General features: G+C 37.7%; 2 protein-coding genes and 1 long non-coding RNA gene across 4 annotated transcripts; 2 read left to right on the top strand and 1 right to left on the bottom strand.

Moving 5' to 3' along the window:
- The first annotated feature begins 41975 nt into the window (after positions 1 to 41975).
- On the top strand, positions 41976 to 44277 carry LOC309660452 (putative RNA-binding protein Luc7-like 2). Its single transcript, XM_082461069.1, is given in 3 exon segments — positions 41976 to 42353; positions 42577 to 42958; positions 42962 to 44277. Coding segments are annotated over 3 exon segments (1203 nt in total). The 5' UTR covers positions 41976 to 42291; the 3' UTR covers positions 43721 to 44277.
- A 7631-nt stretch (positions 44278 to 51908) lies between these two features.
- Positions 51909 to 56804, bottom strand: LOC309659951. The gene is made up of 2 exons (XR_014263061.1): positions 55500 to 56804; positions 51909 to 55167 (listed from the first exon to the last, which is right to left on the bottom strand). It is a non-coding gene; the product is annotated as an uncharacterized lncRNA (long non-coding RNA).
- Positions 56805 to 80568: 23764 nt separating this feature from the next.
- NECTIN3 (nectin cell adhesion molecule 3) lies at positions 80569 to 219852 on the top strand. Of its 2 annotated transcripts, XM_082460192.1 has the most exons (9): positions 80569 to 80970; positions 126134 to 126475; positions 134949 to 135245; positions 138451 to 138568; positions 142400 to 142551; positions 161464 to 161602; positions 163760 to 163844; positions 210549 to 210611; positions 211396 to 219852. In XM_082460192.1, exons 1-9 carry the CDS (start codon positions 80811 to 80813, stop codon positions 211573 to 211575), a joined length of 1536 nt encoding a protein of 511 aa, XP_082316318.1. In that variant the 5' UTR covers positions 80569 to 80810; the 3' UTR covers positions 211576 to 219852. The 2 variants fall into 2 exon arrangements, with proteins under 2 accessions (XP_082316318.1, XP_082316317.1); XM_082460191.1 differs by lacking the exons at positions 161464 to 161602; positions 163760 to 163844; positions 210549 to 210611; positions 211396 to 219852 and adding an exon at positions 149241 to 151069 and having other exon boundaries at positions 80571 to 80970.
- Positions 219853 to 266164: the final 46312 nt, after the last annotated feature.

The following is a 266164-nucleotide window of genomic DNA, read 5'->3' as shown; positions in this document are numbered from 1 at the left end:
AAAGAAAGAAATAACAAGTGTTGGCAAGGATATGGACAAAAGGGAACCCTTGTGCATTCTTGGTGGAAATGTAAATTCGTACAACCACTATGGAAAACAGTATGAAGGTTCTTCAGATTAAAAATAGAACTACTATATGATCCAGCAACTCCACGTCTGGATATTTATCTGAAAGAAATGAAAACACCAATTTGAAAAGATATATGTACGCCAGTGTTCATTATAGCATTTTTTACAATAACCAGGATATGGAAGCAACCTAACTGTCCACAGAGAAATGAATGGAAAAAGAAGATGTGGTATATACATACAACAGAATATTACTCATCCATTAAAAAACAATGAAATCTTGCCATTTGTAACAACATGGATGGACCTAGAGGGTAAGTGAAATATGTCAGACAAAGAATGATAAAAAGCATATGATTTACTTATACATGGAATCTAAAAAACAAAACAAATGAACAAAAATAATAAAACAGAAATAGATTCATAGGTACAGAGATCAAACTGGTGGTTGCTAGCAGGTAGGGGAGTGGAGAGATAAGCTAAATAGGCAAAAGGGATTAAGAGGTACAAACTTCCAATTACAAAATAAATAAGTCACAGGGATGTGATGTATGGCATAGGGAATATAGTCAATAATAAAGTAATAACTTTGTATGGTGACAAATGGTAACTAGACATCGTGGTGATCATTTCATAATGCATAAAAATATCAACTCACTATGTTGTACACCTGAAACTAATATAATCTTGTAAGTCAATTTTACTTCAATTAAAAAAAGAATGAAAAGTTTTACTGCCTTAATAACTAGACATGAGAATCTGAAAGTCCCTCCAACCATTGGACAACATATAACAATAAATGGATAACATGAAACTCAAGAAGAAGGCAGCATGATTGAGCAAAAAGAAGGCTAGATAACAAAAAAGCAAGAATGATATACTGACCTAGATTCAAATTGGAGAGATATTACTCATTCCTGAAGAAGCAGCTGGTGGTCAAAGTATAAACTATCCTTATATGATAAGTTTATTTCCCAAATGACTGATAACAAGATGCCTCCATCTTTAAGTTCTCCAATTTTCTGGGGTCACTCTTCCTGTAGTTTATATTTTAAGTAGGTCAAGGCTTCATCCTTCATAATCCTCGGAGGATTTTACATATTTCACAAGAATTCTGAGAACTACTAGAGTCAAATGCTCTCATGGTCACCTCTTATGCTGCTTCATAGCAAAGTCAACAACCTGAAATCAAATATTACACATCTTTGTTTTTAAAGTCCTTCAATCAACCTCTATTCTTCCCTCCCTACCACCATGGAAATCTCTCATTGGAAAACTTTCCTCTCAAAAAGCCCAGCTTCCTAACACATTGCTGCATCAACCAGCATAAGCATCCTTAAATCTCACCTTTCATACTGTCCCTAATTTCTATCTCCCAGGCTACCTGAGTTACCTCTAGATTCTCTCGTATGCAAAGTTATTCAGCACTCAGCTTTGCCTTCTATTTCACAACATTGACTGTACATTGGAATCACCTGAGAAACATATAGCATACCAAAGACCAGGTCCCATACTATACCAAATGAATTACCGTCTCTGTGGGTGAGACCAGAATATCATTACATTTTAAAAGTTCCCCAAGTGATTCTAATGTACAGCCAAAGTTGAAAACTTTTCTAGCCCAGTGCCTCTTGGGCTTTAATGTGCATAGAAACCACTGGCGGACCTTGTTAAAATACAGATTCTGATCAGTAGATGTGAAGTGAAGGCCCAAGATTCTGCATTTCTAATAAGCACCCCGTACTACCCTTTGAGTAGCAAGATTCTAGACCAGTAATTTCCAAACTTGTGGCACACTGAAATCATGCGGGGAGTTTTAAAAACTGATGCCTGGGCCCTCACCCCAGCCATCAGAATTTTTAGTTTTCTAGGTGTTTCCAAACCCCTGTGTTAGACCATGAGTTCAGGAAGAGTGAGTCTGTCATATCTGTTATCTCTTCCATTTCCAAACCAAAGCCATCTTTCCAATATCAATCTGGCTATTCCCCTTGTATGCAAAAGCTTTTGTAGTTGGCTCTTATTTTAAACAGCATTTTGCCATCCCAGTTAAAGAATGCTGTATGTGTGTCTAGGACAACTATTTATTAACCAGTATTAGTTACTCTCCACTAGGAATTTATACACAAAGACCCAATACAATAACACCTTTGAGTATACCTTTACCTAAATAGACATTTCTCCAAAGAAGACATACAGATGGACAACAGGCACATAAAAAGATGCTCAACGTCACTAACTACTAGAGAAATGCAAATCAAAACTACACTGAGGTATCACCTTATACCGGTCAGAATGGCCATCATGAGAAAGTCCACAAATAATAAATGCTGGAGAGGGTGTGGAGAAAAGGGAACCCTCCTGCGATGTCTGTGGGAATGTAAATTGGTGCAGCCTCTATGGAGAACAGTATGGAAGTTCCTTAAAAAATTAAAAATAGAGTTACCATACGATCCAACAATCCCAATCCTGGGCATATAAATTCAAAAACTCTAATTTGAAAAGATACATACACCCCAAAGTTCATAGCAGCACTATTACAATAGCCAGGACATAGGAGCAACATAAATATCCATTGTTAGATAAATGGATAAAGAAGACGTGTTATATATATATATACAGTGAAATATTACTCACCCATAAAAAAGAATTAAATAATGCCATTTGCAGCAACATGGATGGACCTAGAGATTATTGTACTAAGTGAAATAAGTCAGAGAACGAAAATATCATGTGGTATCACTTATATGTGGAATCTAAAAAATGATACAAATGAACTTACAAAACAGAAATGGACTCAGATATAGAAAACAAATTTATGGTCACCAAAGGGGAAAGGGGAGGGAGGGATAAATTAGTAGGAATTTGGGATTAACAGATACACACTACTATATATAAACTAGATAAACAACAAGGACCTACTGTATGGCATAGGGAACTATATTACAAGAATATCTTGTAATAACCTATAATGGAAAAGAATCTGGAAAAGAATATATATATACACACATATATATATAAAGCTGAATCACTGTGCTATAGTTTCCCTGAAACTAACACAACATTTTAAATCAACTATACTTCAATAAAAAATTGTTTGTTTGGGGGAAGAAAAAAAAAGTATTATCTTTAGCAGGTATTTCTAAATCCAGGTGGACTTTATCAGCCATCAGATCTCAATAATAAGACCAACTGGACATTGCTCCATAATTGGTATCACGATATGGGCTCTTGTAAAATTGGTACTTAAGTACCAAGAGTGCCAAAGTCTTACGCTGGGGGGTAGTTAATGGGTTATTCACTTCATGGAAGCCCATCCGGATGTCAAGAGAATCACTGGTGAGTTTATATGGGGAGTCAGAGTCAGTGGTTGACTACACCACTAGCTTTATAGGCAGACACTCCTATGTTTAAACTCTCTCTTCAATTTTTGAGCTCATTTTTTCCCACCTATAAGAACTGGAATAATTCTAATTCTGCCTGCATTACGCACACATACACAAACACCACATATATATGGAGAGAGAGAGAGAATTTAAAGAGAAATATGTATATATTAAATCATTGCCTGTCCATAACCCTTTGCTCAATAAAAATTAGCATCTTTCCTTTGTATATTACACTCCAACCAGTTTGCAATTATAATTGGCAAGTAAGATTTTTTTCAAATGTCAGTACTTTCGTAGCTTGATTTTATATCATTCTATTCCTAATTCTACTAACACTATAAAGCAGAGCAGTATACTAGATGTTGTACAGAGGTGTGAAGGAAGTAGATATGTTTTAGGTATTTGAAAAGCATATAACTTACTGTCTTACAGGATAAACATAAATATATGAATATATAAAAACATATACTTACACACACAGCTAGTTTCAGCTGTGCAAAGAACCAGACATGAGGTCTGTACTGTTGCTGAGAGACCAGGCCCTGGGGACATCTATCTGTGAAAGCTGCATAAAAATGATGAGTCTGTATAGAATTTTTAAGTAACAAAGGAAGGGCCTTGGTGTGACAGAAAAGCGAGAGAGAGAGCAGGTAGAACAAAGAAGACCACTATTTAAACAGTGTCATTGTCAGTGTTCAGTGGCAATACAATCCCATCAAGAAAACTACAGATCAGGATTTAAGGACCTACATTTTTAAATAACTGAATACAAAATGAATTAGATTTTTAAAGCTTAAGGTTCAAAGGTACTATGGGATTCTCCTTTCTCTTCTCTGACAATTCTGTAGTGTTTTATACAAAAGAGACACAGTTCAAGGGATTTAAAGGGTATCCTATTACCTTGAAGATCAGTCTGATCTGCAATTGCCTTGCTGTTGTGAGTTCTTTCTCCAGAAACTGGAGACCTTTGAATAGTTTTCACCTCAGAGTACTTTTAAGTCTTTTTCCAAAAGTGAAATGTGTGTTTGTCATGTGTATTTGGCAGGAAGGACAGGAAAGCAGATAAAGCTTTTATTGTACTTGATACTCTGACAATTTGAGTTTCATTCACATATAATGAGATGGCTAAATTTTGCAATAAATAATAGTTGCTCCATCCTCTGATCCAACCAGGCTCCATGCGTGTATAATCAGATGATGTAAATGAACAGACCAAAAAGTCAGCAGTCTCACCATGTATTATCAATGTTAAATTGGTCAAATACCCTTTAAGACTATCAGTAAACGGATGCCATGATATGAGAGAACTGAGATGGCCAGCAGGTTTTCCAGCACTGTTCAGCACTATTCTGAACTCAGTTGTCTTTTTACCATTGTTCTTTTTTTTTTTTTCTGCTTTTTTTAAAATCACCTATCAAGGATACTTGAAAACAAGGATTATTGCAAAATCCAACTCTTTTACTACATTGTTGCTACTCTAAAGGGGTCAAGAATCACTATTCCAACCTCTTAGACACAGAGCCTTAAATAGAAGTATCTTCTCTACCAGAAGAGGAACAAGAATTTTCAGTTTGGGAGCACTCCAACAGCCAAGTGCTATAAATAGAACAACAGTATAGATTGGCTGTCCTGCTTGAGTCCTTATGCCTTCAATACCTGCTTCAATTCTATACTCAAGGTGCGGTGGTTCAATTTTTAAGTTCCATATATTCTCACACTGAGTATGCAACAATAAAATGCTGGAAAATCTACAATACTTGAAGCCATCATTTGGCTGAGGTTGCAGGGCAACAAACTAATCTGAAACCTGAAAAAAAATGCACTCCAAGGATAAATGGAAAGCAAGAACTTGATGACCTGGGGTAGATGCTCCTGGACACATGTAATAAGAATTCATCTAAAATATTTAAAGAATTGTTACAGGCTGAGTGTTGGCTAGTCGGAGAATATAGAACCCCTATGGGCTGCAAACATAAGGGGTAATTGCCCCCACTTGCAGACCCACTCTGCAGAGACCTTGCAGAACTTTCACAAAAACACTGTGAGAGTATTAAGTAAGCTTCCCTTGAGATGCAGTCCTGGTGAGGGAACAGTCTGTTGGAAAAGCACACCCCTACTTGGATCCTTTTCTCCAACCTCTCCTAGGATCAAAGGCCTTCAACGGTTGAAGAAGGGAAACAAGCCCTGTCTCCCTTCCCCTAAGGCACTGTTGAAACCCACTGTAGCTAAGGGACTGGAATAGAAAAACAACTCTCTACCTTTAAAGGAGGAGCAAGAACAATGCTGGCCCAGACCACAGAAGCTCTTCTCCAGCTAGGTGAGCAACATTATCATGAGGTCTCACTCCTATGACGCAGTACACAGTACCTGCCTAAAACTAAATCTTAATCAAAACAACAGAGAATATGCCACCACAACCACACACACACACCCCCCAACATGCAACTAGAGGTGAGTAGCAAGGAACACCAGTATGCTTTTGGGAAACAAGCAAGATCATGGAGGGAGACCCTCTCAAAGGGAACATCTAAAGCAGAGGGTAGAGCAGCCATCAGAAAAACCTGACAAACCAGCCTCCACTGTGGGTAGAAGGTAATGCTAAAAGATTCAAAGTTTGTGTTGCACAGAAGGTAACCATAGCAACAACAAAATACAAATGAAGCTCAACTCCTGACTTCACTGACCCAACCTCTCTCTATACTAAAGGCCTAGCAGAAGAAAGGTGTTACATCATCCTCAAGCATAAAAATTATTTATCTCAGTCTTTGCTATCCTATACAAGATATCCAAATGCCAATAAAATATTAGAAGGCATCAAACAAAGTAAATAAAAAACAATGCATTGTCAAGAAACAAAGCGACAGATATACCCAATCTCAGATATGATATAAATGTTGAAACAACAGACTAGGAATTAAAAATAACTGTGATTAATATATAAAAGGCTCTAGTGGAAAAGGCAGACAACATGCAGTCGGCTGGTAATTTCAGTGCAGAAACTGAAACCATAACAAAAAAAATCAAATGGAAATGCTAGAAATAAAAATATAATAACATGGATGAAGAATGCCGTCAATGGGCTCAATAACAGACCTGACTCTGCAGAGAAAAGAATAAGTGAAATTTAAGATAAGTCAAAAAAATTAATAAAATGAAGCACAAAAAAAAAGGAAAATGGCTGGACAAACAATGAACAGAGTATCCAAGAGCCTTGGGGCACTATTAGTCTAACATATGTGTAACCAAAATGCCAGAAGAAGAGAGAGAGGACAGGGCAGGAAAAAAAAAAAAAAAAAAAAAAAACCTTAAAGAAACAATGACTGAGCAGTTTCCCAAATTAATGACAGACTCAAACTATAGATCCAAGAAGCTCAGAGATCACCAAGCAGGATAAATGCAAAAACACAAAAGAAAACAACTACATGTATCATATTAAAACTGTTGAAAAAGAAAAAGAAAAAATCTTGAACACAACCAGAGGGAGGAAAAGATATATACAGAAGAACAGAGTTAAGAATTACAGCAAACTTCTCATCAGAAACAATACAGGGAAGAAAAAGGTTGACTGGCATCATAAAGGTGCTGAAAAAATCCCTGTTAACCCACAATTCTATACCCAGTGAAATTTCTATCAAAATAAAGGAGAAATAAAACTTTCCTCAGATAAATAAACTAAGAGAGAATTAATGGCCAGCAGACCTGCACTATACCAAATGTTAAGAAAGTTCTTCAGGCAGAAGGAATATGATACCAGTCATAAACTTGGATGTACAGAAATAAATGAAGAGCACTAGAATTTGAATAACAAATGAAAATACGAAATTTATTTGTTTCTTATTTTTAATTGCTCTAAATGATAATTGACTGCCTAAAGCAAAAATAGTAGCAATCTATTGTATGCTTATAGCATATGTAAAAATAAAATGTATGACAATAGCACAGTGAGAAAGAGAAATAGGGGGTAAACTGTTGTAAGGTCCTTACACTACATGGAAAGTGCTGTAATAGAGACTCTGACTATTTAAAAATAAACATTATAACTGCTAGGGCAACCATTAAACAATCTTTAAGAAAAATACAAAACAATAAGCGAATAGTGATTTTTAAATGGGCTTATAAAAATAGTCTAAAATAAGGCAGAAAAGGGGTAAAAAAATAAATGGAAAGTAATAAATAGAAAACAACTGGCAAGATGATAGATTTTAGTCTAACCTTATAAATAATTTCATTAAATGTAAAGGGTTCAAACACATCCATTTAAAAGACAAATTGTCAAATTAAGATAAAAGAGCAAAACACAAATATATGCTGTCTAAAAGATACCCACTTTAAATATAAAGCCATAGATGGATTAAAAGGAAATGGGAAAAAAAAAGATATATCATGCAAATGCTAAAGATAGAAATCTGGAGTATCTATATTAATACCAGATAAAGTAGACATGAGAACAAAGAATATTGTTAGGGATGAGGAGAAACGTTAAATAACAATAAAGGTGTTAATTCTCCAAGAAGACAAATAATAATCCAAAATGTTTATGGACTTAACAACACAGCTTAAAATACATAAGGCAAAAATTAATACAAATAAAAGGAGAAATAAACGAATTCACAATTACAGTTGGAGATTTATGTCTCTCTCATCAATTGAAAAAATAATTAGGCAAAAAATCAATACAGATATATAATAAAAGACCTATCAACCTTATTTAACTTCATTTATATTTATACAATACACTCCTAAACAACAGCGGAATACACACGATTTTCAAGAGCACATGAAACATTCAACAAGATAAGCCATCTTCTGAGTAATTTAACAAATACAAAAGAATTGAAATTACACAGATTAGATCTTCAAACCTCACATATAATCAAAGAATCGCAATTAAAAATAAAGATAACATTTTCTACCTACTCACTTGGAAATGATTTTTTTAATACTAAAATACAATCTTGGAAAAGACTGCTAGAATACACACTGCTAATGGGAGTGTACATTGGTACAGTCAAGAGAATTTATCAGACAATTTATTACAAACCTTAAATTTTGCAAAATTTGACTTAGAAATTCACCTTGTAAATACTAATACTAAATAAATCATAAGAAACCTGCACAAAAATATGTATAAGAATTGTCTTAAAGTATTATTACAATTGTAAAAACTAGAAATAATTTAAATATGTATCAATATATTAACTCATAACAAATAAATATCCCTTCATTGAGTACTATGTACCAAGAACTGCTCTAGGCGCTGAACGGGGAGGAGTAAGACAATCAAGTTCCCTACTTCCATAATCGTAGGGAAAACCAACAATTAAAAAATAAATAAATATATGATATAATTTCCAGTAGCAATAGAAAATTTGTGAATTCACCCAGTAAATTTGGTACATTTATACAATAGCATGCTATGTAGCCATTAAAATCAAATTGCAGGGGAAAAAAATTGATGTAGGAAGATATTTCCACTATATTGCCATTTGTAACATGCAGTAAGAGACACATATATAAACTGAATTGTACCATGTTTATCACAGAAAAAAGGTGTAGCATGAAAAGAATGATGCAAGAATATACCCTAAAATATTAATAATTATTATTTTTCAACTGTGAATTTTTTACTTTAAATTCTGTTTTCCAAATGTTCCAAACTGTAAATACATTACTTTTGTAATCAGAAAAACACGCTCTTCAGAATAAGATTAGGCCATGAAACAAAGCAAAAATATAAAACAATTGAGGGGAACGTTTTTATGCTAGTAGTTGTTTGTAGTTCTTTGTTTCTAATTTAGGATGGGGGAAATTTAATAAAATGTATAGGTCTAGGAGAAAGTAAATACAAAAAAAGATGGCTAAAAAAATGCAAGAGAGAGTGGTTGTTTAGACAAGGCCCCAAAAAAGATGGAGGTTATGGCATCCTAGGCACAGTCTTGAAGAGGAAAAGAAACACGTATTTTTTGAAATAGGAAAGATCAGAAGATAAATAAAACTTCAAAGACAGTTTAGATGGTGCATAAAAGCACAAAGATAGTTTAGAAGGAAATAAAGTTGGGAAATTTCATAATAAATATGTACAGTTTCCGTCATTAAGAGTTAACCAATTGTGTCAGCTCACACTTAAACAATCAGGGATGAGTATACAAGCGTGGCAGAACAAAAAAAGATTTGCATGGCTAAATGAGATCAATGTGAAAAGGAGTCAATTTAAATGAATAAAGGATTACTGAAGAACTATGAGGCACCAACTACATTCAGAGAAACCAAGTAATAGTGAGACCAACCAATATGGCCATGTGAATTTCTCCAGACTCCCCTTGTACTATGGAAACAGGAGCAGAATTGAGATTAAAAATGAACCGGTTGTCTACACTAATCCTTGCAAAACATTTTAAATTCATAGGTGAGTTATACCATAGGAAAGGAAATAAGGTTCTTAAGTGTTTTTTATTTTGCAACAGCATAGAAATAAACTGTTTCCTAGGTGGGACTCTTCTTTTTTTCCATCTTGCCTTTAAAAAGAAAACCTTTTCTTATGTTTCTGAATGAAGCTCATCACTGATAAAAGGAGGTGTGTCACATATCTGAGATATATTTGAATTCACATGGGTTGATTAACTCTAGGTGGAATCAGTAGAAGCCAGTGGTTTCACGTATTCATCTCTTAACTCCAAAACTTTCCCTTATCTATGGTAAGGAAAACAAGGCAGAAAAAAATATATTTCTGGGACTTCCGTAGTGGTGCAGCAGTTAAGAATCCATCTTGCAATACAGGGGATGCTGGTTCGATCCCTGGTCAGGAAACTAAGATCCCACATGCCATGGGACAACTAAGCCCACATGCCACAACTACTGAGGCTGAGCACCACAGTTAGAGAGTCTGCATGCCGCAACTACAGAGCCCACGTGCTCTGGAGCCTGTGCGCCACAACTACAGAGCTCGCGCACTCTGGAGCCCATGAGCCACAACTACAGAGCCCATGTGCCGCAACTACTGAGCCCATGTGCCCTGGAGCCCATGCACCACAACTAGAGAGAAGACTACACGTCACAACTAGAGAGAAGCCCACGCACCACAACGAAGAGCACATGTGCCACAACGGAAGATCCCACGTGCCACAACTAAGACCCGATGCATCCAAAAAAATAAATAAATATTTTAAAAATATTTATATATTTCCTTCATATTACCTCAAAATATCTTTGATTAGCATAAAAGCAGCTATATCAAATGTCAATGTGCTACTTTGATTCTTCTTGCTTCTACAAACACCATATTTAATCATGATCATAATTGTCATCATGGCTCTACTAAACCCAGATGTATCTTTCTGTTTGGAATCTTCCACTATTTCCCTGTCTTACAAGTTCAAATTTCTTAGCTGCTATCATCTTTCTTACCTAAAGTTACCTTATGTATTCTTTGGGCCCTAGAAGAAAGCCAAGACTGTGATTTGCTTACCATGGCACAAAAGTTGGCACATGGAAAAAGCTTAAAAAACACACCATAAACAAAAATTTTAAACACCAAAGAAAATCATATGCAGATTGATCTTCTCTTGTTTGTGTCCAAGGCTTGTATATGTTTAGCCGATAAATCTTTTCTTGGGCTCCTTCCTGGCTCTGTGAAAAAGTGGTGGTTGAAAAGTACAGCTAAGAGAAGCACCACTAGACTGGAAGAGTAAGGACCTCTGAAAATCTACTCCTCCATAAAAGTTCCTCTAAAAAAAGAACAAGAATACTGGCAAAAATTGTAAATATGAACTTTTTTATAACTCTGGAAAGTAACAAAAGGCTTTCAACAATCTGAGGAGTGTTCCATCAAGAAAAATGGCTGAATCTCAACAAAAACAAACTTCATGACATTTTAACTTGTGCTATTCCCATGTTTCTCTCCCAGCTGCCTGATAGGTTTATAAACCAGTAGTCTTAGAACCATGGTAGTTATATAAAACCAGCAGCCTAGCAGCCAGTTGGAGGAAACAAAATGGGTTTGGAGCTCCCCCAAAAGTCCCATCCCAGAGAGCTGTCAGTATTAGATTTATTTGGCAGCTCCCTAAGAAAGTCCCATTCACAGAGCTTGTCTTTATTTCATTTAATTGAAAATTTCCTCAGTGAGGAAAGCCTTATACCCTGGATATTTGTCAAAAATAAAATATTCTAAGAAAGTAGTATGAAAATCTTCTGTCAACAAATTAGACAACTTAGATGAAATGGACAAATTCCTAAAAAGATACAACCTACAAAAAACTGATTCAAAGAGAAACAGAAAATCTGAGTAGAACTGTAACAAGCAAAGACATTGAAATAGTAATTATAAAACTTCCCGCAAAGAAAAGCCCGACCCAGATAGATAGCTTCAGTGATAAATTCTACTTGAGAATTAGAGAAAAATTGATACCAATTCTTCACAGATCTTCCAAGAAATATGAGAATACTTCCCAACTTGTTTTATGATGCCAAAACTAGATTAAGATGCCACAATAAAAGAAAATGACAGACCATTATTGTTAATGAATACAGATGCAAAAAGCTTCAACAATATACTAGCAAATGAATCCAGCAATACGTAAAAAAAAGAGATTACATACCATGGCCAAGTAGGAGTTATTCTAGGAATGCAAGGTTGGTTCAACAGCCCAAAATCAGTGTAAAACACCAGATTAATTAATAGAATGAAGATTAAAACCACATGGAGGTCTCAATAGACACAGAAAAAGGATTTGAAAAAACCCAACCACTTTCATAATTTAAAAAAAAAAAAAACACTTAAACTAGGAATACATGAAACTTCCTTACCTTTATATAGGACATTTACAGAAAACCCATAGCTGACATACTTAACAGTAGAAGACTGTTTGCTTTCCCCCTAAAAACAAGAAACAATACAAGGATATCACCACTTCTATTCAACATCGTACTGGAAGTTTTATCCAGGAAAAATAGAAAAGAAAAAAAGGGGGGGGGGCTCCCAGATTTGAAAGGAAGCAATAAAGCCATCTCTATTTGTAGATCATGCAATCTTGTATATAGAAAATCATAAAAATCCACCAAAAAAATACAGCTAATAAACAAGTTCAGCGAAGTTATAGAATACACAATCGATAAAATACGAACTGGAATTCTATACACAGCAATGAACAGTTCAAAAATGAAATTGAGAAAAAAATTCCATTGACAATAGCATCACAAAAAATAATAGTAATTAGGAATACATTTAGCAAAAGAAATTAAATACATGTACTCTGAAAACTATAAAACGTTATTAAAAGAAATTAAAGAAAACCTACATAAATTAAAAAAACATTTTATTTTCATGGATTGGAAGACAGTTATTATTAACAGCAATATTTCCCTAACTAATCTACAGATTCAATGCAATCTCTACCCAAATCACAACTGGCATTTTTGCGAGAATTGAATCCTAAAATTTATATAGAAATTCAAGGGGCCAAGAATAGCCAAAACAATCTTAAAGGAGAACAAAGCTGAAGGTCCCAGTAAAATGGGGGAAAGAACAATCTTTCCAACAAATGGTACTAGAACAAATGGGTATCCACACAGAAAGAAATTAACTTGGACCCCTACCTCACACCATATGCAAAAATTAACTCCAAATTGAGCACAGACCTAAATATAAGACCTAAAGCTGTAAGACACTTAAAAGAAAATAGGACTATATCTTTGTGATCTTGGGTAGGCCAGAGTTTCTTAAATAATGACACCAAAAGCACAAGCAACAAAGAAAATAAATTGGACTTCATTAAAATTAAAAACTTTAGTTGCAAATCACACCATCAAAAAAGTGATGTGATAACACAACCCAAAGAGTTAGAGAAACTATTTGTGAATCACATATCTGATAAGGAATTTGTATTTAAAATATAAAAGAAATCTTACAACTCTACAATAAAAATACAAATAATTCAGTTGAAAAATGAGCAAAGGATCTGAATAGACATGTCTTAGAAAAAGATATATAAATAGCCAATAAACACATGAGAATATGTCCAACATCATTAGCCATCAGGGAAAGTCAAATCAAAACTGCAGTGAAATACCACTTCACATCCACCTGATGGCTAAAATCAGTAGGACAGATGATAACAAGAATGTGGGGAAACTGGAACTCTCATACTTTGCTTGTAGGATTATAAAATGATACAGCCACTTTGGAGTATTGTTTGGTAGTTCCTCAAAAAGTTAAAGATATAGTTACTACAGGACCTGGCAATTCTGCTCCTAGGTATATATCCAGTAGTAATGATAACATATGTCCATGCAATAACTCATACACAAATGTTCATAGCAGCATTATTTGAAATCACCAAAAAGTAGAAACAACCCAAATGTCTATCAATTGATAAAGGGATAAACAAAATGTGGTATATCCATACAACAGAGTATTATTCGGCCATTAATAAGAATGGAGTACCAATAGGTACCGCAACATGAATGAACGTTTAAAAGATTATGCTGTGTGAAAGAAGCCACACACAAAAGACCACTTATTGTATCATTTCACTTATATGAAATGTCCAAAATAGGCAAATCCAGAAAGTAGACTAGTAGCTGCCAGGAACTAGAAGGAGAAGCAATGCAGAAGGAGTATTAAAGGATACAGAATTTCTTTATAGTGCAATAAAAGTATTCTGCACGTTGTTGAAATGGCAAAATTTCATTCTTTTTTATAGCTGAGTAATATTCCATTGTGTGTATTTATGTCTGTATATAAAAATACAAATAACTCAATTGAAAAATGAGCAAAGGATCGGAATATATTTATGGCACATCTTCTTTACCCAGTCACCTGTTGATAGACACTTAGGTTGCTTCCATATCTTGGCAATTGTAAATAGTGCTGCTATGAACATTGGTGTGCATGTATCTTTTCAAATCAGTGTTTTTGTTTTTTTCAGATATATACCCACGAGTAAATTGCATGGATAGATTTAGAGGGTATTATGCTAAGTGAAATAAGACAGAGAAAGACGAATACTATATGATATCACTTATATGTGGAACCTAAAAAATACAACAAACTAGTGAATATAACAAAAAAGAAAGAGACTCACAGATATAGAGAACAAACTAGTGGTTACCAGTGAGGAGAAGGAAGGGGGTAGGGGCAATATAGCGGTTGGTGATTAAGAGGTACAAACTATTATTTATAAAATAAGCTACAAGGATATATTGTATAACACAGAGAATATAGCCAATATCTTAATAATAACTATAAATGGAGTATAACTTTTAAAAATTGTGACTCACTATATTGTGTGCCTGCAAGTTATATAATATTGTACATCAACTATACTTCAATAAAATAGAAAGCTTTTAAGTATTCTGCAAATAGATATTGTATGGTTGCACAACCTGTGAAGATACTAAAACTCACTGAATTGCACACTTTTAAAGGATGAATTTTATGATATGGAAGTTATATATCAATTAAAGTTTTACCAAAAAAAAAAAGAACATCCAGTACCTGAGATAGCCAGAACCAATAAGATAAAGGAGTCAAGGAAAGAAGCTGGCAGCTTGAGTGATGGGAGAACAGCTACTGAACGACAGAAATGGTGGGGAATGACAGGAGAGAAAACTTAAAATGTAGGATGACGGTACTTAAAGGACTATGAAGATTACTCTGTATGTGGTATAGAGTCCATGAAAGAGTTCAGGTGACTTGATTTCATAAACATAATCACAAGGATAAATAATAAAATTTAATAAAACACTACAGCATGTTGGAAAGTAATATAAAGGAAATAAATTACATGTTCTCTGGCTTTAAAATTCTCCAATAACAACAAAGATAAATTTGCAACCACAGTGAAAATTGAAAAAAAAAGTTTTTCTTTTCTTTTCAATGTAATAAAGCATAGAGAGATCAGTTTGTTCATTGTTTGTAATGAACAATGTTTCATTTTTCATGTTTTGGAACAAACTACCAAAAAAAGTCACACAAAACACATGGAACTCAAACTAGGCCTTCAAGGGTGAGTAGAATTTAGATAAACTGCGGAGAGGAATTATCAGAGGGCAGGATATTAGAAGGTCAAGTCCATTGTCAAGCCACAACAGATTTGGATACAGTTACGCACAAAGTCAATTTCTTGGAATCCATTATTATCTTTGTTTTTCACCATCTCTGGATATGTCCATGGGAATTGTCTCTTAAGTGCTAAACCTCCATCCTACCCCATTCAAAACTACAAGGTCACCAGAGTAATATTACTAAAACATCATTACCATAGCTTTGATGGTTCTTTCTTATCTCCATTATAATGCTCACATACCTGATAAGAAATCATAGCTCCTTAAAGATGGTCATCATTTCAACTTCCACTTTGCATCTTTCTTCTCCCAACTCCTGTCAGCAAATCTTGCTCCTACCCCTACCCCAACCAACCCTCCTTCCAGGTACACTCAACTAGTCATCAGTCTCCAAACCTGATTTTCTTTCACATGCCTCAGTCACTGCCATTGTGCTCACTTCTACCCATCTAAAATAATCTGCTCATCGATGTGCTACTTATTCTTTAAGGCCAAGTTCAGTTACTAACCATCGTTAAACCTTCCTAAGCCTCTCTCTCTGTACACACGATCAGATGGTAAAGTGCCTCTCACAGTTGCTTCCACAACACTTCCTACAGACTGCTTTGCTGTTTCTTCTTCATCTCCCTTCACTTCATCTCCAACACTTACTATTGGAGTGTCCCAAGGTTCAGTCCTTTGACCTCTTCTTTATCTCACTCACTCCTTTAGTAACATAAATAGCATGTTTAAAGATGATAAAAATATGATTTGCCACCTCAATTTCCTCCAGGTGTTTACTCAAATGACGCACTATTTTAAAACTGAGATTCTCATCCCCAACCTTAACACTCAATTTTCACTTTTCCTATTTTATTTTTTTCTCCATTAACACTCGTTGCCTTCTAACATACTACATATTTTACATATTTAGGGTTCATTATATGTCTTGCCCATTAGAAAGTAATCTCATTTGTTAATTATACCTCAATAAAGCTGGGGGAAAAAAGTAATCTCCACAAGGGTAGGGGTTTTTGTTTTGTGGACTACTGTATCCCTATCATTAAAACATTCCCTGGCACACAGAAGACATTCAATTAATTTTACGTTATAAAGCACATTTGTTATATAAATCAATTTCCTTATGTGGGTTGAACTCATTCTCTTGGGATACAATGGGAAAGTATACGGCATTTTCATCAACTTTTCACTTTACTGAATCCTCATATTCCTAACTTCCATGTTTTCCCAGAAGAATAGTGTTACTTATCTCAACTGACAACTTTTATTTACATTTTCAATGTGAGTAGCTTGCAAATAAAGATTTAATTTAATCTCTTCATTTTTCTCGTTATATAGTTGATTTATTACACAATGCAAGGAAGTATTTTATAAGGCCATTAAATTTAGTATTTATGTAAATGGTATTTATACACTGCCACCAGGTTGACCACAGAAAATTCCACAGAACTGAGAAAACCGAAGGCACTACAACCAGATACCTGATAGAGTTACTGTTGAATTAGACTCAGCCCGATAAATAACTAAACTAAACAGGATAATTGGCTGATGGAACCAAAATATCCTCTTTACTACCACTGAAAGCTTGAGTAGAGGTATGGGACAACAACGGGCTTCCTAACTGCCAACAGAATAACCCCACGCGGTTACTGGCAGCACTGAATAAACGGCCACACTTCCCATTCGGCAGCCTTCCGGGTAAAAGAGAGACTCTACCTGGTAGATCAAAGAGGCGCTGGTCTCAATTTGCTCACATTTAGAGATGAACACTCCCAAGACAAGAGGAAGGAACAGCCCAGACACGCCCTGTTCCTCCCCTGCCTCAAATCCGCCAATAAGATGAAGTCCTTCTCCTTGCTGAGGGCAGAGCCAATGGAGGGGCGGGTAGACAATAACGGAAGCATTAAGAGAAATGCCTTCCTCCCGGAAACTAGAGGAGCAGGAAATGAGGATTCCTCCCAACAGGGGTTCTCAGGCTTGCATCTGGTAACATGAATGCTGCCTTTACAGAGAGTATTTGGAAGAAGAGAGGACCCTCTGGGCTGATCTTTGAGATCAAAGCATGCAGGTCCTACGGAAGCCTCTAGTTTCCACTCCAGGCAACATTTCGGTGTGAAAGGAGAAAAGGTGCACTCCTTTTTTCGCCCTTCCTTTAGAGTAACAGACACCTTTGGACACTTTAAACACCAAGGTAAAACGGGTTGAACCTTCTCATTGGAAGTAAATTAAATCCCAGCATTCAAAAAGTAATTGTTAATTTTTGTATTTATCCTGGAAACATGCAGAATTGAAAGGCTTGTAACAGAAACAACAGCCCCCTGACTCCAACCTATCTTGCTACCAAAGATAGTCACATTCAACGTTGTGGCTCTTTTTTTTCTGGCACTTAACTTCATATTGAAAAATATATCTAATCTGTTATGTCTTATCAATTTAAACATTAGTTTTTAACTTCCTCATAATTTAAGACATTAGCAGTTTTACTGTGCTATCTCTTTCCCCAGCCCACAAAATTAAAAATACCAGACTGTTTATTCAGTATTTAGTACCTACATTAATGTTTTCTGCCAGATCACATCATATTACATTTTTTTAAAGAGTATGAACATTTTTTTAAATTTATTTATTTATTTATTTTTGTCTGTGCTGGGTCTTCGTTGCTGCACACGGGCTTTCTCTAGTTGCAGTGAGTGGGGGCTACTCTTCGTTACGGTGCGTGGGCTTCTCATTGCGGTGGCTTCTCTTGTTGTAGAGCACGGGCTCTAGGTGCAGAGGCTTCAGTAGTTGTGACATGCAGGCTCAGTAGTTGTGGCACACGGGCTTAGTTGCTCCGTGGCATGTGAGATCTTCCTGGACCAAGGCTGAGAACCATGTCCCCTGCATTGGCAGGTGGATTCTTAACCACTGTGCCACCAGGGAATTCCCTACATTTTTTTCTTGATTGAATTTTATTTTCCCCTATAGTTAATAATTTCTTAGCTTTTTTTCCAATTTTGAGTTGCTAATTTCTCACACAACTTCCAGAAGTCTCTTGTTTCACTTTTCCACACAGTCAAACCTCTTTTTAAAAAATATCTATCAGTTCTTTGCTTTTCTGGAAGTCACTATGACCCCTCTAACCTTGTTCCTTTTCTTTGTTTTGCTCTTTCATGTTGGAGGAATTCCCCAACTGGCAGGTGATCCTTGATGACACATTCAGATTTGAAAGTCATGTACTATAAGACTTACTGGAAACTCCATGTGTGCGAAATTCTTGTTGAGAGTAAGCACTTCACTGTGGGGATTGGGTGGCCAACTAGCCTTTTTGCTAGGTCTTACAAAAATGTCACTATCACTGGTAATTTTCTCTGTGTCTCTTCAATTTCCTCAGAGAAGGAGCCTCCCAATTCTTGCTTCAGGGAGGAGATGACTGCTGACTTTCTGGGATTTGAGCAGGGAAGGCAGGGAGGGCTGTGTTCTTTTTCATTATATATGCTTTGAATTAGCCAGTTTACCCACATTCATCTTTGTGCCTGACAACCACAAGTCTAGAGTCCTTATGGCTAACTTTCTTCTGAACCCAAACCTTTTATTTCCTCTGGAGGTGACAGAAAGGTGGGCACTTGCTGCATGGGGGAGGGGTGGGACCTAGATGACTGTCCAATCCTAATTTATGTCTTAAACCCATGCATTTCTTTTCACTCCCCATTGTACCCCTTGTCATTCAGGCTGCTATAACAAAACACCATGGACTGGGTTGCCTATAAACAGCAGAAACTCACAGTTCTGGAGGCTGGGTGCCACCATGGTTGGCTTCTTGTGAGAGCCCTCTTCCAGGATGCAGATTTTTCACTGTACCCTCACATGGTAGAAGAGTCAAGGGAGCAGCCTAGGGTCTTTTTTATTAGGGCACTAATCCCATTCATGAGGGCTTCACCCTCATGACCTTTCACCTCCCAAAGGCCCCACCTCCTGATACCATCACCTTGGGGGTTAGGATTTTAACAGATGAATTTGGTGAGGACAAATATTTAGACCACAGCACCCCTTCTTCTGATTAACTGGTACCTTTCATGTCTGAGCCTTTCTACAGTTTGACAGATGAATAAATTTGTATTTTGTTATCTCCCTCTGCTTGCTTTTAAGAGTCATCTTCCCCTGCCCTATTAAGTGTTCCATCCATCCACTTGTCATATTTCCCCCAATTTTTATCTTTCTTGTTCACTGCTATCTTCTCTCCCATTCTCGTTGTCTTGTATAAATCAGTACCTTTTTTATTCCTTCCTGTAATTTTGCTGGAAATTTGGGAGGGAGCAAAGATGAATACTTTTGTTCAATCAGCCATGTTTACCTGACAGGTTTCAATGAATTTTAAAGTACCTACACTGTGCTAGGTGGTTGGGGGCATACAAGCAGTAAAGGATTTGGTTTCTGCCCTGAAAATCTTAAGAATTAAATTGCACTTTGAAGTAATAGTTCAGAAATATCCACAAGGCAGTACAAATGAATGGTTTAGACAAGAAGTAATATGGCTGTTTAGATGAAAGCCATGATGATGTTGATGTTGAAGGATCAACAGGCTCTGGGTAGGAAGAGAGAAAACCGTGTTCCAGGCCTAGGGAAGTCAAAAACTAAGTGTCTGAAAGATTGTACCAAGTTGTGATGGAATAAAAACTCCAAATTCCAGTACATGTTTTATACTGATGGTTGAAGTCTATTTGATCTACTTGATCTATTGATTCATTAGCATGCATAACTCCTAAAATGCTTTAATTGACTTCCTGTAATACTATAGTTTAAATTTTTCATGCAGACATCTGAAATTATAATTTTTAGCTAGTCCCTGCCTTGTATTTATCTTTAAAATGTTTTGTTAAAACTTACTCATCCAGCCTTATAGTCTTAATTTTTTCCTTAATCTTCTGACTAAAAAATATAATAGGTATATTTAATATAATAGGTATATTTCTGATAGCTTTCTCCCCATTCTCCCAAAGTGTCAATCATATACACATTGATTTCTTATGGGGTATGTATGTATAGATATGTTTCTCTAGACCAAGAAAGGGATACTTGCAGCTGTATTTGAGGAGATAAAAGAGCCAGAAGTTGCTGTTGTTTGATTTTACAAAACAAAAAAAGCATGAACAAATCTTATCATAGCTTCAAGTTTTAAAGTTTTAGGGCTTTACAGAAACTTTCAGAATTTCAATTTCAATCACAACTTTCTAATATTTTACAGCCCTGCCAAGTTAAACAGCAACAGTTGTGAGATTTATCTACAGAACACGTGGCTAATGACCTTTAAGGCAACTTGCCTCATATGTCAACTACGGAAAAAAAAAAAAGAAAGAAAAAGAGCTGTAACTATTGAGATTAGTTGCTTTTCTTCTTTTTGCCCATTTATGTAACTCAATATCTGGTATAATAGATGTAACATAAGAGCATAGAGGTGTTTTTAAGGAGTTTTTCTCTAAAATATGTCATTTTAAAAATTTATTATTAAGACACTTGGAATTTTTTGGCATTTTGATCTAAAATATGTCAGTGTTTCTCAAAGTAATTGGGTTGAATTTTTCTACAAATGTGTATATTGGCTTATGTTAATCTTGGCTGAACAAACTGTTACTGTGAGACTGCATTTAAAACAACTGGTGGGATTTGTGGAAAACACATTTCAATCACTAATAATTTGCTTTCATATTACACATCTCTTCAAGCAGCTCAAAGGACTTTATAAGACATTTTTTAAATTATAAATATCTTGTAATATCTTACAGATACCAGACATTACTTTCATTACAAAGAATTTTATTCTTCCCATAAGGAATGATTATCAGTAAAATGTTACAGATAAGAAAAGTGGAATATTTGATGGAGGTTTTATTCACCAGTAAGAGAGCTTTGTTCTAAAACAGGTAGCAACAATACTTACATTAGGTTCTGTGTTTATGATCCATGGTTATCACCATAATTAGGATAGGGTCTAGGTTAACAACCATCTAGGTCATGAAAACAGGAAGGGTTCTGGTACTCCAGGGTGTTAAATGGGATACTTGCAAGCTTTAGCCACACAGGCCTGAAGTTAAACACTGGTCTACCATCTCTAAGCTATTTAACCTGAGGCAAATTGCTTCATTTCTCAGTTTGTTGATATAAGTAAAGGTGCCATATCATAGCAAATAACAAATGGAGACTATTATTAACTTGTACAAAAGAGGCAGCAGTTAATGGGTCAAGTCTTTCCGGTCCCTGGTCAAAAAAGCAGATATCTGCCTGTCTCAAAGGAGACGCATTTAGATGAAGAGAAATTTTGACAGACTTCTTCAGGAGAAATCTGCTCTATTCCCTTCTGGTCTATATTTTAGACAGCAATTTGCAATTTTGCCTGACAACCTAAGTTTTTCTTTTTCTTTTTCTTTTTTTTATTCTGTACTTTAAAAATGGTTGCCTTCACTACTGCTAAAAATTACAGGGCTAAGAACAAATCATAGCAAACCATAACTTCTATTATTCTGGATAACAAGGTTTTCTGCATTTCCGAAGATATGAATCATGTTTAAAACATTAAGTATTTTGGACAGAAACACTTCTAAGTCATTTTATATATTTCCTGCCTTCTTAAATATAGTATATGAAATACAATTTTAAATCTTTTTAATGATCCATTGATCTTAACTTTGTACAACTATTGGACTGTGCTCTATTTATTCTCCCGGTAATCAATTATTGAGTACTTTGATGAAAGGAAAGTTCCTTTTTTTGATGAATTGATACGATAGTATGAGAGATAAACAAGAGAATAAGTTATAGAGCAACTTTACAGTAACTATGCTACAGATAACCACAAGGTACTGTAGGAGCTCAGAAATGGAGCACCTAATTTAAAGTAGGGGGGGGCACTTTGAGATAAGGGATAGGAGAAGTTTCCCAAAGACAGTTGATTTCCAAAGAATAAAGAGAAATTAGCCAGCTAGAGAAGAGGAAAGGGCACAAAGAATTCTGTGAACTCAAAGGAGATTGGTCTGGCACAATAATGGGGTGCAGGTGGCAGAACTGCAAGATATTTAATGATAGAGAAGTAAGCATAAACCGAATAATGAAGAATTATGAATGCCAGGATTCAGAGTTTAACATTTATCATGAAGGCTAGGGACTTCCTTGGTGGTCCAGTGGTAAAGAATCCGCCTTCCAATGCAGGGGACATGGGTTTGATCCCTGGTCGGGGAACTAAGATCCCCCATGCCACGGGGCAACTAAGGCTGCGTGCCACAAGTACTGAGCTCGCGGGGCTCAACTAGAGAGCCTGCTTGCCACAAACCACAGAACCCACGTGCTCTGAAGCCCCTGCACCACAACTAGACAGAGAAAACACGCATGCCACAACTAGAGAGAAGCCCAGGCGCCGCAGTGAAGATCCCACGCACCACAACGAAAAGATCCCGCATGCCTCAACCAAGATCCCGCGTGCCGCAACCAAGACCCAACGCGGCCAAAATTAATTAATTAATTAATTATTTAAAAAAACTATATTATGAAGCCTATTAGAAGCCATTGGAGACTTTAAGAAGGAGACTTAGACTTATCAGGCTCATATTTTGGAAGGACTATTCCAGCATAAATGTGAAGAATACATAGCAGGAAAATGAGACCAGTGATAAAAAGATAAATTAGGAGCCAACTGCAAGATTCCTGGTGATGCAGGTTTTTATGACTCTGGAAGTGTGATAGCGGCTGTGAGCATAAAACAGAGGGGATAAACCCAGGAGTTAAGAATAGAACTGATTTCTTGGGCTTCCCTGGTGGCGCCGTGGTTAAGAATCCACCTGCCAATGCAGGGGACATGGATTCGAGCCCTGGTCCAGGAAGATCCCACATGCCGCAGAGCAAAAAAGCCCAGGCACCACAACTACTGAGCCTGCACTCTAGAGCCTGTGAGCCACAACTACTGAGCCTGCGTGCCACAGCTACTGAAGCCCATGCACCTAGAGCCCATGCTCCTCAACAAAGAGGAGCCACCGCACTGAGAAGCCTGCACATCGCAAGTAAGAGAAGCCCCCACTCACCACAACTAGAGAAAGCCCACGTGCAGCAATGATGACCCAACGCAGCCAAAAATTAATTAATTAATTAATTAATTTTTTAAATAAAAAGAGGTAATGAGACCTTGCTAAACACTGTGGGCATTCTGAGGTCTCAGAAAGGCCATGCTTAGAAGTAGGGCTTTTCCAGTTCTAAAGTAAAGATTGCTCTAGATCCATCCTAATAAAACCTAAAATAAAAATCACTGTTTATCAAGCAAAGTTGCCAGTAAATTAATTCACCTCTCAAAGGGTCAACACTCTTTAAAGAAAGACAACATAATCCAGATTCTCCACGTGTATCTTCCGCAACATCAAGTATACAATCAAAAGTTATAATACATATGAGGCAGCAGGAAAATGTGACACATGACTCCCACTCCCCTAAGAAAAAGCAGTAGAAACAGAATAAGAGATTACAAAAATGTTAGAATGACCAAACAAGCATTTTAAAACAAGTATTATAAATATATGTTCAAAGATTAAAAGGAAAATATGGACATAATGAGTGGAGAGATGGAAGATCTCAACTGATAAATGGAAACTCTAAAAAATACTGAAATTAATTTTAGACCACAAAATTACCATATTTCTAATAGGGCAAAAATTTGCCAGCTGGTCTTAACAGCAGATTGGACTCTGCAGGAAAAAAACCCAGTAAATTTGAACACAGGTCACTAGAAACCGAAGCACACAGAGAGGAAAAAAAAAAAAAAGTCTGTGACCTGTAGAAGATTATCAAGAAGTCCAGCACATAATAAGAATTCAGAAGAAAAAGAGATTGGGCAGAAAAATATTCAAATGAATTATGACTAAAATTTTTCCAAATTTAATTTTAAAAATCAACCCACAAAACCAGGAAACTCAATAAGACATTAATATTCTAAATGCTGAAACCAAAGGTAAAGAGGAAATGTTAGAGGCAATCAAGAAAAACAAGACCTATACAGAGGAATAGCAGTAAGAATGGTCATTGACATCTCCTTAGAACTAGTGCAAGCCAGAGACAATGGAGTGGAATCTGTAAAGCACTGAAAGAAAAAACTATCAATCTAGAATTTCATTCATGCTTTCCCAAAAAATTCTTCAGAAATGAAGGCAAAACAAATACATTTCAAATAAACAAAAGTTAAGGAATTTTTTTTTAATAAGCAAACCTGTACTGTAAGAAATCATAATGGAAGTTCCTTAAGCTGAAATGAAATGAGACAGGACAAAAACTCAAACTTATATCAAGGAATGAAAAGCACTAGAAATGGTAGATGTTTAGGCAAATATATAACAGTTTTGTTCTTGTTTCTTAATATCTTCAAAAGATAATTTATTTTTTAAAAGAAAAAGTGATAACGAATGTGGAGAATCTCATAATGTAATATTTCTACATGTTCATTATTACATGGTACACAAGTGACACTCCATATAGTCCAGAAATATTTTCCTTGCTGTGTGATGAAAACAATTCAATACATTAATCTTATTTTTCAGTAATTAGTAATTTTAGCTTGAACTGAAGATTATGCAGAAGGAACAAACTTATGACAAGGGACAGTCATCAGTATGAGCCACATCTGGTTCAAATACATGAAACTTCAAAGATAATTCATTCTTTGCTAATGTTAATGGCTCTACTGTTCCCTTGAAAGAAAAATAAAAAGTTGCATTCTAATAAATAAATAAATTAAATTAAACAGATAACTGCAATGGCACAATAATTTGGAAAGGGTTAAGTGTAAGTATAATATCTAATATTCTTAAATTATACATCCTATGATATTATGTTAATTCCAAGTAGACTGTTATAAGTTAAGGATGCATATAGTAAACCCTAAGGAAACCACACACACACAAAGAAAGAGTTACAAGTGAAAAGCCAAGAGAAGAGATACAATGGAATACTTATAAATACTAAATTAATCCAGAAAAAGAAGAGGGGGAAAAATGAACAAAGAACAAACAAGACAAATAGAAAATGAAAAAATGAGTGGTAGACAAGCACAAAAGTATCAATAATTATATTAAATATATTAGTACTGAGCATATAAATTAAAAGCAGAGATTGTCAAACACAGTAAAAAAGTAAAATCAAAATATACTCTTTTTAAAGGAAATGTCATTGACATAAGTAGGTATGGAACATTAAAAGTAAAAGAATGGGAAAAATAATATTATGAAAACATATTAATGACTCTCAAGTCATTAATAGAACAATTAGATGGGGGGGAAAAAGTAACTACATGGAAGATTTGAACAATAGCAGCTACCAACTTAAACTAATTGGTTTAAGTTGGTTTAAACTAATTGTAGAACACTACATTCAACAATGGGAGAATATACATTCTTTACAAATAAACGTAAAGTATTCACCAAGATAGGGCATCTGCTAGACCTTATAGACTGCCACAGTTTCAAGGACGCTGGCAGAAGACATAACAGTCCAGAGTCAGAGATAAAGGACTTTATTACTCATGGCAATAGCTAAAGCTAGAGTATCCCACAGGATATCACAAAAAGGGTCAGATGATAATTGTATACACGGTAGAGTGCATTTACAGGAGAGGAACCCTGAGTTTAGGGAACCCAAATCTTTTTATAATAGGCAGTAAGCCTGCCTGACCTTTGCCTAGGAGGGAGACATTACTTTTATTATATTTATTGTACTAGGCAATAAACAAGCCTGCCTTTTATTCTAGAGGGAGACACTATCTCTTATCCTTGAAAAGATATTCCAGAGCAAAGGCCATCAGTACTTCTGCTCACAAGACATACAGAAATGCAAGGGACCATACAGATATCTTTTCTAACAGTGTATTGGCATAAATTTAGGCAAACAGATGAATGTAATAGAATAAAGCATCCATAAAGAGATACACACATTTGATCAATTGATTTTCCATACAGGTGCCAAAATAATTCAATAGGGGCAGAAAGGTCTTTTCAACAGATGATGGCAAAACAACTAGGTACATGGAAAAAAAGGACCTTTTACCCTACTTCACACAATACACAATGATTAATTAGAGATGGATTTCTGACCTAAATGTAAAAGCTAAACTTCCAATGAAAATATATGAGAAATTCTTTGTTATTGATACTATGGAATAGGCAAAGATTTCTTAGGACACAGAAAGCACTAACCACATGCAAAAATTTGATAGAATAACTTCATAATTTTAAACTTCTGCTCATCAAAAGACACTATTTAAGAAAATGAATAGGCAGGACATAGATTGAGAGAAAATACTTGCAACGAGTATATGTGTTAAAGGACTTGTATGAACAGAAGAGCTAGTTTGTAAATAGATCAGGAATTTTTGGAGTGGGTACCTTAGAAGGACAACAGGCAAGACAGAAGAGAGTACTGCATGAGTGTATGAAGTCTTGGATCACCAGGTGTAGACTGGATAGGAAAAAAGTAAGAAAAAGAACTTGATATATTGTAAGACAATTAAGCAGTTATTTGACTAGAGATATTAATGCTTTCTGAAAGCAAATATAGATACAAGAAAAGAATGAGGTTGGAGGAAAAGGAGGCAATAATCAGAGCATTACTTGGAATTTAAAATTTCAGACGTAGAGCAGACCTAAGAAATAGTGAAATAAAACGGATATTACTGATACCAAGGCACAAGTCAACACCTGACAACAGGATGCTGAAAATCAGTGAAGTAATAATGGCATGGGGATATTGACTGGATGATGTCAAGCCCTGAGGAGGAAAGGAAGCCAGTGAGCCAGATGCCAAAGCTTTCCATGATTACGGAATAATCAGAAAATCAGCAGTTAAGATTGACCAGAGGAGAGTGAGGGTAACTTGTTTATAATGGCATAATGGACACATATGCTATGCATGGTTAGACATTTTCTTATTAAATTTTCACAGTACCCCTATAATATTATTACCTTATCCTCATTTCACAGATGAGTAAACTGGAGTTCACAGATGTTAAGTAATTTGCTCCAGGTTATAGAGTTTGTGAATAACAGAGCTCGATTCAAAACCATATCTGCTTGAATCAAAAGTTAGTATCCTTTCTACCATGTCATACTAACAGCAGATAACCTGGGCTATAAGTGAGAGGGTATGTGAGGGAACAATGGTGCTGGTCAGGGAGGGACTAGAGCGTCAAAAATGTGGACAATTTACTCTTGGCCTGAGTAGGACCAAAAGTGCCTACTACTGAGAGGGTTGAGAGAGCTTGGAAGAGATCTTTTACCTTCAAAAACCAGCAAGGTAGCAGTTAATTTAATCTGGGTGATGAATTGTTCTACAAAGACCTTGGGTGTATAAGAGAGGTTTTTGTGATTCTTAGGGTCTACCATGGACCACTCAAGGACTTATTACTCCAAACCTAAATTGAAATTGTTTTAATAATTAGGTCTGTTATTTATAATTTTTTAAATTCTTTTTTCTTTTCTTCAAGCTCACAGTTCTTACTTCTTACAGTTGCCAATATCTTTGCATGTAGAAGCTCCTCTCTCCTCTCCTAACATGTTTCTTCTAACCTAGGAAAGGGTTATAAGCCAGATAGCCAAGCTTATTAAAATCATAGGCTATATAAAGCTTAGTAAAAATATGTGCTACATAAGAACAAATTGTTTCTGACAGAGGCCCTGAGAAAGCCTTCTATAAATGAGGAGCAAGAGCTTTTGTTTAAGTGATCTATTTTTGTTTATTTTTAGTTTCAAGCTATGTTACAGGTGGGTGAGGTTGCTGGCTAACTAAATTCCAGTAGGTAAGGTCTTGCTATGCAGAAGCAGAATAATAAAATTATAAAATATAATTTGTTTAAATATTATTTAATTAACCTTTAGTAAATGTTAAATGAATGATAGTAAACTAAAACTTTTTCAATTGTAAGTCTTCTTTTTGGCCTATATATTTGTTCATCATTTGGAAGGTAAAGATATTTTTAATGAACCAAGATCTAATTCAAACAAAATGAATTTGTTTTGGGCAACTGCTGACAGCATCATTGGATCTTTGAGCTGAGCCTGGAACTTACTGGATTGAAAATGGATTGAAAATGGTGGTATCATAAAAACAATTATTGCATATTAACACATATATGTGGAACCTGGAAAAATGGTACAGATGAATTGGTTTGCAGGGCAGAAATAGAGACACAGATGCAGAGAACAAACATATGGACACCAGGGGGGAAAGCGGCGGGGGGGTGGGGTGGTGGTGTGATGAATTGGGAGATTGGGATTGACATGGATACACTAATATGTATAAAATGGATAACTAGGGCTTCCCTGGTGGCGCAGTGGTTGAGAATCTGCCTGCCAATGCAGGGGACACGGGTTCGAGCCCTGGTCTGGGAAGATCCCACATGACGCAGAGCGACTAGGCCCGTGAACCACAATTGCTGAGCCTGCGCGTCTGGAGCTTGTGCTCCGCAACAAGAGAGGCCGCGATAGTGAGAGGCCCGCGCACCGCGATGAAGAGTGGCCCCCACTTGCCGCAACTAGAGAAAGCCCTCGCACAGAAACGGAGACCCAACACAGCCATAAATAAAATTAAAAAAAAAAAAATGGATAACTAATAAGAACCTGCTGTATAAAAAAATAAATTAAATAAAATTCAAAAATTCAAAAAAAAATACTTAATAAGTTTTCCTGAATATGCAAAACAAGCACTTTCACCTATTTCTGGAAAGCTTACAGCATTGCAGAAAGCAAAGTCAGGAGACAATAAGCATACACAGGTGGTAAAAAAAAAGAAAGAAAGAAAATGGTGGTATCATAATTTATAATGTGAGAATAGACTCAGAATGAGGCATAAGAAGGATAGAAGAGATTTATTAAACTTTAGGGCCACATATCTTGTGGTAACTTCTGAGAAACCAGAAATTCTATTTGTCCATATGTATTTTCTTTCTCCATAACACAGACTGTCATCAGACCATTTTAAGCTACACAGTAAAAGTCCACTGGCCTAAACTATTCATGTCTTTGGGAAAGCTTATACGAGACATATTTCTGTAATGTTTGGATTTTATATAATGAACATGTATTATTCTTGTGCTCAGAAAAAAAAAAGTATGATAAAAAATTTTTTTAAAACTATGAAAAATTTATATAGAATTTGCTAGTTGTTCAAATTACACTGGAATAAAATTGAAGTTCTACTAATCCAAAAGTGTTTAACAAACTAATTCTTGAAGCAAGTAGTGTTTATCACAAGAGCTAACTCTAAACTACTGTGTGGGCTCCAGCAAATCAATCTAAGTGCCTGCTGTATTTTTCTACATATATCTTAAAAAGAGGATCCAGAAAAATTAAATCCCTCTCAACACATGGGCGAGAAGTTGATCTGTGTACTTAGTTCCCGCTTCTCCATTCTGTGGCCACTGAATAAAGCTGTACTGTGTCGATCTCAAAAAAAACAAAAAAAGAAGAAGAAGAAGAAGAAGATCCAAGGCTATTTTAAAAAGAAAAAAAAAAATCGACGTAAAAAAAGACCACCCCTGCCCTGTCTGTGGAGGACATAAGAAAGGCAAGGTTTATAATCCCACCAACTTTTGTTTGGTAAAAGCTTGTATATGAAGGTAGGAGGACAGAGAGAATGGATGCCATGGGCTTTCCTTTTTTCCTCTCTTTTATCCTTCTGACTGTTCCCTGGCATACTAACAAATCATGAGATTCTTCCATCAAAGTTCTAATATAGATAGCATTTGCCTTTATTTTTAAGACCATCATCACCTACAAATGAAAGAACTGTTAACTTGCTTATGTTATCTTTTTTCCAGCGCCTCAAGAATATGAAGGAAATTGAGTTAAGACAGGCATTTTTCCCTACATTTCATAGAACAAGCCTATATAATTTATAAACAAACCAAACTGTCAGTTGCTTTTAACTCATTATGTAGGTAGAAAACAGTTGTTTGAGGTGGTTGCTGCTTTTTATTTTTTTAAATCGCATCTGTAACAAGTTCAAGGTAATCTTGAATTCCAGGTTTGATTCAGTAATCAGCTGAATCAATTTTCAGTTGAAATTCTGAAGAACTGTATGAATAAATGTTACTGTTTTTTTTCTCTTTTGAATATGTGTTATATTTAAATTTGAAGTTGAAATCTTGGGCACTTCATACGTGAAGTTATAGAAATTATATGGTAATCAACATATTCAAGTTTGTATTTCCTAACTGTGTGCAGTTATGTTTACATGCAGAATATAAAGTAGAGGGCCTTCTAAGAAGGCGTTATAAGTAAATTTAACCTTGAAAAATGAATTGTCTCTTCAACTATGCTATATCCTCTCGTTAATGTTTACAGTATTCATAGAAGAATTGATAGAGAATGTGCTGGAGAATCTAGGGAAATGTCGTTTAAAAAAATAAGCTTAACGTTTACCATTGCCTATGTTATATTGATTTTCTTAGTGGAAGTTTCATAAAGCCAAATTGCCTGTCCATGTTTTCCAGCATGTAGTATTTGAAAAAAATTGTCCCACTGGAAACAATAATAAATGAATTTTCCTATAATTACCCTGGCCACAACCACTTAGTCTAGCTGCACTAGCATGAATGTTGGTGCAAGGCCCAGGAGGTCGGTACAAAATCAAACCTCAACAACCATAGCAACAGGCAGGAGCAGGCAAAGGACTCCTAAAATTAGATTCTTTCTTTCACAAAGGCAGAATAACTGCTCACAAAGTTTGACTTAGAATCATGGAATGTTACAGCTTATGGTAAATCTGAGGACCAAACAGATGAGTGCAGCGGTTAATTATTAATTGCTCCTCCCACACTCTCTGTTTTCCTACTCACCATCTCGCCACTTGGGCCGCTCTATGGAAGGGCCCTCACTGCTTTTGGATTACCAACAGTGGAGTAACCGAAACTCTCAAACGCTCATTTTGTTAAGATCAAAAGCCTTGAGCCAAGAGTAAGGCAGGAAAGATCGAAAAGGTGTATCATAAGATGTGTGCTTTCTCAACCCTTCTACAACCCATCTAAAAGGCCTGTTTGACCTTTATTGTTGCTATCGTTATCTCAGTGCACCACGGTCTTCATATCCCTCCAGTGGTGGTTTGTGCTGAGCGTGAGGCCTGCGGTGCTGGAGGGCTTTTCTCAGTGTTCCCGTTCCACCCTCAGCTTTCATCAGTCCCTGCACACCTGCACCTCAGAGGACACTTCTCTCCAAGCATTGGCCCCCTGCCTCAGCAGGAGACTGCTGTTGCTTATTGGGGGTGGTTCTTGATTCTCCTAGTCTAGCCCCAAAATTAGGCATTCTGTGCACCTGGGCCTTGGGGATGGGGCCTTTTCAGTGCTCCTGCTTCTCTCCCCATGGCAACCAGACCTTCCCTTGTTTCTGAGGCTCCAAGAACAGCTCTCTCTGGTCTCCTGCCCTACCCTAATCTTGTGAGCATCCAGGGTAAGCCTATGGAGAAGAGTTTGGAAAAGACAGTGAATTCCCCTCGTGAACCAGGCTCCCAGTTATCCTAAACTGATATGCTAGCCCACACATGGCCTATAGGAATTTACTGGCGTTTTAGATGATTTCTTCTTAGCTGCTTCCCTGAAGGCCACCTCTTCCTCCCTTGCTCTGCTAAAAGTAAAAGAGTTTGTATGTCCCATTCCTCCTCAAAGGGGTTTATTACTCTTTGAGATTCAGTTGCCTTAGCTGCCTTGCAACTTGGTTCTCTGATAGGTTTAAGAAAAGATAGGCTCTTTTAGACTATCTGGATTATTCCTGTTGTTAGTACAGAGGCAACATTTTTTTGTGTGTGGCTTTCCCTGTCCTAAACAAAAGTAGAACCTGTAGTCTCTCATTACTGTCCAAAACAAAATATCCTTTAAAATTCCTTAAACTTTTAAAAAGTCAATAGTCTCAGTGAAATGAAAGAAAATGAGAAACAACAGTGCTTTTGCCTACAGCAATTTCTCTGGCTTTCTCCTCCAAGGGTTGGGAAAAAAGATTGCCTTAGGCCAAATATCTGCCTGGTGAGCTCTGAAAGAATGGTATGGGATGTGCTCCCTAAAGCTTCTCACACATAGGGCTACAGAACTCAGGGTCCCGATCACTCAGTGTTATGGACTGAATGTTTAGGTTGCCCTACAATTTTTGAAGATGGGGGTTTTACGTTGGTAATTAGGGTTAGATGAGGTCATGAGGGTAAGGCCTTCATGACGGAATTAGTGCCCTTACAGGAAGAGACACCAGAGAAGCTTGCCCCCCAATTCAAGCACACAAAGAAGAGGTAATGTGAGCACACAGCAAGATGGCAACCACCTACAAGCCAAGAGGAGAGACTTCAGAATGAAGCCTACCTTGCCAGCACCTTGATCTTGGACTTCACAACATCCAGAACTGTGAAAAATACATGTCTGTATCGAAGTCACATAGTCTACAGTACTTTATTACAGCAGCCTGAGCACAGACATCTAGTATTGAACAGTCTGGAATTATCCGAGAGATATTTCTTAGACGAGTGAAAACTGTTATTGTTTGTCACTGGAGTGTGGAGATCTCTAATCCAGAGAGGTTTTAGTTATGGAGTGGCTTTTTTTTATAGCCCCAGCATGGGTTTGTGTGGGTGAACCAAGCCATGTGAAGAGTTACAAAGGATGGACCTGTGTGATCTGAAGATCCAAAGTCACTCCTATAGGATGAACAAGAAAGAGGGCAGCAAAATCTTCCAAAGGCTCTGAATAAAACACACGTTTTTCCAGATAGAGTACCCTAGTAGGGACTTCCCTTTTCTGTATCTTTCCTTTGCATACCTGAAGGTCTTCTTTTTAATTTAATTCATTCATCTAACAAATATTAGTGTTTACTGTGTGCCAGGCACTGCCCTGGAAGGTTGGAATATATCAGAACACAAAACAAACAAAGAGCCCTACATCTAGTAGGCAGTTTTCATTCTAGCAATGGGAGAATTAAACAATATATGAGATACATAAGTAGATGATATAAAATAAGGAAATTTATAGGTGCTACAGAAAAAAAAAGAAAAAGTAAAGGGAGTCAGAAGTGGTGTGGGTGATAAGTTACAGTTTTAAGTAGGGTAATCAGTGTAGACTCCAGTGCAAAGGTGGCATCTGAGCAAAGAATTCACTGAGGTAAGGGAGCTAGCCAGGCAGATAACTGGGGAAAGAATGTTCCCAGCAGAGGGAGCAGCCCACAGAACGGCCCTGGGTGGGAACGTGCTCAGTGTGTTCCAAGAACAGTACCAAGACCAGCAAAGAGGAGAACAGTGGGAGTGGATGTTAGAGAGGCGAGGGACGAGGTGGCAGGTTATAAAACTACAAGTAGCAGGGCTTATCTGGACATATTTTTTCTAAGCTCCATGCTGAATGTCCCTCCTATTGCTGAATGATCCCTCTCATTTTGTATCTGGCTTCTTAAATAAGACTTTTATAATGTTCATGCTGGGCGTCACCAGACAGGGGTTGATTGGAGGGAGGCAATAGTTCAGTCCCAGGTTAATAATACAGCAGTGAATAGAACAGTTGTTACCAGATCATTGAAACAGGTCCCAGTCTAGATGATCAATAAGTAAAATGATTTAAAAAATTCAGTATCATTAGTAATCACCAAGATATAATTTCCTACTATTAATATAGATTATTTCTATAAAATCTAGTTGGACATACTGTTATTTAGTATTATCAGAGGTGGGGAAATAGAAACTCTCCGATCAGGAAGCATAAATTGGAAGCATAAATAGGTTACAACTTTACTGAATGGCAATTTGGCAATACATCAACAGCTCCCTTAACTGGCCTCTTCTTAACCAGTTTTCTGAGTTAACCAGCACCCACTGTTCTCTCTACAAAGCACACTGTCTAATACCATTTGCACACTGAATGCTTGACGCTAGGGGGCTTCTCTCAAAACTACCTAAGTACTGCTGCTTTCTCAATGTTTAGTAACCAAAGGGGTTTATCAAGAGGATTATGTCTTCTCTAAACTTATCATTTCAGTTCTAGTCATTATTATAATTGTTATTTATTAAATATTATATAATCTGATGAAATGAAAATGATTTGTTTTTTCAGTGGGAACCATGTGCTTTGAAATGACTCAATGAATATACAGTTTTTAAAGAAAAAAAATTGCTATCAAATCAGATGTGGGTGAATCAAATGCAAAAGAAATTGTAAAAATTTTGAAAAGCTGCTTTTCAAGTGTTTTAAGTTCTCTCTCCATTTTAAGCAAAGTGAAACTAGAATCATAAATGATTTATTAATTATAGTTGTGATTTATGGAAAAAAGGTGGTTCAGAGTTCCAATCAATAAAATATACTATAAACAGAAAACAAAACAAACAGACAAAACTTTGGCCCAAAATTAAAATGCTGGCACATGGAAGTACATAAAGCAAATAAAATAAATAAGGTATGTATGTATCATTTTAATAGATTTCCTGCCTTCAACAACTTCTTTCAACTAGCCTATCACTCATAGTCAACAGGGCTTCAAATGTATAGGTCAAAACCTTAAAATCATATGGTCACATTCGCAGTCTAATAATGAGAAAACATCAGACAAATACAAACTGAGGGACATTCTACAAAATAGCTAACTTGTACAGTTCAAAATTGTCAAGGTCATGGAAAACAATTTGAAAAAGATGAGACATAGTAACTAAATACAACATAGTTATATGGATTGGAATCTGGAACAGAAAAAGAAAGATGTTAATGCTGAAGCTCAGTTTAATATTTACCAATGTTAATTTCTTAGTATTGGTAAATGTGCCATGGTTATGTAAGATGTACGTTAGGGGAAGCTGGCTGAACGGTATATAGGAATTTTCTGTACTATCTTTGCAACTCCTCTGTAAATCTAAAATTATTCAAAATAAAAATCTTTTTAACTATATGGGAAAAATCCCCTTTACCCAGTTCTAGAAATTCTACTGCTGATAGTTTACTCTAAGGAAATAATTTAAGATGTATGCAAAGGTTTAGCCATAAGCTGTTAATTGAAAATAACTTATATGTACAAAATAGGTGATTGGTTAAATATAATTATGTATTATAATCAATAGCATATTTCCTAGCTATTAAAATACTATTTTAGAAGTATTTTTAATTATATGGAAAAAATATTTATTATATAATATTAAGTGAAAAAAAAGGAGATTTGAAACTAGGCTGTAGAGTATGAACTCATTTGTATGTGTGATTATATATACACTCCCACAGAATGCACAAACACACACACACACACACACACACACACACACACAAGCATGCACAGAAAAAATATTTGGAGGGCCAAAGATTTTAATAAGGGTTATTGCTAGATTTTGAGATCAATGTTGCTTTATTTTCCCCAAATTTAAAAATGTATTGCATTTTATGATTTAACTATGTCCAATGAACTTCAATTTTTTTTCTTTCTTCCTTTTTTTTAATGCCCAGTGCGGAGGTAGAACTTTCTATTTTTTTCTTTCTCTTCTTCTTCCCTTTCTCTCTCTCTCTCCTTCCCTCCTTCTCCTCCTCTCTTACTCTTCCTTCCTTTCTCCCCTCCTTCCTTCTTAAGATAAACTACTGATATTATCAATATCTTTGAAACTGCCTGAGGGAACCACACTTGCATAAGATTAGTGGCTTCCTGGGATACAAGAGTACAGGAGCTCAAACCACTTTGCCCCAAGATTCAAGATTACTGAAATTTGTTAGAATAGATTAGGATAACCCCAACAGAAGCCCAGTGACAAGGAAAGGCAAAAAAAAAAAAAAGCCATGGAAATAAAGTCACCACAGAGGCAGGAAAAGATAGTACCAGATGACATGTCTGACAGAAGAGAGGTTCTACATAGAGGAACCTATCCCAAATCAGTCTTGCCACAGGCAGGCTGTGTCTTCCTGAAGTAATTATGTGAATGAATCTAAAACGCTAGAATATAAGGGCCCCAGGGTAATTTTACCATGAAAACACCTTTGTCCTAGTGCAGCACTGAGGAAGGTGTTGGGGAGTAAGACGATCCTTCTTTGAAATCTTAAACCATCAGTGGACGATAAATGATCTGCACTGACTGATGCAGAAGCTGCTGGAGCATAAAGTTCATCCTAAACTTCATCTTCGCAGACACCAGCCGTTCTAAATGATTACCGGACTTCTGGTTGTCTCCAGCTTCTGCGGCAACATCACGAGGCAGCAGCACAGCGCTGGAGCAGGTAGTGGCTTTTTAACAAGCAACCAACATCTGTTGGCAGTTTTGAAGTCCGCCAGCTCAAGGGGTGGCGTTGCCAGATTTAGCAAACTAAAATATGGGAGTCCCAGTTAAATGTGAATTTCAGAGAAACAATAAATAATATTTTAGTACAAGGTTTCCCAAATGTTGCTTGGGACCTACTTATAATAAAAAGATATATATATATATATATATATATATATATATATATATATATATATATATATATATATAATTGTTTATCTGAAACTTCATTTAATTGGAAATCCTGTATTTTATCTGACAACCCCATCAAAATGATGAGTCCAAATCCCCTCTGTAACAAGATAAGCATATATTACTTCTCATTTTTCTAACTTAATATGTTACTAAATAAAATAATATAATCAGAAATATTTTTGTTAGATTTTGTTTGTAGTAGCTCTAATGCCTTAGCAGGATGATATTACTAAATAAAATAATATAATGGGGAACATTTTTGTTAGATTTTGTTTGTAGTAGCTCTAATGCCTTAGCAGGCTGATATTATAAAGAAGAGAAAACAAGGGAGGAGGCAGCTGACCTCAGGCACTCTTCTAGTAAGTGGCGTCCTATTACCCTTGAGCTAGAAGTCTCTACAGATTGGATTGAAGGAAGAATTTGTAGCCACAGGAATTATTTATTTATTTTTGGCTGTGTTGGGTCTTCATTGCGACGCGCGGGCTTTCTCTAGTTGCGGTGAGCGGGGGCTACTCTTCGTTGCGGTGCACGAGCTTCTCATTGCAGTGGCTTCTTTTGTTGAGGAGCACAGGCTCTAGGCACGCGGACTTCAGTAGTTGTGGCACGCGGGCTCAGTAGTTGTGCAGGCTCAGTAGTTGTGGTGCATGGGCTTAGTTTCTCTGCGACATGTGGGATCTTCCCGGACCAGGCTCGAACCCGTGTCCCCTGCATTGGCAGGCGGATTCTTAACCACTGCACCACCAGGGAAGCCTCTAGCCATAGGAATTATGTTAGGCATTGTTTGCAAGAAATATAAAAGCAATAAAGCTGGCAAGAAGACAGGAACAAGCAGGACTGGTCCTTGGAATATGAAAGGGAGTTTGGGAGGGAGATGAGTGTCAGGGAAAGAAACTGGATTTCTTGCTAACCTGCTATCTAAGTAGGTAAAGTCAAATATAACACTTGGAAACGTGGTTCACTGCTGGGGGAAGTTATTCACACCTCAACTGTAACTTGGGACACCTGGAACTGCATCTGCAAGAATCATTTGTCACTTCAGCAGTAAAGAATAATGATTATTAAGAAACAAAAGAAATAAGCCAAGCTTTTGAAGTCCGGAACTCAGGCAAGAAAAGTGACAGAAATCAGATAGGTTACTGATGTTAATCAAGGCAAGCAAATCTGGAATCTACAAAACTGTTATGATCAACACCCCTGCCATAAGGGACATGGAAGAGCCTAATTCCAAGGCCGGAAGTACTTGACCTCTTAATATTTCCTGCCAAAGGCGGAAGATGGTGGGCAAACTCAGGGCTCCCTGGGGCTGCAGGTGACTGCAGGGACATTAGAATAGTTACCCTTGTGTTCTTACCGTCTAGGCCTTTCTTGCATATAAATCATTCAAACTGTTTGGAAAGAACTGATATTACAACTAGAGTCCTAACATAAGATATAGGTTAAACAACATAAGATATAGGTTAAGTCCTTTCTTCAGTAACAAAAAGATACAGCCCTTTTGCACTAATCCACTTTGCACCATGATTCCATTTGCAATACAGTGAATAACTAAGTGCTTAATAAATGCTTTTTGTTGGGAATGAGAATGTTTTGAATGGTAACAGAAGGGCCAGAAGGAGACTTGAAGGGAAAACTGACTGCCACCCATACAGAGACCAACTTGACAGAAAAAGTCAGCTGGGCAAATATTTGACTTACTGTACTTGTTTCTATCTGTCTTTGTCCCAAAAGTTTTAAGAGGGCTTAGCTGGGCAAATGTGCTCTTGCTTGGTAGCCTAGCAAAGAACACACATGATGGGAATGAGTTATCCCTTTCTAGTTGTGCTGCGTTTTCTTCAGCAAGGGTTCAGTTCCTTCTGGGATGGGTAAATCCAATTAAACAATTACTAAGTCTCCACGTTACATTCCATCTACAAATATGTTCTTCATATTTGTTCCTCAGCACATATTTGCTAGGAAATATTAAAAAGACTTCAAATCAACTGTTAAATTATAGAAATTAACTCGCTTAAGCATTTCTCAGGTCCTACTATGTACAAGGACCTTTGCTTTGTGTTAAAAAAATATTTTTTGTTGGAACCAAGCAGTCCATCTTCTAGGCAAATAATTAAGAAGTTCATGAACATTCTCAAAAGCGGCAAAAAATGGAAGCAACCCAAAAATTCATCAATAGTAAAATTGATAAATAAATTGTCGAATATTCATACAATGAAATATTATTCATCAATGAAATGAATAAGTGCAACCTGTTCTCATCAACATGAGTGAATCTGAAAATCATTTGGCTGAAATCATGGACAAATTCATGCAGTATGACTCAACTGGTATAAAGTTTAAGATTTGGGGAAACTAAACAATATAATAATGTCGAAGGATAGATATCTAGGTGGCAAAATTATAAAGAAAATCAAGGGGAATAAAAATTTAGGATAGAGGCTACTTCTGTTTCAGAGGTAAAAGAGATACATTTGGCAAGGTGTCTCTGAAGGGCTGATACCATCCTATTTCCTAAGGCTGGATGGTGGGTACAGAGATATTTATTTTACTATTATTTAAACATTACATATAGGTTTTACACACTTCTTTGTATGTATGATATATTTCAAAGATTATTTTTATTTTTTTTATTTTTTTATTTTTAAAGATTGATTGATTGATTGATTGATTGACTGCCATGTTGAGTCCTCGCCTCTGTGCTAGGGCCCTCTCCAGCTGTGGCAAGTGGGGACCACTCTTCATCGCGGTGTGCGGGCCTCTCACCATCGCGGCCTCTCCTGCTGCGGAGCACAGGCCCCAGACGCGCAGGCTCAGCAGCTGTGGCTCACGGGCCCAGCCGCTCCACGGCACGTGGGATCCTCCCAGACCAGGGCTCGAACCCGCGTCCCCCGCATTAGCAGGCAGACTCTCAACCACTGCGCCACTAGGGAAGCCCCCTCAAAGATTATTTTTAAAACAGAGGTTTAAAAAATAATTGAAGGGGAAGCCCCTAAGGGATATTTTTTTCTATTTGGATATCTCAGAAATACCAAGTCTATAAAACATATTTTAATTAACTACTATGTGTAAAATAGATAGCTAGTGGGCACATGCTATATAGCACAGGGAGCTCAGGTCTGTGCTCCGTGATGACCTAGATGGGTGGGATGGTGGGGGGGAGGGAGGTCCAAGAGGGAGGGGATATATGTATACATATAGCTAATTCACATCACTGTACAGCAGAAACTAACACAACATTGTTAAAGCAATTATACTCCAATAAAAAAAATTTTTTTAATTAAATAAAAGAGCTTTCTCTAGGTTTTTATAAGTATTCAGATGTTGATGTACAATGGGTAATTTAGATGATCACTATTATGGAAGGAATGTGGAGAAATGAAGAATATCTCTAAGAATATATGTTCTCCATCTTTGGCTTTAAGATAGTCACATCTTGTTAAATAAGAAACCGTATTTATATTTAGGATAAATTTAAAGAGAGACAATGAATTAACTGAGATGACATCATACTATACATGACTATGATATCTATTAGCTGAGAGTAATCAATTGAATGCCAAACAAAATTAAGCCTCAAAACCAACTGGATAAGTCAACCATCCTATTATACAGATGGTGAGACTTTGATACAGAGCTAGCCAGTATTAAAAATATAATATTCGTGTTTTTTAAAAATTTTTATTAGAGCACTTAATTCAGAGACCAGTTTTTCTTTTGTAGTGAGAAAAAGAAAAAATAATTTTTAAACATATTTACCAAAGACAAGGTAATGGAATTGGAATTGTTTTACCTGGAGAAAAAAAAACTAAAAAGCAATTGATGGCTGGCCTCAGACCCATGAAGGGTTTATACAGGAGACCCTGAGCAGATGTTTCCTGTGTCTGGAGAAGAATAAACAAGAGACATTGTATCTAAGTTGAACAGGAATAGATAGATAGATAGATACATACATACATACATACACAGACATATATATATGTACGTTAATGTATGTTTGTTGTTTGTAAATACATAAATCTGGAAGGATATGTAACAATGGTTAACTGGAATTTACTTCTGAGGAATAGCATCAGGAGAGAGTCAGACTTGGGATATGAATCTTTAACTTTCTATACTTTGTATTATATGATTTTTTTTAATTAACAAAGTATTACTTTTTACTTTTCTAATTTAAATTGTTAATAAAGAAAAAATTGTGATTGGGTTGGACAGCATGGTAGCTCTGATATTGAGTCTGTTATCCTTGTTACCCTATTATCCCTCCAACTGGAAATAAAGGACTCTTAACCATAAGCATTGTCTTAGTCAAGCATAATTTAGTTGTAGGAAATAGAAATTCACTTGAGCACTCTTAAGTAAAATTATTCCAGAGGACAGGAGTATATCTGGGATGGTCAGGAAATGGAAAGCTGACAGGAACTCTCCAGCTCAAATGTTATCTTTTCCCTGCTCCTCTGTGCTTATTTGCTTTACTCTTCTCTTTTTCTACATGTATAGAAATGGTGTCCTCCATCTCTGAATCTACATTATTTTCCAAGACTAGCTTCTACAACCAACTACCTAAAAATCCTAAATCATGTTTTCAAGTCCCATATTGTCTCCTTAAAGTCAATCATTTGTACCAGAGTGTTAGATTTACATGTCCATTTTGCCGGTTCACAGGGATGGAACGTGAGCTCTGAGAATGAGAAATGGGCAGGTTTTCTGAGATTGAATGTGGGACAGGAAGGGAAGAATAGCATCTTTTCTAAAGGGTCCTAAACGATTGTAATGGCCTGCTAAGGTTTAACTTTTGGGAATATGCTATCTACTCCATATAGTCCAAGGTTTAATACTGTATATATTTATAATACTATACTTATATATGATTTTTTTTTAGTAATATTATCTTTGAATTTTCATCAGACTACTTTATCCATGAAATTTTATATCAAAATTATTCAGAAAAGATACACTTAAAAGGATATGGGGGAGCGTGCGCGCTCACGTCGCGGCGACGGTGGTGGCGAGCGGCGTCAGAGCTTGAAGGGGGGGCTGACGTCTTCCGGCGGGTGGCGGTGTTGGAGACGAGAGCTTGGTTAGCCGGTATTGCTTCTGTCCCAGGAACCCGACGGAGAGTGAGGGAACGAGGGTCGCTTTCGGGGGCTGCTGCTTTCCACGTACGCGTCGTCGTGAGGAGCGCAGCCCGGACTCTCCTGCAACCCCTCCCGCTCCCTCTTCCGCACGCCTCGAGGCAGCGGCGGCAACCGAGACAGCGTGTCACCTTCCCCCACCCCTTCCCCTTGTCCCCCCGCTGGGGAGGGCCCGGTCTGCGCCCCACCCCCGTCCGTCCGCCCGCTACGCCGCCGCCATGTCGGCGCAGGCCCAGATGCGCGCGATGCTGGACCAGTTGATGGGCACCTCCCGGGAAGAGTAAGAGGATTTACCAATGAACCCATGTTTACAAGTCCACGATATTATTTAGCTGAAATGACTGGATTTTCACTGCTGTGTTGGGCCAGAAGGCCCTGGTGGTGGCAACCGCCTGTGTGCCACTGAAAATCGTGCCGATGCCTGGCATACTGCATAAATGGAAGCAGGGTACTGCGTTCAGTGTATCTATGCCTGCCTACTTCAGTCTGCAAGGGAGTGTCAGAAAGGCCCCGCATTCGCTGAGCCGAGATACTACTCGTCAACGGATCAAATTCAGTGATGACAGAGTATGCAAGAGTCACCTTCTGAATTGTTGCCCCCATGATGCCCTGTCTGGAACTAGAATGGATCTTGGAGAATGTCTGAAAGTCCATGACCTGGCTTTAAGAGCAGATTATGAAATTGCATCCAAAGAACAAGATTTTTTCTTTGAACTCGACGCTATGGATCATCTAAAGTCATTCATTGCAGACTGTGATCGAAGAACGGAAGTGGCTAAGAAAAGATTAGCAGAAACTCAGGAAGAGATTAGTGCTGAAGTTGCAGCAAAGGCAGAACGTGTTCATGAGTTAAATGAAGAAATCGGTAAATTGTTGGCTAACAATTAGGAACAGCTAGGAGCTGAAGGGAATGTGGAGGAATCCCAGAAAGTAATGGATGAAGTAGAGAAAGCACGGGCAAAGAAAAGAGAAGCAGAGGAAGTTTATCGGAATTCTATGCCAGCTTCCAGTTTCCAGCAGGAGAAACTTCGAGTCTGTGAAGTTTGCTCTGCCTATTTAGGTCTTCATGATAATGACAGACGACTGGCTGATCATTTTGGGGGTAAACTGCACCTGGGATTTATTGAAATAAGAGAGAAGCTTGAAGAATTAAAGAGAGTTGTAGCTGAGAAGCAGGAGAAAAGAAACCAGGAACGCCTGAAAAGAAGAGAAGAAAGGGAGAGAGAAGAAAGGGAGAAGCTGAGGAGGTCTCGATCACATAGCAAGAATCCTAAAAGATCCAGGTCCAGAGAGCATCGCAGACATAGGTCTCGCTCCATGTCACGGGAACGGAAAAGGAGAACTCGATCCAAATCCCGGGAGAAACGCCATCGCCACAGGTCCCGCTCCAGCAGCCGTAGTCGCAGCCGCAGCCACCAGAGAAGTGGGCACAGTTCTAGAGACAGGAGCAGAGAGCGATCCAGGAGGAGATCCTCAAAAGAGAGATTCAGAGAACACGACTTAGCATCACGTGACAGAGACAGGAATTCAAGAGACAGATCACCTCGTGACAGAGATCGAAAAGATAAGAAGCGGTCCTATGAGAGCGCTAATGGCAGATCAGAAGACAGGCGGAGCTCTGAAGAGCGCGAAGCAGGGGAGATATAATTAGCTGTGTACATATCCTCAATCCTTAAGCTTCCTCTGGAGTTACATACTATTGTTTAGATTACAGCTGTTCAGGGTGACACAGTGAGCAGTTCCAGACACCGATCCAGCTAGGCTAGGTGTATAGCATCTAACTTGATCTGAACTTGTTTTCTTTGATGAAGCCTAAAACTACATCCATAGTTTCTGGTGAACTTGTAATACACTCCTGAAGGTACAGTTTTATATAATAAGATGCTGATGTCTTTATTCTTTCTGGTAGGAGTGATAGTGAATGAATTGTGTGTTACTTGCCTTGGGATTTTTTGAACATTTGTAAAATGCTGTCTTCCTTTCTCGTCCAAAAAACAGCAACTTTGGGAATTTCTTTTTAATCCTTCTTCCTTTGACTCTGTATCCCCTGATACCTCTACCCTCTAATTGTAAGAGAAAGGGGTGCAGGGAAGAAATATAACTTCTGTTCTAAGGTTCTATTCCCATTATTAATTACTAGCTGATTACAGTTCAGAACATTTATACTGGAATGTGTGCTGGAGAAATTTAAAATACTGGGAGTTTTTTTTTTTTTTTTTTTTAATAATTTGTTTTGCTACCATTCTTTTTTTTTTTTTTTAATTTTTGTTTATTTATATTTATTTTTGGTTGTGTTGGGTCTTCATTTCTGTGCGAGGGCTCTCTGTAGTTGCGGCAAGCGGGGGCCACTCTTCATCGCGGTGCGCGGGCCTCTCACTGTCGCGGCCTCTCTCGTTGCGGAGCACAAGCTCCAGACGCGCAGGCTCAGTAGTCGTGGCTCACGGGCCCAGTTGCCCCGCGGCATGTGGGATCCTCCCAGACCAGGGCTCGAACCCGTGTCCCATGCATTGGCAGGCAGACTCTCAACCACTGCGCCACCAGGGAAGCCCTACTGGGAGTTTTGTTTGTCTGACGGTGCCTATTTTAGAGTGGGAAGTTGAACAGCTGTTGTATTACATGCTTTGCTTTTTTATTGAAATTTTGAAATCAAACATGTCTTGATTTTTCTGTTCTATTGAATAGCTACGTTCAGGATGTTTTGAGATGGGGGGCAGGGACTCTTTCATAAGCACTTCTGGTTTTATTTTGTGTGTGTGAAGTATAAAGATTACACCCTTATTGTAAAAAATAATAAAATGAAAATCACCACCACCATCAAAAAAAAAAAAAAGGATATGGGGGACTTCCCTGGTGGTGCAGTGGTTAAGAATCCTCCTGCCAATGCAGGGGACACGGGTTCGAGCCCTGGTCCGGGAAGATCCCACATGCCGCAGAGCACCTAAGCCCGTGCGCCACAACTACTGATCATGTGCTCTAGAGCCCGCGAGCCACAACTACTGAGCCCATGTACTGCAACTACTGAAGCCCGCGTGCCTAGAGCCAGTACTCCGCAACAAGAGAAGCCACCACAATGAGAAACCCACACACTGCAACGAAGAGCAGCCCCCACTCACTGCAACTAGAGAAGCCCGTGCACAGCAACGAAGACCCAATGCAGCCAAAAATAAATATAAAATAAATAAATAATTTAAAAAAAAAAAAAAAGGATATGGGCTGCTTTATAAATCAGAAGCATCTCTGCAAATTCCAAAGCCTGGGAGAAGCCTAGTGAACATAAAATACCAGTTCCAGGGCTTCCCTGGTAGCGCAGTGGTTGAGAATCTGCCTGCCAATGCAGGGGACACGGGTTCGAGCCCTGGTCTGGGAAGATCCCACATGCTGCGGAGCGACTAGGCCCGTGAGCCACAGTTGCTGAGCCTGTGCGTCTGGAGCCTGTGCTCTGCAACAAGAGAGGCCGCAATAGTGAGAGGCCCATGCACCGCGATGAAGAGTGGCCCCCACTTGCCACAACTAGAGAAAGCCCTCGCACAGAAACGAAGACTCAACACAGCCATAAATAAATAAATAAATAAATAAATAAATAAATAAATTAAATAAAATAAAATACCAGTTCCAACAGGAAAGGTGCAAATAGCAAAAGTCACCTTGGGATGATAGAGGAAGACGGCAGGTCATCAATTCCAAATAACTTTAATGGTAGTATGTCCATGGAAATGATGCCAGTTTCTTCTAGACAAGACAGACCATCTCTGGTGTTTTGGTGAATGTCTGAGGTGGAGAGACAGGCTGAAAACAAGTCATAACATCAGTTATGTTGGTGAAGATAATGTGTGCAAAATGAGCAAAAGAACATAAAATTGAAAAGTTCCTATATTAGGTATAGACAGACAACGGCAATCAGGTCAAATTAAGGAAAAAACCTTCTGAGGGGATAATTTTTACTGCTATGACCCTGGAAGTGAATTTTCTACTCCTTTGTTTCTCATCTTTATTTCAATAGTACCTTCCTTCAAACTGGACATGTAACTGAGCAAAAGATAATTGAGATGTGAGGAATTTATTTACAATGAGAATATATCCATTGGGAATCATATCTTAACAGCTTGGCATTGTACGTTTGATCATGCAAATTTTTTTTCAGTCAAGAAAGATAAGAAAAAGTACAGCCTAGATCAAGGACTCTTTCAAAGTAAGCTAGCTTCAATGTATTAATAAAGAGTTCCAGAAATTGGTTCAGTGTAAATAAAGTATTAGATAATGAATGAATATAATCTAAACTAGAAGATTTTTATTTAATATTATCTATTCTTAAGTCCATTCATTTGATTGGTATTAGGAGATGGAAGTAATGTGCCAATAGTTTTCTAAATGTATAGATTCTTCGCTACAGCTAGAACTTTAAACTTTGCTTAGGTATGCAATCTTGAGGATGTGTGCTATTGGTAAGCTCCAAATAAGATTCATTAAGACACAGTAGAGAGCTCAGTGCATTTTAAAAATCATATCTGAACAATCTATTTTAAACATTTTTCCTTGCATGATAAAAACATCTTTCCAATTAAAAAATATACATAAATTCAAAGAAAATGATTTGTGGGGTAACCACTTGCCTTAATTTAAACTAGCAGTTCACTGTTCTCAGAGTATAATTCCCAGACCATCAGCATAAGCTCCACCTAGAGACTTCTTGGAAATACAAAATGTTGGGCCCCACCCAGACCTACTGACTCAGAAACTCTGGGGGTAGGGCCCAGCAATTTTAAAAAGCCTTCCAGATGACTCACATGCACACTAAAGTTTGAGAATCACAGCTTTTTATTACCATTCTACTCTGATGACCTTTACTGAAAAAAGGGAAAATAATCTAGGCCATTTATAGAAATGAATTCCCCATCAAAATGCCTGCAAATGTATTTTTAAGCCTTGATGGATTAATCATTCAGCCTGGGACATAAAGATTAACCAAAATAATTGCAATTCAGCAGCCTTTAAGCATTACATTATTTTAGATAAAAGAAGGCAAGTTTCCATTTTTCAGGTGAAAAGTATTACAATAGTATTAAATAATTTTTCTTTTGCTATTGAAGATTCTAATTATGGCATTCTCTGTAATCACAGCACTGCAGAAATGATAATCTGATAATGAGAATGTTTGTTTAATGAGGTTGTCTAATTCAGAACTTAAATTGAAATTTTTGGAGTAAGTTTTCCCCTGGCCTGAAGATTTTTATACTGGTATTTCATGTTCCAAAAGATCATTCTTTATTCATATCTCATTTTTCTCACCTTCATATTTTTCCCAGGCATGAAACTTCTAAGGACTTCAAAGGATGTTGTAAATGCTAGTTAACATAGGGAAGTGATTACTATCTATTTTATGGCCTAATTACTCTGTTTCTTTTTCCTACATCTCTCTCCATGCTTTGCAGATCACCCTTGTTGGTCTACAAGAGCCCTTAGAGGCTAGAAATATTGTCCAGGGATTAAGGAAGCTAATTATAGGTTGGGAAGCCAATTTGAGTTGCTGAAGATATTAACAAAAATTTTACAAGACTTTCAAAAAAATCTCTTTAGATAGATTTTTAGGCCTAATCAAGCTTTCCTGCAGACAAATAGCCCATTTTAAAATAGCCTCATTTAAATTACATTATTCTGAAGGAAGGTTTTAAATTCACTGTCATTTATACAGAAATAAATTATTACTTTGATCAGAAAGGAGAAAGACATAGTAGACAAAGGCAGGAAAACAAATCCACGCTTACATTTTTTTAAAAAACTATGTAAGTTATGTAAAAAAAAAAATTAGTCCTGTTCATTCACAAATTTTTTTCCCTTTTGGGTTTACAAATAGAATAAGAAATTTTCTTTTTTTAGATCTCTGTTTCTCTTGAGTATATATTATCAGTTATTTAACTTTGAAAGAAAATGTATATAAAGTATAACTTGAGAAAAACCTTAGATATTATTGAATTAAAAGTTGATAACTAAAAATTATCCTTTATATAAGTTTTATGATGAATATAATTTAGATATAACACATCTTAAGATATTCTCATTACAGCTACCCAGACTTGCAGCCAAACCTTCCCTAAAAGGTAGCCAAACATTTGAGGCCACTCATTCAGTACCAAATATAGATTTCTTAATCACTGGTGGTAGTATTATTATTGGATATAATAGCTTGGAGTTATAGCAGGATATAATGTTACTACTATAATATTTAGTCAAAGATCCAGGAATACCAGAATTTTGTCCCAGTAACATATCCACTTATTTAGTCGATACATATTTATTGAGCACCTACTACTTGCCAGGTTCTAGGGATACAGTTATGAACAAAACACAGCACATTGCTACTTTCATGGAACTGATGTTCTATGTGGAGTGACAGACCATAAACAAATATATTGAATAAATATTTAATGTATCAGATGTCAAAAAGTGCTGAGATGAAAAAGTCAGTTAAGGGACAAGAAAGTGGGTGGGATATAAGTGGACAGGGAAAGCTATTCTTTTTTTATAAGGGAGTCATATTAGGAAAGGCTTCTCTAAGAAGGTGACAGTTGCAGAGAGCAGAAAATTAAGGAAGGGAAGAAGCTTTATGAACATATGGGTTAAGAGTGAGTGATGAGTTAGTGAGGGGGAGTTGAAGATGATGAAGTATTAGGTAGCAAGCCCAATATCACTAAGGGCTGTGTAAAATAAGGTACATCCTTTGGGTTTCATTCTGAGTCAGAGAGAAAACATTGAAGTGTTTAGAGCAGAAGTGTGACATGGGTTTTTTAATAATCACTCTCGCTGCTGTATGAGTGGCAAAGCTGAAAGCAAGGGCATACATTGGAGACTATTATAATAGCCCAGGCAAGAGATGATAGAGACTTGGAGTAAGATGGTAGAGGTAGATGGAATGAAAACTGGTCACATTTTGGATATCTTTAAAGGTAGAGCCAAGAGAGTTTACTTATGAATTGGTGTGGGATATGAAAAAAAAAAAAAGAGAGAAGAATCAAGGATGATTCAGGGTTTGAGGCTTGAGCACTAGAAGGAATGAAGCTCAGCAGAAAATATACGTATGGCAGGAGCAAGAGAAGTTTCTTTACTATTAGTGGAAATTTTGACTTCTTAGAAGACTTATCACATCAATTGAAGGAGAACCTAGTAGGAAAAGGAAATAATCTGACAAGAGAGAGCAGTATCCAGAAAAAATGAGGGCCATTCCCAACAGAGCAGCCTGTAAGAGGTGAGCAGGACATTTGTGGGAGACAGAGACACTTGTGGACCATCTTCACGTGCCCTATAGACAACAGACCCCTCAGCATTGAGCATCCTCAGATTCAGGTCAGAGTTGGAGATAAGGAAAATGGATGACACCATATAATAATATGCAATGGAACTTAGCAATTATGATAAAACATCCCCAGGGATCCTTCAGAAATAACTGTAGGAAATTCTGCAGGAGGCTGGAGGTTCTGCAATAGCAGACGTGAAGAAGAGCCATCAAACAAAGGTTAAATTTAGTTTAACATTTATTTCATTTAAATAGAGTATGGCTAATCTAGGATTTCTTACATGTTTCTTTGGTTTTAGAGATTTTTATAAGCAAGAAACGAGAAATTGCTTTCATGCTGCCATTTTTCGCTAGTGGAATGTTTTGCAATTCTTTTTCTATATTATATAGAAAATAAACATTCTAAAGTGGCATAAAATGTCATTTAAAATGCCTAAAACCTTTCTTTCCATATGATTTTATCAATAAAAGATATATACAACTATCAATACAATTTTCAACACTAAAAGAAACAAATCGGATTTTTTTGTTTTTTTTCTAATTTATTTATTTATTTATTTATTTATTTTTGGCTGTGTTGGGTCTTCGTTTCTGTGCGAGGGCTTTCTCTAGTTGTGGCAAGCGGGGGCCACTCTTCATCGCGGTGCGCGGGCCTTTTACTATCGCGGCCTCTCTTGCTGCGGAGCACAGGCTCCAGACGTGCAGGCTCAGTAGCTGTGGCCCATGGGCCTAGTTGCTCCGCGGCATGTGGGATCCTCCCAGACCAGGGCTCGAACCCGTGTCCCCTGCATTGTCAGGCAGATTCTCAACCACTGCGCCACCAGGAGAGCCCCAAATCGGATTTATATGTGATGTTACTTATTTTGATATTTCTTATGTACGCTATTTGTGCTCTTCTAGAATCAGATGTATAAAGATAGTTTACCAACAGCTTCATTTGAGATAGGTATGTTCTAAGATATATTACATCTTTATGTGGACAGGATACACAGTGCATGCTGCAACTGATATTTTAAATCACTACAAATATAGTGAAAGAGATATGAGACTTTTCTTATCATATCTAGGAATATAAACACCTCTTTTCTAAATATACAATAACAACTGTCAGTAAGAGCTGATCATTATTTATGTAATAGAAAAGATGCATTTGGCTTTTGTGATACACACAGCTATTTTTCTCAATTATTCTTGCCATTTCACTCACCATACCAAGAACTACCTCAGAGATAAGAAACAATGACCATTTTCTTCCAGGAACAAAGTGAGAATTATTTTGTTTCATGATGTGATTTTTCTTTCACAGTTCTGAAAGCCTTGCTGGTGTTGAGGAGTTATTTCTTAAAATCTTCTTCACACCAAAGATAGAGTAAAAAAGAGAGAGAAACCATCAATATAGTGCTATTTTCATATTTTAATGGGGCACTGAAGAGAAATTAAGATCCAAATGTTTAGGAACAGTTTTAAGATCATAATTGATGGAGTCCCAAATAGAAGACTGAGTTTCTGGCTTAATTCACTTTGATAGAAAAAGTGAACCCAATGAGTTAGGTGGGAAGTACAGATCTATTACAAAGCTTTGCTTTTTAGAGCAAACTTATGACAATTAGGAACAATTAGGAACCAAAGTATATTAAAAACCACTGCTTATGTGTTTATCCTGGATCATATGCTGGTGAGCTTGTCATTGTGAAAAGGAATATAAGGAACTATTTCTACAAAATCTCTAATTAACCCAGGGGACTTTCCACAGAATTTATAGCCTAACAAGGATTCTAAATGGATTTAAACATAGGCAAATATAGCTGTTGCATTTTCATGAATAACTCTCAAGGGATACAATTGACATGAAATAAGGATATCACTTCTCCTTTCCAAATACCAGCACCACTTCCAAGATGTGGGGAGAATTTCAGTGGGATACAAGAAGATTCCTTGAGTGCAACTTGGAACATAAACTCCATTATAGTAGGGAGTCTATTGGTCTTGTTCATCACTATATCTTTAGCAGCTGCCACAGTGTCTGGTCCATAATAGGAGCTCAATAAATACATTCAATACATGATTGAGCCGGTTCAGGAAACCATACATATTAGATGTATGATAACTATGAGTTGCTGTGATGTATGCATTCCCTGACGTGTGGGAGTGAGCCAAAAGGAAAGATTATCTGCAAGTGTTGGAGTAACTCTCTTCAGGGCCAATTAAAGAACTTCCTATGGGCTTCCCTGATGGTGCAGCGGTTAAGAATCTGCCTGCCCAGGCAGGGGACACAGGTTCGAGCCCTGGTCCGGGAAGATCCCACATGCCAGAGCAACTAAGCCCATGTGCCACAACTACTGAGCCTGTGCTCTAGAGCCCGTGAGCCACAACTACTGAAGCCCACGCACCTAGAGCCCATGCTCCACAACAAGAGAAGCCACCACAATGAGAAGCCTGCACGCCGCAATGAAGAGTAGCCCCCACTCGCCACAACTAGAGTAAAGCCTGCGCACAGCAACGAAGACCCAATGCAGCCAAAAATAAATAAATAAAGTTATTTAAAAAAAACACAAAACCTTCCTATGATCTCATTTGAAAGGTTAAATTAATTACGGGAAAAGCTATCTACAGGTTAAATCTTTGAGCCTGTACCATGCACTGTTGGTGTCCCACCCACATCCCCTTGAGCTTTCACCAGTATAGTCCCCTCTACTCTCCAGCTACCAGCATCTTTATCTCTTTGCCAGAGGGCTCACCTGGCTGACCATATCAGGGCTAGCTTCTTGGGGGTATGACCAATGCAGTCTTACAGGTTCCAGTATTCAGAAGGGGACCTCATGCTTGGGGTATAATTCTCTGCTGTTGCTATATTGAAATTCTTAGTAAGTTTATCTTTAACTGTGTTCTATAAGTGAAGTCCAATGGGACAGTAGAACATGTACAGGAGTTTGGAGGCTCCACTCATATGCACTCCCTCTTCTTGTTGCTTCCTGCCTCTCCCCTACCCTGACTCAGTGACTTCTGCCACCTTCTGCCTTTGCCCGAGGGTCTGGACACAGGTTGGGTGAAAGTCAGGGTCAGGCACATGCATACAGCACATCCCACGTGCCCAGTTGTGGGATGGATTGGGGGAGGGACCAGGCAACTGTGAGCCTCTGCATTTGCCCTGTGAGTATCCCTGTGCCAGAGCGATATATTAAATAAATAGCAAGCACTCACACAAACTCACTCATATACACACATATGCATGCACACATGTACCATGTGGGGTAGGGGGCCTTTTCCTGGCTTTTTGAGCAAGGAGCTCCACATTCGTATTTTGCTCTGGACCATGCAAGTCCAATAGGTGATTCAGTGGAACTCTCTCTGCCCACAGACATGGCAGACCAGCAATGCCAGAGAATGAATTTCTATCCCACCACAGCCTTAACTAATGGCTGACTGCTGGAATTGGTGGGAGAATTATGTGTTCTACAGTGGCTCCAGAGGTCTCCAGCAGGATTCAGCTCCTTTATTATATGGTAACTTGCTTAATAAAGTGCTCTTATTGGCCACCTTCCCTTCTCTATCTCCCTTCCTCACTTCCTCACTGGTGCTTCCTAAGGTCATCTTCCAAATATACCACTTGGATTTAAATCCTTGAACATGTTTCTGGAGAAACCCAAAGTAAGAGATTCCCAAGCCAATATTTGAGACGCTTCTAATACCCTTGACTAATTGAAAAATAAATATCTCCAAAAGAGTGGGGTCCTTTCTCCCACAGACTTCTCTGTAATTCAGAGGCTTTGGGGTTTGTATTTTTGTATACCTTTTACTACTCAGGATGCATAACCAAACTTAATCATTTCTCCTTTGTTTACTTCCTCCTTCTCTGGTTTGAATGCAAAGGGTTCAAGTTTCCTAAGGGTTCCTCCGCATTCTATAATTCTACAAATCTCCTGTCTTCTTTCTGAAAGAAAAAGAAAACTTGTTCTATACTTATTACCACAAGAGACAATAATTTTCTGTGGATTTCTGAATTCTGCTATGGTGGTGTTTGATTTTGTTAAATATGACCCTCATATGACAAAAATTACACAGTGTATTTCTGATCATTTGTTCTAGAAAACAAATATATTCAACTGAATCTGAAAATGTAATTTCAACATTACTTTCCAGATTTGGGGGAGAAATTGGAAATGGTGGAAAGGTGTAGTGGGTATGGAATTTTTTTAAGACCAAAATGTATTTTGTATTTAACTTATTTCTGTTTTAAATCTTTACTTTAAATTTTTATTTTTATACGATGAAAGTTGGTTATTATTATTATTATTCTGCATCTTCAGGCACTGCTGCTTTCTGCTGACATGAAAGCAAGGGAGTTTAGAGAAGGTGCTATCAGCGTATTTGTCAAACTTCGCATTTTGGGAATGCCTTAGAGAAAAAAATATGACGCTGAAATTTAGTAGTTAATTTCCATCTGCACCCTCTTCCCTCCAATGACTCATGGATTCTTGGCTAAAACTAGCTGCAATCATTGATTTTTTAAAAAGTTCCCCTCCCTTGCCATGTCTCCTTAACAGATGCAGAATGGATAAAACCAAACTAGGGCTGCTGAAGGAAATTCCAGATCATCTCCCAATGTAAGTACCTTATGCAGACCTCATCCTCTCTAGGAATAACACTGACTAACAAGCCCCTTGACTTTGAGCTATCTGCTCCACCTATCTCCAGTGGTTCTTCTGTTCTAACTATCCTCTATACCTATCCACTTCCTTTTCCCAATTCCTTGTCCTGGTGAAAAGTTCATTCATTCATCCAGGTGTTCATTCTTTTAACAAAAATTAATTGGTAACATACAGTGAGGTTCGATGATCTGTAACTCAAGTACAGCTGTGGTCTGCGGAATGCCAGCATCAGTATCACCTAGGAGTTTGTTAGAAAGGCAAATTCCTCATCCCTGCCATAGACCAATTGAGTCAGAAATCCTGCATCCAGGATCCATGCCGTAACTACCTGTCCAGGTGATTCCTATGCACCCACAGTTGGAGAAGCATTGGTCTTTTTCTGGATTGGGACCCAATAACTGCAGTTCTAATAAGTTTTCAGGTGATGTTGCTACAGCTAGTCCAGGGACCACATTTTCAGAAGCACTGATCTAGAAGTTCAAGTTATTATTCCTGCTACCTAACGAAAGCCTGAGTCTAAATCTCCTCAAATTATAGAGCTTTAACCTCTGCTTTGTCCAAACTAAATCCAATTTTCCTGTGAATGTTTCAGTCCCAGCTTGCCAACTCCTAGCTTTTTAAATTTGGTAGCAATTTGAGACAGCTGCCCCTGTACCCTGTTAATATTATTACTCTCATTATTTTTGTTTCACTTGCTTTATCTGAAAATCTCAAGGTATGTTCAACTAGGCACAAACTTAAAATTAGATTCTATGAGTTTGAACTATAGATTTACCATATTACCAGTCTAATTTTGAACAGTGACTTACCATTTCTGAAACCTATTTCTTTATCTGCACAATGGAGATGAAATGGACTGGAAGAGATTATGTAATTGAAAGAAGCTAGCAAAAGGTCTGGTATATAGTAGGTGCTCAATAAATGTTATCTAAATTTTTATATCACAGTACTCTTCTTCTCTAATACCATCTAACACCAGGTAATGACATGAGATATGTTAAAAATCATTCAATTTTTCAATCTTATTTATGTCTTCAGAATGCATTTAGTTTCACTTAAAAATTGATTCAACTTTATTGTCTATATTTTATTCCTCTTTCATTTTGGACCCCTAGGAAGTGTAAAAATGCTAATTTTCCTTTGATTTTTAAAATTACCTGGAGTTGGGCTTCCCTGGTGGTGCAGTGGTTGAGAGTCTGCCTGCCAATGCAGGGGACACGGGTTCGAGCCCTGGTCTGGGAAGATCCCACGTGCCGCGGAGCAGCTGGGCCCGTGAGCCACAGTTACTGAGCCTGCGCGTCTGGAGCCTGTGCTCTGCAACAAGAGAGGCCGCGATAGTGAGAGGCCCGTGCACTGCGATGAAGAGTGGTCCCCGCTTGCCACAACTAGAGAAAGCCCTCACACAGAAACGAAGACCCAACACAGCCATAAATAAATAAATAAAAACAAATACTTAAAAAAGTAAAAGTCTATAAAAAAAAAAAATTACCTAGAGTTTTAAAAGTAAAGCAGACTATAATAGAATGTTATGTGTATAATAGAATGTGGTAGTTCTAATGTTCAGTTTCCTATATTTCCTCGTCATTTGATGTCAGATAAAAGTCATAGCTAAATGTACCCTAAAATTTCTCATTAGAAAAAAATAGCTTCAACTTTGACGAAACCTTTCATCCAAGCACCTGAAATCCCTTTATAGGCATTAGCTAATTAAACTTTAAAACACCTCCATCAGGAGAGTAAGAATTAGAACACATGGGCTAGAACCACATAGGCTAGTTAAGAAATAGGGGCTCATCTATCAGAGTAAACTGCAAAGATTACAGCACGGTCTGTTCATTTCCATCATTTTAATGACTGATGCGGAACTCCAACTTTAAAATGGATTTTAAAATCCTATTTCCATAAAAGTAATGCATGCATATGCTTACAAAAATCAAGTAGGATTGAAAGGGTTATAAGGAATATCAACAATTTCTTTCTCCGTATCTCCCCAACCCTATTCCCTAGAGGCAACCTCTCTTTAGCTACTAGTTTCTGTATTTATAAATAGTATGTTTATTTTGCTATTCTTGATTTACCTATGTTAGATACTCTTTATGCCCTTCTATGATAGATGAGGATTTAGCTATCACAACACAACCACCACCACCCCTCTTCCATTCCTCCCACTAGAGTTATGTCACTTTTAATTAAATAACCTAACCGTGTTGAGAGTATTTTGAGTACATATACATGTTCACTGCAGAGTCAAGTAATTGTACTATCAGTCAAACAGTTGCACTATGGTTACATTTTCTGTCTTACTCACCTTTTAAGTTTTGTTCCTGGAATCCCTAATTATTTTACTTTGTTCTTGCAGGTTCTTCTTATAACCATTCAATTTTTTTTTTTTCTGAAGTCCCGTCATATCAGGTGTTTATCAAATGAGTTTCCCCTCTCTCTCCCATCCTGACCACAGCAAGTTTCCATCTCAACTTTCTGCTTCCTTTGGGGCTGCTGCTCTCTAGACCTGCTGCATCGCTATCCTGGGATGATCCTTGACTACTCTCCTGGGTTGCAGCCCCTGGATTTCATACCTTTCTAGTTCCTAGTTTATTCCCTGTATTGCTGGAGGCAAATTTTCTGAGTCTTTGCTGACTGAAAATATTTTTCTTCTACTTTCTACCCCACACTTGATGGATACTTTATCTAGGTATAGAATTCTAGGTAGAAAATCATTTTCCATCAGAATTTTGAAGGGATTTGTTTGTTGTCTTATAAAGAAAATAAATGACTTACTATGAGTAAATGCAAAGGTAATTATGTGTGTAAGTACTGTGTAAATCACAGCAGTGTAAAGAAGAGTAGGTATGTGTGGAATAGTTTCTTATATCATTGATAAAAAGTGTTAGGTTGGTGTGTGCTTCACTGTGTCCTCACTTATGCATGGATAAATGATGTGCAGAAATTCACAGCTTCAAATATATATTTTAGAGCCAATCCAACACTAGAGTTTTGTACCAGAGAAGCTACAACTCATTGTTGATTATCACATCATTATCTGAAACTCTAAAATAATGGACTTTTAGTTGAAACTTTCTACACCTTACAGATAGCACTTTAGAGTCAGCACTTAAATCTGTCTTAAGTTGTGAAACATGGGTGGTAACTGAGAGTGTGATTTATTATTATTCTGCCCTGTGTTTTACCTGGTGTCCCTATTAAAACTATGGGCCTTTACCCAATTTCAAGCTATATTCATTGGTAAATGCGTACAGATGCTTGTTTGGGTGTTTGAATCCTAGATTAGTTACTAATCAGCATCCACAGTTTTATCATAACCCAGCCACATCCATTCATTTACATATTGTCTGGGGCTGCCTTTATACTCCAACAGCCGTTGAGTAGTTGCAACAGAGACCCTATGGCCTGCAAAGCCTAAAATATTTATTATATAGATCTGAAAAGTTTGCTGACCCCCCTTAGACCATCAGTCCTGACTTCTCAACACATCACCACAACCCAATGGAACTGTCCTAGCACCCTCACATTGTTGCCCCTCTATCTGGAATCAGATCACCCTGCAGTACCTAGCACTCCACTAGTCAAACTATCCTGTCTCCCCAGCTCCTAATCCCTCCCCCATCTCCTGATATCTGCTGCTGCTCTGGTGGCTCTGACCTCAGCTTCTTGTTAAACCACAACTCACACTTAACCTCTGACATAACATCTGCTCCTGACAATCAGAAAGAAGAGACCTGCAAATCCCATTCAGGTGCAACACCCCACCTCAGCAGCTAATCTAGTAAGAATTTTCAAGTGTTTTCTGGATGCAATTTTGGAAAATTTGGTGCATTTCTTCACAGTGTATATTTTTCACTCCTATCCACTCTGGATATTAAACATCTACTTTATACCTAGCACTCTGTTGTCTAAGAGAGAAAGGGCTAGAAGATGGAGAGAAAGCTGATTTAGGGAAGAGGGAAGGGAGAAAGGAGGGTGGATGAGAGAAAACAATCAAGAAAATGATCCAGTTTAGTGATGGACTGTAAGACACAGGGTGATTGACTGACTGACTAAATATATTAATAGATAAATAAATGGGGGATTAATGAGAGTGATTGCAAAAGACTTTGCTGAGAAGATAGGATCTGAGCTAGCTAGGCCTTAAAGGATGGTGTGGATTTGGAGAGTGCATTTAAGGAGAGAGTAGAAAAAATAAATAGGTAGGTGAAATGAGTTCTGTGTCTGAACACCCGCCACCAGGGGTCACAAATTGTGGAGCTCCCTTCCCCTCTCCCACCCTCTGTCACCACTGACCCAGTCCCTGTAGCAATAAACTGCAAAAAGGTACTTCTAATGAGTAAACTAGAAAATGGTGACTCTCTGGCTGAACCAATTACGTAAAGGCACTCTCCTCCAGCGAGGCAGGCAGGCCTGAAGGGCACAAACCTGGGCAGACAGGGATGACTTTGTCTCCATTTGCACGCTCAGGACCAGACACTATCAGGCACACAGTACTACCTGACCAATAATACATTGCAGACCAGAAAAGGGTGGATCCCTAGCTGCATCTTTTGTTTAGACATACTTTGTTGGAAACTTCCAGTGTGTTAAAACGACTTAAATTAATATCTGACAATATGCTCTGTTTGTGAGACCACGGCTAAACAGTTATTCTCATACATTGCTGGTGAGACAGCAAAAATCACACAATCCTCACAGAGAGGAATTTGACTAATTCTAGTGCAGTTACTTATGCATTTACCCTGACACAGCAATTCCAATTCTAGGCATCTGTTGTAAAGATATACTGGCAAAAATACAAAATGACTTGTGTCTAAGGCTATACTTTAAGAATATACTTTAGAATAGCAGTAAACTGGAAAAAACAAAACTTCTGTTAATAGTAGAGTGGCTGAATAAACAAGGCTTGGCAAACGTTTTCTATAAAAGGCCAAATAGTAAATAGTTTACGCTTTGTGGGCATACGGTCTCTATTGCAATACTCAACTCTGCCATCACAGTACAAAAGCAGCTACAGATGATAAACGAATGAGTGTGTCTATGTTTCAATAAAACTTTATTTGTGGACACTGAAATTTGACTTTTGTATAACTTTTGTGCCACAAAATATTATTCTTCTTTTGATTTTGTTTTCAGCCACTTAAAAACATGAAACTCATTCTAGGCTTGACGTCCATACAAAAACAGATGGCAGGGACTTCACTGGTGGCGTAGTGGTTAAGAATCCACCTGCCAATGCAGGGGACAGGGGTTCCATCCCTGGTCCGGGAAGATCCCACATGCCGCAGAGCAACTAAGCCCGTGCACCCCAACTACTGAGCATGCACTCTAGAGCCCGTGAGCCACAGCTACTGAGCCTGTGTGCTGCAACTACTGAAGCCCACGCACCTAGAGCCCATGTTCAGCAATAAGAGAAGCCACTGCAATGAGAAGCCCGCGAACTGCAATGAAGAGTAGCCCCTGCTTGCCACAACTAGAGAAAGCCGGCACACAGCAACAAAGACCCAATGTAGCCAAAAAAAAAATCAGAAAAAAAAAAAACAGAGGGCAGGCTAGATTTGGCCCTCAGACTGTAGTTTGTCAATACCTGGAAAAACTATAGTATATAACAATGTTATCTTATATAGTTAGATAAAGAAATAAGGAAGATATCTATATACTGATATGGATCCAAACTGTGTTAAGTGAAAAAAACAAGGGGCAGACCAGTGTTTATAGCGTGCTATTGTTTATGTAAGAAACTGAAAGAAATATGAGTACATATGTATAATGTTTATGTTTTCAAAAAGAAATGATGGAAGGATAAACCAAACACTAAGCAGTTACAAGAGGAGGGACCGAACAGGGTGATGTGAACAGAAATGGGAGCAAGACTTCTGTGAATATAACTTATATTGTTTGGACTTTGAATTATAGTTTCGACATAATTGACAAACAAAATGAAGTCACAAAGAAAAAAATTGATTTAGTAATCCACTTTTTAAAATGGAGATATTTTACAAAGAATCTACATTTCCTTTCTCTTGAAATATTGAAAGATCTGTCTGGCATCACTGAGTCTACCTTCCCACATGGCAGCCCTCCAGAGGAAGCCACGTTTTAGCAACTTCCTTTTCAGTAAGACATATATTCTGTGTAGGTATTTAAGTTTGCAACTTCTGCCCCAGGAGAAGCAAATGAATTAATACTTGATGCTTAGTATGGTGCTAATAGAAAACTATTCAGTATTTTGAGCACAAGCATGAAATGATAGAAGTAGTATTTCAGGGAGATTAACCTGTCAGTGTTATGTGTAATGATTAGGAGTGGGGAAGAGCCTGATTCCAGGCGACAGAGACAAGTTTCCGAAGGGACTGTCCACGAGGCCTGCCCCACTCTCAGACGTACTTAACGCTGCCCTGGGCATGGATCCCACGGGCCTGCGGCGTCAGATACATCGCTACCATTCAGGTGAAGCTCGGCCTCAAATCCTGGACCCCGAGGACCTGCTGAAGCCAGCGGCTTGACCACCTCCTCCGCAGGAGCCCCGGCCGAGCTTGGGAAGGGGCCACTCTGCTGGGACTGGGGAGCCAGTGTGCCCGCCACCCAGGCCATGCTTGTTAGGACTTGTGGGTGGCCACGTGGCTCCGGGCCGGGCAATGCGTAGTGGCCAAGTTGGGGCATGGGAGTGTCCACCCTCAGGCACCCAGGCGGTCAGGAGGGGGCCCCCACCCATGCCTCACTTTTCCCCATCCTGCACCCAGTGCTTTGCGGAGATGAGAGCTGGGGTGGGAGGCAGGCTCGGGGTGGGGGACTGAGCCTGCGGCTGTGAAGCTGCCAGGGCATCACCGCGCCCTGGCCTTCTGAGGCCACGCCCACTGTGCCGAAACCACAGCTCGAACGCTGGAGGTGCCTGGGGGTCGGGCGTCCCTCCTCAGAGCCGGAAAACAGTCAGTGTGCAGCGAGCAGCCTCGGAAAACCCCACAAGGTGCCTCAAGCCTGATGGCCGCCCACCGCTCCTCTGCCAGGCTCGGGCTCAGATCTTGAACTCAGGCCACGGGGTGTGGATGGAATTTTATTTTAATGAAAAGACCAGTGGTGTGGGCTTCCCTGGTGGCGCAGTGGTTAAGAATCCACCTGCCAATGCAGGGGACAGGGGTTCGAGCCCTGGTCCGGGAAGATCCCACATGCCGCGGAGCAACTAAGCTCGTGTGCCACAACTACTGAGCCTGCGCTCTAGAGCCCGCGAGCCACAACTACTGAGCCCGTGTGCCACGACTACTGAGCCTGCGTGCCTAGAGCCCGTGCTCTGCAACAAGAGAAACCACCGCCATGAGAAGCCCGCGCACCGCAACGAAGAGTAGCCCCCGCTCCCTGCAGCTAGAGAAAGCCCACGCGCCGCACTGAAGACCCAACGCAGCCAAAAATAAATAAACAAAAAATAAATAAATTCATTTAAATAAAAAAAGAAAAAGACCAGTGGTGTGTCTCTAGCAGGTGGCGCGAGAGCAATACCAAGGTGAGATAAAAACCAGCTTGCTTAAAAAATAAAAATAAAAAAAAATTGCCCAAGCTCTACAGGTATAGGTCCTGGACTTGAATCCATTTCTCCTGTCCTGTACAGCATCCTTCCTCTCACAGCATGTTAACGTAGGTCAATTGATTCAGTTCTGTGCATCCTTGGCCTGTGTCAACAAAAAAGCAAATATGTTAAAATGGGATGATTTCTGTAGTGCCTTCCAGATCTAAGATTCTATCAGCCAGGGAACTGTGCTTCCATGTGTGGGAGTGGGTCTCGGGAAGAGGTAGTAGTATTTGGTTCCAATTCTCCCCACACCCCTTTCCTTTAACTGTAAAGCAAACAAGGAAGTAGAATATATTTGATCTGGCATGCCTATAGAAATTAGACTGTAGCTGGTCCCAAAAATGGCTTCTAGGGTCACCTTGTATGTCACTGCAGACACTGGAAGGCTCTCGTGATGTCTCATCTTTTGCGAGTAGACTAGCCTACCACCTTTCACCTTACACCCAACTACTTCCTTAGGAGAAGGGTTTTTAGTTAACGAAATACATACACTGGCATAAATACTCAATCTTGAAGCTCTGCTTGTTTCCAGAGCATTCAAGCTGTTAGTAGCTGTTGGAGCCATCATTCCTACTTCATGTGAGTATAGTTTTAGATAATTCCCTTTGTACAAATTAAATAGCTTCTTTATGGATGTCTTACTTCTCTCAATGGGGATAATTAGATCACATTTTCCTTTCAGCCCGGGAGAAAGATCCTGGAGAAGCTTTAGAAAAATTGGTAAGTCACTCTTTCTTTTGTATTTCCTCAACTCCATGGCTTACATTCCCCCTCATATAAGGAAGACTCCTTTTCAATATATTCTCCAATTTTGAGAAAGACAAACTGCCAGGAGCTGAATTGCTGTCCTGTGGCCAAAAGGCAATTCCTGGCTTCTAACCTCTGGCTCTAACTTCTCTGTGTACCTCTTTGAATTGTGAAGATTAGTGACATAGTGGATCACTGTGGGTTGTCCTGCCTTATGAGAAGACCTTTGGGTACATGTACTTTCCTCTTTATTCCCTGAGCCAATGACTACACAGAGCAGGAATTCTTAAGATCAAAGACATGCCTCAAACATCAAGTATTATAATCTTTGTAGAGTGTAACACGAAATCCAGTATCCTAGGGACAAAATAAAATGGGAGGTACCATCCTCGAATATCTAGAACTCATTTGTTAAACAGGATCCCAATAATGGTTAACATATCTGAGGTGGTTTATTTTAAACCTAGGAGAGTAACTCAGAGTATGGTTTATACAATTAGAAATCACATTTGCAAAAATATTACTAATTCTACTGACTCCACATGTTCAATATACATGTGCACACATGCATACGCTCTAAGAGAAAAAAAATCAAAAAAATATTCCTTCAAATACACTTTTTTTTTTTTTTTATATTTCAAGGTAATAACCACAGCTATCAGGACAGGCTACTCGGGAACCTCAAACGCATCAATCAGTTTCACAGTTAGCATCACCACCTTTCTCCGGGGACCACTTTGTATGAGGTAGAATGTGCCCCTGTTCTCACCAGGGCAGACAAAGGGAGCTGAATAGAGAGGATGAGAGCGAGCCAGCCTGTTCTCCATGGAAGAGCAGGGAGGGGAGAATTACTCAGCACTCACTCTTCCACCTGCTTCCCAGATGCCTCTTAAGACTGTTTTTGCATTCTGTGTCTTTTCCTTCTAAACTTGGACTGTTTGCATAGATCAGCAAAAAGATGTCTCTAACCTTACCACAAACACTGGATAATTAAGTTGGATTTTCAAGAACTCCTTGACACCACTTTCTCTGGACCAGATTTTCAGGTTTGGGATCTAAAACTTCGCTTTTTATTTATTTATTTATTTTTTTCTCATCTTTTGGCCATGTAGCGCGGCATGTGGGATCTTAGTTTCCCCACCAGATATTGACATTGGAAGCGCAGAGGCTTAACCACTGGACCGCCAGGGAAGTCCCTGAAACTTCGCTTTTTAAATTGCTCTTTTCCTCTTCTCTTTTTCCCTTCTCTCTGTACCATTTTTCTACCTCCCAATTTATAGAAGAGGGAAATATGTGAATAAATATGGAATATATTCACTAAAAGCATTATCTGTTCTTTGCTTTTATTCATTTGTTCATTTAACAAATATTCTTTGAATGCATCTATATATTAGCTAAGTGCTGGGTATGTATGTAGTAGTCAACCAAATAGACAAGGTCATAATGAAGCTTATACTCTTATAACACTAAATCAAATAAATATTTGCTATGTAGAGACATAACCAGGGGTAACTAATTTAGGATGGAGGGTCATAGAAGGCTTCTCTGAGGGAGTAACACATATGAACATCATATAAACAGTAACATCATATGAAACATGAAAAATATTTGATGATGATTCTAGATATTCTGGACAAATTATTCTCCTAATTCTTATGATATTAAAAAATATCCCTGAGCATATCTACATATTTGCGAAATAAATGTCATGGAAAGTTGTGAACATTTATTTGTAAGTAGAAGTCTATTCATTTTTCTAGAATTTAAACCGGTTTCATCCAGCAAACTTGCATTTTTCTAGTATTATGAGAGAAGAGCCCAGATAAAAATAGTTCTTTATTTGATGTCAGTGGGGCTTACTAAATAGAGTAGTAAAGGTAAAAGCAATGAACCAGATGTACTTAGATGTGTAAGGAAAGAATTTAAAATCTCAATATGAATGAGAGAGGGAATCTGCTTAATACTATAAACAGACTCAAACCCTTCTCTGATTACACCTTTGCAAGCAATTGCCAAGGAAAGAACATACGAACATGAAGGAGGAGTTTTTCTAGACACTATCTTGGTTAAACTTTAGAACTTTGTTATAAATCCATGAAATACAGTCTGCCTCAAAGTAGGCCCACAATTGGACCCACCTTCAATGAAATTACTGAATTAACAAGATAACACATTTATAACTTGCTTTCTCATTTATAAAATGTTTAATTAACATACCACCTGATTCTCAAAACAGATCTTTGAAGAAAGTATTATTATCCCCATTTTAAAGAAGAAATGGAAGTTAGGTGATATGCATATAGTGAATTAGTGAGTGGGGAAAATGAGCTTCAAAACTTGATTTTTCTGACACCAAAGCCTGTGGTCTTGGTGCTGAATCACACTGCTAAGCCTTATTGTAAGTCAGAGAGTCTCTGACTCTGTCCCAAGAGCAGTGACAGGCAGATTTCATACAGTAAAATGGCAGTTGGACAATCATACTTTCTGCCATGTCACTTCATGGAGAGCAAGGTGTCACAACCTCATCTCATCCTAGTTTTCTTCAGAGACCCATTAAAGGATCTCGCATTCAAGAGCAAAGGGGCAGATATATCTTCACTGTTAACATGATTCTGAGGCACTTGTGACTGGCGCCTGCAGAAGCAAACTTGGCTCAAATGAGATCCACACCTGAGACTCTTAGATTCATTTCTGCCATGAGTGTCTTTTGGAAAGAAGGATGCAAAAGAAAGAGGACAAAGGTCTCTGAGTAGAGTGAGAACTTGCAAGCATGCTGAGAACTTTTCCTCCCAGAACAATATTTAGTGGAAAGTGTTCTTCACAAGCCTGATTTGCTCTTTAGAGACCTAAAATCCTAAAAAGAGGTAGGTCCCAATAATTTCAATATTTAAAGAAAAGGAAGTTCCTGCCGTCAAGCAAGATGATAATAATTACAGTAATAGTAATATAATAATAGCGATGTGGAAAATAGGACACTTTTACTTATTTTGTCTCCATTATTCTGAAATAATTCCACTTTAGGAAACTTAAGCATCCTTGAATTATTTTTCATCCCAGAGTATTTAGGTAGAATATAGCCAATTTCTAATTTTACGAAAAATGATTTTCTAAAATCACAATAGCTATGCTTGACTGGCGTTGCTGGTTGACCAACCCTACAATCATTTCTAAAAATGATTCTTACAGAAGGCTAAAAGGCCCATCCCAAGAATAGATATTATACATGACCCAGTCCTAGCCAAGGAAACATGAGGAAGGTCTCTTGGAAGATTTTTGGGAGGGGTTTCAGTATACTGTTGAAGAGATGTTGTTCACTTCCAATTCTCTCTTCTTCTTGCCTTTAATTTGGCTGTAATGTCTGGAGCTGTTGCAGCCTTTTTGTGACCACAAGCATTGAGGTTATGAGGATGAAAAGGCAGAAATCTATGTAGACCATGGCAGAAAGACTGAAAGAACCTAGGCCTTAGATGTTGTTAATTAGCTGAACTAACATCAGCAATTGGCTACTTCAGCCTTTCCATTACATGAGAAAGTAAATCCCTCTTTGTTTGAGCTACTGTACCTGAGATTATCTGTAATGTGCAGCTGAAAGTACTCAACGGATAACACTGTGTAGCTTTGAGCTAGTTACTTAAAGAGTTTGAACCTAAGTTTCTTTGTGTATAAAACATAAGAAGGTTGAACACTTTTAGATCTAAGAATTCTCTGATTCAAAAAGTTCATTGGCCCTATTGTATTCAGAAACAAATTTTTATAAAAAGATACTGTACCCATTTCTCGCTTTGTTTTCAATTTTATAAATAACATTATCTTTGTAGTGCTATGGAGATATGAAACAGTACATATTTTAAACATATTTTTCTGTTGTTTAGTGTTTAAATGGTTATATCATTTTAATGCAAAGTGTTTCGTGTTTTCATAATTCTTCACAAGTGTGAGTCCTAGTCGATGCAATGGGAATATTCCACTGGACTCATATGGAAGGCCAAAATGCATGATTTATACTTTCCGACACAGACACATAACTATTGGCCTATCACAGAAGAGTATCTATTTTAAGAGGACTAAGACTTAATTACAAAAGGCCTATCAATTAGGGTCTTACTCTGAGCCCAGCACGTGGAAAATACCTTTTCCAATGACAACTTCAAAGAAGTCTTTCTATTGTTGCTATTTAAAGATGACTGGGAGGTCACACTTGGTCTCTGAAAAGGAACAATCTCCCTAAGCAAAAGAATGAAAGTAAGGGATTTTAAAAGCACTTTCGAAGTAGATTTGCAACAACACACTTGCAAGGAGGGAATGTTACCTTATTTTCAATAGGAGACTATATTATCATAACAAAAACTATTGTGTCTTCTCACACATAATTTTAAGAGTTTTAAATGATATGGGACTTCCCTGGTGGCTCAGTGGTTAAGAATCCGCCTGCCAATGCAGGGGACACAGGTTCGAGCCCTGGTCCGGGAAGATCTCACATGCCGCGGAGCAACTAAGCCCGTGCACCACAACTACTGAGCCTTTGCTCTAGAGCCCACGAGCCGCAGCTACTGAGCCCACGTGCCACAACTACTGAAGCCCGCGTGTCTAGAGCCCATTCTCCGTAACAAGAGAAGCCACTGCAATGAGAAGCCCGTGCACCCCAATGAAGAGTAGCCCCGGCTCGCCACAACTAGAGAAAGCCTGCGCACAGCAACGAGGACCCACCGCAGCCAAAATATTAATTAATTAATTAATTAATTTTTAAAAAAGAGTTTTAAATGATAGAAGGGTCTTAGCTCCATCTGAAGATTATATTCCTGAGAAATTACATTTATTTTCAATCTTAAAAATTTGGATTTTAGAAAAACAATTCTAGTGAGCAGAATTTTTCAGAGTATAATATTTGGGCTGAAAAACTTAATGTGTTATTACTTTTGTGGGCTCAATTTTTTAACAGGTTAATATGTCAAAAATAGCTAATACACACAGTCTTTCTGCTCTTAAACAGTTCAATAGTTACAAATCAGCATGATTCAGGATGTAGTTCCACTACTAATTTTGGCTTAAATGGTGGTAGAATAAAGATTCGGTTTGGTATACTACTCCTTTTTAAGTTCCTTTTAAAAACCTCTCAAAACAGATTCATATTATACTGGATTTAACATGAGTAATAAATAAGTAAAAAAGAGTTTACACTAAGCTGACAACTTGTTTAGAGCTTTTTATAGACGGAGCTTAAAGCAGTCAGAATCTCACAAAATTTCTGAGAACCAAAGAAAATCAAATAGAATTTGTGCTGCTTCTGTGTAAGCAAGTCCTTGTAAATTTGTTCTTGTCTCTGTTTGACAGATGATGGCAAACAGTAAAATGGTACTTATCCCTACTGGGGTGGCATTTCCAGGCAGCTTAATTACCCATTCTTTTTTTTTTAAATATTTTATTTATTTATTTATTTATTTATTTGGTTGCACCGGGTCTTAGGTGCAGCAGGCAGGCTCCTTAGTTGCAGCACATGGACTCCTTTGTTGCGGCAGGCAGGCTCCTTAGTTGCGGCAGGCATGTGGGATCTAGTTCCCTGACCAGGGATGGAACCTAGGCCCCCGGCATTGGGAGCACAGAGTCTTATCCACTGCATCAGCAGGGAAGTCCCCTAATTACCCATTCTTAGAGTGTCCTCCAACTCACAGAGATCATCTCTTCCTATTGAAACAGGAGGGAAGGGGGCAGGGCACAGCCTTTAAAAGAATGACATAGCCCTTGAGGATCAGACATAAACTGGTTAGAACTGACTAGGCCCAAGATGGCGGAAGTTTCCAGTAGTCCTTGAGCCTCATTATACACTCACTGTAATACATTAGCATCTAAATGACACACCCACCAGCGCCATAACAGTTCTGAGGCTGACCATAAAAGGACAAAAAGTAGGCAGTGGTCCAATTCCTGGAAATCCCTGCCCCTTCCCCAAAATAGCTGGAATAATCCTCCCACTCATTAGCCTCTGAAATTACCCAGTCCATAAAAACTGTCTCTATAAGAATCTCTTTTACCTGGGCCCTTTCTATCTCTCTAACCTCTTATACCATTCTCCTATTCTGTATTAGTCAGTATACAGCCAGAAAAACAAAACCCAAGGATCATTATAGTGGTGAGATATTACCTGAAAATCATGAAGCTGCTCTCTTCCCTGCTCTGGAGCCCACCAGTCTTCACTTCTCTTTGATACACTGGAGATATTATACCTGTTTCTACTGTGGTTGGAACTAAACAGGCACTTGTCTTTCTGTAGATGCTGCTAAAACCTTTACTGACTACTAGGGCCCAGAACCTACTACCACTTCTGTTGCTGCTACCAGAGGCTCCACCAGAAGCGGAAAAAATGGCTTCTTCATTTCTCCTACTCTAAATGTCCTACCAATGCTGCATGGTGTCAGAAATGAATGGGAAATGTGCTGAAAAAGGAGTCTTCAAAATGTAGTTTTCTGGCTTCCAGCCCCTGTGATTTAGAGAACACAGAAGGTCAGGAATGGAGCCAAGAGCTACACACAAATAATTGGCACATGTGGGCTTTACACCGAACCCTTTCAAGACACACATACACATTCATATGGTTTTCATAAGGTTAATACCAATTTATTTTCTGGGTCTCAGCTTAAATAAGAGTTCACCAATCAAGCTCTTTTTCACCCCACATATTGATTTGGGTCCCCTATTATATACTCTCAGGCACCTCGTACTTTTCCTCACATTAAGAAAATTGTCACAAAAAAATTGCATAATTTTTCATTTAATATCTGTGTCTCCTATTAAACCAAAAAATCCTTGAAAAAAACGGACTTCTATGTCTTCTTTATTGATACCTCTCCATTGCATGGAGTACAGATCATCTGAATAAATATTTACTGAATAAATGAAATATATCTTCTATCATAGCATTTGAAAGGGTAGTTCCTTCACTCATTGTCAATAATCCCTCTAGGATAAAATATTTAATAGTTCTGAAAGATTATTTTATCATTAGGCAAAGGGTCAGTTTCTCAGGGATTTCTCTCATGTTGTTATACATACAGAGTTTGGCAGAAATGACATTTTAGTTTCTCTAGGTGAGTTGTAATAGAAGTATGAATGCCTAGATCTTTTTCAATAATGTAGTATATTTCACAGTAATTTAAGTAACCATGGAGATAGTTATGGAATTAGATTAAAAAAAGACAAATTAAGGAATTAAATAGATGGAATTTCTATGAAATGTACAAAAGACAGAGTAAAAAAAAACAAAGAAAATTATAAAGCAGAAGAAGGGAGGGAAGAAAAAAAAAAAGAAAATTATAAAGATTCCCCCTCCAATCTTGAGGTTCTAGCCATCTAGTTATAGAATCACATATGAAAACAACATCAAAACATTTATTTACCCAAATATTCACGTACATTTTATACCAAAGTAATATTTTCAAACACTGAATTGGAACAGCTTAGAATTAAAGTATTTGATCATGAAAGGGATAGAGCTGATTTTTCTTGACAAACTGGCTTGTAGCTTTCTAATTTAGTTCCATTCATTAGGTCAACACTTTCGTTTGGTGTTTTATTCCCATAACAGAAAGACTGTAGGGTACAAAAGGGCAGCAGAGTTATCAGCAGTCTGTTGTCTTGAAAGCTGGATTCCTGATTCTGAAACTGGATTTTAAGAATTCTAATACTCAAAGTGTTTGATCTTTTTCTAAGAGGTGAGTCGTATTTACACTCTTCCATGCTCAGCTGCTTAGAGTATAACAATCCATAGGTTCCATTTGTGGGGAGGGAGGACATGAGGTTACTGTCAACAGACTTTTAAATTATTGCTCTGGAGAGGAAAGGGTCACAAAACAAGTTAAACTGGAAGGTGACTGATACAATTCATCTAGGAGCGCTTCAGTTTTTTTTTCAGGGAAATAAGCAACGTTATCCAATGACAATGCATAGGCTAAGGAAAGGGATGGAGGCCTGAGGATAAAGGAAAAACATTGGAGCAATCACTGTAAAGGTTTCAATAAGGATGGTTATAAGACTGTTGAACAGCTTTGAGAACCCAAGGGGCAGTTTGATACCATGAAATTTCAGGAATTGTATCTTGTGCCCTGTTGAGATTTTATCAAGCAACTCCTGATCTCTTGAAATGGAGCAGGACCCTCTGGGGCCCTCCTGAGTACAAATCCTTTCCCTTTCCCCCATTTCTTGTTTGTAGGAAATAGGCTTCATTCAGCCTCCTTGACCTTCCCTGAGCTCCAAAGAGCAGATTCAAACAGTTGCTTATCAGGGAAGGGAGGGAATGCAGAAAGAAAGGAAGAGCAGTCAAGGAACAATAGTGCAGGAATGGGACAGGGTCCTGGTTCCTCCTCAAGGGATATACATAACATTTATCTTTGAGTTCTGCAGGAACTAAGGCCCCCACCAAGGTGGAGGATGGTAACTTCAGCCTGAGCACAAGATTCCTGGAACACCGCCCTGTTACCTCACCACCACCCAATCAGAAGGAAGTCTGCACACAGTGGAAGCTAATGAAGACTGTGACCTCCTCCCCAAATGATTCTCCCTTCAAAAACTTTCATGGTCAAGCAGAATCTTCAGAGTTGGTTTTTGGACACAAGTCCACCTTCTCCCCAGGTTGCTAGGCTCCTCAATAAAGCAACCTTTCCTTTTCCAACCAACACCTGTCTCTTGAGTACTGGCTTTCGAGTGGTGAGCAGCACTTCGGTAACACAATGGCAGGAATGCTGAGTGTTGTTAGTGAGGGCTAGCGAAGCAAACAAAGGCTGGTGAGTGCATTATTGAGAAGTTTACCATGGAGTCCAGTCTGGATAGGAAGGCAGAAAAGCCAGAATGAGAGTAATGGATTTGGAGATAAGTGTTAGAAAACAAAACTTGGAAGATGAAGAGTAAATTCAATAATGATGGTAAACTGGTAGGAAAACAGTAAGCTAGTTTAGAAAAAGCTCTTCAGTGAGAAATTCCCACTGAGACCAAAGGTCCACAGGAGGTTGGAAAGTATTGATGTTGTCAAGGTCCTCAAGTAGTAGAATGTAAAAAGTGTACACAGAAATTCAAAAGAAGACAGGTTGTTAAATGATGTCTATAGAACAATGATCTAGAAGTAGATACACCCAGCCCTGTTCCAGGCAGCACGGGTTGAAGAAGTAGAAAAAAAAAGAGCTTTCTATAGAAGAGGATGCAAAGATTCTTAAACTTTAGAGAAAAATTCATGTTTTATTTAGTTCAAGAAGGTAGAAGTATTAAAAGTAAGGATATGGGGATGTTAGTTCATGATGGAACAGGGGTCCTAAAGAGTCTCATGAAGAAAACAAACAGACTGGTCAGGAATGGAGTGGGCCTAGGGTGGTGTTAGGGAAAGCTAGGTAAGGTGGTTAGAAGTAATGCTGAGTCTTATGTTAAGGTCTTTGAGTGTTGGTCAAAAGAATTAAGGTAAGGTGAAGGGGAATTGTATTCATAAAAGAAAACTCTTTTTCCTCTCTGCTCTACTCACACCAATTTCTGACATCAAGTGTGGTGGTGGAGGAGGGGGGGGGGGTTCCCAGACAAAACAATTCTCCAACCTTCCAGACTAACTCCTACAATTCAATTATGACACTAACCACCTCGTGTTAGCATAGGTCCTAAGGATTAAGGACCCAGCCCCACAAGACGGCCCCCATTTCAGATGCCCATCACAAGTTCCAGGTTGTCAACTGTACTTCTGACCAATCAGCTATAAATTGAGCATTTCCATGACCCCCTCCTGGGGTTCAATAATTTGCTAGAAGGGCTCTCAGAACTCAGAAGAAACACTTAATAGAATTTACTACTTTATTATTAAGGATACAACTCAGGAATAGCCAAATGGAAAAGTTGTATAGGGCAAGATCTGTGGGAAGGGGGACAGAACTTCCATGCTGTCTCTGAGTACATTACCCTCCCAGCACCCTCACATGTTCACCAACATGGAAGCTCTCAGAGTTTAGAGTTTTAATAGAAGTTTCATTAAGTTTGTTACCAAGTCCAAGCTTGCTCTGCTTGCTGCACAACAGGCCAATAAATCAGGAGATAAGGTGTTGAGGCAAGGAATAGCGACTTTATTCAGAAAGGCAGTCATCTGAGAAGATGGAGGACTAATGTCCTAGAGTACCATCTTATGGGGTCTGGATGCCAGTTTCTTTTACAGAACAGAGATGGGGAAGAGGTGAGGAAGTAAAGTAAATAGGCCATATGTCTTGCAAAACGTCTCCTGGTTTGGCCAGCCTCAGGGAGGGGATGTGTTAATTTCTTCTTTCTTGCAGCCATTCACAGTTGGGCAGGGTCAGAATGTTTCCCTTCCCTGTGAGCTAAAAAGGGCACTTTAGTTTAACATTTAGGCAGAGGGGCAGGGTTCCCCGAGGGAGGCCATTATGTATGCTTATAGCTATAGACAGCAGTCCTTTAGTGATTATAGTAACAAAAAGCAACGGAGAGCAAAGGTTAAATTAAGAGAAACAGATCCAACATGGAGTCAGATTTTGTTCTTCCCTGTTACAAGTTGACATAATTGATGCAATCATTGGCCATTGATGATTAAGTCAGTCTCCAGCTTCTCTCCCCATCCTGGAGGTTGGGAATGGGGTGGGGCTGAAACTTCCAACCCTCTAATCACTGGGTTGGTTTCTCTGGCAACCAGCCCAAATCCCCCAGTCACCTCATTAGCATAAGCACACAAATGGTTGAAAGGGGCTTATTATAAATAACAAAAAGCACTCCTCTCACCCATGACATTCAGGAAATTCCAAGCATTACAGGAGCTCTGTGCCAGGAACTGGAGAGTAGAAGATCAAATGTGTATTTCTCATTATGTCACAATTAGTTTTCTACTATTGCTGTAACAAATTACCACAGACTCAATGGTTTACAACAACACAAATTCATTATCTTTCAGTTCTCTACATCAGGAGTAGAGCACAGGTCTGGCTAAAATCAAGGCATGAGCATTCCTTTCTGGAGGCTCTAGGGGAGAATCCATGTCTTTATCTTTTCCATCTTCCAAGCACTGCCAAATGCCTTGTCTTATTGTCCCTTTCCTCTACCTATAAAGCCAGTAACTCTGCATCTCTCTGACCATTTTTGCCCACTATGCAGCAAAGCCAATCTGCTAACACCAGGTTGTGGTGAAGGAAAGTACAGGCTTTACTGCAGGGCACCAAGTAAGAAGAATGGGCAACTCATACAACTCAACTCTTTTCCCTCCCTTCCATTCAATAATTATTTATTGATTAATCATAATATAAAAGAAATGGTACCGAATATTTCAGAAACCTGACACACATCCATAAGAATCAAAGGAATAATATAAAGTGGAAGTAAATTATAAAATTTGCCCAATAATTAAAAAAAAATCAGTTATGTTATTTCAACCTTTGCCATTTGATCTTCCCCCACCCATTTTCTTCTCCATTTTCTGTCTTCTTTTAATATCCCTCTGCTTCTACCCATATTTTCATTACTTTTTTTGAGTGTTTCTCTTTCCATCCCTTTTCATCCTCTTACTCATGTGTCTTTTGCCTCCTGTTTCCCTCGGTTTCCTATATTACTATCTTTTAGCACACATTCAAACCACTGTGGGAAAAAACTATTTTGTTCTAAAATACTAAAATTCCCCTGAATTCATTTTCTCCTTTCCATCCACTTTATCACTGCTCAAGTTCACACTTTCATTCTCTCTTCTCCCTACAACTTCCTTACTAAACTTCTGCTTCTAACTCTCCTAAATCCCCTGACAATCCATCCATCCTCACTCACCCTTACACTGTTCTCTGACTTTTCTAGCAAACCTAATCTTGTCATTCCCCTACTCAAAGTTCTTCAATTGTTCACATGACATACCAGATAAAATCCAAACTTCTTTATAAGGTTTAAAAAAATTCCTTCCTACCTATCTAACTTCATTTTTACCTTTTCCCCTAATTTCCCTTTGCATGTTACCCTCTGGCAGCACAGAAATACTTGTGGTTTCATCATTCTCTGTCATGCCTCTGTAACCTTCCATCTGTCATTCTTATATCCCCTCAGCTGCTTTTATGCCATCCATACGGCAAACTCCTAGTCATTCTTTAAAACTGTTCAAATACTACTCAGCCATTAAAAAAGAATGAAATCTTGCCATTTGTGACAAAATGGAGAGACCTTGAGGGTATTACATTATGTGCAATAATCAGATGGAGAAAGACAAATACCATATGATTTCACTCAAACATGGAATCTAAAAAAAAAAAAATTGTATGGTGATGGATGGTAATTAGACCTTTGGTGGTGATCAATTTATAGCATATACAGATGTCAAATTATAATGTGATGCACCTGAAACTTATATAATGTTATACACCAATTTTACCTCAATTAAAAAAAACAAAGGGGGGCTTCCCTGGTGGCACAGTGGTTAAGAATCTGCCTGCCAATGCAGGAGACACGGGTTCAAGCCCTCGTCCGGGAAGATCCCACATGCCGCGGAACAACTAAGCCCGTGCGCCACAACTACTGAGCCTGCGCTCTGGAGCCCGCAAGCCACAACTACTGAAGCCCACGTGCCTAGAGCTGGTGCTCTGCAGCAAGAGAAGCCACCACAGTGAGAAGCCCGCGTACCACAACGAAGAGTAGCCCCCGCTCTCTGCAACTAGAGAAAGCCTGCGCACAGCAACAAAGACCCGACACAGACAAAAAAAAAATGACTGTTCAAGTGTTGCCTTTGCTGTTAGGGTTTCTCAGTCTCTTTTAGGCAGACCTGAGACTCATCCTCTGCTCTTTGCTATATTGTACATCCCTCCACTGTTTGCAAGAATACTATTATTGGTATTTGGGGTCAGGACTTGAGTTTTTCCATTCCCAACACCTAACATAAACTTCAGCACATAAGAGCTCAATCATCTTTGCTCGATTGCCCTACCCTTTTATTTAACCTACCTGAATATCAGTGCCTAAAACTGTATTCTTTGGAACTCTGGTGCCTCTACAAAAGAGTTGTATATTATAAATAGAGTTAGCCTTTAGATAGCTATGTGATGTATGTTTTCATTGTAGGTTTAAGAGAGAAGTCCAATTCTTCTTTTCCCAAGTAATCCTCTTATCTTTTAGTTTCATAATGATTCTCAAGGGCAATCAAGGTCTGTAAAATAAATCTCCTAAACAACCTAATATTTCAAATTTCTATTTGTCTTTACCATGATCTAGATCAGGAACATCAACCAAATCATATGTATATATGACTAACACACCAGCCTAATTACCTCCAAATTTACTTCTTTCAAACCCGCCTCTGCTTAACTTGGATTATTTTCAATGAAATAGAACAAATTTTGCTCATTTGCCTTATTGCTTTTATTTCTATTAATTGACAGATTGATGTGGGCTCTGTGATTTTAAACAGTTTGACTTAGAGAAAAATAACTGTTATAAGGGAAAGTTTTGGGAAATAGTCACCGAAAAATAGAGCATCAATCAAAGTTCAATCAGGAAAACAGAAACTATATTATGTCACCTAGGGAACTTAATAATAGGGTATTGTTACACAGGGCATGAAGGGGAGGCTCCATGCCAAAGAGGGGAACACTGAGGTGATTCAGAGATATGTAACGTAGGAAGCCGTTACCACCTTAAAGCTGGGGAAACAAAGGGAAAATTTGGGGTTATTAGAACTAAGAAACTCAGAGGACAGATCTCGCTGGCTAGGGCATGGATCTTTGGGAAGTAGGCATAGCCTAGCTGGTGCTGGTAACTCTGAGGTGTTGTGATGAGTCTGGTTCTTACAATGTAAAGGTGGGAGGCTGGAGCCAACTGCTGATGACAGGAAGACGGGCTATTGCCGCTGAGGTGATGCTGATAGCAGGAAGCAAACAGAAAGGAACAAACGTCTTCTCCCCAACTCCTACCTACCACCCTCCCTCTAATGACTTCTGTTGATCGAACCTATCGATAGCTGGCAAAGAAGACATATGTTTGCACAGCCCCAGCCCCAGTATTAAGAGTGAATATGGAGTGGAGAGATGATAGCTTAATAAGTAGCACTAACAGCAATTAAATCAAGAGTGTTAAGCCATGGTCAGTTAGAGTAACCATCTTGCAGCTTGAAAAATTCAACATGATCATATACTCAAGACCTTAAAAAATTAATATTCTTCTGTTGAGTCTGTCTGCCATTAGATATGCACTGGAGTATGCTATGTCACTACAGTTATCATTTAATCATCCAATCTGGGAGCTATATGGCAAATATGGTTCTAGGTGGTTAGGTTTCAACAGTGAAAAAGTAAATAGGTCCCTGCCCATCTTTGGGGAACTTTCCTTCTAGTGAAGGGAAAACAGACAATATATAAAGATATAATGTGTCACATGGTGAATGCAATGGAGATAATAAAGCAAGTTGTGTGTGGGGGAAATAGGGATTGGAGATGGGGACAGCTCTTTCATATGGGGTGGTCATAGATGATCTCAATGATAGAAGGCAATTTGAGCAAAGATCCAAAGGAAATAAGAGGGAGAAAGCAGTATGAATATATGGGGGAAGATCTTTTCAGTAGGAAATATCTGTATTTGATAAAAGTGGGTGGACTTTTTTGTGGGTTTGCAGCTTGTTTTTAACTATTTGCATAGTTCTGCTATAAAAGACTGTGATTCTAGCTGGGTAACATCAACTTACTGTCAAATATAGTACCAATTCAAATATTCCACAAAGCATTGCTCATCTCTTCCACTGAGGGAAAAGCTATACTACTTCACGCAGCAGGTTATAAAAAAAATTGCTGATGGTAAAAGAACTAGCTGAAGTACATACATAATAGCCCACCTCTACTAAAAAAATACTTCTTTTAGAGTCAGCTATGAAATTCTAATAGCCTCAAACCTTTAATTTGGATTATTTGAGTAAATGTAAAATGCCCAAAACTGTACCTAATTATGTCTTTTTTGAGATGTCGACCTTCATTTTTTAGTTAAGAGCTAATGAACCTCAATAACTGGTCAACAGTCTTTAAGGCAGAAAGTGGGATGGACACCATCAGTACTTTTAACCCAAAACAATGAAATCACTGTTGGCATTAGGATTATGTTGCTTTTTGTTCAGATAATTTTTTTTCTTGGAAAATACGTGCATACTTTGGGTTCAGTGGTGCCAGAAATATTAATGTTAGCTATGATTAAGTTTCCTTCAACCAATTTGTCACTCAAACAAAAAAGGTGAACTTATCTGTAAAGTCAGACGCCTGAAAATGGTATAACCCAGTTATACTCTCATGTTAAAGCCTTTAAAAAAAAATAACAGTAATTCTGGCCCTTGAAAAAAGTGAGTTGTACCACGTAATATAAAATCTTTTTCCGTAGCTAGTAATAATTTTCTACAGGAAAGCTTGAGGTGGGTATGTCTTCATTTGAGGAGAATGCAATTTGAGACTGGACACTTAGAAAGTAGAAGTTTGAGTTAACTCAGTCAACTTGTTTTTAACTTTTTAAAAGGAATCTTGAGGGGCTTCCCTTCCCTGGTGGCGCAGTGGTTGAGAATCCGCCTGCCAATGCAGGGGACACGGGTTCGAGCCCTGGTCTGGGAAGATCCCACGTGCCGCGGAGCAACTAGGTCCGTGAGCCACAACTACTGAGCCTGCCCGTCTGGAGCCTGTGCTCCGCAACAAGAGAGGCCGCGATAGTGAGAGGCCTGCGCACCGCGATGAAGAGTGGCCCCCACTTGCCGCAACTAGAGAAAGCCCTCGCACAGAAACGAAGACGCAACACAGCCAAAAAAATAAATATAAAAAAGGAATCTTGAGAGGTCAGTGGTGTCTACTGGAAGGCAAGAACTTGGTTCTGGCGGGGAGACCACCACACATGGCTTGTAGTGTTTGCACTTAACTTCTGTACCCAGGTTCCTCTGGCTGTCAAGTAGGGATAATAGTAATTTCCTGCTTTGACTTCTCTGGCTGAAGATGATATATTAACACAAACTATTATTATTATTAAAACATAATGCATGCATGCACGTAAAACACCAGCGTGGTGTTCTTTTCATGCTTATATAACATGTATAAATACTGCTCTTCCATGCACTCTTAACTTTAGGTCAGAGGAGAATAGCATGCCACTAATCCAATTCTCAAAATATGGAGGAAATATATTCTTTAAAGCTCCATATCATCCTTTTGAGAAGCACTAAACCTGCTAATCCCTCATGGTCTCTGTAGCAATTGCATGATGGCCCCCATATTAAGCCTTTGGCACCTTTTCAAATGTTGGCTAAATTACTTTTTTCCTGGAGACTAGAACCATCAGGGAAAGGCTAGGGTAATGAAATTTGCTAGCGACATTAAAATTTTGGTTGTTTAACATTTAACTGAGTATCAACAATGTGTTAAAAGTGCTATCTAAACAGATAATTAGCTACTCGCTGCGCAGTGGGCTCTGTCTAAATTTAACTGTGAAATTAGGTTTAGGGAATGCGAAAATAGGAAAAGAAATTTTCTCAAGGGAAACGGTGGTGTCAGCACAGCTGAGGAATGTCACAATAGCTACATTTCGTCAATTATGATCATCATCAGGGCATCTCTCGGAGCGACGCAGGACAAGGTTTCTTCATAAGTGCATCTTGAGACTAGGTAATGGAAAGGAGTGGTTGCAGGAGACAGGCTTACAGGGGACGACAGAGGCAACAGGCATAGACTGCGAGAGAGAAAAGGGGTGGAGGAAAAGAGGTATTTAAACCCAGCGCTGGAAGAGAGGTTGGGAGGCGGAAGTTAAGAAAAAAAAGCGGCGGGCAGGGGGTAGAACTGTGTGTAGCCTTGGAGATGAGTAAAACATTGTAAGTCAGTGGGTGGAGGTCCGGGAGACCCTAGTGATTGAAGGGGGAGGACAGCGTGATCTTGGCGGCAGACAAGCATTAGTTCAGCTGCGACAGGCGGCTAAATCCTTGTTTGACTTTCTTCCTATTGGAGCACATTTGTGGCTCTTTGGAGGCGACGGCAGGACCAACATAAAATTAATGGTGTCAGGACTGAGAACCTGTGTCCTCTGTCTCTAGGCCCCCTCAGGACAGTCGAAACTGTCCACCACCCCCACAGAACCGCCGATGGCTGTGGCTCCAAGGTTAAGCCACCAGGGCTGTGCGTGGCGGGCAAATAAATAAAGAGGGCAAGGCGAGCAGCTGCCGGGGTGAAGGAGGGTCGTGGTGGATCACGGACGCTCCTCTCACGGGCACGTGTTTAGCACTTCCCGAGGTCGCTTTCCCGCGATCAGTTAATAGGAAAACAGGCAGTGAAAATAAAATTACACGTGCGAACATGCAAATGAAACAAAACCAAAGGAAAACACCACCGCACTACAGGCGCTCCGATCGGGGAAATCCAGGCCTCCTGTTGCCAGTCGCCGGGGGAGAATAGCGGACAGCCCGGCGGTCAAAGAAGAGAGAGAGAGAAAAGCAAACCTTCTGGGGCCCCTCTCTTTTCCCGGCTCCGTTGACCCTTTCACCAAACTGCCCACCCAGAGAAAGGGGCAAGAAAAACGCCTGTGCAAACGTGCCTCGGCGGACTGGAGGGGAAGTGGGGCTGGGAAGAAAGGAGGGATTCGGAGAGCTCAGCTGTCCCGGGAAGCAGGAAGGAGAAAGTCTCTCCTTTCAGCCCTCAGCGAGGAGGGAGATGACTAGTCCGGCACCCTAAGTCCAGCTTCCCAGACAGGAACCTTTTGCATGGGCAACGGAAAGGCAGCCCCAACGTGCCTTCCCCTCCCCCGCCTCTCGTCCGGTCCCCGCCAGAGGGAGAGCGCCGCTCGGGGAAGCCTAGCTGCGAGCTGGACTATCCCACCGCCCTCCGCCTTGGTCTGAGTAGGGGCCGCGGTGGACCAGCTAGGGGCGGAGTGGGCGAGACCATTGGAAACGCTGGGAAGGGGGACGAGGCAGGAACGCGAGGGGCGGGGCCTACTAACCTATTCCAGATTTTCCTGTCCTCTTTAAAGCCCTGCTTTCGGAGAAACCCCGTTATCAAAGAGGAGAAAAGAGGTTTTTGGTTTTTTTGAAAGGGGAGGGGCGTGTGTAGGAGGGCGGGGTGGGAGGAGTCGGGCTTGCACTCCCGGATCAGACGGGAGCGCGAGTTGCGCGGGCGAGTCCCTGCGCTCTGAGGGTCGGCTTCCTCTCCCCCTCCCGTGCGGGCGGGGTGGTGCGTTCCGAGTTCCCAGGAGTTCGAGGCGGGCGGGTGCCGGGGGGGAGGGGAGTGGCGGTGGCGGCGGCGGCGGCGGCGGAGGCGGCGGGCGGCTCCCGCCTCAGCCTCGGCAGTGGCGTCGGCGACGGCGGAGTCGAAGCAGCCGCGAGTGCTCGGCTGAGTGTCAGCCAGCGGTGACGGCTCAAGAACTGGGAGTTAGGGACGCGCGCACCGGACCTTCCGCCGCCGCCGCGCCTGCCGCCGCCGCCCACAGCCTGAGGCGCCGGGGCCGGGGGAGCCGGGGGGCCGGAGAGCGAGCGGGCCGGGGGGAGGGTGGGGGATGGCGCGGACCCCGGGGCCGGCTCCGCTGTGTCCCGGAGGCGGCAAAGCACAACTTTCCTCCGCTTCTCCCCCCGGGGCCGGGCTCCTGCTGCCGCCCCCGACGCCACCGCCGCTGCTGCTGCTGCTCTTCCCGCTGCTGCTCTTCTCCCGGCTCTGTGGTAGGTGAACCTCGGCGGCCGGTGCGGGCTGAGGGAGGCGCGACCGAGGGTCCCGGGGCCGCGGCCGGGCCGGCGTGGGCCGCTCTCCCGGGCGGGAAGCGGTTGTGTTTGGCGGTTGGCTGCGCGAGCGGGTGCCGCGGACTTTGGCTGGAAACTTTTCGCCGCGCCTGGGGCGAGGCCGGGGAAGGGCCGGGGCCGGCGAGTGCGGCGCCGTCCGCCCGCTCTCCTCGCCCGCGGCCGCGCCGCTCGCCACGCTGCGGGCTGGGGTTCGGCGACTGCGCTTTCCGCCCGGACGCCGAGTGCTTCGTGCGCGGGGCTCCTCCGTGTTTGCTCTGGGGACCGTTACTTCCTCGCCTGTTCGCGGAGGAAGCCGAGAGCGCGGACTTCTGTGCTGGGGCTAAGGTGACGGGATGCACGTTTGCCGCCTCCTTTTTTCCCGGGTGAAACTTGAGCTGTGAGCTAAGATACCTTTAGGGACCAGAGCTCGAAGGAATGAAGCCTTCGGGTTCCCACACCTCATCGCCTTCCACGCTGGAGAAGCACCATGTTAGCCCACCCTGCAGCATCCCCTACAGTTTTCTTCGGTCCTCCGGCCCCTTCTGCCCTGGCAGCCTCTGGATCGCTTTGCATTGAGCCCGTCGCTGCTTTCCAGTTTGTGGGACGTTTTTCTCACTGTCTGTGTTTATTTTAGCAAACCCTGTTTGTCCTCAGGACTTCGATGTATGTGTAAAATACCTGATTGCATTGACCGTGCCCCAGCTGTTCCGATCAAAACAAGCCCCACGCCTCTTCCCTTTCTTCCCACGTTATCTTATAGTTTTGTCATATTTGGAAGGTAGTCTCTTTGTAAGTTCACTTCCTAGGTATCAGAGACGAGAAGCCTACTTGTTAAGAATAGCTTTAAAAAAACAAAAAAAGAAGGATCTCCGTTTTATGCAAGAGAGGTGGACTTAAGTCATCCTTAATGGAAGGCGGCGATGTGGGAAAGTAAGGCCACCGGTCTTTGGGGACTAGCTCTGTCTTTTGGTAATACCGGAACACTGCAGGATGTTATTCATTCGATGACTCTTACTTGGTGAGGAAAGTGCAGAAGCAAAACTTAGGGTTGCTCAAAGCGTGTTTTACCTGAGACATTTTTACTGGTACATAAGTCTGCGTTGGATCTCAGTGTTTAATGAAATCTTAAATGAAACCAGGAGTTTTACCAGTATTTACTACAAGGAGAGATGTGTGCGGATTTATTGGATGGTGTGATTTAGAAGAAAGAGAATCCTGTACCCTTGTACCGTGTAGGTGTGTCAGGGTAGCTGGTTATGAGGGAGGCAAAATTTTCAAAAGATTGAGTGCCTCTTATAGGCTGAGAATTTCCACTACCAAATCACCGTCACGTTTCAAGCACTGTAATGACACGTTCTGATTTACAGAGTATAGTGTGATAAATGGCATGTTAACTAAGCCACATTGTTTCTGTAGTCCCACTCCCCAGATGTTTGGTTCCACTACACAAGTCTTAATGCTGTTACCGCTTTAGATTGATGCGAGATTCTAGATTGAATTTGTGTACCGTTCTTCTCCTTTCAGGAGGGTTGTGGATTACAATTAGGTGGGAGGAAAGTGGGAGCGGATGTTAACAGTTTACTGTTCTGACTTAGATTGTGGTAAGGACTGAGAGAATATTTGTATCTCCAGTAAAGTTTTATCTAGCTAGGCAAAGCCCCGTAGAAGACTGAAGCAAGGTAATATGTACAGTTAATACAAGGACATTGAACCTGGGTAATAATTTCATAGTGAATGTGCAAGTGAAGTGTTGATTACTTTTTGAAGGAACACATTGGTTTTCACATGGAAGAAGAAAAGAGTTTAAAAAAAATCTCTTTAATATTAATGTGCTGTTGGAGGGATTTGATATTTTAGAGTCCTAAAAATTCAAGTAGTATAGGCAAATGGACTGTGGTTTAGAGAGGTGTAAATTAAAGTTTTTAGAGTCAACTCAGCTTGTAGTTGTAGAGACAGACACTAGTTTTGTGTCACTGTGCACTGCTCATTTAAAGAGCTTCCTTTTTTTTGGCTTATAGTGTTATAACACCCTAATTTGTGAACCCTTATGACAAGTTTTTAATGTCAACTTGTATTTTAGAATTCAGTCTTTGAATATGGCACAGTTGTCCTGATTTATGGATACTTAGTAAGTATGGAAACGGAATTTTCTTGTAACCTGTTCGTTGATCTGATATTCATACTACTATTTAACAAGGTTTGGCACTTACTGATGTTTGAGTTGTTTATTTATTAAAAAAATTTTATTGAAGTATGGTTGATTTACAATGTTGTGGGAGTTGTTAGTCTTAGAGTTGAGAAGATTTTTTAGGCTTTAAAGAGATGATTATATGATTTGTTAATCAGAATGCTTTACTTTTTTTTTTACCACATACAGATTTATTATTATTATTATTTTGCTGCTGATATTTTGACATTATGCTTATGTTTAGCATGACCTTAACTATGCTACACTTCTGCAATATCATCTATTAGCACAAGGTAATTTTTATGTCATGTTAATTTTACTGCTGTAAAAACCCTTGCAGTCAAACTGGTAGACATGATATTCTGTAAGCTATACAAAATTAATGAGATTTGCTCTTTTGAGGGTGTACATTATTTGTCTTATTTGAAGACCTGAAATTTTAAAATGAGAATTTTACAGGTTAACCAACTGTCAGGGTTGGTTGGTTTTTTGTTTTTTCGTGTTTTTTTTTTTTAAAGCCTCAGAAAGTCCTAGGTGTAAAGGTCAAGAGGACTAGATTTTTCAACACTATCTGACTTGATATAAACCTCATTTATTTAATTATGGAAGCCCATATTTCTTTATAATGGCAATAATCAGTTCATAGGTGATCAGATTTATCTTACTTTCCCTTCCAACAGTTTTTCTTGAGGAGTAGAGAATATTAGGATACGGTATTGATGAAAGAGAAGGTAGACTATTTGACCTAAGTTCCAACTTTTTCCATTTTCAACAGGGTTATATCTTAAATGGATATTTAGAAGGTGATGGAAAAAAGATCTAATATGATGATTGAACATTGAATAGCACTTTCAGAACTTCCTATATTCATGGCACTTGATAGGAACTTGAGAACATAAAACATGAATAAGGCAGAGTCCTGGCTTCAGGGAGCTTACAGCAGTATGATAGACATAATGTAAACATGTGGTTATAGGACAGCTCAGTGTTTATGATAGAGATCTGCATGAGGTGTACTGTGGGTTACCCAGAAGAAGGATACCTAACCCATTAGGTAGAGATACTAGTGTAAACTGAGAAAAAAAATTACTTAAAAAAAATCAGTTGAGTTAGATTTTCTTATTGAGATTAGACATTGTGGTAGGTGGAATAAGTTTGCTCTCTCTCTGCAGTTTATGATTTAGATGCTAAATAAACAGTTTGATGCTGAAAAATGACTGCCGCTTACTAGCTGTGTGAATCGTTGGCAAGTTATTTAACCTCAGTAAACTTAAGGTTTCTCGTCTTTTCAAAAAAAGGGTAATATCAGTTTGCCTATAGAGTTCTTGTCCTCTTGCCTGTAGAGGATTAAATGAAAGAATAAAATAAAACACTTAGAATGCATGGAATGTACATTCAAATTTTAGCATTTATTTCATTGCACATTATAAACCAACCAACCTAATATTTGTCATTCTTAAAGTCTACCCTGATGACTTGAATAATTGAGTTTTCAAGTTGATTGACTTGCTGTATTTGTACTTTACCTCTTTCAGTGTATAGCCCAGTCAGTGCTCTTTAAATATTTTTTAACTTTATCTCGGGTAAATATACAGATGACCAACTTTCAGAATGTTAGGATATGGTGAAATTAACTCAATGGTGTAGCTGTATGGAACCTAGTTGAATCGTCCCTTAATGATGTAGAATGCATTTTAGGACTGGGCAGTTCTATACGATCACTCAGAATGTTAGTGGTTATATTGAAAAATGTGGAGTTGAAGAGGGAGTCATGATTTCACTTCTACCTTATCAAGTTACTGGTAGTTTCAGGTTGGAGCCTGTAATACATATTGCCCATAAGAATCTTTCTGCATCCAAAACAGATATAATTGGAAAGTGAACCAAATTTAAAAGGAAGCAAAAAAGACCAAATTTTCCTTTTTGCATTTAGCTACAGAATCAGAAATAGGAATTGGAAAAAGCTGGGCAATTATGTATTTGTGGGTGTGTATGTATTTACCGTTTTACCTTATGTCACTTACGCTTATATATATATATTTAGTGATTTCAGCAACTGATGTACATTTTGCATCTGTATAGTTAAGGAATAGAACTTACGGCTTCTTGCCTATTATTTGAAAATTATTGAAGAGAAGCTGGCTGTGATACCCTTGTTAAAAAATAGTATTTTGGCATTCTGTAATTTACCCCTTAAAAAATTAGTGAGTTAATAATACATTGCTATAGCATATTCTGTAATCTGTTAAAGTCCTCATAAAATTGACAATACTGGCTGTATGGTTTGTGAAAGATGTGGCATTTGATTAATAATGGCTATTAATGTGTAAATGTAGGATAAAATCAAATAACCTTTAAGTAAGTAATGGAATTATTTTGTGTGCCAGGAACTCAGATCTAAAAATCTAAGCACCATTAATGTCATACTTTTGATTACCTTTTATATTTTTATCTAAAATTCTCTTACAGCCATATGCTTTCCTAAACTTATGATTTTTATTTCTGTAAGGCTCTGACCTAGCTTAATTATTTATATAAATAAAATTTGTTGTGTATTTAAAATTTAAAATTTTAGTGAGGACTGCCCCCTGTAAGTCTAGATACAGCCGTATTGCAGGTACTGTAGTTGTTTTGGAAAGGATATTGTATTGCATACTTACATTATGACTTTTACATGTTCTCTTTAATATAACATCCAAGGAGATTAGTTTTCTTGTAACCCTATTAATTGCCCAACATTCATTCTGCTAATTGAGATTAGTAGGAAGGAAGTACCTTGTAGCGTTGTGAGTAGATATTCATAAACTGGAATTTGAGGCATGTGTAAAAACATACCAGCTCATAACTGGTTTAAATGACTGAGAGTTGATAGTATGCTTTTCAACGTTTCTGACGATTATTTTGTAGGTGTGAGATAGTAAATTATCCATGTGACTCTATAGATAGAAGAGGTTGTAATAGTTTTTTCTTTTTTTTTAACTTTACTTGGTTTCTTTTAACTTTAATAGTTAAAAAAAAAGAAAGGGATTTCCCTGGCAGTCCCGTGGTGGTTAAGACTCTGAGCTCCCAGTGCCGGGGGGCATAGTTGCAATCCCTGGTGGGGGAGCTAAGATCCTGCATGCCACAGGGTGCTGCCAAAAAAAAAGTAAAAAAAAAAAAAATCAAACTTGCTTTTTTAGATAGGTTGGCTATTGTACCAGTAGAGGCTCTTTACTTTAAGCTCTCAGGTTTCTTCAGAAGAAGTAAAATTTTTAAAAGGGGGGTGTCTATAAATCACTATTCTCAGCTAGTCAGCAAATGTAGGGTATGTGGATAGGTTCAGATCCCAGTTTCTAGGAAATCTTTTTCAAAACAACATTCCAGGCCCCGCTATGGACTTATTGGATCAACATTTTTTGCAAGAGGTTTGGGGAGTGGAGCCTGATGATTGGGGCATTTGTATTTTGAGTGACATCCTCAGATGATTGTTTCTTCCCTGGATGGGTGCTATTTTTACAGCATTTTTATATATGATTTGACAAGATGTGGTCATTATTTTGTTCACTGTTGTACCCTCATGTGCTAGGCATGTAGTGGGCACTCAAATTTCTTTATTTCAAGAGCTTAATAGAAAAATAAAATTTATTCTAAACCAGGACTGTCCAATAGAAGTAATGTGAACTATGTACATAATTTTAAGTTATGGTGCCACATTCAAAAAGTAATAAAAGAAACAGGTGAAAATAATCTTAATATACTTTATTTAACACAATATAACCAAAATGTTATCATTTCAGCATGCAGTTGATATTAAAGAATTGAGGTATTTTACCTTTTTTATTTTTGTAGGAAGTCTTTGAAATCTGATGTGTTTTAACACTTACAGATTGTTGTTTGGATAAGCTATATTTCATGTGCTCAGTAGTCAGGTATGGCTGGTGGCTACCATATTGGACAGTGCAGGTCTGAACTATTTGTGGTCTCCAAAATAGGTTATGCCCTTCTCTAGCTCCTCTAGCTCTTACACATAAGGCCTAAAATGTTATTACTCTTCCTACCTACTCAAATTCTGAAGAGCCCAGTTTAAAATTAATTTTCTCTGTGAAGCCTTGCCTTACCACTTCTTTCATACAGTGAGCTTTTCTTCTTTATAAAGTAGTTACTCTTTTTATTCATTATCTAGTAATTTAATTGTAAGTTGTTTTGTGGTGTGTGCTCTTTGCAGTAAAAACTGTGCCTCAGGCTTCACTGTATGTCATCAGCATGTATCACAGAATAAACACAAGTTATTTTGTAAACTGTATAGGTTTTAACATGTCAGGGAGGAAGAAATTTTTCTCTACCTTTCTAGGTTCTTCTGGCTGGTCTAAGGGTTACATTGACATGAGACAGATTAACAGGAGAAATCAAACAAAAGTTTAAGGGCATGTATACATGGAAGAGACCCAGGAAAACTGCCAGAAACCCTCACCTTAAATACCAACTTCCGCTAAAGACAAAAGAGGGTACTGGGGGTGGCGATTTGGGACTTCAAAGGGGAGAAAGGCAATTCACATGAAGATGGAAAAGCAAATGTTTGGTAAACAAATTTTTGCTGGGCCTTGCAGAGACTATGGGACACAGAGTGGACTCTGATCTCTAGGCCCTGCTGAGTTTCCCCACCACACTTAGCCTGTACTTTTTGCAGATATCTCTGATGATAGCTCAATTCCAGGAATAGGCCCACTATCTAAATTTTTTTAAGCAGTTACGGGGAAGGTCAAAATTTCTTCCTGAGTCTTTTGGGCCTTGATTGTTTTCAGCTCAAAATAATCGTGTGCCAAAGAGACATTGTGGGGTGGTAAGTTTTGCTCCCAAACATTTGCTTTTTTTCCCCCTGTTTATAACTTTAGGGAATTGACCAAATTTGCTATACAACAAAATGGTATCAAGAGAATACTCAGTTTATGATTTCATCTTCCATGTTGAAATAAAATAATAACACAGAATAATAGCTGTAATAAATAACTACAAAAACTTTTCTGGATTTGACTTCATTTCCTATCTGATCCTAGCTATCTTTCAAATCCTTAGTCCCTCGAGGAAATTCTGTTCATTTTTTCATACTTTTAAGTTTAGAGCAATGTTTGCCAAAGTGCTTAATAGAACACTAGTCTCAGAAGATATGTTTTTGGAAGAAAGAACTGTGGTTGAATACATTTGGGAATGGGAAAAACTAACCATGTAACCCCCTCCCTCATGGAAAGTCACTATGTGCATTAGTTTATTAATGGTTTAAGAAATTCTTTAGTAAAATATTCTTTTTTGCAGTCTAATTAAACAACCTGTTATGTTGCAGAAGCTTTGTTGTACAGAACACACTATAGGAAATACATCCTTAGAGAGCTTTGTATATTTGATATTATGTTTACGTTGTTTCTATCCCTACCTTCCAAGATAGGAGAGGAATGAATATATATATATATATGTATATAATATACATATAATTCATTTATTTAATAAACTAGAAAAGGTTGATAGGCTTTAAAGACGTTACTTGGTGAGAAAGTTCTTTGTTGGCTTTTCTTTTTTCCAGAAATTCTTTTTGCTTTCTTTATCTCTGTCTCTTTATTCCCCGTTGCGTTACCCATTTTGAATCTGAGGTATTTGCGAAATTGACCTAGGAGGAATACAATTCTTCCTCTTTGGTATTGCAAAATTAGCAGTATATTATTTACCCCAGGATATATGTAGTTTAAGCAGCTTCTGTGGGGTATACCTCACTTTATGTATAACACATCACACTCTGGGTCTGAGTTTTAGGAATAGAGTGGGTTTATTTAAGATAGCTATTCTATTTTGTAATGGAAGTGTACCAGTGCTGTTATTGGGAAGGACATGAAAAAATCAAGAGGCAGATATAAAAATAGGTGTACACAGCTAGGACTCCAACTTAGCGTGCGAGAACATTATATACAATCAAGAGCATGCTGGACTCTTCTAATGGCTTCAGTTCAGAGGAAATACAGAAGTATTAATGAAATAAATGTTAGTACTGGGAAACTGTGGTAAGATGAATTTCATATAGTGACTCTTTCTATGAGTTATTCATGATAGACATGATTGTTATTACTAAAATATCTGAGGCCATGAGTTTCAAAACTTATTAATATGATATCTAATTTAGTCATAGCTACTGTGGGGTAGATTAAGATTTTATTTCACAAGTGTCCTTGTCATTATGAACTCCAAACTCCCTTCTAATTTGATTTAGATTAGAGATAATCATTCATGGTTATAAGTTCAATTTAATGTTAACTAAGTCAGACAATAGTCTATCTTGTATTTAAATCTGCTTACTGATACCCTGGTTCCTTTATTTTAAATGCACAATTTTTAAAAAGCCTCTCTATTTATTTATTGTTTACTGAAGAGATTCAGATGGGAGAAGGTACATAGCTAACAGTTCTATCCTTCTCATTGAGGGCACAGGGCTAAAACGTTATAGCATTTTTCACTAAACCATGAGTCTGCATATGTTAATTGCTGTAGCAGCTACTGTAAATCTAAATCTCTGATTTCTGCTTGTTAAACTTAAAGGAGGTAAAACATTGCCACCAACAAAAACTTTGAGGAACATATGCAAATAGTGCAGATGTATTGAACATCAACTTTTATGGTAGCTTTCCTATTCCTATAAGCAATTCTGAGGTTATAAATACATGATTATTTTGATGACATAGTTTCATTTGCCTAGTCCACATTAAAACCAGAGTGAACTTTAATATTGAAATAACAGTAAGAAACTCTTCTTAAATTGTTACCTTCTGTTTGTTGTACAGTGTCAAAGATTTTGTTATTTTTCTTTTAAAGCTGGTATAGCCTTTTCAGTTGAATGACAAAAAGAAGGTATATCAGGGCTAGAATTAGTAATACTAGTGAAAACATCTTTCCTAGCAAGAAATAAGACTGTTTAGACTGTTGACACTATTTTCTGTATTTAAGATAGATTATTTTTACATTTTTCAGTGAAAAACATTGTCGACTTTTATTTAGATTTTTAAAAGAGTTAGCAATTATGGTGGCTATTTTGAAACCATGCATTGTTTATCAAACTTATTTTCCGTATGTGTATAAAAGGATCTGGGCTTTCATATATTTTTGTTATGTTTATAACTGATAGTGAAAATGTTTAAATATATAAGTAGCTGGTGAAACTTTTATACAGCATGTTAAAAAGTCTCTTGTAAAAGCTTTAATGCTAACAGCATCTGTTAAAATATAAAAACAAATCGAAGTTCCCTAAGAAAAATACATTATTTTTCTTTGAGGATACTACTGTTGCTTTGCTGCCCTCTACAGTCATCTAAAATAGTCACTCTTGACTTTTCTCCCATGAAATGATTAAAATACTTCCTTGACTTGTGTGCTTTAAATTTCAAGAGTGGGTTGAATAATATTTACTGTCAAAATATGACAACGTTTTAATTAGTCACAACAGTTGATCTATACCTGTAATGCAAAAAATAAAAGGTTTACAGATTGAAGCAGGGGATGGATTGGGGACTAGTTGCACATCAATCAGGGAACAGATGATAGAGCACCAACCAAGTGATAGGTAGTATAGAGGATATCACAGTGGAATAAGATGTGATGGCTGCTCCCAAGCTTATAAACCCATTTGTAAGACTAACTGCGTGTTAGATATCTGTAATAACATACCAAGTAGTATGATACAGCCTTAAAAAAAAAGATCAGTAAGGCTTGGAAGAGTCAGGGAATGCTAATTAGAGGAATTGAAACTTTTGAGCTATATCTTCAAGAATGATTCGAGTTCAGACAAGTAAAACGGGGTTATTTCAAACAGGGGAGAGAATATTTATTTATTAAAACACAAAGCATCTGTTACACAGAAAGGGCTATGCTAGGACCCTTGGGGTCTTTGCCCTTAAGAAATGTAAAATTTAATTGTTAGCAGATTTGGAATTAGAAAATTGTGTGTGTGTGTATGTCTATTTTATACCCAGTTACTTAAGCTTTCTGCCTGTTTCAGTCCTTATACACTTAGCTAAATAATAGCTCCTTTATAGAGTTGCTGTGAAAATTAAATGAAATCCTTATTAAACTGCAGTAAAGTGCTTTACAAATACAGCTATCCATAACGCAAGGGAAAATGAATTGTCTCATGTTAGAAATATAAAGTGTTGTGAGATTGCAGAAGAAGGAGCAGTTTAACTGGGAGTGGAGGAAGACTTAATAGAAGACCTAATTTTCTAGCTGAACCTTGAAGGAAGAGTTTTCCATTTCTGAGGGAAGTCAGTGGAAAAGAGAGCATTCCAGGCTGAAAAGATCACTGGACTGAGGACTCTGCGGAAGGAATTAATGTTTCCATGTGGTTCAAGTATGAGCTTTATGGAGGGAAGTCATAGATTTTAAATACTTTACTGATGCTGAGGAGATTAGACTTTGTGTGGGAGGCAGTGAGGAGCTTTTGAAGGCAGGTAACTACTTTCTGTCAGTGATTTGAGAATATTTTATAGCTCTGATAGCAAGGTAAAAGATATATGGGAAATATGAGAGACAAGCGAAAGGGAAAACCACTGCTGTTGTCCATAGTGTCCATAGTGTTGTCCATCCAAACATGGTGTTTGGATATCATAGGTGAGGATAGAAGAGTTGGATATGAACTTATGTTTCTCTCTTGAATGACTAGAAAAGGATAGTAGAAGGATCGATGAATCAATCTGGTAACTTTTTGGAGGCATTTTAATTGTGCCTCTGGGGCATATTTTAGAGCTGTAGTTGGAAATTTGTTATGAGAGGGTAGTGGGGGAGAACGTGGAATTGGGAATTATCAGGATCGAGGTTTTTGGATTAGATGAGCTGTTTAAAGGAGAGAGGAGGCAGAGGGGGAGAAGAGAAGAGAGAAAGGAAGGAAGGGGAAGTGGGGAGGGGACTGGAAAAAATTTTAAATGTTGAGGTACTTTGGGGACTTCCCTGGTGGTCCAGTGGTTAAGACTCTGTGCTCCCAATGCAGGGGGCCCGGGTTCGATCCCTGGTCAGGGAACTAGATCCCACATGCCGCAACTAAGAGCCCGCATGCTGCAACTAAAAAAGATCCCGTGTGCTGCAGCCAAGACCTGGTGCAGCCAAACAAATAAATAAATATTAAAAAAAAAAAAAAAAAAGGTTGAGGTACTTTGATTAGATAAGAGGGAGGGAGGGGAGAAATAATCTGGGAACAAATTCTTACTTGATAAATAGACCAATACATTTAGTAGTTAAGAGAAGTGCATTGATGACTTAGTAATTTAGTACAAGTGGTTAGGAAAAGGGTCAAATTCCAAAAAATTAACTAATGAGGGGATAGTGAAGAAGTAGTAGGGTAGGGCCTGCTCTTGGGAAAGAGGAACATGAGCAAATAATTTGAGGGGGAAGAATAATGTATCAGTTATTGTGGGCTGAATGTGTTGTCCCAATATTCCTATGTTAGAGCCCTAACTCCCAATCTGGTGGTATTAGAAAGGGTTCTTTGGCAGGTGATTAGGTTCAGATGAGGTCATGAGGTTAGAGCCCCCATGATGGGATTGGTGCCCTTATAAGAAGAGAAAGACACCAGAGCTTCCTTCCTCCACCATTTTGAGGATACAGCAAGAAGGTAGCCATCTGCAAGCCAGGAAGAGAGTTCTCACCAGAACCCAAACCATGCTAACACCCTGATCTCGGACTTCCTATCCTCCAGAATTGTGAGAAATAAATGTTTGTTGTTTAAACCACCCAGTCTGTGGTATTTTGTTATAGCAGCCTGAGCTAAGACATCAGTGAAGGTTCTTAATTACGAACACTTCAAACTTAACTTCGATTAAAACAAAACTTATTGAAGGACATTGAGTGGTTCAGGTATGGAAATGAAGAACCAAAGGAGGCTAGGCATCTAGAAACATATCCAGAACCATAGCCAAGATAATGTCTAGGGGCAGTCTGTCAAGGTCATTGCTTTCTGCCCCTTGAAACACTGGACACTGTAGCTTTGCCTATTATACTGACATTGCTGCTCTTAGAAACGAGGTACGGTTATTGCCATAGCCCAAGAGTATATATTTTCCATGGGTGTCCGCTACAGAAAGTTGAAGAAAAGCTTTTTAATTTTTATGATGAGACTTCTCTGTCTTTGGGAGGGGGATGGGAAAAGAACTTTGATATGGCAGGGTCCAGGAACAGAAAGTAAGTGGAAACATTAAAAACACAGATGAGAGAGGCTAATCTTAGAAATGATGAGGGGCTCTTCTTTCTACTAGCCAGAGAAAAAGAAAATGATAGGTGAAAATACAGAGACATTTCCAGGTGTAAGAGGGAAGTTCTGGAGAGGATTTCATCTTTATTGATTTACGTGATAAATTTTGAGAGTGCAGGGTGATGTTGGGACTTAGTAGTAGAACCTGTGGGCAGAAATGGAATAAGACATCAATTAAGAATGAATAAAATAAAAAAAAAAAAGAATGAATAAAATGAAGTTAGAGGTCAATTGTTATTACTAAGGAAGAGAGAAGGATTTGTGATTAGAAAGTAATGGGAGAGGGGCTTCTAGAGTGCTGGTAAAGATTTATTTCTTGACCAGGGTGATGGTTTCGTGGATATGCTTGCTTTGTAATAGTTCTTACCACTACATACTTACTACTTATACTTTTCTGTTTGTGTATGTATATATACTTTGTTGAGTCTTTTGGATTTTCCATCTATACAGTCATGCAATCTATACATAATTAAAGCCTTATTTCTCTCCAATCCTTATACTTTTTTTTTTTTTCCTTTTCCTTTGCTTATTGCACTGGCTAGGACCTCCACTATTGATGTTGAATTAAAGTGGTGACCACAGGCATCATTGTCTCATTCCTTATCTCAGAGGTAAAAAAGTGTTCCACATTTCAAAATTAAGTATGATGTTTGCTGTAGTTTTTTTTTTTAATAAAACTTTTTTTTATCAGATTAGGAAAGTTTCTATTCCTAGTTTGCTTAAGAATTTTTATCATGAATGGAGTTTAATTTTATCAAGTGCTTTATCTTAATTTTGAGATGATCATATACTTTTTTTAATAATGTGAATTACATTTTAAAAATGTTAAGCCATCTTTGTGTTTCTGGAATAATCCCAGTTTGGTTTTGATGAATGTATCCTTTATTATATTATAGGATTCAACTATTTTTTAAAAATTTTTTCTTCACCATCTATGTTTATCAATTAAATTGGCCTGTAATTTTCTTTCCTTATAATGCTTTTGCCAAGTTTTGGTATCAAAGTAATGCTAGACTCATTAAAAAATATGAGAATTGTTGTATCTTTTTCTATCCTGTGTAAGAGTTTAAGATAGGTACTTTTTTTTTTCTTTTCTTTTCTTTGACTGGTAGAATTTGTTGTAAAGCCATCCTGGCGTGAAATAATTTTTTTATGGGAAGAATTTTTAGTTACAGTTCATTAAATAATCATGGTACTGTCTAGATTTTCATTCTTCTTGTGTCAGTTCTGGCACATTGAGTTTTTGTAGGAATTTGTCAATTTCATGTTTTCAAATCTTTTGACATGAAGTTGTTCATAATGTTCTCTTACTACCTTTTTAGTGCCTGGAGGATCTGTAGTAATGCCCCCCTTTCTCATTCCTCATGTTCGTATTTTGTTTTTTTGTTTTCTGGATCAGTCTTGCCAGGAGTTCATCAATTTTATTAGACTTTTCAAAGAACCCATCTATGACTCATTCTTGATGCTTTTTATGTTTGTTTTCTGTTTCATTATTATCTGTTCTACATTTTCTATTTTTGGAGGGTTTATTTCCTATTCTTCTTCTATTTCTTGAAATGAATGGTTAGATTATTGATTTTTAGCGTTTCTCTTTTTCTTATATATGCATTTGAGTCTGTAAGATTTCCAACTAAGGTCATATTCACAGGTTAACACCTCCTAATTGCTCTTTCTGCATCTTTATTTTTTCCACTGTAATATGTGAACTTCTGCTTCATTAATTTTTCTAGATAATGTTTTTGGCTTCCTGTATTTTCACTCTTCAGTATTACTTATTTTTTCCCTCTTGCTTATTTACACTCTCCCTGACTTGACTTTAAGCTCCTGGAGGGCAAGGAATGTGCCTCCTCTTTGTCCTTTCTCAGCATAAAGCCTGGTCAACAGAGGTAAGTGTTAAATAAGTGTTAGCGAGAAATACGGATGTGCAACAAACTGAATTAAGAATTTACCTTTCTGACTTCATCTCTGTTATTTGTTACCAATACTTGGATTTTTCTTCTCCAAACTTCCCCTGCATTTTCTGTTTCTGTGAATCTGTTTACTTTTGTACTTCTTCCCATAGTGCCCATTCTCTGCTTGGAAAAACTCACCTTGCCTAAGATCCAGCTTAAATTCCACTATTTTTCAACAGATTACCAAACAAAATTAGGAATCACTAGTTTGGACTTAGCTGAAGGAAAATTTCACTTTCTAGATGCAACTTTTCTCACCCTACACGCTTCTCTCATTCCTTCTCCCAATTTTCTGTTTTCAACCTTAACTATGGTGACCTTCATAAAGGTGATATAACCCAGTTTGCCTTGGAATGTCTAGGCTTACAACTGTTTTTCTGGCATAATTATCAATAATACTCCTCTACTTCCTTTCACTCTAAAAAATGTTTTGGCTTAGATGACAAATTATATGATCGCTGTACCATACATCCATTGCCTTGCATGTCTTATTTTCTCTTCTAGATTCTCACATCTTGGAAATCTCAGGCTATACTGTTTTCTACCTTATAATACTTAGTACTTAATATTCAGTGAATGAAATGCAGTAAGTATTTGAGCTCTTGCTATGTTCCATACATACTTGTATTTTTTTCATATTGGCTCACTTATTTTTTCAACCTAGACTTGTAATATCTAATTCCTTGCCCCAGCGTTTTTCACTTACAGTGAAAAATCTTGCAAAATCTTCACTCTAAATCAGTTCAGCTGTACAAATTCTTTATGCTTACTTCTCAGCTACTAGTGGGACTTGGGGAGAAAAGAAAATCATATAACCATGCAGATTGGTGCCCCTATAGAATCAGGCTTTAGCTTCAACTGGACCTCAAACAGTTTTTCTAGCAATCCTCTTTTTGGTTTAGTCAGTGCATGCTCCCATGTTCGAATTTTTTCTTTTAAATTTTACTGAAACCTTGTTAATTAGGTGATAATAGTCCCATTTTATAGGTGATAAAACAGGCTCTCAAGTACCCAGGGTCACACTGGTAATAATTTAGAGGTCTCTGTGTTCTTAAATCTAGGTTAGTCTGGCTCCGAAGTTCTTGCTTTTTTATTCCATCCTGTTCCACCATTCGCAATTTTAATTCTCATTCTTAGGTCTGAAAAGTATTACACTACTTAGCCATAAGCTTCATATACTTGTTTAGAGGTACCACTTTTAAAACAGTAAGTTTGAGATTTTTGGATTATTAATGTATGTTGTGTAAATGTATGTATAAATTTTTAGGTGTATCATTGTAGAAGGCTGTCATTTATGAGGATTGATAATACATCAGTGTCTTTAAAGCACTAGTTCTTTACAGTGTGTGCTTTATCTGAGAATATTAACATGTTCACAGGCCTTCTGTTTTTTATGTATCATTTATAATTATGTTAAAGTAAATTTAAGGATCAGAAGTAAATTCATCAGTATGGTTAAAAAACAATTCCCTTGGTTGAAAATTGTTTACTGTTGATTATAAATTTTTACTGCTGGAATGACAGTAAGGCCTAAGATAATATAATTATTATAGTATTTTGGGGAATACATTTTATAATGGTGATTGAAACTCATAATTTCATTAGTGTTTCAAAATTGCTAAAATTTCACAATTTGAAATGGGAATTGCAAGAGCAGATTCTTAGTAATTGTTATGAAAACCCATCTCCCATGCATTTTACCTCTAGTGGAAGTAGTGCTTACTTAAGAACTACAGCCCCCCTCTACTTTTTATTTTGAAAATCACTGAGCTTTTTGATTGTCTCCATTAATAGCCATTCTAGGTTTTCTTTCTGTGAAATGTTTAGGATTTATTCATAATGTGCTCAGCATGATGGAGTTGGAAAGATTACTTTTCAAAGCCAAGAGGCTTCTTGTCTGTGTTTTGTCACTAGCCATATGATAAGGGCAAATCACTTCACAGTCTCTGTAAAATGAGATTAGATCAGATGTCCTGTAAATTCTCTTGCTGATCTAAGATTTTGTGCTTCTGTTCTGAAAATGTGAAGGAGTTGTACTTAAAAGCATAAGGTAAATTCAACTAAAGAGAACCTTTATGTGGGTTGATTAAATCAAGGTATTTTCCTTATTTGAAATTAAAAGGTAGTGACTGAGAATAGATGATGGAAACAGCATTTTAGAAAGAGCATTTTATAAAGGCTGAAATTGCTACTTAAAGATTGGTAAAGATGTTGTACAGTGGCATGAAATTTATCTTTAGTGTTAATGTATAGGATATACTGTAGTAGAAGTTTGCTGTTTCTTGAACCTGTTATTTCCTGTGTTGGTTACATATAAATCATTTTTATAGAAATCTAAACCTTAAAAAAATTAACTCTTTGAGGCTGATTTTTTTTTTAGCTTTGTAGAAAACTCAGACCTGTAGTTAGAAGTTACCCTTTATTGAATTCCGCTCTAAAACTGTGCCATCTAGAACTTTCTGCAATGAAGCAAATGTTGTATAGCTGTCGTCTTCAGTATTATAGTCACTAGCCACATGAGGCAGCTGAGCACTTGAAATATGGCTAGTGTAACCGAAAACATGAATTTTAAATTTTATTTAATTTTAATTAATTTAAATTTAAATAGCCACATGTGGCTAGCTGCTGGGACAGAGCTGTTCTAGGAAATGCTAAGCACTGTGCCATAGCATAATTAGAAGACTTCAGTTCTAGTTCTCTGCTGTGTCATTTCTGGTTACTGCCCTTTACCCACTTTGGACTTAGCCTTCCCTTCAGTCTTATTTTATTTATATTTTGGCCTCATACTGGATCTTTGCGTAGCCTGGAATGGTCTTCCTAGCCAATGAAAATCTTAGCCTCGAAGGCACAGCTTAAATGCCACCTCCTGCAAAGCTTTCCCTGATCCTCTGGACTATAGCAAAGGCACTCTTATTATTTACATGACCTGTGGTAAGTCTTTTAACCCTTTTGATTCTTAATCTGTCATATGAGGTACCTATGTACCTCACAGTGTGGGGTTTTTTTGTGTGTGTGTGTGAGAGGGGTGATGAGGTGTGGGGGTCAGATGAAATGGTGTATGTAAAAGCTCTTTGATAATTTTCAAGAATACACAACTGTAAGCTGATGATGAGGTGTGAAAACTGAGTCTCAGAAAGATTGACTTTCCCACCGTCTCCCATTTTCTGCCTCACTTTACTTAATACTTCAATCCCAGTAATTATTTAGCTACATTGGTTTCTGTAGTCCTCTAATCGTAATTTCCTTCTTGACTAGTTTCAAGTCTGTAGTCTACCGCTGAAATCGTTTCTTTGCCTGCTCATCAACTGCTTGCTCATCTCTCTTCTAATTGTGCTAGCCTGGTGAAACTCGCAACCTAGCTGAAATCTTCACTCTCTGCCTTGTCAGTTTCTCCAGTCAGGCAGCTGAATGCTAATTGATGTCACTGTAATTCAAGATTAGTAAGTACAAGTGGCTCTTGGTACTATTCTGAAATCATACATTTTCCTAGGTAGCGGTTCTCAAACTGTTTGGTCTTGGAACGTTTTTGTGCCCTTAAAAATTATTGAGGGGACTTCCCTGGTGGTCCAGTGGTTAAGAATCCATCTTGCAATGCAGGGGGTGCTGGTTCGATCCCTGATCGATCGGGGAACTAAGATCCCACATGCCAGGGGCAACTAAGCCCACGCGCTGCAACTACAGAGCCCACGCTCTCTGGAGCCTGTGTGCGCAACTAGAAAGAAGCCCACGCGCTGCAACGAAGAGCCCGCGCGCTTCAACGAAAAGTCCCACATGCCTCAACTAAGACCCGATGCAGCCAAAAAATAAAATAAATATTTTAAAAGATTTTTAAAAATTATTTAATTAAAATTTAATTATTTATTTATTTATTTTTAATTATTGAGGACTACAGTGAGCTTTTCTTAATGTGGGTTTTATCTGTCAATATTTATTTGGTTAAAAATTAAAACTGAGAAATTTAAAAATGCTTTAATTCCTTCAAAAATAATAAACCCATTACATATTAACATATTTTTATGAAAAATAGGTATTTCCTATAAAAAAATTTAGTGGTAAGAGTAGCATTGTGTTTTATTTTGTGAATGTCTTTAATGTCTATCTTAATTGACAACAACTGTATTTTCATACCTGCTTCTGCATTCAGCCTGCTGAGTATCATGTTTTGTAGCCTCTGGAAAATCCACCATATACTCATGATAGAATGAGAATGAAAAAGACAAATAAGATCTTAGTATGACTGTGAAAATAGTTTTGACTTCATTAACCACCAGAAAAGGTCTTAGGTAATCTAAATGATCTCACTTGAGTACTGTTACTTCAGTCTATCTACTCTTTCCCCACAATTGTTTCACACCTTATTTCTTTTTACGCCTCTAGAACCTCCTCTTATTCTCATATGAAATCCTTTCTGTTTTAAAGAGAGAAGAGAAGTAGTCAGAAAAGAACTTTCACCACCATATCTACCAACCTATCTGTCTGTACTGGTAGTCTCTGCCTGCTATAGCTGATGCACAATGAAGGACCAACAGTATCTCTTCTAGTCCTGTCCCATACTGCCTCTTCTCAACAATTGACCCTTCTCTTGTCTCATAAATTTTTTTCAGTCATTTCAGTCAGCTTAAAAATATGCTATAACATCTCCCATTAAAAAAATACTCTCCCTGACCCATCATCTCTCTTGAGCTGCTGTCTGATCTCTTTCTCTGCCCTTATGGTAAAAATTCTCACAAAAGTTACATGTATAATAAATGTGTTCCAGTCCCTCTCCTATTCTCATTTTTTTAAATAAAAACAGCCTTACTGGGCATAAGTGACATATAATAAGCTTCACATATTTAAGGTGTACAGTTTGATAAGTTTTAACAAAGGTATATACACTGTTGAGTCATCACTACAATGAAGATAGTGAATGTTATCCATCACCCCCAAAAGTTTCTTTGTGTCCCCTATAAACCATCCATTTCATCCCTTCCTAACCCTCTTCCCCCAAGTAAGCACTGATCTGCTTTCTGTCACTATAAAGTAGTTGGCAGTTTCTAGAGTTTTATATAAATTGAAACATACTCTATGTATTTTTTTTCTGTCTTCTTCCAACATAATTATTTTGAAATTCATCCAGATTGTTGCATATATCAGTTTATTTCCTTTTATTGCTGAGTAGTATTTGGTTGTATGAGTATTCCTTTTAAAATTTTTTAAGGACTTTATTTTTTAATAGCAAAATTGAATAGGATGTACAGTTTCTGTATCCTCCCTGGTCCATGTGTGTCTCCCCTTCCTCCCTGCAACATCCCGTACCAGAGTGGTGTACTTGTTACAGTCAATGAACCTGCACTGACATAAACCAAAGGCTGTAGTTTATATTAGGGTTCACGCTTAGTAGTGTACATTCTGTAGGTTTTGGTAAGTGTATAATGACATGTATCTACCATGATAGTACACCAGGATAGTTTCACTGCCCTAAAAATTCTGTGTTTCACCTGTGCATTTCTCTATCCCCTCTAACCCCTGGCAACCACTGATCTTTTTAGTGTCTGCATAGTTTTACTTTTTCTAGAATACCATACAGTTGGAATCATTTAATATGTATTCTTTGCAGATTGGCTTTTTAAATTTAACAATATGCATTTAAGGTGTCTCCATGTCTTTTTGTGGTTTGGTAGCTCATTTCATTTTAGCACTGAATAATACTTCATTGTCTGGATGTACCACAGTTTAGTAATACATTCTCCTACTAAAGGACAACTTGGTTGCTTGTGTGTTTTGGCAGTTATGAATAAAGCTCTGTAAACACCCATGTGCAAGTTTCTGTGTGGGTGTAAGTTTTCTACTCATTTGGGTAAATACCAGGGAGCACAGTTGCTGGATTATATGGTAAGAGTATATTTCATTTTGTAAGAAACCACCAAACTGTCTTCCAAAGTGGCTGTACCATTTTTCATTCCCACCAGCAATGAATGGGATTTCCTGTTGCTCCACAATTTTGTTAGCATTTGGTGTTGTCAGTGTTTGGATTTTGGCCATTCTAATAGGTGTGTAATGATATCTCATTGTTGCAGTTTGCAATTCCTTAATGATATGATGTTGAGCATCTTTTCATATACTTATTTGCCATCTGTACATCTTCCTTGGTAAGGTGTTTGTTAAGGTTTTTGGTCATTTTTGAATTGAGTTGTTTGTTTTCTTGTTGAGTTTTAAAAGTTCTTTGTGTATTTTGGTTAATAGTCCTTTATTACATATGTATTTTGCAAACATTTTCTCCTAGTCTATGGCTTGTCTTCTCATTCTCTTGATAATGTCTTTTGCAGAGCAGAAGTTTTCAGTGTTGATGATGGCCAGCTTATCATTACTTCTTTTATGGAACATGTCTTTGATGTTGTATCTAAAATGTCATCACCGTACTCAAGGTCATCTAGATTTTTCCTATGTTATCGTCCAGGAGTTTTCTGTTTTGTGTTTTACATTGAGGTCTGTAATCCATTTTTAGTTAATTTTTATGAAGGGTGTAAATTCTGTGTCTTGATTTATGTTTTTGCATGTGGATGTCCAGTTGTTGCAGCAGTACTTGTTGAAAAGACTCTCTTTGCTCCATTACATTGCCTTTGTTTCTTTTAGAGATTAATTGACTATAGTAAAATTAATCTATTTCTGGGGTCTCTGTTCTATCAATCTGTTCTTTCACCAGTGTCACTGTCTTGATTACTATATCTTTATAGTCAGTCTTGAAGTCATATGACATGTCTTCTGACTTTCTTTTCTGTCAGTATTGTGTTGGCTATTCTGTATCTTCTGTTATTCCATATACGTTTTAGAATCAGTTTGTCAATATCCACAAAGCAATTTGTTGGGAGCAAGGATCGTGTTGAATCTATAGATCAAGATGGGAAGAACTGACATCTTGACAATATTGATTCAGTATTCTATGGAATATTCCATGGAATATTCTACATTTATTTAGTTCTTTAGTTTTCCTTATATAGATCTGGTACATATTTTGTTAGATTTATACCAAAATATTTTACTTTTTGGGTGCTAATGTAAATGATATTGTGTTTTTAATTTCAAATTCTACTTGTTTATCATTAATATTGTAGGAAAGCAATTGTATCCTACAACCTTGCTATAATTGCTTATTAGTTTGAGGAGTTTTTTGTCTTCAAAAATCAGTTCTTTCTGATTTTCTACATAGACGATCATGTGATTTGTGAACAGTGTTTTATTTCTTCTTTTCTAATCAGTATTATTTATTTTCCTATTCTTATTGCACCAGTATTATGTTGAAAAGGTACAACAGTGGGAACCTTCTTGACTTGTTCCTGATCTTATGGTGAAAGCTTCTAGTTTCTCACCATTAAGTATGGTGTTAGCTGTAGGTTTTTTAAATAGATGTTCTTTATCAAGTTGAAGAAGATTCCTTCCTACTTGAGTATTCCTTTTTATTGCTGAGTAGTATTTCATTGTACAGGTATACCACAATTTGTTTATTCATTCACTTGTAGATGGACATTTGGGTTAGTTCCAGTTTCTGGCTGTTAAGAATGAAACTGCTATGAACATTTGTGTACAAGTCTTTGTATAGGGACATGCTTTTTTTTTCCCCTACTGAGTAAAGATAAAGGAGTGAAGTTGGTGGATGATATGGTGCTTGTATGCTAAAGAAACTGCCAAATTATCTTCCAGTGAGGAGGTACCGTTTTACAGTTCAACCAGCAATGTAGGACAGTTCATTTTTCCACATTCTCTCCAACACTTGGTAGTGTCAGTCTTTTTAAATTTTAGCTACTCTAATAGATATGTAGTGGTGTCTTACATGGCCTTAATTTGCATTTCCCAGATGATGTTGAACATCTTTTCATGTGCTATTTGGTGATGTGTCTGTTCCAATCTTTTGCCCATTTTTATTGACCTGTTTTGTATTTATGGAGTTTCGATAATTCTTTATGTATTTTGGATTCAAGTGCTTTATCACCTATAAATCCTTTATCAGATTTCATTTGCAAAAGACATTTTCGCAATAAGTGGCTTCTCTTAAGAAGTGTCTTTTGAAGAACAGAAAATTGTAAAATTTATGAAATCCACTGATTGTGCTTTTGGTAACATATCTAAGAAAATATTTGCCAAGCCAAGGTCACAAAAATTTACATTTGTACTTCCATATTAATTTTAGTAATAGCTTGTCAGTTTTTATAAAAAGGTTGATTAGATTTTGATTGGGATTGTGTTGAATCTGTAGATCAGTTTACAGAGAATTATGTTTTAAAAATATTGAGCACTCTCTCTTGCAAGAACAACGGAATCACCACTAACTGCTTTACAGTCATTGACAAGAAAACACTGGAACTTACCAAAAAAGATACCCCACATCCAGAGACAAAGGAGAAGCTGCAATGAGACGGTAGGAAGGGTGCAATCACAATAAAATCAAATCCCAACTGCTGGGTGGATGACTCACAAACTGGAGAACACCTATACCACAGAAATCCAACCACTGGAGCGAAGGTTCTGAGCCCCACGTAAGGCTTCCCAACTAGTGGTCTGGCAACGGGAGGAGGAATTCCTAGAGAGTCAGATTTTGAAGGCTAGCGTGATTTGATTGCACGACTTTGACAGGAGTTGGGGAAACAGAGACTCCACTCTTGGAGGGCACACACAAAGTAGTGTGCGCATCAGGACCCAGGGGAAGGAGCACTGACCCCATAGGAGACTGAACATGCTACTGTTGGAGGGTCTCTTGCAGAGGCAGGGGGTGGCTGTGGCTCACCACAGGGTCAGGGACACTGGGAGCAGAAGTTCTGGGAAGTACTCCTTGGTGTGAGCCCTTCCAGAGTCCACCATTAGCCGAAGAGCTGGGTAGGCTCCCGTGCTGGGGCGCCTTTGGTAAGCACCAAAGAGCTGGGTAGGCTCCCGTGCTGGGGCGCCTTTGGTAAGCACCAAAGAGCTGGGTAGGCTCCAGTGCTGGGGCACCTCAGGCCAAACAACCAACAGGGAGGGAACCCAGCCCCACCCATCAGCAGACAAGCAGATTAAAGTTTTACTAAGCTCTGCCCACCAGAGCAACACCCAACTCTACCCACCACAAGTTCCTCCCATCAGGAAGCTTGCACAGCCCTCTTAGATACCCTCATCCACCAGAGGGCAGACAGCAGAAGCAGGAAGAACTACAGTCCTGCAGCCTGTGGAATGAAAACCACATTCACAGAAAGATAGACAAAATGAAAAGGCGGAGGACTATGTACCAGATGAAAGAACAAGATAAAACCCGAGAAAAACAACTAAACGAAGTGGAGATAGGTAACCTTCCAGAAAAAGAATTCAGAATAATGATAGTGAAGATAATCCAGGATCTCGGAAAAACAGTGGAGGAAAAGATCGAGAAGATGCAAGAAATATTTAACAAAGACCTGGAAGAATTAAAAAACAAACACCTAGAAAACTTAAAGAACAAACAGAGATGAACAATACAATAACTGAAATGAAAACTACACTAGAAGGAATCAATAGCAGAATAACTGAGGCAAAAGAACGGATAAGTGACCTGGAAGACAGAATGGTGAAATTCACTGCCATGGAACAGAATAAACAAAAAAAAAAAAAAAGAAAAGAAAAGAAATGAAGACACCCTGAGACACCTCTGGGACAAAATTAATTGCACCAACATTCGTATTATATACGGTTCCCAGAAGGAGAAGAGAGAGAGAAAGGACCTGAGAAAATATTTGAATAGATTATAGTGGAAAGCTTCCCTAACATGGGAAAGGAAATAGCCACCCAGGCCCAGGAAGCAGAGAGAGTCCCAGGTAGGATAAACCCAAAGAGAAACACGCTGAGACACATAGTAATCAAATTGACAAAAATTAAAGACAAGGAAAAATTATTGAAAGCAACAAGGGAAAAATGACAAATATCATACAAGATAACTCCCATAAGGTTAACAGCTGATTTCTCAGCAGAAACTCTACAAGCCAGAAGGGAGTGGCATGATATACTTAAAGTGATGAAAGGGAAGAACCTACAACCAAGATTGCTCTACCCGGCAAGGATCTCATTCAGATTCGATGGAGAAATCAAAAGCTTTACAGACAAGCAAAAGCTAAGAGAATTCAGCACCACCAAACCAGCTCTCCAACAAATGCTAAAGGAACTGCTCTAAGTGGGAAGCACAAGAGAAGAAAAGGATCTACAAAAACAAACCCAGAACAATTAAGAAAATGGTCATAGGAACATACATATCGCTAATTACCTTAAACGTGAATGGATTAAATGCTCCAACCAAAAGACACAGGCTCGCTGAATGGATACAAAAACAAGACCCATCTATATGCTGTGTACAAGAGACCCACTTCAGACCTAGGGACACATACAGACTGAAAGTGAGGGGATGGAAAAAGATATTCCATGCAAATGGAAATCCAAAGAAAGCTGGAATAGCTATACTCATATCATATAAAGTAGACTTTAAAATAAAGAATGCTACAAGAAACAAGGAAGGACACTACATAATGATCAAGGGATCAATCCAAGAAGAAGATATAACAATTATAAATATACGTGCACCCAACATAGGAGCAGCACCTCAATACATAAGGCAACTGCTAGCAGCTATAAAAGAGGAAATCGACAGTAACACAATCATAGTGGGGGCCTTTAACACCTCACTTACACCAATGGACAGATCATCCAAAATGAAAATAAATAAGGAGACAGAAGCTGTAAATGACACAATAGACCAGATAGATTTAATTGATATTTATAGGACATTCCATCCAAAAACAGCAGATTACACTTTCTTCTCAAGTGCGCATGGAACGTTCTCCAGGATAGATCACATCTTGGGTCACAAATCAAGCCTCAGTAAATTTAAGAAAATTGAAATCATATCAAGCATCTTTTGGGACCACAACGCTATGAGATTAGAAATGAATTACAGGGAAAAAAACGTAAAAAAGACAAACACATGGAGGCTAAACAATACGTTACTAAATAACCAAGAGATCACTAAAGAAAGCAAACAGGAAATCAAAAGATACCTAGAGAAAAATGACAATGAAAACACGACAACCCAAAACCTATGGGATGCAGCAAAAGCAGTTCTAAGAGGGAAGTTTATAGCTATACAAGCCTACCTAAAGAAACAAGAAAAATCTCAAGTAAACAATCTAACCTTACACCTAAAGAAACTAGAGAAAGAAGAACAAACAAAACCCAAAGTTAGCAGAAGGAAAGAAATCATAAAGATCAGAGCAGAAATAAATGAAATAGAAACAAAGAAAACAATAGCAAAGATCAATAAAACTAAAAGTTGGTTCTTTGAGAAGATAAACAAAATTGATAAGCCATTAGCCAGACTCATCAAGAAAAAGAGGGAGAGGACTCAAATCAATAAAATCAGAAATGAAAAAGGAGAAGTTACAACAGACACTGCAGAAATACAAAGCATCCTAAGAGACTACTACAAGCAACTTTATGCCAATAAAGTGGACAAACTGGAAGAAATGGACAAATTCTTAGAAAGGTATAACCTTCCAAGACTGAACCAGGAAGAAATAGAAAATATGAACAGACCAGTCACAAGTAAAGAAATTGAAACTGTGATTAAAAATCTTCCAACAAACAAAAGTCCAGGACCAGATGGCTTCACAGGTGAATTCTATCAAACATTTAGAGAAGAGCTAACACCCATCCTTCTCAAACTCTTCCAAAAAATTGCAGAGGAAGGAACACTCCCAAAGTCATTCTATGAGGCCACCATCACCCTGATACCAAAACCAGACAAAGACACTACAAAAAAAGAAAATTACAGACAGATATCACTGATGAATATAGATACAAAAATCCTCAACAAAATACTAGCCAACAGAATCCAACAACACATTAAAAGGATCATACACCACGATCAAGTGGGATTTATCCCAGGGATGCAAGGATTCTTCAATATACGCAAATCAATCAATGTGATACACCATATTAACAAATTGAAGAATAAAAACCATATGATCATCTCAATAGATGCAGAAAAAGCTTTTGACAAAATTCAACACCCATTTCTGATAAAAACTCTCCAGAAAGTGGGCATAGAGGGAACCTACCTCAACATAATAAAGGCCATATATGACAAACCCACAGCAAACATCATTCTCAATGGTGAAAAACTGAAAGCATTTCCTCTAAGATCAGGAACAAGACAAGGATGTCCACTCTCACCACTATTATTCAACATAGTTCTGGAAGTCCTAGCCACGGCAGTCAGAGAAGAAAAAGAAATAAAAGGAATCCAAATTGGAAAAGAAGAAGTAAAACTGTCACTGTTTGCGGATGACATGATACTATACATAGAGAATCCTAAAACTGCCACCAGAAAACTGCTAGAGCTAATTAATGAATATGGTAAAGTTGCAGGGTACAAAATTAATGCACAGAAATCTCTTGCATTCCTATACACTAATGATGAAAAATCTGAAAGAGAAATTATGGAAACACTCCCATTTACCATTGCAACAAAAAGAATAAAATACCTAGGAATAAACCTACCTAGGGAGACAAAAGACAGACCTGTATGCAGAAAACTATAAGACACTGATGAAAGAAATTAAAGATGATACCAACAGATGGAGAGATATACCATGTTCTTGGATTGGAAGAATCAACATTGTGAAAATGAGTATACTACCCAAAGCAATCTACAGATTCAATGCAATCCCTATCAAATTACCAGTGGCATTTTTTACGGAACTAGAAGTAGAACAAATCATCTTAAAATTTGTATGGAGACACCAAAGACCCTGAGTAGCCAAAGCAGTCTTGAGGGAAAAAAACGGAGCTGGAGGAATCAGACTCCCTGACTTCAGACTATACTACAAAGCTACAGTAATCAAGACAATATGGTACTGGCATAAAAACAGAAACATAGATCAATGGAACAATATAGAAAGCCCAGAGATAAACCCACACACCTATGGTAAACTAATCTATGACAAAGGAGGCAAAGATATACAATGGAGAAAAGACAGTCTCTTCAATAAGTGGTGCTGGGAAAACTGGATAGCAACATGTAAAAGAATGAAATTAGAACACTCCCTAACACCATACACAAAAATAAACTCCAAATGGATTTGAGACCTAAATGTAAGACCAGGCACTTTAAAACTCTTAGAGGAAAACATAGGAAGAACACTCTTTGACATAAATCACAGCAAGATCTTTTTTTATCCACCTCCTAGAGTAATGGAAATAAAAACAAAAATAAACAAATGGGACCTAATGAAACTTCAAAGCTTTTGCACAGCAAAGGAAACCGTAAACAAAATGAAAAGACAACCCTCAGAATGGGAGAAAATATTTGCAAAGGAATCAACGAAGGATTAATCTCCAAAATATATAAATAGCTCATGCAGCTTAATATTAAAGAAACAAACAACCCAATCCAAAAATGGGGAGAAGACCTAAATAGACATTTCTCCAAAGAAGACATACAGATGCCCAAAAAGCACATCAAAAGCTGCTCAACATCACTAATTATTAGAGATATGCAAATCAAAACTACAATGAGGTATCACTTCACACCAGTTAGAATGGGCATCATCAGAAAATCTACAAACATCATATGCTGGAGAGGGTGTGGAGAAAAGGGAACCCTCTTGCACTGTTGGTGGGAATGTAAATTGATACAGCCACTATGGAGAAAAGTTTGGAGGTTCCTTAAAAAACTAAAAATAGAATTACCATATGATCCAGCAATCCCACTACTGGGCATATACCCAGAGAAAACCATAATTCAGAAAGACACATGCACCCGAATGTTCATTGCAGCACTATTTACAATAGCCAGGTCATGGAAGCAACCTAAATGCCCATTGACAGACGAATGTATAAAGAAGATGTGGTACATATATACAATGGAACATTACTCAGCCATAAATAAGAACGAAATTGAGTCATTTGTTGAGACGTGGATGGATCTAGAGACTGTCAAAGAGAGTGAAGTAAGTCAGAAAGAGAAAAACAAATATTGTATATTAACGCATGTATGTGGAATCTAGAAAAATGGTACAAATGAACCGGTTTGAAGGGCAGAAGTTGAGACACAGATGTAGAGAACAAACGTATGGGCACCAAGGGGGGAAAACCGCGGTGGGGTGGGGATGGTGGTGTGCTGAATTGGGCGATTGGGATTGACATGTATACACTGATGTGTATAAAATTGATGACTAATCAGAACCTGCAGTATAAAAAACAAACAAACAAAAAACAACTAATACTAAACTTTCATTGGGTTATTTGTATGGAAATATGTTAATATAAATGTTTCAGATATTACATGAAATTTCTAAAAATCTTATATGTTCTGGTATAATGTTGTAAGTCATAATTCTAGTTATTACTTTAAAATGTATATCTCAGAAATAACTAAATTTCCTTGTCAATTGCATTATTATGAACTTCAATCAAATCTTTAACCGTGGTCATTTTTAAGTCTTTTGTCATTTACAGACAGTTCTGGGTGTACTCTGATGCTTTTGCAAAAATGTTCCTATAAAAGGGTTTCATCTTCAAGGAATTCATGGAAAAGACTCTGACAAGTACAGGTTTCTGGTAACTGAGTATACTGCTGAACTGAATGAATAAGCATTTTCAGAACTCTAATGGAAAACTGATGAATTCATAAAAGTGCTAATAAAAGATCAAGATGAAAAAACAAATTAATTACATGGGACTGAATGAACTGATGAGGATGATTATAATTTTTGTGAGTTTCTGTTTGAATAAAAAAAAAAAAGAAAATGGTAATAGGTACATACATATTGATAATTACCTTAACTGTGAATGGATTAAATGCTCCAACCAAAAGACACAGGCTTGCTGAATGGATACAAGAACAAGACCCATCTATATGCTGTCTACAAGAGACCCAGTTCAGACCTAGGGACACATACAGACTGAAAGTGAGGGGATGGAAAAAGATATTCCATGCAAATGGAAATCAGAAGAGAGCTGGAGTAGCAATACTCATATCAGATGAAGTAGACTTTAAAATATAGAATGTTATAAGAGACAAGGAAGGACACTAAGTAATGATCAAGGGATCAATCCAAAAAGATGGTAGAACAATTATAAATATTTATGCACCCAACATAGGAGCACCTCAATACATAAGGCTAACGCTAACACCTGTAAAAGAGGAAATCGACAGTAACACAGTAATAGTGGGGGACTTTTAACACCTCACTTACACCAATGGACAGGTCATCCAGATAGAAAATTAATAAGGAAACACAAGCTTTAAATGACACAATAGAACAGATAGATTTAATTGATATTTATAGGACATTCCATCCAAAAACAGCAGATTACACTTTCTTCTCAAGTGCACATGGAACATTCTCCAGGATAAATTATATCTTGGGTCACAAATCAAGCCTTGGTAAATTTAAGAAAATTGAAATCATATCAAGCATCTTTTCTGACCACAACGCTATGAGATTAGAAATCCATTAAATGGGAAAAAAATGTAAAAAACACAAACACATGGAGGGTAAACAGTATGTTACTAAATAACCAAGAGATCACTGAGGAAATCAAAAAATAGCTAGAGACAAATGACAATGAAAACACGATGATCCAAAACCAGTGGGATGTAGCAAAAGCAGTTCTAAGAGGGAAGTTTATAGCAATACAATCCTACCTCAAGAAACAAGAAAAATCTCAAATAAACAATCTAACCTTACACCTAAAGGAACTAGAGATAGAGGAACAAACAAAACCCAAAGTTAGTAGAAGGAAAGGAGTCATAAAGATCAGAGCAGAAATAAATGAGATAGAAACAAAGAAAACAGTAGCAGAGATCAATAAAACTAAAAGCTGGTTCTTTGAGAAGATAAACTAAATTGATAAACCATTAGGCAGACTGATCAAGAAAAAGAGGAAGAGGACTCAAATCCATAAAATTAGAAATGAAAAAGGAGAAGTTACAACAGACACCACAGAAATACAAAACATCTTAAGAGACTACTACAGGCAACATATGCCAATAAAATGGACAACCTGGAAGAAATGGACAAATTCTTAGAAAGGTATATAACCTTCCAATACTGAACCAGAAAGAAACAGAAAATATGAACAGACCAATCACAAGTAATGAAATTGAAACTGTGTTTAAAAATCTTCCAACAAACAAAAGCCCAGGACCAGATGGCTTCACAGGTGAATTCTATCAAACATTTAGGGAAGAACTAACACCCATCCTTCTCAAACTCCTCCAAAAACTTACAGAGGAAGGAACACTCCCAAAGTCATTCTACGAGGCCACCATCACCCTGATACCAAAACCAGGCAAAGATACTACAAAAAAAATTACAGACCAGTATCACTGCTGAATATAGATGCAAAAATCCTCAACAAATTACTAGCAAGCAGAATCCAACAACACACTGAAAGGATCATACACCATGATCAAGTGGGATTTATCCCAGGGATGCAAGAATTCTTTAATATTCACAAATCAAGCAGTGTGATACATCATATTAACAAATGGAAGAATAAAAACCATATGATCATCTCAATAGATGCAGAAAAAGCTTTTGACAATATTCAACACCCATTTATGATAAAAAGTCTCCAGAAACTGGGCATAGAGGGAACCTACATCAAGATAATAAAGGACATATGACATACCCACAGCAAACATCATTCTCAATGGTGAAAAACTGAAACCATTTCCTCTAAGATGAGTAACAAGACAAGGATATCCATTCTCACCACTATTATTCAACATAGTTTTCGAGGTCCTAGCCACGACAATCAGAAAAGAAAAAGAAATAAAAGGAATACAAAGAGGAAAAGAAGTAAAACCGTCACTGTTTGCAGATGACATGATACTATACATAGAGAATCCTAAAGATGCCACCAGAAAACAACTAGAGCTAATCAATGAATTTGGTAAAGTTGCGGGATACAAAATTAATGCACAGGAATCTCTTGCATTCCTAAACACTAACAATGAAAGATCAGAAACAGAAATTAAGGAAATAATCCCATTCACTATTGCAACTAAAAGAGTAAAATAGCTAGGAATAAACCTACCTATGGAGGTAAAAGACCTGTACTCAAAAAACTATGACACTGATGAAAGAAATCAAAGATGACACAAACAGATGGAGAGATATACCATGTTCTTGGATTGGAAGAATTAAAATCGTGAAAATGACTATACTACCCAAAGCAATCTACAGATTCAATGCAATCCCTATGAAACTACCAGTGACATTTTTTTTACAGAACTAGAACAAAAAATCTTAAAATTTGTATGGAGACACAAAAGACCCTGAATAGCAAAAGCAATCTTGTGGGGAAAAAAACGGAGCTGGAGGAATCAGACTCCCTTACTTCAGACTATACTACCAAGCTACAGGAATCAAGACAATATGGTACTGGCACAGAAACTGAAATATAGATCAATGGAACAGGATAGAAAGCCCAGAGATAAACCCACACACCTGTGGTCAACTAATCCATGACAAAGGAGGAAAGGGTATGCAATGGAGAAAAGACAGTCTCTTCAATAAGTGGTGCTGGGAAAACTGGACAGCTACATGTAAAAGAATGAAATCAGAACACTCCCTAACACCATACACAAAAATAAACTCAAAATGGATTAAAACCTAAATGTAAGGCCAGACACTGTAGAACTCTTAGAGGAAAACATAGGAAGAACAGTCTTTGACATAAATCACAGCAAGATCTTTTTTTTTTTTTTTTTTTTAAAGAATTTATTTATTTATGACTGTGTTGAGTCTTCGTTTCTGTGCGAGGGCTTTCTCTAGTTGCGGCAAGTGGGGACCACTCTTCATCGCGGTGCGCGGGCCTCTCACCATCGCGGCCTCTCTTGTTGCGGAGCACAGGCTCCAGACGCGCAGGCTCAGTAATTGTGGCTCATGGGCCCAGTTGCTCCATGGCACGTGGGATCTTCCCAGACCAGGGCTCGAACCCGTGTCCCCTGCATTGGCAGGCAGATTCTCAACCACTGTGCCACCAGGGAAGCCCAGCAAGATCTTTTTTGATCCACCTCCTAGAGTAATGGAAATAAAAACAAAAATAAACAAATGGGACCTAATGAAATTTCAAAGCTTTTGCACAGCAAAGGAAACTATAAACAGAATGAAAAGACAACCCTCAGAATGGGAGAAAATATTTGCAAACCAATCAACGGACAAAGGATTCATCTCCAAAATATATAAACAGCTCATGCAGCTCAATATTAAAAAAAAGAAACAACCCATTCAAAAAATGGGCAGAAGACCAAAATAGACATCTCTCCAAAGAAGACATACAGATGGCCAAGAGGCACATGAAAAGCTGCTCAACATCACTAATTATTAGAGAAATGCAAATCAAAGCTACAATGAGGTATCCCCCCACGCCAGTTAGAATGGGCATCATCAGAAAATCTACAAACAACCAATGTTGTAGAGGGTGTGGAGAAAAGGGAACCCTCTTGCACTCTTGTTGGGAATGTACATTGATACAGCCACTATGGAGAACAGTATGGAGGTTCCTTCAAAAACTAAAAATAGAATTACCATATGATCCAGCAATCCCACTACTGGGCATATACCCAGAGAAAACCATAATTCGAAAAGACACATGTACTGCAATATTCATTGCAGCACTGTTTACAATAGCCAGATGATGGAAGCAACCTAAATGCCCACTGACAGACGAATGGATAAAGAAGATGTGGTACATATACAATGGACTATTACTCAGCCATAAAAAGGAACAAAATTGGGTCATTTGTAGAGACATGGATGGACCTAGAGGCTGTCATACAGAGTGAAGTAAGTCAGAAATAGAAAAACAAATATCATATATTAACACATACATGTGGAATCTAGAAAAATGGTACAGATGAACCAGTTTGTAGGGCAGAAATAGCGATACAGATATAGAGAACCAATGTATGGACACCAAGGGGGGAAAGTGGGGGGTTGGGTGGGGTGAATTGGAAGATTGGGATTGACATGTATACACTAATATGTATAAAATGGATGACTAATAAGAGCCTGTTGTATAAAAAAATAAATTAAAAAAATATTGAATCTTCTAATCTATGAACAAGTATGCCTTTCTGTTTATTTTATTTAGGTCTTTGACTTCTCTCAGCCAATTTTGCAGCTTTTATCTTTACTAGTTTTTCATAGCTTTTGTCAGATCTGTCCTTAGCCTTTTTTTTTAATGCTAAACAACAGTGTTGAAAATTTCTTCCCAATTTTTCATTGCTAATTCATAGAAATATAATTGATCTTTGTATATTGATCTTAGGTCGTACATAAGACTACTACCATCCTTGCTAATTACCCTTGTTATAGTAGCTTTTTTGTAGATTCCATCTGATAGTCTACACAGATGGTTGTATTTTCTGCAAGTAAAGATAGTTTCTTTCTTTCCTGATCTGGATGCCTTTTATTTTGCTTTCTTGGCTGATTTTACTGGGTAGAATCTTCAGTATGAGGTTGCATAGGACTCAGGGAGACTGCCTGGCTCTTTAGGTTCTCTCTCCCTAGTTGTGGCTCTGGAATTCACTATGGGCGGTAAGCTGAGGCCAGTCATGTGGCTCATCTGTGTGTTTGCTGTCTCCCGGGGATCATTATCTTTTGTTGCCTGCTGCTTATTGTCTTGATATGGTTGTTTCAAGCAGTTGGGTACATGCTGTTACTCTTCTTTGGCTAGAATCAGAAGTGTCCATAGTATTACAAATCTAGTCCAATCAGGTTTTTATCCTCACCACTCACTAAAGACAGTTGCCAAATTCATTAGTTACTTTTATCAGTCCTCTTTTTTGGCCTACACAGCATTTGGAGTAATTGATCACTCTCTTTCTAGGTACTTGCTAACTTATTGTGTAGGATACTTCTTGGTCCTCTTCTTTCTTCCCTGGCCACCCTTTGCCATCTTTTTTGAATTCTATTTAACTTCCAAACCTTTAAATGTTTGAATGCTCCATGGGTGCTTAGTCTTTGTGTTGTTAATACTCTTTAGTGGTTTCATTCAGCCTAATAACTTTATATACCTTTTTACAGGTTGATTACTCTAAATTTACATTCTCAGTCCATCACTTTCTCCAGAACAGCATACTTTTATGTATTCAGCTGCTTATGAATATATCCATTTGGTTGTGAAATAGGTATCACAAACTTAACAAGTTAAAAACTGCACTTCTGAACTCTACCCCTTAAAAATGCTCCACTTCCTAATTCTCATTTTGGTAAATGGCAACTCCACCATCCCACTTACTCAGGCCATAGCTTTCGAGTAATTTTGGCTTCTCTGTTTATCTTAGACCCAATATTTGGTTCCATCACCAAAAATCCTATTTGGTCTGCTTTCAAAATACAGTATATCCAGAATCTGACCACTACTTAACACTGCCACTTTGATTAGTATGGTCCAGACCCCATCTTCTCTCTCCTTCTTTAACAAAATACATTCTTAACTGGAATCCTTGGTTTAGTCCTTTTACAAGGTAAATTAGAATATGTCATGTTTCTGCTAAAAACTGTCTAATTTTTCATTTTATCAGGATTAATAAAAGCCAAGTCCTACAAATGTATAGTCTGGTCCCCTGCTGCCACTGTGGCCTCATTTCCTGCCATTCTTCCTCTCACTTCACTATAGGGACACTGAAAGGTTCTTTTTTCTCACTTTTTCACTTTTTTCCAATCTCTGCTCCAGTGTTATTTTAAAAAGGCCTTCTTTTATCACTCTTTGATCAAAAAGTTATGGTTCTACCGTAAAGTAATAACTGTCCCTTTTACCTTCCTTTATTTTCCTCCATAGTTCTTACTATCTGGTATCTTTTTATTTTCTTGTTAATTCTGTCTTTCCAATTAGAATGTAAACCCCGTAAGGACAGGGACATCTATCTGTTCAGTACTATTCCCAGCACCTAGAACAGTGCCTGGAAACAAAGTACATACTGATAGATTAATGCCCTGGATTCTCTCAACCATTTGTGATATGTGATCCAAGCTTTTCCTTAGAATATAGGATCTCCTATGATCCCAGAGTTAGAGATTCTTTCATACTCTAATAGTATTTGAGTTTTTAGCTTATAAATAGTTTTCACATTTTATTAGTCACTTGGCTCTACTCTGTCTGCACTTATCTCTGTTTTGAGTGTTGTTTGGGGATATTGTTGAAAAGACTTTTGTTAAATATTTGAAGTTGACATGGTAAACATTTATCAGTTTAAAACAATTCAGACTAATTACTGAATGTACTGGTGTTATATTTAATTCCTCTAAAATGTTTTTAAGTGTGCTGAAACTGTTGAGGATACCTAGATTCTCTGATTTTACTAGTCTCTTGAAAATGTATACTTACTTCAGTCGTTGCTTCAAAAAATTATTCTAAATTTTGAGGAGTCTGAAAGGATCCCTACTTTAGAGGTGTTTGGAAGTGTTGTTTGTAGTTGGACACAGTACAAGTACAATCAATAAATGTTTCATTTGTATACTATTTGCATATACTTATTCTGTAGATCCTAACATTTGGAAGATCCTGGGACCTAAAATGTCCAAGATGCCTGTCATTTCTTGTAGGGTGAAAAGTAAAATGTAGTAAATGATAATATTAAAATATCAAAAAGGATAGTATTAAAGATAGATTTGTGATGACTTCTTTTAGTTCTTGGTTCATTTCTTGGACAATTGCCACTTTACTCGTACTTCCATTTCAATCAGTGTTCTTTAATGTGATCTCTAATATGAATCTCAAGTCTTTCTGTTTGTTTTTGTTTTGAAAAAATCCATAGAAGTTACATCAGTCCTATATATATTTTTTTCTGTTAGAAGCTTCTTGATCAATATATATATATTTCCTGATGACTTGAATGCTCTGGGTACTCTAAATACTCACTGAATAGTCATTCAGTCAATACAGTCAAATACACATGAAAATTCCGAATAGTTGTTTATTCTTGGTTGTTGTGTTTTCATGGGAGCCACAGGTAGGGGAAAAGCAATCCTTTCTGTCTTTCTCTTTGAAAGAATGATAAGTTCAGTTGATTAACTACAAAACTTTTTATTTGATTTATATGAAATAGACACACAGAGCAGAAACAGAACATCGTATCTTATCATGTTTTTTCCTTGGCTTCTAGAGTGTGCAGTAGCCAGGATATTACAAAGTTAAGGTCTTGCCAGACATGATAGGTTCAGTTCTTTGCTGTTCTTAGCGTCTTTATATTGTAGGCTTTACATCACCATTAATGAAGAACATACTTCAAATAACTTAGATTTTTAGTAATAAACAGTTGTTTCTCCAGTACACTTCTGCTCTCCAGTCTAACGCTCCAGTGAAGCTTCAGATGGGAGAGTCGGTGGAAGAAGGCTCAATGTTTGGGAGATCTTGAGTGTGAGGCATTCTAATATTGACCTTGGTCTAAGAACCACAAAGGAAAATCTGTTTTTCCACGGTTTTAAGATTCCATGGGGGAAAATCTTATTCAGAAATGGCTTTTAACTTTTGGGTTTAGTCTAGGATTGGAAATGTAATAGACACTTTTGTTTGCAAGCAACAGAAACTAACTGGCTAACTGAAAAACAAGGAGATAGGTCATTAGAAACTCATGGAATCTAAGGGAGAGCCAAATTATCAGTACTTAAAGGGTAGTATAAAGCCTTGAGTAAAGGTTTAAGGGTTGAAACAAACAAAAAAGTTTTACACCAGAATTGACTTTTGCAACAAGCAAAAACTACTCAGAATGTTTCTGTAGAAAAATTAGAAAGTAAAAAACCACTTATAACTTCCTAGAAATTAAAACAAAAAAAATCGAAAAGAAAAACCTGATAGTTTCATTAATATTTGTTTATGAGTAAAATTGAACACGTTAAAAACCATTTATAGTTTTTTGGTAAGTATCTGCTCAGGCTCTTCAATTATTAGAGGGTTAATTTTTTTGGTCAAATCTATCAACTTTTTCCTTGGTGGTTTTTCTTTGTTGTTGTGCTGAGAGTGGTTTTCCCCATTTAAGTATTGTAAAATATTTTAAATACATTTTTGACTCAGTGGATCCATTTTTTCTATTTCCTATCTCCAAATATTCTCTTTAGTAATGGTGGCCATTAGCCATGGTTCTTTTTTCTTTTTTTTAAAAAGTTTTTCTTTAATTAAAGTATAGTTGACTTACAATATTATATTAGTTTCAGGTGTACAACATGGTAATTTAATATAGAATATACCGCAAAGTTATTACACAATATTGATTATATTCGCTGTGCTGCACATTGTATCCTTGTAACTTTTTATTTTGTACCTAGTAGTTTGTACCTCTTAAACCCCTTCACCTGTTGTGCCCCTCTTCACAACTCTCTTCCCTTCTCTCCCCCCTTCATAACTCTCTCCCCTTCTCTCCCCTCCCCTCTCTCCCATTAGTTTATTCTATCTGTGAGGTGATATCTCATTGTGGTTTTGATTTGTATTTGTATATGATGATACAAATAAAGAGATTCTGTGTATAAGAGAAAACATATAGTATAATATTTGTCTCTCTCTGTCTTATTTCACTAAGCAGAATATCCTCCAGGTCTATCTATTTTGTTGCAAATGACAAAGTTTTATTCTTTTTTATAACTAATAGTCCATTTTGTGTGTGTGTGTGTGTGTGTATTACATCTTCTTTATGGATATTTAAGTCGTTTCTGTGTTTTGGCTATTGTAAATAATTCTGCTTGAACATTGGCATGCATATATCTTTTCAAATTAGTGCTCTTGTTTTTTCAGGTAAATACCCAGGAGTGGAATTGCTAGATCATATGGTAGTTCTATTTTTAATATTTTGAGGAACCATCATACTGCTTTTCATAGTGGCTGTACCAATTTACATTTCCACCAGCTGTGCATGAGGGTTCCTTTTTCTCCACATCCTCATCAATAGTTGTTATTTTTTGTTTTTTTGGATGATAGCCATTCTGAGTAGTGAGGTAATATCTCATTGTGGTTTTGATTTGCATTTGTATTTGATGATAGTGATGTTGACCATCTTTTCATGTACTTGTTGGCCATCTGTTTCTTCTTTGGAAAAGTGCCTGTCCAGGTCCTCTGCCCATGTTTTAATTGGGTTGTTTAGTTTTTTGATATTGAGTTGTATGAGTTCTTTGTTAAGTTTGGATAGTAACCCCTTATTGGACATACCATTTGCAAATATCTTTCCCCACTCAGTAGGTTGTGTTTTCGTTTTGTTGGTCTCTTTCACTGTGAAAAAGTGTTTAAGTTTGATTTGGTCCCATTTGTTTATTTTTGCTTTTGTTTCCCTTGCCTGAGGAGACAGATCCAAAAAAATATTGCTAAGACTAATTTCAAAGAATGTATTGCCTATGCTCTCTTATAGGAGTTTTATGTTTTCAGGTCTTGCATTTGGGTCTTTAATCCATTTTGAGTTTTTGTGTGTGGGTTTGTTTCTGGGCTCTCTATTCTGTTCCATTGATCATGTGTCTATTTTTATACCAGTACCATAGTGTTCTGATTATTGTGGCTTTGTAGTATAGTCAGAAGTCAAGGAGTGTGATCCCTCCAGCTTTTTTTGTTTTTTAATTGCTTAGGCTGTTAGGGTTCTTTTGTGGTTCCATACGAATTTTAAGATTATTTGTTCTAGTTCTGTGAAATATGCCGCTGGAATTTTGATAGGAATTGCATTGAGCCTGTAGATTGCTTTGGGTAGTATGGGTATTTTAACAATCCATGAACAGGGATATCTTTCCATTTATTTGTGTCTTTTCTTATTTCTTTTATCAGTGTCTTATAGCTTTCAATGTACAGGTCTTCACCTTCTAGGTTAAATTAATTTTTTAATTTTTTGGCCACACCATGCAGCTTGTGGGATCTTAGTTCCCTGACCAGGGATCGAATCCGGGCCCTTGGTAGCTCTAACCACTGGACTGCCAGGGAATTCCCGTCCTTGGTTAAATTTATTCCTAGGTGTTTTATTCTTTCTGGTGCAATTGTAAATGGAATTGTTTTCTTAATTTCTATCTCTGATAGTTTGTCATTGTGTATAGAAATCCGCCAGTTTTTGTATATTGATTATGTAACCTGCAACTTCACTGAATCTATTATTTCCAATTTTTTTTGGTGGAGACTTTAGTGTTTTCTATATATAGCAGCATGTCATCTACAGTGACAGTTTTACTTACTCCTTTCCAAATGGAATGCCTTTATTTCTTCTTCTTGTGTGATTGCTGTGGCTAGGACTTTAAATATTATGTTAAATAGAAGTGGCAAGAGTGTGCATGCTTGTTTTGTCCCTGATCTTAAAGGAAAAGCTTTTAGCTTTTCACCATTGAGTATGATATTAGCTGTGGGTTTGTCGTAAATGTCCTGTATTATGTTTAGGTATGTTCCCTCTGTACCAAATTTGTTGAGAGTTTATCATAAATAGATGTTAAATGCTTTTTTTTTTTTTTTTTTGCATCTGTTGAGATGATCATGTGCTTTTTTACCCTTCGCTTTGTTAATGTGGTGTATCACATTGATTGATTTACAGATATTGGACCATCCTTGCATCCTGAAATACTGCTTGATCATGATGTATGGTCCTTTTTATGTGTTGTTGAATTCTGTTTGCTAATATTTTGTTGAGGATTTTTGCATCTGTGTTCATCAGAGATACTGGTCTGCAGTTTTCTTTGTTTGTAGTGTCTTTTTCTGATTTTGGTATGAGAGTAAAGCTGGCCTTGCAGAATGAGTTTCAGAGTGTTCTCTGCTCTTTAGCTTTTTGGAATAGTTTGAGAAGGGTAGGTACTGACTCTTTAAATGTTTGATAGAATTGCCCTGTGAAGCTGTCTGGTCCTGGGCTTTAGTTTTTTTTGGAGTTTTTTGATTACTGATTCAGTTTCATTACTTGTAATTGGTTTGTTCAGATTTTCTATTTATTTGTTCCTGATTCAGTCTTAGAAGATTGTAATGTCTAGGAATTTATCCATTTTGGGGGGGGTTGTTCAATTTGTTGGTGTATAACTGTTTGTGGTATTATGATTGTTTGTTGTACTTCTGTGATGTTGGCTGTAACTTTTCTTTTGTTTCTAATTTTATTTGGACTCTCTTTTTCTGGAAGATTGTGACTAAAGGTTTATAACTTTTGTTTCTCTGTTCAAAAACCCAGCTCTTGGTTTCATTGGTCTTTTCTGTTGGTGGGTTTTTTGGGTTTTTTTTTTTGGTCTATATTTTATTTATTTCTGCTCTGATCTTTATTATTTTCCTCCTTCTACTCTCTACCTTTGGGCTTTGTCTTCTTTTTAAATTCTGTTAGATGGAAAGTTAGGTTGTTTGAGATTTTTCTTGTTTCTTCAGGTTGGCTTGTATCTTCCTTCTTGGAACTGCTTTTACTGTGTCCAATAGATTTTGGAAAGTTGTGTTTGTTTTCATTTGTCTCAAGGTATTTTTTGATTTCCTCTTTGATTTGTTCATGGACGCATTGTGGGGTTTTTTTGTAATTTGTTTTTAGTAGCATGTTGTTCAGTCTCCACATGTTTGTATTTTTTCCATTTTTCTTTCTGTAATTAATTTCTAGTTTCATACCATTGTGGTCAGAAAGGATGCTTGATATAATTTCAGTCTGTTAAATTTACTGAGACCTTTTTTGTGGCCTAGCATGTGATCTTTCCTGGAGAAAGTTCTATGTGCAGTTGAAAAGAATGTGTATTCTGTGTTGGGATGAGATATCTATTCTGTAGATATCTATTAAGTTCATCTGGTCTAATATGTCATTTAAGACCACTGTTTCCTTATTGGTTTTCTGTCTGGATGATCTATTCACTGATGTAAGTAGGGTATTATAATCCCATACTGTTACCATATTTTGTCAATTTTTCCTTTGTGTCTATTATTATTTGCTTTATATATTTAGGTGCTCCTATTAGGTGCTCCTATATTAGTTGCATATATGTTTACAAATATTACATCTGCTTCTTGGATTGATCCCTTTATCATTATATGATGTCCTTCCTTGTCTTTTGCTCTGGATTTTCTTTTAAAGTCTGTTCTGCCTGATACGAGTATTGCTACCCCATAAGCCATTATTCTTAAGGTTGTAAGGAGATATCATTAGCACTACCCCTTCGAGTTAATTCTGATACTTAATGTCTTAGTAAGGTGGGATTGCTATAACAAAACACTATAGACTGGTTGGCTTAAACATCTGACATTTATTTCTCATAGTTCTGTGAGTTTAAGAAATCCAAGATCAAGGTGCAAGCAGATTCAGTTCCTGTTGAGGACCCTTTCCTGACTTGTAGACAGCCACCTTCTTGCTTTGTCCTCACAGAGAGGGAGAGAGAGCCCTACTCTCTCTTCCTTTTCTTATGAGGACACTAATGCCAGCCTGTGGGCCCTGCCCTCATATAACCTAATTACCGCAAAAAGACCCCACCACCAGTTACGTATTCAATATATACATTTTGGAGGAACACAAACATTCAGTCCATAATACTTCCTTTATCTTATCTCTTTTCTGCCTCCACCTGAGGAAGATGATTCTGTTTATTTTTTATTTGCTTTTATTTTGAACATTATTTACTGTGATTCTGACATCAAAGAAGTACACAAAGTAAAAACTAAAAGTTCTTTCTTTAATGCTTAGTAGTATCACTCCTTAGAGTAACTAATGTTTATCTTCCAGAATATGCAAAAAATTATTGTCAGTATATATGGAATATGTGGCTCATTTTTTTACATTTAGATCTTTAATCCATCTGGATTTGTGTGTATGTGTGCGTGTGTGCATGTGTGTGTGTGTGTTTAGTAAAGCGGGGTAGATCTATTTCCAAATATTAGCTCTTGTCCTTTCATCATGTCTTGACTAATTCATTATTTCCCCACTCGTACAACATATTACATATTGTATGTCATTCTACATGTTGATCTGTTTGTGTACTTTCAATTGTTTTAAGACGTTAAGGTTTTTATTATTTTTACTTTAGTATTCTTTCTCCCCTTTACTGTGCTATTGTGGTTTTTTTTTTAAAACATATTGTCCCTAGTTTAGTTTCAAGAATTTTTGTCATGGTTTTTACTGCAGTTGCATTGAATTTGTGTGCTAACATGGAGAGATTTGCCGTCTATATAGTGAGTATTACATCTTTCTTCTCAGGAACATATCTTCCATTTACTCAAGTTAATTGCTCAGGTTTCTAGGTTCTTTACAACGTTATTCATGGGTGTTTTAAATGTTAATATTTTGCAAATATTGACTTTTTCTACAGTAAATTTGTAAAGGTTATCACCTCTTATGACATGATGAATATACATTTTGTATATACAGTTTGCATGGTTTGCAAGAAACCACATTATTTGTTCTAATAGCGCTTTACTTGGCCTTCTTAGGTTTTTCTAGTAATAGGTTTTTCAAATAATAATTTTGTCTGTTCCTTTCTTATTCTTATTCTTCCTTCTTTCCTTTTCTTGTCTCATTGAATGGGAATTTCTAGTCTTAAGTTGAATGATGATAATGACAGTGCACCATCTTGTCTTGGTCTTTCATTAATAACCATGCCCCCTTTTAAATTTTAGCATTGTGATGGCCATTGATTTGAGAAAAATCTACTTTATTATTGAGAATCCTTTTCTCAGTTGTTAGTTATTTTTTTAAAAATCAGATAATGAGGGCTTCCCTGGTGGCACAGTGGTTAAAAATCCACCTGCCAATGCAGGGGACACAGGTTCGAGCCCTGGTCTGGGAAGATCCCACATGCTGCGGAGCAACTAAGCCCGTGCACCACAACTACTGAGCCTGCAGTCTAGAGCCCGCAAGCCACAACTACTGAGTCTGTGTGCCACAACTACTGAAGCCTGCGTGCCTAGAGCCTGTGCTCCGCAACAAGAGAAGCCACCATGATGAGAAGCCCGCGCAGCACAACAAAGCGTAGCCCCTGCTTGCTGCAACTAGAGAAAGCCTGCGCACAGCAACAAAGATCCTACGCAGCCAAAAATTAAAAAATAAATAAACTAATTTTCAAAAAAATCAGATAATGACTATTGAATTCTATTAAATGTCTTTTTGGCATCAGATGAGAAAGTTACGTGACCTTTCAGTGTGATGACTAGTCTAAAAATATCCTTACACTCTTGAATATCCTACTTGGTCATTGTGTCTTTTTCTTTAAATAAAGAGCTGTATGTTCTTTCATAATATTATATGAAATTTTCAATATTTGTAAATTGCCCTTTCATTTGCGTAGTTTTGGGTACTAGGCTTACGATAGCTTGTTAAAATGCATTAGAATACTTTCATATTTTAAATGTTTTAGGTTAAATTTTAAAAGCTTTGTAATTATGCTTGAAAGCATGATAAGAGCAATGATGGTAAATTTTTTTGGACTTGATACTTTTTTGGTGGAGTGGCTAAAAGAAAGCCTTTTTCTTCCATAGCTGTTAAGTATGGTCAGTGTGAATTGTCGGTCCTTTTTTGTAATATCCTCAATCATCTCTTGGGTGGTAAAGTTTTCCCTCATATCTAACTATCTATTTGTCTATCTATCTATGTATCCATGTATGTATTTAATATATTCATTTATGGGTTTTTTTTCCTCCCAAAAAGGAAAAAATATTATTCATGGAGTTAATATTGTGTAAAGGTTTTGTTGTTGTTTAGAACTGTTGAATATGTTTAAACACATTTTTCTTGGTTATCTTTTTAAGTGATACCCTTTTGCATTTTTGTGTTTATTTAAAAATATTAATTAGACATAACTCTAAACTTTAAAGGTATTTATGCAGTTTCCATATTCAAGTGCTTATATTGGTTTACTTCTTAGTTTGAGCATTTATTTTGCCAGGACATGTATGTGAGTTGTAAACTCTCCGAGGATTTGTTATATATGTTCTAATATACCTGTCAGTGAAGAGCATCTTGCTTGAGTTTAGTATTCATGAGTATTAGTCCTATGTTCCTTAAAATGATTTATATTTCGTCCATTGCTTTTAGGAAGGAAATCAGTATTATAAAAGTGAAGTTTGGTATCATTTTATTTTAACTTTTGCTTGTAGAATAGTTTTTCTTCATCTGTGAGATAGAAAAACTTAATTTCACATTTATATGTGTTTTTTAAATTCATGTTTTCTGGCAGTTGGTCTATCTTTAACGAAGTGTTTTATACAGTTTTTTGGTAGAGGAACTCTCCAAAGGAAGAAACTTTGGTAGTATATTTGGTTTGGCAGATCCTAAATGTATTAGTTATTTGTTGCTGAGTAACAAAATACCCTAAAATTTAATAGTATTAAAACAGCATATATTTATCACCTCTCAGTTTCTTTGGGTCAGGAATCTAGGCATAGATCAGCTGGGTCCTTTGTTTCAGAGTCTCTCACAAGGCTGCAGTCAGGGTGTCAGCTAGGGCTGGGACCTTACCTGGTGGCTTGACTGGGGAAGGACCTGCTCTTAAGGTTACTCTTGGCCCAATCTAGTGCTTTTTCCACTGCAACACATATTGGTGATTATTTGATTCACTTAAGAATCATTCTTTGGGTCTTAAATCCAGCCCTGGGAACATCTAGCTCTTTTCAGTCCTTCCTGTTACTTGGTCATTAGTGTCTGTGCCTCTGTGTGTGTGTGTATACTTACACAAGGAGAAGAAGGGAGAGAGGAAAACAGGAAGGGAGGGAATTTCATCATATGTTAGTGTAACTTCTTTTCATTTTTAAGAACTATGCTTTTTTCTTTTTCCTTAGGTGCCTTAGCTGGACCAGTTATTGTGGAGCCACATGTCACAGCAGTATGGGGAAAGAATGTTTCGCTGAAGTGTTTAATTGAAGGAAATGAGACTATAACACAAATTTTATGGGAGAAGATACATGGCAAAAGTGCACAGACTGTTGCAGTTCATCATCCTCAATATGGATTCTCTGTTCAAGGAGAATATCAGGGAAGAGTCTTGTTTAAAAACTATTCACTTAATGATGCAACAATTACTCTACATAACATAGGATTCTCTGATTCTGGACAATATATATGCAAAGCTGTCACATTCCCACTTGGAAATGCTCAGTCCTCTACAACTGTAACTGTATTAGGTAGGTGTACTTGAATTGTATATCTTGGTGGTGGTGTGAGGATTATTGTAAAAGTATTTTCAAGAACTTAAAATGATTGAAATTATATATAAATGTAGGTTTAAAATAAAAGAATTCAGATATGTTTTTTCAAGTTCTGTCATAAAATTCTATGATTTTAGACTCGGTTTAAACTAAATCTTGTCCCTATCCACCTGTGTATCTATATAAAGCTGTGTAATTTATAGCTATTTTACTTTCTTCATGAAAGATTGTTTTTTATTTATAATACTAAGTGCTGAGTTTCTTTGACATTTATTTTCATTATTTCCCCTCAAATTTTCAACCTTTAATTAAATTACCATCTTTAAATAAGCTTTTCCATTTTTTAAGTGACTGTGGTCTTAGAGCCATTGACATCTCATGTTTGGTTTTCAAATTAGATTTTATTTCTGCTGTTGTGGATTTGCATAGCTATTTGAATCTTGGTCTATTGCTTGCATTGAAAGATCTTCTGCCTTTTCCTATCTGATAACCATTAAACTTTATAGCAGAATTTAGTAAGAGCTTATTAGCATTAAAATAGTCACCTGCAGTGACAGGTAAACCAATTTGGAATAGCTGGTGAGTACTTTTATAATCCTAGAAGGAGGATTAAGGAGTAAAAGCAACTGTAGCCATTTCCACCCAGAGTGGAACTCCTTTAATGGGTGGTCTTTGCTGTGAATCTGCCTGTTTGCCTATCAGGGACTTTGTAAGGTCTGCTGATAGCTTTCCCTACTCAATCCTTCTTCTTCACTTTTCTCCCAGATGTTGTTCCCTAATAAGCCTTTTGTACTCCTCATTTGATCTCAGTGTCTGCTTCCAGAGAACCAAATAACTACACAGCCTCTAATATTTAATGGCATGATTTCAGGGTCACTGTTGTGCAGGAAAGCAGTTTTGTCCAAATATGTTATATATTTTTTCATGTTGAGAAATACTATTTAAAAATAGAAATAAAATTAAATATTTGAAGGCTTTAATGTTTAAGAGCCTGCCCTAAGAGCTGTGGGAAAAATATAACTTACGTTTACAAAATTGATACTTTTGAGTACTGTTTTGATTGGAAGGCAGGGCGTAAATATCTGAAAAATCAAGTGCAAGCCATTGGGGTAAAAAAAGTCACAGAAAAATTCAGTGTCAAGAAAAAATAGATAACTAGTTCGCATGTAGAAGAGAGAACTCGTGAATAAGACTTTTTGCTTTAAATTTTAGTAATTCCCCTTAAATTAACACAATACTCAATGGTTTAAAACTCGACTGTTGATAGTATAAGACTAGTCACGCTTTTAGCTGGGTCTACTTCTCTAACTTCATCTATTCCACTCCTTGCTCTACTTCTCCCAGCAACCCAAATTTTATAATCATAATTAACTATTTACACTTCATTAACACCTATGTTTTTACATGTGTGTTTTCTTATGTCTGGAATGCCACCTTTTTCCTCCTGTCTCTTTCTTCCAGATTCTTCTATTTAACGGCTACTCATCAAACCACATCCTTTTGGAAGCCATTCTTGAAATATCTACCCCTCTGCAATTTAATGGGGTTTTTTTGCTCTTTTGCCTTTGTATCTTGAGCTTATCTTTGTTGTAGCAATTAACATAGTGCTTATTATATGTCTTCTTCACTATAAACTTGTGGTGGACCGCAACTGTGCACTTTAAAATTTAACTTTATATCCCTAAAGCCTATAAGAGTTTCTGGTATGTAGCAGTAATACACTAAATGTTATCTAAGTAGGGTATAGGAATGGGTAAATAAACTCTGTAGTTTAGAAATGTTTTGTAGAAAAGTAGTTGAGCCAGTCCTTGAATGGTGGATGGGTTTTAGGTAGGCAAAAAGGAAAGAAGTATAGGGAGGAGAATAAGTGAGCCAACGCAGGGAGGCAGAAAACAGCATATATTAGGGCAGAGTTTCTTCAGAATTGGCATTGTTGGACTTTTGGGCTGGAATTCTTGTGATGAGCTGTCCTGTGCATTGTAGACTGTTTAGCAGCATCCATGACCTCTACCCACTAGATGCTAGGAGCAGTTCCTTAAGTTTCAGCAAGTTAGAATGTCTCTCAACATGGCCAAGTGTCCTCTGCGGGACCACTGAGTAATTTGTTGATTGTTCAAAGGATTTATATAAAATACAAGAATTAAAGGCTAGAAAGGTAGAGTAGGAGCACTTTAAAGTAATCTAAATATTATGATGGGGAATTTGAGCTTTATATTGCTGGAAATGCAAACTTAGTATACAGCATTGTACTTCTTCTCACCTCTCTTCTTTTATTCTCAGATTCTTGCTGTTTATTTATTTATTTATTTTTGGCCACGCCGCATGGCATGCAGGATCTTAGTTCCCTGAGCAAGGATCAAACTTGTGCCCCCTGCAGTGGAAGCATGTAACCCTAACCACTGGACCACCAGGGAAGTCCCAGATTCTCCCTGTTTAAAACATGGTTCATGAACCAGCAGCAATGGCATCACTTGGGAGCATGTTAGAAATACAGAATTACAGACCCCTCCCAGACTTGAATGATAAATCTACATTTTAGCAAGATCCCCAAGTACTTTTTATGCACAGTAGAGTTTGAGAAACACTGCTTTGACCATCTTCTCACCTTGCTTAGAGGGATACCTAACTCGTAGACCTGATTTAGAAGTAATGTGATGAGAGTTGTGATTTAAGATGATGAGTCTGGTGTTTTTGATGGATTGAAATGAAGAGTCCTGAAATCATAATGCCTCAGCCATGAGGCCATGAAAGCTTGAAGTTAATTTTCTAATTTCTGCCACTTGAGTGAGGAAGGGAGCTACTTACAAAGGAAAAATTAGCAGAATGTTGTAACTGACTGTATATAATAAACTAGGGAGGTTTGAACAATAACAGGTTTTGAACCTTAGTGATTGAATAAATTGTTACCATTAATTTAAATGGGCATATCTGAATGAAAAACATGTTGGGGATTGGGAGGATGAGATGATGAACTCAACATTTGGCTTATTGAGTTGGAGGATACATAGGCAAACAATACCAGGTAGGTGGTTAGAAACTATAGAGTCAAGCTTTGTATCAAAAGCAAATAAAATCAGGGATCATCCAGGTAGTAGTGTTTATCAGATAAAAGTTTTTAAGAGACTTACAAAAAGTAACTGAAGGCCTAAGACTCAGTATTTATTAGGGCAGAGATTGGAAGAATTAGAGATGAGTTCAAAAAGATGGCTTTGAGAAAAACTGTCAAAGTAATATTATTCATATCAAGAGAAGATAAAAGTTTTTAAGATTACTCTAGCAGCTTTTTCCCACAGTGAGAATCAAGCCATACAGAAAATGATTTCAGTGACCATTTTTTCAGTTCTCCGAAGGCTGGCACATAGCTACTGTCATTCTAAATGCATAGCCCAGAAGTTAATTCATTACTTACAGCAGATACCTGAAGGCGTTAGAACTTAATTCTTTTGGAACTGATTGGGAAGAACTGTACTAAGTATCAAATTTTACCAAATCAGTCAAAGAGAATAGGCAAAGAAAAGTATTGAGTGTATAGATTAGGCAGTGACATTAGAGTTTCAAAGGAGTAGTAGTAATAGAAACTGAATTAAGGGAATGTAATATAGCAGAAAGCTTTGGGAACACTGAACAACAAATGCCCCATAGCAGAAGAGTTGTACAATTGGTTACTTCCTCTTGATATATGGGATATTATACAGTTGTTAAAATTTCAAGCAGCAAGAGAAGTATTGCTGCTTGAAAATAAAATGAGCCACAAAACTGTAGGTATGCCATGATTACATCTATATAGAAACTAGAAACAAATAAGAGAAGGAAATGGAAGAATATGATAATGACTGTGTTAAGATATTACAGTTGTGGATAAGTTTTCTTTGTTTTGCCAATTTTTAGTAATATTACTTCTGTAATTAAAAAAAAAAAAAAAAGATTTCCCCTGCTGCACATGATGGAGTAACAGGGATTGGATTTACCCTTTCTCTCTCTAGCAACAAGAAAACTAGGCAACTTAATAGGCATGGTAGGATTATGATCCCTGAAAGAAGGAAAATAAACAAGATGAGTTCTACAATTGCTCCAGCCTCCTCCTTAGGCAGTTTCCAGTGACAGCTCAGTGACAAGGAATTCAGGTAGAGAATGGTAGTCTCACTGAGTTTAAGAGACAGATTGGACAGGTGATTAGAATTTCTGGAGCAGAATACCGGAAAGAAGGGAACATGAGAGAGAAAGAATGTGTGTGCTTTAGAGACCCACAGAAGGGCCCTCTGAAGTCTTTGGTTTAGTACTGATCTATGTGCATGTGAGAGGAAACTTTTGAGGTGGGTGAAAGAACCAACAGAAAGAAGTAGGCTTAACAATCCTGGCATTAATGCAGGGCTGGGAAAACTTCATGTTCCCCCAAATCAGAGTATACAGGGCATTGGGTAGCATCTTAAGAGGAAGCAACAATAAAACCACTAGACAGGGAAGGGTACAGAGAAGTTAACTTTTAAATGTTGGGGAATATGAGAAAAGTAACTTTAGAAAGCAAATGAAGTGTACAACCAGGAGATTGATTCCCTTCAGAAGAAATAGAAATAACAATTTAAAATTGACTTTAAGATAATTTTTTAAGTTCCTCGAAGATAAAAGCCTCTATTGATGGCACAGGTTATTCACACCAACTCTCCCATGGTGGGGGATGGGCAGGTGCAATTTTAAAAAACCATTGACAACTTCAAAGAAATAACAACATAGTGAGGAATATAACTAGACCAAATCTAAGAGAAGGTAGAAACAGAAATAAACCTAGTACCGAAAGCTGAAATCTATATTCAACCTTGGGGACATTTGACAATTCAGAAGAGACACTTAAGATGATGAACTAAGATTTCGAGAACCTTGAGAAGTGAGAGAGATGAATATCTGAATGCAAGTCTGCTCAAGATGGGATGTCTAATAACCTTTCTTATATGCTCCTGGTACCCAAAGGCTTAACGTTTTCAGAGTAATAGTACACCTGTAGTAAACCAGTCTTCTTAGAGACTTCTAGGCCTGGTTTGTATTGCTTGGGTAGTCTGAAATTAAGGAGATCCTGCACTGGATAGTGTTCTCAGGAGCTAGCTTAGCAGAAGAAAACACAGAAAGGTACTGCATTCTAAGCCTCAAATTATTTCTACCTTAATTATTGAAACTCAAGGATATCATCTGCGTGAATAACCAGGCATACAAGTAAAGAAGACCCCACAAGCAGCAGCCAGCGCAAACAAGACAACAGAAACAGACCTGCATGAGATGTTGGAATTATCGGACACAGACTGTTAAACAACAGTGCTTACCATTTGAAGGGATAAGTCAATCTCTTAAATTTCTGCAGAGGACAAGTCAATCTATTAAATTTCTGCAGAGAACAAGAAATTTGGTCTACTTCAAGGCCAAAGTACTATGTGATACATATAGTAATTTGGCCTCGAAGTAGACAGGTAATTCTTAGTACAAACATACCTTGGAGATATTGTGGGTTCAGTTCTAGACCACTGTAATAAAGCTAATATTGCAATAAAGTGAATATCACAGTAAAACAGTCACGTGAATATTTTGGTTTCCCAGTGTTATAAAAATTATGTTTATACTATAGTCTGTTAAGTGTGCAATATTATTATCTTTTTTTTTTACATCTTTATTGGAGTATAATTGCTTTACAATGATGTGTTAGTTTCTGCTGTATAACAAAGTGAATCAGCTGTGTGTATACAGACATCCCCATATCCCCTCCCTCTTGCGTCTCCCTCCCACCCTCCCTATCCCACCCCTCTAGGTGGTCACAAAGCACGGAGCTGATTTCCCTGTGCTATGCGGCTGCTTCCTACTAGCTATCTGTTTTATATTTGGTAGTGTATATATGTCCATGCCACTCTCTCACTTTGTCCCTGCTTACCCTTCCCCCTCCCCATGTCCTCAAGAACATTCTCTACGTCTGCATCTTTATTCCTGTCCTGCCCCTAGGTTCTTCAGAACCACTTTTTTTTTTAGATTCCATATATATGTGTTAGCATACAGTATTTGTTTTTCTCTTTCTGTTACTTCACTCTGTATGACAGACTCTAGGTCCATCCACCTCACTACAAATAGCTCAGTTTTGTTTCTTTTTATGGCTGAGTAATATTCCATCATATATATATGCCACATCTTCTTTATCCATTCATCTGTCGATGGACACTTAGGTTGCTTCCATGTCCTGGCTGTTGTAAATGGTGCTGCAGTGAACATTCTGGTACAGACTCTTTTTGAATTATGGTTTTCTCAGGATATACGCCTAGTAGTGGGATTGCTGGGTCATATGGTAGTTCTATTTTTAGTTTTTTAAGGAACCTCCATACTGTTCTCCATAGTGACTGTATCAATTTATATTCCCACCAACAGTGCAAGAGGGTTCCCTTTTCTCCACACCCTCTCCAGCATTTATTGTTTGTAGATTTTTTTAATGATGGCCATTCTGACTGGTGTGAGGTGATACCTTATTGTAGCTTTGATACAATAGTATTATGTCTTTAAAAACAATGTACATACCTTAATTTAAAAAACATTTTGTTGCTAAAAATTGCTAACCATCATCTGAGTCTTCATCCAGTTGTAATATTTTTACAGTAGTAACATTGAAGATCACAGATCATCATAACACATATAATAATAAAGAAAAAGGTTGAAATATTGTGAGAATTACCAAAATGTGACAGAGATAGGAAGTGAGCAAATGCTGTTGGAAAAACAGCTGATAAACTTGATCAATGCAGGGTTGCCCCAAACCTTCTATTTGTGAACAATGCAATATTAATGAAGCACAGTACAGCAAAGTGCAATCAAATGAGGTGTGCCTGTATATAAAAACAGTTAACTGATAAATTTTATGCATTTGAATTAAAAACTTCTGCTCATCAAAACACACCATAGGGTAAAGAGACAAGCCCTAAACTGGTGGAAGATATTTTCACATATAATCAGAAAAGGACTCTCCCAAATCAGTAAGAAAAAAACAATTGGCTTTAATAGCTATTTTGTAGAAGAAGAAATTCCAAATGGCTCATAAACAAGAAAAGATTCTTAATGTCATTCATAATCTGAGAAATTAGAAACAAGGTTTCAGTGATATGCTGTTACATACTTACAAGGTTGGCAAACACTGAGAAGTCTGACAGTATCAACTGTAGTGGGTATGTTGGACCAACCAGAGTGCTAAGATTGGGAGTAAATTGGTACTTTGGAAAGCTTTTTGGCATTATCTGGTAAATAATGGAAATAAACATAGTACCAAGGGATAAACTACAGGAACTTTTATACAGATATACCAAGATACATGAATGAAAATATTTCTTATAAAATTGTTTGTACCAAACAGGAAATAGCACCAGTGTCCAACAGTAAATGAACCATACAGTAGTTAAAACTAATAATTTATACAATTGCATGCAAATCTAAATGATCTAAAAGTAAAAAGTAAAAAAAAGAATTGCAAAATAATAATCTAAGGCTAAATGATCCCACATAAATCTCAGGAACAGAAAGTTGAGACAAAAAATATTAAAAAAATGAACCAATTAGAAATTTTGGAAATGAAAAAAAGTCTTTTAGATTAAAAACTTAATGCACACAGTAACCTATAGGCTTGAGCCAAAGAATTCATGATGGTGAGTACTCAGGAATTTACACAGAAAGGAGCATATAAAATTTGCTGGAAAATATGAAGAGATAGCTAGCATATATATGGAGGGTAGATTAAAGGGGTCTAACATTAAGGTTACTTCCCCTGCTGAGGAGCTTTCTTATACCAGATAAAGGTAGGTAGCATGTACATTTCAATAAACTGTTAGTGACATTACATTTTAACAGTACCTGTATTAAATGTGTTGTAAACGTTTTTGCTGCAAATTGGAGCATTATATATTAAAACCGCATTTTCTTTTCCCTGGTGGCGTAGTGGTTAAGAATCCACCTGCCAATTCAGGGGACACGGGTTCGAGCCCTGGTCCAGGAAGATCCCATGTGCCGCAGAGCAACTAAGCCCGTGTGCCACGGGCTTAATAGTGTAATAGTAATAGTACCTTTAATCTCCTTTCAGAGTAGTAGTACCTTTAATCTCCTTTCAGAGTAGTAGTACCTTTAATCTCTTAATGGAAATTATGATCAAATTTGCAGGAATTTTTTTTATATACTAATTTTGGGGAAAACTCATTTGTCCCTGTAAAGAAAAGTGTATCTTTACCAGGGAGAGCCATCTTTGTGATGGTTATGTAAAGTCTTGCTTTTTGTTTGGCCTGGTTCATGATCTCGTTCCAAGAATCCAACTGGTGTTGTCATTTAGTGTGTGTGTATTTTATATGCAGTTGTCTCTAAGTTTATGAAATATGGCTAGTTGTGGCTTGGAAGGAGTAAATATGCTTTTGATTGAAATGTAACTAATTTTTTTAAATTTAAACAGTTGAACCCACTGTGAGCCTGATAAAAGGGCCAGATTCTTTAATTGATGGAGGAAATGAAACAGTAGCAGCCATTTGTATCGCAGCCACTGGAAAACCAGTTGCACATATTGATTGGGAAGGTGATCTTGGCGAAATGGAATCCACTACGACTTCTTTTCCAAATGAAACAGCAACAATTGTCAGCCAATACAAGCTTTTTCCTACCAGATTTGCTAGAGGAAGGCGGATTACTTGTGTTGTAAAACATCCAGCCTTGGAAAAGGACATCCGATATTCTTTCATATTAGACATACAGTGTAAGTAAAGAGTAACATTTGCCTTTTAAACATCATGCATTTTATTTTAATTTTCTCCCTTTGACATAATTCTGTATCAAGCTGTCTTTAGTTTGAATATTTAATATTCAGATATTGTTATAGATTTTCCTTGTTGACATTTTTTCTTAATTAAAAAAGAATATTTTCATGGAAATTTCATTTAACCAGAACATATTTATGTTTGTAAAGACAGACAGTGATTTTAAAGTTGCTGTCCAACTTAAAATTATTTAGCCTTGTCCTTTTTAGACCTTAAAAATAAGCTAGACTTAGGTGAACTGTGGAAATTTATACCTCAGAATGTGCAATACTTGGCGAAAAACAGCTCCTTCTCCAATCCAGTTAATTTAGCTGTTATTCATTTTTATTGATGCTACCCATGATGTTTTCAGCAAGGATCTTTTACTTCCTGGATGCATTTTAATTAGTTTGAAAATTTGTGTTTTTTCAGTATTATTTCTAGTCTGATTTTATTGATCATGTTGTAAGATCCTCATAAAGGTAAAACAGAGTCATCGTTGGGATAATAATAATCTTAGATAAGGTTCAAACCTGGCCCATCTTGTGCTTTTATTTTTTGGTTAAGGGATACTCTCTTGTGTGTATGTTTGTGTGGATATGTACGTGTGTGTGTATATACTTTCCCCTCTTCTATAAAGTTTCTCATTTTTGATACATTCTTTGTGTAGCATTTTAAAATTTTGAGCAAGAGAAAAAGTGATGGTGCAGATAGCATATAGCAAAGATAATGAAAATTAAGTAGGTTAAAGATAAAATTAGGAGAAGTGTTTAGGTTCTGGTGTCATTTCCATCCATGCACAGATCATAAATCTAGGTAGGTTTTTGAAGGAAATGTCCTGTTTTTTGTTGTTATTGTTTTGTTTTTTTTGATATGACATTCATGGCATTTTAATTTACACATATTCATTACACTTGATATAATTAATGGTTTTTAAAACTAATTCTAAGGATCTTTTTAAACATTTATAGGGTTAAACTTGAGAAGCTGTCTTACAGGGATGTTATTACCATTGTATTCTTGAGTGCAAATACAGTCCTAGTAGTAGTCCCTCGGTATCCATGAGGGATTGGTTCCAGGACTCCTTCAGTTACCAAGATCCGAGGATGCTCAAATCCTTTATATAAAATGGCATAGTATCAGTATTTGTATGTAATCTACACACATCCTCCCATGTACTTTAAATAGTCTCTAGATTACTTATAATACCTAATACAATGTAAATGTTATGTAAATAGCTATAAATTCAATGTAAATACTATGGAAATAGTTGCTGGTATGCAGCAAATTCAAGTTTTGCTGTTTTGAACTTTGTAGAATTTTTTTTTCTGAATATTTTTCAACCACAGTTGGTTGAATCCACAGATGCTGAATTCATGGATACAGAGGGCTGACTGTACCTTCTTTTTTCCTCACTTATTTGGAGAATCCAAATAAAATTTTTCTTCTTTTTCTTTCTTGCTTTTACATACTTTTAACTTTTCCTTTTTCTTTTAAAATTTACATCCCAGTTGTAAGTACCATTAATATTTTTCTCATATATATTTTTTCTTCCCTAATAATAATAATTAGTAATAATAATTATTATTCAGTCTAATAATAATAATAATTTCAGTCTAATAATGACTGAAATTTTCTTCAGTTATTTATACTATTATTTTTTGTTTGCCTGAATGAAATTCTAAATGTGTAAAAATATTTCTCCTGATGTAAAACTTTATAATTATGGTTTAGATTTAGTGGCCTACTCCTAAAATGTTCTCAGAGTATTCTTTTTTCCTGTTAATTGGGCCCTCTGAAACATGTAAACAAAGCTTAAGGAGATAAAATCTTATATCCAAAATTCATATCTCAAAATTTGGAGGTATTCTTTGGGGATACTTTACTACCTATTTTCTCCTCCTTTGAAAATAACTTAAACTCACAGATATCTGTACTGTTCTTTCAGTAGCATTTTTTATTACCAATTTTAAGGTAGAAAAAAATGTTTGTTAATTCTTTGTATTTATAAGAGGCAGACATTTTTTATTTTTAATTATTAAGGTAATTGTACCTTAGTATAAAAAGTTTAATTTTTTACTACTTTTTCTGTAAACCTTGCTTGATTGACTTCAGGCTTCCCTGCAGAGTTAAAGACTGACCTGGTCTCTCTCTAACTTCCCATCTGGCCATGTACTCTTTATCTAGTTTACTTGTATAGCTCACATAAGGGTGGAACGTCCCTGTACCATACACAAATAGCATTTCTTTATCTTTTCTCCTAGTATCCTTTTCTTTTCCTTCTTGGCCCTCATAACGGATTTTAGTTAAATTTTTTAAAATGTCATCTTTCCTGTTACCCTTAGAATATAAGTTTTGTGAATACAGAGTCTATATGTATACTAAACATCTAAAACAGTGCCTGTCACTTAATAGGAGCTAAACAATGGTGGTTGAATGAATGATTAGTATTGGATTTTACAGTTTGAAGGTATAAATTTATATTGATGGTAGATGTGGATAATTGCTCATTTAGCTAATTATATTACGCATATGCTAAAAGACCTTTGGGTACTTTTAGGCCGTGGATAAAAATTTAATGTTTTAGAACAGTTGAGGCCTCAGATAATTTACTTTAGTTGTGATTATAGTCTTAGAAAGTTTGTCACATCTCTACATGCCCAGAGGATATTAATTAATTGTAATATAAGGAATCTTAATTTTTTTTTTTTTTTTTGGTAATTGACTTGATATCTCTTAGGGGATATTTCCTTTTGAATTAAACATTTCTTTAAAGACAGTTTTATATAGTGACTTGGTACTTAAATGCCATGTCTCATCCAACTATATTTTCTTTGTTCATATACCTCTGCGTATTTCATAACAGGACTCTTACATTTTGCTTTTGGTGATTATAGGTTTGTGAATATTCTTACATTGTGTCCATAATAACTAGAATTGTACATGCTTATAGCTGCCTAGTGTTTGGTGCTCATTGTCCGTTCGTTCAATCATTCTTTTAGTCAACCAGTATTTACTGAGTATTGTATTCCTTATTTCTTACGTATATGAGAGAAGGAAAATACACCACTTCTAAAGTTGTGTATTATGTTAATGCTTTATCATTGTGTATTGCATCTATCATTAACAAAAGATAATCTGTTGTGTAATGCATTTATTTTATAGACGCTCCTGAGGTTTCAGTAACAGGCTATGATGGAAACTGGTTTGTAGGAAGAAAAGGTGTTAATCTCAAGTGTAATGCTGATGCAAATCCACCACCCTTCAAATCTGTGTGGAGCAGGTAATAATGTTAGATACTTCTAAAGAGAAATTATTTAAAAGTCAAAAGTATTCTTAAATGCATATTGGAAGTTGTTTTTATCAGTGTAATATATGATTACACTAAGAGCTGGAAATTAAATTAAGAGTTTCTAAGTGTTTTTCTGCCCCACCTCTCCCCACCTTCTCTTCCTCGGAGGCTGCTTTGGCGACGTTAGCAATTCCTTCTGGTGTTTATCATCATCGGTCTTAAACTGCTGCTTCTTAATTTACTAATCTTTAACACTGTCTATTGACTTCTTATTATGAAAATGAAAATTTAATTTTATATCTATCCCTTCACACATAAACATACTCATATACATATTCCTGACCTTCATCGTCCCAATGAAATTAAGCTACTTTGAAATAAACTGTGTAATCGTTGCCTCCCTATGACAGGTAAATATTATTTACTGAGAGTTAAGTAGTATACTGGAATTTTGTTTTCTTTTGTTTCTAAAGCTGTTTGTTTTTCCTGAGGCTAATAATTGCTTCTTTTTAGTTGTGTAGTTTACTATCTGAATATCCTTAATTCTCTTTATCTGTGGAGTTTCAAACTGCTATACTGAGGTTTGCGTTCATATTTCTCAGTGTTTGCACCCCTCCCCCCACGCCCCACACCTTCTCAGTCTAGAGAATTGTATCTGTCAACTGTGGATTCTCTTCACTTCTCTTCTTTCTTATTCTTTTCTTCTTTTTTTTTTTCCCTTGGTCATTAACGCTGCTTTTTTGTTTGTTTGTTTGTACTGGAATTCCTATTTATTGTATACTAAACATTCTTTCTTACTTAGTTTTCAGTTTTTGTTGTTCTTCCAAGATTTCCTTGATCCCTCTGCTCCACTGATTGAAAATTTTCTTTTGACATATTTTCGGTTTCTAAGAGTGTTTTCTTATTCTCTGTTCATTTTCATAGCATCCTTTTCGTATTTTATGGATGTAGTATCTTCTTGTTTCTTCCTAGAGATACTAGAATTATTTCCTCTGCAGAGTTTTTTCTGCTTCTTATGTATTGTTTCTTTTTTCCTCCAGGTTCTTTTTTTTGTTTGTTTGGTCTTTCATTTTGTAGATATTTCTTAATTTTCTCAGTTGTCCAGTCATTTCACAGTGATGCATTAAAATAAAATGCTGAGTGGAAACTCTTCAGCATTTTATTTTAAATGGGGGGTACTTACTGGGTAGATCACTTTGAGTGATCAACTAGAGAGGAGTTTATTTCACTGGGGGAGCTTCAGATATCAGTTACTGAAGAGTAGAATTCTTTTTTTCATGGCCATTCAGTTTATTTATTGAATTAACCTTCATTATTTTGCCTAAAACATAAATGCCTGGTATCTGTACAGAGTTGAGAGGGGTCTGTTTTTTTGCTTTTTCAACTTTCAACTGATCTCCTTATTTTTAGCCCTCTGCCTCACTCTGGCCTTCTGCAGTACAGTGAGTCAAAGTCCAGATCTTGGGTTCAGTGGACCACACTGGCTGCTTCCTCATTCATATGCCTCCTGCAAGCACTTCTTCAGCCAAAAGCAGAGCTTTTCAGTCTTGGCACTGTTGACATTTTGGGCTGGATAAATCTTTGTTGTTGGAGGCAGTCTTGTGAATTGTGGGGTGTTTAGTGGCATCCCTGGCCTCTATTCTCTACAGCTAGCGGCACATACTCCCCCCACCCCCAGATGTGACAACCAAAACTGTCTCAGGACATACCAGGTATGTCCCCTGGAGACAGAATTACTCCTGATTGGGAAACATTGGCCTAAAGCATATATTGTTTTCCCCATCTGTTTTCTGTCTTCTAAAAGTTAGTTGAAACATCTGATGAATTCTACCTCCTGTTCTCTTTCTCCGTGTTGGTTTTTAATAGTTTTTTCATTCCTTTAATCTTACTTTAGGTGGTATTTTGTGGGTGCAAGGAAAGAGTATATTTGGTCAATCTGTTGTCTTTAAACAAAGATAAAGTTTTAAAAGTAGAGAAGACCTTCCATTTACATTTTCTTCAAAGTGGGAAGAAGGCATTGGTTAAGATGTGTGATAGGGTATTTCTAAAAGTCATACAATTCTGAGTTCTTATCCTGGTGTCTGTACCTGGAGATGTCTTTTTTGAATAAGTTATTTAACCTTTCTAATCCTTTGTATCCTCATTGATAATGGTACCCCATAGAGTTTTTGTGAGGGTAGAGACATTGAATATAAATCATGTAACATAGGTACAGGAGCATGGAAGGTGCTTAGCATGTCATTTGTTGTGAGTTTAATATGATATTTAGATTTTTCTAGCTTATTTGAATAAACAACTTTAAAGGATTATAAGCCATGTTTATATTTCTCAGAATTAAAGGGGTTAGAATTTTGGGCCCAAAGTACAGAGCTAACTGGTAAGATACATAGACTTCATATTCATTCTTATACTCCTAGAAAAAGGGTTTACCTTTTGAAAGCTGATGCTTGTAAAAATGTTCTTTCCAAAGTCCTCTTAAGAAGAAGATATGGGGTTTTTGTTTTTGTTCTTTAAACCATGTAAGAATATTACCTTTATCCTTCAATGCTAAATTAAAGTCAGAGCAACTGTAAAAGATTTTACTGATTGTTCTTTTATGCACTTGAGATCACAGACCAAAATCCTTCCATCTGTTCTCCAGTGTTGATTTGCTTCTTTCTACCTTTTCATTGTTCTATGTTCTTATTCCCTTTGTAATTAGTTGTTGGTCTCCTACTAATGTGCTTAGATCATTGAAAGCAAGGGCCAAATCTTATTTACCTGTGCATTTCAGCAACACCAGCAGAGCAGAGTATGGTAAATAGTAAGTTCTTAGTAATTGAATAATGGATGGCTGAGTGAATGAGTGAATGCACTTTTTGAAAATCTGCTTAGCTCAAACTATAGTAGTAGTTGAGTGCCTGGGTTTACTTCACTTTTTATCCTCTTATCTTAAAAAATAATTTATGGGCTGTAAAAACACTTTCAAAATAAAGACCTGTTGGTTTTTTTCCCCCCATGGGGTATACCCTAAGGTTGGAAAAATGAGGTATAACAGTATACTTAGTTCCATTGCAATGAATGGTTTTAGAGTTCTTATAGTGGGATTTTATTCCTATTATGGTTTATAATAATATGTACACCAGATAGGACCTTTTAACCCAATTAGTAGAGAAACCATTTAAAAAGAGTTATTATTGATACCAAAGTTGCATTGGTTTTTGTTGTCACAGATGCCTACCTTATGAATGAAATTATTTTATAAGAAGACCCTTGTTGGTGCTTTAGAAATTAACCATCTTTGGATAGGGCACAGTATAGATTTATTTGCTCAGTATTAAATGTTGCTCTTTAAATATGTTACAGAGGTGCTAAAACATTATCATGTACTAAAATGATGACTTTTCATTAAGAAAGTTGTAGATATATCATGTATAGATTCATAATTCACTGAGAATTATTTTAATTCTTTTGATACTATGAGTATGTCTTCAAATAATATATATTTCTAATTTTCCAGTTTTCCAAATATAATTCTTTAAAAATCACATATTTTTTTCTCCTTCCCTCCTATTCCCTCTAATACATTAGCCTAGCTTCACTTATATGAATTGATATGAATTGATATTTTGAAAGAATGGGTATTCTTAATGGACTTTATCAATTAATTCATCTCTATTAAAATGAAAATTCATAACGTGTGCTTTTATTTCATAGTGACTTTTACCTAAAGGATACTGATTCTTTCACTGACAACTAGGAAGTATAATGTCTTATTTAAATAGCTGTCAATGAATAGAATCTGAAGATATTTAAAGTAATTTTGTGCCTTTTAAAATATAGGTTGGATGGACAGTGGCCTGATGGTTTATTGGCTTCAGACAATACTCTTCATTTTGTCCATCCACTGACTTTCAATTATTCTGGTGTTTATGTCTGTAAAGTGACCAATTCCCTTGGTCAAAGAAGTGATCAAAAGGTCATCTATATTTCAGGTAAGTTACTATTTACTCACAAAATGAGTTACTTAAATTATTTCTGTAACAACAATCATAACAATAACACTATGATCTAGGCAGTAATTTATACTTGTGAAGATAGATACATATTCCTCAGTGTGAGGTTTTCCAAATAATCTAAAAGAGATATAATAAAGCAACTCTACCTGAAATACATATGTAAAGTGGCATTCCATTACTTAAAAAATGTCAAAATGTCTCTGCAATAAGTTCATATACATTTTAAGACCTTATGCCTATAGCTAATTTTTCAGTTAAATAGTATTAGATATTCTTTTTATTGGTAGTGTGTACCTTTCTAGGTTCTTTCGTATTTACACCAAGAATAAATGTTGGATTTTTTTGTTTGTTTTTGGTAAGCTACTCTGCACATGTGTCTAATAAATAAAATAGGATATCAGTTTTGATGACCTTCTTATTAAATATCATTGTCACTCAATATGAGGCTATACCGTATAGAGTTACTGAGAGGTGAAGTAGGAATGCTACTGAAAATGTTCCAATGAAATAAAATTTAAGATGTGTTTTATGGTCAGTCCATAAACCACTAAGAACTTAGATTTTATGCATTCCATTTGTTTCACTGTGAATGTTTTTATCAGTTTGACTGAGTATGTATTTGGGTATTTACAAAACATAGTTGGAGCTAAAAATATATTTTTCCTGGGTGTAGCTATAAATAATAAATTATCAATGGAATGCTTATTTATAAAAATTATATAAATATTTTAAACGTCTCCCTCCTGACTATAAGAATGTAGCAATCTTTGTGTCTAACAAATGGGAAGTTAGAGGAAAAAGGAAGAGAATCTTGAGAAATGGAGGTTTGTATGGTAATTAGATAATAGGTAGTTAAGATTTTTTTCTCTGTTCAGTCTAAAACTAAATTTTCTTAAATCGAAGTATAGTTGATTTATAATGTTTCATGTATACAGCAAAGTGATTCAGTTTTATATATGTATAGATATATATTCTTTTTCAGATTCTTTTCCATGATTTTAGAGAAATTTTAAGCTTGCATTAATGTTACATTCTTAGTCCTTCTGTGATCACTGAATCTAAGAACAGTTTCCCATATTATTTTCTCATGGTATTTACCACAGTTTGTAGTTGTATGCTTATTTATTTACCCATTATCTATCTTCATATTTAAACAATTTGTGTTTGCTTTTTTTTATTACTGTATACTCAGCACTTAGTGCCTGGCACATGATAGAGACACAATTTTTTTTTTGCATGTATCTCACAAGAAGATTAGAGCTTTGTACATCTCTAGCTAGTCCTTTCTGCCAACAGCAGTGCTTTGGTGTAAATCTATTAGTATATTAGTCTCTCTTTCTTCCCTTAGAGGTTTTTTTATTTAAAAAAAAAAAAAGGGAATCTTAAAGCCACAGGAAATCCATATTTAAAATGTGGTTACCTAAGGACCGATTACTTTTTATTTCTGTTGTACAAAATTTGGTGTGGGATATTACTTGTAAATCCTAGGCTCAATGTGTTCTAATTATGTAATCATTTAAATATCAAGGCTCAATTTTGGCATCTTATCTATTGGTGATATGTTAAATTTATATCTTTGGTATTCAGGGTCCATTTCCCAGTACTCGTGACTTGTGTGTCCCACTGCCTCTTAGTGATCATTAACCTCCTATGTAGAAGTATAATATGTATTCAGAACTGAGTTCCTCATCTTTCTTCTGCCTCTTGCCACCGAATCTCTTTTTCCAGCAGTCTTTGTTTGCCTTTTCAGTTATTGGTAGCTCCATCCTTACATTTGCTCAGGGCATGAAATCCTTGATACTTACTCCTGATTTTGATTTTCCTCTCATACCCCACGCCATCCATCAACAAATTGATGTGAGCTCTCTCATTATGTTATATACAGAACCTTACCAATTTTCCACTTTTGTTGCCAGTATTCTGGCACAAACCATCAGGCAACCCTTACTTCACTATAGAACAGCCATTTAATTTTCCTACTTTTCAATCTGTCATCAGATGAGCAGGCAGAATAATCCTTTTAAAGGGCGTGTTGGATCACGTCAGTCCTCTCCTCCAAACCTTCCATGGACTTCCCATTTTGCCCACAATGAAAACCAAATCTTTACAGTGATTTATAAGCTCTGTACATGTTATGGCCCTAGATTATCTCTCTGAGCTCACCTCTTGTTATATCCCTTGTACACCTGGCTTCAGCCACCCTGGCCACTTTGCTGTTCTTTGAACAGAACAGGCACATTCCTGCCTCAGAGTCATTGCACTTTCTGTTTCCACTGCCTAGAATGTTCTTCAGATATCCTCATACCTCTTTCCCTTCAGGGAAAGAGATATTTGTTCAAATATCACCTTCACAGCCATATTTAAAATTGAAACCTCTCTCTTTACTACTGTCTGTCATTCTTCTCTGCCTTATTTTTTCTCTATGGTACATATTACCATGTGACATACTACATATTTTATTTATATGCTTGCCTGTTTTTACCCCCACTAGAACATATGTCCTAAGAGGGCAGGAGTTTTGTGTGCTTTAATCAATACTATATTCTCACCCTCTGCAGCAATCTTTAGCACATAGTAAGTGTTCAGTAAACTTTTGTTGCATGCATGAATACATTTGAGAAGAAAATAATCAGGAAAGAATAAAAAATTCAGAGTCTGCATTTATGTAAATTTATTTATTTATTTTTGACAAAGGTACTAATATACCACTGATGATAAACTTTACATATTTTAAAATCAACCTCTACTAAGTCTTATAAGAGTGGAAGCAAAATTTTGAGTAAATATGAAAAATCACAGTTAATTACCACTGAGTACTTCAGAAAAAGATAGCATTATATGAGATGGTTTTCTTTAAGTAATCATCAAGAATTAGACTTTAATTTTCTGTCCAGAGTCTTTAATACAGTATACTGTACTGAGTTTAGTTAGCTCCTCTACGAGCTTCTTAGTGTATATCATGTATCCTAGATACAAATTGCTTTCCCCAACTGACTATTAAAGCCTACTAGTAGGCTTTTATCACAATAAAAGGCCATAACTTATACAGTAAATGATCAGAAAGTTAATCTTTTTCATTGTGAGTTATATGTACCCGTTTTCTTCTAGGAAAACATTTAAATCTCAATAATAAAATTTATATTTTAAAATTTCATAAATGATATTTTAAAATATTTGTCAAAGGAATGTATGTTATGACTGGAGGCTAAAAAGTTCTACCCACAACAGAATAGAATTAGCAACTCTGAGGGAAATTATTTGAAATTTTGTTATACATTTTCCCACATTGGCATAAGTTATTGTGCAAGAGGTACAATATTCAAGATTGCAATATTCAACTTCAGTTATTACTCATGGTGATACAGTGGCTCTTTGTCCAGGACTAACCGACTGCTTGAAATTGTGTTTTTCTAGTTACTTTTGGTGTGTGTGTTTTTTCCCTGATACCTCTTACATCTCTGAGACTAGAGAAGCAAATTTTCATATATCACTTAAGTTCCTCATGCCTAAAAATCAAAGTATATTCCTATGCAAATCTTGAATTTCAAATCATATAATTTGAATGAATTTCAATCCAGACATAATATCAGACACACTTAATTTAGCAATCCTTCAACTTTAACATTTATAGATTTTGTTTATTTAAACAATTTATATAGTCTAAAAGAAAAGGGAACCAATTCATTCAGTTTTTCTAACACAGTAATTATTAGGCTAAAATATACTTTATAGCTACAGAGGTTTTACTGGACTGTTCGTTTTCCTATTTGGCAGAACTCGTTAATTTGAAAAAGAAACTTAAGAAGTTGTGTGTGGAGAACTCAGAATCTACTAGTTTATTACATTTGTTATATATTTATCACATTTAGCAAAGAATATTAAAAAAAACTGAATAAATAAGGAATGCTTATTTATTTATTGGAAGGATTTGTAAATCATGATAAATAAGTAGCTATTAGTGATTACAAAATTGTCCTCCTGCCTCCTTACACAAAGAATGACTCTCACTGTAATTATCTTGGAGCAGAGCAAGAATTGGAAAACATGAATAAATGTCTCATGTGAATCGTGATATGTCCATTGCTTAAGATACAAAATATAACGTTTAACAGTAGTCCCTCTTATTAATAGTGAGGCTATGCTATTTTTTAAAATTTATTTATTTTATTTTTGGCTGCGTTGGGCCTTCATTGCTGTGCGCGGGCTTTCTCTAGTTGCGGCGAGTGGGGGCTACTCTTCGTTGTGGTGCGCGGGCTTCTCACTGCAGTGGCATCTCTTGTTGCGGAGCACGGGCTCTAGGCGCATGGGCTTCAGTAGTTGCAGCACGTGGGCTCAGTAGTGGTGGCTCGTGGACTCTAGAGTGCAGGCTCAGTAGTTGTGGCGCACGGGCTTAGTTGCTCCGCGGCATGTGGGATCTTCCCGGACCAGGGCTTAAACCCGTGTCCCCTGCATTGGCAGGGGGATTCTTAACCACTGTGCCACCAGGGAAGCCCTATGCTGTTTTTTTTACACTAGTTGAGGAGGGGCTGGTAAGTTTGAAAATTTCTAGAACTGCTGACAAAATAAGATTTTTAAATAGATTTTTTTTTGGTTACTCTTTTTTTGTTGTTAGATTTTCTGAAAGTTGTATTTTGTTAAATCTCAGTTAAATACACAGTAGATGTCCATTTGTGTTCACATAAAGAACATTACAAGTAGAAATAAATGTCAGTGATTTTTTCTTTTTAAGAACACTTCGCAAAAATGTACAGTTATGTATCATATTTGGTGAGAGCTCAGGTGTACATGTACTATTCTGAGAAAAATGCCATTTCATTAAGAGCTATCAAAAACTTTAAAAATTTTATGTGCACAAAAATGTGTGAATTTTAAATCATTAATTAGGTGATTTGTGCTTTTGTTTAAACATGCTGATGCCTGTTTATTATAACACTTTTTCCTTTGGGAATCATTGTAAAGATGACATTTAATATGTAAAACTTCCATTAATCCTCCTCCTCAGAAAATACATGAGTTGTCTTATAAATGATTAATTTTTAGTCTGTTTCTTTAATATCCTGGTTCTGTGAAGTTGGATTATATGAGACTTTACTACTTTTATAGTAGAAATGATCCTGCAATTTCACAATTTTTTTTTTAAGATTGAATTTGTGCAGCTAGTGAATTTGTTCTCACAAATTAAAATTCTTCTTTGATTCATTTACTTACATATAATATGGTAACTAATTCACTTCAAGGTACTTGACTGGATTGCCTGTTATATTGGTTTAAACTCATAGGAAATTACTTATAATGTACTTGTTACATTTTACACTGTACTTGCTAAAGTTTTACTACATTCTATACATATGGCATTCCGTGATGAAACCTGTTTCAGTAAGTATTTTTCTTTAGCTTGTAATTTTAGAATAACTTACCCCATGTAGATTTAGTATTTTTCTAACAATCACTTTTTAAAAGCTCTGTCAGTACCACTCATTTAAAAAATAATTATAGGAGATTACCATTTGGGTCATTTATTTTTTATCAATGAAGAAATTCAAGATTTTTAAAGTCATCCTTTCTTCAAACTCTAGAATTTTGTGTAACATGACCTACAAATACCACTTAATTGATAATTAACCAATCTTTAATTTTTACTATTTATGTTTAGTTGCTTTTTAATATTAATGGCTATTTACTCTATAATCTAATGGCAATACACAGGATCATTTGCATCTAATATTTAAGTATCATTAGAATGTTCTCTCTAAAATATTAGCTGCTCTTTCTGAGACTCCATCCTAAAGCAATGTGACATTGAATTTTGCAGACATGGTTGAAATTTCTCAATTTCCTAAATGTTCAGATATCTTGCCCATGGAGTATAGACATGATGATGACATTTTTATAACACTATATAGTTTATAACATGTTTTTACTTTGTCTATTGGTCTCATTTGATAATAGCCCATCTGGCTAACATAGTTTAAATATATGCTTTTTTATTTTTTAAATCATTGAATAATGGTATATACTACATATGTCCTTTCTAAAAATTAAAGAGTTTTCTTTATTTAAGGAAAATATTTTTGAGAGAATTATTAAGTCAACAGCTTATACTATGGCCACTTAACAAGAATCTATAGTTTTTCATTCTTTTAAAGATAAGTTCAGCTCTTACAAAAACAAACTATATTAGGTAAAGATGGATATCAAGAAAACATATTTTAATTTTTTCATTCTTTTATTTTATTATTCTGTTATTTCCTTGTGCTACTGGCTAAGAAAATGTACATTTGAATGATTCGATTTAATTTTTTAGTAATGATAATTCTTAAGCCAGCTGTATATAGGACACTTAAATAATAGTATTAATTTAAAAGAAAAAGTATTTCTTAGAATACAATATCACGCTTAAACTTGGAATAGAATAATTTAGGATTTACGCCATACATAATTTTTCATTCCCTTTACATAATTGGTAACTGACTAAGTCAGTTTTGTTATTTTTTTTTACATATAGAAGTATCACTACTTTCTAATCTTAAATTAAGAATGAAAAACTATTGTTACTATGAATATATTTTCATTAACTGTGCTGTCTTTTCAACTTGCTGCTGAATCAGCCTGCATTGACATTCTTTGCCTTTCTGTGTCTTGTCTATCTTTACCGTTTCCATTAGATCCTCCTACTACTACCACCCTTCAGCCTACAATTCAGTGGCATCCCTCAACTGCTGACTTCGAGGATCTAGCAACAGAACCAAAAAAATTGCCCTTCCCATTGTCAACTTTGGCAACAATTAAGGATGACACAATTGGCACAATCATTGCTAGTGTAGTGGGTGGGGCTCTCTTCGTAGTACTTGTAAGTGTTTTGGCTGGAATATTCTGCTATAGGAGAAGACGGACGTTTCGTGGAGACTACTTTGCCAAGAACTACATTCCACCATCAGATATGCAAAAAGAATCACAGATAGATGTTCTTCAACAAGATGAGCTTGATTCTTACCCAGACAGTGTAAAAAAAGAAAACAAAAATCCAGTGAACAATCTAATACGGAAAGACTATTTAGAAGAGCATGAAAAAACGCAGTGGAACAATGTAGAAAATCTCAGTAGGTTTGAAAGACCAATGGATTATTATGAAGATCTAAAAATGGGAATGAAGTTCGTCAACGATGAACAGTATGATGAAAATGAAGATGACTTAGTTTCACATGTAGATGGTTCTGTAATTTCCAGGAGGGAGTGGTATGTTTAGCAGCCACTAAATGTGACTTAACTATGTACAATGTTTCATTCATACTAGTTGATCATTTTCAGATTGTTCATACTTTTTCTTGAGGAATAATAAGCTTTTCAATTTGATTTTCAAGCTTACTTTTTATATTCTAATTTGACAAATGGAAATGTAAAATCTGGGTTCAGTGTATCTGAGCTGCTTTACAGTTTTTTTTTCAATGCTGTACTACTGTCTCAAGATTTAAATTTTAATGCAGAGTACTTTATTGGTCTGAGGCACACAGGTAAGAAGAAATGTCAACATTAAATGAATGACTTTTTTGGTACAAAAATTAAAAAAAAAAAAAAAAGGAAACTACCTTGGCATTGTGTATTAAATGTTTACCTAAGACTATAATCTCAAGTAAAATGTTTGTTAAACATATACCTCTCAAAATTTATCACCACTAAATGATACTACATCAAAATTGACTATAAAACTAATTCAAGAAATGTTTATATATATTTTTAGTATACCAAAAATTCAGCCTGATGAAACACCTTTTCTTTTCAAACATTATTTTCTCTGTTTCTATACAAATGGAATCTTTACCTCTGCATTTTAATGAGCCTTGCCATAATTACTGTAGAGTGGCTTTTCAAAGGTATTTTGTTGCACTAAAAACTGTGGTAGTAAACTCAGTGAACATGATGTGTGGAAGAGCATAATTAGCTGATCAATATTTTTGTCCAAAATACATACAAGAGTAATAAAAACATGCCTTTTAAACATGATAATTACTATAATTTTTTCATCTCTGGAGGGCAATGCTTATATTGTCATGTGAACATAGGTTTTGGTACATGAAGTGGTAGTTTTGTTTTAATGATTTATGTCCTAAATATAAGAATAATAATGAAAAGATGGTACATAGTTTAATAGAGTGCAGAGAGAGCATTTCAGTATATGGAAAACCATGGGTAAAACAAGCATTGGAGTACCATTTTTAGAAATGAGACAAATATTTCAGCCAAGAATCTGTGCAGAGAATTTTGTAGACCATCTTGTTTTAGTCATTTATTCTTGATGTTGTTCAAATGGATAAACATATAGGAAAAAAATAGAATAAACTTGGAAATTTGAGATTTAACAAGAAAAAATCTGAAATATAGAACCAATCACTAGCACTTGCTGATGGATATTGACAAACCATCCCCCTTTTCCTCCTAAATGTATGTATGTGTTTCAAGATTTTTGTTTTTCCAATTAAAACTGGAAACATCATGAGGTCCTTTTGTTTTGTTTTTTGTTTTTTACATAATTAAGTATATCCTTTCCAAAAATCATGTATCTTTTGAAAAAGAAATCTTACCTAAATCTTCAAATGTGGATCTTCTTTGTTAGGTAATTAAATTGCTTCTACAGTGGAGTCCTATACAATTATAATGATGACAACTATTTTGAAGACCAAAGAATATGTTTTATCTGTTGATGATTCATTTGAAAAAAGGATTGTGTAGAATTGCCTTAGGTGTTTTGCCAGGGAGTTGAAATAGAAGTTAGCAGGAGAATCATAAATTAAATAACTTATTTTGTTAATAAAATGGCAAAGTAGGTCCTTTTTTTTCACCTTCCCAATCCTCATCAAATCTAAAAAAATGTTTTTATAAGGCAAAGTTCTAACATGTTCATAGAATTTTGCAAGTAGTGAAGGCTTTATTCTCAGTGATTATAACCTAGTTTCCTTTATTTTAACTAGCAGTATTTTGTGGAAGTTTGAAATCTATTTTATTTCTCTCCCTCAAACACTTAGTATAACAGTAAAGTGTTGGTTAAGGATACAGTTAAGTTCACTGATGTCTTGTTAAAAATATTTGGTTTAAATATGGCTAACCACTGACCAATATTAAGACTCTTTAGTCCCAATCATCGGAAGAAAAACTTTCTTGATAATACCTTATGATCGAAGTGGCTTTATTTTTTTATTTAAATGTTAGCAATGATATGGCCATAAGAAAGATGAGTCTAAAACTTTTTTCCATGGAAGATGCAAATTTGTGGCTTCTTTGAGCAAAATATGCTCTTTAGAATAGTGGTTTGAAGTGTCATATGAATCTGAGAACGGTAATCCCATTTAGAATATTGTACAAATCACAACTTGAGTCTAATCTTAAGGAAATTAGCAATGTATTCCAAGAACTGTATTTTAAAATATAAATATCTACTTAGTGATCATGAACTTTCTTTTAAATAGTGGCCATTGTGTGGTTAGGGTTTTTTGTTTAGTTTTTGTTGGTTTTTGTTTTGTTTTGTTTTGTTTTTGGCAGTAGAGAGTGACATGGAACACTGCAAGTGAGTATTTGATATATTCTGCATCCTTTCTAAATCATTTGGCAAGCTACTAAAAGACTTCAGAATTTTAAGAATATGATATGATACTAGTGCTTAAGACTTTCTGAAGCATTGCACTGTTGTTTATTAGAGCTTTATGTATGTTTACTGTACATAGAGACTTGTTTGTAAACATAGTCATATTAATAAACAGTTTTTTTAATTACTTTTTGAATATGAGTAATGTGCACAGCTAATTGATGTATTGAACTCCTGCTCTCTTCTTGGAAAAGGTAGAAGAATAGTTTTACTTTATTTTGGCCGTGTTTATATTTATTACCTTTATATTTGAACTGGTTTTTCATTTTTGTGTTCACTTTAGAGTTTTCTTTCACAGTGGTTAAAGTACTTCAGTGATACAGTGGAGATGAATTCAACTCTTTGTTTTTCCGTTTTTTGCATTTTTATTAAAATATGTTGAAACTTTAATAGGCTAGGGGTTGACTTTAAAAGTGGTATTTGAGAAGTACTTTATAGTTGAAAGATTTAGTATTTTACCATGTGCCTGAAAGGTTTCTGTTTGATAAGTCTAACATTAAAGAAACCATTAGGGTTTTTCAGTAGTAGGTATTGCTTCTGATAGCCATATATAGGAAAGTAATAATGGTAAGCCTGGCTGAATGTTAGCATAAGGAGCTATAGGAAGTACAATGTATAAGTGCAGAAATAGAGAGAAATGTAGCAATATTAGATGCAAAAACATCTGATTTTAGTTTGATTTTGCTTTTGGTAAATACTGCTGAAACAAAGTATGAACAAGAAGTTGTTAATGTGTGGAAGTAATCAATGTAAAGTGTAAGAAAGGAAGAAATGGTACCCATATTGATTTTTTAATTCTAACAGGGGAATGATTTACAAATTGGATTGTTTTTCCTATTTACTTGTTAATGTATCATCCATAAAAAGCTCTTTTCTCAAATTTTTGATATATTGAGATATATTTAGTTTTAATTTGTACCAGGGATTTTTTTTTTTTTTAACCAAGTTACTTATCAGGTGGTAGCCCCAATAGCCGTTCAATAAATCTTTAAATAAAAGTTTTTTTTTAAAATTCTTAAGAGGCATACTTCTGTTACAAGCCTATGGCTCTGGATTACCTTCTTTGTCCGCATTATAATTTTTGCTGGAGAGAGAGAGAGTGTGTGTGTGTAACCTAGTTTCCTTTAATTAATGATGTTTTGTGGAATTAGAAACCTATTTTATTTCTCTTTCCAAACAAGACTATATCAGGTTAAGGATACACTTAAATAAAGTTTGAGGAAGCATCTAAGTTGGCATGTTAACCATTATAAAATTTACTTTTAATTAATCATATAATTCCTCTCATATATACATATCATCAGTATGTATATACATTCTCCACAGTCATGAATTATCTTCTCTCTCTAGTCCTAGCAGTTAAAATAAATTTTAAATGTTAGCTGTGACTTTGACGTAAGTCAAATTTTTATATATTAGCTTTCAGTTTGGAATTAACACATTTCATAAAATATTTTTTAAGTTGGCATTTAGTGTTTTTAACTTGTTACTTGTGAGCTGCTTTGAGTAGGAATGACATTGTTTCTTATTGTTTGTAGTTACCTTCTCCCTGTTCCTCATTTCTGACATTTAAAATTATGGTACAGGGACTTCCCTGGTGGTCTGTTGGTTAAGACTCCATGCTTCCACTGCAGGGGGTGCAGGTTCCATCCCTGATTGGGGAACTAAGATACCACACGCCACGCTGCTCGGCCAAAAAAATAAAATAAAATAAAAATTAAATAAACACTGTTATAAAACCTAAAATATTTTAAGATAAAATAAATTAAAATTTGATACATTTTTCCCCCTAAACTTTAAACTATTTTAGAGCAAGCAGCAGTTTTTTTCAAATAACTTACAATTTGACTGGATTAAGTTTGGTTTCATTCTTGTTATACCAATAAAAATTCATGCATGAAAGAATCTTTGGAATAGTGTACAGAGTATACCAACTTTTCTGTGTTTTTTTAAAAAATTGTTTCTGTTTATGCATTTCTGTTTTCTTCTATTCCAGTAAGCTGCACTTTTTTAAAGTACATGTCTACTTTGAGTTGAGTAGTGATAGGTTTCCATCAAGAGCTTGAAACCAAACATTGCTTACAAAAGCTTTTGCTATATATACCTACCCTTGGGGTCATTTCTTTTCTTGAACCTTGATAATAGTTATTTTATCATGTTCATTTCAATTTTGAAGGATAAAATATGATTCAATTTTGTGATGTTTTATTTCACTTGCCTTTTAGTTAATAGCTGCTGTTTGTTCTGGCTGGGCACTATGGATGAAACCTAGTGAAAGTGAGTTTAGCAGAATAACTTTAAAGTATAAATCTCAAAACTTGAAAATAATTCAAGGCCTTATTTCCTTTCATGCATAATACTTCTACATAGACATGATACCTAATTTCACAGTCTCAGTTATGAGAAATATCTCAGGCAAAACCTAGTCTTGAAGGGACAGTTTGATCTAAAAGCTAGAGGAAACAAGACATAGAGGCTTTGACCTTCCTGTTTAAAAAAAAAGTTATTATTAAAAAATATGCAATAGTAAGACAGAATAATGAAATGAATGTCCATGTACCTGCTTGTTATTGTCAGTTCATGGTCAGTCTTGTTTTATTTAAATTTCTGTCTATATAATCCCTCCTGCCATTAGTTCATCTGTAAATATATCAGTATGTAGCTCTAAAAGTTAAGGAACATTTAGAAAAAGTAACCACAGATTCATTACCACACCAAAAATGAATAATTCCTTAATATCAAGTATCCAGTGAGTGTTCAAATTTCTAATCATATATTTTTGCAGTTTTAGCTAGTAACCAAATGTGATCCATACATTGGTTGGTTGAGATGTCTTTTAATCTGTGTGTTCTCTGTGTGCTGTTCCCCACTCCGGCACTTTTCCCACGCAGTTTTTTTGGTGAAGAAACAGCTTCATCTGTCCTGCAGTTTTCCAGTTTGGATTGTGCCAGTTGCTCCTCTGTATTTTCTGTAAGTTGACAGATCTAGAGCCTTGATAAGATTAAGGTTTAATTTGGGGGGCAAGGTTACTTCAGTGGTGGTATGTTCCTCTATCAGAAGGCACATAGTCTTTACCTCGTTTTCTTTCAATATTAGCAGGCATTTGATGCTCAAAGCCTAGATCTACTAACAGGGAACCTACATAATTTCTAGATCTATTAACTCTGTTTTTGTACCGTACCATGTGCTTTGATGTCTTAATAATTATGTTCATGCTGCTCCCTTTACCTGAAATACCCTTTCCTCCTTTTGCCATATTGGGAAACCAGTCCATATTCAAGGTCCAGCTCAAATTATAGTTTTATGAAACTTTTCCCTTTAGAATTAATAATTGCTGTTCATAATTCTTTTTTATCAACTTATATCTCCTCTATTGTAACCTCACATTTTATTCTAGTTATTATCTTCTTTAGATCAGTGCTCTTCAATACTCTTGACTGTGCCCATCAGTTAAAAATTAGTATGTACTCCTAATACATATAAGTTTATAAACTATATATGTGCTACCATAGAATTTTGCTATATGCATTATAAAATATTCAAAAAAGGCAAATTTTTAATCTGCTGAAATAACATTTTAAAGTACTAATTATTTTCACTAAAACAGTAATATTTGGGTAAACAATATAATTGTGCTTCATTTTAAAAGTTAACTTTTTTTCTTGCTAAAACATTTTTGAGAAAACCATACAATTGAATGTGCTTCATTTTTTTTTAATCTTGGTTTTATACTTTTTGATTCAGTGATTCAAAGTTTTAAGTCCATGTTGAGTATATGTTAACACTTGTTTTTAGGTATGAAAGCTAAGCTACCTCTTGAAAACAAGTAGATTCAAATGAAAGAAGTTCATTGTTGGGAACCTTAACAGTTTTCATCCCAACTACTGTTTTTAGAGCTAGTCTTCATGTTCAAGGTGTTTGGTTTTTCAGTATCATGCTAATCACCACTCACATTAGCTATTTCAGCACAGTATGGGTTTAGTGTGAGGTTTGTTGTTAATAAGAGTGAATATAAATTTGTTTTATTTGGTTTCTAAATGTATTTGATTGGGGGGGGGTTTGATTTGTCACATCTGATTAGATTGCCATGGTTTTATTTCATAATGTAACTGGTAAAGTTTATGTATTAGGAAGAAGTTATTTGCATTGCCATTTTTGTGGGGTTTTGTTGTTATTTGTGCCTACATTATTGGTGTTATCTTACATTCTGTCAGTTCTTTGCAGGAATGGCATTTACTTGGATTAAATGCCTACTGGTATATAACATGGATTAACAGATACCCTCACTTCGTTTATGAGTCAGATGTTCACCTGTCAGAGCACGCATGTCATGCCTCCTTTACATTTTTGACTTTTAGTTAAATCTAGATAAGTTTTTAGTTCATTCAGCTGAGCTCCCATACATCACAATATGTCTGTCACAGGATGCTGTGTTGAGAGGGACAACCAAGTGAAGATGTAACTGTTTACTTACTTTCATTCTGGAACTGTCCCACTCCACACTTCCTATAGGAAATTTTGGGTGCCCTGTGTGGCAGGGTGCCACCTGACAAGTGGACCAACTAGGGCTACCAGTGCCAATCCGTACTAGTCCAATGGTAATTTTTATTAAATGCCCTCTCCCTCTCTTTTTTGAGAAAAGTGATGATTTCTTCCTATACTTCATTGGAAAATAAATATTTTTATGGATTCTCTGACCCTACCTTGCGGCTTTTGCTCTATTGTGAGGACAGGAACTGTGTAAAATTTATCCTTGCATTCCTAGCACAAGGCCTGGCACATGTTCGGTTACTATTGGTAATTTGTTGGATGAGAAGCTGAGGAGACTGTCCTGACCCAAATAGAGGACTTTTATTAAAAAATAGTGAGATAAATATTTGGATGGATATAAAGGCTTAGATGTCATATTGTAAAGATAAGCATTAAAACAGCTATTGAAAAATAAAACAGTGGGACACATGGGGAAAATTTGGTAATACAGTAACATGTATTATGGGAATATATGAATTTAAACCCAAATGAAAGTTGGGAAGATAAGTTTGTAGGGTATTACATTAAGCTGTGAATGAATCCATGGCATCACAGACGTTTTGGTGGAGGAAATGAAGAAAAAGAGGGATGAAACTTAACATCTCAATTGTTGGGATTTGGTGTTTTAATGTAAGTGTAAAAAGGGACTATGGATTTCTGTACTCACCCATTTTAAATGGTTTTAGCAAATTGCCAGAAACACATATTTTAGTGTATGGAATAGTATTTAACTTTTTTTTTTAATTTATTTATTTATTTATTTATTTTTGGCGTGTTGGGTCTTCGTTTCTGTGCGAGGGCTTTCTCTAGTTGCGGCGAGCGGGGGCCACTCTTCATCGCGGTGCGCGGGCTTCTCACTGTCGTGGCCTCTCTTGTTGCGGAGCACAAGCTCCAGACGCACAGGCTCAGTAGTTGTGGCGCACGGGCTTAGTTGCTCCACGGCATGTGGGATCTTCCCAGACCAGGGCTGGAACCCGTGTGCCCTGCATTGGCAGGCAGATTCTCAACCACTGCGCCACCAGGGAAGCCCAGTACTTAACTTTTAAAAACTTTATAATGCCTCAGTTTCAGATGTGAATCAGGTGAGCACATGTTTGAATAGCCTTTACGTAGGCTTTATTCACTTGTATCAGAGTGATAACAAAGATAAACTTTAATTCAGTTTAATATCTGTAATATTTGTGTATTTTTTTCAAAAATTAATGAAAGTTATTTCTCATATCTGTATTAAATTTTTTATATGATTTGTAACTGATTTTTGATAGCTTTCTCCATAAGACATATGCATGGTGTCTTTAATTATGGATAGTATACTTTGGTTGTATTGAGGAATGCTGTTTTTCTGTTTTTGGAGGTGAGTTTCCAATGTATATGGGTTAATAAGCCGCTGTGATAACAGAAAGATGTTCTTTTGGGAGACATGCCCCAATCCTTTAATACTAAATATTTTAATGCTTTTGTCTTTTTGTTTTCTGCTGCTTGGAAGCATACAATTAGATTTAGTAGAACATCTCCTTAGGTGATGGTAAGGTAATGTTGCTTCATGTCAGTCACTCAGTAAACTAGCTTAATGTTTAAAAATGCCAAATTTTTATACATTTGCTTAGTTAAATTTTTTTTCTCCTTGTAGTGGTTTTGTTGGAATATAGAGTCTATGTAGATTATGAGGACAGGGATGTGGGGAGGCAGTGTTGGGGCTAAATTCTCAATTTTCGTCAAAATTCTTTGACTTGAATGCAAGAAACTTGAGCTCTTCCTTTGCATTTCATACTAGTGTTCATCACCCTTTAATACTTTTAAAATCTGAATACTCTTAAATATATTATTTCTTCTTTTCTCAGTAAGTTGAAGAATCAGAAAAGGAAATATGATATATATGTCATATATGTACTTAATCAGTTTACCTATGTAGAGTAGGATATCCAATTGGTAAATGGACTCTACCTAACTTTTCTTCCACTTCCTCATTTCAGCACTTACTAGCCTGTTCCAGTACTAAGAAGAGTTGTGCAAAAAATGTTAGAGATGAATAAAGAATGAATGGAACCAAGTGAAATAAATATGCTCAAATTAAGATAGAAGGAAGAGTTACAGTATACATACAGTCAACTCTCAGTTATGGAATTCTAGAGCTAGAAATTAGAAGACTAATGGGATAGAATTGGATAAGTAGACCGTAATTTAAATGTTTAAAGAATAGTATCTATATAGACTTGAGAATTACTTCAGGATATTAAAAATAGTATATATTCAGAGTTGGGAATTACATTAGGATATTAAAAGTCTGATTTTGATTTATTACTTACAAAGCACTACCAAATTAAATATTATTGCTAAGATTAAATGAAAGGCTTTCTTGTAGGAGGTGTGAGGTTTGATGAAGAATTTATAATGATGTGTTGGGATTGAGTGATATATATATATATATATATATATATATATATATATATATAATGATGTGTTAAGATTGAGAATCTTAATTTGGGCTAATTATATTCAAAGAGTAACCTGAGTTTCTGAAAAATAATTTCAGAAGTATTACATAAATATGGTATTAACTTTGTCATTATCATCAAAATAAGAACACCCAAATTTAAATTCTCCACGCTTGGGCAAAAGTGATAGGACCACTTTATTCCTTAGCAAAAGAAAATTTTCCATTAAAGGGAAATCTTTAACTAGTGTAGAATAGGTAGCATACTTGACACATTGGGATTTTTTATTTTTGCCACTGACAAAGTGTATGACCTTGGTCAAATAACCTTGGTCATGTAATCTTAATAGGTTTCAATTGGCCTATTGTTAAAAACCGAATACAAAACTATAACTTACATGGTGGGAAAAGTGATAGTGTAGAAGAGAAGACTGGCCCTACATCATCCCAAGTCTTTTTTCTACATTTATAAGAGCAGAGCAATACTTGACTGGCTTGGTTTTCAAATCTTTTTCTCATGTAGCACATATTCAAATGGAGTTAGTAGTGATTAGAGAAATGAGCAACAACACGAAGATAAACCAGATATGTATTAGCAAATGAGGGTAACATCCTGAACAATGAAGCTGGTTATATTGTTTAAAATAATTGTATATTTTTAGATTCTATTCAGTATTTGAAAGATTATCAGATTGGGTTCCTTGGCGCTCATTGGTATAAGATTTTTAGTCTAGAATGAGGCTAATAAAATGAACCATTAATAAACAAACCCAAGATCATTAGTTTGCTAAAGAAATTTTTATAATTGGCAAGAAAGTAAAACATTGTTTTTAGCAATCTAAAACACCACATGAATCACATTTTAATATGAACAGTTGAGAAATGCTTCTAAATACACTATGTATGTTTTTGGAAATACCATGATGGTAAGTAGGCGAAACATATTTCAAAACTGATAGTGCTTAATTCTATTTAAATTTGTCATGTATGGATTCCAACAGTAATTGTAATTATTTAAGGGTGTATATGAATGTCAATTTAATTGAAGACTAAGAGCTCTGCATTTCCAAATAGGGGACCCAAAAGGAGAGACTACATTAGATGTTGCGAAAAACCATTCTTTCCCAAAAAGGGCTTACAGGTGGAGGCTTCTATCCTGCCCTAACCTAGCTTTATTTCACCCTGTGTTCTCTCCTATTCATCGACTGAATGACCTTGGGCAGAATATTTAACTTTAGAATAGCAGTATCTTCATGTATAGAATGTTACCTTAAATATCTTTCTTACTGGTTAGAAAGATAAAATCGTGTATATTGAAGGTTCTTTGTAACTGATGGGTTGCTCCACAAAATTCAGTTATTGGATTTAATATGGCTGAAATTGTCAAAATAATACCTACACATAAGGATTGATGGTTTTGTCATATCCATAATACTTATATTTGAAAATAATTTTAGTAAATTCCTTTAATTGGGAGTTCATAAAGTAGGGTGACTTTTTTTTAGAATTGTGTGAAATGCTAACTACTAAATATGTTTTTAACATCCTTTCTTATAAAATTTTGTGGTGCAGACTGGAAAAGAGAAATTGGTATTCAGAAATGATAGAGTGTGTCTATAGCCAGGAGACAGGGAAGAATTTACATAATTTTGTAGTATAGACACTATCTTAAAGTGTAATTTGTATTAAATGTGTGTGAATTAAGGGAAGTTATCTGCAGCAAGTACTGTTTTAATAATACTTATATTTTAAAATCTTAGATTTTGCAATGTCACTTTTTGACTATTAGGTCTGGGATATTTTCTGTTTTTTAGTGTTGTTTTCCCTTTCTTGAAGGTTTTTGGTTTCTTTCATAGAATTTCTTTTAATAGAATGAAAGGTAAAAATCTATTGAATACATTGTTGGCTAACTCCATTAAGGAATACTGAATTTTTTGTTTTTTTTATCACCTTTTAGAGTAAGAACTTAGTTTTCATCCTTTTCTCTATCTTCTTTTCTCATCCAGACATTCTTTGCCCGTTGACAGTAGATTCACTCATTGATACCTGACTGGGGATATTCTTTTCATAACTTTAAAAAAGTAAAGTTGGAGTGCTAAAGTGACATCTTGCAAGGAATAAATGTGTTAGCATAATGCTACAAAAAGTAACGAATCAAATTTGGGATCTTCTAAGCTTGTGGTTGGATAACATACTTAATCAGTCCTTGCACATTGTAGAGATCAGAGGACACAAACTCAAGAACTCTTAAAATTGTTTGAAAAACCTAATTTTTGTTACTTTACAGAGGTTCCACTTAAGCAGACCTCTTCTATAGCTGTAGCTGGAGCTGTAATTGGAGCTGTCCTTGCCCTTTTCATCATTGCCATCTTTGTGACTGTGCTGTTGACTCCTCGAAAAAAGAGACCATCCTACCTTGACAAAGTGTAGGTAAATTTTTTGCTTGTGTTCAACTGTGAATATTCAGTATGTGGCAGTCTTTATCTTTACAGCTACTCATATGAGAAGTGTCTGAGGGATGGAAGTAAAGATACTGTTAGGTCTTTGTAAGATGACTGGTTTTGTCAGAAATTCTGACTACATTTTGGTAAATAAACAGTTGCAAGGGGCTGCTAGAGACAAATATATTAGACACCTTTTTAACCTACAGTGTATTACATATCTTTCCAAATGGTAACATAATGACTCTATGTTGTCCTGCCTTCTGAGTAAAAATGCAGGTCTTCCTTGAAGTAGTTGAAAGACAGATATAAAAAATCTTAGAAGTTTAAATTACTTCTTTAAATTGTTTATGCCTGTCTTATGTATAGATATAACTAACTTTCAACTGCCAAAAGTTATTTAATACATTGAGTTTTAAAGCTTTTATCTTAAAGAAATTTGGTTTTGGTGTATTACAAAATGTGCTTTTATTTAAAGAGAAAGCAATGTTTTGGACCTAATCACGAGATAGAATTATAAAACAGAAATTGCACTCTGTTGTATAATCAAAAGACCGAAGTCCCAGTTCACTTAATTCCATCAGCAGCTTTTGTTGCTTCATCTGTGAAATGTGAATAATACTTTTCCTGCTTACCTCATATGGCTGTGATAAGAGTAGAATAAGATGATGTTTATGAACTGTGAAGTTCTATACAAATGACATTATTTCTTGTGTGGTTATTAATGTTTTTATATGAGGACATGAGGCTGGCTCTGAAAGAATGTATTTCTTCTGTCTTCATAAATGCTTTGTGTATGTCTCTGCCTCTCTAATCTGGCACAGTTAGAGCACTGATCTTTTTGGATTAAGGACACCTGGGTGTTAGCTCTATTACGATCAAATTAGTGGTATGATCATGAACGAGTCACATCACCTCCATGATCCTTGGTTTTCTCACCTAAATAACTTATGGCATCTTGGAGCTATACATTTGCTGTGATTTTTGTTACATTAAAGGAAATAATTACCTTAAATAAAAGGACTATAAAATACCCTTTTAGTCTAATACCTGTAAGACCGGATTCCTCTAATATTTCAAGAGTATCTAGCTTGTGGTTAACTTCATCTTAGTTGCCAAATTATCTCAAGCTTTTCTATAATTTCAAAAACATAATTTACTAGTAGGCTAGTAATTACATCCATGTAATCATTTTATTTATTGTTTGAATTCTGTTCATTTAAAATATTATTTCATGCCCACATGGAGAAGTGAGAATTTGTAATTTCTTTGGCCTCTATAGCTTTCATCCTCTTTATCTTTTAATATAGGTAAAATTTTTATTTGATTTACTGATCTCAATTACTGAAAATTAGTTATCTGTGATCTTCAAAAGTAGGAGAATATATGAAAACTTATTTTCTAAAATGCAGAGAGCTACAAGATATATTTAATTCTATTTTTGTTGCAATGCAACAATTTAAAAATATATGAAAATACTTTTTTTTGGTAGATTAGGTCATTTTGGCAAAGATAAATGCATTCCCCAAGGATGTAATGGTCTCTTTATTTATTTCAGGTGCCAAGATTTATAATGGTTTGTAGATTGAAAATCTTAATTTACATGATGAATATTCTAAGAATGACCATGGCTTTTGAAAACTAATTATAGAAGTATTTCCAAAATATAGTATAAACTTTTTTTTGCATTATCATTTTAAGATATAGTCTTTTGAATCACTTTTATGATACTTGGAGGAAAGTGTTTTCCATTACACATGTTTGACTATATTTAAAATGTTGGTAGGCATAAGTCATATGTAAAAATGTGCAGTACTTAATTAATCATATACTAGATTACTTGCTTAATAATAATGTTCAAAAAATACTTCTATTTGCTTCTTTTTTTAATTTTTCAAAGAATTGTTTATTTCAGATTAGTCCTAAACATTAGAACCTTTAAAACCAGTTCACTTTTTTGTTCCAATTATGATTGATTAATGGAAATATAAGAACTGAATTAAACATGTATGCTAATACAAATATTAGTATGAGGAAAATATTCTCAAAACTTAAGTGAATCTTGAATGTTTCCCCCACCCACCTTTTTTTTTGTTTTTTTGCTAAAAGTGGCAATCGCATTTTTTAAACTTTTTAATGCAGGATCGACCTTCCACCCACACATAAACCACCTCCTATGTATGAAGGACAGTCCCCCCCTTTGCCTCAGAAAGACCTTCTATATCAGGTAAGTGTTCCCGAGTACACGTAAAATAATATTATTTCAAAATATTATCTAGTCATTATACATTAAATATTACATAATAATATATAATCATTTCTCTGAAACATTCAGGGGATCAAATTTAGTCTACAGATTGGTAAGAAAAGAAGTTATGGCCAGTATAGGTAAGACAAATCAACACTGTCTTAGGAGTACAAATATTTACTAAAAGCTTATGGCTGAAGACTTATTGTTAATAAAGTTTTATTGACGTACAGATCCATTGTAAAATATGCATTTTTATATAAAATAAAAGGTAGAAAAATTGAATGGTAGGGTATAATGTATGATGGAGAGGTTTTTCTCCTTGGCATATGTATTTTATTTTTGTTTACTTTTCAGTATATGCAAGGTTTTCAGTATATGCATCTAAGTTTTAGCATTCCTTTATTTAGCAACAAAAGGTTTATATTCCAATTTAAAATTCTGGGCATGAATATTGGGCCCCATTTTACACTTACGATAATTTAAAATTTCTTTTGGAATCAGTTTACACTAATTCGTGTGAAAGTATTGATTCAATGCTTCTGTCTTAGATTCTATATCTAGATTAATATGCTCTACTTGGGAAAGTTGAAGCCATAATGCTTTTATTCTTAACTTTAATTGTCTTGTTTTTGCTTTTTTCCTCTATCACCCATGCAGCCTCCTGGGGCTCTAACCCTGTATTGGGGTTTTGTTACCTGTGACACTATATTTTTCTCCTAAATTATGTCCTGTGTCTTCAGCTTGAGTAAGGCAAAGGAATATTTCTGTTAAGATGTTCTCAGCTTCCGCTCCTAGGTCGACCATATAATCAGTCTCCTGCCTGAGCATGGGGCAGGGAGGAGCATTCCGTGGCATGTGCACTCACTGACAATGGGCACCACCTTTGTCATCTTGCACAAGTTTGGTGTCTTAGGGATGAAGATGCGCCATCTTTACAGAACTCTTGTTTTCACATAAAGAATATAGCCTCACATCTTTTTTGGCAAATAAATTAACTTGACAAGTAGTGTGAAATGTCAACAAAATATTTAGCTAAAGGTGTTGTTAACTGCTGCAGATGGATAGCTGTCTTTCTTCCTCCACAAAGCTAGTCACTAACTGGAGGATTTCTAGATTTAGGTGTGGGAATTTTTTAAGAATGTTATTAGTAATTTTTTAGTACAACTCTAATTGCATATAATTTTATTCTTGTCCTTAAAATCAGTTTATTTACTTGTTATTTAATATTTTCAAATTAAATATTTACAAAAGCTTATGAATTGAAAAAAAATTATTTGGCTCAGATCATGTGTCCTGGGTTTTAGTTAAGAAAATATAATCTCTATATATGTAAGCGCTGCTAAATAAACACAAAAGGAAGATTTTTCTTGGATGACTTGACAGTGGTACAAACTGCAGTTTTTATCCTTGGAGTCAGAGAAGTCTTCCTGGATGGATCAATTTTGCAAGTAGGATTTTGATACATGTGATAAAATTACTCAGTTGTTGATTAGAGTAAATTGCATAATCACAAGCATAAATCTAGGTGGAAATGAACAGTTATGTGAAAGAGTAATGGAAATTTTAGAAAGGAAATTGGTGGGACAGCATCTGCAGTGGATAACAAACATTGGACTTTGGGAGTCAGAGACCATTTACATTTAGTACTATTGTGACGTTTTCCTCATCTGTTAAATTAAGGTGAAAAACATGATTGATTGTTTCCCTCTTCTAGCTATAAAACTGAGTCTATAAAATATTGCTAAGGGTCAGCTGGTTGCTGTCATTTTGCTTAGGAGAGTCAAAACTTGAGTTGGAGATGAAATAATTCTTAATTCTATAAAGATTTTGAGAATAATTTAGGCTAAAATCATTATCCATCAGTAAGATAATTTGTTATGATTCATGTGTTATAATGCCATATGTTAATTATATGACTGTCTGCGTTTTAATTAATGTTGTGTTATCAAAATGCAAAATACATAGGACTGTTTCCTGGTTACCAAGAAATCTGTAAGTGTGTAATTACTATCTAATTATTTTCATGCAATGATAGCGTGCTGTAATAGTAAATGCCTTCATAATGTTCCGCTTCAGTAGATAACTTGTCAACTTTAAACTCATGAGGTAATTCCTAATTGAAGTCATTAGTCCCTAGCCCTCACAGCCAGGCCATGCTCCCAAATATTACCATGGCTTTAAGGAAGAGAGTCCCACTTGTTCTACCCCATCAGTGTTCTACCCTTGGGAAACCACAGAAAGAAAGAGTTCCTTGCTACTTAGCTTTTGTCTCCCCTGCTTAACCATTACTTTTGTGATGATAGTGCCAAAACTCATACCTGAGAATTTTCCCTCTAAATATAAGTTAGGAGGATGAGGCCTGGTATTGTGAGGAGGTGATTTCCTTGAGTGGGAATGGAACTATTACCATAATGCAGAGAAGATGCATGGAGGCACACATAAGTATGAGGGAAATAGAAAGAAGAATGTCTTGCCTGAAGGCAAAGAATAATTAATACCACCAGCTTGTCATGTTATTAGTTGATAATCCTAGAAAAGTGAGTCTTCATTTAGGAAACAAATACTAACTCAGGACATTTTATTTTCTTAACATTATAAGTAATAAGTAGATATATTTTTGGTACAAAAAAATCCAAATACTACAGAAATTTAGAGTTAACGGTTAAAGTTCTGTTTCATCCCCCTATCCCCCAATGTATTATTTCTTTCCCTGGAGGTCACCATTGTTAGAAATTTAAATATCGTCCCAGACTTTTTCCACAAGTTTACTTTGAAGTATACATCGTCCATATTTACATCTACAAGTAGTTTCTTTAAAAACATAAATGTGGTCATAGAAATTGCTTTTTCCACTCTATTACCAATATTTTTCAGAGTGACTAATGTTGCCACCTTTATCAAAATCCTCTGGGTTATTAAAAATGAAGATTCTTGAACACACATTCAGTTTTACTGAATCAGTATCCCAGGGCTTGGAGACAATGGGCATTTTACGTAGCTCACCAGGTGAATTTTAATGCACATTCAGGTTTGAGAACTATTGCTATTTCTCTGTCTGGTTCTTAATGGCTGTAATAGTATTCCATTGTGTTGATATACCACAATTACTTAATGATATTCCTAGGTTTTTTCCCTTTTTTTTTCTATTACAGTAATTGCTGCATTGAGTGTACTTTTATATACTTTATTGTACACATGTATTTATAAAGTATATGCAAAGAAATAGAATTACTGTGAATATTTTTTACATTTAAATATGTGTCACATTGCTGGCCAACCTAGCTGTATTAATTTATATTCCCATAAACAGTATATTAAAACCCATTTCCCTCTCTAATACTGTTTAGTAGAACTTTTGTTGTTGTTGTTGCCAGTTTGATAAAACTGGAAAAATAGTTCATTTAAAAGCTTCATAGATTCCTGGAAGAAGTTTCATAATTGATTGCCTATTTGTAGTTCTATAAACCACCTATTTGCATCTTTTTTCAAATTTTCAGTTACTTTTTGAACTTTCCTTGTTAATTTTTTAGCAGCTCTTTGATATGGACAGTAATCTTTTGTCTTATATTCGTCCCTTATTTTTTAACTTTATAGTGTCTTATACAGAACGTTTAAGTTTTTATGTAGTTAAAATCTCTTTATCTTTTTCCTTATAGTTTCTGGAAGTTATATATTATCTAAAAAGACAATTTCTCCCTCTCTCCCTGATCTGAAATGTTAAAAAATCATACAAAACTCTTCACAGTTTTATGGGATGTTTTATTTTATTTTAAATAATTTAAAACTTATGTTTGCTTATGATATAAGGTAGCGACCTACGTTTTTTCCCCAATGGTATAACCAATTGTCCAAAAATTATTGAATTGTCTGTCCTTTTCTATGATTTGAGGACACTTTTATCCTAAAATAAGTTCCCATATATATTAGGTATATTTCTGAACTCTTAGTTCTGTTATGTTGTTCTGTGTTTCTCTTCTTAAAGCAAGACAACACTGTTTTTTTTAATTTACTTTTTATTGAAGTATAGTTGATTTCCAGTGTTGTGTTAGTTTCTGGTGTACAGCAAAGTGATTCAGTTATACGTACATATATATATATATATATATACACACACATATATATATAAAATATATATATATATACACACACATACATATGTGTGTGTGTATGTATATATATACTTTTTCATATTCTTTTCCATTATGGTTTATTACAGGATATTGAATACAGTTCCCTGTGCTATACAGTAGGACTTTGTTGTTTATCCATTCTATATATAATAGTTTGCATCCGCTAGTATTTCAGCAGAATTTACTATCTGGAAAAATTATGATTTTTTTTCCCCAGTAATTCACTATCATATATCATAGTCTTTAGTAAATTTTTGTAAATGTTCATCGCAGAGTGTTGTGGAGGAAGAGTGTTTCTACATTTTTTTTTTTGAGTGGCTAATACATGCAAAACAGTATAAAAGGGTATTTTCTAAAGTCTTACTACCATTTTCCATTCCTACTTACCCTACCCCCACCACCTCCTACAGAAAACCATTTTTATCAATTTCTTGTTTGTCTTCATATGGTTTATGTAAAACATAGACAAGGAAACACACACACATTTTATCTTTTCTTGAATAAAAGGTAACATATATACACTGTTACATATCTTGCCATTTCCTCTTAAGATATACTGGAGCTCTTTCTTTTTGGGGTAAAAATCATTCTCATTCTTATGTCTACTAAGATTCTAATGTGTATTATATATTACATAGTTTGTAATGTCAAAATATTTTAATAAACCAGTAATGCTGCAGTGAATAGCTTTGTATATATGCTATTTTGTATCTATGCAAGTATAATCTGTAGGATACATTTTTAGACTTGATCTTGCTACATCAAATAGTAAATGTGTTTATAGTTTTTATAAGTACTGTCAAATTGTCCTCTGTAAATATTGCACTGTTTTGCACTCGTGTGAGTAATGTTTGAAAGTGCCTGTTTCTCCACATTCTCACCAACGGTATATGTATTCCACTTGATTATTGGTAATCTGATAGGTGAAAAATAGTAAATATATAATTGCAATTTTGCAATCTCATTATTAGCGAGTTTCAGCATCTTTTCAAGTTTTAAAAGATCATTTTTTTTCCTGCAAGCTGCCATTCTTTTGTGTGCTATTTAAAAATTTTATAAATAGATATGAAAATTTTTTGTTTTGATTCCAGCATGAATAATATGTACATTGTTCATTGGTATCTAAATTTGTGGTATACAGTGTTAAGTAAGATGACTCATATTCCCATAGATTTATGTGATAAAATAAGATTGAAAAATTAAGAAACTATGTTATGACTAGAGCCCTAATATTATCAAATTGTGTGGCTTTAGAAACATGATGGTCCTACTTGTTATCAAGTTGTGGAGTTAGAGATATGTCCTCCAGGTATCTTAATTTCAGTTACTAATCATACCATATTTCATTTATGGCTTTCTTGAACCTGTTCACCCTACTACTCTTTATAGTTTTATAGATTCTCATTATTTCTCCTCAAAACTCATCTTTCCAACATATCACTGCCAGTTTCCAATAGTATTTTTAGATAAGCTGTTTTTGCTAATTATTAATGGTCTGGTTTTCTCCCTGGATCTGAATATTTTAACGTGTTTCCAGATACCAGATACCAGTAGTTATGGGCTTTGGGGTCAGGGAGAAGGGAGAGAGGAAGATGATAAAAGAATTAACATTTTTCTTCCAAATTCAAGGAAACTAAATGACTGAGTGGAATATTTAAGTAAATGAGTCCTGAGTATTTCTAGGATGGTTTTGCCCTAGAGTAGCAAAGTTTTCATCTGCATATTGCCTCCAGTTAATAGGTGGTGGTAATTATTGAGATAAGTAGTGAAAGAATTGTAGGGCCTTGTTCTGGTCTGAGGAGGGAAAAAGTTTTGTGATCAATGAAGCTTGGATGAAATATTGATTTATAATATTTATATTTATAAATGAATAATATCTAAATAATATATTCAAATAAAATATTAGTACAACCTCTGAAGTATAAAGGATTGGTATTTTTACTAAGAGCTCTACTAATCAATCTTATAAATGAGAAAAGATAAACCTACTTGATACGGTTTCATAAAGATTAATAAATTACCATATGCTACATCCTTAGAACAGTGCCTGGCACATAGTGAATACTGTGTGTTTGCTGTTATTATCATTATTGTTAGTTTAAAAGAAGCTATGTAATTCTTAGAAAGTTATTAAAGAGACCAAGCAGTGAAATTATTTCAGTAGAAGGATAGAACTGTTACTACTTTGGCTCATGTAAACTCGGCATATATTGCTTTTGGAAATTATTGATACTTTTATTATAAGCTTAGTAGTGCTTGAAATGAAATTAAAATGGAGTTTGCATCTTTTGATTCATAGTTCCGTTTTGTTTTTTCTCTGTCATCCATTTACCAAACATATTTCTTAGGCTAATATGTCAGTATTGGGAATACATAGTTAATAAAACAGTTAAAAATTGTTGTCTTTATGGAGCTTACATTTTAGTGACAAATAGATAAATGCCTATGATGACGTTTTTTCCCCCATTTTTTGGAAAGAATTTTATTGAAGTATAATTGGCATACAGCAGATACACAAACACATACATACATACATACCCTAGAAACATCACCACAATCAAGATAATGTACATATTCATCATTTTCAAAAGTTTCCTGGTACCCCTTTGTAATCTTCCTCTCTTGTCATTTCCCTGCTCCCTTTCTACATCCCCAGGGAACCAACTACTAATCTGCTTTCTATCTATATATTAGTGTAAATGTTCTTGAATTTTATGTAACAATCATACAGTAGATTCTCTTTTTTGGTCTTGCTTCTTTCATTCCACATAATGATTTTGAGATTTCTTCATGTTGTTTTGGTCTTTCCTTTATTCCTTTTAGATAGGTGTACCTTGTAGAGATACTACATTTTGTTTATACATTTACCTATTGATGGATATTTGCATTATTTCCAGTTTTGGGCTATTATAAGCAATGCTGCTATGAACATTTATGTATGTCTTTGTGTGAACATATGCTTTCATTTGTCTTGGGTAAACATGTATGTGTGGAATGACTGGGTCATATGGTAAATGTAACTTAAAAAGTGTAACTTTTTAAGAAAATGCCAAACTGTCATCCTAAGTGGTTTTACCATTTATGTTCCCACCAGCAATGTATGAGTTGCTCCATACCCTTGCTACCATTTATTATGATCAGACTTTAAAAATTTTAGGTACTAATAGGTGTGTGGTTAGTTCATTAGTATTTTAGTTTTTTCCCTAGTTTAGTTTTTTCCCTACACTAATACATGTAACGTTTTTTTCATTTGCTGATTTGTCTTCTTTAATGAAGTCTCTGTTCAAATATTTGCTCATTTTTATTGGATTTTTAAAAATTATTGGATTTTGAGAGTTCTTTATATATTTTGTGTTATGGAATGCATGTTTGTGCCCCTCCCCCTCATTCATACATTGAAACCCTCATCACCAATGTGATGGTATTTGACAGTGGGACCTTTGGGAGTGATTAGGTCACCAAGGTGGAGCTCTCATAATGGGATTAGTGCCCTCAGTAAAAAGAGACAGGGGAGAGCTTATTTCTCTTTCTTTTCTCTGCCATGTGAGATTACAACAAGAAGGTAGCTGACTGCAAGCTAGGAAGAGGGCCCTCACCAAGAACCAAAATCTTAGACACATAGGAGGTTTGGGCTTCCATAGAACTGTGAGAAATAAGTGTTTATTCTTTGCTTAAAGAATGGCTTCACCTATATGTGTTAATATACGATATTTGTTTTTCTCCTTCTGGCTTACTTCACTCTGTATAATAGATTCTACCATGCATAAAATAGATAGCTAGTGGGAACATGCTATAAAGCGTAGGAAGCTCAGCTCCGTGCTCTGTGACGACCTAGAATGGGTGGGATGAGAGGGGTGTTGGGAGGGAGGTCCAAGAGGGAGGGCATACAGGTATACATATAGCTGATTCATTTCATTGTACAGCAGAAACTAACACAACACTGTAAAGCAGTTATACTCCAATTAAAAAAAGAAAAAGAAATTAAGACAGATTTAAAAAAAAAAAAAAATGAAAAAAGAAAAAAAAAGAATGGCTTCACCTAATCCATGTTAATTTGTTATAGCAACCTGAGCAGAATAAGACATTTTGATACAAGTCCTTTGTTAGATAATATGATTTGGAAACATTTTCTCCCATTCTCTTGGTCGTCATTCTCTAAACTTATTTTTGAAGAGCAGTTCGTAATTCTGAGGAAGTCTGATTTATATGATGGCAATGTAATGCCATGCTTTCTTTCTGGAATGTGGGTGTGTTGTGGTAATACCTATTTTTATTAGTTTCTATTAATTTGGTTAATATATTTTTATGATATATCATTTTTATTTTTCCTGTATAAGCATCAGCAATTAGGAAATTTTAATGAAATATTTCAAAGACAGTAGATTTTCTTCGTCACTAGCATTCCTTCAGTATCTAGTATCCTCAGGAGACATAACTAGTGTAAGTAATTCTAATCTCACCTGAGAAATAAAGAAATTAGGAAGATTTGGCCTCTGTAATAGTATTTTGTGGCCCATGGTACTGAAGTAGCCATTATCTCTTTATATGTTCTGTTCATCTCTGTATCAAAAACAGTAGTTAGCACAGAGAATAACTCTTGTTTTTAGTAGAATCAAATGGGACCTAACAGTTTTGTTATAATAATTAAGAAGATTCAGATTCACTTATTTTGACTTGCTGTAAATTATAGAAATACTCTAAGAAACTTTATTTCAGATTTACTGTATACATGTAAACCAGCACAGATCTGGGGAACCTGGAGAGATGATTTCTAGGCAATAAAGATTCTGAGTTTAATTGCATTTTAGTATTTTTAAATGGTTTTGCCAGCATCAGTGCATTCATTATGTGATTTTTCAGAAAGGAGTTGAAATCCTCTGACCCCAATTCTGATTGTTTCTGATTTGTAACTGAACTGTCTGAGTGGGAAAGTTAGGTCTATCTTAAGAAAAAAAAAAAAAATTAAGTAATGCAGTATTTCCCTCGGAACTATTTCTAATACAGATTGAATTATTTTATGTAGATTAAATGATAGAAAAGAGCTGGCTTCATCCTAGTCACCAATACTCATTACCAAAAAAAAGGCAGTAGATGATTAAAGTAGAAGAACTAAATGTTGGCCTCTTAAGATGTTCTGAGCAATCCAGAGAGAATACTTAATTCATACCTTTTCGTAAGACTTTTTATAGTAAAATTCCACTTGGTTCTGTCTATGTTATAAACATCTCACCTTCTTTCTTCCTTTTAAATCCTATCTATGTTATAAACATCTCATCTTTTTTTCTTCCTTTTAAATCCATAAACGAGTTATAAGAGCTGATTCATTATAAAAATTATATACTCACTATTTGTTCTTAATAGATGTGTATTTGTGAGTTTCCTGTTTTTCTATTTTCTTAATTATAAACTCTTTAGAAATAGAAACCATGACTTACTACTGCCTTTGTAACCTTTCTTGGTGTCTAATAAACTGCTCTGTACAAAGGCTACTCAGGAATTGTTGTTGAGTTGCTGTGATAGTGAAATTAATTGTTTGCAAAGTCAGTTTCCCGAGCTAGCTGAGGGTTATTCCATGAGTTTGGGGGAACAAAGAAGACAGCAGAATCTATAATAGTGTCACCTCATCCTTCTGCCTGTGTAATACCTAGAAAGTTTATTTTAAACAACTTGGAAATTTTATAGCCAGTCCATCATTAATTTTGAGTAAGATGGTGTAACAAGGTGCCAATCTATAATATCTTATCATTTCCAAAGATTTAATCACCATACATTCCTAATAACTGGAAATGAACCTCAACTTTTTGACATTACCACCAGAATACTTTTAAAGCACCTCATAAACCATGTTAAAGTCTGAAATATTAACTCAGATTTAATACTAAACTTTGGGGAATAAAACTGTTTTAATGGCTCAATGCTACTTGGGAACTCCTGCAAGAAAGTATTATCCTAACCATTAATTTACTTAACTTGTGTTTTTTGCCTTGGTTTTTGAAGAATTAAATTTAGTCTATTCATACCTGAGACGCGATCAGAACATTCAATTTCGAGTGGTTTGAGATCTGTGTTAAATTCACACTGCCATCAGGGAACTATAATTCTTAATTAGAGGTGACTCTTGATTGACTCATGAGTAATGAGAAGTAAAAGAACTGTTGAAGTTAAGTACAGTAAGCTAAGTACAATGAACTTTCCTCCCAAATTTTAGGGCACCTAATAGCATTCTTTATTTAAAAGCACTCATGATTTCCTTTATTGGGAGAGATTCCTTTTTAAGTACAGAGACAGAGCTGAGTTATTTTAAATGTTCAGAGCAACTAAATTTTTTTCAGAGAATAGACTTCTTATTTGTGAATTAAATTTTACATAGACATTATCAATCAAACTTTACTTTGAATTTGGCTACTTAGTTGTAATTTTCATCTTGGCAAATTGTTGTTTTGAAGTTATTTTGACATGTTAAATATAAAAAATTAGTAAAGGCCACACATGAACTTTTGAGAGAATAATGTAAATAATATATTGTTTTAGATAATTGTTACTCATATGTCTAAACTTATAATGTTCATTCATTCATTCAGTGAATTACAGTAAACTATGCTGAGTGATTTTTTTTTTTTTTTAGACTCTTCCTAAGCAGAAACATTTATGGAGTCCTTGGTTAAATTAAGCTGACCTAAATGGAGTGTTCCTTCAGGCAGCTGCTATCATATTGTGACGTGTGCAGTGCTAGTGCGGCCTCCATGCCTGCCACAATGCCTGACTTACCATCAGAGAATAATAATAGAGATAAACAGAGATTAATAAGAGAGATAAGTAGAGATTAATTTAGTGATATCTGTTACTACCTGTTAACGTGAAATCACTATAGGGAGACTAACTCAGACTATTGACTATTATCAAAACATTCCTAACATATTGGGACAGCAATCTTGTATCCTAGAATTTCCAGGATTGTCCTAATTTCACATATTCGTGCTTTAGTGTCAGTATGTATTTAAGTGCACCTCTCCCAATTTTGAGACTTCTTGCACTTTGCCAAGCCTTTTCTCCAATTTCTTAATAGCCTCTTTCTCCATTTCTGATCATTGTAATTCAAAGTACTTTCTTCCTATATTTAAAATGGCTCCTATATCTTAACATCTGAAAAATATTCCTAAACTAATTAGAAGAATATCTAATTCAGAATAAAATGTGCAATGTGAACTATAGGAAAAGAACTTGTCACAGTGATAGTCACTTTCAAAAGTAATAGGAGACATTAATCTTACAGAACTTCAAGAGGTAGAGAGTAACATGGGTTCTAATTTTCTGATCTGCTACGTATTATATCATTTATTTAATATTTCATTTTTATTCCCTATTTCATAAAATGATAGACTAACTAGAAAACACATAAGATACATTTAGGAAGAGCCAGAAAATGGGGTAATTGACCCTTTCATTTAGTTGATTCAGATTTCTTAAATAAAATGACATTAGAGTGAAGATTTTCATTAAAGTAAAATTTTAAGTTGGAAACCTCTTAAATTTGAAGAAATCATGTTTGAATGAACCAATTTAAACATTTCTAAATAGTCCATTGGCTTTTTTTTTTTAAATAAAAAACCTCAACGATAAAGCATAGGCCATATATATTTTTTTAATGCTACAAGTTAGAAATCAGAAATATTAAATAAAATTGTATTACACTTCGTGTATTACACTTGTCTAAGACTCGGAAATTAAATTCAAGATGCTTTTTGGTTTAGAAATCTTCACAATGCCAAAAATTAAAAAAAATTAAAAAAATCTAATAGATGGAAAAACATTCAAAAGGGTTTGTTTTGGATAAAGTAGTCAAGACCCCAGTTTATCCTTGGGTGAATTAACCTTAGTCATTTGACCTAGAGCCACTAAGTTATTCCATTTTTTTATGAGTATGGGACTCTTTCACCCAGTCTGCCTTTGCAATTTGTCAGATGAGTTTCCATAGTTACCAACCTACCATAGTACAAATTTCCTGTTCCTGGGCATGATAGTAGACATAGTTAGCACTCTCTTTCCCCAGAGACATGCTGTTGCCACTGGTTAAGTTTAGTTGCGACATGATTCCAGATTTATTTTGTTGATTCTTTGGCACATGTTCTCAAACCAAGATGTTTGTCCCCTCAATTTTATGTACTCTGCTTTACTGATGTTTGCTTAATTAGGAATATGTGCAGGGCAAGCAATTAGCCTATTGTTGACTCATTGTTTTTTAATGTATTGCTTGCTATTTGGGAATCTGACTCTGAAAAGGTATAAGCCCCAAAGCGATATACGTGTTTCCTTGGGCGTATAAATTAAAAAGTTAATCTTATAATTCAGACTAAACAGTATTTTATTACTGAGGAATTAGTAAGACTCGTTGGGGGAAAAGACTTATCCAGAGTGGTACTTTGGTTTGAATCATTGGTGCTGCCTTACAAATATTTTTCAAAAATCATTAGGCTTGTTATCATTCCCACATTTATAAAAATGCACAACTCACTTTCTTTACCTTTGTGTACTGATTACTAGCAAATATGTATGTAATATCGCCTCTTATGATGACCTCCTGTATGTCTATTTTTTTTTATTCTTCAGTTTGTTAATATGATGTATCGCGTTGATTGATTTGCGTATATTGAAGAATCCTTGCATCCCTGGGATAAATCCCATTTGATCATGGTGTATGATCCTTTTTTTTTTTTTATTCAAACAGAAAGTCACAAAAATTATAATCATCCTCATCAGTTCACTCAGTCCCATGTAATTAATTTTTTTTTATCTTGATCTTTTGTTAGCACTTTTATGAGTTCAACAGTTCTCCATTAGAGTTCTGAAAATGCTTATTCATTCAGTTCAGCGGTATAGTCAGTTACCAGAAACCTGTACTTGTCAGAGTCTTTTCCATGAATTCCTTGAAGATGAAACCCTTTTATAGGAACATTTTTGCAGAAGCATCAGAGTACACCCAGAACTGTCTGTAAATGACAAAAGACTTAAAAATGACCACGGTTAAAGATTTGATGAAAGTTCATAATAATGCAATTGACAAGGAAATTTAGTTATTTCTGAGATATACATTTTAAAGTAATAACTAGAATTATAACGTAACATTATACCAGAACATATAAGATTTTTAGAAAGTTCATGTAATGTCTGAAACATTTATGTTAACGTATTTCCATACAAATAACCCAAAGGAAGTTTAGTATTAGTTGGTTTTTTTGTTTGTTCGTTTGTATTTTTATACTGCAGGTTCTTATTAGTCATCAGTTTTATACACATCAGTGTATACATGTCAATCCCAATCGCCCAATTCAGCACACCACCATCTCCACCCCACCACGGTTTTCCCCCCATACGTTTGTTCTCTACATCTGTGTCTCAACTTCTGCCCTTCAAACCGGTTCATCTGTACCATTTTTCTAGGTTCCACATGTGTGCGTTAATATACGATATTTGTTTTTCTCTTTCTGACTTACTTCACTCTGTATGACAGTCTCTAGATCCATCCACGTCTCAACAAATGACTCAATTTCGTTCCTTTTTATGGCTGAGTAATATTCCATTGTATATATGTACCACAACTTCTTTATCCATTCGTCTATCGATGTGCATTCAGGTTGCTTCCATGACCTAGCTACTGTAAATAGTCCTGCAGTGAACATTGGGGTGCATGTGTCTTTTTGAATTATGGTTTTCTCTGGGTATATGCCCAGTAGTGGGATTGCTGGATCATATGGTAATTCTATTTTTAGTTTTTTAAGGAACATCCATACTGTTCTCCATAGTGGCTGTATCAATTTACATTCCCACCAACAGTGCAAGAGGGTTCCCTTTTCTCCACACCCTCTCCAGCATTTGTTGTTTGTAGATTTTCTGATGATGCCCATTCTAACTGGTGTGAGGTGATACCTCATTGTAGTTTTGATTTGCATTTCTCTAATAATTAGTGATGTTGAGCAGCTTTTCATGTGCTTCTTGGCCATCTGTATGTCTTCTTTGGAGAAATGTCTGTTTAGGTCTTCTGCGCATTTTTGGATTGAGTTGTTTGTTTCTTTAATATTGAGCTGCATGAGCTGTTTATATATTTTGGAGATTAATCCTTTGTCTGTTGATTCATTTGCAAATATTTTCTCCCACTCTGAGGGTTGTCTTTTCGTCATGTTTACGGTTTCCTTTGCTGTGCAAAAGCTTTTAAGTTTCATTAGGTCCCATTTGTTTATTTTTGTTTTTATTTCCATTACTCTAGGAAGTGGATCAAAAAAGATCTTGCTGTGATTTATGTCAAAGAGTGTTCTTCCTATGTTTTCCTCTAAGAGTTTGATAGTGTCCGGTCTTACATTTAGATCTCGAATCCATTTGGAGTTTATTTTTGTGTATGGTGTTAGGAAGTTTTCTAATTTCATTCTTTTACATGTAGCTGTCCAGTTTTCCCAACACCACTTATTGAAGAGACTGTCTTTTCTCCATTGTATATCTTTGCCTCCTTTGTCATAGATTAGTTGACCATAGGTGCGTGGGTTTACCTCTGGGCTTTCTATCTTGTTCCACTGATCTATGTTTCTGTTTTTGTGCCAGTACCATAGTGTCTTGATTACTGTAGCTTTGTAGTATAGTCTGAAGTCAGGGAGTCTGATTCCTACAGCTCCGTTTTTTTCCTTCAAGACTGCTTTGGCTATTCGGGGTCTTTTGTGTCTCCATACAAATTTTAAGATGATTTGTTCTAGTTCCGTAAAAAATGCCATTAGTAATTTAATAGGGATTGCATTGAATCTGTAGGTTGCTTTGGGTAGTATAGTCATTTTCACAAAATTGATTCTTCCAATCCAAGAACATGGTATATCTCTCCATCTGTTGGTATCATCTTTAATTTCTTTCATCAGTGTCTTATAGTTTTCTGCATACAGGTCTTTTGTCTCCCTAGGTAGGTTTATTCCTAGGTATTTGATTCTTTTTATTGCAATGGTAAATGGAAATGTTTCCATAATTTCTCTTTCAGATTTTTCATTATTAGTGTATAGGAATGCAAGAGATTTCTGTGCATTAATTTTGTATCCTGCAACTTTACCAAATTCATTGATCAGCTCTAGTAGTATTCTGGTGGCATTTTTAGTATTCTCTATGTATAGTATCATGTCATCTGCAAACAGTGACAGTTTTACTTCTTCTTTTCCAATTTGTATTCCTTTTATTTCTTTTTCTTCTCTCGTTGCCATGGCTAGGACTTCCAAAACTATGTTAAATAATAGTGGTGAGAATGGACATCCTTGTCTCGTTCCTGATCTTAGAGGAAATGCTTTCAGTTTTTCACCATTGAGAATGATGTTTGCTGTGGCTTTGTCGTATATGGCCTTTATTATGTTGAGGTAGGTTCCCTCTATGCCCACTTTCTGGAGAGTTTTTATCATAAATGGGTGTTAAATTTTGTCAAAAGCTTTTTCTGCATCTATTGAGATGATCATATGGTTTTTATTCTTCAGTTTGTTAATATGGTGTATCACATTGATTGATTTGCGTATATTGAAGAATCCTTCCATCCCTGGGATAAATCCCACTTGATCGTGGTGTATGATCCTTTTAATGTGTTGTTGCATTCTGTTTGCTAGTATTTTGCTGAGGATTTTTGCATCTATATTCATCAGTGATATTGGTCTGTAATTTTCTTTTTTTGTAGTATCTTTGGTTTTGGTATCAGGGTGATGGTGGCCTCATAGAATGAGTTTGGGAGTGTTCCTTCCTCTGCAATTTTTTGGAAGAGTTTGAGAAGGATGGGTGTTAACTCTTCTCTGAATGTTTGATAGAGTTCACCTGTGAAGCCATCTGGTCCTGGACTTTTGTTTGTTGGAAAATGTTTAATCACAGTTTCAATTTCATTACTTGTGATTCGTCTGTTCATATTTTCTGTTTCTTCCTGGTTCAGTCTTGGAAGGTTATACCTTTCTAAGAATTTGTCCATTTCTTCCAGGTTGTCCATTTTATTGGCATAGAGTTGCTTGTAGTAGTCTCTTAGGATGCTTTGTATTTCTGTGGTGTCTGTTTTAACTTCTCCTTTTTTATTTCTAATTTTATTGATTTGAGTCCTCTATTTATGAGTCTGGCTAATGGTTTATCAATTTTGTTTATCTTCTCAAAGAACCAGCTTTTAGTTTTATTGATCTTTGCTATTGTTTTCTTTGTTTCTATTTCATTTATTTCAGCTCTGGTCTTTATGATTTCTTTCCTTCTGCTAACTTTGGGTTTTGTTTGTTCTTCTTTCTCTAGTTCCTTTAGGTGTAAGGTTAGATTGTTTATTTGAGATTTTTCTTGTTTCTTGAGGTAGGCTTGTATAGCTATAAACTTCCCTCTTAGAACTGCTTTTGCTGCATCCCATAGGTTTTGGATCGTTGTGTTTTCATTGACATTTTTCTCTAGATATTTTTTGATTTGCTCTTTGATTTCTTCAGTGATCTCTTGGTTATTTAGTAACGTATTGTTTACCCTCCATGTGTTTGTGTTTTTTATGTTTTTTTCCCTGTGATTCATTTCTAATCTCATAGCGTTGTGGTTAGAAAAGATGCTTGATATGATTTCAGTTTTCTTAAATTTACTGAGGCTTGATTTGTGACCCAAGATGTGATCTATCCTGGAGAATGTTCCGTGCGCACTTGAGAAGAAAGTGTAATCTGCTGTTTTTGGATGGAATGTCCTATAAATATCAATTAAATCTATCTGGTCTATTGTGTCATTTACAGCTTCTGTTTCCTTATTTATTTTCATTTTGGATGATCTGTCCATTGGTGTAAGTGAGGTGTTGAAGTCCCCCACTATTATTGTGTTAGTGTCAATTTCCTCTTTTATGGCTGTTAGCATTCGCCTTATGTATTGAGGTGCTCCTATGTTGGGTGCATATATATTTATAATTGTTATATCTTCTTCTTGGATTGATCTCTTGATCATTGTGTAGTGTCCTTCCTTGTCTCTTGTAACATTCTTTATTTTAAAGTCTATTTTATTTGATATGAGTATTGCTACTCCAGCTTTCTTTTGATTTCCATTTGCATGGAATATCTTTTTCCATCCCCTCACTTTCAGTCTGTATGTGTCCCTAGGTGTGAAGTGGGTCTCTTGTAGACAGCATATATATGGGTCTTCGTTTTGTATCCATTCAGCAAGCCTGTGTCTTTTGGTTGGAGCATTTAATCCAGTCATGTTTAAGGTAATTATTGATATGTATGTTCCTATGACAGTTTTCTTAATTGTTTTGGGTTTGTTTTTGTAGGTCCTTTTCTTCTCTTGTGTTTCCCACTTAGAGAAGTTCCTTTAGCATTTGTTGTGGAGCTGGTTTGGTGGTGCTGAATTCTCTTAGCTTTTGCTTGTCTGTAAAGCTTTTGATTTCTCCATCGAATCTGAATGAGATCCTTGCCGGGTAGAGTAATCTTGGTTGTAGGTTCTTCCCTTTCATCACTTTAAGTATATCATGCCACTCCCTTCTGGTTTGTAGAGTTTCTGCTGAGAAATCAGCTGTTAACCTTATGGGAGTTCCCTTGTATGTTATTTGTCGTTTTTCCCTTGCTGCTTTCAGTAATTTTTCTTTGTCTTTAATTTTTGCCATTTTGATTACTATGTGTCTCGGCGTGTTTCTCCTTGGGTTTATCCTGTATGGGACTCTCTGCGCTTCCTGGACTTGGGTGGCTATTTCCTTTCCCATGTTAGGGAAGTTTTTGACTACAATCTCTTCAAATATTTTCTCTGGTCCTTTCTCTCTCTCTTCTCCTTCTGGGACCCCTATAATGTGAATGTTGTTGCGTTTAATGTTGTCCCAGAGGTCTCTTAGGCTGCCTTCGTTTCTTTTCATTCTTTTTTTCTTTATTCTGTTCTGCAGCAGTGAATTCCACCATTCTGTCTTCCAGGTCACTTATCCGTTCTTCTGCCTCAGTTATTCTGCTATTGATTCCTTCTAATGTAGTTTTCATTTCAGTTATTGTATTATTCATCTCTGTTTGTTTGTTCTTTAATTTTTCTAGGTCTTTGTTAAACATTTCTTGCATCTTCTCAATCTTTGCCTCCATTGTTTTTCCGCGGTCCTGGATCATCTTCACTATCATTATTCTGAATTCTTTTTCTGGAAGGTTGCCTATCTCCACTTCACTTAATCGTTTTTCTGGGGTTTTATCTTGTTCCTTCATCTGGTACATAGCCCTCTGCCTTTTCATCTTGTCTATCTTTCTGTGAAAGTGGTTTTTGTTCCACAGGCTGCAGGATTGTAGTTCTTCTTGCTTCTGCTCTCTGCCCACTGGTAGATGAGGCTATCTAAGAGGCTTGATGGGAGGGACTCTGTCTATTTCTTGTTTTTCCAGAGACCCAGCTTTATTTCATTTAGCATTTCTATGATTACATAGTTGCTTATCTGGTTTTTCCACAGAGGTGAACAACTTGATGATTTCCTATTGTTCTTTTGATTTAGGGAGTATAATTTTTCTTTGTAGCTTTAGAAAACAGAGCTAGGACCAGAAGGTGAAGGACATAGGAACATAGATTTGAATACTCAGTGTAAAGAAGACCTTTCCATTAGTTAGGTCTGTCTGATAATGGGGCTGATATCTCAAGAACTAATAGTACATATTTCCCAACTGGACTTGTTTAAAGGACTTAGCTGATGTCTTTTGTTGTATGTGATAGGAGGCATTTTTGAATTGGAAGTAAAGTTGAGTTTCAAGGCCCATTCTAGTCCTATTGTTGCAGGAAGAGATACCCCTTCCAGGGCCCGAGAGTGGGCTCTTGTCTAACACTCTGAAATGAATTGTCAGAGGAGACACACGTGCTGACAAAGCAAGAGACTTTTTTGGGAAGGGGCACCTGGGTGGAGTGCAGGAGGGTAAGGGAACCCAGGAGGACTGCTCTGCCATGTGGCTCGCAGTCTCTGTTTTTGCTGTGATGAGATTAGTTTCTGGGTTGTCTTTGGCCAGTCATTCTGACTCAGGGTCCTTTCTGGTGGTGCGCACAACTGCTCAGCCAAGTTAGATTCCAGCAAGGAGGATTCTGGGAGATTGGTAGGACATGTGGACTGGCGTCTCCTCTCTCTCCTTTTGACCTTTCGAGTCTTCTTCTGGTTGGTGGTGGCTTGTTAGTTCCGTGTTCCTTACCACCATCTCCTGTCATAAAATAACTCATGCAAATTGTTACTGTCTTTACCTGGCCAGGGCGGGCAGTTTCAGTCAGTGTTTCCCCTAACATTATCTCTAGATTCTTTTTTTTTTCTTTTTTCCCTGAGTAAATAATATTGGTGGTAGATTGAAAACTAACATTGATGTTACTTGGGACCAATGTTCTGCATAAATATTTCAATGTTATTCTGAGCATGATATTTAACTATATAATTGATTAGTTAGTTAATGAGTTACTAAAAGCAGTCACATTAGAGGTAACTGACTCTATTCTATCCATGTTTCCACTGAGTGTAATTTCAAGACCTATTTCCATGTAGTATTATTGAGTCTTCATAAAAAGCAATTTGACATATGCAAAAATTACTTAACATTTTTTTCACCTTTTTTTTTAAAGAAGAAAAAGATTTTCTTCTTAAAATGCAAATTATACCTTGTTTTATGGTTGGTTTACAATTATGACTGTTTGACTGCCCACATAGACACTAAAGCTTAAAATGCACTTTGAATGAAATCTTTACAGTAGTTTTAACTACAATGAATAGTAGATGAAATATAGAACTTGCCAACTGCAGAATATTTCATGTGCATAAGTAACTTTGGAAGAAAGAGAATTGAAGGTCTTTGAAAGGAAATACTTAGCTTTATAATAATTCCTATTTTAAATTCATTGGCACTTTACAAAGGTAATCTCAATTTCAGATGTTTAATGGGCATTAATTATTTAGGCTATCAATCCTGTTTATTAAAAGAAATGCCATGTAAATGTATTTGTTTGAAACATTTTATATGCCTTAATACTAATGTATGTGTTCCCATGGAAACCACAAATACCCCTTTAGAAATATGATGTAAAAGAGTAGCTTTACTTTTAACTAGAACCTGAGAAATTGCAGGCTATATTCAAGAAAAGATAGCTACAAAGTTGAAAAATTTTGCTGTGGTTACTTCTTGCTGAGATATGAACTGCATGTAAAACTGTAAAACCATACGTGTGTGTGCGTGCAATTTGCAAAACAAATTAATTGTACTAGAACACAAAAATACAGAATAGAAAAGGAAAAAAGTGGTAAGTTAGACTTCATTAAAGTTAAAAATGTTTGATCTTCGAAAGACACCAGTAAGAAAACAAAGGCAAACCATAGATTGGAAGAAAATGTTTGCAACATATATATCAGACAAAGGAATTATATCCAACATACATAAAGAAGTCTTGCAACTCAATAACAGGAAAACAACAAACAACCCAATTTTTAAAAAAGTGGACAGAAGATGTGTGCAGTCATCCCTCAGTATGGGTTGGGGGTGGAGGGGATTGGTTCGAGGACACCCTGCAAACACGAAAATCTGCAGATGTTCAAGTCATTTATATAATATGGCATAGGTGAATCATATGGTAGTTTTTTTTTGGTTTTTTTTTTTTAATTTTTTTTTTTAATTTATTTATTTATGGCTGTGCTGGGTCTTCATTTCTGTGCGAGGGCCCTCCCCAGCTGCGGCAAGTGGGGGCCACCCTTCATCGCGGTGCGCAGGCCCCTCACCGTCGCGGCCTCTCCTATTGCGGAGCACAGGCTCCAGATGCGCAGGCTCAGCAATTGTGGCTCACGGGCCCAGCCGCTCCGCGGCATGTGGGATCCTCCCAGACCAGGGCTCGAACCCGTGTCTCCCGCATTAGCAGGCAGATTCTCAACCACTGCGCCACCAGGGAAGCCCTGGTTTTTTTTTTAACATCTTTACTGGAGTATAATTGCTTTACAATGGTGTGTTAGTTTCTGCTTTATAACAAAGTGAATCAGTTATACATGTACATTTGTCCCCATATCTCTTCCCTCTTGCATCTCCCTCCCTCCCACCCTCCCTATCCCACCCCTCTAGGTGGTCACAAAGCACCGAGCTGATCTCCCTGTGCTATGCAGCTGCTTCCCACCAGCTATCTGTTTTACGTTTGGTAGTGTATATATGTCCATGCCACAAAAAAAAAAAATTAAAAAAGAGAAAGATAAAATAAAATATTTACAAATATTGAATTATTATGTTGTAAACCTGAAACTAATATAATGTTATATATCAATTATACTTCAATTTAAAAAATTAATTCATTAAAGTAATACAAGCTTATCTTGAAAAAAAAGATGGCATAGCATTTGCATATAACCTATCCACATTCTTTCATATACTTTAAATCATCTCTCAGTTACTTATAATTACATTGTACCTAGTACCTGTAAATGCTTTGTAAGTGTTTGTAAATACAATGTAATGCTATGTAAATAGTTACCATTGTGTGGGGAAATTCAAATTTTTCATTTTGGAACTTTCTGGAAAATGTTTTCAAATTGTTTTTCAGTCTCTGGTTGGTTGAATCCTCATGTGGTGAGCCCACAGTTATGAAGGGCTGACTGTATAGACTTTTCATCAAAGAAGATATGCTAATGGCCAATTAGAACTTTAAATTTTATAATTCTACTTTTGTATTTGTTTAGTTTATATAAAAGCAGCTTATACTTAAATTTATTTTCCATTTTTGCTCTATTAGGTTAATTTTCATTATTATTTTCTGTCCTTATATCTCAAAGTACTGTATGTAATTAAAAGTCCAAATACCAAACTTGTTTCAGAGCATATTCCCTCACCCTCGTTACGATTCTTATGTACAAGGATTTATAATGAATAGGTAATGTGGTTCTGCAAGAAGTGACTCAAGTTTATATTTTTATTTTAAAGTTCTCTACAACTGAGTAATCCTGTTTTTGATGGTAGTTTTTTCCCATAATGAACTAATTGCCTCTGATCGTCATTTTAAAAAATGAGGAATGTGATATTATGGGTTACCTAACTTGCCACACTTGCATTAATAATTTTACTAACTCCCAAGGCATTGTATTTTATTTTTGATAGCCAGCCTTGCTAGAAAATTAGAAATCTCTAGCCACCTTTCAACCTAATTAGTCCCAATTCTGACTTCTGTAATTCTCAAAATTCTTTTAAGCATTTTAAGCTGCAGCTATTAAGAACAGATTTCTTTTACCCCAGCTACTTTTCATACATACCTCAAATGCTTACAGCAACCCTTCAGGAATTGTTTGGTAGCTTTTTCCAATATTTAAAGTTCTCTGACTTGGTCTCACTGTTTTTAAAAACCAACTTGAGTGTTTACAGTGTTTTTAACCATTCCTTATATGATACAGTTTATCTTCCCTCTCTGGTCCCTCTCCTCTGTGAAAATTCTAGTTTAATATTTCGCATGAAATATGTTTTCTGGAACAAATTGCAATACTCCAGATTTGGTAAGTGCCAAATGAACTTGAACCTCCACTTTTCTAACATCTGTACCTCTATTAAAATGGTCTGCTTTCGTGTGTGTGTGTGTGTTTGACAGCCAGTCCTGTCAATCCAAATGTCTTCCTTTCAGTTATATTGATTTTCTAACCTAATTGTGTTTTTCTCCATTACATTTAACCTTTATTTTAGATAAAATTCCAACCCATTGCAAATTTTTTAACTAATACAGTAAAAATTAAGAAATTGTGATTTTTTTAATGCCCTGAGCTGGTGTGAGAAAAAATAGGTAGCCAAAGTGATATGACTCAGAATGAGTGAATGAGATGTCAAGACCTAGTTGGATTATCAAAATCAGTTATTGTAACATTCATGCCTCCTTACTTGAAGACAATCTCCTGCTTATTTTCCCCATGCTCCGCATCAACACCTTTTTGTGTCACTTTTTTTCTTACTTTATATGCTTTACACTGTGTACATTTTTCAAACGCTGGGCACATATTCTAATTTTAAAAACTTTCTGATTAAGAAATTAGAACTATTAGGAGAAAAAAATTAGAATGGGGTATAGCAGGAAGCAATGTTGAGAACAGAAGTAGATAAAGAATGAACTTGCATCTCTGGTAATCTTGAAAGTAAGAAAAACTGTGATGTTGTAGAGTAGAAGTGGAGTGGGGAGTAAATAAAATATGTATGGATTATAAAGCTTTCCAGATACAATCTGATGGCATAGGATGTGTTATACCTATGAGGTAATTAGAGTTTCAAACAAAAATTGGTGCCCAAGGGTTGTTAGTCTGGGACTACACCCACCTTTTTCTGGTGGTTAAATGCTGCCACTTGGCTTCTGCCATCCCAGGATGCCAATTTCTCCATTTAGTGCAGAGAGCCAGTTCGTTGGCAGCACTACCCATTCATTCTTGGCTTACAGAGAATCGCTACCCCAGAGCTCTTCAGTGATGCCAGAGCTTCCCTCATGAATGCATTTCATACAGAATTGATCAAGAGAATGTTCTCAGGACTCTACTGGAGGTGCACAGTTAAGGGATGGCTAAACAGGTCTTACATGATAAACCCACCCTTAACATTTGGTTTCCTTAAGTCTTTGGATACTTTCCACTATAATATATCAAGGAAATGCTAGAATTTCACCTTCATTTAGGGTAGTCCACGTTTGGGCCTGGATTTCGGTCATCTAACCTGACTATTAGAGCTACTACCAGCTACTCAATATATTGAATCAAGAATCTTGATTTAGTACATCTTTATAAACATGTTTTGTTTGATTCAACATTACATTCCTTCTAGCTGATCCAAAACCCTTAGTATCTGTTTTCACCTAGGTTCTAAAGGTTTCTATCTCCATAAACTGGCAAAATCTTGCAATTGCAGGGTGCGGGGGCACACTTAGTAGTTTACCCTAGGGTATATTGATGTAGAAAATTAAGCAATTCCTTAAAAAAAAAAACAAAACTATAAACAACTAAAAATAGTTGGCACTTACAGCATGTTGCCTAGAAATCTCCTAAAGTAAATCTGCCATTTCATTATATAATTTTTCTCCACATCATCACAGGCAGCAGTGCTTCTAAACTTTATCCCACTGTATAATAGGGTTCCCTTTCCTTCAGCTTCAATAGCATTTGCCTAACCTTCCTTTTAGTGCACAGCAAAAGCGTCCTTGAAAGCCATCAAGCTTCGTTAGGTCTCTCTTCAGTATCCTAACTGTTGCCTGTAGCTTTGTCCCAAAGCCACTGCCACGTGGTGAAGATTTTGTTACAGTAGCACCCCACTTTCAAGGACCAAAGTCTGTTGGTTTTCTGTTGCTGCATAACCAACCACCCAAATTTAATGGCTTAAATAAACAATAGTCATTTAATTACTATCATGTTCTGGGATTGACTAGGTGCCACTAGGTGGTTATTGCTCAGGGTTTCTCACAAAGTTTTGGGCATATGGTGGCTGGCTGTAGACACCTGAAGCCTCATTGATTTTAGATGGAGACACCTGAAGGCTCGGGTTCCTGCTCTGTGAAGGCTCAAACAGCCAGGGTCCCCAGCAATGTATACTCCTGCCCCCACCCACACCCGCCAAGGGTCTCTGTCTGTCTCTGTCTCTCTCCCTCTGTATTCTCTCTGCATGCTCTCTAGCTTGGCAGCTTCTGGGCACCGAGGCTTACTACATGGCAGCTCAAGATTCAAGGATACAAGGCAAGGTGGTGATGCAGACTCTTACTTCTTGTTGGGGGACTATATTCTGTAAGACCATGTGTGACTGGAAATTAACGTTGCAGCAATTTTTGGAAAATACAGTTTGCTTCTTCTTTGTGTTCTCTTGTATCCAGAGCCTGCTGAAGGGTGTAAATATAAAACTAAATGGTAGATAGCAATATAGGAATGTAAATCTTTGCAAGACTTGTAATGTCACTTTACAGTCTATTTACATTATATTTGCATTGTAGTTGCCATACATTGTTGGAAGGTCACACCATTTCGTGACCAATGAGAAACTGAAGGCAAAGATTTTAATGCTAATGAGAAGAAATTAAGTAGGAAAAGATATTTGAGTGGGAATTCATTAACGCATATTTCCATGTCACAATGACTTTTTCTTCCCTGTGCAATGTTTTGGTTGTAGTTACTTGTACAAATAATATTTTGAGAAACAGTATTTCCTATTTTTCATATATGGATAAAATAAGTGGGATAACTCAAAATCAGGAAAAGATTGCCCGATGGAAGGAATAAAAGCTAGGAATACTGTCAAAGTAAATCTTTTTTTAAAGAGAAAAAGAATACAGAATTACTATCTGTGAAAACAGATAAGCAACTGTGAAACAGAAAAGCAACTTAAGTACAAAAGTACAAAATGGGAAAGGAAATTGTATTTCAGAAGTGACTGTGCTTGACATCAATACGTTAATAAAACTAGAATGAATATTAGACAATTAGAAAAATACCATAGTTTCAAGAAAGACATCTGAAATCTAGTTTTCCTTGTATTTATTATTATTTTTTTAATCTTAAACTTGTATCCATTTTTGGGTCACTTTTAAACATCTGGTTACCATGACATTTTATTTATATAAAACTTAAATATTTAAGGGAATTCCCTGGCAGTCCAGTTGTTAGGACTCCGCACTTTCACTGCTGAGGGCCGGGGTTAGATCCCTGGTCAGGGAACTAAGATACTGCAAGCTACGTGGCGTGGCCAAAAACAAAAAAAGTTTAAATATTTAATTTTATGAAATAAAATTATATTAACTAAACATTTAGATGCTACGTCTTAAACCTGTCTCCCATGTGGAGTCCTTTGGCTTTATTTCTCTGAGCTGTAGACTGTCAGGTACTGCCCTGAGTTTTGCAGTTAGCCTCCAAAGGGGGTTTCTTACCCCATATTCCCACCACTAACAAAAGCTATGACTGAAGTATGTGTCCATGTATATTAGTTTCCTAGGGCTGCCTTAACAAATTACCATAAGCTGAGTGTCTTTAAACAACGGAAATTTATTCTCTCACAGTTCTGGATACACAAGTCCCAAATCAAGGTATGTGCAAAGTGCCTGAAGGCTATAAAGGAGCACCTCTTTCCACACCTCTCTCCTAGCTTCTGTGGTTATCAGCAATTCTTGACATTCCTTGTCTTGTAGTTTTCTTCACATGACGTTCTCCCTCTCTGTGTCCAGATTCCCCTCTTATAAGGACACCAGTCATTGGATTAGGGCCCACCACAATCCCATATGACCTCATTCTAAGTTGATTACATCAGCAAAGACCCTATTTCTAAATACGGTCGCATTCAGAGGTACCGGGATTAGGACTTGACCATATATTTTGGGGGGACAATTCAACCCACAACACCATGTAACTCAAGCACTGGACTTACGCAAAGGAATATTTAAATGACAAGACATTTCATGCTTGTTTCATCTTTCATTATCAAAATTTTTACTATTAAAACAGCTTAGTTTAACTTTAATCAGGAAACAGGTAATTCTTTTAAAGAATTATTCATTGGCAAAGATACCAGAGTATGGATATCCTGGTATCTTTGCCAATGAAGTTTTTCAAGCAAAATATTTGTTCACATAATTCATTAGATTTTTTTTTTTTTTAATTTGGTTGCGCCGGGTCTTAGTTGCAGCAGGTGTGCTCCTTAGTTGCAGCTCATGGGCTCCTTTGTTGCAGTTTCCTGGCTCCTTAGTTGTGGCATGTGAACTCTTAGTTGTGGCATGCATGCGGTATCTAGTTCCCTGACCAGGGATCGAACCCGGGCCCCCTGCACTGGGAGCACGGAGTCTTAACCACTGCGCCACCAGGGAAGTTCCTGGTTAGATCTTTACTACTTAGAGAATGAGAGGGATTTCTTCAAAATGGTATTCCTAAAAGAACCAGAATAACATACAATGGACAGAATGTTTGAACCTGACCCATATCGCCTGTTTGTTATGTAGAATTGACAGACTAGCCATTGGCAGAGCAGAGGAAGCCTTTGAAATTCTGGTTTTCCCAGAGGGCTGATTTGGATGCTTCACACATGCTTGTAAAATAAAAAAATAACATAAACAAATAAGTAACTTGGCTACTTTGAATGGACATCACTACCTCATAAGCTTGTTAGCTGCACAATGGAAGATTAAAGTTATGGAATAATGAATTTGTAATGATTAATATACTCTGTATTTCAAGAACAATATTTAGGAAATTGCCTGGTCTGAGTTATAGACAAAGGTGTTGAATAAAATAATTTTAAAAGCTCTTCTGATACTTAAATTACATCTATATCTATATATGTAAGTATACATATCATATATAAATATACAATAAAAATATATATTTGTTTTTATCTTCAGGTAGGATTTTTTAGGGTGGTCTTTTTTTTTTTTCCAATTTCATAGCTTTATTTTTTTCAGCTTTATTGAGGTATAGATGACAAATAAAATTGTAATGTATTGGGTTGGCCAAATAGTTCATTCAGGTTTTTCCATAACATCTTATGGAAAAACCTGAAGGAACTTTTTGGCCAACCCAATACTTAGAGTAAACAGCAAGACAATTTGATATACGTATAAATTGTAAAAGGATTTCCACCATCGAGTTAATTCATTCATCACCTCACGTTTTATCTTTTTTATTTTTCTTGGTGTGAACACTTAAGTTCTATTCTCTTAGCAAATTTCAGTTGTGCAAACAGTATTATCAACTATAGTCACCATATTATACATAAGATCCTCAGACCTGAAGTGAAAGTTTGTACTCTTTTACCAACCACTCACTGTTTTCCCCAGCCTCTGGCAACCACCATCATTCTTTTCTCTGCTTCTATGAGTTTGACTATTTTAGATTAAACATATAAGTGAGATAATGCAGTATTTGTCTTTCTGTGTCTGATTTATTTCACTTAGCATAGTGTCTTCCAGGTCCAGTCATATTGTCACAAATGTCAGGATTGCCTTCTTTTTAAAGGCTGAGTAATATTCCATTGTATTTTCTTTATCTATATATCCATCAATGGACATTTAGATTATTTCCATATCTTGGCTATTGTGAATAATGTTGCAGTGAACATTGGAATGAGGGAGATATCTCTTTGAGATTCAGATTTCAATTTCTTTGAATATATACCCAGAAATGGAATTGCTGGATCATATGTATGGTAATTCTATTTGTAACTTTTTGAGGAACTTCCATACTGTTTTCCATAGTGCCTGTACCAGTTTACATTCCCATCAGCAGTGTACAAGAGTCCCCTTTTCTCTGCATCCTCGCCAGTATTTGTTATCTCTTGTCTTTTTTATAATAGCCATCCTAACACGTGATATTTGTTTTTTGCTGTTGAGTTATGTGAGAACCTCTTCTATTTTAGATATTAACCCCTTACTGGACATGGGTTTGTCAATATTTTCTTTCATTCCATAGGTTGCGTTTTCATTTTATTGATGGTTTTCTTTGCTGTGCAGAAGCTTTTTAGTTTGATGTAGTCCTACTTATTTATTTTTGCTTTTGTGGCCTTTGCTTTTGGTGTCAAATCTAAAAAATCATTGCTAAGACCAATGATTTCTTCTAGGAGTTTTATTCAAGTCCTTAATTCATTTTGAGTTGATTTTTGTGTATGGTGTAAAATAGTGGTCCAGTTTCATTCTTTTGCACGTGACTGCCCAGTTTTCCTAACACCATTTACAGTTTTCCTAACACCATTCTTTCCCCATTGTATATTTTTGGCTTCTCTGTCAAAATTAATTGACCATACATTCATGAATTTATTTCTGGGACTTTGAGTCTATTCCATTGATCTATGTGTGTATTTTTATATCAGTACCATACTGTTTTGATTACTATAACTTTGTAATATAGTGTGAAATCAGAAAGTGTGATGCTTCTTGCTTTATTGTTCTTTGGCTATTCATGGTCTTTTGTAGTTTCATACAAATTTTATAATTTTTAGAAAATTTTTGTGAAAAATGCCATTGGAATTTTGACAGGGATTGCATGACTCTGTAGGTTACTTTGGGTAGTTTGAATGTTTTAATATTAATTCTGATTCATGAACATAGGATAACTTTGCATTCATGAGTCATCCTCAGTTTCTTTCATCAGTGTCTTGTAGTTTTCAGTGTATAGATCTTTCACTTCCTTGGGTAAGTTTATTCCTAAGTATCAATATTTTTTTTGTTTTTGATGCTGTTGTAAATGGAATTTCCTGTATTTCTTTTTTCAGATAATTTCTTGTTATTGTATAGAAATGCAACTGATTTTTGTATGTTGGGTTTGTATCCTGAAATTTGATTGAATTCATTTATTAGTTATCACAGTTTTTTGGTGGAATCTTTAGCATTTTCTATATAAAAGATCATGTCATCAGCAAACAGAGATAATTTTACTTCTTCTTTCCAATTTGGATGACTTTCTTTTTTTCCTTGCATTGCTCTGGCTAGGACTTCCAGTACACTGTTATATAGGAGTGGTGAGAGGGGGCACCCTTGTCTTGTTCCAAATCTTGTGATTTTAATTGAAATACACTTCTTTTGTGTTGTGAATCCATTAAGAAATTATTGTAACTATTTTTAATACTTTTGTCCTTATCCTTTATACTAAAGTGTTAACACACCACATTACAGTAGTACAGTATTCTGAATCTGACTTTATGCTTACTGTTACATGTATATATTCATGTTTTATCTTGACTTCATTTCTGGTGGACAGCTTTGCTGAGTAAAGTATTCTTGGTTGGTAGGGTTTTTTTGTTTTGTTTTGTTTTTTCTTTCAGCACTTTGAATATATCATCCCACTCTTTCCTGGCCTGTAGAGTTTCTTCTGAGAAATCCACTTGTAGCATTATAGGGGTTCCCTTGTTTGAGAGAAATTTGTTTCTCTTGCTGCTTTTAAAATTCTCTTTTCAATTTTAGGTAGTTTTATTATAATGTGACTCAGAGAAAATTGTTTTAGATTGAAATTATGGGGTGAACTATTATCTTCATGAATCTGGATGTCTAAATTTCTCCCCAGGTTTGGGAAGTTCTCAGCCATTATTTCTTTTTTTTTTTTTTTTTAAATTTTTATTTATTATTTATTTATTATGTTTATTTTTGGCTGTGTTGGGTCTTCGTTTCTGTGCGAGGGCTTTCTCCAGTTGCAGCGAGCGGGGGGCCACTCTTCATCGCGGTGCGCGGGCCTCTCACTATCGCGGCCTCTCTTGTTGCGGAGCAGAGGCTCCAGACGCTCAGGCTCAGTAGTTGTGGCTCACGGGCCCAGCTGCTCTGCGGCATGTGGGATCTTCCCAGACCAGGGCTCGAACCCGTGTCCCCTGCATTGGCAGGCAGATTCTCAACCACTGCGCCACCAGGGAAGCCCCATTATTTCTTTAAATACGTTTTCTGCCTCTTTCTCCTTCTCTTTTCCTTCTGGGACTCCAGTGGTGCATAGATTGTTTCCCTTAATGGTGTTCCACAAGTCCAGTAGGCTTTCTCAATTCCTGTTCGTTATTTTTAGCTCGTCTGAGTTAATAATTTCTGCCTTCAATTTCACTGATTTCAGCGTGTCAAGTGTGGGGGCATATTGTGGCCCTGATACAGGCCAGGCATGATGTCTCTTTGGCTCAGATTGCTTGGGTCACAGCATCAACAACTGTGTGGTCCTTGGCAAGCCCTGTGGGGGGATCTGCAGCATTGAGGTCTTCAGCAGCACATCTAGGTCCAGCAGCTCGGGACCAGAGCAGGCAGAAGTGGTGGCCAGAGAAAGTAGTGTGCATACACTAGGCTGCAGGGGGCCAGCTGCAGGTACCTGTGTAGCAGACACATACACAGTGACAGGGGCCAAGGCAGCCAGCAAGGATTGGGGCCAGCTGTGGGCACACTGGCAGCTGTGGAGACCTTGGCTCTCAGCATGTGCTACTGTGGCCACTGGGTCTTGCCATGGGCACATGTCAGTGGAGGCAGGTGACTCGGTTTGGGCTGGAGGTGTGCAGGTACATAACTAGAGGGCTAGCTGCAAGTGAGCCCAGTGGTATGGGCCAGTGACTAGAGAAGGCTGAATCTGGTCCCCCAAACAGCTGTGGGGCCCTTGGCTTCTATGACTGCAGGATCTTGCTACAGGTGCATCCAGGGCAGTGGAGGCGAGTGATGGGCATAGACTAGCAGCATGCAAGTGCACAGCCAGAACAGCTGGCCCCAAGCACATGCATGTGGTGGGAATCAGCCAAGGGAGTCTAGCCTGGTGTCTTGCACCCAAGCAGCCACAGAGGCCTGGGCTGGCTGCTAGTGAGGATCCTGGGCTACAGAGGGGGCAGGGAGGGGAGGGAATAGGGCAGAACTCAGGTAGTTGGTGGTCTGCAAATGCAAACACCTTGAGGTGAAAAAAGTTAAAATCTGCAGGGATTTCATGGCAGCCACGTTGACCGTTGGTTTCTTCAGCAACAAAAGCTGCTGGATTCCTCTGCAGAGTGGTTTACAGGGAACCGTGGTTACTCCCACTGTGTGGCTCTTTTTGGCAGCCCCTGCTCTTTTTCCTTGTTCCTAGGCATCTCCATACATCTGGTCTCTGGGTGGGGTGAAACCAAGGTGGATCCTTCACGTGGTGCCCCGAAAGATGGGTTGTTCACCCCACCCTGTTTTTCCCAGTCAGTGGAACTCTTTCTAGCTGGAAGTGCGCTCTTGGCGCTGAGCAGTGCCAGCCTGGGGGATGGGATGATGCAGGCAAAATGACTTTATTCTTCCTTCCTTTTCCTGTAGTTATTTTTAGGTTTCTTTGTTCCACTGTGTTGCTAAAGATTCTTAAGTGGACTCCTGAGCTCTCTCAGAACTGTTTTTGTTTGTGATTATCTGTCTGATTGTTGACTTTTGTAGGGGGCTGGAGGCTGGGTTCTCCTACTCCAGCGTCTTGGTGATAATCACTCCCCAAAATGTTTGATGTTTTAAAATCAGTATTTGGCAAATACAGCATGATATTGTGATATTATCAATGAGCATTTTTCCCCCTCGGAAACTGTGCTCAAGGGTAAGTAAAATACACTATCATAGAAAATTAATAGATTATAAGCATGGTTACCAGAGCATATTTTAAAGTTGTTTATGATTATTCCATTTACTTAACTTATAGGGTCTAATGTGAAGATACTACTTTTCCATTAAAATCCTCAATGTATAGGTACATATGACTGGGTACTGGAGAGATACCTAGAATCTTGAACTAAGAATTAGGGAAATAGTTTCACACTCAGCTGCAGTGATTAACTTGTAAATATATTTTTTATACGTCTAGAACATATCTATTAGATGAATCCCTAAGAAGTAGAAATTAATGGGTATGTGGATTTTTATTTTGATGGTTATTGCCCACAGATTTATACTTTATACCAAGGTACACTACCACCAATAGTATATGAGAGGAAAACACGTCTTTTAGTTCATTTATTAGCTTGTTCTGTATTTAACAAAATTACTGCTCTACTTCGTTAAGGCCCTAAATGGTATTCTGGTGAGTTGAAAATGTTCTCATGCATACAGTTTTCCTTTCTCCAAAGTGTCAGTTCTCATGCACTGATATATTGGAAAATTTGGCTGTTTATATATTGGGCTGGCCAAAAAGTTCGTTCGGATTTTTCAAAACCTGAACGAACTTTTTGACCAACCCAATGAAATGAATCATCCTTTTAAACTTTTTTTTTCCTTCTTTCCCTTATTTAATGTTGAAAAATAAATCCCCTACTCTTTTGTTCTTTGTTGGGCATAGGGATGGAGAAAGTTGAAAGGTAGAAGGAGACAGTATTAAGTAGGGAGGAAGTAGGTTGGTGATAGAGAGTTATAAGTTTTCATTGAATTATTGTTTGTGAATAATATCTATTATTTGTTGAGTGCTATTCATGTGCCAGGCACTGTTGTAAACATTTCACATGAACCATCTCATTTAATCCTTATAGTCACCTTCTCAGGTAGGAATTACTATTTTCCCCGTTCTATAAATGAGGGAACTAAGGCTTTGAGGGGTTAATTTCCCCAAGGTAATTTCTAGTGAAGGGCTTCTAGGTTTGGACTCTTTTGTTCCTTGCTACCTACCAACTGAGATTACACCTGTTAACACTAACTAATTAGAGCTCACATTTAGTTAGCACTTGTTAAGTGCAAGGCATTGTCCTAACTGCTTTATATGTATGAATTTATGTACCCCTTATAACAACCTTGTGAGGCACATGCTAGTGTGATCCTCATCTTTCATGTAAGCAAACTGAAGCTCAGAGCGTTAAATAACTTTGACAGTGTCCCCAGCTATGAGAGCCGAGATTAGAACCCAGGCAGTCTAGCTCGAGAGTTCACACAAATACTGGAAAAATCACTGGCATGGGAGTCAAGAAATGTGGATCTGGATTTGTGTCCCAGTTGTGTCATGAGTGAACCTGTGGGGAAATCCCTTTACCTCTCTGGAACCCTGTTCCCTCATATGTGAAAGGAGGGCATTTGTTCCTGGATAATTCCAGAGGCCCTTCTTGCACTAACATTTTAGAATTCCTCAGATGAAAGGGACTAAGCCAGTCTGCTGCTTCTGATTCATCAGTTATTAAGGACAGTCTTAGACTTTAGCAGCCATGTTATCCCACAGCCTCTGAGACTGTACCTAGAAGATGCTCAGCTGCTGCAATTTAATACATTGTCCTTTCCCAGCACATCAGGTGCCTTTGCATCTGTACAGAACAGAGCTCCGTACTCCAGTGCATATTGCCATTTGAAAGCTATTTATAAGGAGATATCACATTACCCCACTGCACATATGGGTGGAACCTCATAAGGAGAAAAACTCTTAAATTAAAAACAGTTGAAATACATATATTTCATCTCCTGCTAAGTTAAGGAAAAAAGTTTAGCTATAATGTGAAGTGCATGCATTTTCTCAGAACAACTCACTTCGTCATCCAGCTTGCCCTGTTAAAGATCTGTTGCACAGATTTGTAGCCAAGTTCTTTTTTTTTTCAATCTTAAATTCTTTTTTTTTAATTTTTGAATTTTATTTTATTTTTTTTTTATACAGCAGGTTATTAGTTACCCATTTTATACACATTAGTGTATATATGTCAATCCCAATCACCCAATTCATCACACACACACACCTCCCGCTTTCTCCCCTTGGTGTCCATACGTTTGTTCTCTACATCTGTGTCTCAATTTCTGCCCTGCAAACCAGTTCATCTGTACCATTTTTCTAGGTTCCACATACATGCATTAATATACGATATTTGTTTTTCTCTTTCTGACTTACTTCACTCTGTATGACAGTCTCTAGGTCCATCCACATCTCTACAAATGACCCAATTTCATTCCTTTTTTATGGCTGAGTAATATTCCATTGTATATATGTATCACATCTTCTTTATCCAGTCGTCTGTCGATGGGCATTTAGGTTGCTTCCATGTCCTGGCTATTGTAAATAGTGCTTCAATGACCATTGGAGTGCATGTGTCTTTTTGAATTATGGTTTTCTCTGGGTATATGCCCAGTAGTGGGATTGCTGGATCATATGGTAATTCTATTTTTAGTTTTTCAAGGAACCTCCATACTGTTCTCCATAGTGGCTGTATCAATTTACATTCCCACCAAGTAGCCAAGTTCTTGAGGTAGATTTTTTTTTCAACATTTCGCAAAATAGGGAAACATTCAGGCATTTGCTGGCATTAATCATCTAAATATTCTGAGCCATCTCTTCTTGTTTTGAACTGAATGCAGATTCAACTAAACTGATATTTTAAAATAAATAAGTTGAGGACTTTGTACTGTTACATCTCCTTTTTCTTTTGGATACTTGCCAAAATCTAGATGAAGAGGGATGAATATAAAAACAAGATCCTTTTCATCTACTTCTGCGCACTTAAAGGGTCTAAAGTGAGCCTGGATTTTATTTCTCAGAAAAGAAATTTGGATTACCTAGCTTCTTTATGTATTTATTTTTAAAAAATTTATATTTCTCCAAACCATACTAAAAATAAGATGATATGGTATTCAAAATTGATTTTAGAAGGAGAAAATTAAAGTGGCTCTTCAGGTTCATAAGAAGTAAAACTTTCACCCTTAATGGTGCCATGGTATCTGTTAGAAAATTCTCCACCCACAAATTGTTATCAGGAGGACATTTTTCCTGTTGGCCTTTTCCTTTGATCTGCCAGGTACCACGCATATTGGTTGGAGGCCTCATTTGTTCTATGAACACAGTAGCACCTAGACTTACTGTGAAATCCTGCATAAGTCTCTCTGAGAACCTTTGTCTGTTCTAACCCTTGCTGCTGAGCTTCCCCAAATCCTTTTGGAAGTAAAACTGAGATTCTAGCAAAGCACTCTGAGCTCCTTTGGGGGGAAAGTGATAGAAGATTTTTGGAGCTTTTGAATCTACTTATATTGAGTATATTCTTTTCCTCCTCTCTTCCAAGCAACTTCCATAGAAATGCAACATGAAAAAAAAAAAAAAAGAACAGGCTACAATCAAAAGCAAACATTATGCCCTTTCCTTGCATACACAGATGGTGCTTACTCTGTTTGATCCGTTACCCATTCTGAGTCTGTTAGGAAAACACGACTCCTCTTCCAAGCGCATGCCACTCTTCTTTAATACAACGTGCTTCATCTCTGTGAGCATGGAAGGTCTATTTCTGAACCTGCAGCTGCTCCTCATCTTCACATGAGCGGCAGTGTTTTCCTCCATGTGATAACGTTTAACCCCTCCCATTTTGTTACATCTTGTCATTGTCAGGCCAGCGGCTTTCACCTCTTCTGGATCTTTCACCTGTAACCGCACATGATGCTTTCGGTCAGAATTCTTTGATTCAACTCTGATTCGCCTTAATCTTTCATGGGGGCCCATAAAGTGTTACCCATGTTTTGGGGGCACCGCAGCCCTTTTCCTTCGGCTCCTCCTCCCCAACCTCACAACTGCTTCAGTGTCTGTAACATGAGCAGCTCACTCCCCACCCAGGGATTTTACAGCCTTTGTGCTCTCGTTAAGAACTATCGTTCTTAAGTCTGTGATCTGTTTTCCTGGAGAGAATGTGATTTTTCTCATGATTCAACTCAATCTGTAGTGATAATCTCTGCTATCATCTACACTGTTTCTCTTGTCATGGACAAATATACCTTCTGTCCCATAAACCTTTAATGAAGTACGTGACCCACGTTTATTCTTTTTCCCTCTTATTTTCTCTTTTTGTACATGCTTATAGCATCTGCAGACTTGGTGTATAGCTATAGGTCTGTTGGTGTTTTCTGCCTTCTCTCACTTCCCCTTCTCTGCTCCCTGCTATTGGTGGTCAAATCCTGGATTTTCCTGTGCTCTAAAAAGCCACACTCACCATCATCGTGATCATCACCACTGGCTAGATTGATGTTTCTCGGGCCCTGCTTTCACTGTGTTGCTCACATAGCCTAGAATCTGGGTGGCTCTGGAGGCTTGGGACTCTCAGCCTGGTGCTCTGTGGTCAGACCCCCCCATACCCTCAGTGCGGTCAGATGAGTCCTCCCGCCCCACCAACAGAGTCTGGGCTCTCCCTAATACTGTTTCACCTTCACCTCTCCACAGCTTATCTCGATTGCTCTAGCCTCTGAATTGCCGTCATTCTTATGATGTGTGTTATAGGTCCACGATCTGTTATCTACATTTATAAAAATCTCTAGGCATCTGAAGTGGTTTTTTTTAAAGTTACTTATTTATTTATCTTGGCGGTGTTGGGTCTTCGTTGCAGCACGCGGGCTTTCTCTAGTTGCGGCAAGCGGGGGCTACTCTTCGTTGCAGTGCGCAGGCTTCTCATTGCAGTGGCTTCTCTTGTTGCGGAGCACGGGCGCTAGGCGTGCGGGCTTCAGTAGTTGCGATGCTTGGGCTCAGTAGTTGTGGCTTGCGGGCTCTAGAGCGGAGGCTCAGTAGTTATGGTGCACGGGCTTAGTTGCTCCGCGACATGTGGGATCTTCCTGGACCAGGGATCTAACCCGTGTCGCCTGCATTGGCAGGCAGATTCTTAACCACTGTGCCACCAGGGAAGCCCCTGAAGTTTTTTTTTTAAACTCATTTTGCACCAAAATCTGACCTGAACTTCTGACTCTCATGAAGCTATACATAGTCATTACTTTCTTTACTTAATGTGAATGCTCATATTTCCATTGCAGAAATATTTATATGCTAGATTATAGGGTTCTGTATGGGGTTTATATTTATAAAACATCTCCAGACCCTTCTCCAGAAGGGTCTGGAGATGTTTTATAAATATATGGAATAAGTGCATATCACCTATCTAAAAATCTGAAAAATTCTGAATTCCAAAATACGTCTGTTCCTAAAACTTTCAGATAAGAAATTGTGGCTCTGTAGCGCTTTGAGTTTATAATCAGATTAGATCAGTAGGTGTTTGTATACCTACGGCATGGTAGGTACTGTGGTAGAAGAGAAAAAGTAGAAGCATAAGACAGGTTTCCCGCTTTTGAGTAGTTTGCATTCAAACTGTGTTGCTTTGTTGTTTAACTGTTTGGAAGACAAGATACATGAAACAAGGTTGTAAATTCCTGGAGGGCAGGGGAACAGGTAATTTCTTTGGCATTCCTATTGGTAGAGTATTACTAATGATGAGGTTATTTCAGAGGACAGACTGTTGATTTCCAGCCCATTTAGAGAAGACTGAAGTTTACCTCTGTGGAGCTCAGTTCTCATAAACAGCAGCACCAAAATTCCCATCAGCTCTCAGACCAGGTATCCCAAACATGATGGCACCTCTCACGAACACTGTGTCTGAACTAACTGCACAGGACTAAGGAAAGAGCTGCTGCTGCTCCAGTGGCACCTGCTGGTGGCTCCCAAGGAGGCCCCTCTAGGTAAGATCCATTCCAGCCAGGGTTACCCACAGCCTAGGGCTATTCCAGCTTGGCCAGGGACTAGGTAACTATGTCGCCTTAAATGCCATTAATATGGAATTAATTTAAATATCTTTTAAGTTGATATTTTAAAAATGTGATTTACTCCTTCTGCTTTTCCCCCAGAAGTTCACATTTAGTTCTTTGTTTTAAATAATGGAAATGATCATGTCCTAACAGACCGACTCCTTTCAGTATCCAGTGAAGGAATGTCAGTTGAAGTGGTATTTACAGATCCCAGACTTGGCGGATGACCTGTTATTTGTAGTTGTTAGCCTGTTCTAGGGGCTAACAGAAAATACTCAGGCTTTGTTTGGCCATTTAAACTATGTGGGCATGAAGACGAAATGCTATGTTAACTGTCATTTACATTAGTAAGCAGTGTTTCTTGCCTGATAGAGGAGCGGCATCTAATAAGAGCATATATTGAACACTCAGTCCTGACTCTGTTGAGTAAACTGAAGGCAAACAAAAGATCCTTGACTCATTTTCTTATCTCCACTGGAAGGATTCCCCTCCTTTTGTGTCATCGACTTCACTCTCCTCCTTAAACCACTGGTGCTGTGAACTCTGTTCCAGTCACTGACATGTTCTGGTCATGCTTAACCCAGGAGCTGGATTCCAGCTCACGGTACCTTTGTGCAGGTTGCTCAAGACGTTAGTGCCTGTGGGCAGGGAAATGCCAAACTGGGATTACAGCTACTTCTCTATTTCAAACAGAACTGCCTACTTTGGGCTTTATATTTACAAAATTGCTGTCCCTGAAGGTTAATATTAGCTTTCCGTAGCAGATGATTTCTCTTCTGTCTCTCCTTCTTTACTGTTATTAGGTTACCTTCCTTTAGAAGAAGAAATAGTGTATGTTACCTAGATTTTCTTTTTTCTTTTCGAGAAAATGATGAAAAATGCCTTTCAATTAAATGTAAGACCCCAAGGGAAAAAATACATGTAATTATTAACTAAATATATTCAAGGATCCTTTAGATTGTTCATGGGATAGTAATCATTAAGCAAACAGATAAAGACCTATTCATATTTTATTTTCTACCTTTTAATTACACCCTCAATAGAAACAGTAGATTATTGGTAAGGGAAATGATTCCTGTATTATCTCACCTTTCAGTAGGAAGGAATATAAGAGTAGTGGTGCTCTACATTTAGTATACTGCATTTTGTTTCACAGTCTAAAATATGTTTAGTGTTAAAGGTTTTAGGAGGCTCTTTTTACTTTTTTATCTTTTTGCTAAGAATAGCGTAACTTATTAAGCACAAAGAAGTTCTCATTAGAGTATCTTTTTCCAGTGCCATGAGTTCAGGAACGTTGGATCAAATATGAGATTTGGGAAGGCCCATATTAATAGTTTGTAGAGAGGAATTAGAATTTGGTTTATGAAGATAGTATTTCTGCACATAGTGGCTTGGAGTACAATACTGTGCCTGATACAGAAGAGGTAATTAACACCTTCTTTGAGGTCATCTGTGTGCATGGATGAAAATACACTAACGGCTCTGGATTGAAGGTTTACCTTGTGGGCAAATTTGGAGATAAAGTGATATGCGTGGGTAATTTGGTGCAGTGTTAAGGCAAGGGGTTGAAGAGCAAAGCTGCCCATTGTGACAAGGACAGCACAGCATTCTGATGTTAACATGTGCAGGTATTCATTAGTTGTGGAAAATAACACATATGAATGCATAATCATTCGATTTGTGTCCTTTAAATGGGTAGGATTTATGATTGGGGGGACCTCTTAGTATTGTATGTGGGTGTCTCATTCGCCTGCAGATAATTTTCCATCATCTTTATCATCTGTCTGCCTTAATTAGGTACTTCGCTTTGCATACATATTACAATTTAGGTGAAGTATCATTTTCTTGTGTATTTTAAGGTAAGCATTAGTGAGACCATAGCCAAGATAAGAAATTTCATTAAAATGTGTCAAACCAAATTTTGCATTGAAAAATTAAAATCTAGAATGTATACTCAGTAGAAGTAATGAAATTTATTTACCAGCGATAAGAAGGAACACTGTCTTCCTTTTGGATAAGAAAACGGTTTCAACAACAGCTAGGCAGTTATAATTCTGTGGTGACTTAAGAAAAACCCAATGCTGCCTTGTAGGATAAGGTATCTAATATTCTTCTGTCTTATAATAAGCCTCATGATTAAGCATACATTTGAAAAGTTTGCCATGAGGACATTCTGTAGTCACTTCTGCTTGTAATTGCGTCATTGCAATCTTTGACATCATAAATTAGGGGACTGGACATTGCTCTCAAGGTACCAACTATCAATATATCACTGAAAGGTATAAACAAACAATAAAACAGGAGAGGAAATGCCCTCTAAATTAATTTTATAAAGTATTATCCTACAGCAAATGACCATTATGTGTTCAGCCCTGGGCTGGGGCAGAGGTAAAACTCTGAGAGTCCTAAACTGCTCAGGAAAAGCCCTGCCTTTGTTTTTCTTTAATTGAGGCTGGAGCGCAAGCAGGAGGGGAAGTAACTTAGGCCATAGCTTCTGTTTGACCAGTTCAGATGAAGAGAACTCAGAGCAGCTGGCAAAATTGTCGAGTACTGAGCATCGCAGTCTCTCCGCTCAGTTTTATGCCCTCTCCCCTTTCAAGTGCCCATTGTGTTCTTGCTTTTGAGTCCCCTTCTGCAGTCAAATTAGGAAGATAGTGGATATACTCAAGGTAGGAAGATAGGTAGCTTTGTGTGATGGTTTAAGACACAGACTTTGGAATTACATAAATATGAATTTGAATCTTAGCTCTATGAACTGGGAACGTTGCTTCAACTCTCTTGAGTCTCAGCTTCCTCATCTTTATTATAGGAACAATAATAAAATTACCTTTAGGACATGATATAAGAATATGAGGACATTTAAAGCATATTGTACAACACCTACCTTAAGGGGCAAAGAGTAGGGGAAGATTCTTTTGTCAGTCCTTACAAGTTACAGTTGTTCTTTTGTCTACGCAAAGCCTAATGATGTCTATTTTAACCATGTTGACATTATTGAGCCAACTTCTTTGTTCCCTTTTTCTCCTCCTTTAACCTTAGACCCTCTCCTCCAGTCTTTCTTTATAAGATTTCTGAGTACTAAAGATCTAGAACCTATTTTCATGGTGTTCACACCCTTCTCTTGAACCTGTTCAGACCTAACTTTGCCCTATTCTTTGCAGTTAGGAATTTAGACCCCAAGGTTTCTAGTCCAACTGGCACAGCTTTCACAACATACTCTAGCACCCAAGACTTTTGTGGTGACCGCTGACTGAGAGTGGGAGTCACTGAACATCTACCCTGTGATAGCACCATGTGAGGTTTGGGGGAAACCTCCCAGTCTCCTTCTTAGAGTGTTAACAGGAAAGGATTTATAGTATGGAGTGCATGGACGGAACACAGAAATGAACCTTACTCTCCCAGAAATTGGGAAAGAGGAGTTATAAGCAAATAAAATCTCAAGTCTTGGGGAATAACATCCAGGTAGACTTTATACATCGAATCTGTATAATGTGTAGTGGCAATCTGCATTGATCATGTTTGATTCTAGATATTAGAAACCTAAGAATTAACTAAAAATTAGTAAAAAAAAAATTTCTAAATTTGAAAGGAAAAGGTTGATTAATAACACAGCACAGCACCCCTTTGACATTCACAGAGGAAACTTCACAGGCTTTTGAGAAACCCTACATTCTTAAATACCCCTATCTTTTATAGAATTCATATATGAGTTGAGAATAACAGAGACACAGCTTAACAGTTGCTATGCTCATTAACTAGCTAAATGACTATTCCACGTCAGAAATCTCCTCAGTCTTCATTCAAATTTGTTTCTCAACAAAGTTACAAATTACAACCTGTCATAACCTTGTAAAATTCACTCATGAATGGTTAAAACCAGCAATGTTAAATCTGTGAATGCCAAGGGTCTACTGTAATAATAAGAGACATTCATGCAAGTAGCTTTGGTAATTATCGTGGAGAACAGTAACAGTTATATATCTCATTAAACAAGTGCCTAATTAATGTTGTTGTAAATTTTGCTTGATTAGAACACAGTCTCTATAGTTGTTGCTCATACAACATGGCTGGCTGCTCTCACAACTATTAATAAAAGTGAAAGGGAAAATTGACTTTTGGTTCACAGTTTTAGTCATGGCTTAGAGAGGTACTTAATGGATAGGAATGTAATATCCTTTATGCCTTGAGGAATCCATACTTAGTGAATGATGTATGATAACCATTTATTCATGTGTTATTCCTTCAGTGTGGTGAAATCATATATCTACGGATTAGGAACTCAGTCACTAGAACACAAATAAGCAATTGAATATTGGAGTTGAGAAACTCCTGCATCAAGGACGATCTGTTATATTTATTGAGAATTTACTGTGTCCTTGCATCACGCCAGATTCCAGACTATGTTGGTGAATTCCCATTTGAATTCACCTCCACGTGCATGCTCCTCCAAAACGGAATGACTGTGATAAAATGGAAAGGTATAGTTTTTTTTTTGTAAACTCAACTTTATTGAGATATAATTGACATAACACTATGACCCATTTTAAGTGTACAGTTTGATAAGCTTTGCCAATTTTATACATTCATGCAACCACTACCTCAATCAAGAACATTTCTATCACCTGAAAAACTTCTCATACACACCCTCTACCACGACCACTCCTCCTTGACACCTCAGGCAACCACTAATGTGACTTCTATCACAACATACTAGTTATGCTTTTTAAAAAGAATTTCACATAGAGGGAATCACAGCATGCTTTTTTGTGTCCAATTTCTTTAGCATTATATTTTTGAGATCCATGTTGTTGCTTGAATAAATTTCCTTTCATTACTGAGTAGTATTCCATTTTATGAATACACTGTAATTTGTTTAGACATTCAACTGCTGAGGGCTGTTTTGGTTTAAGGTTTTGGGATATAAGGAATAAAAACTTTAGTTTTCTTTTTGTGTAATATCTTTGTCTGGTTTTGGTATCAGGGTGATGCTAATCTCATAAAAGTAGTTACAAAGTGTTCTCTTTTCTCCCATTTGCAGAAAGAATTTAAGAGTAGTATTAATCCTTTAAATGTTTGGTAGAATTTACTAGTGATTCCATCAGGGCCTGGAGTGTCTCTGTAGAAAGGACTTTGTGTCTTTCAAGACATTGCAGGTGGAATCATAGTAGTTTACTAATAAATTCATTATTCGTACATTCTTCATATAATCTCTACTCTGAGATTCTCTGGTCTTATAAAAATAATGAACATTAAAATATTTGGGTATGTCTGGTGTGCTATAAGTGGCAGTGTAAAGTTACCCAAGGATGTGATGTGGACGCTTAGCAGATGGTTGAATTGGGAAGGTAGCAAAGGAGGAGAGACCAATTACAAACTAGATATGAGGTTATGGGGTGCTTAGTTTACCTTCCCTTATTACAACCTTAGGAACTGAGGGAAGATGGATGGTCCTTCAGCAGGTTATGAGTTTTAGGTATCTTGTTAAGTGGAGGTTTTAAGAGGTAAGTTAATAATGACCTTTTAGAATTTAAGACAGTTTTAATAGATATTTTCATTTATCTCTTAAGATGGCAGATTCTTGAACATGTTTGCATGCCAGGAGGTAGGAATCCATGGCAAAAAAAAAAAAAAAAAAGAGTTGAAAAATAAGAGAATGATATGGAAGTTCTTGTAGATGTGGGAGTGATTTGCACTAGTTAGAAGAAATCCTGCTTCCTCCAGGCTTAAGAAAATTCTGGAAGAGGCAGATGTCAGTTGGGGCTAGGAATTGGAGGGAACATTTTAGAGAAAAGTTTGGGAAGGTAGGAGAATGTGTTTAAAAAGAACAATGTTTACAGTTTATAAATCACAATGAAAGGGTCTGAGCAAAAGGGAGACATGGAAGGAAGTACAGAGCATTTGGGGGGTAAAATTATGAAACAAGAGAGAAGACCAAAAAGATTCCAACTTGGTAGTAGGGATAATGGTTCCAAATGGAACTCTAGTTTGGAGTTCTTCCACTGCCAGAGCAAGCAGAGTATCCAGGGTGATTGTAGACTTGTTGACAAAAGCAACTTGAAATCTTGGTTCTGTCATCCCCGAAAATAAACCTTAGTAACTCTAAAAGCTCTGTTTATGGGGTTTTAAAATATTATCTACATGGAAACAGATTAAAATATAACACATAATAAAATGTAGAGGTTTTGGTTTATTTGTTGAGTCAGAGAAAGTAAAAATATTTATTAAGATAATATATAATAAAACTTGAAAAACTAGTGTCGTTAGCACCTTGGAAGACAGGAATAAAAGTCTACATGACTTTAGTAAATCAGGAAAGTGAATATGGGTTTGTAGCTCAATAGAAATTGTTACAGTACATGTAAGTAGGGAAATCAAAATACGTATTAGAGATTCAGAGTATCCCAAGGCTTTCTGGGAAAAACCACAAGAATAATAGAATAATATATATCATGTATCCATCAGTTAAAATATTATAGGTAATTCAGTTTATATATACCAAGCACCAACCATATGAAAGGTATCATGCAAGACACTTTTCTGTAAACTGTGGTGATTAACTTTATTAAAAATGTCAGAATATGCAACGTTTAGGGTAGTTTATGGACTAGCGGAAAGAGAGCACATGTACCAGGAATTTAGGTTAAACTTAGTTCCTTAGGTATCTTGTCAGAAGCTACATGGCCACGTAGTGCAGAGGCAAGCACAGCATGCTCTTGCGTAGCCCTGGTCCCTAATGCAGGGCCATCCCTGGGATGTGTGGGGCTTCTGTCTATATAAAGAATTTGATTAACTATTGTACTACAAAATTCATGGGCTCATGTGAGGTATAATGATTCTGATGAAAGGTTACAATACTGGGTAGAGAAGAAGAACTTAATATTTGCTAATTGCCCAGTCAGTGCGAGTGAAGACTGTTCATGGTGTCCAGACACCATTTCTTCCTGCTCAGTCCTAGGAATTCTCTTTTCTTGTCCAATATTTTCAAGTGTACCGCTTCGGGCTGATTTTATATCTCAGGCCATGAGAAAAGGTTAGCAATGCTGTTATTGCTCGTAAAGCCATGGCTCATCTAAAACAGCTAAGAAACAAAAGAAAATGCTAATTTTAATTTTAGGTTACTTTTTTTCTTGAGTCTATTTTCCTTGGACCGGCACCATCTATGTAATTTGTGAGGCTCAGTGCAAAGCAAAAATGCAGGGCCCCTTGTTTAAAAATTAAGCATGTCAGGATGGCAATACAAGGTCCATGAAGCAGCCCCTGCCTTGGACTTTTACCAGTGTGTACTGTCAGTATCAATAGTCGTGTGGGAAGCACCCTAGAATCGTGCAGAACGTGACAGGGGGAATGAATTTGTCACAGATAACTTATAATTTGGATAACATGGCATATGATATAGAATATCAAGAGTTGATAGTTCATATTTCAATGAAGTTATTGGTTAACTGTTGAATTCTTACTGTTGCAGAACCACAGGCTAGGGTGTGGGGATGGAGGAGGATGGCCAGAAGAGGTTCACTGTTTACTAGGTTGAAAGATACAGACATTAGGAACCATAAAACTGACAGACCATGATGTCTGCTATAATGGAGGTATAAACAAGAACAATAGGAAAAGTAGGAGTAAATAAACTTTGGTGGGTAGTGTGGAAAAGCCTTTTAGGAAAAAAAAAAATGACTTTAGTCAGGCCAAGATGGGTAGTATTTCAAGTGCCAGAGGTTAAGTGGCAGACCTTCCAGATAAAAAGGACAGCATGAGCAAAGACAGTGAAATGAAGAGCGTGTTGATAGATGTGCCTACATTCTGGGACTTTCAGGCATTCTTTTGTTATATTTATTGAACATCTATTTTCCAGGCAGTGAGCCAGAAGCATGGGTATAAAAGTATAGGTTTAGGAATCAGACAGGGCATCTACCACTCACCAGCTGTGTGACTGGAGACACCTTACTTAACCACTCTGAGCCCCAGTTTTAGTCATCTGTAAAATAAAGACGTTGGTTTTACAGAATTATTATAAAAGTTAAATGAGATAATGTCTATAAATACTCCAACCAGCACCCTCAATCCAGTGAAGGAGAAAGCAAATAAATAATTGTGATAACACATGCTGTGAAAGCACAGAAAGGAGAGTGGCTCTCTCTGTCTGAGGGTTTTGTGCTTCACTTCCTGAAAGGGATGATATTTGAACTTGGGGCTGAAGGGTAAGTATGTGTTTTTAAGCGAAAGGGAAGCTGAGAAAGATTCTCTTAGGCTGAGGTTTGAAAACGATGAACCCCTTTATGATCTGTATGGGGTTGGAAGACAGGGAGTAGCAACAGGAAACGAAAGCAGACCATGTATACATCTATAAAATCTTTCATTACCACTCCAAACCCCTTTTAGTCAATTCAAAATATCAGACTCTTCCACTGAGAAAAGGCAAGAGACCTGTGCTGAACGTTACCTCAAGTTAGATGTAAACAAGTTTGCATGAGAGCTTCTGTAGCAGATGTTCTTTATATTTTCTTCCTTCTACAAGAAGTTTAGAGCCAGGAGATAGAGACAACTCTCAGGAAATGTAGTTACTTTTCCCAACCTCATGTGGAACATTTTGCTTAGTTGGCAGACATTTAACAAGACATGATTGGCTCTTTTAAAAACAGGAGTCTTAGCGGTCTTGGTTTATCAGTCTTATCATGTGCTTGGTGCTTTAAATTGCATGTCTTTTTCTGTCTTCTCCCTCCAGACTGAACACTTGCCTCTGCAGACTCAGTTCAAAGGAAGAGAGGTTGGCAGTCTCCAGCACCCTGTAAGTAACATGGTCCTCTAGTAGGGTCAGCCCAGGCAGAGCCGGGGACCACCATGTTTATTAAAATACTGTTTTATTTCCATGAAATGTTGTTTTATTCACCTCTGCTATCTGAGCATCGGTGGTGTGATTTTGTAAAGTCCTTGAGATTGCTTATTCCTCTTAGAAGTAATCAAGTTTTATGAACCCAGTAACCTGACAGAGGCTCAGTACCAGCCACACCATAGAGCATGAGGGAGGTTCATTTTATGGTGTCAGCTGTGACCCAGAGTCAAGGAAGAAAGGTCAAGACAAGAGGCTATTTTTTGACAGCATTTCTTATCCTCAGCCACGTTGGGCATACAGTCAAATACCAGTTCATTTCACTGTGTCTCTTCCCTAATTCCCCAGTGCTGAATCCTGAAGCTTCTTTTGGTTTTGTTTTGGTTGTTTTAGTTCTCTGTGTTATCTCATGCATGGATTCCAAGCTTGAGCCTTGCTGAGAGACTCCTGCAGTTCACAACCTTGCTTTTCTCCAGTTTACCTTAACTGATACCAGTTCCAAATTTTGAAACCTGAAACTGACTACAGTCCTCATTAGTCACAATTTTCTATTTAGGAGATGCCACCACTCTTGTACAGGTATTGTAAGCAACAAGCGACTGGAAAATGATAAGTTGTTGAACTTTACCTTGCCATTCAGTAGCTTATGTGTAATGAATTCTGTTCTTGCCTGTTTTTACCCAAGAGCTAGAAAAAATACAAACAGCTGCTCTGATAATGTAAGCAATGTTTGAATTTTTAGAATGGACTGAATAGCAGAAGATTTGACTATGAAGATGAGAATCCAGTGGGGGAAGATGGGATTCAGCAGATGTACCCCCTCTACAGTCAGATATGCTACCAAGACGGGAGTCCTGGCAAATATCATCCAAGCCGTGACCTGGAGAGAGTCTACATCAACCCACGGGAACATTACGTGTGATTGTCCTCTTTCTCCAGTGGTGTTCTAACAAATGTTTATTCTTAGATTGAGGGAGAGAAACTGAGGCCAATAGGTATGATTTTATTCTGTCTCATATAAAACAATCCCAGTCTAAGTATATCAGAAGTCGTGAGGAATGACTTGGAGCCAATAGCACATTTCTTCCTTTTATTAAGAGTTTCTTAATCACCAGCTGTGTTTGTGAACTTGACTCTAGCTTTGTGTGTTTCTGTGATGATGGTGTTTAACTACTAACATTTGGCCTACAATGGCATGTTCATTTAAAAGTGGAGCATCTGCCTGGGATGACAGCAGTGATTCTCCGGAACGAAAGGCCCCAGCTGGGAGTATTAACCTCACTGGGTCTCAGGCAGACCAGCCTGTTCATCTGTAACTCAAATGGGCAGGAAAAGGAGCTCAAAATCCATCTCACTAATTATTTAGTTGGGATTTGGCTTTTCCTGACATGCTCAATACAGTTACAATACCTACTTACAAACAGGAGGCCTGAGAAAAGAGGTAGAATTTGTTGTTTATCCCAGAAACAATAACAAAAGGCAGTTCAGACCTTCAAGTCTGTTGGTTTCTTTTAGACTCTTGTGATATTGTAATATGCGTTCCTTCTTGATCACCACGGTCCTGAGGGATGCATATTTCTTGCTATTATCGGCCTAGTCTTGATGAGCTGTGTGCTAACCAGGGTTCTTCTCTTACTCGGTCATTGTTCCCACAGTTGTGTTCTTTATAGTCCAGATTAGCCTATTTCCCACCTATTAAATTCTAGAAGCCCTGTCTAACTGGTGGACAGCCTTGAGCCTTGAGCCCTCTTTTCTGTGGTGTTGTATATGACAGGCTCAGCTTTCACTACTGAAACTTCTTTCAAACTAATCCTATCCACACAGGCTTTGGCTACCCTTTGCATTCTTCAGACTTTTTATTGTCTGTGTTTTATCTACCTCAGAAAAAAGCCTGCTGGAAAATCACCATGAAATAACCCCTACTCTTAAAACCCAGGTAGAGAATTTGAAAACCTAAAAAAACAAAAAGCGCCTTTAATATGGCATATGTGCTAAACCCACATGTGGTCCTTGATCCCTCTTCCCCTACTTTAACTGGTCAATAATAAGAGTAAAGAGATACTAAAATGCAAATAATACAGTGACTGACTTACCAGTCTGGAGTTTTCTCACTGCCCTTTGCCAACTTTTCCTCGATGAGCTTGAAGGTAGCAATTACAGTGGGGTGAGCAGAGGAAGGAACACAGGTACATGTGCAAGTGTCAATCATCTGCCCTCATATCTTAAGAAAAACATTGCTTTACTATGTGTTCTGGAAGATTATGGGTCTGTCACAGATATAAAAAACACTGCAGACTTGTCATGTATTAGGAAAGAGTGACATAAGCACTAAAATAAAATAGTACACGTTTCCAACCTAAGCTTCAAGGGAATAGGAGAATATTAACATAGATTTCTAATGGGATACCAAAGATACATTATGATTCATGTTTTGCTGGCTCTAGTTCTTGCTTATGTGTTTGTTTCCTTTCTTCAGTTACCATGCTTTGTCAGACAAATTATCCAGGTTGTTCTACAGTAGTAATACACCACCCCCCTCCATTACCTGGGTGACCAGCAATTCTGTAAAAGATGATAGTTACATGGAATCAAAGGGTAAATTCCAAGGACCATCATTGCTGTTTCACTGTGTTACCTCAGAGTTAGTGTACTGCCCTTGCTAGCAAGCTGACACAGAAAGATACCCGACTTTATTATTTGGAATCCCATCAGTGAGTTAATGTAACTGAAGGTGTAGGGATCCTTGTTTTCCAACAGAAAGATGACTCTAGTCAGAGCTCTCCTTGATAAGGAAGTGTTTTATACATACTAGATGTTACAGAGGAGGATACTGTGGTGCATTGCCTCCTTTAGTGAGCTTTAAAAATGTCTTACACATTGGGGATGGTTTCTAGGTGCTGCTGGGAAGCAGGTTGTTGAATTAGTGTCACAAAAGTAGACCCTGGACCTAGAGGGGAGTTGAGATGTCTTCATTTGCACTAGGGAAAGAGAGTTGGAAGCACTGAGTTTCAGAGCCCTTTGACCTGTCTTCTACCCTCCCTACCATCAAGAAGCCACTATTGCAATTTTTAACATTCTCAGTGTAGTTATAGAAGAGAAATCTCAGGATGTAGACACTTCTCTCAACAGCCAGCTAGTTCAATATCCTCTTTGCCTCTCTGTCAGCTATGATATTTCTTTAACAGACTGGTAGATTTTATAGCTGTTGGCCCCTTACATGGGTCACAGAAGGTATATAATTGCTTATCCTGGTGGCTCCCATCTGTTCTCTCTAAATACTGAGTGGAATAGAGCTCAGTATTTTAAAGGAGCTTTAAAGGGCTTTGATCAGCCAGCCCCCTCAAGGAAAAAATGCCATCCAAAATTAGCCTGTTGATCTCTAAATTTGGAGGCTAGACCACTTGACGATGGCCATTTAAATTTGGAAGTTAGACTCTTAAAGGTCAGTGAGTGAGGCTTAAGGATATAAGCCACAGCTGCTACTAGATACTCTTCCCATAACTGGTTTATTAAAACTCACTGAAACAGAAATAAATCCCCGGAGTGCTTATCCACTTACGGTTGCAGTTTTGCGTTTCAAGGGGGAGTGTGCATGCTCCATCTTAAACACACAGCCTTGATTGCCTGTTTTGTAGGCGGCCCAAGCTCCAGGGGCGTGCGTCATTGCTGCAGTAGCAGATCACCAGGTCCTTTGCACACCACACTAAAATAAAGCATCTGTACCAGTTAGGATTGCCCTGACATAATGGGATAAGAATTTAGGTTAATTCTTAAATGGCAGTGATTTATTTTCTATGAGGACTCCCCTATCCCTGGCCGCCTTATATGTTCTAAAATTGAAGAAGTCCATGCTCTTTAGGACATGTAATATAAAATTCTTACCTGTGCTAGGCCTCCCTGTAACATGCACATAGTAGATACTAAAGAAATGTGCTGTAAACTAAATGAACTGGTCCCCTCAATAATTTTTTATGGCCTTGTTTACTCATAGGGATAACATATTTTTTCATCCATCTTTTGAGAATGATTTCCTAATTCCTCTTTCACAGTAGTGTAAAATTTACTATTTTGTTTTTCATTGTGCAGTTTTCCCCTGCAGTGTGCTGGTCTCTCAGTGCTGTTCTTTATATCCAGTAGAGCCTTTCTTCAAGCCTCTTTTTCCCTGGGGCATAGAGGATAGACCATTATACCAAGAATCAGAAGAATAGGTTCTACTCCCACTTAATCTGTCTAGGACATCAGTTGCCCCTATCTGTAAAGCAGAGATTGTAATACTTTCCCTGTCAGCCTCTCAGAAATGTGGGGAGAGTTAAAGAAGATAATAATGGATGGGAAATTGTAAGTTCTTTTCAAATGAAAATACCCATGACTCTATTACTGTTGCATATTGAACCTGAACTCCCAGCACCCTTGCCGGCATTTTGAGTACCATAGCGTCTCCCCAGGGAGGACCAAATGGCAGATGAAAATTTCAGTACGAGCTAATTTGAGTATAGCCAAGTGCAAGTGGAAGACATCCCTTTCCTATAATAAGCATTTGTCATATGGAAAGCTTGATATCTGGATTTTAGCCTTTTAAGCTCTGTTGACCTGTGGTTACTCTTATTTAACAGATTACTGCTAATAATAGCTACCATTATTGAGTATGTAGTATGGACTGGATTCCAGGGCAAGCACCTTACAAGAATCATCTCACTGATTAGAACCAAACTCCTGTTTTGTCCCCTTCCAGGAGACCCTGTGGAGACAGACAGCCTCCCACTCCTATGCTGCACACCCACAGACCACACTAATCATCAGTCAGCTGTTACTTCTTTTAAGTCTGCTTTTGGGGAGTGGTGTTAGGGAAGAGGCTTTCTTGATTTTTTTGGAATACAGAGGTGTAAGAGGGTACATGGAAGAAAACCATAAAAAAAATGTTTACTGAGAAGAAAGCAATTGCATGTGCTCGTTTTTACTTACTTTTCGAACTTCTCAAAAAGCTCAGAAAGAGTCTCATACCCATTAGATTAACCATCTCTGCAAAAATAACCAACCGAATAATTAAAGCCACTCCATCCCAGTTGGTTCGGTCTTAGAGGGCACAAACTTCTAACATCTCTTCCTCAGCTTAGTAATTTGATACACTTACTGCCCCTTTGAGTTTGTTTCACCTTTATTGAACTCCCAGGGGGTGGTGGCACTCTTACAGTGGACAGAAAGAGAGCTGGCTCTGGTAGAAAGCCAGAAGAAGAGGAGGAAGGGTGTGAAAGTAGAAATGTCAGGGCCCCCACCTGTGGTTCAGCTCTATGCTTCTCTTGTTCCTGTGCTGAACTGGCAACACCCTTCATCCTTGGGCCATTTACAGACTACCTAGGAGGACCAGGGACTTCCGGTTCTTCTGTTAAACTAGAAACTGCTATTTGTAAGCCTACTCAACTATGGACTATGCCTGGATGAATCTTATGGCCCCTGAAAGGTACTTGTGTTCCCTCCATTAAAGAAAATTGTTGTAAGTTGGACTTTGCCAATTTGGTCACTTGCAATTATTAGGTGGTTTAGTGGCCTTCAGTAGGTAGGGGTTGGGTGAGGGCTGTACGTCTCCTCCCCACCAACCTTACCAGGTGGTATATTACCCTGAAATCAGATTTTAAGCCAGTGTCTGCATCATTCATCTTTATAAACACTCAGGCACCAGAACAGACATCCTGTACTAGTCAACCTGTCATGTAAGCTTGAAAGAGTCCCCACTCCATTCTTTTAGAGAACCCAATGATATCTTATGTAAAAGGGTTATTAGAAATGAATCCAATAATGTTACAGCAGATTTGGTGTCAGGAAGCCTGATTTCTGTTCAACTTCTAGACATAGAACAGGTTAGTAATCTAGGAATCTTAGGGCTAGTGGGCTTGCTAGAACTTTATGCCCTCTTCGTGAAAGGGATGGAGTGCCCTATGGTATTTGGGCCAATCCACATACATTTAACACTACTAACTTGACCACTGAAAAAAATCACTTATTAACAAAGTCTCTGGCGCTGAGTTCTTGTGGTAGTAGCCTCTGAAGTGACTTGAGCTTTTCAAATGCTAACTAACAACTTTTGGAGGGTGTATTCCCAACTAGGAAACTTTAAATGTTAACTAAACACTCCTAGGGTGTATATTAAGACCAATTAACATGTGCCAAAATAATTCAAATTACATTCAACATAACAATTTCTTAAGGATTCCTTGTGTTATCACACCTTCACAGTGGGGTGAGGTATATTCGCTGCTCTAATGTCAACCACCTGCTGGCATTTCTCCTTAATAGTGACAGCCTTTTCCTTGTTAGAGGTGTGTGTGTGTATGCATCAGAGAGAGAGAAAGACAGGCAGAGGGGAGAGAAGCCGACTTAAAATTCACAGTTGAAAAACATTTTGGAGTTCACACATACAACAGAACCCTCACATCTACAAACATCTCACTATTTCAGGCCCATTTTATTATCTTTGCTTTTGCATTATCTCTGTAAAAAGGTTAGAGGTAGGAACAGAGGCCATATTTACCTTGACAGTGGAAATATATAAAATATTAGGTTTATTTCTACTGTATTTCCACTTATTAGGTTAGTTATTCTCTACTCACGTTTGTTTGACTGTGGAAGTTTAGAGCTCAGTAGACTAGAATAAAAGAGAATGTCAAAAATTCAGATGACACTAAACATCTTTTTATCAAACATTATCAATTGAGACCATGATGTGAAAGTTCCTTCTATATCTCAGGGAGAAGGGAAACCACCACTGACAAATAAAAGGATTCTCCATTCCATTGGTTGGGAATAAATCACTTCCATTGGTCCATTCCCCAGAATAGTCAGTGTTTGGGGGCTAAAGCCATGACATATATCAAATTACATACCTACCTACCTCCCTACACCAAAAAGCTCTAGTTATATGCAGTATCTGGTACCTCTAGCTGTGAGGTATAGGGATAAATGCGTGAGTTTCAGGGGAACAGATGTTGTGAATATTTATGGAAAAAAGCAGCATCTCCGTGAATTAAAGGTTGGCAGGGCCCTGTCCTCTAAGTGCTCCCATTCTAGAGCTGTGTTGTTTACAGTTGCCACTTGCACATGATTTACATGGCATGTCCTTTGGACCCAAGGAGATAGACTAATGGACTTGAAGTTATTATTAGATTACAACTGCCATCCCAAACAATCTTCAATAAACAAAAACCAGCTTCCTGAGATGTTTCAGTGTTTTACTCCATCTAGAGGCAGGAGACTGAACAGTTCCCTTCTTGAGGTTTTTCCCAGCCTTACCATTTAAAGATTTTATGATCAGGTTCCCTGTGGCCCAGCAGGACACTTGGTATCATGGCCTAGACCGGTTGTATTTATTATCATGGCACAGGACTGAACTGTAAAGTCGATTAGAGGAGGCCTCGAGGGAAAGCCCCCTTGGGAATCCAGAACATCAGATTGGCTACACTGGCTTAGAACTGTGGCCTATCCTGCTACAAATATGTCTGACACCCATGAAGAAATGTTTTATGTGTCTCCTCCAGAGGTTAGGAATGAACTTCAAACATTCGTTATGTCCCTTAATAACTCACAATGGGTCTGTAAAGCCCAGGGTTCCACTGATTTCCAAATGCATGGGCATCACTATTTTGGTTTTCATTATTCTTGCCAATAATGACCAGGTTTTTTTTTTTTTTTTTAATCCACCTAACACATTAATCAGGCTAAGTTAATTTCTTCTCACAAGTCATGTTGATGGCTCCATGTCCATCATATTTTAACTACAGGCAGCAGTATTTTGTCCTAAATGCATTGGTTTGCACTTACCCACACTGTGGCTCATTAATGCCTCTTTTTTCACATGGTTTCATGAGAACTTATTGCTGTATTCCCTTCAACTGAGCATTTCAATACCCAGAAGAGCATTTGTCATCTTAGGTTTCACTGTGTACTTGAAATTCCACGTCCTTTGTAAAAAAATGTTAAGTAGGTGGTGTTGCTACTGAATCCCTGGATTATTCCACTTGTCTATCCAGAAAAGTTCCTGTTTATCCTCCACCTTCTTTTTCTATTCCTGAGCCGAAGCTTAAGACATAACATCTGCTCCTGCCTATTCATTTTCCATGTAATCTTAACCTCTTAACTTCCTTACTTCTCAGTTTCATCCTTGTAAGTTAGTACTCTCCACCTCACAGAGGTTTTATGGAGGGGGAAAAATAAGGTGTTTAAAGGTTGTCTTCAAGAGAGCTCCTACTTTTAAAGTGATTTTATAAAAGCCCCTTGGCTTAGAAATGAGAAACTCTGTAGCTATTATTTTTTCCTATCCTTGTTTTGCTGTTTTTATTTCTGGAAAGTGATCTCTGTCTGAATAGAGTCTGTACCCTGGTTTTAACTTTCTTCCCATTACCCCCTTTCACACTGAAATTGTCCTCTCTACCTTGTCCATCCTCTGAACTTTTTACCTACAGAGCCAAAACTAGTTATCCCACAACAAATCCCACATGCTCTTACTTCCATGATTGAATAACTTAATATCCTCCAGAAAGAGGCATCTGGCTCTGGACATAAGAAGTCAGAAGGTAAATGAGGTCTCACTCTGGCACTGGCAAGATCTCACCATGGTGCCTTGGTTCTCCCTGTATAAACTAAGGTTAATTCTGCTATTTCACAGCACCTGGGTGTTATGAGTCTTGACAAAAAAAAAAAAAAAAATGATGAAAAGTATTTTTCAAATGTCCTGTACTATATAAATGCGTAGTGAATAATCTGGAGAGTCCTCAGGTAGAAATGTGTTCTTGTGTAGCTCAATTCAGATTACTAATCCACCCATTGTTTTCAAAAGAAATGTTTTACTAACCTGTTCTTTTTCCTTTTAAAGTGAAAATTAGTTTCTAATCATTTGAACTATTTTAATTTTTCCGTATGGGAAGAGATCAATAGTATACAGAAAATACCCAAATTGTATTTTAAGTGTTAAAACTGAAAGGGTTTCATAACAATGTAGTGGGATAAGGAGGAGGATTCTAGCTCAAATGTGGCAAGAAATAGAAATACTAAGATTAGCTTTGATTTTGAGATTGTATTATAAATAGATGTTAATGTGGTTGTTTTTAGATACTCTTTATTTTTAAGTTACCAGAAATTGTCTTTTATTTTTGAAGTTTTGAACTATGTGGTTCTTGACATGTTTTGAATAAAGCTTTTATCAACTAAACTTTTTCATTATCAATAAATCAGATATTAAAATACATATAAAAATTAATAGCCTAATTATATGACTGTAAAATTCAAGATTTAAAGAACATCTTTTATAGAAATAGTAGATTTCTATACTGGAGTCCTTTTAAAAAATGATTTTAAAAATAGTAATAGGAGTACTTTTATACTTCAAGCAGTATTAGAAATATTTTTTAAACATGTGACAAGTTACATATTATTGTAATTGCTTGTGGAAAACAATACTTTTTTAACGAAACTAAATTTATTCCACTTAAATAATTGTTCTTCATTCCTGATTAGTCCTTAGGTGTTAAAATGTCCCTTCTTTTATGAAATGATATCGATGCTAGATGGTAACTTTTTAAATGTTCTTATTTTAAAGAAAGAGTTGGCATCTCTGATGGATCCCTGTATTTTGTTTTAGGGATGGATGCTTTATTGGTCTGTGAAATCTCAAAATCTAGGAACCATTTTAAAACAAACAAGTGTTTTATTGAGATACCATAATTTTCATCCTCTTAAATTGTAAAACTCAGTGCTTTTTAGTTATTCAGAGAGTTGTGTAATCATCACCAAAGTCATTTTTAGAATATTTTCATCACCCCAGAAAGAAACCCACTCCCAGCTGCTCCCTGCCTCCATTCCTCCTTCCCCTTCCCAGTCCTTGGCAACACCAGTCTACTTTCTGTCTCTGTGAATTTGCCTGTTCTGGACATTATATGTAAATGGAATCCTATAATGTGTAGGCTTCTTTCACTTAGCATAGTGTTTTCAAGGTTCAACCATGGTGTAGCATTTATCATTCATTTCTTTTTATTGCCGAATAATATTCCATTTTATAGATACGCCACATTTTATCCATTCATCAGTTGAGGGACATTTGGGTTGTTTCCACTTTTTGGAAATAATTATGAATTATTCATGTACAAGTCTTTGTGTGAACATATGTGTTTATTTTTCTTCCATATATACCTAGGAGTGGAATTGCTAGATCATATGGAAGCTCTGGCTTAACGTTTGGAGGAACTGCCAGACTATTTGGCAAAGATGCTGTACCATTTTACATTCCCACCAACAGTGTATGAGGGTTCCAGGGTTCCAGTTTCTCCACATCCTCACCAACACTTGTTGTCTGTTCTTTTTGATTATAGCTGTCCTAGTAGGTATGAAGTGCTATCTCATTGTGTATTTTATTTTAATTTCCCTGACTGCTAATGATGTTTGTTTTCTACAACCCATTAAAAATGTAAAGCCATTCTTAGCTCATGGGTCATATTGAAGGCTGGATTTGACCTACAGGTAGCCAACCTCTGACCTAGAGGGTAGAATTAGTAAACAAAAACATTAAAGCAGTATTATAAATACACTCTGTATGTTCAAGAATGTAGAGGAAAGTGTGAGCCATTTAAAGGGAGATGTGGGACATTAAAAAGAATACATGTGGTAGGGCACTGATAAATCGGCTTGCTGGATTTAAAAAAAAAAACAAAACTTGGTTTGCAACATTTGTTGATTTCCATGGCCAGTGTTAAGCTATTGACATGACACCACTGCAATTGAAGTTGGTAAGGGACATACACAATTGGCACCTGCAAGGCTGGTGCCAGCTGACTGTAGCACGTTGCTGACGTAAACCGTCTCTAACTGCACATATGACATAGAGTAATCAGGAACTAGAGCTACCATCTACCTGGCTGTCATCAGCCTTCTCCACTCCTACAACCATTAGGAGGGAGACTGTCTCCCTTCCTATTATATTATTAGACTCCCAAATCGCCTTTGACTCTTTCTCAGCCTTCATTACTCTGGAATCATGGCCACATTTCCACAAGACAGATAGGTGCATACACATGCACACTCCCCAGAATGTCAAAAAAGTGTTGGAATGAAGTCAGAGCAACAAAGGGGAACATGTTACAATCCATCCAGAAAACTTATTGGAAAATATACTTTAGTTAGGTGTTGAATGGATAGGAAATGGCCGGTAAACAAAAGAGCAGACATATTCCACACAAACAGATGGTTTGGGCAAGAATTCAAAAGTGGGAGTCAAAAAAAAGTTGGATGAGTCTTCATGTTTAGATACAGAATCGTGAATTCTTGCAATCGGATATTTTGCCTCTGAATTTCTTCTCCCCAAAGGTTCTGGGCAAAGCCTCAACTTGAGATTTATGCTTTTACCAAAAAGCACCACATAAGGAAAAAAAATTCCTTCTATACCTGAAATTGCTGCAAGAAAGCTCTTGAGAAATTAGATGGCAAATCATCCAGAAAATAAGTAGTTCATATCTCAGACTTTAGCACTTTGAAATTCCAGTCTAACATGTTTCCAAATTGGCATTAGTTCATGAACCATGATGAAGAACAAACCAGCCTTCTTGTCCACAATCTCCTGCCTCCCTGCTTCTAAACACTTCCTTTCCTACTGATGGTAAAGCCCAAAGTTACAGTGTGGGATTGATGCTGTTGACCAGTATTTGTCAGCTCAAATCAAAAGCAAAGCAAAAAGATGCTTTGCTAGGCAGAAGTGGTCATTATGTTACCTCACCTGGCTGCTCATTAGCATAACTGCATCCACCTGCCTTGCTAGGCAGTGGCACACCTGGCCTTTATTATGTGGGATTCTATCACGTGGAGTACTAACCTACCGCCATTTTTGGTGCTTTCGTCATTGCTGAACACCTTAGTGATGCCAAAGCTCCTCGCTAGCATATTCCTGATGACCTTGGTACATGGTATTTCCTCCGGGCCTTTCTTTGGTTGGTTTTCAGGCCTCTCATAATATATAATATATCTACTCTGGTATGTTCACATCCTGAGCCCTTTAATTCTTTCCTCTTCAATCTGCCAAGACATTCTGGCATTCCAACTTCACTTAGTATATGGGCCATTGCTTTTTCCATGCTTCTAGGTACCATCCTAGACACCATCTCCTGGGGTTCTTGCCAAACTGTAAATCCTGTATCTCTGGAGTGTGTTCCCAAATCAATAAACTCTCCCTCATCCAGTGTTACGTTCCAGCTCCTCTCAGTCAAGCAGCCTCAGAATCCAGTCCCACTGGCACAGCCCTGCGTCTGCCACGGGATGTTGGCTAGGCCTTGCAGCTTCTTTGGAGTAAAGTCCCTTTTCTCCCTTATCAGGCCCAGCATGACCCTGGGTGATTATGTTGGAACTTAATCCTACTTAGAGGCCTAATAGCCAGGAGGAGAGGTAGAGGCAGATCTTGAGTAGGGCACTTGCTGTCTTGAAGGGGGGCAGTGCTGTCTGTATTGATTCCAAGCAAGAAGGAAGTGCTAACAGGCTCAGAGAATTCAGAGGAATTAGAGAACAAACAACAGCCCCGATTTGCCCAGGACTGTCACACTTTTATCACAGCAAGTCCCACATCCCAGGAAACCCCTCAGTCACTGGAAATCAGGATAGTTGGTCACCCTAGGATTCTGGGGATTCAAATTTTTCAGGGGAATCTTCCTAGATATTCCCATCCCAAGTGTCAGGACCTCCTTTTCCCCCAATGAGTAACAGGTCTGCTTGGTTAGGTATTTAACCGTCTCTGGAGATCAGCACTAGATTTACTCCTGAGCTTGGGCCTCAGCTGCAGGATATGAGAGCCTCTTTGTCAACTACCAGGGAGATCCTCTGACTTTCATATTTGACTTTCCATTGCCTATTAATTGCCTGCAGTTTTCCGTTATCTTTTTTGTATCAGCGGCTCTTAGCAAAACTCATGTAATCCCACTGCCCTTATAGTTACTATTTCTCCCTTAGGACTGTCACATGGGGCCAGAGGATGCCCGTGTTCCATCTGTCATCAGTTGGGTCCTCATTGCCTGCCGGGGGGCTAGTGATTTGGCTCCCAAATCCCATATTATTGATAAACTTTCTAGGACCGTTCCTGGATGCACTGTTGCAGGTTGGGTTCTCTGGAAGCAGATGCTGAGATGGATTTGGGTGTGCAGGGTATTTTTTTAGAGATGAGCACTTGTGGAAGGGAAGGGGCTGAAGCAACATTGGGCAGAGAAACGTTAGAACTGTGATGCAGTTCTGCAAAACATCGATCCACCCCGCGGGGAGGTCTGGAGCATCATGTCCCGCGCTGAGCAGAAGTGGCCCGTGTCCATGCTCAGCCTCCCTCAGTCAGTGGGTGTGGGCAGCCTGGGAAGGGCGTGACCCCAAGAAGGTCAGGAGGCCCTTTGCAGCAGGTCAACCCTGGAGCTAAGGGCTGGGGCGAGAAGTCCTTCCCTGAAAGGGGATGTGGGTAGTGCTTTTCCACTGCCCACACCAAGAGAGGAATTGGAGGAAGCTGATTACTTTCATTAGTTTGGTTACTATTATTTATGGACTAAGGAGGCTCTGTGAGTGGAATGATAATGTTTAAGTTTCTATGCTTTCTCTCTACGTTCTGCCCCTTTCTCCTTCCCCATTCAAGGGGGTAGTTTATTCATCTCAGGGGAGGTTTGTTTTGTTCTTTTCCGTGTTTTCCCCAGAAGCCTAAAACCATTGTTCCGAGAACAGAGTTTGAAGAGAAAGGCAATTTCTCTCAAACTAAAAAAAAGATGCTCTAGGATGGTCAGTCTCAAAAGAGATACAGACATGCATGTTGTTTCTGGTATTTCTGTGTATGTAGCAGAGCCTCGGAGGAAATGGTTCCCCAGGACATATGGGAGGCAAGACTGTTCTGTGTCCTAGTCCTGGCGAAGAAGGGCACAGTGGTGAACCTGAAGAGACACTACCCACACCTCACCACTGTGTCAGACCCCAGGACTTTGAAATAACCTTGAGACAGAAAAGGTAAGAGAAGAATGTTGCAAGAATAACTTCAGATTTCCAACTCACCTGTTGGGATGGAAGCACGGTTTTAGAAAAAGTTGACTAGAGGAAAAGAAAGAGATGTGATATTTATTGTACTCTTATGCATAGGGACTGATTCTTCCCTGCTTCGCACATGTGAAAGGCTGTCACATCAGTCTCCCCATCCCTCCCCAAACCCTGTTAATTGCTCAGGTCCTTTAAGCCTCCCAGTCCCTCCACACATGCTTTCTGTGTCCTTAGCCATCTGGACCGCATGTTACCAGATGGGTGTGGAGAGGATATGAGGCCCTTCATGCAAAGCCTCCCTCCAGCTCCTCTCTTGTCCATCTCAGAGCGGGAGCAAGCCAACCCCATCCCCGACCCCAAACCCATTGGCTTGTGCTTGCATTGATCTAACCTCAACTCTAGTCCTACCAGTATTTCTTTATAGCGGCACTTTAGAAAAAGCTTAACTCCACCCATTTCTTATTTTTATCCTCTTTTTTTTTTTTCACTCTCACGATCATGTTCCTTTCCCTCATATCACTCATCTCATATCTTTTTTCTTCCTTATTTTCAATTTCCAGATATCTGAGGTTCTTTGAGGCTTCTAATTGTAAAACAATGGATTATAATATTTGTCATAAGAAACCTCAAAATACTCTTTTAAAAATAAACTCTTGAAGTGAATAAAACATTACTAATACTGATTTCTGACCAGTATTAAAATGGATTTTTTTTTCAGTAATATCAAGCAGAATTAAAGATAGAGGGGGAAAAGTACATGTTTCAAAACCTCATTAGGAATATCCTGGAAAGAAAAGGTTGAGATTTTTTCATGTAGCAGGTCACTTAATGGGTCTCAATCAGATGTTCACTGTGCTTCAAAGATGATTCCCCTTTATGAAACTGGGCCTTATCAGCCCATGGTTCAGACACTCTGAGTAACAGCAGGGCTTCTGAGGAGAGGACATGCATTTCCTTATTTCCTCCTCTGGCACCTTCGTATAGCTCTCTATAGTTATCCCCCATTTCTCCAGAGCTCCCATCCACTTTACACCCTCAACACTTCTCAGCTTTCTGTGATGTTTATTTATGCATTCATCCATTCATGTATTTGATATATGTGATTGGGTGCCTACTGAGTTCTGCTCTAGGTGCTGAGAATATGGCAATGAACAAAACAAAAAACTCTGCCTCGTGGGTGTAGAGGGTAAGAGAGACGGGAAACAGTTTAATTGAGAAAGTTGTATGTTAGAAAGTGATACATATGAATGAAAAACAAAGCAGGGAAGGGAGTTAGAAAATGTTGGGGGCATAGGGTTTACAACTTTAGATAGGGTGGCCAGGGAAGGCCTCACTGAGAAGGTGATATTTAAGTAAAGGTGGGAAGGGGGTGGAGGGATATGCATCTGGGGAAAGAACTATCCAGGAGAGGTAGCAGCAGGTGCCAAGGTCCTGTGGCAGGAGTATGGCCACCATGTTTAAGGAATAGCAATGAGTAACTAAAAAGTAGAAGATGAGGTCTGAGAAGGAATGGGAGGCAGGCGCTGGATCAGGTAGTACTTTGTGGGGCATTAAGAGGACTGGGCTTCTCCTTGTGTGGTTTAGGAGTCATTGGAGGGTTCTCAACAGAGGAGAGATATGCTCTGCTTATATGTTAACAGGATCACTCTGGCTGCCATGTTGGGACTGACCAAAGAGGGAAAGGACTCCAGTAGGGTGTCCAGTTCAGAGAACAGTTCAAACATTTAGCTGAGAGGCTGTGTGGCTTAGATCAGGGTGGGGGCAGGAAAAGTGTTGTTTATATTGAAGACATACCCTCCTAACCGTCTGTCCGTGCTCTAATCCTCCCCGAATTCTCCAAGGCTGGACCTCTTTCTGTAAGTTCACTCTTCTCATGTCACTCTTTCACTCAAAAACAGCAAAATAACTCCTTGCTGACCAAATCATGTTCTGTTCTTCTTTCGAGGACTCTAACACTTTTGCAAGTTGGCATTCTTCCTCTCTGTTGTACTTGAGCCCCTCCTGCTTCCTAGCTGAGCTCTCTATTCCCATCAGCTTATTTACTACTCCCCCAACGCACACGACCTGCTATTCTAACTTCTGCAAGGGCAGCCCACGCTCTCTTCTTTGCCTAGATCCTTCTTTCCCCTCCTTAAAGCCCATTTCAGGTGCCCCCTTCTTCATGTCTTCCCATTCGGGAAGTCCACTTGAGCACCTCTGTCCCTGGGCCTGGCCCTCAGGTCCTGCACCTCACATGCTGACAGTTTAGCTTACACCATTTTGCACTATTTTCTCATTTGGTTTGGGTGCTTCCATGAGTTCATAAGCTTAGTGGGAAGCAGCCGCATAGCACAGGGAGATCAGCTCGGTGCTTTGTGACCACCTAGAGGGGTAGGATAGGGAGGGTGGGAGGCAGACGCAAGAGGGAGGAGATATGGGGATGTATGTATGTGTATAGCTGATTCACTTTGTTATACAGCAGAAACTAACACACCATTGTAAAGCAATTATACTCCAATAAAGATATTTTAAAAAAAACAACAAAGACTAGATATAATATATTTTTGCCACCTTCATCCCCTCCAGCACAGGTGAGGCATGTAATATGTATTTGGCAAATTTTTACTGGATTGAACAAAATATAACATATGAACTTCAAAACTAGGGTAGTTCTTCCAAAAAGTGCCTTTCGTTGCATTTCGTGGCAAACCATCTTGAACTTGTTAAAGACACGCAGGAAAACATGGTGATGTTGACCACCACCTACAACTCCTTCCCCATGTCCCTAACTAATTTACCCTGAGGCGTATTTCCTGGCGTGGTGACACGCTTTAATGCCTGCTTCCCAGGACTGTACTGAGGACATCTCACATACCTCTTCTGTAATACCCATCTCCGCCAGCATGCTGCAGGGCACTCTTCTAACCGGCTGCCTTCCCTCCTTTTTTCCAGTCTCCCGGCCGCTCCCCACTTTGCCTACCCTTTCCCCACATTGTGTGGATTATTTGCAGGCATCACTTCAAGGATGAATCTCATCAGGATCTGCTGAGCTGCATATTTATACAGTCTCCAGGTTTTTCTTACCAGCTGTGGACATTTTTGCAAACTCTACATTACCACCTAATTGAAACAGCGGCTTGGTTCCATTTCTCTTATTAAAGACAGATTAAGAAAATCAGTTCAATACCTTAGCCATTTTAAAGTCATCAGTAGTCTCATGTTCTTGATTTATAAGCTGGCTTTTTAAAAAAATGCATCCCTGCAAATCCTTCTCCTGCTAAAAAGTACCCCCCTTGCTGGTGTCACAATACACTTCATTTTGGTTGCTCATTTCATTCCTTTTAGCCTACTTTAACAGTTATGGGTTTTGTTAATTCCCCACTGGGCCTCTTCAAGTACTTTTTTTTTCCCCTCACCTGTGAATCTCTTGCAATTTATCATTTGAAGCATCCAGTTGTTCATGAACTTGAATGGTGAGAACGAAATGCAATATTTTGACTTTCATTTGGGGAGTTCTCAAGGGCTCTCTGCTTGTTTTCTCTGATGCCATTCCTGGCTCCTTGCCCCCTCCGTCTGCCAGTCCCCGTAGCTGAAACCTCTCAACCACATCTGGAGGCAGAGCCTGGGCTCAATCCCAGGCGTCACCACAAGAATGCGTGGAATCGGTATCCCAGCTCTTGCAGATCTCTTTGCCCAGCTTGCACCTTGCACGTGAGCTCTAGAAACTGGCCTCTTGTCTGGATGTCTAGGCCCAAGGATCTGACCTAACTTGTCCAGATTGTCAAATCATCCAGGGTCCCCCTTACCTTTGCTGGTCCTTCCCCGAACCACAGTTAAGAGCTGGGGGTCTGTCTTTGGGTGTTGCAACGCCTTGATCTAGCCTCACGTTTGAGCTGACGGTGTATTTAGCTTTGCATCCCTGTCAAGGTCAGGGACATGAACCACGGATCACCCAAGGAACTCCCAATGCCAAGTGCCATCTGCTTGGACAAGAGCTGCCACCTTGGGATGGCACGCTCTACCTTCCTAGCTGGATGTCCTTCAACTGTGTGCTGCTTGACAGGAGGCTGCCCACCAGATGGGTAGGTCTGACCTCTTCCATTTCTAGCAAGCATCTCCATCTGACACCCATGGCTATAGGAGTGTTTAATGATTTCTGCCATTCCAGCATCCTCTCAAGGCTTTCCTCTCAGTAGGAACATCCTCACAAGACAAGTTATTAGACAGTGTTTGTCTCAATATCTTCATATCCTAAGATTCTTTTCTATCGTCCAGCACCTCCTTTCCCAGTGTCCAAAGTCCTCCTGCTACAGCAGCTCTGTCAGGGCTGCCCTTCCTGCTCGGCTCCAAGCTTGAAAACAGCCCCCTTCTCAGCCCTGTCCCTTTTCCCTCTCCTTTCTGCAGCCGGTGCTCTGATGTGTTGATTGCATAAGGCACAGCCTCAGAGACTGGTGAGTTTAACTCTATATTGAGAATATCATACTTACCACCAAATAGTTCCACTTGTGATAGTTAAGGACGGCCCTACGGGTAGAACTACTATAGATGTTGTGAAGAAAATATGCCATACACAAAATCATGCTTCTTTTTTTCCTAGAAAAATGAAACCTCTTAAAAACTATGAGGCTTGGCTGTTTTTCACTCCTTATAGCAATAAAGAACTTTTAAATCATACTATTCAGTATTGGAAACAGGATAATGAAATAATACTCTCATACACTGCTTCTAGGAAAATAAACTAATACATTTTTCTAAAAAGAAAGCCCATACTCCCTGACTCAATCATTTCCCATTTAGCAATCTACTCTATGGATATAGTAAAACAATCAGACAGAGATGCTTGTATCAAGATATTTATTAAATTACTATTTGAAAGAGCAAATTGGAAAAAATACAAAAACTCATTAATAAAGTTAATATATAATGGTACATTTATTCTATGGAACATTATGCTGCCACTGAAATGTTTTCAAAGAATATTTTACAACATAGGACAATATTAATGATATATTATTGGGTGAAAACAGTAAGATTCAAAATACTATATCCTATAATCTCAATTATGTCACAAGTGGTAAGGCGTGTAAATGTGTTTGTGTAGGTGCATATTGTATAAATAACGCTGAGATAAATACATTAAAACATTAACAGCACTCCCTTATGAGGTTAAAATAGATTTTTATATTTGTTTTTGTGTTTTGTCAGATATTTTACATTTCAGTAAATATGTATTAGTTTTATAGTCTCAAAAACAGCATTGAAAACACAGGTAGTTAGGCCTGATTTCAATGTAAACATTTCTAGCAACAGGAGGGGCTGCCGGGATCAACCTCCGCGTCGAGAGGAGGGACATTCAAGCAGAACAGTGATGTGCACGTCAGTGAGTTTGCCTGTCATGTTGCTTGAGAAATTACATCCTTTCAGCTGTTTAGCTGCCGTGTGGAACTCATATTTTCTCATGTTCAAGAGGAACAATTAAGGGGTGGAGCGTGACAATCATAATGGTATAAATTTGTGTTTGTTGAGATGAACCCCATGCGGCAAAAATGCTGGAACTTAAACTTACCGTTGTGTCCTGGTGATTCGTGCCGGAGTCACAGAGAGGAGAGTGCAGGTTTGGCCTACGTGCTGGGCCCTCCCCAGATGCAAAACGTCTGGCACGCGCTCTGGAGACGTTCGCTAAAGGAAGTGCCAATAAACTCAGAGCATATACAGGAAGATTGAAAGCAATTTTGAACTCCTAGAACAATGGGTGTCTTCTATTAAAAAAAAAAAAAAAAAATTTTTTTTTTTCTTTTTTCCCTGAAACAAACTTTGAGTAGCTTCCTAGAAAAACTGCCCCAAGTCTTACGCTTGAGGAGGGAGAGGATGGATAGCCGGGTGGGTGGAGGAGTCAGGCACACAGTGAGGAGGGACGCAAACCTCAGCCGCCTGCCTGGGCTGGGCCCACATGTGGCTGTGTCTTTTTAGGCCACAGAGCAGCTGTAGTGTAAAAGGCTGCTTCACCACCTTCCTCCCTGTTCCAGCAGACCTGCTCCAGGCGGCAGGCCTTGCAGGCGGTCTTTGTGACTCCTTGCCTTGCCTTCCCAGGTTCCAGCGGGCGGGGCACGGCTCTGCCCCCGCCGCCCTGCACTGCCTTGGCTTGGGCTCAGCGGTGCTCCTCTTACCGCGTCACCAAGTCGCCCAGCTCTGACTTATGCATTCCTTACTATCAAGGCTATATTTTCCTAACCTCAAACCAGAACATGTGGGATAAGGACACTTTTCCCCGATTTGTCTTGGAAAAGTCTTTTCAACATAAAAATTAGATCATATTTAGTTACAGTTAGCAAAATGCCTCTTTTGAGGAAAAAAATGCAAGAAATTGAGCTCTCCCAGCACATTTGGTTCTTATGGTCACTGTACTACTGGCTGACCGTTCTGAAGACGCCCTGGAGAATCAACGGGGTCTTCCTCAGCCTCCCTTCCAGCCCAGGTCAGGCTACTCCAGCCTAAATGGGAAGCAGAGCTTTCTTCCTTCTGATGCTCCTGTCCCATGAGAATTTTGTGCACAATTACTTGGCCACCTATGAACTAAGAGGCTAGCAGTTTGCAGCCATCGCCAAACATTTCTAAAGGAGCTTTAGTATTTTCACTGCTAAGTTTTTACAACAGTCTCTATGTCTGATAAGCAATAAAAAAAATTAGATCTGTCCTCTCCTATTTTGCATAGTTTCATTTTTCCAAAGGTCAACGAAAGACAATTTATCTCAAATTACAAATTATTTGCCCCGAAACTGCATAATCAGTTCTGATGGGAGCATAGCCAGGGAGGGAGGAACTTCAGGGGGCTTTTCACAGCCCCTAAAGCCACACTGGGTGGGTGAGCACTCCTTCTGTATAAGGTCAGATTTACTGCCAAGAAAGATCTTTTTCACTGAAGTGGGAACTATCTTAAGTTCTGGGAGGGTTCCAATGCCTCACGGATATTGTGATGTGACTCCGGATCTGAAATAGGATGAGAGTGAAGGATTTTTTTCTTAGGGAAGAAAGAGAAAATTCTCAGGATGTTCTTTTAAGGATAGTCCCCTGTCTTGGCCCCCTTATTTTAGAAGATAGCCAAACTGAATGAGATGAAGTGCCACTTCTGCCCTCTCTGGTTAATGCTGACTTTGCATCTTTGGCTGGTCAGTAAAGAACAGAATTGTCACCACCAACTCAGAGCTTCAGGGTGTAGCCTGACAGCTGCACTTCGTGCCATGGCTGTGGAGTAAACATATGTTCCCAGCCTGAGGCACCATCTTACCCTGGTCAAAGAGAAGCAGAGAGTAAGAGTATTCAGGAAGAGTGCAAATCCATCACCCCAATGTCAATTCACCCAAAAGATTTATCCTGCCCTTGGAGAATAGCAGTGGCACCTTTCTCTCTGAAAAGGAGACCATTGCTATTATTCTGGTTTGTAGGTTTTTATTTAATATAATTAAATATGCTGTTTTATAAAAATGGAAAGCAAAAAGGAAGTTTTTTTTTCAAGCTATTGTGATAGAATTGCCTTGAAATATATTAATGGACTCATCATTGAAGAAGAGGAGGGAGTGAGGATGTCTTAGTCCCATTTGTATTATTCAGTTCTTTCCCATAGATATTTAGATAAACTTGTTTCTTTCTCCCTAATCATCTCCATGAGTGGAAAAGGATTTCTTCACAGAATTTTAATGCAGGAAGGAACCCTAGAGAATGTCAAGCCTGAGGGTAGATTTACCAGAAGAAAAAAACCAAAAAACTTATTCAGATATTCAAAAGAAACTTCGAGCTGGCTTCCCTTCCTGGGAGAGACTTATGAAGGTCATTGATCCCGGATTTGAAGTATACTGTTATCCAGGAAGACTTGATGAGGCAGGAAGGAAGAGAGCCAGATTTACCCAGGTATTTTTTTTTAAATAAATTTATTTATTTATGTATTTATTTTATTTTTGGCTGCACTGGGTCTTCATTGCTGCACGCGGGCTTTCTCTAGTTGAGGCGAGCAGGGGCTACCCTTTGTTGCGGTGCGCAGGCTTCTCATTGCGGTGGCTTCCCTTGTTGCGGAGCACGGGCTCTAGGCACGCAGGCTTCAGTAGTTGTGGCACGTGGGCTCAGTAGTTGTGGCTCGCAGGCTCAGTTGTTGTGGCACACGGGCTTAGTTGCTCCACAGCATGTGGGATCTTCCTGGACCAGGGCTTGAACCCGTGTCCCCTGCATTGGCAGGCAGATTCTTAACCAGTGCGCCACCAGGGAAGTCCCTTACCCAGGTATTTTTAATATAAAACAATGGAAAATATTAGGTTTATTAAATGACCAAGAGAAAAAAATGGTCTTTGAAAGTAATAAATGCAAGCCATGAAATATAAGTTTTCAAACAACCCATGGTAATAATAATACTGATAGTTAACCCTTATCTAGCACTTGCCAGGTGCCAGGTATTGCTCTGAGTGCTTTATGTTAACTCATTTAGTCCTTAGGAGGTAGGTGTCCTATTATTATCCACACTTTACAGATGAGGACACTGCGGAATAGAGACATGAAATAACTTGTCCAAGGTTTTTTAAGTAGAAAGTGCTGCAGCTGGTGCTCATAGCTTGGCAGTCTGGCTTCAGCATCTGCACTCTTCACCACTTACACGCACTGCCTTGAATTGACGGGCACTCTGTTATGGAGAAAATCTCAGTAAAGGACTAGAACAAGCATTTATTGAGGCCCTACTCAATTACTGAGCCAATTCTCACACCTCAAGGAAATCTGTTACCCAAGAAAATCTCAATAAAAGACTTCAGTGAGAATTTATTCAGCACCTATTGTGTGCCAGTTACTGGGTCAATTCTCATAAAATTTGAGGGATAGTTTCCCTTATTCCTGTTTTACAAATGAGGAAACAGATTTAGAGATGTGAAGTAACTTGCCCAAGTTACAGCTGGTCAAGAAAGAGAGTGGACATGTGAAAAGGTATCTGTTTGATTTCAAATTTGTGTTCCTTCCACTAAGAAGTACAGGCAATATCTGAATTTGTTTTGTTCTCAGATTTTTAGTTTTAAAAATACATAATTGTGTACAGAAAAGAAACAAACCCACAGACATAGAAAACAAACTTATGGGGGCTTCCCTGGTGGCACAGTGGTTGAGAATCTGCCTGTCAATGCAGGGGACACGGGTTCGAGCCCTGGTCTGGGAAGATCCCACATGCCGCAGAGCAACTGGGCCCGTGAGCCACAACTACGGAGCCTGCGCGTCTGGAGCCCGTGCTCCGCAACAAGAGAGGCCACGATAGTGAGAGGCCCGTGCACCGCGATGAAGAGTAGCCCCCGCTCACCACAACTAGAGAAAGCCCTCACACAGAAACGAAGACCCAACACAGCCATAAATAAATAAATAAATAAATAAATAAATAAATAAATAAATAAATAAAATAAAAAGAGCAGCTCAAAAAAAAAAAAGAAAACAAACATGGTTACCAAAGGGGAAAGTGTTGGTAGGGTTAAATTAGGAGTTTGGGATTAACACATACACATTACTATATATATAAAATAGGTAGCCAACAAGGACCTACTGTATTGTATAGGGAACTCTACTCAATATCATGTAATAACCTATAATGGAAAACAATCTAAAAAAGAGCATAAAACTGAATCACTTTGCTGTACACCTGAAACTAACACAATATTGTAAATTAACTATACTTCAATAAAAAGACAAACTTTACAAAACAAAACAAAAAAATACATAATTATTAAATTTACCAGACTGCCCTGGTGGCACAGCGGTTAAGAATCCGCCTGCCACTGGTGGTGGGAATGTAAATTGATATGGCCACTATGGAGAACAGTATGGAGGTTCCTTAAAAAACTAAAAATAGAACTACCATACGACCCAGCAATCCCTCTACTGGGCATATACCCTGAGAAAACCATAATGCAAAAAGAGTCATGTACCACAATGTTCATTGCAGCTCTATTTACAATAGCCAGGACATGGAAGCAACCTAAGTGTCCATCGACAGATGAATGGATAAAGAAGATGTGGCACATATATACAATGGAATATTACTCAGCCATAAAAAGGAACGAAAGTGAGTTATTTGTAGTGAGGTGCATGGACCTAGAGTCTGTCATACAGAGTGAAGTAAGTCAGAAAGAGAAAAACAAATACCGTATGCTAACACATATATATGGAATCTAAAAAAAAAAAAAAAAGGTTCTGAAGAACCTAGGGGCAGGACAGGAATAAAGACGCAGACATAGAGAATGGACTTGAGGACACAGGGAGGGGGAAGGGTAAGCTGGGATGAAGTGAGAGAGTGGCATGGACATATATACGCTACCAAATGTAAATAGATAGCTAGTGGGAAGCAGCCACATAGCACAGGGAGATCAGCTCAGTGCTTTGTGACCACCTAGAGGGGTGGGATAGGGAGGGTGGGAGGGAGACACAAGAGGGAGGAGATATGGGGATATATGTATATGTATAGCTGATTCACTTAGCTATAAAGCAGAAGCTAACACACCATTGTAAAGCAATTATACCCCAATAAAGATGTTAAAAAAAATAAAAGAATCTGCCTGCCAATGCAGGGGACACAGGTTCGAGCCCTGGTCCGGGAAGATCCCACATGCCGCAGAGCAACTAAGTCCATGTGCCACAACTACTGAGCCTGCGTGCCATAACTACTGAAGCCTGTGAGCCTAGAGCCCATGCTCCACAACAAGAGAAGCCACCACAATGAGAAGCCTGCGCACCGCAAAGAAGAGTAGCCTCCACTCACTGCAACTAAAGTCTACACGCAGCAATAAAGACCCAATGCAGCCAAAAATAACTAAATTAAATAATAAATAAATGAATAAATAAATTTACCAGATGAAATTTTTATCGAACAATATAACAATAGTCAGTTAACACTAACTACTCTGTTTCAACCTACGATCATAAGCACCTCTGCTTTGAAAGCAATAGCATGAAAAACAGCTGAAAGGATAAACAGTGTAATTCACATTCCCAAGATAATACCTGGTCATATCATACAAGCACCAGAGACACACATATAATTGTCCACCCTAACTTGAAGGACCTTCTAGGAGGAGAGACTTTAAAAATAGAGCCCAGAGCCTGCTGTTTCAAATCAGCCCTTTGCCACTCTACTCTGATTAAGGCTTCTTGCTTGACCAGGGATGAGCAGAAACTGAATTACAGACTTTGGCCTTCTCTGAAGGCCCCTCTTATGCCAAAAAGCAGCTGATTTATCCTTCAGATCTGTGTACTAAATGAATTCACCCAGATAAACAGATGGCCTGACCAGAGTGGCATTTCACAGCAACATGTGTTTGTTTGAATAACATGGTCACAAACCTTTCACTCTGGGTCTAAAATTAAATTGTGGCTTTTGGATGTTACCTGGGGTAACTCAGGAGAGAGCACTCAAATGTCAAATTTATGGTTTAGTTTCATCAGTAAGTTCTACATAATTTTTACAGTCATTTATAAGAAGAACTTAAAACATGTATACGTTTTGAGTACATGTGTGTGGTGGTGGGGTGTTGTACATAAAGATCCAAACTCTGTGATTCTGAGTACAGCTAAACGGACAGATTCATGCATGGGTTTGTGCTTTATCAGATGAAATATATACTTCACTGCCATTCTGAGCCTGAAGTTTTACTTTCCAACATAACAGCAGGCCAAGACTCTGGGATCTACTCTGCTATAAAGTTGCTGATTGTCTCTGTATAATAGAAAATTAAGAGAAAGGTAAAGAAAGAAGCATTCCGTTTGTACAGCAATTCTGCCCTGAATGGCAATCTGATGTTCCTCTTAACATCCTCTCAGAAGAGCCAAGGATGACATATTTATCAAAGGTGGAATAGGATGAATAAGAGAGGAAACTGAGTCTGCAATGCAGTTTTGTACTGTTTTCTTCTCATATTTCATATTAACAGAGAATAACTAAGACTGACATTTTTGTCGTACTAGAGTTATGTACTATTAGTTGAGATACTCTAATAAACGCCATCCTATTCTGTGTGTTTATCCAACTACTACCCACGAGAATACAAGAAATGGCCATTATTGTTTTAATGGTGTGATGACATCATGGAGATTATTTTTTCATTCCTATTCACTATTATGTTATACTTTTTAAATAAACATTTTATTTTGAGATAATTATGGTTTCACACGTAGTCAGAAGAAACAATGCAGAGGGTTCCCTGTATATCTTTCACCTAGTTTCCCCTAATAATAAAATCTTGAAAAAACCATAGTAAAATGTCACAAACAAGAAATTGACATTGATACAATTCATGAGCCTTACTCAGATTTCACCAGTTTTACACGCACTCATTTTTGTGCGTGTGTGTGTGCGTGTATTTGTGTGTGCATTTAGTTCTACACAATTTTATTGCATGTATAGATTCATATCACAACCACTATGGTCAAGATACAAAACAATTCCAGCATAAGGATCTCTCTACTATCCTTTTATAGCCACAGCCTTCTCCCTCCCTTTTCCCACTCACTAACCGCTCATAACCACTGATCTGTTCTCTATCTCTATATTTTTGTCATTCCAAGAATGCTATATAAACAGAATTGAATCATACAGTATCTAACATTTTGAGACTGGCTTTTAAACTCAGCATAATTCCCTTGAGATCTCTTCAAGTTGTATTTCATGGCATAGATGTACTACACTTTTTTAAGTCATTCATTCCGTTGAAGGGAAAATGGTTAGGCAAACTGGGTTTTTGTTTTTGTTTTCTTCCAGTTTGGGGCTATTATGAATAAAGCTGCTATGAACATACATGTACAGTCTTTTGGGTGAACATAAGTTTTCATTTTTTCTGGGATAAATGCCCAAGAGTGCAATTGCTGGGTTTTATGGTAAGCACATACTTAGTTTTGTAAGAAACCTCCATACTCTTTCCAGATTGGCTAGACCATTTTACATTCCAACCAGCAGTATGTTAGATTGTTCTTATAATAATAAAATGACATTCCACACATCTTTGATAGCCCAGATCAAGTTCTCAGTGACATCTTCCCTCCCTCATCATTTTTATCTATGCTTACCTCTCTCCATCTTACTGCTCATTAACATTTGTAGTCTTCCAATTTTTAAATATTCCTCCTCATTCCAACTACCCTGAAAACTGAGTCCTAGGATTGCTGTTTTCCTTTGGCATTTCCCTTGCTGAGCTTGGCACAATAATTAGTAATCAGAAAATAGGTTTTTGAATGTTTAAAATCTTTTATTTTAAATTAATTAATTAATTAATTTTGGCTGCGTTGGGTCTTCGTTGCTGCGTGCAGGCTTTCTCTAGTTGCGGTGAGCGGGGGCTACCCTTTGCTGCGGTGCACAGGCTTCTCATTGTGGTGGCTTCCTTTGTTGTGGAGCACGGGCTCTAGGCACACGGGCTTCAGTAGCTGTGGCACGCGGGCTCAGTAGCTGTGGCTCACGGGCTCTAGAGCGCAGGCTCAGTAGTTGTGGCGCATGGGCTCAGTTGCTCTGCGGCATGTGAGATCTTCCCAGACCAGGGCTCGAACCTGTGTCCCCTGCATTGGCCGGCAGATTCTTAACCACTGAGCCACCAGGGAAGCCCTTGAATGTTTAAAGTTGAATAGATAAAAAGTAATATGAATCAATGAAATGTGTTGTAGTTTTCAAAAAATGACCAACTTTGTTTTCAGAAGTGATGTTATCACACTTAGGTAAATTCTAGAACCATTGTTATTAAGCAACTTACTACAGATACAGCAAATATGTGCTTATTCTATTTTGTTCCCAAAATAACCTTGATACTTTCTCTACGAAGATGTTAAACCATTAAAGAAATATCAAAATATTGTATCAGATTTTTAATTAGAATGGCTTAAATCACTGGTTTTTATTGCCTTTCTCTGGGTGTTTCTTGCCTAGCCATCCTGGCATTAGTTGACATAAGAGCAATGATACGCTGGTAAATGTTTAACAACAAGCTCTCTAGAAGGAAAAAAAATGCCATGATGTGTAGCCTTTGACAATTTCCATGATGTAAAGACTCTGAACATGGCCAATTTCAAGCTACCATTTTGACATCACCAAATGCAGATTCAGGAAGAGATGCTTACAATAGGCTCTAGTGAGCCAGTACGAGCTAGCTCCAGCACACCAGTGCTAGAGATATATTACATTTAATTAACGGAAAATGTTTTACTATATATCAAATTCAAATGAGTCATCTGCACATGGGAGTTTTTCGGTGACTTAAATCTCCAAAACCTATTTTCTCACCAGTAACCTCTAATGTTTAATGCTTTCCTGGATTTAGCCTACTCTTCCCCCAGCTAACATCTATGCATCCTTTTTTGTCGTGCTCAGATGTCTCTTTCTTAGTTTCCACGGACCAGCGGCCTCCATCCCGCCACACCCAACTTATCACAGGACCACATGTATTTTCTCACGACAGTCCTGACTTTCCCTTCAGAGTACGATATACAACTTATGAATATACGTTTCTTTTTGTTCCTCTTTGTCTGTACTAGACTGGACACCACATGAAGGCAGGGACTGGGTCTATTTTGCCCCCTCTAGCCCCAGCAGCACAATGAATGAATGGATAAATTCACCTCCTTCTGCACTGGGGTGGCCCTTCCTCTCTCACTTGGCCCACGAGCTTTTCAGTCTGTTAAGCTATCACAGGGGAAAAGAAGCTATTGCTTTTCCAGCCATCCTCATCTGTTAGAGGAGGTCACGGAGAGGACGTGACTGTCGGTTGATCCACGAGCTGGACCAGGGCAGTCGGAGGCTCCTCAACCCCGCCCCTGTCCTTGGAATGTACATTCTGCCCACCTTTTTCCACAGCCGGAGCCGTTTTCAAAGATGCAGCCTTGAGATAGCAAGGTGGCGTTAAGACCATCTGGATGGTAGGTGTGACTGAACCCAGGTAAAGCCTTTGTGTAAACGTTTAAGAGTCTGTGCCAGGTATGCAGAGATCTCCTCCTCCGTGTACGAGCGCCAGTTTCAGATTTCACCCAGGAGACTTGGCGAGATTCCTAATCATCATCATCCCAAGTCGTACTCACATCAGCAAAACACTCTGCACTATCACCATTGGTTGGTGCAGAGGCTGTTACGGAGCAAAGCGCCCCTTGCCGAAAGCCACAGGGAGGCCAGATACTGTGGAGGCCTTCCGCGAAAAGAAAAAGCTTTATTGCAGGGCGGTCAAGCAAGGAGACAGGAGGCAAGGCTCAACTCTGTCTCCCCATGGCCGAGTGAGGTGGCTATTTAAGAGTCAGGGTTCTGGGGCGAGGAAGAAAAAGGGTGAGAGAGGTTCGTTCCAAATATTGACTTGCTGAGTTCTTAACGCGCAGGCGCACGCACGCTCCCTGTCTCTCCGTGAGTCGCGTCTGCGAGTTTTAGGCGAGCGGGTATGAAACAGGTGGGGAAAATTTGGACTGTGATGTCAAAAGGTTACCCATTGGACAAGCAAGCTTATTCTGCGCAGACTCTGATCGGCCACATAGGTTCCATCCAGTTTTAGCCAGTTTTGTTGCGTTGTAAGCGGTGAGGTTTTTCACAAGCTGTTGCCGTACCTGCTGTTCTGTAAGACAAGCTTAAGAAATTCTGTTAGTCGTCAGTTTCTGTTAACCCTATGGGGCACGTCTCAAGGTAGGGGGAATTTATTTCTTTCATTAACATTTACCAACTTTTTTCTTTTCCTCTGTTGTTTTTTTCTCTCCTTACTATAAAATCACTTCCTCTTCAACTGGTTCATTCGGCCGTGCAAATGTTCTCACCGCCCCATTCCCCCTTGCACTCTCTCTCTCGTCTTTATTAATAATCATGTATGCTTGTTTTATCATTATAGAGGTAAAGGGGCATTAAATGGTTCTGTTTCTTTCTTCGCTTTTGTATCACTCACAGAAATTGCAAAGCTAGAAAGATTTTCTTTGCTCTGTTTTCTCTCTTCCCCCACTAGCTCTCTGAAAGCATGTTTTTGTTTTTTATTGTATATTCTATAATCTGGGACATAGAACAGTGCCTGCTACACAGTAGGCATTCAGTACACATGTGTTGAATGAGTGAATTTATTTCTGAATCATTTTGATAAATTAGGAGAGTGTGCAGTGCATTCTAGAAAGAAGCCTGAGGACAGATGTTTTATACAAGAATGATATTTAAATATTTTAAAAAGTAAACCAATCTATGAATAGATAACTATTAGTTAGTTATAACTAATTTAGCAACTAAATAAATATCTGAAATGAAATAACTGTAAATTTAACAAAAAAAATCAGTATATTATGGGATTGATCTTTGTCTTGTCCTATAACACCTCTCAGGCTCTGGGTTTTGAAAGTACCAATTTCCTGAATTAACAGCTAGTTGATTTTTGTCTCAAAGATAATATTTTACATGTATGTGGCACTTTAGAGATTACAGAGCTGTTTCTTATATTGTCACACTTGATTATTATTCAAACTAAATGGAGAATTTCCTATGCTTTAAGTCAGGCTGTGTGCTGTTGGATATAAAAGAAATAAATACTATGTCAGAATATGCTAGTTAACTTGGAAGATCTGTTTCTCTTTCCTTAGAAATAAGAACACTACTTTTACACTGGGCACAGATTAGCCACCTAAGAATCTATTTTTCTCAGCTCCCTTACAGCGCACTGTGAATATGTGGCTAAGTTTTTATCAATGAGATTTAAGTGACATTGTGAACAAGTCCTCCCTTAAATGGAGGAGACATGCTCTTCTTTATCCTTTCCTACATCCAAATACCTGAAATGCATTTGTGATGGCTGGAGCTTTCGCAGTCATTTTAGACCATGAGGGAAAAGGCCACAACCATGTCCATCTTATCCCCCATTGTATTTTCAACACTTAGCACAAGACACAGCATATAGTAGCTATAAAATTTAATATTTACCAAATAAATGAATAAACATTATTTCCTTTCTTTACTTCCTATTCTTTCCTGCCTTTATTTTCTTCTTGGAGAAGCTTTGGCTTCTAAGGAAATATTCTAAGGAAGTAGTTATAATACTAGAGGTATTAAAGGTCCACGTTTGCACAGTCCTGTGCTATGCCATAAATCATTTTTAGCCATTTACACAATTAACTAGTTTTTTTTTAAAGCTGTATAATTATTTTGAAGTCCCCATTGTAGTTCTTGGGAGAGTTATTGCATATAAGGCTTTACCATGACATAAGGAGCTTGTGCAAGAGAATTTATATCAGCTAAGAGATCTATAAGGTTAGGACTAGATTCTCACAAATCTCCAACAGTTTCAATACGATAAGTTGGGGAAAGTATGCAGGTGACCTAAGGAGACATTAAGTGCAGTTGGAGCCAGAAGGTAAAGGAAGATTAATCTCTGGAGGGAACTGAGGTCTGCATTGGGGTGTGATTCAGGGTGGACTTCTGTGTCCTGGGCTATTGCATATGCAGTAGCTTTTACCCTTAGAGTTCTTATAGGTGTCATTCAGTCACTGGTAATTCCTGTGATATTATGACTAACTTTACTTAAAAACTACATTTTGATAGTAGCTGTCTCTGGTTGTCATTACATTATTGCTTTAAGATGTAAACTATATTAAAGCCTTTGGGAACAGATATCAATACATTATATTTCCAAATGATCATTTAGAACATCCTACACTTAACAAACTTCCAAAATTCCTTAATAAATTGCTTGGTTAGTGTAGTATCAAAAAGATCTCAAGGCAATATTTATACAAAGTAATAGCATATCTTTCCTACCTTACTGGTTTGAAAGATAGAGTTCAGCAACGAGCCATAAAATAGCTTAAAACATTATGCATACCCAGTCTTACTGGATCCCAGGTGGACTCACTGCCTAATCTTTATAAAGGATCGATTTTTTTTGATATGTGTTTAATGGTGGTATTTTTTTGTAGTAGCTAATGCTGAGATTTCAGGAGAGAAATTTGGTGCTGGAAATATATTTACTATACTCTGGCACATAAACCAAAAGCTATTAGACTTTAATGCTCTTTTTCCCTAAACTTTTTATAGCCTTTCATTTTTAATCGCTGCCAATCTGCTGATTTTATTTTAAGTAGATACTTCAAGACTGTGCTTTGTCAAAACAGACAGATGTATCATTAAATTCCCTCCCAGATTACACATTAGGCAATGTCTTTGTGTCTTTGTTCATGTATTACTGAGGTATTTGAATTAGTTATAATCTGGAGTAAAAAGAAGGCCAGAGAGGTGATTTACAGAGCAAAGAGCTCTATAATTTAAAATTGATTGTTCTGATTGCAGATGACTTTGTGAAATGCATATTAGCCAAAGTGAGGGTGGCCACAGTTTTGTGTGCTCATGTTTGCAGGTCACTGTGGCACAGTTTTGCTGCAAAAGGCTAGTGGAAGAGTCCACACCAGAAGTCTCTGGAGTTGCTTTCCTGTCTATTAATCATCTCTTGATAGAAACGGGTGAGGGATAATTTGGGTAATTCTCAAATGTGCCTTTTCAATTGGGTTATGTAGTAACTTCCTATTAGTGCTGTAACAAATTACCATAAACAAAGAGGTTTAAAACAACACAAAATTTAGTTTCTTACAGTTCTGGACGTCAGAGTCTGAAATGGGTCTTACTGGGCTAAAAGTAAGGTGTCAGTAGAGCTGCATTCCCTATGGAGGCTTTAGGGAAGAATTTGTTTCCTTGCCTTTTCTGGTTTCTAAAGGCTGTCTGCCTTCCTTGGCTTGTGGCCCTTTCTCCATCTTCAAAGCCAGCAGTGTAGCATCTTCAAACTTTCTCTTACTCTGACCTTCCTGCCTTGTGATCACATTGAACCCACAAGGAAACACAGAATAATCTCCCCATCACAAGATCCTTAAGTTAATCACACCTGTAAAGTCCTTTTTGGTATGTAAGGAGACATTTTCACAAGTCCCAGGGATTAGAACATAGACATCTTTACAGAGGCCATTATTCTGCCTTCCACAGATTATTTAAATCTAATAATTCATATTAAGGGACTTCTGTATGTAAGCCCCTTTTCTAAAGCTGAGAGCCCATGATAGATTTCCAGAGTTGTTCCTGGACAACTCTGTCTGGAAAGCCATCTTTTTACCAAATGAGTCTAGTTAATGGTTTTAGTAAATGAAAAGAAGTAGAGATTATCTTGAGAAGAGGGACCTACCTTCCAATAAGGGGAGCATCTAAGTAAATTGAAGCTCCATGAGAACGACATGCATATCGTTGCCCATTGCCCCCACCCCATGATACACAGGACAATGATGTCACATCCTTGTTTTCAGTGACCTTTTGTTTTCTCATCCCGTGAAGAAAATTTGAATCCGTAATCTCAGAATTGGGTGAGAAAATGTTCCGTGAAAGGATATCTGGTATACCGTGGTTATCATGTTTACGGTTCACCTGGGTCGAAGATTGAGGTTAAAAAGGCAATTTGGGGATCTTCAGATAAAGCATCTCCAGATGGGAAAATATGAAAACCAGCACTGGAAGCCCTCATCATGGGTATGATGGAGAAATTCCATCAACTCTGGCAGCTGCTGTGTTCTGAGAGTGGTGTGGTTTACTGAGTTGTGTGAAATGACTGTGCCTTTCAGAGTAAGCAAAGCTACTGAGGAGAATCTAGCTGGTTCGAATGACAGGAGACTGACAGAAGAACCGCAAGCCCTGCATTTTATGTGCAGCCTGTCATTGGAGAAGCCTTTGCGTCGTTATTAGTAAGCCGTACTAAATCCTGAAAACGTGCTCTGTTTCTAAAACTGTCCCCACTTTTGGGACTAAATGTTCTTTCTGTTCCTTTTACTGCCTCCAGGTACATTTAAACGTCCCTTTAGTACCTGAGGTTTGTCATGTGTTGGCCACTTCGGTTTTTGCTGAGCTGAGCGACATCCTGTTGGGTTTTGGAGGCTCCTCAATCAGTTGCTTACTGGAGCGCCCTTGTGGCCACTGAATGAGGTTTTCTCTTTACCCACCAGGAAAAGAGAGACATTTTTACATTTCTTTCCAGTTTCTTGGGACCTTAAACCCAAAGAAGGATCTGTGCAGGCCTCCCTGTGCGTTGCCATCACCAGAGTCATGTTAACTTTCTTTCTGGGGACAGATTCAGATGCCTGATGCCAACACGGGGGGCAGACAGTTGATGTTCTACTCTTTTTTTTATAAATTTATTTATTTAATTTATTTATTTTTGGCTGCATTTGGTCTTCTTTGCTGTGTACCGACTTTCTCTAGCTGCAGTGAGCGTGGACTACTCTTCGTTGCGGTGCGCGGGCCTCCCATTGTGGTGGCTTCTCCTGTTGCGGAGCACGGGCTCTAGGCGCGAGGGCTTCAGTAGCTTTGGCATGAGGGCTCAGTAGTTGTGGCTCGCGGGCTCTAGAGCACAGGCTCAGTAGTTGTGGCACACGGGCTTAGTTGTTCTGCAGCATGTGGGGTCTTCCCGGACCAGGGCTTGAACCTGTGTCCCCTGAATTGGCAGGCAGATTCTTAACCACTGTACCACCAGTGAAGTCCCAAGATGTTCTACTCTTAAGGTAGTTTTGTCTCTGCTTTTTCTTTTCTCATGTCAAGTTAAGAAAAGGAATTGATGTTTATTTTCAGAGCCTCCTTTTTCTCCATGTAAAGTATTGATCATTAATGTTCAAAACTTTAAAAATTTATTCTTCTACTCTTCCAACCTTCATTTGTTGAGGGTCTACTACATTACAAGGTACTGTGCTTAGAATTCATAAGGATTCTATATCTGAGTCCAAAGGATAAGCAGAGAACGGAGAGAATACAGGTTCTCTCTGAGATTCTAGACCTGGGTTTGTTATGATGTCACCAACATGTTGTAACCTTGAGCAAATCCTTTCCTCTCAGGAATTCTGTTTCCTCCTCTGTGAAAGGGGTTGGTGCTGGTTGATCTCCAAGGCCACTCAGCTGTGTGTTCAGATGAGTGTAAGGCCAGGAGTGCCGCTCTCCTTACCTGCCCTGTTTCCACTAGTGAAGGGGAAATCTTAGGGAAAGGCAGGATGGCAAGATTCCTTCCAAAAGATGACACTTTAAGGGGAACACTCCCTTTACCATTCCAGGACAAAAACTTTCCCCCTCTTAGTATATATAATGCCAGGAATCATAGACGAAATCTGTTTAAAATAAACCCAAGGCAAACAAACAAATAAAATGCTTAGTTATTGCAAAAACAGGATGGTAGCAATTTTTAGAAAATTAACCAGCTTGTTTTTAAATTAAAAAGGTAGCCCATACTAAAAAATTTAGAAAATAATAAAAAGCAAAGAGGGGAGGGATAAAATTTAGCAACAATCCCACTGTTCAGAGATATTCATTGTGAGCATTTTAGCGTGCTTCCTTAGAGCCTCACAGTTCTTTGTAGTCCTGCCATAGACTGGATGTTTGTGTCCCCCCAAGATTATATGTTGAAGCCTAACCCCAATGTGATGGTATTAGGAGGTAAGGCCTTTGGGAGGTGATTAGGTCACGAGGGCAGAGTCCTCATGAATGGGATTAGTATCCTTATAAAAGAAAACCCACAGAGCTTCCCTGACCCATTGTGTGAGGACACAGTAAGGGGACAGCTGTTTATGAGCTGGGAAGCTGGCCCTCACTAAACGCCAAGTCTGCCAGTGCCTTCATCTTGAACTTCCCAGTCTCCAGAATTGTGAGAAGTAAATTCCTATTGTTTTTAAGCCACCCAGTCTATGGTTATCTGTTATAGCGGCTCAAATGGACTAAGACAAGTCCCAATTAAAATTAGGAATGTGTTCCCTATAATACATGTTTTTTTTTTTTTACATAACACTATATTGTCAGTAATTATAAAATAATATACATCTATTGTTATAATTTTGGAAATTACTTAATAATATAAGGAAGAAAAAATAAACACCTTAAACTTCATCTTAATTCTTAGATAGTGGTGATTTTTTGTCTCTCTCACTTTCTGCTTCATGCTTTATTTTTCTCAAAGATCTCATTTGAGTCTCGGTACTATTTTCAGACAGCATTGTTTCTTCAGAGAGGCATGGCATTTTTCTTTTTAAGCACAGGTAGAACAGCATGTGGTTCCTGCCCCGTGGACACTTCCCTTGGCTGGCAGAGTGATTAACCTGGCGTCAATTACACTAAGTGCTATTTAAGGAGGGAGGACATGCAACCTGGAAGTTAAACCATTAGCACTAAATTAAGGCCACTGTGAAACAGTCAAGACACCTTTTAGACACAAATACGCTTTGTTCTCTTTCTGCTAGACACAGAGATTTGGTGATTTCATCCAAGTTAAGCTGAGTTGGTCAGGTGGATATTTGAAGAAACATGGTTACTAGGACCACCTTTCCTTGCAGGAGAAGTGTCTTCTACTTTGCGCTAAGGCAGTGGGTGCCGTGCTGTTCAGGGTTCACAGAGAATTCACTCCCTCCCTGCAAAAACACACTTATGGTGCATATTATTTGTACTCTGTATTAAGCTTTGTGTGTGTGTATGTGTGTATGTGTCTGTGTATGAATGTGTGCCCACAAACACAGGTGACAGTTCATAGACACCTAGGCATTTTTAGGTACAGGAACTCAAGTTATAAGTAGTATAGAAGGAATTTATAAAGGGATTTGAAGTCAGAATGCTTTTTTTTTGGTAGTTTATATGTGCATTAATCTGGCTAATTGTGATTATTTTCTTATATGGAAGGTTTTAATGTCACACAATTTACAATAGCCATTTATTATTATTTTTTGAGGGCCTACCATGTGTCAGGCATCTACTAAGCATTGGAGCTGTAGGAGTGAACAAATAGACAAACCCTCTGTTCTCTCAGAATTTATGGTCCAGTGAAGGGAGGCAAAGAAAAAAACAAACAAATTAAATAGATGTTAATAGCTGCTTGGAGGAGACAAAAAAAACAAGGAGAGACAATAAAGCAGGGGCATAGGGAGTGTGTATGAATGTTGGTGAGTGTTGGTGCAGAAGGGTTAGAGGGTGGCTATTTTAAATAGTGTCGGGGGCTTCCCTGGTGGCGCAGTGGTTAAGAATCCGCCTGCCAATGCAGGGGACACAGGTTCGAGCCCTGGTCCAGGAGGATCCCACATGCAGCAGAGCAACTAAGCCCGTGCGCCATGACTACTGAGCCTGCGCTCTAGAGCCCGTGAGCCATGACTACTGAAGTCTGCACGCCTAGAGCCTGTGCTCCACAACAAGAGAAGCCACTGCAATGAGAAGCCCACGCACCGCAGGGAAGAGTAGCCCCCACTCGCCGCAAGTAGAGAAAGCCTGCATGCAGTAATGAAGACCCAATGTAGCCAAAAATAAATAAATAAAATAAATAGTGACAAGTAAGGCCTGACCATATATGGGACGAATCATGCACATCATAAATGTGAGTGATAAGGAGGCATGTGAGTGGAGACCTGCAGCACATGAGGAAGGGAGTCATGCAGCCATCTGGAGGAGAGTGATGTAGGCAGAAGGATCATCATGTGCAAAGGTCCTGAGGCAGATACACGCTTGACGTATTTGAGGAAAAGCAAAGAGGCCAGTATGGCTAGAATAGGGGAAGTGAGGAAAATAATGGTAAGAGGTGAGATCAGAGAGGAATCGTGGTTCTCAGCTTTAGTAAGCATTTCTTTTAGATGCTGTGTGCATATCATTTCACTCATACTTTGACCCAGTGTGCTTTGATTCCTGGGGGAAATCATACAAGGGAAAGTCCAGCCAAATGGACTGGTGGTCGTTTGCTCTCCTATCTTGGTAATCTGAGAGGGTGTATTAGTGTGTTCATTTTCCATTGCTGCAAAACAAATTACCACAAATTTGGTGGCTTAAAACAATGCCATTTATCACCTATAATTTCTGTGGGTCACAAGTCCAGGCATAGATTAACTGGATTCTCTGCTCATGGTCTCACAAGCCAAAATCAAGGTGCTGACTGGTCCAGGTTCTGATTTGGAGGCTCTGGGGAAGAATCCGATCACGAGCTCATTCAGGTGGCTGGCCACATTTTGTTCCTTGCAGTTGGAGGACTGAGGTCTTTATTTCCTTGCTGACTATCACCCACTCTCAGTTTCTAGAGTCCGCTGCAGTTCCCTGCCACATGGCACCCTCTGTCTTCAAAGCCAGCAATGGAGAATCTTCCTCACATCAGATCCCTCCCATAGTTCTAATCTCTCACATCAAGAAGGGCCCAGTCTCTTTTAAGGGTTCATCTGATTAAGTCAGGCTGGTTAAGGGTAATCTCCCTATCTTAGAGTCAACTGATTAGGGAATTAATTACATCCGCAAAATCCTTTCATAGCAGCACCTAGATTAGCATTTGATTGAATTACTGGGAGAAGGTGTACGGGTGTACATACACCAGGGGGCAGGAATCCTTTCTACCATCTTAGATTTCTGCCTACCATAGTGGGGAAACCTACAACTAGAATAGACTGTATGTAGGAGGGGAATGTTTGTGGCTAAATGTCCTTAGGCACACTCAGACCCAAGTCATCCACATTTACGTTGGAAATGGGTGAAGTGGGTGAGGTTGAGGAGGAGGGGCATTTTACAGGTGCTGACTTGGAATCACCACTGCTGAAGGTGTGAGGAGTGGGGAGAGGAAGCTGGCATTCGTTCAGTATGATTGTGTGCCCCCTGCTGGAGGGTGTGAACACTGGCATAAATAGGGAGGGGTAAGAGGCGGTAAGGTGTAGGGGCTGCATAGGGAGACTGAAGATTAGGGATCAGAAACACAGAATTATGAGTAGCCTCGACAGTGAGTTTTATCTTCAGGGGCTGTCTGGTTCGAGCATATGAGCAAAGTGAAGTTCAAAGAATAACATTTGAGGAGAGGTGTGGCCAGGACGCCAAGCCAAGCCTTTCCCAAGCCTCCTATCGGTCTGCTAATGCTGGTCAAAATGTGGTCCATGAATTGACAACGTCAGCATCACCTGGGAGCTTCTTAGACATGAAGAATCTTAGGTCCCACCTCAGACCTTCTGAATCAGAATCTGCGTTTTATCAAGATCCCCAGGCGACTCCGTGTGCGTTAAATTTTGAGAAGCGCTGCTCTACCCTATTGGCCGGAGGAGGAGACCTTTTGTCTAGACGTCTCAATAATCTGGCAAACGTTCTGCAACCAAGGCAACCCCCGAGTCTCCGATAAACCAGGACAGTTGGTCCTCCAGCCTTCTGTCATCGAAGGCACAGTTAGTTATAACTATAAACACCTGCTAGATGTCACTGCTCTGGCCCTGTGCCACCCCTCTGGTGCTCCCACTGTCACCCAGGGATTTTGTCACTCCTAGAAAAGGCTTCTCACAAGAGGAGAGCTATAGAAAGTAATTTGAGATCCTTTGGGCTGATAGAACTTCTTACAGATATCCAGCCAGAATAATGACCCTGGCTGTCATAAACTCATTGAGTGCCTGTCGGGGCTGAGAACTCGTGAGGCAGGACTCAATCTGCGCAAGTCGATCTAGCAGAAAGGTTCTCCCTGGGAAGCCCAACGCTCTGAGGGTGGCGCCGTGGGAGCCGGCTGGACGGGCAGGAGCCATCAGTCTTGTGAGCTGCTTGTCTGGCTCTTTAGAAATAATGAGTCTGTCCAGTGGGATGTGACTAAATGTCTTGAAGTTACCAAGCTGAGTGCCAGCTGAGGGCCTGTCCCTGCTCAGCAAACCTGCCAGCAGCCTCCCCTCAAAACCCCTCGAACAAGATGAATGGCCAGGCTACTTTGGAACTTCACCGAAGCTCCTCCCTCTCCCAGGATGATGTGTCAGGCGTCTGCTATGCTGAGATAATGATAGAAACAGTTGTGGATTAATGGGGGTAGACTGTGGGCCAGCTACAGTGCTGAGTATTTGACTGCGTCTTCTCTTGGAAGCCTCACAACAGTTCTAGGCAATGGTTTATTTCACAGATGGGGAAACCGGGGTTCAAAATGGAAAATAACTCAGAGAGCGAGTAGCAGGCCCAGCATTCTCACCTGGCTCTTTCTGACCCCAAATACATGTTCTTAACATCGCTCTAATCTGAACTTGCCTTCGCGATCCTTTACCCGCTGCAGAAACAGTCCACACAGGGGCACATGCTCCGGCAGAGGGGCATTTGTAAACATCGCATCTGAGCACAGCCCAGCCCACCAAACCTTAAAAGTTGCTTTCTCCTAGAGGAGGTAATGAATAGGAAATTTATTTCAAATTTTGAAAGATCTATAATCATCTGTGTTCCTAGTACCCGATCAACAACTGTGTGTGGGCATGCTACGTTTGGTAAATATAAGAATGACAATATCCAGCATTTTATAATATGTTATAGTTTACTCCCACATACTATCTTCATTTGTCTTCACAATTGTTCGTTGTATACATAGAAGAAATATTATTTCTACAGTAAAGGAAACTGAGGCTGAAAAGTGAAACTGGACTTGCCCGAAGTCACACAGCTAAGATACGGGTGAAAAACTCAACCCTGTGTGTCCTGACTCCGCATTCTGTGTTCATTCTGTGAGACCACAACTGTGGTGACAAATACAACTTCACGTGGCAGTGTGTCCTGATCACAGCTCAGTGTCTTGGAGGAAAGTACTACTGGGCAATAGAACCCGTGATAGTTGGCATAATACATGACAGACTCAAGTGGTCTTTGAACCTATGAGTTCCATCTGGATGACAGCATTTAGAGCTTATAAGGTGTGTTCACAGAAATTATCTAGCCATATGCACCCATCCTGTGAGGTACATAGGGCAACACTGAAGCCACTCACCACAGGTGGCCATCAATCACTTGAAACGTGGCAGCCCAGATTGAGATGTAAATGTAAAATACACACTGAGTTTCAAGGACAGAGTAGGAAAGAAAATGTAGAACATCTCTTTGATAAGTTGTTATATTGACTACATGTCGACATAATTATATTTTGTCTATGTTGGGTTAAATAAAATATAGTGTTAAAATTATTTCCACCTGTTTCTTTTTACTTTTTAACGTGGCTACTAGAAAATGTAAAGTCACCTATGCAGCTTGCCTTTACATCTCTTGGACTTGCCTGAAGTCCACAGTAAGTTGATATCACAGTGAAGAGTAAAAGAAGTCCCACAGCCCTCTTTCCAGTTAGAACACTTAAGAGAGCAGTACCTTTAGTCAGTGGTTGACTCTGCACGGCTTAAAATGTGGGACCCTGTGGAGCAGTGCTTCTCAAATTTCATTTGCAGACAGAACACGCGCAGGTCTTGTTAAAATGCATATTCTGGTTCAGTAGGTCTGAGGGTGGGACCTGAGGTTCTTTATTCATAATGAGCTCGCAGGTGATGCTGATGCCATGGTCCATGCTCCTGCTTTGAAAAGCAAGAATCTCTAGAAGATGAGCAGAAACCACACTTCTGCACAGGGGGCTTTCAGTGCTTCTCAAATCATGCCACGAACACAGTAACTGAGGCCAAGACTGCCCCAGTGCTGAACACACCCATTCAACCTGTGTCAGGCACTGAAGTAGCCGAGGGCAACAAGCTTGTGTATGGATTTCAAATATGTGATGCCCAGAGCCGTGGGAGGAGTGAGAGGGGTGTGGAGTGCATTGTGCGTGCGTGTGTAGACAGGAGGAGCTTGACCAGGTGAGCTGTTAGAGCCAGGAGCGCCTTTTCAAAATTTGGGTTGTTTGTGTGTTAACAGCCCTTTGAATTCTGCTGTACAATTTTCATGTCTACGTAGAGCTAGAAGTTTTTTTTTTTTTTTTTTTAAATGACTATATGATATTTTCCTAAATGAGGCTTTAGGTGAGAAGCTCATTGGGGAAAAGTTTTGGTTGAACCAGACAGCAAATAGAAGCTGTAATAACCTCTTTCATCCTTTCAGTTAAAAGTGTTTCTAAAGTCAGGCTGGAATTCCTCTTGGGTTAGTCCTAGTTAAGTTCAGTTAACGAAACTCAGATATTTTCTCTCCTTTGTTTCCCAGTGTTTTGTTGGGAATTTTTCTTTCTCACAGCCCCTGAGTATTACCTGAGACAGTCTGATTCTCCTTTCCCTTTCCTTTTTTTTTCCCTTTCCTCTCCCGTCCCTTCCTCTCCCCTTCTTATCATTTCCTTGCCATCTCCTTTGGCTTTCAGCTGCTTGTCTCAGGGGCTTGTTTTTGTGCTGGAGGCTTGGGCTCGGACGAGGCTGTCTTAGCGCAGTATCTGTGTGCAGCCCTTAAGACCTGAGGCGCGCTCCTCGGAGCAGAGTGCCTCTGTCTTGATGTCTTCCTCCACGTGGTGGATCTGGGGTGCAGCTACGGGAACTCTCATGTTCTCGTTGTGCTGGAGCCCCCTCCGTGAGACATTCTCCAGTATCAAGTGGGCATTCTTCCCGGGGAAACCATTTCAGCCAAATTACGTACAACTTTCTCTCTTAGCATTAAGTTATTGTTATTTTTTAGCCTCTTGCCTCTCCTTAAATCCAACATTATCGTGTAGCCATCTGGGGAACTAAGCCTTTATTTTGCAATTTGCAGAAAATTCCGGTAAGAGCTTGGTGTAGAGCTCATAATCGCTTTATAACCCAGGTTGTTAGGATGGCAAAAACTGGTGTTTGCAAACCAAAGCCAAGAAGCCAGTAGATTATATCTGAGGAGTAATTGGCCAGTGGGAAGTATAGTGCAGGTGGCTTTCGAGAGTAGAGGGCTGTTTCTGTGTTTTCTCATGCTTTATGTTTTAATATACTTTATTTTTTAGAGCAGTTTTAGGTTCACAACAATACTGAACAGAGGTTCTGAGATTTCCATTTACCCCCCTGTCCCTACACATACAGAGCCTTCCCCGTCATCTACATCCCTCACCAGAGTAGCACATTTTGCAACTGATGAACCTACATTGATACATCATTACTATCCAAAGTCTGGAATTTATCTTAGGTTTCACTCTTGGTGCTGTATATTCTATGGGTTTGAAAAAATATACACAGATGTGTATCCACCATTATAGTATCATACAGAATATTTTCACTGCCCTAAAAATCTCTGCTCTGCCTATTCACCCCTCCTTCCCTACAACCCCTGGTAATCCATTGATCTTTTTACCATCTCTGTAGTTTTGCTTTTTCCAGATCTCATATAGTTGGAATCATACAGATTATTATTTTCAGATTAGCTTCTTTCACTTAGTAATAGGCATTTAAGGTTCCTTCGTGTCTTTTTCTGCCTTGATATCTCATTTCTTTTTAATGCCAAATAATATTTCATTGTCTGGATATGTCATAGTTTATTTATCCTTTCACCTACTGTACAGCATCTTGGTTGTTTCCAAGTTTTGGCAATTATGAATAAAGCTGCTATAAACATCTATATGCAGATTTTGGTGTGGACATAAGTTTTCAACTCCTTTGGGTAAGTACTAAAGAGTGTGATCGCTGGATCGTGTATGTTTGGTTTTGTAAGAAATGAACAAACTGTCTTCCAAAGTGGCTGTACCATTTTGCATTCCCATCAGCAGTGAATGAGAGTTCCTGTTGCTCCACATTCTTGCCAGAATTTGGTCATTGTCAGGATTCTGGATTTTGTCCGTTCTAATAGGTGTAGTAGTATCTTCTTATTGTTTTAATTTGGATTACCCTGATGGCATATGATGTGAAGTTTTCTTTGTTTTCTCCTTAGTATGAACGCAATACATGCTCAAAACTATCCAGCAGTTTCCCATCTCATTCTATGCTTTTATTACTCAGATGAGGGTGTGGCTTGCCGGGGCTTAGTTTGGGTCAGGGACCCAGAGATGTCAATATTTGCAAACATTCTTTAATCAGAAGCATATAGATTGTGTATCAGTCAGGGTTTGGTCAGTAAAACAGAAGCTACTCCAGGTATCTGAAGTAGGAAAAGGTTGAATAAATGGTACTGGAGTCAGCATAATTGGAAGGCCTTGGGTTGGAAGGGGAGGGTAAAGGGAAGCAAGATTTCTGTCTAGAAACCAGGAAGAACAGGCTTACGAGAAGCCATCACTGTGGCTTTAGCTGACTTCCACATGGAAGAGTGGATGGCTCTCGGGAGGAGGCCTGATAGCCTCACGTGAAATCCTTGCCATGTCTGTCATCTGCTGATACATACCCACATCCTGGTCTGCAGCTGCCACTTACAGCATAACTGGCTCTTCTTTTCTGCCTCAAAGTCTCAAGCAAATGCTTCTCACTGGCTGAATCTAACTGGGTCTACTGGCAAGGGAGCCTGGGAACCGTGGGTTTTGAGCTTCTCATCCCCGCAGTACAGAGGAGAGCTTAGAAAGGTTGGAAGGGTGTGCTTTTCAACAACAATATCCAGTGCAGACTGTGCATTCATTGATTAGGGAATTCCTGCCAATCATAAACCGCCTGACATACTGCAACAGCAAATTTTAAAATCTGAACCTAGGGTAGCTAGTGGGTATCCTGGCTAACGTCACTAGATCCACCCTACAGGCTTCTTCCTTGTCCCATGTTGCATTTCCAAATGTGCCTCTGGAATGAGTGTCTGGGAGCGTGCCAGCCACTGGATTCCCTTCTCCTCGGAGTGCAGTGAGTTTGTTTTTCCTTCACTGGAAAACCCAAGAAACTCTTCCCTCCAGCCTCCTGCACTATCCCTTTCTCTCAGGTGTACCCCCCCCCCCACCTGACAGGTGCTCTGGGAATAACCTCGGCTTCACTAGCTTGCAGATGTGCCTGCAGCCAGTGGGCTAGTGGCCCCAAGCATCCACGTCTCAATGTTTCCCTGACCATCCAGACACAGGCTGAGGTGGGAGGGCAGCAAGGAGTGCTGAGCCAGAGGGAAGCCTTGATAATACTCCACGGAGGTCAGAGCAGGCAGAGTAAGTATTGTCCTGAGTTCCCCATTAGAGCAGAAATGAGGCAGAACAGCTTGCCGGTGACGGCATGATTGCTGTGGCGCTCGTGGCCTCTCCTGGTGAGTCAGCAGCAGCCCTGCCACGAATAGATCTTCGGACAACGGCTCCTCTTCCATTTTGCTCAGACGGCTTGGAGACATTGGTCTCAGCTAGTTTGGGGAAACATCCTGCAAACCAGTGTTCAAAAACAGAACCAGCATCATCTATGAATTGCTCTCAGGCCTGTTTCATAGTCCTATTGTGTAATGCTGAAAGGCCTTCAGACAGATACGGTCATATAGTTGGCTGGAGATTGTGAAGTCAGGCCAGTGAAAGGAAATCTCGTGTCCTCCTGGGTCATAGGAACATGTAGATAGTGGCACTCTCGTTAGCCTGGAGTGGTCCAGTAACAGCTGGGAGCATCAGTGTATCATACTTCTCTTCCAGGAGACAACGTGCTTCCCTCCTCTCCTAGTGACCCCAAGAACTTCCACTTCCCCATTGGACATCATGATTGGTCACTGAGAAGTACCCTAAGACACTCAAAGCCATGGTCTTGAATTTTATGGAGGGTGTCAAATTCTTTCTCTCACCACAAAAACTGTAGAGCTCTTTGGATGCATCTCTTCGTTAGATGTTTGACTTTTCAGAATCCTATTCACTGTAAGGAAAACAGAAATTCCACAGGCAAGTATGTAATACTCTTTCACACCCCCATCATTGCTAGCAACACAATCTGAGGATTTCACCGAAAAAATGCTCCTTCCATCTGTGGCCTGTTGATTCAGGAACTGACTTCAGTTCCTTTATTATGTCCCCTTGGAGATTGCAGAATCACTTATTTTATGCTCTGTGCTGTACACCGTTCCTCTCTTGATGTCTGGGGACCCTTCCCTCCACATCGAGGCTCTCCTGCTCCACAAACACCAGCCTCCCTATCCCCTCCACCCGCACCCCACAGACTCCTTCCCTGTGCTTCCAGATAACGCACAAGCCACTTTGATTGGGATACGATCTTTGAATATCCTGCTAATAGTTATCCTCTATATTTTAACCTCAAGGCTTCTCATCTACGTGATTTCTGCTTACGAGTGCATTTCCTAACTCTCCCCACTGTTCTTTATTCCTTGAAATCTAGTTTTTGCACTTGCAGTTTGCCTATAACATCATCACTTATTTATTTATTTATTTTTGAGAGACACACATTTTCACTGTCCATCATAAGATATTTCTTTGGAGCCATTTCAGACCATATGCTCTTAAATAATAATTCTGTATTTCTAAAGAATTCTGTACCAACAGCACTGATTCAGAAGCACAGACACATTTTATTCAAGATAGCTGATGAAAAAGGCTCTATCATCAGGTAGTCCAGCCTGCAACAACAATATGTGTTCAGCTAGCAATATGTTCAGAGCCCACCCCGATGGTATGTTTGAATTCCAGCTCCCTGCCCCTCTCAAAAGCCTAGTCTTCATACACTGCCAGCCTATATTCTCCTTACAGTCTAATGGGACTGTGTTTCATTGTCAAACAAATGCTACAAACTACATCATCATTTATTCTTAAACATCTCTATGGGCTACCCTGTTTCCAAACTCAGTACTGTTTTCTCTATATCATCTCTGACATATTTGCTCAAGTCAGCTATCCTGATGCTTAGCCGTAGCTGCGTAACAAACTAACCCCAAACTCGATGTAAAACAACCATCAGACATTATTGCTCACACATTTTTCAGGTTGTTAGGGATTTGGCTGATAGAGGATGGATTTGGCTGGTGGCTCTTGCTTCAGGCTGTGGCTGCTGGGGTAGCTCTGATGTACACTAAGGTCAGCCAAGGAGGCTCTTCTCCACATTTCTCCCATCCCTCTTCGCATGATCAGTGAGCAAGCTGGGGCATGTTCTTCTCACGGTAATGGCAGAGACACAAGAAGCCGAGTGGAAACATGGAAAGCTTCTTAGAGCCTAGGCTTGGAGCTGCCACCTTGTCACATGTTCCCACACGCTGTCAGTCAGAACAGGTCATATGGGTAAACCCAGAGTCTAGGGCAGAAAAGTACATTCATCTCTGATGAGCCCATGGCAAAGGTTGGATGCAGGGAATTGAAGCCAGCCATTCAGGGTATCACACCTGAGACCATCTCTTACTCTGGCTTTTGTGACTCTACACTACTCTGAGACTCTTACAAGGTTTCCAGTGACCTTTCACTGGATCCTCTAATTATGTAACTATGGATTTTCAGCAATACTCTTATTTCTTGTACTATGCTCTTCTCTTCATTAATAATACCTTTAAATTCAATTATTACCTCAATGGTGAAGTACCCTTCAGATATGTATTTCAAGCCCAGTTTTCTCACTAGTTTTAGTTTGTTTCCTCTACGGAGATTTTAGTTTGTGTAATTCACTGTCATCTTAGGTTCAACAATTCTAAAAAGAATTTATCATCTTTCACCTAAAAGCATCTTTTCCTCTTAATTTCCTTTTTTTCAAGTATTTATTTATTTATTTGTGCCAGGTCTTAGTTGCGGCACGTGGGCTCCTTAGTTGCAGCTTGTGGATTCCTTAGTTGCAGCTCACAGGCTCCTTTGTTGTGGCATGCGCACTCTTAGTTGTGGCATGCGAACTCTTAGTTGTGGCATGCATGTGGGATCTAGTTCCCTGACTGGGGATGGAACCCAGGCCCCCTGCATTGGGAGCATGGGGTCTTAACCACTGCACCACCAGGGAAGTCCCCCCCTTACTTTCTTTTGACCCTTGTCAGTGGAACCACCATTACACTTTGGAGTTGTCATTTTTTCTTCTATATTCTTCACACTCCATATCATGCACCACACTAGGTCTTAACAAATTTTCTTAAGAAATGGTTCTCCTATCTTCCTACGATGGCTTCTGTTTTCCTTACCCTCTCCCCACAACGAGTCAAGTTCTATACCCATCTTGTAAGGGTCAACACATGGTCAAGCTTTCTGTGAAGCCACCTTCTCTGACATCTCTAGATTTCTTTGGTTTTCTTTGCTTTTGAACTTCAAAACAATTTCTAATCTGTGCTATAAAAGTTATCAATATTGTCAATTATCAGTTCAGTGATAGCTGGCATAATTTGATTTCTTCAGTTTGTATATATCTACTCTCCCCAAATAGACTGCAACCCAAGGAGGCAATGTGTTGCATTGAGGGAGTACAGGATTTAGAGTCAGGCAAACCTGGTTCGAGTCATATTTGGCTTCTTATTACCTATAAGCCTTGAGAAAATTACCTCTCTCATCTACAAAAAGTGGGTTATTTACACTAAAGAATCCTGGGAAGGAATGAAAGAGATCATGTATGGAAAGCAGTTAGCACACAGTAGGCTCTCAATAATGTTTTGGTTTCCTTCCCACTTTCCTTGTATTGTTTTCCCATGGCTTCTTGCTGCTGTTTAATATTACTGTGTTCTCTTTACATGTTTTCATTCACTCTTCTTAATTCTAAAGCAAATTCTTCAAGTTAAGAAATCTGTGTCCTTTGTATCTAATAGTTATTTGCATTTGTGGAAGGTATAAATCATGTGGTCTGAAAGTCTTCATCTACAAGATAAAAAAGCCTTTTCCTCCAGAGTGTCTAGGAAAGAGAATCTGCTTTTATTAGGAAAGCTCACTGAACTGTGAACTAATTGAAGTTTCCATTGAATGCGTCCTCTTTTGGATAACTTTTTTCTACCCTGTTTAGGCATCCATTCACTTTTCTCCAAAAAAAACCATTTTCTCAGAGAGTATCTAATATTGGTCATTTCTTGTTCAGTGTGAATTTTAGCCTGGGTATTTCTTCTCCTGGGCCTCTCCTTAATGATCGATTGATCGATTGATTTTTCTGTGATCAGCGGCTTTTGTCTCCTTGCAGAGATTGCGTCACTCCGGGCCACACCATCCATGGGTATGTCCAAAATATGCCCACTACCCTTGTTTCCTTACGCACTGAGATGGAGTAGTGCTACTCACTTACTAGCAGCAATTTAAGAAAATGCCCTTTTCCACATGACTTGGATGAAAGCTTCTTGTTGGTTTGTAGCTTTGTAGCTGACACAAAAGTGGAAAAAATAGAAAGAATTCGAAGTGCTATTAGTAGGATAGAACAGCTAGAACACTGGCATCATACTCATAAGATAAAATCCAAGAGATAAAGACCTATATTTAGTACCAAATAAACTTGACCTTATAATATTACAACAAAACAAAAACGAAGAGACAAAAACCCCCAACACAATGTGATTCTGTCTTGGTAGAGGTACAGAGTTACTCTTTGTTAATGGAAATCTTAGTCCCATTTTACCAGCCACATCTGGAGTACTGAGTTAATTCTGCATGACACACTCCAGAAAGATCGCTGACAAACTGGGAGCAGTTAGAGGAGGTCATCCAGGGAATGGAGGGTCTGGAAACGCTTCGCGACAGGAGGCACAGTGCAGAGCATGGCTCTAGCTGCCTCAGTATTGGGAGGTCTGCCTCTCTGGATTGAGTAGCCTTGCTTTACTCTGTCCCAGAAGACAGGACCAGTGCTGTCAAATAGTGGAAGGTCTGCCTTGTAAGGGGCTGAGTTTCCTGAAGTTTCAAGCTAGAGCTCAATGGCCACTTGAAAATGACAGTGACCACTTACATTTACTGATTACCAGGCACTAGGATAAATAGATACTGTTGATACATATGTATATTATATATATATATATTATAATACAATCTTTCTTTACAAAATTGAAAAGATAGAGGATATAATGAAAAGTATGTGTCCCTTCCATCCCTAATGCCAAGCTGTTCTCCCCAGAAGGAACCAACGATACCAGTTTCTAATGAATCTTCCAGAGATGTTCTGTGTGTACATACATATGAGTGCACACAATAATTGCATTTTTTACGGTGAACAGATTATACAAACTGTTTTGTACCTCATTTTTTCACTCTAGATACAGATATATTAATTCTCACAACAACCCTAAGAGTCAGGTCCTATAATTATTCCCATTTTAGAGATGAGGAGATGAGGCTCAGAGAGTTTGTTGCTCAAGGTCACACAAATAATTAGGGGCAGAGCTGGGATTCGAATCCAGGTATTCCAGTACCGTTCTGTCTCTAAAAGGTGGTCTGGATGGGATTCCCATGTGGAGTGTGCACTTAGCCTGCATGTGCTCTAAGTTCCCTTTCATCTCTAAATCTTTTTCATAGAGCTAGTCCTTGGTCTATAAGTAACAGTTAAACATTCATATAGGCTTCATCTGTGCTTTGGATAATTTCATAAATTTATTTGAATCCTGTATATTTTAAGTATTATCTGGAGGTGGAGCAAAAATAATATAAAAATTAGAGCATACAAATGATTTCCTCTTTCTTGAGAAGTGATTGTACATCCAGAAAGGTTACAATATAACCTTTTTCTTGAATCATGCAATAAACCCTGGAGTTCTTTCTAAATCTCTGGGAGTTATTAGAGTTGCTCTGAATGATTCAGATGGGAGAACAGAAAGAGAGAACATCAGTATTTGGTGAGCATTTTCTAGATTCCAGGAACTGTGTTTGGAGATTTATGTATACTATCTTACTTACAATAAGCTAACGAGCTGGGCATAATTCCCATTTTACAGATGAGTAAACCAAGGCTCATAGGAATTACCTAACACCACTAGTAAGCTGCAGAGAATACATCTGCAGCTAGAGGGATCTGGTGGCAAAACATGCTTTTCCAACTCTATTGCTTCTCAGTCACAAACACATGGAAGCTACTGTGGGTTTGGCCAAGTTGAAGAACACCATGGGGAGTAGATATTTTCCCCTTTCTACACTGACATGCTCACACTCTCTCCTCTGTTTAGAGCTTCTGAGAAATTTGAGGAAGGAGGAGTGGCTGAAAAGTCTGGGCATTCAGAGGGAAGAATTCTTACATAAGGTTTGGGTGCTTGATAAATGCTTTTGCTTTTACTGTTTATACTTATTCTCCTATTGCCACCTTTCGCAGCCAAATTTTATGAAACTCTACTAAATTTTAGGCATTCTATATTCATATACATCATATATCTCATTCTGACAATAAGTCTGTGAAGTAAATATTAATAATCTCATTTTACAGACGAGAAACAAAGGCTCGGTGAGAGAAAATAGCTTTCACAAAGTCAGAAACTGTGGAGTGATGGGAAGAGAACTTAAACTCAGGTCTGTCTGACTCCAAAGTCCATGGTCTTTCTACTGTACAATGCACCTCTCCCCAAAAGATAAGACCTGCACCCAATACCAGTTACAAAATACCACAGGTAGGAGGCAACTTTTCTTTATCTGAGATTCAGTCCAAAGACATCTTCCACTAATCAGAGTAATCCACTGCCACTAATCTATCATACTTGAACATCGTAGAAATGCAACTGATGTTTGCATGTTAATTTTGTATCCTAAAACCTTACTAAATTCATTTATTAGTTCTAATACATTTGTGTGTGTGTGTGTGTGTGTGTGTGTGTGTGTGTGTGTGTGTGTAGTCTAAAGTTATCTACATATAAGATCATGTCATCTGTAAATGGAGATAACTTTACTTCTTTTCCAATTTGAACCCTTTTTATTTCTTTTTCTTGACTGATTGCTGTGGCTAGGACTTCCTGTATTATGCTGAATAGAAGTAGTGAGAGTGGGCATCCTTATCTTGTTCCTGATCTTAATGGAAAAGCTTTCAGTTTTCAGCAAGATGTTAGCTGTGGGCTTTTTGTATGTGGCCTTTATTGTGTTGAGGTAAGTTCCTTCTATACCTAGTTTGTTGAGAGTTTTATCATGAACTGGTGTTGAATTTTGTCAAATGCTTTTTCTGTAGCTATCGAGGTGATCATGTGGTTTTTATCCTTTTTTCTGTTAATGTGGTGTATCACATTAATTTGTATATGTTGAACAGTCCTTGCATCCTAGAGATAAATTGCATTTGGTCACAGTGAATGGTCCTAAACTGTTAGAAATAATACAAATTCAGTAAACCTGCAGGTTACAAAATCAACATTAAAAAGATCAGTTGCCTTTCTATACGCTAATAATGAGCTCATTATTTCCAAAAAGGAAATGAAGGAAATAATACCATTTATAACTATCAAAAAGAATAAAATACTTAGGAATAAACTTAACCGAGGAGGTGAAGGACTCTGATGGAAGCAGGAGAAGGAGAGAGGTGAAAGCAAGGGTGGATGGGACAGTTTGAGTGATGTTCTAGGATATAAGTCAGTAGTGGGTTCACAAGCACTCATTCTCTTATTATATTCTATAACATGTATGTTATACTCTTTAGTAAGTATCAAATATTGCATAATAAAAAAGTGAGTATTGAAAACAAGACAGTCACCTTGTTGGGTCTAAGGTTGGATTAGGCCAGTGGTTGATCCGCCTGGCTTCACCTTGGAGCCACAGAAGGAAGAGTCAGTTCTCCTGAATCAGAATCTCTGATGTAAGCTTCATTCATGCAGGGATATCTGATTCATTTACTTCTGTATCCTTGCACCTATACCAATGCCTGAAACCTTTTGACAACTATATATTAAATGAATGAATGCATGAATTGGACTGAGCAATCCGCATTTTAGTAAATGCCCATGTGATTCTGCAAGCTGGTCCACCGAACAAGACTGCCATCTTCCTTTCTCACACGCCCCAGGTCCTTTCTCCTAACAACTGGGCAATCATCCCACTAAAGCTCATTTCAGGCAAAAGGAACAAGATGTGTATCATCACCTCAAAGGAAACCGTAAAGAAAGGAGACACACACCTTGGCAGGGATCGTGGGAGACAGGCGGGCTGCCGGAGAGCAGCATGTAGCCAGTCTGCAGCTGAGCCCGTACCCTCCAGGAGCAGCTGGTTTGTGCTTACCTTGACCTCAGTCTCAGTATTGAAGGAATCCTCAGTCTGGCATCCAAAGTAACTGATGTCCCTGCCAGTCCTAGACCTCTTCGCTGGGTCCTGGTTCTGGCCCCAGTCGTCTGCCATGAACCACAGAGGGTCCTGGTTCATGTCCTGAGACCTGCTTTTCACCAGCCTCACAGTGGCTGAGGCCTGAGGAAGAGAGAAATGGTGGGACAGAGGAGGCTTCAAAGCCTAACCTGACGAGGGAGAAAACCTGGACTCCTGAGCAGTCACCTGTTTCCTTCTCCAGCACCTGCTGACTCTGCCCAGCAACACTCCTCTCGTTCCCACCCTCCCCTCCCCATGTGACACTTTTCTGGAAGTGTCTGCTCTCCTCTTTTCTTTCTAGAAACACCCAGAAAATGGTGCTCAGCTCACTCTACTTCAGCAAGTCACCTCTGTGTGCTGCTCAGTGGGAAAAGTTTGGGAAAGATCCAGACTTTCTGTATCAGCTCTCTACTGCTGCGTAACAAATTACCCCAAAATGTAGTGGCTTAAAGCAACAATATATTTATGTCACAGTTTCTGTAGGTTAGGAATCTGGGAGCAACTTAACTGGGTGGTTCTAGATCAGTATCTCTCGTGAAGTCACAGCCAAGCAATCAATAAAGTCTGCAGTCTCTGAGGCTTCACTGGGGCTGAGGGAACCACTTCCAAGCTTACTAACCGGCCTCTTCACTTCCTCACTATGAAGGTCTCTCCATAGGGCTCCTACCCTGTGGTTTCCTCTACAGGAAGTAATACAAGAGAGAAAGAGAGAAAACCTAACATGGAAGGTTTTTTTAAAATAACCTGCTCTTGGAAGTGACACAGTATTACTTCTGTTATATGATATTGATCACCCAGACCAGCCCTGGTAAAACGTGGGAGGGGATTACATACAGGTGTGCGTACCAGGAGGCAGGCATCATTGGGGCTTTCTCCGAGGCTGGCCACCCCTTTCCATTGATGGGCTTTCAAGCCCTGTGGGCCCTTCAGTTAAATGTAGGTGTTTCCAGAGATTAACATAGTAACAGGCCATTAACTAATTAACCAAATAGCTGCTACTCTGAAAAGCAGAAAATAGATGGGCAAGTTGTGTGTGGAAGGGGCATAGGAGAGATGAGAAAAATTTCTCTGTGGGGCTTTGGAGGAGGGTCAATGGGGAAGGATCTACTATTTGTGGGAGGAAGTCAGCCCAGTATGATAACAAAGACACTAAAAAGCAGGATGCCTGTCTAAGAGGAGGGGACAGAGTGGGAGTGGGGAATGGAGAGACATTCCATTCGCTGTCTTTGCAAACATCACCTACTGAGACCTTGGCCTCTGCAGCCACGGTATCTGTGCAGAGATGGGGGGAAAGCGGGTGCTGCGCCTCACTGCTGGTTAATTAAATGTTCCATCCTAGGCAGCTGGTGGAGTATGTGTCTATATACCATCCTCAGTTTGGTTTTTCCCCTTTTTCCTAAATCACACATTTTAATTAACCTTCAAGCCCTTGCTGGGGCTTTGAAAGAACTTAATTGGCCTGCAGGGATTGAAATACACAACAGCCAGAAAAAGGCTACATCTCAGTTGTTTTCCCTCTGAGGACTTGTAAAATTGAAATTATTGTTTCATTTCAGTCTTTGAAGCCCAGAGCTACATGTGCATTCCTGTTTGGAACTGGCAGAAGCATCTTTGAATGCTTAAGTGAGGATTGCAAAAAGGTATTGAAGCCACAGTGACATGTGAGTATTTAATACTTGAGTCGTTCATTCATCTTGTGTCTTTGGGTTGACAATAAGAGTTGTACTCCTACTGGCTTTTTTTTGTTTGTTTTTTTTGGCTTCCTCATTGTGGATGGGAAATATTTGGACCTGAATTTAATATGCAGACTTTCACAGTCAGGTGGGAAATCTCTTGAAATCAGAACCACTTAAGAGACTTTCAGATGTTTTCAGTTTTGTCCAACATAAGTCTGAGATCCACAGTCAATGTGTGTATTTTATTTTCCATGTGAAACCATATGAAAAGCAACTGACAGGTGCTTATTGAAAATCAATGATGTGCAGAGATCAGGCAATAGATAAACACTTGTTTGTCTAGAGAATAGAGGAGATAATTGTCAGGGGAAACCCACACGAGTGAGTGAGCTCACCAAAGGAGTGAGACGGGGAGAGAATAGCAGTGAGTCAAGAACTGGGATGCTGAGAATCTAGAGGGAAAGAAGCTGGCAAAGGTGGTGGAGAAGGAGGAGACTGTGAGGCCAGGGGTGGGGGGAGGAAAGTAGTGAAGAAAATCCAGGAGGCATCGCACAAAAAGGGTGATTAGTCATCTTAAAAGTTGCAGAACTACCAAGGGAAAAAAAAAGAACAGAAAAAAAAGGCAACTGTATGTAACAAAAATGGGAGGTGGGGGTGATTGGTTTTCTGTGCTTCACTTTTATTTTGTATCAAAAATTTGCCACACTAGGTCCTTTCACCTAGTGTGTCAGTTATCTATTACTGAGTAAAAAACCAAGCCAGAAATTAGTAGCTTAAAACTATAACTGTGTATGTGATCACAATTCTGTGCATTGGAGATTTAGGCTTATGATTCCTCACCCATTTACAGTGTGTGGGATTTTTCCCCACACCACCAAGCAATTCTCTGACACCAGCTGGGTGTCCTACATGCCAACTCAATTCTGATACTGTCTACCTGGAGATAGCGTCATGTGCTGCATGGTAAGGGCTCAGTTCTATAAAACTGCAGCCCCCCTTCAGACGCCAATCACACGTCCAGGTTGTCACCTGTGCTCCTGATGGGCCAGCTATAGGTTGAAGGTTCCAATGACCCCCTCCTTGGGTTTGACTGATTTGCTAGAGTAGTTCACAGATT

Source organism: Balaenoptera physalus, assembly GCF_965194825.1.
Source record: "Balaenoptera physalus genome assembly, chromosome: 4".
In the NCBI taxonomy this organism is placed as follows: Eukaryota; Metazoa; Chordata; class Mammalia; order Artiodactyla; family Balaenopteridae; genus Balaenoptera; species Balaenoptera physalus.
The sequence above is the reverse complement of the archived record's forward strand: the minus strand, read 5'-3'. Positions and strand labels throughout refer to the sequence as shown.

Bases quoted from the DNA above. Each gene is read 5' to 3' on its own strand.
- NECTIN3 (XM_082460191.1), top strand. From the start codon at position 80,811: ATGGCGCGGACCCCGGGGCCGGCTCCGCTGTGTCCCGGAGGCGGCAAA. The intron at 135,246-138,450 runs GTAAGTAAAGAG...TTTATTTTATAG, and splicing joins TTTCATATTAGACATACAGT to ACGCTCCTGAGGTTTCAGTA. The intron at 138,569-142,399 runs GTAATAATGTTA...TTTAAAATATAG, and splicing joins TTCAAATCTGTGTGGAGCAG to GTTGGATGGACAGTGGCCTG.